We start from the raw sequence: 288,358 nt of genomic DNA, 5'->3' as shown, positions 1-288,358 counted from the left end.
ACATGTAGTTGGCAGTTTCAACATTAGGGAATGAATGAGTGAACATTTAAATGAATGTTCAAGTCCATGAGTTAAGCAATAAGCCTCCATTGCTGGTGACAGAACGAAAAATATCTAATGAGGACACATTTTAACCCCATCAGCAGGGCAATCAGAAGGGAAATCACCCTTAGAGAAACCAATAAAGATTTGGGTTTTATTATTTATACCTAAGCTGGTTTCAAAATGGATTTAAGGCACCTGAGAATAGCTAACATCTCATTTAATAATCCATATGTGGAATGACTATGAAAATATAGATGGAAAACCAAGCATATTATGTATAATATAGGAAGAACCTTTATAAATAAAAGAAAGCACATACACTCCCTGCTTTTCTAAGCAGAAAATATGAGTTCTGGGCCTCTCACTATTCAAATGGTTTTTTTGTCACCGTATTCCATACAGCAGGAAGAATGTCTGCATTTCTGCCCAAGTTGCAAGTCTAATTATAATATGCAAGGTCAAATAGCAGCACAAAAATAGAAACCAAGATGTGAAGAAAGGGCTTTTATTTTCAACTAGCACACAGTCCACAAGATGAGGCAGCCTTTCTAGCAGAAGCAGCTGGAATTTCATAAACTCCACATTGCTCATAGTTGACCACGTGTAAGACAAACGTTTTGTACATCATAATCTCTAATAAATGGAAGGGTGAAGGGTGAGGGCAAAGGAACAAATGTATCTTAAGTGCTTGCTTTGGGTAAGAGAAAACATCACCGGAGGCCTCACTGAAGTGCAACAGGGACAGTGGATTCCCTTTGGGAGCATTTCTGACTCAGGGGTGCTGTTCACAGGAATATAGACCAGCGTACTTGAGTTTTTGCAGTGCTCTCGCTTATTCTGGATGCTACTGCCCAAGATGTTTCAATTATGCTGTAACCCAAATCCCAATTGTGAAAACTGTTACGATTGTTCATATGTCCACATACTTCAGATCGGAATCTAAAATGTCTCAAGTGAACATTATAAAAACATGGAGTGTTCCCTTTGTACCATTTCACATAACTCTACCCATCACAGACCAGTGAAAACTGAAAGGTACATGTGGGTCTTGGGATCTACACAAGCTTGGCCTCCCTCTGACCCAGGGAATCTGGATCACTAATTAACAACAAGGTGCTAGTGTTTTAACAAAAAAAAAAAAAAAAAAAAAAAAAGGGACTTGATTAAATGCAAGCTTTTGAAGCAATACAATGGAAGTGAGACTTCTTGTAAATTAGTCATTCAAATGTACCCCTTTCTCTTTTGGGAAAAGGAGCACAGTCCTTAACCAGAACGAACATAATTCACACTAATTAAACATGTAGTTTATGGGTTTGCACCTGTGACCTGAAGTCATAAATTATGTAGCTTAAAAGTTGCATTAACCTCTTTTAGTCACTAGAAACAAAGGAGAAGCTACTTAGCCATTGCTTTTCCAGCACACACATACTGAAATTTGTGGTCACTTTAAATATTTAGCTGGTGGCTTGGCTTTTTAAGTGGTTATTTACTCACCATAAAAAGAGGATGTGAATGTAGAAACAGCACCAAGAGGCTTCATTTGGCTTGAAACATAAAAATCATAAAGTAACTAGTATACACAGTAATTTAATCCATGTGCCAACTATGTGCCAAGTGTTGGAGATACAAATATAGAAAAGACAGGATTCCTTCTCCCCATTGTTTCCAGTCTGAAAGAGGAGGGAACAGTACCCACCAATAGTTCAGAATAAGCCAGGTGCTCTGATGGAGGGCTGTGGGTGGTGACTTCTTAAGGCACGTAGGTAACGTGAGCTGGGCCTGAAACACAATTATGCCTTTTTCAGGCAAAGGAAATCCAATGAGCAAAGGCAAAATTATATGAAGCAGAGAGGCCAGTGCGGAGAAGCATAAAACTGAGTAAAAAAGCAGAAATGGACTGAAGAGAGACACCCTTGGATAAGGGTCAGATACAGAGGGCCTTACTAAGGATTGGGGGCCTTTTTCCCATAGGCAAATGGGAAATCACCAAAGAATTCTAAACAGTTTTGCTGATATGATCTTAGAATAGAGTCTCAAGAGCAAGGAGGAGGGTCTGGGGAATGAGAGACCATAGGACAAGAAGAATTAAATTAAAGGCCATGAGGAGACTTAGCATAACCATCCAGGTGAGAGTTGAAAAGGGCCTGAACGAATGTACCAGCACCAAGAATAAAAGGAAAAGTTCTGAATTATGTTCAGTAAATAACATTTCTAAGAGTTTTCGTTAATAGTAAAGTCTTATAAATTCCTAAAGATACGGTTTCAATTACATTATTAAAATTAGACTTTACTAACACAAATTTAATAACTATTTGTATATAATGCTCGGGAGCAAAAATTATTAAATATTTAAGATAAGTTGAGAATGTCAGAAAAAAATTACTTTTATCATCTAATTTCAATTCTAATCTTATAGTCAAAACTTAATAAGGTTCAAACTCTCCCTCCTCATCTTTTGTAACTGATGCACATTTGCTCGTATGCTAACCAGCCAGGAAAATAGTGACGTGGTACCAACTCTCCTACCATCAGCAGTCATGCCCACAGCACATCCAACTTCTTTCTCACTTACAGAAGCACTTCCCAAACATCATCTCATTTAATTGTCACAACACCCCTCAGAAGTAGACAACATCACAGATTTTTTTAAAAGAGAGGGAAATTGTAAAACTTGCTCTAAGTCACACAACCAATAAATAAAAGGCAAACCCAAGTCAGCTTATGGTAGTACACATAACCTTCATTGAGCTCTCAGACCTTACATTAAGTGCTTTGCCTGTATGATTTTAATCTTTATAAAACCCCTATGAAGTATATACTAGCATTCTTATCCCCACTGTACATAAAAATGAGAGGAAAAAAAGAGTCTGTATAAATTCCCGAGTCCATAATAGACAACACCGGATTCAGAAACAAGCTCTTGGACCACAGAGAACACACCCTTTAAAACTAAGCTGACCTCACCACAGCTACCTGCCCTGGCTCTAAACTATGTCAGAAGTTGACTGCCCAGTAAACTAAACCCAGATAAAATGTCAAATTATCCTCCCAGACCTTCAGCTAACATTTGGGTTCTTGCTGTCCTCTCTGAATACCTGTAAGTGAAAACCTTCCAAGCATTATCTGTACATTTTCTCACATGATACTGTAAATTGCCTTTTTCCAAGTAAAAGAGAATTTGTCTCGTGGTAATTTTAATGAATGATTCCAAGTCTCTCATACTTCAACCTTATTAGTAAATAAAATAACTTACAGTCTACAGTCAGTGGCTTCTACATTTTCCATAACATATCATTGTGATCTTATACTGACTACTTTTTGCAAAGAGGTTGAAATTATCAAATAGAACCTTATCAGAACCAAACATTTAAAAACAGAGTTAGCATAAAGAATATTTTAAAAGATAGATATTAATGATTCTCACTATAGGAACTTTATATTATTAGGGCAGTAAACATGTAGAGTCCTACCCTCAATGACTAAAGATTTAGCAGCTTCTCCCTGTTTCATTTATAATATAAACAAAACACCAACGTGTAACAGACATGTCTCCCTTCTAATTCCCTGCTCTCCAGCATCTTATTTTCCCTGCGGCTAACAGTGATAAGTAATTTGCTTCTCATTTCATGTATCTCTATTTACAAATTTATTTTAAGCAAGTTTTTGCAAATTCCAGAAATCTTGGAGACAGACATAGAGGTTGAAGTTAATGATCCTTGTGAATGCAAGAGAATTATAAGTAGTTCTTCCTGCTTGGACCCTACCTGAGAATGGAGATGATTCTCCCGACAGAACCCCTTCCAGTTAGGAACCAACTTCAGTTGATGTTCCTGCCTTTCTGCATCCTGTGCCCTTCCTTCTCCTCTATCTTTTATCAAAAGGTTTATGGAGAGAGGGAGTTATGGTACAACATCCTAAAAAGAGATGATCAATCTAAGGAAAGAGAAGCAAGAAGAAGAATGCAAAAAGCAGAACCTAACCAGAATCAAAATGACTCTTTACACGGGATGCAGTCAGCGTGTTGCAAAGCAGACTTCAAGCCTTTTGTGTCAACTATATCTAATGACAGTCATATCTTGTTAAAGATATAAACTTGGAAAGAATACTGGAGAAATTGTAAAAACAGTTGGTTTTCTAATTCCTTTCTATTGTGAATTATTTTCAACCTAAAATAAAAAATTGGGGAGGAGAAAACTCATTTTCTCACAGATAAAAACATTGAGGGGTGGTAGAGCATTCTACCAGCACACTTCCAGTTCTGGGAGTTCCAGAAAATTATGCCAAGTTCAATCCCAAAGTACGTCACAAGAAAAGCAGAACACAGAGCATCTACCTGGATGTGTATGAATATCAGATGCTGCATACAATGACCCTGACAAAGTAAATTCTCAACACAAGTTACTAAGAGAAAGAGGGTTTTCATTCTTTCTCCTAGGTCCTAGGTAGAAAAATTATAGAATTTTGGATATCCCATTCTGATGGAAAAAGTTACCAGGTACCATAATGTTTTTAATTTGAAAACTGAAGGATTAAAACCTGATCCCTTTTTAAGACTGAAAAAAAATGGACACATTGACATAAATTATTTTTAGTCAGATAATCTGATTAGTTTTTCAAATGATAATTATTATCTAATTAGAAGTTGAGAAAGAGTAATGAGGCAAATTATTTTTAAATTTAGCCAAATTACATAAAAAGACTTCTAAAGAAAGCCAAAATGGTATAGAAAGAGAAAAAATAGTTCATTTAAATCTGAATAATAGAATTGCCAAAATAGATTATATGAAAATGAAGGTTTCTCTCTCATAGAATAGGTAAGAAACTCATGTTTTAAGGAAAATTTGTCTAAGATATGGAAGCAAAATCTTCTGTAAAGACAAAGTAGGAAGCTCTTGATGATTTAGTGAAATGTCCTCAAAATCCAAGGTTACAGGAAGGAAGGCAGACTAATCAAAAAGGATTATTATGAAAAACAATGGCAAGTATGTTAAATGATTAGTTTTCCAAAGATGCTTCACCCTGGAAATTTACCACTTTTTGAAATCCCTCTTCCTGACTCACCCGTTGTTGTTTTTAATAAAGTCTGAGAGAAAGGATAGATGAGTAAGGCTATGAGTCAGCAGTTATTAACAGTTATTTTTAAGAAAGGTGATATTCGATTTTAAAATCTGGGTGACCTTTAGCATTTTACAATACCTGCTATTCTAAATTTTTCTGAGTAAGTTATCAAGATATATGGAAAAGTTGGCTGCTTCATATCCAGTGTGTGCAGTTAAAAAGCAAAAGTTGGCAAATGGTTTAGTTATCTTAAGAGCAATGGCAAAGAATTAAAAAGTTTAATGCTACTCAGGTTTTATTTTGGTAAGCTTAGGTCATAAAATTAATTATCTCAGTAAAATCTTGCTTCTTAGAAATGGTACAAACATTGGCAAGTGCTTGCAGCCATATTAAATGTGATCTGAAATAATCTTTCTCTAAGACTTAGGCCAGTTGCTATAAAATATATAAATTCAAATTCTTGCCTCATAATAAGTTTTGACAATTGTAATAAATATAATCAGGAAATGAGGTATTAATCTAAGCTTAACAGCAAATTTTTTTTCTAATCATAAATATTATTTACATAATCTGGGAGACAGTACAATTGATAGGATTTTGTATCTTTAATATCTTACTATCAAAAGATCATAGCATCAATGCATGTTTAAAACTTGCAATTATAGGACTAGAGAAGAAACTTAGTGCAAAACTCTTGCCTTATATGGGCAAAGCCCTGGGTTCAGTCCTCAGCACCACAAAACAAACTAATAAACACCCTTGCAATTACAGCCTAATCCAATGCACTCAACCTGGGACCATCCCATGTAGAGTTAGCTGGTTCAGATTGCAAGTTTCTGCCTTATAATGGAACCTGTCAATGAAAGCCCATTTATCAAGTACTAAATTGCTCTACTTTTTAATGTATATACCTAATGAGAGTTCTTGACATAACTGAAATCATTTCCAATCTTCATCCTTCATTTCTATGAATCCTGGCAAGAATTTAAAAAGGAGCTATGCGATTTATATCCTTTTAAACCTGCATACATATAGGAGTCCACAAATTACCCATATACGGAACACATCCCTTTGCAAACGAGCCTATTGATTTGAAAAACATAAGTGAGAGGCTGCTTGAGATCAGGAAAATAAGTGTGTCAAAGTTCCATATCAGTTCAGGTCTTAAAAAGGAGAGGATCAATTTCAAAATAAAATTTATTGAAGTACAAAGAAACACTAATAAAGTTATTTCATTGTTTTTAACTTCATAGAATCTTTAAGAGAAAATGTTTTAATAACAAACCATCTGTTAAGTCAATGAAAGCAGTTTTAGAAATATTTTTGAAATCGCTTTAGAATTCATTACTTTGTAACAGATGAAGGAAAATTAATTTTATTATGTTTTCTATTCTGAATATAGTTTTCTTTTGTCCCTGTGCAACTCTCCTAAACATTTTATACGTTAATATATAAAAAAATAACTGATTTCTTGATATAAACACTTCATATATGTAGATTTACATATTGGATATGCTTTTAACTAATGCTCATAAACCATGTTGAGGCATCTGTTTAACACTTATTCATCATGATAAGAGGTGGAACGTGATCTTTCTATAGTACAGACTACCTGCACTATCCATCAAAAAGCAGTCGACTTTGTAAATTGAGAAGAAACTCATTTGTTTGACTTAGAAACCTTGCCAAGGTTAGAACTGAGAGCAGATAAAGAAGGGGCAACAAATGTGGCATACCTAGAGGAGGCACAGGCTTCAAAAAATACAGACGCTGGTGTCCAACATTCATCCACTGTAATGTAATTCCTTATGATGAGGAAGGCTACTCAGGTTTTTAAGAGAATACACTGAAATTAAAATACACTTGGAGGGAAAAGGAATGATGGCTATTGTTAGTTTATGATAAGCACTATAAAAATGTGCTTTACCTAAGTCAATTTAGTTGTTATTCATTTAAATCTCTGCCTTAATTATTAGCTAACTTATGCAAGAGGATTAACAGAAAAGCTCCTAATGAACTAGCTCCCAGAGAGTATTTATAATTGAGCAGGAAAAAAAAACTGAGATGAAAAGTATGCTGTCCTGAACTCCAGCACCAAAAATAACCATGTAGATGTCTATAATTTCTATCACAAAGGAGAATGATATCATCTTTATGGTAAATATACCATTTATTCATTTACCAATTAATTTATCTAGTTTATGACAAAGTACTCTGCTATGTGACATAAAGGGTACACAGGTGTATCAAAGAACCAGCCAGGGAGATAGCATATGAATGAAAATATTTGAAAGATGCAAGACATGATAACACCTCATCATAAGCAATAAACATTCGCTTGGCAAGATTACTTGTGTGGGAGATAGTGCACAAATGTTACTCTGAAATATTAAAATTAATAAATACCAAAAATATACTTGACTGAATTTTCAAATACATAGTATCCTTAATTAGCCTAAACATTTCCTAATAAATGTTCTCCTTTAAGGAGTCTTAGAAATTAATGTTAATAAATGAAAGCACTAGTGCAGCTCATCTGGCAATTGTTCCAGTTGTACATTAAAAAGGTCTTTCCCAAGTTCTTAAAACAGTATCACTGTCTACAAGGAATTCACTTCACCTATAATGACACACAGACTGAAAGTAAAAGAATGGAAAATCATATTCCATACAAATGGAAAGCAAAAGAAGACAGGAGTAGCTATACTCAAATTTTTAAAAAATGAACTTCAAAATGTAAACTCTAAACAGGGATAAGCTTATTATAATAATGGAGTCAATTTATCAAGAGGATGCAACAATTATAAATATATATGTACGCAATGTTGGAGAGTCCAAATTTGTAAAGCAAATAATAGATGTAAAGGAGACAGAATCCAGTACAACAGTAGAAGATTTTAACACTCTACTTTCAGAAATGCAGAATATCCAGAAAGAAATTCAACAAAGAAACATCCAAGTTAAAAAACATTCCGAACCAATAATTTGAATTTCCAATAAAAAATACTTGCCATTATTACTATATATACCATGCAATGTGTGGAATATAGTTATACTACTTTTGTTACTTATCTGAAATTCAAGTTTAACTGGGTTTCTTATATTTTATCTGGTGAACCTAGAAATATGAAAAATGTTAGGGAAATATTAGGCATGGAGATTATTGTTATTCCTTAAGAAAAGGCAAGGGAGGAAAGAAGAAATTGAGGGAGAAGGAGACAAAGGAAGAAGAGAAGGGAAAGGGAAGGGAAGGAAGTAAAAAGGAAAAATGCAGAAGTTCCGAGGAAAGGTGGCAAGCTGTATTCCTACTTTTCTAAGAAGTTATAAGAAAAAAAACAAAACATAGAAAGATGAATATTGGAATATATTTTTCACAACTGCTTCAAGAATAGGACTAAACATTCAATTCAAGTGTTATGCTTAAAACAGGATTTAGAATGCCACATTTTGAATTCCACTTTTCCTTTTAATTTGTTTTCTATCACAAAATATTTTAAATATTTAGAAAAATACAGAGAACAAAGTAATGCATGCACATTCATCTCTTTGAAGATTCAACAAATAGTCAACCATTTCCCAAGTTACTTGTGAACATTTTTTAAATAAAAATCAAAACTAATTGAAAAAAAAAAATTCCAAACCAAGTGGACCTAAACAGACATTTACAGAACATCCCATCCAACAGCTACAAAATACACGTTCTTAGCAGCAAATGAGACTTTATCCAGAATAAATCATATGTTGAGCCACAAACAAAACTCTACAAATTTTTTTTAAAAATGAAATTATACAAAGTATCTTCTCTGACACAATGAAATAAAACTAGAAAGCAATACCAGAAGGACATACAAATACATAAAAATTAAACAATATACCCCTCATAATGAATGGGTCAAAGAAGAAATTAAAAAGAATATTGAAATGTTTCTTAAGGCAAATGAAAATGAAAATACAACACACCTAAACCTATCAGAAATAGTAAAAAGCAGTACTAAGAAAAAAGTTGATGGTAATAAACACCAATATCAAAAAATTAGAAAGATCTCAGATAAACCACCTAATATTATACCTCAAGGGACTAAAAAAATGAACAAGCTAAACCTAAAACTAATAAGGAAAGATTAAAGATCAAAACAGCAATAAAGAAATTAGAAACTAAGGAAAAATACAAAAAATTAAAAATGAAGACATTTTTCCAAAAGATAAAAACAAATTTCTTACAATATTAAAAATTAAGATTTGAATAAATAAAATCAGATGAGAAAAAAGTAGACATTACAACTGATACTATAGAAATACAAAAGATCATACTAGACGATTGTAAAAAGCTAAATACCAGAAAACCTAGAAGAAATGGATAAATATTTGAACACATACAATCTACCAAAATTTAACAATGCAGAAATAAAAAAATCTGAAAAGAGGAGTAACAAGTGAGGGAAAAGCCCAGAATCTAAAGACTTCACTGTTAATTCCACCAAACATGTAAAGAAAAACTAATAGTAAACCTTTTCAAACTGTTCCCAAAAATTAAAGAGAAGGGAATTCTTCCCAATATATTCTACAAGACCAACATCATCATGGTTTCAAAATCACACAAGGACTCAAAAGAAAGAATGAGAGAGAGACAGAACATTACAGGCCAATATCCCTAATGAACATAGATGCAAAAATCCTCAACAGAATACTCCTAAACTGAACTCAGACAGCACATTAAGAGATCATTTACAAGACCAAGTGACCGCCTGTGTTAATGCAGGAATATTCAGAAGTGAAATGATTACACTGTAAGAACTGTAACCTAATCAGACCTTCCTAGTTTGAATGGGCTGACTGGGTAGTAACAGTAGGCAGGTGGGGTGTGGCTACAGGAGATGAGTCACTGAGAGCATACCCTGGAAGGGTGCATCCTCCTTGCAGCCCATTCCCCACCCTCTACTTCCTGCCCCCACCATAAGCTGAACTGCTTTACTTCCCTGGGCCCTTTCCCCAATGAGGCACTACCTTACCTTGGACTCAGGGTAGTGAAGACAGCAATCTGTGGACTAAACCTCTGAAACCTTGAGCCCCAAATAAGGTTTCCCTCCAAGTTGGGTTTTGTCAAACTGTTCTTGTTTGTTTGTTATTTGTTCTTTTGAGATATACATGACAGTAGAATACATTTGACATATTAGACATACGTGGTGTATAACTCATTCTAGTTAGGACCCCATTCTTGTGGTTGTACAGAGTTTCACTGGTAGTATATTCAGAAATGAACATAGGAAAGTTATGTCAGATTCATTCACTGTCTTTCCTATTCCTATCTCCCTTCCCTTCATTCCCCTTTGTCTAATCCTCTGAACTTCTATTCTTCCACTCCTCTAATCTTGTTGTGTGTTAGTGTCCATATATTAGAACATTCAACCTTTAGTTTGGGGGGATTGGTTTATTTCACTTAGCATGATATTCCCCAGGTCCATCAATTTACCAGCAAAAGTCATAAAGTCATTCATTTTTATGGCTGAGTAATATACCATTGTGTATACCACATTTTCTTTATCCATTCATCTGTTGAAGGGCACCTAGTTTGGTTCCATAGCTTAGCTATTGTGAGTTGAGTTGCTATAAACATTGATGTAGCTGCATCACTGTAATATGCTGATTTAACTCCTTTGGATACATACCAAGGAGTGGTATAACCTGATCAAATGGTGGATCTATTCCTACTTTTTTGAAGGATCTTTGTACTGCTTTCCAGAGTGATTGCACCAATTTGCAGTCCCACCCAGCAATGCATGATTGTACATTTTTCCCAACATTTATTGTTACTTGTAGTCTTGATAATTTTCATTTTGACTGGAGTGAGGTGAAATTTCAGTGTAGTTTTAATTTGCATTTCCCTAATTGCTAGAGGTGTTGAATATTTTTTCATATACCTGTTGATTATTCATATTTCTTCTGTGAAGTGTCTCTTCAATTCCTTTGCCCATTTATTGACTGGGTATTTTGGGTTTTTGCTGTTAAATTTTTTGATTTCTTTATATACCCTGGAGATTAATGCTCTATCTGAAGTGCAGGTAGCAAAGATTTTTCTCCCATTCTGTAGGCTCTGTCTTCACAGTCTTTAATTATTTCCTTTACTATGAAGAAACTTTTTAGTTTGATACCAACACACTTATTGATTCTTGATTTTACTTATTACACCTTAGGAGAATTGTTGAGCAAGTCAGTTCCTAAGCCAACATGATTGAAAGTTGGGCCTACATTTTCTTCTAATAAGAATCATGCCTGTAATCCCAGCAGTTTGGGAGGCTGAGGCAGGAGGATTGCAAGTTCAAAGTCAGTCTCAGCAACAGTGAGGCACTAAGCAACTCAGTGAGACCCTGTGTCAATAAAATATAAAATAGGGCTGGGGATGTGGCTCAGTGGTTGAGTGCTCCTGAGTTCAATCCCCAGTATGCCAAAAAATAAAAATCAATCTATTTAACAAAAAAGGTGAGAGATCTCTACAATGAAAACTACAGGACACTAAAGAAAGAAATTGAAGAAGACTTTAGAAGATGGAAAGATCTCCCATGTTCTTGGATAGGCAAAATTAATATTGTCAAAATGGCCATACTATCAAAAGTGCTATACAGATTTAATGTAATGCCTATTAAAATTCTAATGATGTTACTCATAGTTATAGAAAAAATAGTCATGAAATTCTTGGAAAATAAGAGGCCCAGAAGAGCTAAAGCAATCCTTAGTGAGAAAAGTGAAGCAGGAGGCATCACAATACCAGACCTTAAATTAAACTACAGAGCTATAGTAACAAAACAGCATGGTATTGGCACCAAAACAAATGTGAAGACTAATGGAACAGAAGACACAGACACACACCCACATAAATACAGTTATCTCATACTAGACAAAGGTGCCACATACATTAGAGGGAAGATAGCCTCTTCAAAAAATGGTGCTGGGAAAACTGGTTATTCATATGTAGCATAATAAAATTTAACCCCTACCTCTCACCCTGCACAAAACTCAACTGTTACTGTTTGAAGACCACATGATTGCATCTCTAGAAAGTCCTAATGGCACTACCAAAAAAACAAATTTGGAACTAATAAGTAGATTGAGTAAAATTTCAGGATATGAAATCAACATATAATAATCAGTAGTATTTCTATACATCAATAGCCAATTATCCAAGAAAGAAATAAAGAAAGCAATACCATTTTTAATAGCAAAAAAAAAAAAAACACCCTCAGAATAAATGTAAGTAAAGATGTAAAAGAGCTCTATGCAAAACACTATAAAACACTGAGGAAAGGAATTGAAGTTCTCTCTCTCTCTCTCTCTCTCTATCTTCCTTCCCTCCCTCTCTCTCTCCCTCATACACACACACACACACACACACACACACACACACACACATAGATATACCATTTAAATGGATTAGAGGGATTAATATTGTTAAAATATCCATACTATCTAAAGTCTTCACAGAAGCAGAAAACCCTCCAAAAATTCATAGGGAACCACTAAAGATCCCAAATACAATAATCATGAGCAAAAAAAAAAAAAAAAAAATCAAGCTATACGCATCACACTACCTGATTTAAAAATATAACACAAAGCTACAGTAATCAAAGCTACAAGGTTTTGGCTTCAAATATGCAAATGGACAACGTAGCCAAATAAAGAACACAGAAATCTATCCATGAACTTACTGCCCCTGATTTTCAACAAGGGCACCAAGAACATCCATTGAGGAAAGAATAGTCTCTTCAATAAAGGTACTGGGGAATTGTATGTTCATATAAAGAAGAATGAAACTAGACCCCTATCTCTCACCACACACAGACATCAACTCAAAATGGATTAAAAACATAAAAGTCAGACCCAAAACTACTAGGGAGAAGAAAAAAAACAGGAAATAAATGTTCTGTACCTTAGTGTGGGCAAGGGATTTCTTGTATAAGAATTCAAAAACACAGGCAACAAAAGTAAAATAGATGAGTAGGATTACATCAAACGAAAAAGTTTCTGCACAGAAAAGAAAATAATCAACAGAATAAAGAGACAACTTACAGAATGGGAGAAGATATTTGGAAACTATTATCTAACAAAGGGTTAGTACACAGAATATATGAGGCTCTCAAATAACAGAAAAAAAATCTGATTTTAAATGGGAAAGACATAAGAAGAGATATCTCACATGAAGGCATACAAATAGTGGATAGATATAAGAAAAATGCTCAATATCACTAATCAGTGAAATCCAACTCAAAACTACAAGATACCACCTCACTAAATATATTGTCTTTTATTAAAAAAAAAGATTAGAAGAACTGGCATAAATGTAGAAAAATAGCAAGTCTTATACACACTTGGTGTGAATATAAATTAGTGTAGTCATTATAGAATACAATATGGAGGTTCCTCAAAAAAATCTTAAGTGATAGTCCATATAGTCCAGCAGTCCCACTAGTGTATATCTTCAAAGAAAATGAAATCAGTATATTCCAGAGATGTCTGCATCCTCATGTTTACTGTGGCATTATGTATAATAGCCAAGGCATGGAGTCAACCTAAACATTCATCAACAGATTAATGGATAAAGAAAATGTGGCATTTATACACAGTGGACTGCTATCAGTCATGGAAATGTAGGAAATGCTGTCATTCACACCAACATGGATGAACCTAGAGAACATTATGTTAAGTGAAATAAGACAAACACAGAAAGATCAGTATCTCATGACCTGAAAAAGCTGATCTCATTGCAGTATAGAGTAGAATAGTGGTTACCAGCATCTGGGAAGAGTAGAGGGGAGAGAGGGATAGGCAAAGATTGGTCAATGGATACAAAAATACAGTTAGATAGGAATGAGTTCTGGTGTACTACTGTGCACTAAGGCAACTAGTGCTAACAATATTATATTGTATATTTCAAAATACCTAGAGAGGATTTTAAATGTTCTAGCAAAGAAATGATAAATATTTGAAGTACTAAATATACTGATTTAATCATTTCATAATGTATACATCTATTGAAAAGTCACAGTGTACCTTGCAAATATATACAAATTCCATGTGTAAATTAAAAACAAAACTTTTTAAAAAAATAAAGACAGCATCTTCTCAATTAGGGAGTTGCTTCTAAAAGTAATTCATAATCTTAATTTGTTTGGCAATGCTTTGTAAAAATGTTCAGATGAACTTCAGTCCTGAAAAAAATGTAAGACCTCTGACACCAAATCCACTATATAATACACAACATAACATACCAAACCAGACATTGAATTTTATTCTGCATGCTACATGACTTAATTCTACATTAAGAATTAAGATGCTGTCCATTAAATAATTCAGCCTCCTGAAAATGAAGCCCCACGTGAGAAATTTATTGAAGAACTTTAAATTGTGGTAAAATCTCTCCTAATGCACTCACATACTTCCTTTGTTCAATAATGAAGGTCGTTTTCTTTTTTTCTCTGATTGCCAGAAACTTCAGGCCCAACATGAAGTATATGCACAGAAATATTATGGCAACCTCATGGCTACAGTATCTGCCATTTCCACTTTTCTATGAGCCTGATTTTCCATATCCATTTTTATTTGTGGAGAGAGAAGGAAGCATAAATTCATTTGGTAAATTAAAATGCAAAGAATAATATACCGTGTGAGTCATAAAGTTTCAGAGTATATTTATATATAATGGCCCACCGTTTGAAATAAATTATTAATATATAAGCTTACTTGTTAAGCCATGTTGAATGGGCATAAACACCTCATTTCATTTATATGTAAGGTTGTTTAAGTAGAACCTGAGGCTTTTAAAGTAGGCTCATTTGGTCTTAATTTCTCTGTTAATGCTTTCCCAAATATTTTAGACATTCAGAAATATCCCTACTGCTACACTAGCTGGGTAGAAAGCCAGAATCTTCACTATGAGTCACCAGAAGAGTTGATCACATATTAGGGGGGAAAAGCTTAAACAGAAAAAAGAATAACTCCCATTAACAAACAAAAAACTAAATTGTAGGCACCAAAGTGAGAAAGCTGGCCAATGTACCTTTCTGAAATAATTGGAAGAATTAGTTCCAAGCCCATATTTCTTAAACAAAAAGTCCATTGATTATGCCCAATAAGGGCTTTTTTTTTTAAGGAATGAGTAAAAAATGTGAAAGTAAACTGAATAGTATCTGGGTTCATTTTGTGACTTTCCTTTACTCTTATGAACTACAAAAATTTATCAATAATATTGTAAGTAATAAGTTCAAACAGACTGTGTTATCTATTCTAATAGTATTATACTCGCTTTTTAGGGAAAATATTACTTTATGCAGGATGAAAATTTTTGCTACCACAATAGTAAGAAAATAGATGATGAGTAGCAACTAAAAAAATAGCTTTTAGATGTGTAGTTTAGATTTTACCCCCTGCAAACTGTACTTCTGAAAAGAAAAAATGACAGAAGGAATGGAGGATGTAATCTGAAGCTGTGGCCTCCTTGTCTTTCCTGTCTTTTCACTTTACTATAATAATCCTGTAAGGATCAGACTTTTCCTTCAGGACTACATATTTAGTAACAGAGTCCCGTGTCTTATTACTTGCCATCTTAGGCAAAGCCAGTCTAATAAGCTCCCTGCTTTACCCACTGCTCCTTAAGAACATTGAAAATGGGGCCTCTAAGATACCAAGAGGATCATAACCAGGGTCCGTCTAGCTTCATCTTCAAGTCCAGGCTTCCTTTTGAACTTTCATGCTTGTCCTTTACTCTGGTCATTAGACTTTGACCTTCTAGGTTATAATAATGAGTCTATCACTTCCTTGTTTGCATTTCTGCTTCAGGCTCCAGTTGGCCTTCTTCTGGTGAGTGACATTGTCACCCCATACTTCTTAGTAAGCATCAATTACATTAATGGCCAATGTGTATGGAGCACAGTGTTTTACATGCACATTCATTTGACAAAATGTATTGTTTAGTATGTGCAAACCTGTACTATCTGCTAAGAACTGAAAAAAAAAAAAAAATCAATCCGGACAAAGCTCTCTGCTTCTATTGAGTCTACCAGGAATCAGATATGAACCTACAGAGTTAGAAATATATGAAAAGAGGCACAGATACTCTGAAAGAAAGGAGCTATTTTTTTAAGTGTAATAAAGGACATCAGCTAGCTAAAAGACTAATATTAGACATTCTCAGTTTGAGATGTGAAAGATAAGAGAATTAATTAGACACAGTGGACAGACATTCCAGACAGACAAACAATCTGAGCAGAGAGATTATGACAACTGAGTCATGGGAAGTGGTGGAGACAAGATGGCAAGGACCACTTGAGAAACTTCTGAGGTTGGCATGGCCTGAGTGCAGAAAGCTACAGCCAGAAAGAGGCAAGCACCAAATGAAGCAGAGATTTTTAGGTTATGTTAAGGATTTAGGTCTTTATCCTTGCAACAGTTAAAGCCACTGAAAAATTTTAAGAAAATAAAATGGCACAATTATATTTGGAGTTTAAAATGATAATCCTCCTTAGGGTTAGGGCTGCAGGATTGGAGGTGGACAGAAATGGATGCAGGGAGACCAGCTATAAGGATATCACAGTAGTCCAGGTAAGAAACAATAGCATCTTAATCTAATAGTGGCTCACTTAAAAGAATGCATGTGCCAGACATATTATATCTGAGGTTAGCCTCACGATAATCTTACATTTCAGAGACTGTAATTACCTTTACAGATGAGGAACATGAGGTTCAGAGATGCTGAGTGGCTTTCCAAGGTCACAAAGATAAGCAACAAGAGAGAAATTCAAGCCCAAGTGGTCTAGCAGACTCATGCTCACATCTCATGTCCTATGCTACTTCCCAGAAAGTCATGGCATTGGAGTTGAACATAACTGCACAGATTCAAGAGATCCTGGAAGTTGAAATCTCACAGGGTACAGTAATGGATTCATTGTGGTAAGTAAGGAGGTGATATCAGAGTGAGGAGATGTCAAGGATAGGGTCTAACCGTCTGACTTACACAGGTGGATGGAGAGTAGTGTCATTCACTGAAATAGGGAATACTTAAAATGAGTCAGGTTTTTGTTTATTTATTTATTTATTTATTTATTTATTTGTTTTTTTGGGGGGGTAGGTGGAGTGTGGTAAGGGGACTATGAATTCAATATTGAACATGTGAATTTGAGGAAGCTTGAGCTACCCAAATACAAATAACAAGCAGACAGGTGGATACATGGGTCTGGATATCACCGGAAGCATCTTGTTTGGAGATGTAAACCTGAAAGACCTCACCGTGTGAGAGATGAAGTCCTGGGCATAGCTGTACTTACTAGAGTTCGTGAAACTCACGCTGTGGGCCCATTCTTCTCTACCCCTGTGATGAAAACTCAGACAGATCCACAGCTTTCTGTCAGTTATGATAATAAAAGTCACTACAAGCTTTCATCACAGCCAGAGCCATAAGCAGAACTGCAAACATGCCAGCAGCTCAGGCCTACCAGTGCAACAAGGGGTATGATTTTTTTCTTTTCCTCACCCACCTCCTCCTCTATCCATTCACGGGTTGTTTACTCCTTCTGGAGAAAACCCAGGGGCTTAGTGAAGAAAGAGCACACGGTGGAAGTCACTGACAAAGTTGGAATGTGGGATCAGTACCCTCTCATGGAGATCCACGTGTCAAGGACTACTGGATGTCTCCATTTAGCTGTCTAATAGACATCGCAAACCTAGAGTGTCTGAGATCGAATTTGATTTCCTCTCGCCCACTACACCTACTCCTCCAGTGTTAGCAAGTATGAACTCCATTCTGGCAGTCGTTTGAGCCAAATACCTTAAAGTTCTCTTTTCTCACACAATCCACTTCAAACCACTAGCATTTCCTGTCTCTCTTCACAGTAGTTACCCGCTATAAAATCACTGCAAACACCAAATTAGCTAATAGTGAATCATTGCTCCTAGAGAAAATAAAGGTTTTTGTACCTGGTGTGCCTTGAGCCACAGTGTTTTTGCCCATGACCATACATACCTTGCTTTATGTGTGTTGCTGTTTGAAGACACCTTATTTAATAACTAGTTGATTAATTACTTGAACTCATGGCCAGCAACACTGTAACTCACACCTGAACACAGTTTATATAACACATGTATTTTCTCTGAAAGGCACATCACAGCCTCCTTGTACTTAAAAATGCTAGACAGCACTTCAGGTCTAAGCTTGGGACCATTTTAGACAGCAAAATCATCAGTGAAAAAGCAAAGCCACAGCACAAGTCTATCACGAGGATAACCATTTTCAATGAGACCTGAAACAAGAAGGCAGAGTGTCATCATGTTGGAACTCAGCTGGGAACATGCACAGCAGACATTTCACGTCTTTTGCCACTTTGTGCACGTGCATGTCTGAAAATGAGCACCAAGAAAGAGTGCCTCAAGTATTGACTTCAGGGTTACGAACAAATTTTAGCAAGGAAGCAGATTCACAAATGTGGAATCTGTGAATAATGAGGATCTGCTAGAGAATTGGCCCACTTCTCACCACCATGACCACAACCACCCTTTCCAAACCACCATCATCTCTTCACTTGCACTAGACTTGGAGCCTGACTCCCAGTGCACAGCTAGCACCCCCAAATATTCCCAGTGTCCCCCAACAGTCTAACATTTACATGACTTTGATCGCAAATCAAGACCATGTCATCCTTCTGCTCAAAATCCCCCATCATCTTTCAATCTCTTTTGAAAAGAATGCAAAATTCTGGCCATTTCTGCTGAAGTCACTGAGTGATCTTGGCCGGTGCTCTTCATGGCCTCACATCCTGTCACCCTCCTGGCCACACTCCATTCTAGACAAACATGCTCTCTGCTCCCTGCTAGGGACCTTTCTACTCGTTTTTTTTGTTTTTGTTTTTTGTTTTTTCCTGCTTGAATGGCTCTTTATATGGCTGGCCCTTTGTAGTGAGTTCCTACAATTTTCAGTTCCCTCAGCATTTATTTTGAATATGTTTGAACTTTTCATACCAGAAGCAGGTCTCAGTCACCCTTGACATTTTCCAGTTCTGCCCCTGAAGTTCCTCAAGGTGGTCAATCCAGACATTGCCTTTGACCACTGCCCCTTGGGACCACCTCCTCCACCTCCCTAGGACACAGCTCGATATAATCTACTTGACTTACCCCTCTTGTTCCCCACACCTCTCAGGGACTGCACACACACAGCAGGGATCAGTTCTCACTCACAGCATGACCCTTGGAACTCCTGCCTGCTTGCTTTAAAACCCACCAATTAGAAACCTCTCCCAGGGAAACTGCTTGGGCAACACCCAGTCAAGGTTGTGGTCCCACAAGGTCCTATCTTGCTCTCCACCCACCAGCTGAGCATGCACATCTGAAGCAACTCCCCTACCTTTTCCTATTGGCCCTCCTCTCTGGGATCTCTAAATAATACAAATGCTTCTGCTCTTTCATGTGCTTTGCTGTTGTGTCTCCTCTGTGTCTCATCCCACCAACATGTTCAGACCTAACTTCTTTCTAGGTCAGCACTAGAACTTAAAGTCACTCTCAAGGGAGACTTTAAGACCAAATTGCAAATAACTGATAATTACAAAACACCCTCTCAGTTTCTTCAAATCTCTACTCAAATATCTCCTTATCAGAAACAGTACTTCCAAGAGGACCTTCATGTCTATCTTCTTACCTATCTTAATTGAGGCACTTTACCACTGGGCTACAATCCCAAATCTTTTTATTTTGAGACAGTCTTGTTAAGTTGCTTAGGGCCTCACTAAATTGCTGAGACTGGCCTCAAACTCCTGATCCTCCTGTCTCAGCCTCCCAAGTCACTGGGATTACAGGCATGCTCCATCATGCACTCTACCTGGTTTAATTTTTCTTACCAGCACTTATCACCACCTGGCATATTTTGTACTTTTTATTGTTGCTCAACCCTGTTTTCTCATGATATCCCAAGCACCTAGAACATCAAGCACGGCATACTTATGCTCAATGAGTACTGATCAAATGAATGAAGAATCTGGCGTTCTCCTGCGGAACTCCTTTGCGAGTCATCTGTCCTGGCCTGAGACTGAAACCCTATGATGCTGCTAATACCCAGACTAGATTTCAGGAAGCTCATTTTTCTTTTGGGTCCCTTCACCACCTGTGTTAGTCAGCTTTCCATCACTGTGAAAAAGTACTTGGAAAAAATCCACTTAAAGAAGAAAAGATTCATTTTGACTCACAGTTCAGAGGTTTCTGTCCTTGGTCAGCTGGCAGCTCTGCTCTGAGATTATGGCAAGATAGAGCATCATGGTGGGGAGTACGTGGTAGAGCAGAGCTGCTCACTTCATGGTTGCTGGGAAGCAGAGAGAGGGAGGTCACATGAAGAAGGCACTGGGGACGATATATACTCTTCAGAGGCACAGCCCCATGACTTACTTCCTCCAACGAGGCCCCGCCTCCTGCAGTTTCCCCACCTCCCAGCCGAGCCACCAGCTGGGAACCACGCCTTTGACAAGTGAGCTTGTGAGGGACATTTAAGATCCAGACCATGGTAGCTCCCCTTTGCCCTTTGAGTCATTCCTCCTCAAATGGAATCCAAGACTGGCTCCCTTATAAATGGGCTTCACAACTAGTGCCCCAAAAGGCACATATGTCAACCCTGCTGAAAGAATTTAAGCCCTTGAATAGGCCACGCTCTTCTCCAGACTTCCACGTGGAGGTCACTTGCCTGAAACCCTCCCAGCCTCGACTTCTCAGCCCAGCGCGGCCATCACTCCCCAGTCTCAGTATCGCCTCTTTCAGTGGCCCTTCTCGACTCGGGAACCTGAGATAGGGCCTCTAGCGCACTGTACCACAAACTTTGGTGTACAGGAATCACCTGCAGGGCTTGTCTATCTACCAAGATTCTGATTGCGATTGAAGAGAGATGTGAATTCGCAGTTCTAAAAACTCACAGGTGAGTCAGAAAAGGCTTATCCAAGGTTCATACGTTGAGAATCACTGCCCTAGATTATATGCGATAACAGTAATCATCACATTTTACTGTAATTAAATACTTAACCTTTTCTTTCCAACAAGAGAGTTCATTGTCATGCTTAGAGTGAACCCTGCCCAACTTCTCAACTGACTCTGAAAATCAGTAGTGGGGAGAAGGGCCATTATTTATTGGCCCCTTAAGTCCTAACAGCCCTCGTGTTTCAGAATTACACTTCTCGATTTTCCCTCCACCTGACATTCTCAGCCTGACACATCCAACTTCCCCTTCACAGCTAACTTTCTTCTTTCATTTCTACTGAAATCTTCCCATATCACCCCCAAACTAAATGAATCCCCTTTCTCTGGGTTCTGCCTGCCCTAAACGATGGCTAAGTAACAGCCTCCCTTGTGCAGTTAAGGGCCACATGGAACGTGTCTTTGTGTGCATTGAATTCTGTGGCTCCTCCCCACCACAGTGTTCAATGCTGTCTTTCCCCCTCATTCATCCTATTTTAACTGACAGTTGCCTATGTGTCAGGCTGCTTGTTATATTTGGGGACACAGGCCAAGACAAGATAGACAACTGTTCCTGCCATCACTTTGTCAAATAAGTCCTGAGACCATAGAGACCATAGTGAGCCCTCATTAAAATTTAATTGATTTGATGCAGCAGATAAAGAACTGTCCCCTGCCCCCGACTCTGGTGTTCACTAAAACTCTGAGAGTGGAATCAGAGGAAATGGGAGATCAAATCCAAGATCAATATTTTTTCCACCACATCTTTCAGAACATAACATGCTACATCTGACATGATAAGTCCTATACTCCTACAATATCTAGTATTTATCGAGCCCTTAACTATGTGTTAAGTACTTTATATAAATTATTATACTTTTTTCATAACCGTACCATTAGAAAACTGATGCACAGGTTGTAAAAAGTTAACAATCACTCCAAAGCAGATTTGAGGTTAATTCTAAAATGTATGTTAGCTATTACTTAAGGTTATATGAACTTCCATGGACATGTCTCACAGGTAAGGGGGAAAAAAATTAAGCATTTATCTCTAAATATATTGGACAGATTGATTATTCACTTTAATCCTTCTAATGTTGATCTTCAAAGAAAGTCAGTGTCTATTTCTAAAGAATCATTTTCCTGTATAAATTCGGGCTTGGTCAGAAAAATAAAAGCCATCCCAGCTCTTTTGGGTACGAAAAGGTTTAATAGAAGAAGTGCTACAGAACCATTAAAATATAGCAGGAACAAACATCACGAGAAAATCTATCAGGAAATTCAAATGAATAGAAGTCAAAAGCAGAGGAAAATTTCCACCAAGGGACTCAGCTGCTGTGATACCAAAGAGAGAGAGTCTCAGGAGGATACCCAAAAGTTACAGCAAAGTCCCATGCTGAAAATCTGAGGATGCCCAAGACCTGCCCAGAGCTACCATGGACAGCAATGACATCTCTTTCTCCACTTTCCAAACCCCATGCTTGAGCCTGTCATTGACAGAACCTCGCTGGCACTCTGCTAGTGAAATAGTCATTTCCAGGTTTCATGCTGCTGTACTACAGAGAGAGTTTAAAATGTCAGAAGTGTAACTGAGAATAAGCAGCACTATCTGATAAATTTTACTCTGAATAGTCAGTGTCCATTCACAATCTTTGGCCCACAGTTAACCTTCATAACAACAACAACAATAATAATAATATCAAAAATACTTCCAACTAACAATGTAACCATCTCTTATACTAACAAATATACGCCAAATTTCCCCCCCAAAAAAAGCACAAAAAGTTTTCAAAATTTACTGTATCCTATCTCTGTAATGTTCATTTGTTTTCCAGTTCAGGTAAAATCCTTCTTTTGTAGATAATTTGTAATGTAAACAATGAGTAATAATGTTAATCACAACCAATACATATTGTATGAAATATCAGAGAAAGGGGGAAAGGGAGAATGTTAATATATTCAAATGTTTGAATGTTAATATATTCAAACATGTACATAACAAAGTATTTAAAAATCATATTTACCATAGCCTTTGTTTCTCAAACTAGTCAAAGTGAAAATTGTTAAACTCCTTCCACTAGATTTCCTTTGGTTTTTGCCTTTACCAAACACTGAAATTGCTAATGGTTGGAAGAAGCTTGTCCATGGATCTTTCACTTTCCCACACATCTTTCAGCAAAGACATTAACTCTTTTCAAGAATAGCTGCATAGCAAATCGCCTTTTAAAAAAGAGATACTGTATCCTACAGTGCAAAAGGTAAGTTTAGCATCCAGTATAATAAAGATAATATCTCCATCTGTGACAAAGGTCATGCATGCTCACAGTATGTTATAAAGCACTGAGGTTTCTTAAGCTCAGTATACTTGGGTCATGCAAGTCACCGTGAGCACCCATTTCCAGGCATTTTTAATTTTGCATTACCCTATGGGAATTGGTGCTTGAGGACCAAGGCAAATGCAGGCATTTCATTATCATTGTGATAGATAATAAAGTTCTCTTACCTTCTCTTACCTGACTAAAGCGTTTTAGGTCTTCTGTTAGCATTTATAAAACTGTGACAGGCTACTCATTAGCTTGCAGCCCAGTATCAGCATTTCCATAATTCTTAACTTTAAAATTCTATACCTGGTAACCTAAGTGTTTCTTCTTAAAGAGGCTAAGCTGTGCATGGTCCTACTTCTTGGAGTTGCTACAGTCAGTCTTCCATTAATTTTTATTACAGGCTATGGAAGTACTAAGAGACACCCCAGAAATACTTTTAGATTCCCAGTGTACTGTATCTCCATTAAAAAGCAGCACCTTATTTCCCTTTGAAAAACAAGACCAATTGCAGTAACCACTTTACTAAAACCTTTATTTGCTTCTTAGTTCAATTACATGAGGAGACCAGAGTGGCTAAGTTATAGTCTCAACTTCCCAGTTCAAAGAAATTATTGAGTCCCCTTCTAAAATCAGTGTTTTCCTGTTTCCCTGATTAGTAAGATCTTCAAATCAAGTGAGCCCTGGATGGAAAAAATTTATACAAGTGATCAGTAGGAATTGAAGCCACTCCCACAACTATTCTTTGGATCCAGGACCTGATTTCAAGGGGAAAAGAAAAAAGTAACCATGCCTCAGTGGCTGCTCATAGAATACACAACATCATGAAGAACATCACACCAGTAGATCATAAGACCCATCCAGCACTGTAATTTAGCCTTCAATAGATCCTTTTCCCTTTCTGGTCTTCAGTGATAATTCCACCATTATATCAGGACTGCTGTTTCTGATTGATAAGAGTACATAGGAACACAAGTGAATTTCACAGGCATAAGCCTACTTATTACTTCTTTTGCTATTCTTTGGTAAGTGGCAAAATATGTGGGAAAGCAAAATGATGAACAAAACACAATGATAATGTCAAAAGCATTGTGCAAAGAAAAATCAAATCTACACAAAGTAAGTGTTCATTTCAGGGAATACTAGGTAGTTAACTAGTACCTTTGCAGAATAGTGTCATCTCAGAACTTGGTTTTGCTCTTGGCTGTTGGTAAGCTGATCCTCACAAGTAGTAGCAGTAAAATAAGATTTGATGAGGGAAATTCTGCACTATTGAGCCTTTACATAGCCTTCATTCCTGACACAGATGGTCATATTTTACAAAGAATTGTTGAATAATCAGTGGGGTGACTGGAGAGAAAAGCTAACTGATATCTATAAATTGGCTCTAGTCAAACTGATTATTGACAGTCTTCTATGTGGTAGATCCCTATGTTCATATGGTACAAAATCCACACTCTATAGCCATTCTGAGCATGTCATCCTTACATGCTTCTTCCTGCGAACTTGTAGTCAACAATTCTTCAATTTTATTTTGTCCAAGTCCCTCATCATCTGATCAAAAATTTCAGCTACTCTCAATAACATAATGCATATCTACACCTCACATCATCTCTTCTTCCAGGCAAAGTGAAACTCCAAGTGTGTATTTGAACTTTTGTCCCTAGTAGGAGTTTTATTTACCCATTATCCTCCAGGGCCATCTCTGTGGGGGGCTAGAATAATGAACCACACTTGGTGCATATTTTTCACTCCCCATGATGTCATAGGGTTGAAGGAAAAGTGGCAATCCCACAAAAGCAGGTGTCACTTGGATCAGAGCCAAGTGCTCGAGACACTTAACTTGCATCCTTGATATACTGAAGCTCCAGATCATTGATGATACTATAGGGATGTTTAGGCCTGAATTTATACCTTGACAAATTAGATAATATTCAGCTCATGATTAGATATTGCCAATACACCAAGACCCTTGTTCTCTTTATTGTAATTCTCCTCAGTCTCCAAGTTGACCCAATCTGTAATCCTTTTTGTTATAGTTATTTCAAGTACCATTGGATCTTTGGAATCATAAGGCAAGAAGTAAATATTTGTACTGCCCACACCAGCTGCAGAGACTTCCTTGATTCTGAGTACCAATCAAAATTAGAAATCTTACTGGTTACTCAGGAAATAGACTGAAGTAACACATTTATCCTAATGTTCTCCAAAAAGGTATATGTTGACCTGGAACCCAAAAATTCTGTCAGTTATTCCACAAACAAAATGGAACTGTATTTTCTTCTAAGATTGTTCTTTACTTCTGATAAGCCAGAAATACCCTCTAGGGAGTAAATTAGAAAAATATTTGGCAACGAGAAACACTGTTATTCTACTTCCTGTGAGATTGCCAAAAGGGCTTGAAATCTCACACCTTTAGTCTTTTCGGAAGTTGCAAAACTCTGCTAAAGTTTCAAGAAGAATACACATTTAATAAAACAGTATGGTTCTACAGCCATCTGATATTCAATAAAGGTGCCAAAAATAAATTTTGAAGAAAAGAGAGCCTTTTTAACAAACGGTGCTGGAAAAACTGGATAGCTATATGTAGAAAAATGAAACTAGACCCCTATCTTTCACCCTGCACAAAACTCAATTGAAATGGATCAAAGACTTAGGAATTAAACCAGAAACCTTTCCACTGCTAGAAGAAAACATAGGGTCAACGTTCCATCATACCTGTGCTGGCAATGACTTCCTTAACAAGATCCCAAAGCATGAGAAATGAAACCAAGAATCAATAAGTGAGATGCTGTTAAACAAAAAATCTTCTGCACAGTTAAGGAAATGATTAAACATGTGAAGAGAGAGCCTGCAGAATGGGAGAAAATCTTGGCCAGCTATTCCTTCAATAGGGGATTAATATCCAGAATATGCAAACAACTCAAAAAAATTTTATACCAGAAAAAAACCCAGTCAATAAACGGACAAAAGAACTAAACAGAAACTTCTCAAAAGAAGAAACACAAAAGGGCAATAAATACATGAAAAAAATGTTCAATATTTTGCAGTTGGGGAAATGCAAATCTAAACTACACTAAAAGTTCATCTCACTCCAGTCAGAATGGCAATGTTCAATAATGCAAACCATAATAAATGCTGTTCAGGTTGTAGGGGAAGGACCTATGTACGCTTTACATCGTTGGTGGGACTGCAGACTAGTACAACCACTCTGGAAAGCAGTATGAAAAATTCTCCAAAAATGAGGAATGGAACCACCATATGACCCAATTATCCCACTCCTTTATATTTTCCCAAAAGATCTAAAATCAGAATACTACAGCAATACAGCCACTTCAATGTTTACTGCTACACAATTCACAATAGCTAAATGATGGAATCAACCCAGGTGCCTGTCAAAAGATGAATGGATTAAAAAATTATGAGACATAGACACACACACACACACACACACACACACACACACACACACGGCATTTACTTAGCCATAAAAAAGAATGAAATTATGGCAAATGGAGAAAAATGGAGAATATCATGCTAAGTGAAATAAGCCATACCCAGAAACTCAAAGGTCAAACGTTTTCTCTCAAATGAAGAAGCTAGAGTAAAATAAAGGAAAGGGGGAGGAAAGGATTGACCAACATAAAGATAAAAGGAAGATCAGTAATGTAAAAGAAGACTGAGAGGAAGAGTGGATGAGTGGGTAAGCAGAGGCAATACCAAAAGATTTCTTTAAAAATCCTGTTATGTATAATATATATACACACACATATATACCACAGGGAATTTCACTTTTATACATAGTTGGAAAGAACCAATCAAATATAAATAAAAGATGAACAAAAGGAAGTCTAGTACAGGAAGGAATATGGGAGAGGGGAAGGAGGATAGGAAGGAAAAACAGGAGGGATAAAGGGGGAACCTGAAATATCTATGAACTAAAATTGATTTCCATGCATGTATGAATTTGTCAGGATGAACCCAACTACTATATATAACTATAAAGCTCTCATTTCAAAAAATAAATAAATAAAAAAGAAACAGACTTATTAAATGAATACACTAATACCATATATTGACAGTGCTCCATACCAACAATAATTTGGAAAAACAGTAACAATATCCCATAATGTCTGTCTGAGATTATTCTTGGCAATAGTCGAATCTATTAAACTCTTGTGTGAATATGAAAAATAAATAAATAAAAATAAAATTATATGGTTTAATTTTGTTTCTCTCTACACTCTCTAATATAAGGGTGAGTTGCATTAAATGCACCCTATAGCAGAAACATTTGTTTCCTGACCTTAAGTTAGAAATGACAATAACAGAAACCTGAATACAGAAATCATGTTGAGATAACCATGTCTTGGTATAAATGTTTAAATTTTCACATTCATTCAAGTTTCATCATATTCCAATGAATATATCAATGCTTGAAATCTCTTATCCTGGATCTAATGTGATTCTCATTAAATATGGCAGCATTAGTGGTCCAATTAAATAATGCAGTGACACCACACTTTTCTTCCATTGTGCAAATTCATTGGAATTCTCCAGTGATATCCTTATCTTGGAAATTTATATTTAAGGCCTTCCTCCTGAAAGTTGAAGACTATCAATACTCCATTTTCAAAGGTTGTTAAATAAATCATTGGATCTATTCCTTAGCACTTATTTTTGATGCAAAAATGAAAATAGGTCATCTTGGTTTATCACTAGTTAAGATTTCCAAAAACAAATCATCTCACAATTTTATCATTGATGTGGAATGAGGCATTGGTAATATCTGAGTAGTTTTAGAAAAATGTTGAAAATTAGAAGACTTCTGAAAAGTAACACTGAAGTATGACATCTTCCTTTGTACAGAAGAATTGAAGTCTTTTTTTCTTTTTGCAGGACAACTGCTGGCAGGGGTTATTTTCATCCCAACCTATTACCTTTGTGATTATATAGTAATGAATACTGATCAGCTTACTAAGCAGAGAAAGAATTTCTTAAATTAAATCACTTTGACTGGCGGAATCATATTTTGGGTGGGATATCAATCACAATTTGACCTTCTCCAACAGTGCTGTTTATAGACTATATCTACCCTTTCAAATAAACGTATAAAATAACTCATTCTTAAATTGTCTCATATCAGTGAAGTATGAGCAATGTGTTTCTGCAGAGAGTGTAAATTTTTAAAGATTTCATGATGGATTATTGAGTTACAGTATCTATCTTTACAAATGATAAAGATAACTCACAAATGATTTAGCCATGAAGATAAATGCTATAATAGCTCACTTTATACAGATTATTGAACATAATATTCTTTTGCATTCTTCATTCTTTAAAATTCACTTCCTCTGAAAATTTTTCCATTTATATAAAAAAACTTTGAAATAAACAATTATCACTGTGAAACAATTCAATAATGTGAAACGATTATCACATTAGTGAAATACATCTAAAATGAAAGGGAAGGCTCTGAAGTCATGAATCCTTTCTCTTAATATGTATGAAACTGTCATGAATTAAATTAATCATCAAAAGGTCAGTCATTTGAAAGCTGATATCCATGTCCCTGAAAAGTTGAAAGTAATGAAATTAGATTTTTAAAAACTTATTTTGCTTATTATTTTCCATAGGTTGACTTGAAATAGATTGAGTATTCTAAACATAAAGGTTTCTTGATAACCATATTAAAAAAAAACACAAGTAGGAAATCCCTGAAGAACTTCCACAAATAATGCTATGTAATATTCTTTAAGGCTTTAACATAGGGGGTCAGAATTTTTTTAAATATACTTCCAAGTTCTGATTACTAACCATGAACTCAAAAGAAATGGTTTCCTACACTACATCTCAGTTTGAATTTCAATAAGGATCTTATACTCATTATTATCTACTTTTTTGGTGTGACTCTAATATTTAAGAGAGACAGTTTTCCTCATCTTTAATATGTTAGTCTTTAGGATGAAACCATATATCACAGAACAACTGTCTAAGACATGAGACCACCATATCTTAAAATCTCACCAAAATGACTTTAAGAATATTTAGTAACTCATTCTTCTTGGAGAATACACAAGAGTTTCCTGATTTAAACACATTCTCTATTCTATTCTACATTCTCAATTCTCTGTTCTATAGCAAAAAAAAAAAAAAAAAAAAAATTTAGTAAGGCCAAATGTGGTAGCAACAGAGAGTCCACATATGTTTAATCAGAAATCATGCTGTAATAGGAAACCAACTTAAGCATTTTTTCCTTATCCTCTTTTGGGTTTTGTGGTGCTGGGAATCAAACTAAGGGCCTCACACATGTAGGCAAGCACTTTGCCCCAAGCTACCTCCTCAGCTCTAAGTGTTACTTAAATGAAGAGTGAAGGGGGATGTGCCCTGAGAAACCCACTCTCAAAAGCAAGAAATAGTAGCTCTTGGTTGAAAAGGAAGAGTCCTGAATTAAATTGTTCCACTTTTAACTCCTACACTGTTAAATCTTTCTAAAATGTATTGGTAAACTTATCTCAACGACTAACTCCTCGCCTCAATAAGTTCATTTTCATAGCATAGTAGATAATTAAGACCCTCACAAGTCCTGAAGAATATGGTTACCTACCGAAGTTTTTGTTTAAAATAATTGTAGATGAATATATATATATCAAAGAATGAATCGAATTTATAGTCCAAGATAAATGCTGGATGTCTTTTAAAAATAATTTTCCTGATCTGAATTTTTCTTCCACTTGCATACTGCTAAAAATAAAATAGCTCTTTCCAAAAAATAGATCAGACTGAAGAGTTTGAGAACAAATCATAACTCTGTTTGAATAAATACTCTGATAGCCACTGTACCTATGTGTTCTTGTACTTCATTTCATCTTCATGAGAAAGCTTGATGATAGGAATCATAAATCCAACTTTACAAAAAATGTAAATGGAAGTTTAGTTAATTTGCATAGAACAAACAGCCAATAAATTATAGAAGAATTTTTTTCATTTTCTAAAACTCATAATTTTCAGTGTATCTGATACTTCATACTAGTTAGTCATTGGAAGGTGTTCAACATCATTAATATATTACTTGCAACTGAACTTGTACAATTTATTTCTACAATTTTATTCATTTTTTACATCATTTATTTAGTGGGTCCTATGAAATTTGTATCAGATACCATGGTAGGTACAATAAATACAAAGTGAGCAAGATATAGTTTCTTTTTTTTTAATTAATTTTTTTTTAATTTTTACAGGCACATTTTGATTCATTGTACACAAATGGGGTACAACTTTTCATTTCTATGGTTGCACACAATGTAGATTCATAACATTCATGTAATCATACAGATATATATAGGGTAAAACTGTTTCATTCTACTATTTTTCCATTCCCACCCCCTCCCACCCCTTTTACTCTACACCATCCAAAGTTCCTTCATTCTTCTCTTCCCCCACCATCCCCCATCGTTATATATTGTCATGCACTTATCAGAGAAAACATTCGGCCTTTGGTTTTTTGGGCTTGGCCTATTTCACTTAGCATGATATTTTCCAACTTCATCCATTTACCAGCAAATGCCATAATTTTATTCTTCTTTATGGCTGAGCAATATTCCATTGTGTATATATACCGTAGTTTCTTTATCCATTCATCAGTTGAAGGGAATTTAGGTTGGTTCCACAATCTAGCTATTGTGAATTGAGCTGCTATGAACATTGATGTGGCTGATTCACTGTAGTATGCTGATTTTAAGTCCTTTGGGTATAAACCGAGGGGTGGGATAGCTGGGTCAAATGGTGGGTCCATTCCAAGCTTTCTGAGGAATCTCTACACTGCTTTCCACAGTGGCTGTACCAATTTGCAACTCCACCAGCAATGTATGAGTGTGCCTTTTTCCCCACATCCTCACCAACACTTATTATTGCTTGTGTTCTTGATAACGGCTATTCTAATTGGAGTTAGATGAAATCTTAGGGTGGTTTTAATTGCATTTCTTTAATTACTAGGGAAGATGAGCACTTTTTCATATATATGTTGATCACCTGTGTATCTTCTTCTGCAAAGTGTCTGCCCATTTCCTTAGCCCATTTATTGATTGGGTTCTTTGTATTTGGGGTGTAAAGATTTTTAAGTTCTTTATAAACTTTGGAGATGAGTGCTGTCTGAAGTGTGTGTGGAAAAGATTTTCTCCCACTCTGTAGGCTCTCTTTTCACATTATTGATTGTCTCCTGTGCTGAGTAAAAAACTTTTTAGTTTGAACCTATTCCATTTATTGATTCTTGCTTTTATTTCCTGCGCTATGGGGGTCTTGTTAAGGAAGTCTGGTCCTAAGCCAACATGATGGAGATCTGGGACAGCAAGGCATAGTTTCTATTATCATCAAACCTATAGTTTACATTGAGGGGAAAAAAGTAGAAATATGTAATAATCACAAGCAAATGATGATATGGAGAATAAAAGTGGGAGACTTGAATTTCAGAGGGTGATCAGGAATTAGGGTGTCAACATCCCAAGAATGCTGGGATATCAGCAATACAGGCTGATGGGAAAAGCAAGGAAGCTGGAACAGAGCTGAGATTCAGTCAAGCAAAATAAATGATAAACAACCCTTTTGAAAGGTTTGTCAGTGGGAAGAGTCATGTAGGTGGTCAACTGAAAATCAGAAAAATCAGTCTGAATTAAAAATGAAAGTTATTGGGGTATGTTATGGTTTGGGTGTGAGGTATCCCCCAAAAGCTCATGTGTGAGACAATGCAAGAAGGTTTGGAGAAGAAATGATTGGGTTCTACAGCCTTAACCAGATGGAATTAACTGAGTGATAACTGGAGGCAGGTGGGGTGTGGCTGGAGGAAGTGGTTCATTGGGCAGGGTGTGGCTATGGGGTATATATTTTCTATATAGAGAGTGGAGACTCTCTCTCTGCTTCCTGATCAACATTTGGGCTGATTTCCTGTGCCACACTCTTCCACCATGATGTCCTGCCTTATCTCAAGCCCCAAGGAATGAAGCCTGCTGTCTAAGAATTGAGACCTTGGGAATCGTGAGTCCCCAAACAAACTTTTCCTTGTCTATAGTTGTTCTGGTAGAGTCCTCAAACAGGGTCTAAAACCCCAAGAAGAGATGTGATAGAGACTAGGGGGAGGCGTCATAGGCATCTGCTGTTATCAAGAAACCTTAGTCCTAAAGAGAAATGGATATTCGAGGGAGGCAACTGTGCAGAAAATATAGAGGCTGAATCAATGTGAGAAGCCAAAAGAGGATGGGGTACATAGTACAAAAGCTACAATGTCCTGAGACTGGCCGTCAATACAACTTTGGAAGCCTTTGCTCATTTTCTGTTGTTCCAACAAAATACCTGATACTGGACAACTTATAAAGAATAGAGGTTTATTTGACTTACTGTTATGAAGTCTAGATGCCCAAACACATGGTATCAGCATCTTATTCCTGTAGCATAATATGACAGAGGACATCACATGATACAATAGAGCAAGCATGCTAGCCCGAGTCTCTCTTCCTCTTCTTATGAAGCTATTGCATCATGGGGACCCCAGCCCCATGACCTCATCTAATACTAATTACCTCCCAAGTGCCCCACCTCCTCCAAATACCATCAATATGTGAATTTGAAGATGAAGTTTTCAATACATGAAATTTAGGGGAATACAGTTAAACCAAAACAATTAGGTTACAAGATTTTTTTATTGAGAGTAAATCTTTTTCTAGAATGGGGCTAAGATTGACCAGCAGTGAGAATTTTATAACTTTTTTTGATTTAGCAATAATAGAAGATTTTACAAACTGTTGTAAGAAATAAGATCCTTTGTGCTTTTACCCAGTTTTTTCTAATGATAATGCAACTTATATTAAAACTTTATTCAGATATTTTTATGGATGTTGAATAATTATTATTCATTTTTTTAAAATGGAAAGACAAAGAAATTGAAACAACAACAATAATAAAAAAGAACAAAATGGGAGACAGCAAGCAATCCAACTTAAGAACCTGCAATTTAGCCAGAATAGTCAAGTGTGTATAGCATTGACTTGAAGATCAATGGAATGAGCAGAAATTCCAGAAATAGAATCACACACACATGTTCATCTATTTTTTTTACAATGATGCAAAAGAAATTTAATGGATGCAATCAACAAATGGCGCAAAACTATCTTACAAAACTATAGTTGAATATCACAACCATGATATTGACAACAATTCATGATATAAAGATACAGAACAATTCCATCACCTCAGGATACACAACCTTTCCATCATATGACACTTTTATAGTCATACCCACTTCCCTTTCACCACTTACCCCTTTTTAATCTCCAGCAACAACTAATCTGCTCACAATTTCTATAATATTTTTTTTCAAAATTTTACATTAAAAGAATAATATAGGGGGTTTTCAAGATGGCAGACTAGAGGGCGGCTGCATTTCACGTTGCTCCAGGACGCAAGATTCAAAAGAGGAGATAGTGAGAGACTTGGGACCAACTCAAAGCCACCGGGTGAGTCTCTCCCATTGGGGTGGCGTCCCGGATGGGGCAGTAGCCCCGGAACGCAGGGAACTTTGTGGAGTTGCTCGGCGAGACACCCCTCCCCCCGCTGGAGCAGTAAACACGGACAACTGGGATCATCGTAGAGGAGGCGACTCAGCACAGTGCTTGGACTCAGAGCAACCACTGGGGCTCCGGGCGGCTGCCTGAGGAGGAGCTGCGTGGCGAGCTGTTTGGACTCAGAACGACTGCTCCAGAACACCGGTGGCCTGCCTGGAGGAGGAGAGCGGTGGGTCGCTTGGTCTAGGAGTGAATGCATCAGAGCCACAGGTTGTTGCCAGAGGAGGAGCTGCATGGCGAGCTGTTTGAACTCAGAGCGAGCGCTTCTGAACACCGGGAGGTTGCCCGGAGGAAGAGGAGGAGCGCGGCAGGTCGCTTGACCTAGGAGTGACTGCATCAGAGCCACAGGCAGTTGCCGAGGAGGAGGCGAGTGGTGAGTTGATTGGACTAAAAGCGACCGCTCCTGAACACCAGTGGCCTGCCTGGAGGAGGAGCTCGGTGGGTCACTTGGTCTCAGAGCCACCGCTCCTGAACACCCGGGGGGCTACCCCGAGGAGGAGGAGGAGGAACAGGGCGGGCCACTTGGACTTGGAGTGACTGCCTAGGGCTACGGGCGGTTGGTGGGAGGAGGAGACGCGAAGTGAGTTGCTTGGACTCCTAGTGACTGTGTCGGAAACTGGGTGGCTGTCCAGAGGAGGAGGTTTGTGTGGGTCTCTGGGTCTCGGAGCTATTGTACGGGGCTCCAGGTGGCGGCTCAGAGGAGGGGCCGCATAGCCAGGCGATTAGGTGCAGAGCAGGGTCCTAGGAGCTAGGTGGCTTCTTGCTGGAAGAGCCACACAGAGACACGCCTAGGGGCGGAGCGAAGTTTCCAGGGCTGCGGGCAGATTCTCTGGGAGAGGCAGCCTAAGGAGACTCGCCTGCGAAGGGGAGGCTCCCAGGCCCAGGAAGTATTTCCGGGCCCCTGGGAATGTTGCAGAGGAAGACAGCCCAGCCCAGGTGGTAGTTGTAGATTGAGGGGAACCTCTAGGAGGGCAACTGACCAGCGAGACCTCCCCACCGAGTGAGTCTTCCCTGCCGGGGGAGGTTTTCCCACAGGGACAGTAAAACCAGAGACACAGGCACAAACAGGCCTTGCCTCAGCCCAAAGCCTAGTTCCCCTTTGGATGACCATTGGTCAACAAGTGGAGGCACCTCTGCCCACTAGCAGGGAATATACCCCACCTGAAGACCACCACCCCTAGAGAGGTAGCTACTTCGTGGAGCTCCGCATTATCAACTTCCTCCAAGACTTCAGGCTACTGAAGGATAAGAGGGGATATACTAGCAATCTTCAGGGACTTTATAAGTCGTAAGAGGAAATCTGCAATATCTTAATCACCCACTGATTCCTGAACAATATGAGAAAACAAGGGAAGAAAATGCCCCAAACAAATCTAGATGTTACATCAATAAAATCCAACCACAGCATGGCAGAAGAAATGACAGAAAGGGAGTTCAGAATGTACATAATTAAAATGATTAGGGAAGCAAACGATGAGATGAAAGAGCAAATGCAGGCATTGAATGACCGCACCAATCAACAGTTAACAGAGCAAATTCAGGAAGCAAAAGATCATTTCAATAAAGAGTTAGAGATATTGAAAAAAAACCAAACAGAAATACTTGAAATGAAGGAAACAATAAACCAAATTAAGAACTCCATAGAAAGCATAACCAATAGGATAGAACACCTGGAAGACAGAACTTCAGATATTGAACACAAAATATTTAACCTTGAAAACAAAGTTGAACAAACAGAGAAGATGGTAAGAAATCATGAACAGAATCTCCAAGAATTATGGGATATCATGAAAAGTCCAAATTTGAGAATTATTGGGATTGAGGAAGGCTTAGAGAAACAAACCAAAGGAATGAACAATCTATTCAATGAAATAATATCAGAAAATTTCCCAAATCTGAAGAATGAAATGGAAAATCAAGTCCAAGAGGCTTATAGGACTCCAAATACACAAAATTACAACAGACCCACACCAAGGCACATTATAATGAAAATACCTAACATACAAAATAAAGACAGAATTTTAAAGGCTGTGAGAGAAAAGAACCAAATTACATTCAGGGGGAAGCCAATACGGATATCAGCAGATTTTCAATCCAGACCCTAAAAGCTAGAAGGGCCTAGAACAACATTTTTCAAGCTCTGAAAGAAAATGGATGCCAACCAAGAATCTTATACCCAGCAACACTTACCTTCAAATTTGACGATGAAATAAAATCATTCCATGATAAACAAAAGCTAAAAGAATTTACAAAAAGAAAGCCAGCATTACAGAACATTCTCAGCAAAATATTTCATGAGGAAGAGATAAAAAACAAAGAAGCAAATCAGCAAAGGGAGGAATTATCCTAAAGGAACTGTCAAATAGAGGAGGAACCAAGATGTGTCAAAAATTTTAAATATGAACCAAATGACCGGGAATACAAATCATATCTCAATAATAACCCTGAATGTTAATGGCCTGAATTCATCAATCAAAAGACATAGACTGGCAGATTGGATTAAAAAGAAAGATCCAACAATATGTTGCCTGCAAGAGACTCACCTCAGAGAAAGAGATACCCATAGACTAAAGGTGAAAGGATGGGGAAAAACATACCATGCACATGGACTCAGCAAAAAAGCTGGAGTATCCATCCTCATTACAGATAATGTGGACTTCAAGCCAAAGTTAGTCAGAAGGGATAAAGAAGGACATTTCATACTGCTTAAGGGAACCATAAATCAGCAAGATATAACAATCATAAACATCTATGCCCCAAACAGTGGCTCATCCATGTATGTTAAACAAATCCTTCTCAATTTTAGAAACCAAATAGACCATAACACAATAATACTAGGTGATTTTAACACGCCTCTCTCACCACTGGACAGATCTTCCAAACAAAAATTGAACAAAGAAACCATAGATCTCAATAACATAATCAATAATTTAGACTTAACAGACATTTATAGAATATACCACCCAACCAAGAGCGAATACACTTTCTTCTCAGCAGCACATGGATCCTTCTCTAAAATAGACCATATATTATGCCACAAAGCTAATGTCAGAAAATACAAGAAGATAGAGACACTACCTTGTATTCTATCAGATCATAATGAATTGAAGTTAGAAATAAATGAAAGAGTAAAAAACAGAAACTACTCCAACACCTGGAGATTAAACAATATGCTATTATATGATGAATGGATAACAGAAGATATTAGGAAGGAAATTAAAAAATTCTTAGAGGTAAACGAGAACAAAGAAACATCATATCAAAATCTCTGGGACACTATGAAAGCGGTACTTAGAGGAAGATTTATTTCATGGAGCGCATTTAATAAAAGAAGTAAAACTCAAAAAATAAATGACCTAACACTACAGCTCAAAGCCCTAGAAAAAGAAGAACAGACCAACACCAAAAGTAGTAGAAGACAGGAAATAGTTAAACTGAGAGCTGAAATCAACGAAATTGAAACAAAAGAAACAATACAAAAAATTGACAAAATAAATAGTTGGTTCTTCGAAAAAATAAACAAAATTGATAAACCTTTAGCCACACTAACAAAGAGAAGAGAAGAGAAAACCCAAATCACTAAAATTCGGAATGAACAAGGAAATATCACAACAGATACGACTGAAATACAAAACATAATTAGAAGCTATTTTGAAAACCTATACTCCAACAAAATAGAAAATTTCGAAGACATCAACAGGTTTCTAGAGACATATGAATTGCCTGAACTGAACGAGGAGGACATACACAATTTAAATACACCAATTTCAAGTAATGAAATAGAAGAAGTCATCAAAAGCCTACCAACAAAGAAAAGTCCAGGACCAGATGGGTTCTCAGCCGAGTTCTACAAAACCTTTAAAGAAGAGCTCATTCCAATACTTCTCAAAGTATTCCATAAAATAGAAGAGGAGGGAACCCTCCCAAACTCATTCTATGAAGCCAATATTACCCTGATTCCTAAACCAGACAGAGACACATCGAGGAAAGAAAATTTCAGACCAATATCCTTAATGAACATCGACGCACAATTCTCAACAAAATTTTAGCAAATCGCATACAAAAACATATTAAAAAGATAGTGCACCATGATCAAGTGGGTTTCATCCCAGGGATGCAAGGTTGGTTCAACATCAGGAAATCAATAAATGTAATTCACCATATCAATACACTTAAAGTCAAGAATCACATGATTATTTCGATAGATGCAGAAAAAGCATTTGATAAAATACAGCGCCCCTTCATGCTCAAAACACTAGAAAAAATAGGGATAGTGGGAACATTCCTTAACATTGTAAAGGCCATCTATGCTAAGCCCAGGGCTAATATCATTCTAAATGGTGAAAAACTGAAAGCGTTCCCTCTAAAAACTGGAACAAGGCAGGGATGCCCTCTTTCACCACTTCTATTCAATATCATCCTTGACACTCTAGCTAGAGCAATTAGACAGACCAAAGAAATTAAAGGGATACGAATAGGAAAAGAAGAACTCAAACTATCCCTATTTGCTGATGATATGATTGTATACTTAGAGGAACCAGGAAATTCCACCAGAAAACTTTTAGAACTCATAAGTGAATTCAGTAAAGTAGCAGGATATAAGATCAATGCACATAAATCTAAGGCATTTTTTTACATTAGCCATGAATCTTCAGAAAGAGAAATTAGGAAAACTACCCCATTCACAATAGCTTTGAAAAAAATAAAATATTTGGGAATCAATCTCACAAAAGAGGTGAAAGACCTCTACAATGAGAACTACAGAACACTAAAGAAAGAAATTAAAGAAAACCTTAGAAGATGGAAAGATCTCCCATGTTCTTGGATAGGAAGAATTAATATTGTCAAAATGGTCATACTACCAAAAATGCTATACAGATTCAATGCAATTCCAATTAAAATCCCAATGATGTACCTTACAGAAATAGAGCAAGAAATTATGAAATTCATCTGGAAGAATAAAAAACCCAGAATAGCTAAAGCAATCCTTAGCAGAAAGAGTGAAGCAGGGGGTATCGCAATACCAGATCTTCAACTCTACTACAAAGCAATAGTAACAAAAACGGCATGGTATTGGTACCAAAATAGAAAGGTGAATCAATGGTACAGAATAGAGGACACGGACACAAACCCAAATAAATACAATTTTCTCATACTAGACAAAGGGGCCAAAAATATGCAATGGAGAAAAGATAGCCTCTTCAACAAATGGTGCTGGGAAAACTGGAAATCCATATGCAACAGAATGAAACTAAACCCATATCTCTCACCATGCACGAAACTAAACTCAAAATGGATTAAGGACCTCAGAATCAGACCAGAGACCTTGCATCTTATAGAAGAAAAAGTAGGTCCAGAGCTTCAACATGTTGGCTTAGGACCAGACTTCCTCAACAGGACTCCCATAGCACAAGAAATAAAAGCAAGAATTAATAACTGGGATAGATTCAAACTAAAAAGTTTTCTCTCAGCAAAGGAAACTATCAGGAATGCGAAGAAAGAGCCTACAGAGTGGGAGAAAATCTTTGCCCATCATACTTCAGATAGAGCACTAATCTCCAGAATCTATAAAGAACTCAAAAAACTCTACACCAAGAATGCAAATAATCCAATCGACAAATGGGCTAAGGAAATGAATAGACACTTCACAGAAGAAGATCTACAAGCAATCAACAAACATATGGAAAAATGTTCAACATCTCTAGTAATAAGAGAAATGCAAATCAAAACCACCCTAAGATTCCATCTCACCCCAATTAGAATGGCGATTATCAAGAATACAAGCAACAACAGGTGTTGGCGAGGATGTGGGGAGAAAGGTACACTCATACATTGCTGGTGGGGCTGCAAATTAGTGCAGCCACTCTGGAAAGCAGTATGGAGACTCCTCAGAAAACTTGGAATGGAACCACCATTTGACCCAGCTATCCCACTCCTTGGCCTATACCCAAAGGACTTAAAATCAGCATATTACAGAGATACAGCCACGTCAATGTTCATAGCTGCTCAGTTCACAATAGCCAGATTGTGGAACCAACCTAGATGTCCTTCAATTGATGAATGGATAAAGAAACAGTGGTATATATATACAATGGAATATTACTCAGCCATAAAGAATGATAAAATTATGGCATTTGCAGGCAAATGGATGAAACTGGAGAATATTATGCTAAGTGAGATAAGCCAATCTCAAAAAACCAAAGGAAGAATGATATCGCTAATAAGTGGATGATGACACATAATGGGGGGTAGGAGGGGTTAGTTTTGGGGTTGGAGTTGGGTTTAGGGAGGGGGGCAGAAATGGAGGAAGGAAGGACTGTATAGAGGGAGGGGAGAGATGGGAGGGGTGGGGGAGAAGGGAAAAAATGGCAGAATGAATCAAACAACATTACCCTATGTAAATTTATGATTACACAAATGGTATGCCTTTACGCCATGTACAGACAGAAAAACAACATGTATCCCATTTGTTTACAATAAAAAAAAAAGAATAATATAATCTACAACTATGTGGAGTTCATCTTTATTCAGTAAGCACAATCTGTGGTGATTTTTTCAAGTTATTGTATCAATAATCTGTTCATTTTATGCTGAGTAGTTATCAATGATATAGATGTACCACAATTTATTTAACCATTCATATATTAAAGAACATCTGGGCCGTTTGCACAGTTTAGACATTGTGAATAAAGCTGCTACAAACATTTATGTGGAAGTTTTTGAATAAACTTAAATTTTCATTTCTCTGGAACAAATTCCTAGCAGTGCAATTGCTGAATCATACGGTAGTTGCATGCTAGGGTTCTAAAGAAACTACAATACTATTTCCACAGTGATTACAACATTTTGCAATCCCACCTGCAATGTTATAAGTGATGCAGTTTCTCCACATCTAATCAGAACTTGGATGTGTCACTAATTTTTATTGCAGCCATTCCAATAAGCATATAGTGATATCTCATTGTGGTTTATATTTGCATTTCCCTAATGGCTAATAATGTCAAACATCATTTCATGAGTTTATTTTCCATCAATATTTACTCTTCAATAAAATGTTTGTGTCTTTTGCCCATTTTTCCCAAAGAATTCAGTTATTTGGTAGGTTTATTTTTATCTTATTTTATTTTTACTGTTAGTTTTTGAGTTTGTTATTAGACTATATGGTTTGCACTTATTTTCTTCCCTTATGCAGCTTGTCTTTCATCCAACAATTTTTTTACAGAGAAAAATTTCTTAACTTTGATGAGGTGCAATTTATCAGGTTTTTTTCTTTTACAGGCAATGCTACTTTTGTCAAGTCCAACTCCTTTGCCTACACCTGTATCCCAGAGATTTTCTCCTATGTCTTGTTTTCTAAAAATCTTAAGTTTCATATTTTATAATTTAAGTCCATGACATGTTTGACCTATTTTTGTATAATGGGTAAACAGGTTAAGGTACATTTTGCTGGGGACAGGGAGAGTTTGTTTGGTTTTTGCTTTTTGTTTCTTTGTTTTGTTTTGTTTTGCCTGTGGACGTCAGTTTCTCTAGTGTCATTTGTTGATTGCATCCATTAAATTGCTTTTGCAGCATTGTAAAAAAAAATAGATGAACATGTGAGTGTGGTTCTATTTCTGGGATTTCTGCTCATTCCATTGATCCTCAAGTCAATGCCATACAGACTTGACTATTGCAGCTAAACTGCAGGTTTTTAGATTGGATTGCTTGCTGTCTCCCATTTTGTTTTTTTTTTTTTTTTTTTATTATTGTTGCTTCAATTTCTTTGCCTTTCCATTTAACAAAAAATGAAGAATAATTATTCAACAACCACAAAAATATCTGAACAAAATCTTAATGTAAGTTGCATCAAACCTATATTAATTCTCAAATTAATGTCTTCTAATCCATGAACATGGTATGCACTGCATGTATATAGATCACCCATGATTTATTTCAAGAACAGTTTTCTTTATATGAGTCCTATGTTTTGTTAGATTTATATCTAAGCATTTTAAGCAATTTAAATAATACTGTATTTTAAATTTTGTTGTTCAGTTGTTCATTGCAATTATATAAAAATACAGTTGATTCTTGTTTGCTGATCTTGTATTCTACAACCTGTTGAGTCCATGAATGAGTTTTAATACAGTTCTTGGAATTTTTCATGTAGACAATCATGTCATCAGGAAATAGAGACAGTTTTATTTCTACTTTATTTATACTGTGCCTTTTATTTTATTTTCTTGCTTTATTGCATTGGTTAGACCTTTCCAGGAATATGCTAAGAGGAATGACAAATGCAGGCATCCTTGTTATGCTCCCAGTCTTAAGAGTAATACATTCAGTTTTTTACCATTCCATATATTAGCTGGAGGCGGGTAGTTGATTAGTTTGTTTGTTCATTTGTTTGTTTTATGTATGTACTTCATTAAGTTGAAGTTCTACTCTATTAGTAATTTTCTGAGACTTCTTATAAGTAAGTGCAAAATTTTATCAAATACTCTACATCAATTGATAAGATACAAATTTTATTCTTTGTTTGCCTGTTAATGATTGGTTGGATTTTAACTACTAAACCAGGCTAGTGTAAAATTAAAATAAACTTCACTTAGAGTCAAAAATAAACTCCCAGTTGAAATAAACTCTACTTGGTCATTATACATAATTTTTGTAACTTCTTATTACATTTTATTTGCTAGAATCCTAGATGATGTGTATAAAACAAAAACAAGTCACAAAGGTAAATTTTAAGTGAGATTTCCTTAATAGCAATAACTCTATTTTAATTATTTATTATCAGTAAGACCTGTATATTAAGTCATGTTAATTATACTATTTTAATGTAATCTAATATACCCAGTATAATGAATATGCCAGAAGTGGTTTTTAACTTACTTTCAGCAATCTGTCATATTCTAATTATCCTGCCACATTTTTAGAAATGAATAGTTAGTAAAAAAATTTTTCAAGTTAAACCTATAATTTATCCTACCTTAGGAATTCTTACAGGGCCTAAAGCAATAGACAAATCTCTTAAGAATATATATGTTAATCAAAATGTCAGTTCTGAAATTTTACACAAAGATTTTGAGGTCAAGAAAGAATAGAAAAACTTTTGTTATTTAAATGCTGCAAAGAGTTGCTAAATCAGAAGAAAAAATACTTTCCCTTTCCTTGAGGAAAAAATGTCTTTGTCCTAAGAAAACCATCTAATTGACTTTTAAATCACTTAAAATAAAAGCAGGTATAAACCCATTTTTCCTGGGGAAACTTTATACAAACAATAATTTGAAAGCAGATATTTCAGGTGGAGAAACTAAATGTACTGTTTATTAATATAAATTGCATTGAACCAGTTTTAAGTGCTGAATCTGTAGATTTTACTGCATTTAATGGGAAGAATGAGAATTTTTCCATAGGGATGTGGGTGATGGAAATATATTCCTTTCTCTCTGGACTTTGCAATGGTTGAGCTTTCCATTCCGTGGACCAGAAATGGGGGTTGCAGAGTGGAAGGTTTTCCCTACTGCTGACTGAGGTCTGAGGACTAGCGCAGTCTGGGAATTTGTTTAGGAAGTACCTTACCTTGTAAGAAAAACTAAGCCTGTGGGAAGGGTTTCAAACATAAGCTAATGGTTTCAGCTTCTTAGTGAAGAATTAAGAAATATGTTTCAGGATAATCAAAATGGCAAAGAGGAAGTGAAATAACCCCTACATGCCTTTAGCAATCTTAAGCAGAGCCAGCAATGATGGAGTGTATCAGCTTGACAAAGAATCCAAACAGATCGTGAGAAAAACTTCCTCTCAGCACATGGAAGCCCAAAGATGAAAACTCTCAGAGAATACAAAGGGACAATGAGGAAAACCGAATTCCTGGGGTCATAAATTCTTAGGATCCATCCAGGGGTGAAGACAGGTTATCAGCATTTATAACAAGCTCCACTGTTCTCAGCACTGAGGTCCTGTCCAACCAGAGATCAAAAGCTATGGTTCTCAATCTTCCTCGTGCTTAAGAATCTTCTGTGTACTCACTAAAAAGGCAGCCCAGGGTTCCAGTCAGTCCAGAGAGCTTATTTACGTCTCCTATTTTAGTAAGAGCTCAGGTAACACCGATGCAGGCAGTCAAGACAACACTTGAAGAAACATTGCCTGAAAACTCAAAAGACTCTTATCAAGTGTTAATATTAAGACCTGTAGAAATGAGTCATTTTTTTTTTTCTTTTTTCTTTTTGGTACCAGGGATTGAACCCAAGAGTACTTAACCACTGAGTCACATTCCCAGCCCTTTTTGTTTATTTTTTATTTATTTATTTTTGTTTGTTTGAGAAAGGATCTCACTAAGGTTTCTTATAGTCTTGCTAAGTTGCTGAGACTGGCTTTGAACCTATGATCTTCTTGCCTCAGCCTCTTGGAGCTGCTGAAATTACAGGTGTGCGCCATCATGCCTGGATGGGGTCATTTCTTACATTAAAGATGTTACATTTTTGAGCCGGGCATTCCTGTAATACCAGCAACTCAGGAGGCTGAGACAGGAGGATCAGAGTTCAAAGTCAGACTCAGCAACAGTGAGGCACTAAGCAACTCAGTGAGACCCTGTCTCTAAAATATGAAATAGGTCTGGGGATGTGACTCAGTGGTCAAGTGCCCCTAAATTCAATCCCCAGTACCAAATAAATTAAAATAAAGATGTTTCATTTTAGCTCTTTACATCTTTAGCTAACAGCTACCAGAGTAGTGATGCCTCTGAGCCTCATTTTGGCATAATTACCTTAGATGTGAGCACTGGAAGCAATTATTGTAAATTCTTAAATATCAATATAGTATGTTCTGTTTAATGTTTTTAAAAATCAACAATTATTTTGTTCATTCATCTAAAAAACATGTTGAATGCCTACTATGTGTAAGGAAAAAAGCATTGTTATAAAGAATACAATTAATTGGCATGAAGAAACTTGTTTCAGGTGCTTTACAATTAATGGGTTTTTACAATTAGTGAACTATCTATCTACCTGGTGTTCTGGTTAGTGCAAAATGTCTGATTCCATAGGGTTTAGAAATAAATGTTTTCCTAAATAATTGTGTACATAATTCTCTCTCTTGTCTCCTGCAATTACTGTTAAGTTCATTTATATATTTTCTATAAATTTTTCCCATTTTCTACTTTATTACTCTTCCTATTATTTTCAGATTTTATAACTTTTAAATGTTTTTATTGGGTTTTTATTTAATAACATTGCATAGTACTCAAAAATTTAAACAGTTTTTTTTTTTTTTTTTAAGTAAGCCAATTTATTTTTAAGGGGAAAAAAGATTACCTTGTTAGATGAGTATAATCCTTGCTATCCTTTTAGATTAATATTTTTAATTCTCTGTTGTAATATATGAATGCTCAGAGTAGTAAGAACTACTTTTAAAAATTCACTTCCAAAATGTCAACACAATTGGAGTATTTTAGGTAGCTTTGAGTCCATTTCTTATTCCAACAGTATAAGTATTTCCAGGAACAATTAGCTTTTCATCTTAGAGTTCACAATTACAATCAATATTAAGAAAACATTTCTGAAATATGCTTCTCTGTTTTGACTGCAAGTTAGATATTCATTTATGAGCTCTTACAGGATTTAGTGAGTTCTCAGATGTGAACACTGAGCCAACATTTAAAAGGAACATTTAACAAAACTTTTTAAATAAGAGCTTCACAAAATTACTTAATATATGCTCTGCAGATTTATTTCTTTCTACTTCAATTAATTGCACTGGAAGCTGCCAAATTGAATCACTACCATGATTGTTATTGCCGATCTGATCATAGGAATCATGTTGGACTGTGAGGAAAAAAGGATCAGATTAAGACTACAATTTGGTATCTGTCCAATTATAAAGGAAATCAATAAAAAGATAAGGTGGCTTATTCAAACTGTTGTCTAAAGAGAGAAAGGGTATGTTTAGAAATTTGAGAAAGACATAACTAGTGGAAAATAAAGTTAGACCATAAGAATTAACCCCTAAGCAAAAATGAGTCATGTCACAGCCAAATCTCCAGGTTTATCTGAGAACCATTTATCTCTCCAAATATCTTCACCTTCATATTGTTACATTACTAAAAGTATTATCAGAAAATTTTAGTCCTTCTTTTGGAGTTCTCTGAATTTGTGCTTGACTTAGTACAACAGATTCAATGAAAAATATGAGAATATAGAAAAACAGGTACATGATATTTACAAATAAAATTTTGTTTTTTAATCTACCCTTATTATATTAAACAATGAACACAGAGGGTCTATATCTAATGCCTGAGGAATCAGGATTTCTAGTAGTTTGTTTGGAAACTCAACAGATTTATAAAATTCTAATTACAAGTCAGCACACTATGTAGGAATGCTATGCCCATTGTTTATGGCATTTCTTTTGAATACTACTCTTGCTGGGTTTTGATTGCACTCAGGCAGTAAAAAGCATGATGAGTCAAGGCATAGAAATGAAATCACATGACATATTATTGATAAAACCCACACCACATTTGAAAATAAGAATGACCCTACTGGGGACAAATTCATCTTTAAAAAATTTAGAAAAAATACTATTCCAAAGTGCTCAAGATTAATCATAACTCAAGTCAGAGTAACAAGATCATTGAGTCTCTGTACTACTTTATTAAAAACACTGTGTACTCATCCTCAGAGAGGAAATTATTGAATAAATAAGGCACACATGATCGGTGGTTAATACGACTTTAGGTCTTTAGGTCAGTCACAAGAGTCCCATCTTTGCTTCTACCTGAGAATAATGGTTCATCGGTTACTACTTCTCTATACTTTAAGTCAGCTTTTCTTTAAACCTTCTGTGACACTTCTTCACCAGTATTTCCTACTGGTGGGTGCCCCGATTCCTCTGACCCTCTACCATAGTTTATTACTTTCACCATGTGGCAAACACTGCTAGGGGTCACTCACCATCCACTCTCTCCTTCGCTAACTGTGATTTTGTGCATGATGCCCACGTACTAGCTCAGAGTTGCCCAGATTCCAGTCTCCCATGCAGCCGTAGTGAATATATGACTCAGTTCTGGCCAATGCTGAAGTGAATTCAGTGAGTTTTACAAAAACTATTGTTTTGACGAAGATGCTGGAAGCAACATTTTGCCTTTCAGTCTTCCCATTTTCTTCTCACCTGGAATTTGGACAGAGTACAAAGAGGTAGAATGACCATCATTTAAACAAAAGAACCACAGGCAAGTGCCAAGGACTGCGAAGTAAGAGAAGCAATTAGAGTCTGTAAAATTGATGACTTTCTTAAACGCTTACAAGGATTCTGAACTATCTACCTGCAGACTCTGCAGACTCTCTGCCTCCTTGAGGGGAGGGAAAAAAAAAACCTGCTAAGTCCCTGTAAACAAGTTTATTTTATGGGGGATAAATGTAATATTGATCAACTCAAACAGGAAACAGGTGACCTCTCTCCTTACATTAGCATGCATATAAATATCTGCACTAAAATTATTTTTTATCAATCATCAATAAAGATTTTAGAAATAAAGAAAATAACTCAAAAAAATTAAAAATATATACAAATTGTTCAAGGATTATGTTGCTCTTTAACTTGCTTATTAGTTTTTATTTTTGATTTTGTTGTTTTGTGGACTTTTTGTCTTGGATAAATAACCTTTTAAATATTACATACCATAAAAACAAAAATCTGGTTGTGATGTATTTAATAAATGACAGTGAACTCTTTGATCCTGTTCCCTTAAAGTGAAGTCTATATCCCTTCTCCCTTAGATATTAGGAGCCTGTGACTTGCTTATGATCAACAGAATTTAGAGAGAACAACTCTTGGTGATTCTCAAGGCTGTACCCAATGAGGACAAGGCAGCCTCAAACTTATCTTTCTGGATACTCGCACTTGGACCTCTGAAATCCATCTACTCTAAAGCCTCCATCCTGCCAGGAGGTCACATGGAGAATGCTTCTTGAAGGAATCCTGGTCTTCTGATTCTTCCAGCCTCTGAGCCAAACATTGTAGTGAACAAGACTTCAGGCCTAGCAGTTGAGTCCCTCCCAAACTTCAATGCTTTTAGTAGAGACCAGACCTAATGGAACAGAGACAAGCTGTCCCTATTGTGACCTGTCCCAAGTGTTTAACAAAACAAAACAGTTGTTTTAAACTTTTAAATTCTGGAGGAATTTGTTTTGTAGCAACAGAAGCCACAATTAAAAAGATAGTGCACCATGATCAAGTGGGGTTCATCCTAGAGATGCAACATTGGTTCAACACACAGAAATCAATAAACATTATTCATCAATTCATCAACAGACTTAAAGACAAGAATTATATGATCATCTCAATAGATGTAGGAAAAGCATTTAACAAAATACAGCATCCATTCATGTTCAAAACACTAGAAAAACTAGGAATAGTAAGAACATACTTCAACATTATAAAAGCTATCTATGCTAAGCCCAAGGCCCACATCATTCTAAATGAGGAAAACTGAAAGTGTTCCTTCTAAAAACTGGAATAAGACAGGGATGCCCTCTTTCACCACTTCTATGCAACATAGTCCTGGAAACTCTAGTCACAACAATTAGAAGAAATAAAGGAATACAAATACTAAAAGAAGAAGTCAAACAATCCCTATTTGCTGACAAAATGATTCCATATTTAGAAGATCCAAAAAAACTCCACCAGAAAAATTCCTGAACTCACAAATGAATTCAGCAAAGTAGCAAGATATAAAATTCCACCCATAAATCAATTGATTCCTATACATCAGTGATAAATCAACTGAAACGGAAATGAGGAAAACTGTCCATTCACAATAGCCTCAAAGAAAATAAAATATCTGGGAGCTGGGGTTGTAGCTCAGTGGTAGAGTGTTTGCCTAGCATGTGTGAGGTACTGGGTTCAATTCTCAGCACCACATATAAATAAATGAAAAAATAAAAAGGCCTATCAACATCTAAAAATAATATTTAAAAATAAAATAAAATATTTGGGACTCAATCTAACAAAAGAGGTGAAAGATCTCTACAATGAAAACTATGGAACACTAAAAGAAATTGAAGAAGAACTTGGAAGACGGAAAGATCTCTCATGTTCTTGGGTAGGCAGAATTAACATTGTCAAAATGGCCATACTACCATGCGTGCGGGCACACACCTCTAATCCCAGCAGCTCCAGAGGCTAAAACAGAAGAATCAAGAGTTCAAAGCCAGCCTCAGTAACAGCGAGGCACTAAGCAACTCAGTGAGATCCTGTCTATAAATAAAATATAAAATGGGATTGGGGATGTGGCTCAGTAGTTGAATGTCCCTGAGTTCAATCCCTGGTACCAAAAAAAAAAGAAAAAAGAAAAAAAAAGAATGACCATCCTACCAAAAGATCTACATAGATTCAATGCAATTTCCATTAAGTTTCTAATGATGTTCTTTATAGGAATAGAAAAAGCAGTCATGAAATTTATTTGGAAAGATAAGAGGCCCAGAATAGCCAAAAGCAGTAGGCATCACAATAGCAGACCTTAAATTATACCACAGAACTGTAGTAACAAAAATGACATGGTATTAACATGAAACCAGAATGAAGGTCAATGATATAGAATTAAAGACACAGAGACAAACCCACATAAATACAGTTATCTCATACTAGACAAAGGCACCAAATACATACATTGAAGAAAAGATAACCTCTTCAACAAATGGTGCTGGGAGAACTGGAAATCCATATGTAATAAAATGAAATTAGACCCCCATCTCTCAGGCTGCACAAAACTCAAAGTGGACCAAAGACCTGGGCATCAGATCAGAGACCCTGCACCTACTAGAAGAAAAGGTGGGCCCAGATCTCCATCATGTGAGCTAAGGAACTGACTTCCTCAACAAGACTCCTAAAGCACAAGAAGTCGAATCAAGAAATAATAAATGGGATGGAATCAAACTAAAAACCTTCTTCACAGTAAAAGTAACAATAAATAACACGAAGAGAGAGACTATGGAATGGGAGAAAAACTTTTGCAACCTGCACCTCAGATAGAGCATTAATCTCCAGGATATATAAAGAGTTCAAAAAATTTAATACCAAAAAAACAAATAACCCACTCAATAAATGGGCAAAGGAACTGAGCAAACACTTCACAGAAGAAGAAACACAAATAGCCAACAAATATATGAAAAAAAGTTCAAAATCACTAGCAATTAGAAAAATGCAAAATAAAACTACACTGAGATTTCATCTCACTCCAGTCAGAATAGCAATCAAGAATACAAGTAACAATAAATGTTGGCAAGGATGCAGGGAAAAGGCACACTCATACATTGCTGGTGGGACTGCAAATTGATGCAACCATTAATTCTCAGAGCATTAATCTCTAGAATCTATAACGAACTCAAAAAACTTAACAATATATGGACAAAGGAACTGAACAGGCATTCACAGAAAAAATAGGAGTGGTCAACAAATACATGAAAAAATGTTCATCATTTCTACCAATTAGAGAAATGCAAATTAAAACTACTCTAAGATCTCATCTCACTCCAATCAGAATGGCAATCATCAAGAATACAAGCAACAATAGGTGTTGGTGAGAATGTGGGGGAAAAGGTATACCGAATTGCAGTGGGACTGCAAATTGGTGCAACCATCATGGAAAGTAGCATGGAGATTTCCCAGAAAACCTGGAATGGAACCACCATTTGACCCAGTTATCCCACTCCACGGCATATACCAAAAGGACTTAAAACCAGCATACTACAGTGACACAGTCAAATCGATGTTTATAGCAGCTCAATTCACACTAGTGAAACTATGGAACCAACCTAGGTACCCTTCAGTAAATGAATGGATAAAGAAACTGGTTTACTTATACAATGGATTATTACTCAGCCTTAAGGAAGAATGAAATTATGGCATTTGCCAGTAAATGGATGGAACTGGAGAATATCATGCTGAGTGAAATAAGTCAATCCCAAAGAACCAAAGTCCAAATGTTTTCTCTGATACACAGATGCTAAGTCACAATAAGTGGTGGGGGGAAATAGAGGCATTTTGGACTAGACAGAGGGGAGTGAAAGGATGGGAAGGGGAGTGGAGATAGGAACAATGGTAGAATAAATCAGATATTATGACCCTATATGCATATATGATTACATGATATGTGTAACTCTACATCATGTACAACCAGACAAAAGAGAGGTTATCCTCCATTTATGTATGACGTGTCAAAATGCATTCTATTACCGGGCATGGTGGCGCACACCTGTAATTCCAGCAAGTCAGGAGGCTGAGGCAGGATAGTGAGTTCAAAGCCAGTCTTAGCAATGGAGAGGCACTAAGCAACTCAGTGAGACCCTGTCTCTAATAAAATACAAAACAGGGCTGGGGATGTGGCTCAGTAGTCAAGTGCCCCTGAGTTCAATCCCCAGGACCAAAAAAAAAAAAAAAAAAAAAAAAAGCATTCTACTGTCATGTATAACTAAATAGAAAAAAAAAAAAAAAATATATATATATATATATATAAAAAGAATGGGAAGTTATAGTCCATGTATGTATGATATGTCAAAATACATTCTACCATCATATACAACTAAAAAGAAAAAAAGAAAAGAGAAAGAAAGGAAAAGAAATAGCAGCCACACACTGGGAGAAACCATTTCCCACATTTGGAAATATGTGAAAAGAGAAAGTTTTTCAAAATGAAAACAATGACACATAGTAATGACAAAAATGGTATCCGAGAGGCTTGTGAAAATAGCAGACTATTTTACATTTACATTATGTGTTTGAGTGCATGGTATTCAGGGCCCATTACAAACTTACTAACAACACAAGAAAACCAGAAAGCCCCTTGTATGCTGAAATTCAAATGAGAAAGACAATGAGTTCAAATAATCAGAAACAAGAATCCAAAATCATCAGATAATGTTGCACTTTCAGAATAGACTCAAATTTTTAGTTCAGCAGATAGCACTCCTTTCCAAGGTAACCGATACTTATCCTTTCTCTCCTCCCATTATAAAAACAGCAGCAGTGTTATCATCACGATCATCTTTAGTTCAACTCTTCAACCCAATTGCTGAAGGGTAGAAGAGATAATGAAATGTCATAGAAATCTACATCATGTTATGCATTTATTTTCATTATTTAATGATGTTTGGTTTCATAGACTCCCATTTCAGATCATAAGCATAGAGAAGGCAGAGCCAATGTCATGAAAACTTGTTCTAAAACTGGATTCTTACGATTAAGTAGACTACAATGACCAATATTAAAAATATCATTTCAATGCTTGAACCACTTTATCCTAATAAAAAGTTAGCTTGAGGGGCTGGGGAGATAGCTCAGTCGGTAGAGTGCTTGCCTTGTAAGCACAAAGCCCTGGGTTTGATCCCCAGCACCCCCCCAAAAAAAAAAGTTAGATTGAGGCATACTGTATAAGTGACTTATTTTCCAAAAATTTCCCCATGATTTACTTTTTATAACAACAGCAACATTTCTACAAGATGTTTGCAAATGACTTTATGTATTTGGTCTAAAATTACCTTGGCCTTCTGCGTGGTGAATCGTAGATGCATACGGATATAATGGGATGTTCAAAACAAAGAGTCCTGGAAGCTAGACACTGTCAGTCAAGTGCTTCCCTTTAAATTCATCCTTTGAAAAAAAGTTGAAAACTATGAACTTTTTCTCAAGTCCTGACAGTGGCCTTCTAAAGATAATCCACTTAAAATCAGTCCAAGATTATTGTTTTCTGAAATTTCAGACAGCCCACATCCTCGCTGACTGAAGTACTCAGATTATTATCAAATTCACTCAATCCAGTACTTTGTTTGAACATACCTGTCCAAAATTGGGAAGCTAACCTCTATATACTTTGTACTGAGAAATCAAAATGGGGTCCTTTGTTTTGTGTTAACCATAGAAAGATACAATTTTTTAAATATGTCATAGATTTTAATGTAATTAGATAATTGTAAAAAAAAACAAGGTGATTTCATAGATTTATTTATGTTAGCTGCAACAAAATTATTACAAAAGTTTTTTTTCGATTTTCACAGTAGCACTTTTTAAAATTTTTTCTAATTAGTTATATATGACAGTAGAATGCATTTTGACACATTATACCCAAATGGAGACAACTTCTCATTCCTCTGGCTGTACATGGTGCAGAGTCACACTGGTAGTGTAATCATACATGTATATAGAGTAATAATGTCTGCCTCATTTCACTGCCCTTCCCATTCCCATGCCCCCTCCCCTCCTCTCACTCCCCTCTGCACAATCCAAAGTTTATTCATTCTTCCCTATCCCTGCCCCATTCTGGATCAGTATCTGCTTATCAGAAAAAACATTTGGCATTTGGTTTTTTGATTTTGGTTTATTTCACTTAGCATGATATTCTCTAGTTCCCTCCATTTACTGGCAAATGCCATCATTTCATTCATCTTTAAGGCTGAGTTATATTCCACTGTGTATATTTAAAAATTTTTCTTTATTCATTCATCTGTTGAAGGGCATCTAGGTTGGTTTCATAGTTTAGTTACTGTGAATTGAGCTGCTATAAACATTGTCGTAGCTGCATCACTGTAGTATGCCAATTTTAAGTCCTCTGAGTATAAACCAAGGAGTGGAATAGCTGGGTCAAATGGTGGTTCCATTCCAAGTTTTCTGAGTGATCTCCATACTGCTTTCCATAGCAATTGCACCAATCTGTAGTCCCCCTAGCAATGTATGAGTGAACCTTTTTCCCAACATCCTCACCAACACTTATTATTGCTTGTTTTCTTGATAATTGATAAGTGGAGTGAGATGGAATCATAGAGTAGTTTTGATTTGCATTTCTTTAATTGCTAAAGATGCTAAACATTTTTTCATAGGTTTGTCGATTGATTGTATTTCTTCTTCTGTGAAGTGCCTGTTCAGTTCCTTTGTCCATTTATCGATTGGGTTATTTGTTTTTATCATGTTAAGTTTTTTCAGTTCTTTGTATATCCTGGAGATTAGTGCTCTATCTGAGGTGTGTGTCATAAAGATTTTCTCCCATCTGTAGCCTCTCTCAGAATTGTTACCTTTGCTGAGAAGAAGCTTTTTAGCTTGAATCCATCCCATTTATTGATTCTTAATTTTACTTCTTGTGCTTTAGGAGTCTTGTTAAGGAAGTCAGGTACTAAACTGACATGATGAAGATTCAGGTCTACTTTTTCTTCTATTAGGTGCAGGGTCTCTGGTCTAGTGCCTAAGTCTTTGATCCACTTTGAGTTGATTTTTGTGCAGGGTGAGAGAGACAGGTTTAATTTCATCTTGCTCATAGTAGCATTTTACAGGTTTGTGAAGGTACACAAATTTTTCCAAGTATGATACATTAGGCCATTATTTGAAGGTTTCATATCACATATTGATGATAGAATTTTACATCACACGCACTTATTTCTTAATATAGTCACTAGCTATTTTGGTTTCTTACTCACTTTGAATAGTTCAGTAACTTTAAAAGAGTTTTCTTTCACAGTATATCAGGAAGAACTTCTAAAATTCCCTCAAGTTTTTCACAAACATAATTTAAATGGAATTGAGTTAAATGGGTTTTGTATCTCAAGGTTTGTTTCTGGGTTGATTTCCAAATCACTCTGTTGGCATGATACTTAAAATTAGACAACAAAGTATGTTGTTACATTTCACGAACTGATGTTTTCAGAAAGCGAAAAACGAAGTATTCAAGGTGTGGACGAGTATTTAGAAGACTATTCGGCCTTCTGACAGGTTACGGTGTGGTCCTCAGGACTGCTGCGGTCTGAGTGCTGTGGGATGGGAACTTCTTAAGCTTCTGTTGAGGGCCTTCCAGGATTTTGTAAGGAAGGGTGTGCTGTAATCATTGAGACAGTGCCTAAAACTACACAATAACATTCTCTTATAAAAAAGGCCCTGACTGCCAAGTATAATCTGAAATTTTCTAGTTTCTGCCAAAAATAAAAAAAAATCTACTCAGAATCCAAACACTAACAAGTCCTTATGTAATAAGATGATCACTGTTACTGAAGCTTGGATTTGTGAACTTTCTCAGCCTTCTCAAGTCCTTAATCCACCTACACCCATTTACCAGGCCCCACATTTTTATTTATGCAACCTGTTCCTATATATGTAAGACTAGTCACATTCAATGACAGCTTATTGTATATAGTTTGTCCCAGTGAGATCTGAAGTTATCAAGGACAATGTCTATTTTTTTTTTCTGCCGTACTGATAGCCATTAACGAGTATCTGAAATAAAGGTACAGATCGTGGCATGAATCTGACATAACATTCCTATGATTATATATGAATATATCACAATGAATCTCACCATCATGTACATCCACGAGAAATTAATTTTTTTTAAAAACTGTGGGTAAGTGGCAGAAAGATCAGTAGAGAAAAGGGAGCAGGAGATGGGAAGGGGAGATACTAGGGACTGAATTAGAGCAAGATATATTCTGTGCATTTTTTTTTCCCTCTATACAGTCCCTCCTTCCTCCATTCTTGCCCCCCCACCCCCATTATGTGTCATCATCTGCTTATCAGCAAGATCATTCTTCCTTTGGTTTTTTGAGATTGGCTTATCTCACTTAGCATGATATTCTCCAATTTCATCCATTTGCCTGCAAATGCCATAATTTTATCATTCTTTATGGCTGAGTAATATTCCATTGTATATATATATATATATACCACAGTTTCTTTATCCATTCATCAATTGAAGGACATCTAGGTTGGTTCCACAGTCTGACTATTGTGAATTGAGCAGCTATGAACATTGTTGTGGCTGTATCTCTGTACTATGCAACAAAATACAACACCCATTCATGCTCAAACAACTAGAAAAAATAGGAATAGTAGGAACATACCTGAACATTGTAAAGGCTATTTATGCTAAGCCCATGGCCACCATCATTTTTAATGGAGAAAAACTGAAACCATTCCCTTTAAAAACGGGAACAAGACAGGGATGTCCTCTTTCACCACTTCTATTCAACATTGTCCTCGAAACTCTAGCCAGAGCAATTAGGCAGACTAAGGAAATTAAAGGGATACGAATAGGAAAAGAGGAACTTAAGCTGTCACTATTTGCTGATGACATGATTCTATATTTAGAGGATCCAAAAAACTCCTCCAGGAAACTTCTAGACCTCATCATTCAATTCAGCAAAATAGCAGGCTATAAAATCAACACGCATAAATCTAAAGCATTTTTATATGCAAGCGATGAAACATCTGAAAGGGAAATGAGGAAAACAACTCCATTTGCAATAGCTTTAAAAAAAATAAAATACTTGGGAATCAATCTAACCAAAGAGGTAAAAGATCTCTACAATGAAAACTACAAAACATTGAAGAAAGAAATTGAGGAAGACCTTAGAAGATGGAAAGATCTCTCATGTTCTTGGATAGGCAGAATTAATATTGTCAAAATGACCATACTACCAAAAGTGCTATACAGATTCAATGCAATTCCAATTAAAATCTCAATGATATACCTTACAGAAATAGAGCAAGCAATCATGAAATTCATCTGGAATAATAAGAAACCCACAATAGCTAAAGCAATCCTTAGCAGGAAGAATGAAACAGGGGGTATTGCAATACCAGAACTTCACCTATACTACAAAGCAATAGTAACAAAAACAGCATGGTATTGGCACCAAAATAGACAGGTATATCAATGGTACAGAATAGAGTACACGGGCACAAACCCTAATAAATACAATTTTCTAATACTAGACAAAGGTGCCAAAAATATGCAATGGAGAAAAGATAGCCTCTTCAACAAATGGTACTGGGAAAACTGGAAATCCATATGTAGCAGAATGAAACTAAACCCCTCTCACCCTGCACAAAAATCAACTCACAATGGATCAAGGACCTTGAAATCAGACCAGAGACCCTACATCTTATAGAAGAAAAAGTAGGTCCAGATCTTCAACATGTCGGCTTAGGATCAGACTTCCTTAACAGGACTCCCATAGCACAAGAAATAAAAGCAAGAATCAATAACTGGGACGGATTCAAACTAAAAAGCTTTCTCTCAGCAAAGGAAACTATCAGCAATGTGAAGAGAGAGTCTACAGAGTGGGAGAAAATCTTTACCACTCATACTTCAGATAGAACACTAATTTCCAGAATATATAAAGAACTCAAAAAACTCTACATGAAGAATACAAATAACCCAATCAACAAATGGGCTAAGGATATGAACAGACACTTCACAGAAGAAGATCTACAAGCAATCAACAAACATATGGAAAAATGTTCAACATCTTTAGTAATAAGAGAAATGCATATCAAAACTACGCTAAGATTCCATCTCACCCCAATTAGAATGGCGATTATCAAGAACACAAGCAACAATAGGTGTTGGAGAGGATGTGGGGGAAAATGTATATTGCTGGTGGGGCTGCAAATTAGTGCAGCCACTCTGGAAAGCAGTGTGGAGATTCCTTAGAAACTTGGAATGGAACCACCATTTGACCCAGCTATCCCACGCCTCGGCCTATACCCAAAGGACTTAAAATCAGCATATTCTATGCATTTATAATCATGTCAAAATGAATTTTACTGTCATGTATAACTAAAAAGAATCAATAAAAAAAGGAACTGATATATGGAAATGAAATGAAATGGAGTGAAGTGGAGCAAGATTCTTGTAGCAGTAGACATGATAAAATAGTTTGTACGGAAGTCCATGACTGTCAGTAGCATTGCACCCAAAACATGCCTCAAAGAGTTACTTCATGCTTCAGCTTTACCAAACGTTTAAAAATTGCATAAGCTGAGGGATAATTGAAAGTAAATAGTTATTAGCACCATTTTGTATTGTTGAGACATTCACATTTCACAAATATAATCAATATGAAAAGCACAACATTCCTTACTTTCCAGGGTGGCACTACTTGCTTCAACACTGCTATTCATGGATTTCTTTAACCTTAGTAAGATGAACAATTAATATGTGTTAATCAAAAAAAATTTTTAAGACATATTATGGGTCATTTTGATGATTCCAGTGAAAGTAATATACATTACTATCACCAAATATTAATTTTGACAAGAAAAAAGTTAATGCATCGGTGTTTCCAGGCTGTCTTATTCAACCAGCAAAAGACTTCTGGAATAGTACATTGGATCTCCTTTGCCCACCCCCACCCCCAATCCCTTTTCTCCTGTGCTCAACTCTTTCTGGATTTGCAACACAAAACTGAGTAGAAGCAGTAGGTGCAAAAGAAAAATAGGCTCCTACGAGTCAGGGATGGGTGAGATTTCTCAGAGAATTTGAGATGTGAGGAATGGTAGCTTTCTCACCTAAGGGAAAGGGGAGAAAATGTTCTTTTTTTCTTTTGGAGTGTTACTGTCATCTACATATCCCAAACCCTTCACCGGTTTTAGGTGATCAATCAAGTGAAAATTCTGAGTTTTGAGGATTGTGAAGCCCACCTTTCAAAGCTTACAGGGCATGACAACAAAGACCAGAGAGTTTATATATTCAGGATTAAGCAAGATTCCTCAGGATATAGTAGATCTGTAAGATTTCTGAAGAGGCAGTGTTCTATTGTAGAAAAAAATGCATAATATGGGGTCAAATAAACTGAGCCACTTATCAATTATTGAAAATAATATATACAGTTAGTAATCACACTGTATTGCATTTACAGCTTATAAAGAACTTCTTATAATTTTTATTTATTTCAACCTTACCACAGTGCTATTAAGTATGTCTCAGTCTTAGTAGCCCCAACATACAGAGAAATTGAGTTTCAAAGAAGTAAAAGAATATGAACAAAGTCAGCCAGTAAGTGACAGAACTCAAATCATCTGAACTGAATTTCTGTAATATTTTCACTAAATCTCCTCGGTTGCAATGACACTACATCATGTGAAATGCAATGAAGACAGAGCACAAATTCCTTGAGAAGAAGATGATCTGCAGCCCGGGGATCCTATCTAAGGAAAAGTCCCTCTGCAAGAAATTGTTGACACAACCTCTGTAGAACTAAGAAGAAAGGCAGTGTCACTCTTCTGCACAGGGGAAACACACAGCTTTTGCTTTAAGGAAGCAAATACCAACAAACTCCTTGCTGCTTCTGTACCTAACCCTGCCTTCCATTTCTCCCTGCCTGGCTACCTCCTCTGTGTGTTTTAAATTTGGACTGAGCAGAGCTGGGGTTGTGGCTTAGTGGTAAAGAGCTCACCTAGCATGTGTGAGGCACTGGATTGTATTCTCAACACCACATATAAGTAAACAAATAAAGGTCTATCAACTATATATATATATATATATATATATATATATATATATATTTTTTTTTTTTTTTTTTTTTTTTTTTTTTTTTTAGTTCAGACTGAGCATCATTGCATCCAGGAAGGTTTCTCATTCTGAACCCCACCAGAAGCTGAGTTAGAGGTCTAGTCTATCTTTTCACTCTTCTTTGCCATGTCCATCACAGCCCTTACAGGCATGAGACCCTCAATGAGATACTTTTATTCACAATTGTGTCGCTAGCATCTAGAACAGTGCCCAGCATAACGATGGTGCTTAATACATATGTATGAAGTGAACAAATAGCATCTTTCGCTGCTTCCGAACCGTTTGATGTCTGGGTCACCAGCATACACATTCCTTAAGAAATTTTCCCATATCTGTGGACACAAGACCTGCTGGGGAGTCTGGTATCTATGAACACACTTTGTGATTTGATAAATAACACAAAGTCCTTCGTGGACATCGATGTATCTGTTCTTCATAATATTCTAAGAGGGAGTTACTATTATCCTGCCCATTTTGTGAGTGAAGAAACTCAGACACTGATACATCAAGCTACTTGCACAAACCACACAGCTGAAAATTGGCAGGGTTAGCACTACAACTGAGGCAATCTGGTCCCAGAGTACATGCTCTTAACTATGCTGCTTTATTGAATAAATGCACAAATTAACAAACCAAAGAAACAAAGATACTACTATAAGTACAATAATAGAGGATTATCATAATGCTATAGATAGACAAGGGGGTGGCCAGGTTGATGATGTCTAGTTGAAACCTTCACACAACAGGTATTACTGAGTTCGGCACTGAAGGGTGAAGGTCACGAGCAAATATAGAATTTAGTGCTGCTTTACATATCATTTATTAAAAATATTATCTACTTGAAAATATAAAGCTTAAATAGCATTTTTAATCAGCAGCAATACTAATTTTATTCATCATGTTTTAGCACCTTGGTCATTTCTACTATGAAGCATACCTTACTTTTTTTCCTATTTTCTTTAGTAAAGACAATATTTGGAGGAAATGCAGGGTTTTATCTTTGTTAAGTAAGTTGTTTTTGCTGATGTTCACAAAATGAATTAAAAATGAGTTGGAAAAGATTAAGTAATTTTTCTTCTCTGTTTCCTAAGGTTTGCTTTGGCTCACAGGTCAAGAGGAGCTTGAAGTTGTAAACTCATCACTCTGGGGACCACCCATCCATCTTGCAACAGTCACATCTGGTTTTGCCAAATGTCCATTTGAGACTATGCCCAGTCCTCAAAGGAGACCTGAGAAGGGGATAATAGGGAAGGGGAAAGGATAATAGGAAATGTGACCTATTGTGTCCAAAGCATGTAATAGAAAAATGGTAGTCACAGGGATGATGTGAACATGAGCTAAATGCCACCTTGTCAATAGTATCAAGTTCCCCAACATGATTCCCTCCAGACATTAGAATTGATTCTGCCCCAGGACCCCAGGAAAATTCAAGGAGCAAGCTTAACTTGCAAGGGTCCAACTGCTAAGCAAAGGAGTGGGGAGGAGAATGGTGAAAAATATCTGCCAGTGTGTTGCTCGAAAAAGGCCTTGGAAAAAAGTGAACTCTTGATGTGTGAAAGTCGTAACTCAGTGGACAAATAAATTTTGTGTGATTTTGCCGTTTCAGAATTATGAGGAAATAATTTACTCAATTTTATACCTCTGAACTTGAGTTCCTTTCCACTCCAGAGATCACTGTGTTGAATATTTCTGACAAAGAAATTTTAAACCAAATCTCCATAAAAAAATGCACCCCCATTTCAACTTGATATCAGGAAAACCACATCCTGAAAGCTATCTGTTTTGCCCTGTTGTTCAGTCTTTATGATCTTCTAGTGAAGTAAGATCTCACACCTATGTCCTGACTTCCTGCAGCAGACAATAAACAGGACACCAGCACAGGTCAGCTGACCCGCACTTCCACAAGTCCACAGGAAGAAGCATTTCCCGCAGGGTTGCTGCTGACCCCAGGGGCTCTGTTGGATTTCATAGCACAGTTCACGTCAAGAACAGGTCCTGGGGCTGGGGAGATAGCTCAGTTGGTAGAGCACAAGCACAAGCACAAGGCCCTGGGTTCAATCCCCAGCACCGCAAAAAAAAAAAAAAAAAAAAAAGAACAGGTCCCTGGAGGACCTACACTAAAACAAGGCAGTGCACTGCTGAGACACTCCATGAACTTTAGAACTCTGATTCAATATGATTCTATTTGGCAAAATATGATAATTCTTTAAAAAAAATAAAATAAATATACAGAACAGACTGTTCTCCTATCCATGTATCAGAACTTTCAAAATAAGCCCTGATTATAGTTAAGAAGTCATATAATTCCTTATGAATTCATGCACACAATGTCTGACATTGTGATTTTCATCCTTAAAATGCTCCAGGCCCAAATAAAATCCTCCTAAGAACTCACAATTAACTTCTTGAAAAATCAGGCACATGTGAATTTTCATTTTAATTCCACAAAGAATATCTATGACCTTATATAAACCCACACAAAACCAGGGGCAAATGTAGATTATGAAAACCCAGCTAGGAAATAAAACTCTATCCCTCAGAGAAACATAAAACATTCTAATTTTTAAACATCATAGCAGGAGTCTAAGGTTTACAGTTTTAATTTTATTGTTTTAATGTTACTATCATGGGTATTATCTCTTATCATGGCAGTCCATAGATATCTACAGACAGGTATAGAGATCTGAGGGAAAAAAAGAGTAAATCTAAGTAAATTATCAAATTGCTGAGTTCAGAAATGACTATTTTAGAATGCTAATGTATCCTAATGAAAAAAGAGCAGAGATCTTGTTAGTACTCACCTAGTAAAAACTAAAAATTCAAGACCATCAGTCTTCGAGCAGATCTCAATTTATGTTTCTTTGCTGTGAATATAATAATTATTTTTAATGCTTCAAAATAGTACATTATCTTCAAAAATAGTCTTCAAAAATAGTACATTATCTCCTCTCATTCTCACAAATTTATAAGACAGATATAAATATCCTGTAGTATGGTTAAGAAAGTGACCTCCCCAAAACTATTCTTTTATTCAACATGTACTGATAAAGCACCCATGTTGTTCCAGGTACTGCTTAGCACAGGTGATACAATGGTTTAGGTCCTTGTTTTCATGAGCGTACTTTCTAAGGAAGGGAAGAGACAATAAAATGCCAAAAAAAAATTGAAACAAGATAATTTCAATTATAAGTACAATCATGACAAAACTGGGGTTGTGAGAAAGCATCTGAAGTACAATAATACTTACACAGGCAGGGGAAGGTATCATGAGAGCTCTCTTTGAAGAGGTAATATCTGAGCTGAGTCCCAAAGGAAGAATAGGAGTCATAGTAATGAAGATCTGGGAGCAGAGGATTCCAGGAACAAGGAATAGCAAATTTACACAATTAGTAAATAGTGGAGTAGAAAATTAAACTCAGTCTTTCACTACTTTCAGGATATCAAACTTCCTTGCTTTACATGGTAAATGGTGAATTGTGACCCATAGGCAAAAAAATTACTTACAAGATTACACTTAGGCTATGATAGTAAAATATTTATCTGAAAACTTTTTTTAAGGAACCACCATTGAAATTTTACATGTGTTTCAGGCAAAAATAAAGATCTTTAATTTTAATCAATATAAACTCATTTTAATGGAAAACAACATGTGTGTCCTCACTAAAGTGTCTGACATTTAATTGTAACCTTTTCTGTCCTTCAATGCATTTTTATGAAACTATATGTATTACAGCAACATAAGAATGAATTTACAAACCCTGAGCAATGGTAACTTCCTTACTATGAACTTAGAACTTCTCTAAAAAATAAAGTCTATCAAAAAGTTTAACTAACACACTGCCATAAATAATAATAGAAGTGCCAATAAAACATTCAATGTCCTCAAAAAAAAAATTAATGTCAGTTTTAAAGAAGACTAGAATTCTATAGTCCAAAATTTACTGCAACTCCTTAAATTAAAGAGTTTGACAAGAACATAGGAAAAAATTCCACACATGAATATTATTTTTCTTTTTACTTTTCTGTAATTTCACAAACATTTAAAATAACTAAAGAAGAGTATGTATTTTAGTAAAGGTAATCTGGTACTACTTCATCCTTATTCTAAATTCTCTGGATTCAGATTAATACTTTTCCTCAAAGGTTAAAAAATGTTCAGCACATACTACTATACACAGTACTAAAAGTGTCAAAAATACATTAGGAACTCAAAATCAGAGGTTCTAGTCAGATACATTCACAAGGAGACAGCACTGCATGGAAATGGAGATTTGGACTGGAAACATGTAGATTCAGCTTCTCTGTTGACTCCATGAGTAGCCAGACTTACAACCTTAAAAAATAATTAACCTCCTTAATACCAGTATTTTATTCTGTAAAATGGTCAGAAAGAAATATGTGTTCTGTCTTCCTCATAGGATTGTTATATGGATCAAATGAAATAAGGTAAATCAAAAAGTGTAGATGTTCTGAGATGGGTTTGCTGAGGGTGAGGACCAACGATGCCTACCCTTCTTAGCCTTACCCAGCGCGCTTACCCAGGCATCAGAGATTGAGCTCTGAAGGCAAAGATCTAATTTTATTTAGGGTTGCACAGGACATATATAGACACCTTATCCAATCAGGTTAACATGCTTATTAAAGTATAACAGAGTCAGCCTATAGGTGAACTATATGTCGAGGATCCAGTTAGTGTAAACAAGCATGCCTAAGCAATTCTGCCCAGCAACAGGTCTGAGACAAAGGACTGGGGCAATGGCAATCTCCTGCACACAGTATGAGGCAAGGCAGCAGCGTGGGCGAGCTCACATCACAGCTTTCTGTGATGCATGACAGAACGAGGCCTCCCTCAGTTCAAACTCAGCCTCAACAGCTACAAAGACCTTCATTCCATGGCGAGTCTTTACCATTACCTCAGTTTCTCTGTCCAGACTGTTTGGCTTACTTACACCATGGTGTCAGTGACTACTGTCAGATAAGCTTAAGGAATGTTCCCTACAAAAATGTTTTCAAAAATCGGCGTCATCCAATTAAAGTAATAATAAGTTCCCCCCACCCTTACACACATCTGCCTCAAATCTTCATGCTAGACTCATCATCATTTGAAAAGGAAAATATATTTAATTTTTTTTTAAGTTCACCTACAAAAATCAGCCATTGCACATAAAGTTATTGTTCATACAATTACATTACATGACACATGTTAAAAGCCCTTCACTAATTAGAGCAGAATGATTAGAGAATCAAATTAACTGGCAAATCTAGACTGCTAATTCAAAAGAAAAGTCTTAAAAGATTTTCAAGTCCCATACTCAACGCTTCTAGTGAAAGAATTTTGTTTATTTACCATATGCATTCGTGACGAAGGTGAACCTGCTTGTTTTATTATTTTGTTCTCTTGCACATTCTATGTGCTTATCAGTCATTCTCACACCTCATTACCTGGAAAGATGTGCCTCAGAATACACAATAAAGCATCTCTCAAAGGTGCCTGACTTCAACAAGCAGCAAGTCACTGTTTTGTGTGTTGCAAATGAAAATCAGTGTTGTGTTAAAAATGCTGGACAGTACTGTCAGTTGTCATCAGTCTTTCATGGACAGCATTTGAGACCAAATTAGAATTTGTCCTTGACTGGTTAGTCTTTCTTTTATTTTAGAGAAATTGTTTAAGGAAATAACACTGAAGTTTAGGACTTATTTTCCACTGATTTTATCCTTTGAAACATGGAGAAGCAGTAGGCTGTTTTGTGGAAGTGGCTCCTAAGTAGACTAAGTACTCATTGGCTTTAACTGCAGAAGACTTTTATTCCTTGAATTCTTAGAATCCTTTAATCCTAAGAATTATGTGGGTAGACTATGAGTCCTCACAGGTAAAGCACACATTTTATTCATCCTTTATCCCCAAAACCCAACCCAGTGCTTATCTCGTCAGCAGGCATTTTCTGGTAATTCTTTGTATCACCAGGGATTTTTAGGGAGTCCTTTGCAAATTACAGAGGTGGCTAACTTCTAAAAAATCTAAGCTTCTAGAATATTCTGTCTTTTCATATTTGAACCAAACTATTTGAAGGACCAGATCTCCCATTCTCAAGGAATTCTCATTAAAACTAAACCATTACAATGTACATAATTTGTTTTTTTTTTTTTTTAATTTGTATTAACGAGTCTGAAGTTTTCAGTTAATGTGAATACTGGGGATAATATGCAAATTTGTGTATTATCCTCAGCATACACATTCATCTTTGAGAAATTTTAGAAAGTATGACTCTGTCTTTAATAGTGTGCATTACCCAAAGAAGAAACCAAAATTGTTTTCAAATGCTAATCCTCTTTTGTGGGGAAACCTTTTCTTCAAGTTTAGTTGATGATTTAGTATGATTTATGACTTAGATCACCTACTGTTTATTTTTATTTTTATGCTTAAGAGAATTTTTTGACCTCTGTTTTGGTTTTTTAAATGGGTATGATTCAAATTTTTAAAATGATTGCTTCATTTATAAAAAATAATAATGTGTTATGAGTAACATGGTACCCTGTTAGCCTAGGTAACCTGGCATAAAGGGAGCCTGAGATCATGCCCCAGGAATTAGATTTCTGGCTTTTAATTCAGCCTCGCCACCCCCTGCCTCTAAATCACCTCCCTGGATGATTCCAGGATAGTGTTGTAAACATGTAAGAAAAAGAACGACTCCAGTTTTCGAGTTTGAGTGCTGACAGTTTTCTAATCCCACTGCTCCCTTTTTCCATTTCTCCCACATCTTGGAAAGCTAAGAAAGCCTGAGCACACCTTCCTTGGACACCAGTGGTAATTTCAAACCCTGCAAGTTCTGGCTTGTGTTTGCAGATATTATAACAATCCTACCTCCTAACCACAATAAAAGCCAATCCCTGTTCCATGCTTTCTCAAACTTTTGGACCTACTTGGGAGCCTGCCCTGCTGTCCCCAGAAAGCCTGGTTGTTTGAGGAATGATCCTTTTCACAGCCTCTTGATACATGCATGGATATCATCAGTCTTGATACGCAAACCAAATTTGTGATGGCAGAACCATTTATTTAAAAAAAAAAAAATGACCACAAGTGTGCAAAGGTCATAATTTCCCAGAGGCAGCCATGTGCATGAGCATACATGAGGTTCAAAGACACCTCTGAGTAACCTTTGCAAACTTCTCACTTAAATGCTACATATCATCACAGCTGGTAGAAGCTTCCAAGAGAAGCTGGAGGTTTGCAGTGACTTTCAGGTGAGACTGAAGAACCAATTATTTCAGCGATGTAGTAGCATGGACTCAGTTACCCTTTGTTCTCCAGACCTTCTGATGATTGTATGAACCTCAAAGTCCCTCTCAAGTCGTCTATTCTTGGAATACATAGGTACTTTTGTTTTCTGGACTGAACCCTGAATGATATAGTCACTATAAAGGGGAAAAAGTGAGCCTCAGACTTCTTCCACAGATTGGCACTCAATAAATATTCATTATAAGATGGCAGACTCTCCTAACTCATTTGAGCTTGAGCTAGCAAAACATGAAAGCATAAGGAATATTGGTGCTGCTTTAAGGGAGAAAGCAGTCATAGGACATTCAAGGAGCAGTCTGGGTCAGAAATCTAAGGGCAATGATCCACAGTTGAAATCAAACCTAGAGCCACAGATGAAGAAGAAAGGGAGAGAGGTACCACACTCACAGTGACTTAGGTAAGGGGCAGGTACACATTTTTTCAAACACAGTGCATTTTTGACAAAGTTGTTGACTTCATTGTTGGTCAGGTCAACTTTTATTTATCTGTTTTCAAATTTTGCATTTCTCTCTTACATATCTTCAAAATCACATGGTAGTAATTCACTTTGCTTCAACTATCATGTGCCCTGCATAGTAAGACCTGACTGGAATGCAATGCATAGATATATATAGGAAAAAGCCAGTCATGGGTGCCCAGGGAAGCAAGGGCAACACTAAACCCTAAAAGTGAAATAGGTTTCCATGGAAGAATTTCTAGAGGTGGTTACCAGAAGGTAAAAGTTTAGGATGAGAAACAAAGAATTCACATGTTTCTGTCATGTAATTCCCTTGCTCTTGTTTGCATCAATTCTTTAGATGAATGCTGTTGCCCAAATGGGCTTTAATATTCATGAATCACGGGGAAAAGTCCTCACCTAAGACTTTTTGAAGCTGATGACAACTCTTAACATTTCTTCCTAAGTTTTATGTCATTTTGATTTATAGGTCTGTAAAGTTCAGCACCTTCTACTCCACTGCAACTCACCTAGTAGGGTCTCTATAGAATCATTTGCTGCTGCTGTAACCAGTTATGCTGACAAATATATTAGTATCACAAATTAATGACAGTTTTTCATTTGATGTTCTCATGTAAATTTCACTAGAATTTCTCCATTTATCCTCCTTTACTAATTCCTCTTCTATCCCTTCACTACCTCTGCCTCATCTTCCAATCCAAGATCAGTGACTTTACTTCTCTCAGCTAAGACAATGTCCAACTCACTCCAGTGTTCTTTTCAGTCATTCTCCAAAATGAAGAGACTATAAATTTTAAGTCATTTTCATAAGTTTCTCATTTGCTGAAATAGCGCATATAGAAGAACTGTGAAGAGCAGGATTATTTTCCTCACTTCAGGGTAAACTTAACTTGTAAAGCATTGGATAAAACCATAAAATAAAAACTGGCGGCATTTTGCTACCTGACTTCAAAATATACTACAAAGCTATAGTAACCAAAACAGCATGTTATTGGTATATAAATAGGCATAGACCAATGGAACAGAATAGAGAAAATAGAAAAAATCTGCACACTGACAGCCAACTGAATTTTTATAAAGGTGCCAATAATACGCACTAGAGGAATTATAGTTCGGTGCTGGGAAAACTATCTATACATATGCAAAAGAATGAAGCTAGACTTCTCTTGCCATAAACAAAAATCAACAGAAAATGGATTAAAGGCTTTACTGTAAAATTGACAGGGTAAAACTAATAGAAGAAAACTTAGAGGAAATGCCTCAATAAGAACTCAAAAAAGCACAGGCAACAAAAGCAAAAACAGTCAAATGGGATTATATCAAACTAAAAATTTCTGCACAGCAAACTAAACAAAAGGGGGAGAGACAACGTACACAATGGGAAAAAATATTTGCAAACTATGCATCTGATAAGGATCTAATATCTAGGATAGATCAGGAACTCAACAGAAGAAAAAAAATCCCTTTAAATGAACAAAAATACTTAGAGAAACTTCTCAAAAGAAGACCTACAAATGGTCCACTGATATATGAAAAAATAGGTATATGAAAAAATTGCTAAACATTAGTAATAATCAGGAAAACACAAATCAAAACCATCATTATTACCTCATCCCACTTAGGATGTCTCTTATCAAGAATACAAGATACCATTTACTGGCTGGGTGGAAAGAGGGAAGTTTTTAGACGCTATCAGAAGGACTGTAAATTAGGAGAGCCATCATGAAAAACAGTGACAAGTTTCCTCAAAAAATTAAAAATAAAATTACCAAATGATCAAACAATCATACTACCAGGTGCATAGCGAAAGGAAGTGGAATCATTATGTCAAAGAGCCATCTGCACTCCCATGTTTACTCTGGCACAATTCTTGACAGCTAAGAAAGAGAAACAACTAAATTGTCCATCAACTAAGGAATGGATAAAGAAAATAGGTTATACATGCACAATGGAATATTGTTCAGTCGTAAAAAGAATGAAGTACTATCACTTGCAACAACATGGGTGAACATGGAGGACATTGTGTTAAGACACAGAAGGACAAATATTGCTTATTTATACTCATTTGTGAAATCTGAAAAGGCTGATGTAATAGAAGAGAGTAGAAAGGTTTCCAGAGACTAGGGAGGATAGGGGAGAAGAAGAGGATATGGAGAGATTAATTACTCAAGAGGTACAAGGATACAGTTAGATTGGAGAAAATATTTCTGATGTTCTATGTATACACTAGGTTGATTATGATTAACAATATTGAATTAGGTATTTAAAAAGAGTTAGAAGAGAGGATTTTGAATGCTCTCACCACAAAGAAATGATAAATATGTGATGTGATCAATATGCCAAATACCTTAATTTCATTATTACACAATGTATGCACATATGGAAATATCATACTTGGCTCCATAAATAAATACAATTATTATATGTCAATTAAAAACAAAACAAAAATACAGGACGCCCAGTTAAATTTGAATTTCAGGTGAACCACCTATCAGCTCTTAAACATGGAACATATTGTACCAGAAGATGACTCATTGTTTATATTGACATTTGAATTAACTAAGCTTCCTGTTTTTTGGTTTTCTGAAACTATCAATCCTATAAAAAAATGTTAATTAGATAAGACAAAAGTGGGGAGGAAGGAGATAGTATTCAAGGTTAAAAGTCTAAACAGGCATAACCCAGGGTAAAACATGAAGTTTGGTTAGGTCGGGGACTGGAAAAAAGAGAAAGCTATAAGAAACACTTTAGGGCATTTGTGGTGATCTGAATACATACCATATATGAGATGATATTGTAGAATTGTGTCAATTTTCTTAGGTGAAATCATTGTGTTATTTATGAAAGTAAGTATCCTTATTCTTAAGAGAAATGTCATGAAATATTTAGGGATAAAGGGGCATTGTTATTGTAATTTACTTTCCAGTGGTTCACAGGGAGAAAAAAATGGTAAAGGGAGGAAATGGGGAGATGTAGATTAGAGGTTACAAAGTAGCAGATATTTAAGATGAATGAGTCTAGAGATCTAATATATAACAAAGACTATGGCTAATAAAATTGTACTATAAAAATATATATACATATATATTTTATATATACTGTAATATATATTACATGTGTATAATGCAATATGCAAAATAGTCAGCCTTGACGTTAGAACTGAGATTTCCTGCTGAGGAACTAGACACATCTCATGTTTTGTGCTTTGTGCTTGAAGATGAGGTGGCCATTACTATTCCCTTCTGATCCTTATTGATCCTCACCAATTTGGTGAAGGTGAATGGACAAGATGGCTGAAAACTAAGCAGGACATTGGTAATCCACATTCGTGATAAAACGTTTTAGAAACAATAATAACAACACAAATAAGTAAGAGTTTTGCTTCATCCAAATGCAAACACACTCACTCATAGGCTCTTTGATGCAGACAAATGAACAAAATCGTGTTCATTCACACCCCACTTTTGCTCACATCCATTTGCACATGACACACGACAGACCAAGACAGATTCAGAAACACAGTTCCCCAAACACATTGACGGAGCCTGGATGGAGTACAAACACGTTTACGTTTAGGCCCACACTACCACAGCACACACCTACTCATACATACTACATACGACTGTGCCACTGTTGGTATTCAGCACCCCTCAACCATGTAAAAAGTCCACTTATTGAGTTTATCTGCAATGTAATTCTGTAATGTGATTAGTTTTTTTCCTTGCATATTTTTCTCTCTTTCCACTGATTAACATTTAAGTTCCCATCAAAAATTTACTTTGACAATCTTATTGAGAAAAGATTCACAAGAAAACTAAAATAAAAACTGAAGCACACTTCAAATTGCTGAGTGCAAAATATTGAATCATCTTTTACTACCACGGAATTTACTGTTTAGTCCTTCTTCTAGTGCTCTTCTGAAAGTTGAATTTTCTTGAGTACTTTTAGAACAGAGCAGTCATTTGAACAGTACTATTTTCCCCTTTGCTTTGGATTATGGTCTGCATAAAAGTGCTTTGAAAGTTAAGAAATATTTCAACACTAATTAAAGTGTATAAACACTTCAGGCCAAATGTAGGCATGTGAAGTTGCTATTCAATTTTAGGTACTGAGTGCCCTGGAGAAGAAATAAAAACTCGTTCCATTAAATAGTACATGATTCAAAGAGTTAAGGAATAAAAAGTCAACACATAATAAAGTATATTTTGGAAATTCAGAAAAAACCCACAAACTTCCAGAAATAAAGATCTTCAATTATAATAACAAAGACCATGACACTGTTAGCTATGACATAACAGAGTGTTTATCCAAAGGTCCTTTGTAAAGTTCATTCTAGGTTTTGCTTTGTATTAAAAAATGGAATTTCATATATGTTAATTATACTATGCCCCTGCTGTTTTTAGTACTAATGCAAATTCATAAGGCTTGATGTCCATTCAAAGCAATTGGGATTTCAACCTTCAGTTCACCTACTAATGTCACTGTGTCTCTTGAAGGAGGGCAAAATTAACCTCAAAATTCAAGGCCCAAGTATTAATTTTATAGGCTGTTCAACACCTACATGAAAGTTGGTCTGATTATAAATTATATTCAGAAGCCTCCCTCTTGCATATTTTCAGATTAAATCTCTGTTATAAACATGTCAAGGTTCATGGTTGGTAAAGCACTACATTTCAGTACAGTCAGTCAACCATAAAACTGCTGTTAGACAAAAATTGCTTTATGCATTGATAAAAAGAGGAGCTATATCTAAAGCAGAGATCCTTCTCCTTTGGGAGTGTCCTACTGCTATCAAGAGGAGCAAAAAGATTGAAAGATCAGGTAAGCATTGCAAGATAAGTTAGTTCTCCATTTCGTTACCCACCAAGTTAAAAGATAATAAGTGAGTGATAATAATTACTGCATTTTGAATAACAACATTACCTGTCCTGGAATGGTGTTCTTTTTCTAATTGAAAAGCTGAAAAGTTAAATTTTGAATTCCCCAGACTCCCTTATGGCTAGAGTTCTATACGCAAATCATGTTCCCCCCATGTTAATATACTCAGGTAACATGTAGACCATAGAATTGAGGCAGAGACAGTCATGGGTTTACCTACAGAAATTTTGCATTATCTATTTTCCAGCTTCTTGAGCAACCAGAAGCAATAGCAGCAGCAGTAGATTCCTGATTCAATTTCCCTAGATAACTATTTTAATTGTCCATTCTCCAGATTCCTCAGACAGTTGGGGAAGCAGTAGACATAGTTCTTGCTTGGGCATAGTTCTCACTGGATTCCAGTGGTACCACTTCTGTATATTTCTAGGACTTGTGTAGGAAGCTTAGCCTACAATCCACTCCTTTGACCTTTTCTATAAATTTATAAGCTCCAAAATCCTTGAACTAAATCCCTACCTACTTAAAATACCTAGAGTGGTTTCTGTGTCATGCAATGAACCCTGACTGACCTTATCATTTTGGTGCTACATAAAGTTTACAAAATGGGTGTGTGACTTACTGAAAGGGTGGCTTTAACCACTGAACTCAAATCCTTGTCTTACCATATATTAGTTGTGAGGTCAGCTAACTTTTCTCAGCATCACTGTCCTCCTTTCTAGAGTATGAATAATTATTATATTCAAGGTTATACATAGTAGATTACACATTATAAAGTTCTCCCAGCATCAAGCATAGAGTTGGTCTCAGAAAGTTAGTCTGGTACTATTTCACATACATCTGGTCATGTATATCATATCTCATTCAGTGAATGTTAGATAATACTGAGAAAAATGTATTTTCCCCTTTCCTGTTTACACATGTAATTTCATATATTATCTATTTTATTATAAAACAAGTATTAGTTCTCTTATGAATCTGTGAATTGGAGCACCTATCAGATACATTTTAGGTTATCAATATATGAAGTTGATTAATCTATATCAAAACTTAAAAAAAACTATCAAAAACTAAACTGAAACTAAAAAAATAGGCAGAGGGGAGTGAAGGGAGGGGCGGAGGCATGGGGGTAGGAATGATAGTAGAATGAATAAGACGTTATTACCCTAAATGCATATATGACTACGAGACCGGTGTAACTCTACATCATGTACAATCAGAAGAATGAGAAGTTCTAGTTATGTGACAGTAGACAATCTCTATCCTCTTTGAACTTCAGTCCCAGCACCTATACATGCAGATAATAAAAATTCCTCTGTGATAGGGCTATTGTTATAATCAAATAAGTCATTTAAATTTTGTTATTCCTCTTGATATCTGTACTCTGGAATTTCTGGTCCCTAGTCCTAAGAGATGATGCTTTGATTACAAAAACCAACTTTCCTAAACGTCTTTGTCTCTTGAACATCACTGCAGTCAAATCCTTCCTGCTTGTGCTGTGGATCTGGCAAAATGCAAATGCTTCCTATAATTTTCTCCTGTCTTTCCTCCTTTCCCTTAAGATTTTGAATTCAGTCTTGCGAATCACTTCCATCCAAGATGCCCATCTGCCCTTAGATCTTCCACCATTCACCAGACACAAAATGAAAAGGGCATCATCTGTCCTAGCCGATTTCTCCTGCTTCCTGCCCCAAGGAACGCCCCTAGGGAGTGCAGCTCCATGATCTGCAGATTGATCTGCTGTCCTTTGGCAGCCAGCTGGGTCAAGCTCCCCATTGGCAATTTCCAAGGGTTTAGCCAATTAAGGCAAGACCAGACGAGCATTCATCTTGACAAGTCAACCTTGTTCATTCTCTCCTCCTGATAGTCATGTTCATTATTATTCAATTATGCCTTTAACAGAAGTTTAGGGGTGCTCCCTCTGACAGGATGTGCCTTAGGTACATATGGGTGAATAAAAGAGGAAAGTATAGTACTTGCGGAGCATGTGCAAAACCCTTGCTTCAATCCCCAGCACCACAAGGGAAAAAAAAGCCAATAAGATACTCTCCTTAGTGTCAAGTCGGTCACAGTCTTCATTAAATAAAGCCCTTGATGTCCTTTCTCACTAGAAACAATACATCCTCACTTCTGTTCCATTGGCCTCTTAAATGTCTAAACACTAATTATATACATGACCAGACCACATTCTTTTTAACTCTGCTTTATGTGTCCTAACCAGGAATTCTCTAGACCAACATTCACCCTGTAGCTGTTATTCTAGTAAAAATCTAAAAACCTCTTTCTCCTGCTTTTTCTCCTGTTGCTGGCATTTGTTTATGCATTCACTGTCACTATCAGGAATGGTACTTTGCTAACCTGACTTTTGCTCCCCACGCTTATTCTGGAACTCCAGCCTCCCTTGACCTCCATCAGTACACAGCCTCAACTTACTTTTGAACCTGGCAGTTTAATTTTTGCTAGGATAAATCTTATCAAAGAGAAAGTATTCTGGGATCAATAGGGAATGATGTGAGAGTTATAAGGATTATTCAAAATTGCACAGAAACATGTTTCCCTCCAGATGCTACAGGATCTAACATTCACTACTAGAGATTCATTCCTCTGAGTGGGGTTACTTGCCCTCTGCTTTAAGTGCTGGTACCATCACAGTAATTCACACAGAAATGTCAAATGGGACATTCCATCAAGGACTTCGCTACTACGGATGCTCCAGTGGAGAGTTTTCTTCATTCGTTTTAGTAATACTGTCAGCCATGGATTGATCGCCTACTGTGTGGCAAGGGACCACACTCTTCATGCTTCTGTTTCTTAATCTGTACAACAACCCTTAAGACAGGTGTTATTATCCCCCATATTTTACTGATGAGAGAAAGATTAGGAGAGCAATTAAAGAGCACTGGCTCTGAGAAGGGGTTGGCATAGTTAAGATTTCAAATTCACTACTTACCAGCAATGTGTCCTTGAGAAGCTAACAGTTCCTCCACCTGCCAAACAAGGGTTATGGCATTTTCCTCCTGAGCTTGCCGTAAAGCATATACAAGCACCTGACACAGAATGAGTTTGAAACACAAAGGCGATATAAAGAGAGATAAGAATTAGAGGCCAAGTGACTTGCCCAAGGCACCCGCTACTGAGATTCCACACTGCCTGAACTACCTTCATTAAATATGTTTTTGTTTGTTTGCTTGGTTTGTTTTGTTTTGTTTTGTGTTTTGTGTTTTGCAGTGCAGGGCCTTGTGCTTGACAGGTAAGCACTCTACCAACTGAGCTCTAGCCCCAGATCTTACAGTATGTTCTTTTGCAAAGAGTGTGCATGTGTCTATATCCAAGTCCTCCCAAAACAATATGGAAAAATTAAAAAAAAATTTAAAAAAAACCAGGAAGGCAATAGTCACAACAATAATAGAAACACTGCAAAATTAATTGATCTCCCTCAGAATGGGCCATCTTTTCTAGCCTGGATCATGGAGGTCAGCTAAGGATTTGGCACCCTTAATAGCAGCCTCATTTCTCTTTCCCCGCTGCATGTGGATTAGTCGGCCAGTCAGCCTGTGACACCAGCCTGGTCTATTAGGAGCTCAGTGTGTCAGAGCCGTGCCCAGGCTGAGTCACGCTGGATAAGTGACAATGCAGTCCTGAGACACTAGAGAGAGCAATTAAAAATGACCTTTGTTGGTGAATTAGGCATATCCGCACCTTCAAATTAGTATGAGCAAAAAAGTTATTGCCTGGCTCATGAGGAGAAATCATAACTGTCGCAAAAGAAAGGAACATGCAACTAAGGAGAAGCAGCAGGGAGCGAGGCTCCCACTCAGGCAGTGGCTGGTGCTGGACGTGAACCTTCTATGTTGCAGAGTCATTTATTCCAAATTCAAACTTTGTAATTCCTTACCAAAGAGTCTCACTTAGCAGTTTATAATGGTCCCCAGATCAAGTCTTTTGTGTCTGATATTTTACTACAACAATCAAAATAGTCAAACATGAATTTTAAGACAACTTGTGCATCCTACTACTCCCTCCTATTACCTTCTGCAGGGACACAAGAGCTTGTCTGCTTTTTATCATCAATTATAGGGTTTTTACAAGAACTTTTTCAACACTAGGGTAGCATTATAATATTCCCTAATGTTATTCCTTGTGCCTGAACACGTCTGATAACTCAGCTTCCAAAGTGAGAGAAGGAAGTAGAAATCATCCACCAGCTTTCTCTTTACTGAACGTTCTGTTTTTTTGAAGATGAAAACCTTTCCTTTGGTAGAAAAATGCCAGTTGGTTCTGACAAACACTTGTGAAACTTCTGTCTTCTTGAAAATAGCAAATATCTAAAAATTCACAAAATTTTTCACAGATTATGAGAAATTAGTTGGGATAGGTGTGCTCTTAAAGGCCACACTTCCTGAGCTCCAGCTCTGCTTTTCCAGCTGTCTCTTAAGCATCCTCATGCGCGAGTCCTGCCAATGCCTCCCATTCCACTTGTTCAAAACTGAAATCTCCACCCTATCCTCCAACCTCCCTCTCAAAGAAAAGGGCATCCCTCCCTTGCCTTGCACTTGGCTTCAGATTCTCATTCCCCCTCGCCACTCACACCCCGATCTTCATGGGGTGCAGCCAGCTCTTCATGCCAGTAGCTCTTGTTTCTGGCTCTTCCTTTCCATTCTCACTGCTCAGCCCTTTGCCATCTCTCGAATGACCTACTGCAGGCACCTCATCGGTGGTCTTCCTGCCTTCCCTAATATCCTTCACACACTCACCAGCGTTATCTGAAATGCAGAGCCTTTCAGTTGTCTAGAGAACGCGGTCCAGAAACAGCCTGGTACCCTGCTTCCCCCATCCTCCCTGGCATCAAATGCTTCTGCCACCCTGGGAAACTCACTGTTGCTCAAACACGCCTCACGCCTCCCAATCTCTCTTCCTTCAATGATGATGTCCTCTTTCCCTGGAACACCTACCCTGCAATCTCACTGATCAGAGAACTCTCCTTCTCCATGCCTTCTCTAACTTCTTCCAAGTGATATTACTCTTTCTCTTCTTTGAGCCCCAGGTGAGTGTTATATTTCCTCACAGCAGCCAATGTAATTTGTTTTACAAAACAAATCAAATAATATCATGTCCCTGCTTAAATGTTTAGGGCCTTTCACTAGACTTAAAGTAAAAGATTAGGGACTTCTAAGTCTAGTGTACAAGGCTCTGCATTTTTTGACTCCTGCCTACAACTCCAGATCACATGTGAACTGCTGTTCTCTCTGTTCTCTATGTTCTCTATGTTCAGCTCACACGGGCTCATTTTCACTCTTCAGTTCATCCCCACCCTCCCAGTCCTTTCACTTGTTCCCCCTTCCTGGAATACTTTTCCCACACATCTTCACATAACTGACCTCTTCAGACCCTTGGAATGGCCTTCCATGGAAAAAGGTCTATACCCAGTCACTGTCACAAAAGCTCATTTCCTTTCCAGCACTTCTGAATGTCTAAAATTATCTTATGTGTATATTTGCTTTATGTTTCCTGTTGGGCTCCATCCAACAACATGTGAACCTCTGGAAGGATAGCTTATTTATCATTCTGCTAACCTTTGAATCTCAGCACCTAATACAGAGTCTGATGGTAGTATCCAATAGCTGTTAATTGAAAGAACTAAATGCAAAGTACAGAACTTATTGTGTATTATCTTATATTTCACTAAGTTGCATAGATGTCTATTTTTTCTCCCGAGACCTATAAACTTCTTGAGATGAGGGACTATGCATTAATTTTATTTAAATCTTTCCACAACTCCTACCATATCAGATTCTCATAGTAGATATTTGATAAAAATTTCTGATTGGAATTGAATTAAGTAACTCTATCCTTCACTGTGATATATTGTCTCCAAATATAAAGAGCATTGGGTTCAAGAAACTTTGGCCCAAGCCTCAGTTCTGCCACATAAGAGCCAAGTGACCATTATCAAGTTGCTTAAATTCTCCAAATCTCTGATTATACACATAAAAAAAGGGATGTTAAAAAATGCCTATATCTAATCCCAGGTAGTTGTGAGGTTTAAGTTAAATCGCAGGTAATTTTTGTTCTGATTCAACCACAAACTGCTCAAAGGCAGAGAAAATAATTACTGCTTATTTTCCTCATGTATACATCACAGCCTCATAGTATGTACACGAAGATCAACCAACAATAACTATCATTTATGGTGTACCCACAATGTGACAGATGCTGTAATAGCCAGATTTCATATGACACCTTATTTAGTTAGTCTTAATTACGTACAGCTCTATATTGGTACTCACACTTGATAGATGAGAAAAGATGTCCTCCACAGAAGTTAAGAACTTGCATAATGCCATGCAGTCAGGAAACTGTGGATGCTGAGACTGATGAGATTAGCCTGTGTGAACAAGTTAGCATGCGTCCTGATACTCACTGATCATTTCTTGACTACCCAAGATCCATTCCTTTCTTGAGACCTCCTCAAGAGCCATCATAAATCCTGGTGTCTCTCAGTAGCCCAAAGAATTCCTGGAGGTTTTTTGCCTTACTTCCTCCCACTCATGAGTTCACTACAGCTAAGAAGTAAGCCCGCAGCCTGGATTTGGTCTCCAAGGACCCTGGACTCTTCAGCAGGTTGAGGGTAGAAGGGAAGGAAGAAAGCGTTCTCACCAACCATGGTTCCTGTGCAACACTGTTCTGCCATCTGCTGCCATGGGGAACTTCCAGGGCTGCCTTTTCCAATACAGTCTGATTCTACAGTCCTCTTTTCAATACAGTGAATTCCTGAATAGACTTCCAATAAATTGTTTTGGTCATTAAACTGGCCCATTTCTGCTGCCAGCCTAAATAAATCCCCAACCTGCCAAAAACAAACAATTAATGAATTTTCAAAAAGATTTTCCCATGCTAAAACTTTCAATATGCTAATGAATGAATTGTCCCTATTCACATGCTAGGTACAGCATACATCACAAAGAAGAAATGCCACAAGATGGTACATGATTAATTGCCAAATTAATAGCCCAGACCGTAAACACTAGTGAAGTCAAGAGAAGAAAAACAACACAGCAAGTGTGAATGACCTGGACCATACATGGTTCAATAACTACTATTGGATAAAGTCCTGGGACCATTCCCTAAGGCAAACCTGAGCAAACTAATGAATGCACCTGGTCTTCTCTCAGAGACTCAAAGAGAAGGGTGTTTAAATAATTCAGCTCCTAGTCACTTGAAGTACCCTCCTTTAGGACTATGCAATCCATACAAAAAGACATGCCTGGTGCTAATAAGTACTTTAGCCAACATACCTGTGTCAGGTATGTTCCAGATGTCAGGCAAGGTGTCAGGCTCACACAGAGCAGTTAAATTCAGACACCAGAAGTGTACCTTCTGAAGTGGAGATGAGACATTGATAGAAAAGTATGGAAGCACCACACAGCTACAGACAGGGCTGCCAGAGACTGAGGAGGACTTCAGAAAGCAGCTTAGCCATGCAGCAGGCAGGAGGGGAGACTTGCTAGAGCTTAGGAGCTGGCTGGAACCGATAAAGTAAGAGGCAGGGGAAGGGCATGTTAGGAAGAGGCCAATATAACCAAAACCACCATGGGGTGTATAGGTAGAATGTGTGAGGCCAGAGTGACAGGAAGTCAGGTCCAGAGGGAAGCAGGAGAGGGACTATGGTGGGCCTGGTTTGTTAGAACACTAACCTGTGAGGGATATAAAACCCTCAATGACCAGAGCTGAGAATTATGCCCACATGCGGAGACTGGAAAGGACTCTGTCTCTCAAACCATGTGAGCTTAAAGTGGAAAGGGGAGATCCTCTGGAGAATTTTCAGGGAGCTAAATATTAACATGGCTTCACAGCAATCCACTAGGCTTAAGAATGTAATAATTGCTGCCCCTTACTCTTTAAAAGTAAGCTTACTGTGAGTAGAAACCTGGATAAGTTCACTAGATTGAAAGCACCATGAGGCCAGGAACATTGTCCACAATAAATGGCACATAGTAGGGGCTCACCCAGATTTGTTGATTAAGTAGAAGAATGAATGCATCTCATACCTTATTTCATACCATCAATTTCATATGATAAATGCTTTTATTTCCATCTCACAAGTAAATTATATAGTTAATGATATTTTTGATGAGGAAATATGCAATCAGAATATTATTTATTTTTCTGGACATTGAATAAGAATAAATGAGTCAAAATCTAGATGGTAGAATTTTGTCTTTATAAAAGAACTTCTTGACTTTAAGGTATGTAAAAATTAGGACTACTTCCCCAAAAGGACATAAACCTACCATGAAGATGTTTTAGGCCGAGTAAGATGTTGGTTTAAATGAAACCTGCCTTCCTCAAAGTCAGGAGATCTGAGATGGACACATTGAGTTCCAACAAATTAGACTATAATTTCTCTTGTAATGTGTAATGTTTCCTAGAAAAAAAAAAAAAGACATTTTTAATGTCTGGTTTCTTTTGCTACAGTGACCCCTACTGTTACTGCCAATACTTTGTTTTTAAGAAAAAAATAATCAGAAAATAACAACAATATGTTTAAACTCTAATTAAAAAAACTTAATATAGCCGGGCACAGTGACACATGCCTGTAATGGCAGTGGCTTGGGAGGCTGAGACAGGAGGATCCCGAGTTCAGAGCCAGCCTACCAAAAGTGAAACACTAAGTGAGTCAGTGAGACCTGGTCTCTAAATAAAATACAAAATAAGGCTGGGAATGGGGCTCAGTGGTTGAGTGCCCCTGAGTTCAATCCCCTGTACCAAAACAAAACAAAACAAAACAAAAAAAAAAAAACTGTTACTATTATTTTTATATTACTGTTTAAATTATGAATTGTAATGTTTAGAAAGGCTTAAAGAAAATTTATACACTTATAAAATATATATTGATGAAATAGTATCATAAGGGAATAGAATTTCCATTAAAGTATTGACTTCATAAAATGGTTACTACCAGGTGGACACACACACACACACACACACACACACAGCATTTTAAAAACAAATTCCAAGAATTTTAATACCAAGTTAGAAAGTTTTAGATACTTTGTCAACTTAACCTACATTTCAATTGCACTATTAAAATAGTGAAGTGTAAAATTTCCATTTTTGAGCAGAATCAAAGATAGCCTATGTGCTCATTTTTGGTCATTGTATAATAAACTTCTAATTTTTTTCTCCTTTACAATGACTAGAAAGGGCCCTGAGAAGACACTAGGCCAATTTCATGGAGCCTAAGCAACTCACATTTAAATCCACCTTAGAGATATAAATAGCTCCTCTAGTTCCATAGCTCTCTGTAACAGGAAGGTTGACATCACCCTCATGTTGTAAATGCCAGTATTTTTAAAATACTTTTTGTGTTTTAATTTGATTGTAATAAGAACAAAATCTACCTAAAGTTTTCTAGGCTAGGAATGAACTAACAATACCAGCTAAAGTTTGTTGACTACTTGGTTAGGATGTGACCAGTCTGTACTGAATACTTTACAAGCATTATTTTACTCAACGCTCACAACAACCTTGAGCATTCTACAACTCTAAGATGTAAACAAGAAAACTGAGTCACAGAGATGTCAAGTAATTTGCCTCAAGTGGAACAGCTAGTAAGTGGTTGATAGAACAAAATGCAAATCAAAGGGAGAAGGGGAAATTTGAGGAAAAGCAAAGTCAGGTATAAGAGAAAAGACCTTGTATTAATCTGTTGTCCATTACTGTAACAAACACCTGAAATAATCAATTTCTAAACAGAAGAGGTTAATTTTGCCTCATGGTTTCAGAGGTTCCAGTCCATAATCAATTGACCATGTTACTCTGGGCCTGTAGTAAGGTCCCTTAGGGAAGAGAGTGCAGAGTGAAGTTGCTCACTGCATGGCCAGAAGTGAAAGAAAGAGGAAGAGACTGGGGTCCCAATATCCTCTTCAGGTTAATACCCCACACTGAAAGGAAGACTTCCAACTAGGCCTCACCTCTTAAAGTTTCCATCACCTCACAATAGTACCATACTGAGGACTAAGCCTTTAAAACATGGGCCTTCAGAGAATATTCCACATGCAAACTATAGCAGGCCTCAACACATCTGTGTTCTCCCTCAGCAAACATCTGTGCTCCCCCTGCATCCTTACCCCCATATTCCTGGGAAACAACCAAGTGGGAAACATTCAGTCCAAAATATCAACTTATAAGCCTGAATAAACCCATAGCATTATCAAGTTTTACTTGAATAAAAAACTTGCTTTTTAAATTTTTTATTTTATTTGTTCTAATTAGTTGTATATGACAGGAGAATGCATTTATTCATTGTGATAGATCATACATAGAGTGTAATCTCTCATTTTTCTTATTATACATATTGCAAAAAAATACACACATATAATAAACAATACAGAAATGAAGAGTAATATAGAATCCACATTGCAAAAAACAACTTCTGATGATGAGCATCAGCTCATTCCACTCAACTGAAAGTATCTTCAAATGGCAGTTAAGATGGGGACATGAAGATCAACAAATCCAAGCATCAATAAGCCCAACTGGAAAATCTCAAGAGTTAGGGCACTTTCCCATTTAAGGACTAAAACTTGAATTAAAAATTAAGTGTCTAAGGAAACTTCCTGGAAAGACAGACTTTATTTCTATTGGCACTGTCACATTCAGAGGCAGGCATGCTCTTGAGCATGCTCAGTTTGACATCCTGTCTCCTTATTCATCCCATGTTCAAAAGGGGCAGAGAGGAACACCCCTAAAAGGATGGGTCAGCATGTCCTGGCAAGATTAGCTTGCACAGAGTTTACTTGTAGATCACCTTGAAAGTCTCTGGTGGGCCTCATGTGAAGCAAAAAGCAATTTTAGACACAGATTTACAGTCATCTAAAGAGGCTGCAGCTTTTCTTTTTCCTGCAAGTTTGAGTGGTTGTCCCCAAAAGTATCAGTCTAGTGGCTAATGATACCTATAGAAATATAGATAAATATGTACAGTGAGATTTAAATAGATATGGACATCTATGTCTGAGCTTAGCCTTCCTGCCTGGCCTTCCACATCATCATAAGAAAAAGAAATCAGTCAATAATGATGGGATGACTATCAAAGTCCTATTTTAAGAATTGTGGGGTTTTCCGGGAACCCCAGCCTCGGGCGTGGTCAAGATGGTGCCTGACGCTGAGCTAGAGGCGGCCAGTTATACAGTAAACAACCAGCGAATTCCAATAATTGGCTAGTTAATGATGTGACTAGGGCATGCCCCCCCCTCGTGCACCCGTCCTGTGCCTGCAGCTGTCCGCGTTTATCTTGTGTACTCTCCCCTGATTGACTGAAGTGTATATAAGCCTGGTGGGTGGGAGAGTAGGGGGAGAAGCTGAGGAAGGGAGAAGCTGAGGAAGGGACGGAAGAAGCGGAAGAACCGGCGGCGGCAACAGCAGCGACGGCGGCCGCGGCAGCAGCGGGAGCGGAGCTGGAAGGAGGGAGTACGCGGGAGTGGAAGGAGCTGGGAAAAGGAAAGCTGAAAGTGCAAAGAAGCTAGGGATAAGAGAAGCGTAGGAAAGAACCTGTGCACAATAAACTTCCAAAGCTTCAGACATTTGCCGTGTCTCTCTCTGCGGGCAGAGGGGACGCGACAGCTGGTGCCGAAACCCGGGAATATAAAAGGGACAAGGTAAGATATCTTAAAAATTTTTTTTAATAAGCTAAACCGGTTATAAAAAAGTCAAAAAAGGTAAACAGATAAAGAAGTCAAAAAAGGTAAACAGGTAAAAAGGTCAAAAAAGGTAAACAGGTAAAAAGGTCAAAAAAGGTAAACAGGTAAAGAAGTCAAAAAAGGTAAACAGGTAAAGAAGTCAAAAAAGGTAAACAGGTAAAGGAGAGGCGCCTCGACGTTCGCGGTAAAGCGACTATCCGGATACGCGGAATGCGGTCCAGTTAAAGGGTATCAGGACACGCTATCAGCGGTCCTGGGGGCACGCGGAATGCGGTCCAATTAAAATAAAAATAAGGACACACGGAAGGTGGTCCGGTATCGGGACACGCCATTAGCGGTCCTGGCGCGTGGAACGCGGTCTAATTAAAGTGAAAGTAGAAACATGTTTGAAGCGGTCCTACGTGAAAAGCCGCTATAAAAATTTTAATGTGCACTTGATAGTTTTCCCTTCAGCAATCTCCTTGCTCCTGGCAGCTAGGCCACTGTTATTGTAATTGCCATAACTAAAGCTATTCAGATTAGTAGCAATGGGGTCTGGGTGCGGCAACCCCTCAGGGAACCATTGAAAAACAATGGGACGCCATTGAGGAAAAAAAAAAAAAAAAAACAGCTAAAGTAAAGAAAAGCCGCTTAGTGTGCCACAAGGGGTATCTTCATGAACAGGATCTAATAGTAACAGAACAGAACCCTTAAAGAGAATAAAGTGAGGAAAAATTGAGTGGTGGTGACCTAGAAAATAATTGCTCAAAAAATCTAAGAACAAGGGAAAAAAGGGAATTAAGTTTAACATAAAGAACCCCCAAAAAATAAATAACCAAGTGGTAGTGAAAACTTAAGAACAAGGGAAAAAGGTAGGAGAAACCTAAGCCTAATAAAAAGAGCTTCAAAATCTGTAGAACCTGCCCGTATTTGAGGAGCAAATGGAGATACCATCAACCATTAGAAAAACTTTAAAGACGCAGTTAAGACTATTGGAGACAGGTATGCAGAGCAGTGTTATTTGGAGAACAATGGCTAATTGGGGAAGCTCAGTAGTAAGAAATAGCTGTTGAAACTGCTTGCAGAAACATAGTGGCAAGGTTTCCCGATAGAAATGTTAATAGGAGAAGGCCAATACGTTTCAATAGATGCACAAAATCAGCAGCAAGGAGATAATGCTCTAACAAAAGATAAGAGATAACTATAGTAAAATCTGTTACACCTTATGCCCCAGGGCTGTGTCCAGGATGCAGAGGAGGAGGTCATCGGAATAGTGCCTGTCAGCCTATTAGAGATAGGGAGGATAATTTCCTAGGGTCGAATCCTGAACTTCAAAAAAAAAAACGGGAGACAGGGCCCTCCCCAGGGCCCGCAACAAATATACGGGGTAATTCAACAAGTTCCCCGACGGTGGTATCCTCCCACAGAGAAGGGGAGCGCAGAGCCACCTCAGGGAGTGCAGGATTGGACATCTGTGCCACCTCCAGACTCATACTAACCCCAGATATGGGGGTGCAGATGATTGATACCGACTGGCATGAAAAAATCCCACAGAACAGTGTAGGGCTATTACTAGGTAGAGGTTCCTCAACACTAAAAGGACTTATAGTACACCCAGGGGTTATTGATCCTGATTTCACTGGACAAATAAAAGCCTTGGTCTCTTCACCAAAAGGAATTACAGGTCATCTCTCCAGGGGATCGCATTGCACAAATGCTTATATTGCCCAGTCAACATTCTTTGTGGCCCAGTGAAAATACAAATAAAAGACAAGGAGGTTTTGGATCAACAGGAACCACTTTAATAAACCTTACTATGGATATGGAACAGAGGCCCCTCCTAAAATTAAAAGTGGGAAATATGGAATTTACAGGTTTATTAGATACAGGAGCAGACAAAAGTATTATCAGCGCAATGGTCTGGCCAAAGCACTGGCCATTGATCACAGCAGCTCAGAGCTTGAGAGGCTTAGGAGTAGCAGAAAGCCCCAATCAAAGTGCTTCCTCATTATCATGGAAAGATACAGAGGGACACACAGGTATATTTCAACCATATGTCTGTAATGTTCCTATTAGCCTATGGGGACGAGATGTCCTGCAGCAAATGGATATGAAACTCACCACTGACCAGATTTACCAAGGGACTCCTGTAAGAAATATGTTACAAAATATGAATTATGATGATAAAAAAGGATTAGGAAGACATAGCCAAGGATCTACCCAACCACTGCCTTTACCTCCACCAAAAAATGATTCTCATGGATTGGGTTTTTCCTAGGGGCCACTGATAAACCATCAATCCCTATAATATGGAAAGATGATAAGCCTCACTGGATTCCACAGTGGCCCCTAACAAAAGAAAAGCTAGAGGCAGCTCATAAGTTAGTACAAGAGCAGGTACAAGCAGGTCATTTACAACATTCTACCTCTCCTTGGAATACTCCAATATTCTTAACAAAGAAAAAATCAGGAAAATGGAGGTTATTACATGATTTAAGAGCCATAAACGAACAAATGTACCCTATGGGACCCGTCCAATGTGGACTCCCTCTTGTCACTGCACTACCAAAAAATTGGCCTACTATTATTCTAGATTTAAAAGATTGCTTTTTCTCTATACCCTTGCACAAAAATGATTGCTGGAGATTTGCCTTTACTTTGCCCTCTCTTAATCACACTCAGCCTGACCAGAGATTCGAATGGACTGTGTTGCCTCAAGGTATGGCTAACAGTCCTACTATATGTCAAATATACGTAGATAAAGCGTTAACAACTACTAGACAAAAGTTTAAGAGATTGTTGATTTATCACTATATGGACGACATACTTATTTGCCATCCAGAAAAAGAAGTTTTGTTAGAAGCATTACAATTTATGATTCAAGCATTAGAAAAGAGAGGACTAATGATAGCCCCTGAAAAATTACAATTAGAGGAGATCCAAGAATATCTGGGTACAAGGCTCACTGCTACTACAGTTAGACCAATAAGGTTGACCATCAGAACAGATCAATTGAATACCTTGAACGATTTTCAGAAACTCTTAGGTGACATTAACTGGATTAGATCCTATTTAAAATTATCCACAGGGGAATTAAAACCTTTATTCGATATATTAAAAGGTAATCCTGACTTGAATTCCCCTAGGAAACTTACTCCTGAAGCACGGATATCCTTACAGCTAGTAGAGAATAGACTTCAGCAGTGTTACGTTGATCGTTGTGATCCTACTCAACCATTAAGTTTAATCATAATCTCGGAGAAACATACCCCTTTTGGCATAGTTTGGCAAGGAGGACCTCTGCAAAGTATAAATCTCCCTAGCTCTCCAGCTAAAACATTGCAATCATATCCCCAAGCTATTGCTCAGGTAATATTCAAGGGAATAGAATCTTGCATTACTGTTTTTGGAATCCATCCGTCTATTATTATAACTCCTTATTCCACTCAGCAAATTAAATGGTTAATAATGATGATGATTGGTCAGTATTATATTGTTCCACTTCAGCTCAGTTCGATAACCATTATCCCCAACATCCCTGGATTCAATTCTGTAAAAATACTCCCATAGTTTTTCCAAAAGTGACTAGTGTCCAGCCTCTTAAAGACTGTGTAACCATTTTTACTGATGGTTCCAAAAATGGAGTAGGTGCAGTACTTATCGGTGAACAACTTCACACCATAATAGTTCCACCCAACTCCGCACAGGTTACTGAACTTGCAGCTGTAATATTAGCCTTTAAATTAGCAGATAATCAGCCATTCAATCTTCTATCTGATAGCTTATATATCGTTAACGCTTTACAGGTTCTTGAGACGGTACCCCATATTTCTTCCATGTCCACGGTAGCTTCTTATTTTACTATGCTACAAAACCTTATCCTACAGCGTAAACATCTATTCTATGTAGGACATATTAGAGCTCATTCTAATTTACCAGGACCTTTGGCCAATGCTAATGACTTGGTAGATATGGCCACCAAATCAATTTTTGTTTTTTCCATAGAGGAACAGGCAAAACTCTTTCATGAAAAATTTCATGTAAATTCCACTACTTTGAGCAGAAAATTTCCTATATCTAAATGTATGGCTCGACAAATAGTAAAAAATTGTCAACATTGTGCTCCTTTAATCCCAGTACAATCCTTTGGAGTTAACCCCAGGGGACTGCTGCCTGGCCATATTTGGCAGATGGATGTAACCCATATTCCTGAATTTGGTACTGTTAAGTATGTACATGTGTCAGTAGACACTGCTTCAGGAGTCATTATGGCTTCTGCTCATTCTGGAGAAAAAGTGAAAGATGTCATTCAACACTGCCTACAAGCATTTGCTGGCTGGGGCATACCTAAAGTCATTAAAACAGATAATGGTCCTGCTTATACTTCCAAAAGCTTCCAGTTGTTTTTACAAACATTTAACATCCAATCAGTCACTGGCATCCCCTATAATCCTCAGGGACAGGGCATTGTGGAAAGAGCACATCTTACTTTAAAAAATTGTCTAAATAAACAAAAAGGGGGAATAGGAGCCTCCTACAAGTCTCCTAAAGATAAACTTAATTTAGTTCTTTTCATTCTAAATTTCTTAACTCTGGATAGGGACGGCCATTCTGCAGCTGATCGACATTATAATCCCCATTATACTTCTCAAGTATGGGCAAAATGGAAAGATATCCTGACAGGTTGTTGGAAAGGACCGGATCCAGTCCTTCGTTGGGTCCGAGGGTCTGTTTGTATTTTCCCACAGGATCAACTGACTCCAGTCTGGGTTCCAGAAAGGCTGGTCAGAGTTTTACAACATGCAAGTGATGCTGTTCCTCCTCGCGGTGACGAGCCTGAGCCTTCCTCCAATAACAGAAACTCAGACGGAGAGGCAAACCCGGAACCTATGGGCCATTGTTAGCCTGGCCATATTTTTCATTTCTGACTAACATATTTTTTATCCTTCCTTTTCTTGTTTTTCACCAATTTCTCTACAAGTCTGTCAATTCTACTGATGATTTTTCAGGTCATGCTATTTTTGGTGACAAGGATATTTCTAGCCTTTCTTTGCCTTAACAGGAGGAATTTCTGCACTTTGCCGTTGGAATCATGCTACAAATCAGACCCAGAGTAGAGCAACTTGTTCTGCTGACCCTAGCTGTGATATTGCTTTTCCTCCTACGTCAGCTTGTGTATTTTCTCTTTTTTATGTTTCTACCAACTAACATTTCTAATAACACCTCTTAACTGTTCATTGACTGTGTCCTATCTCTCACAATACTGGAATGGTTCTTTTGCCATCTGTGCAATTTGCACATTTCTATCTTCCTACCAGTCCTAGTTTCTGTTGCAGATATAGAATTGCCAGTGCTATTATCAAGAAGCAGGAGAGGCTTTGACATTGCAACAGCCGTGATCACTGCCACCACAGTCCTTGCAGTAGCAGCATTGACACAACCATAACAACGATCATTCGGCCGAGAATGCAGTTGCAGCCTTGCAGACCATAGAGACTCTATCAGAGAGTGGACTCATTATAAGAACAAGTGGATGCTTTGCAAGAACTTTTGGGACTGGGATGCGTTTATTCCCTGAGAGCTGCTTTGTGTTACCCATGTTGTAACTCTATTGGGATGTATATTGTTTCTGTATTTGATATGGCTATAAGGTTCCTCTTCTGTTTATAGAATTGTCAAACAGTGGGCAAGCTTAGGAGCTATGGTGGTCTCCCTCTGCCTTGGCCTTCTTCTCTTCGTTCGTTTTGGCATGCATCTGCAAACTAGCCAATAGAGAGATCAAATTATTTTTCATCAGGCCATGACCGCCCTAAAGGCCGACAGCCCCCCATTAGTATGGCTCTTGATGCTGGATCGGTAGTCAAAGACGGGTAATGAAGTAGGTGGCTGTGTACCGACCTAAGACAGGAGCTGCAGCATGCTCTGCAGGCTCTGATGACGGGTAAGGACATATGCTGACCACTCAGCCTAAGACAGACACAGTCCCGAGCCTTAGTTTAATATTAAAGAAGGGGGATCTGTGGGGTTTTCCGGGAACCCCAGCCTCGGGCGTGGTCAAGATGGTGCCTGACGCTGAGCTAGAGGCGGCCAGTTATACAGTAAACAACCAGCGAATTCCAATAATTGGCTAGTTAATGATGTGACTAGGGCATGCCCCCCCCTCGTGCACCCGTCCTGTGCCTGCAGCTGTCCGCGTTTATCTTGTGTACTCTCCCCTGATTGACTGAAGTGTATATAAGCCTGGTGGGTGGGAGAGTAGGGGGAGAAGCTGAGGAAGGGAGAAGCTGAGGAAGGGACGGAAGAAGCGGAAGAACCGGCGGCGGCAACAGCGGCCGCGGCAGCAGCGGGAGCGGAGCTGGAAGGAGGGAGTACGCGGGAGTGGAAGGAGCTGGGAAAAGGAAAGCTGAAAGTGCAAAGAAGCTAGGGATAAGAGAAGCGTAGGAAAGAACCTGTGCACAATAAACTTCCAAAGCTTCAGACATTTGCCGTGTCTCTCTCTGCGGGCAGAGGGGACGCGACAAAGAATCATGATACTAACAAAAGATAGACCATGAAGGACAGAGAGATGTGACCAGCTGAAGGCCACTGTAGCCATTCAGGTATAAGAGTTGAAATAGATTGATTGTGCTGAAGTTTGCAAGAAAAAATGCATGAATGTGAGAGATATTGTCAAGATGAAGGTTCAAGTGTTGGTGAAGGATCCAAGTGTTTGGCTTTAGTGTGGATGCATGGTACAAAGAGCAAGGAAGCAAACAGAATAATGAGTCTGGTAAATCAGTTGTCCTGCAGCCTCAAACTTCCAAAATGGCATCTGATCTGGTTGGGAGGATAGGTGGAGAAAGTGCCTCCAGAAGAGGAAAAGAGAATAACAGCAACATTGTTAAGAACAGAAGAGCCACAAATTGCACAGAATGTGTTATGATTGGTCGATTTGTTACACAGAATGAAAGGATACTCTCTAGTCAGTAATGACTAGAAGAGCCAAGCCAATTTGTGCAAAATCCAAGCTGTCTGGACCAAGTGACAGAAAAAGATCTAGAGGGGGGAAAAGATAAAAGAAAAAAAGAAAAATAAGCAAAGGGTAAGCTGCCAAGATGCCAAGCAACGGAAGGAGTAGGGGAGCACTGGAGCCTTGGAAGTGACAAACAGCTGTCACCTTGAAAAAAGAGAGGAGCTAAGTTAGCAAGGGGGAGGTGCTAGCACAGTTCTTGTCTAGCATGACCACAAAACCAAAAAGTATCATTTAATCACCATTTTAGTGCCATTTCCAGGGGCACAGATTAAGAAACCAGGTAGCCACAAGTCCAGGTTTACTTATGAAGCCAACAGTTTAAATATCAGCTATTTAGCATCTAGGGATAGGGGAAGCAGAGAAATTTAGTGAAAAGAGAATCCAAGCCATGTAACTCATCTCCCAAGCACCTGCAGGCCACTTCACAGAAGTGCTATTTCCCGGTCTTCCCTGCAGCTCTGAAGTTTATCCATTTCCTGCGCAAATGCCCTCCCTGAACTCACTAGTTGCACAAACCACTCACCCAGCCAAGTTCATTGTAGAACTTACCACTACTTGAAATTATATTATACCTTTTATTTTGAGTACTTTGTTTTCTTCCTTGACCTGGAATGTAAGCACATTATCTTTCTGTTCATCATCATATTCTATTGCTTTGAAATGTTTAAATATTTGTTGAATGGATCAATGGCCATATTTTCACACTCTTTTAAAATTTACACAGAACAGGGTTAAAATTCTGACTCAACCTTAGAAGTTTATAGTGAACATGTTCTTTCTTTCTTCCCATATTTTAGAGAATCTCATCCCTAGTCTCAGTCCAAGTGACTTAAGAGCCTGACCCCATCTCCAGCTACACCTAATACAGGATAGTTTACTCATAGAGTTCAATCATCCTACCCACAATGGTTGGTTCATGATGTAGGCAAGTAATAAGAACCCTCAAAAGTTTCTTATTTGAACCAGTTACAAAAGGTAGGTTAACAAGAGAAAAATAAATTTAAATTTATTAACATGAATGTCATTATATATGTGGGAGACACTCTGAGAAAGACTACTGCACAAATAGGTGGGTTTGAATTTCAGCTTCTATACCATACTTAACAAAGAACAGCAAATTTTTAGTGAAGTAACAAGACCTGAAAAGAACTTCAATCTTTTTAGGGGTGACAACTTGAGAAAAGATCAATAAATGGCAGCTATAAACTATTCAATACATGTTTTCAATGTTAATTCCTCAGACACCACGTCTAATAAGGGTCTAAAGTTGTATTCAGTGGTTAACTGTTGTTCTTTACGTGGGATAGCAAAAGCAGGATACATTTAATCTTTGTATTAACACAGGCATTCCTTTTAGGCAAATGGAGGGAAGACAGAGAAATCTTTTTGTGTCATTTTTTAAATTGCCCTTAACTCAACATTCCTTCATATTTTGGGGAAGTATATTCTGGTGACTTGGCCTGGAATCCAAATTAGGTCAATTCAGATTCATGCCCAGAATTTTGTCCAAAGCTGTCCAATCAGCATATTCTCCAGGACCTCTATAAGCAGAATATAAGCTTAGAGCAGCCAGCAACCATTTTTGCTACTGCACAGAATGTGGCTGCCAGAAAATGATTCCAAAAGGAAGGGAAAGTTGAGAGATATGAAAAAAGAAACAAATTTCTGATGACATAGTTTTAATCCCTGGATCCAAACAGGCCAAAAATTTAACCTTCTTAACTTTTCAGGAACATGAGACCATCAAAATTCTTAGTTAAGCTAGTTGGGTTGGATTTCTCTCAAGTGCATAGAGAGTCCTGGCTAGTGAAAATTGGGAGTGATTGTGCAAGTCTTATTTCAGTTATTTGCAAACCAATGACACTTAACACTGACTGGGTGTGAAACAAATGAATAATAGCTTAAATAATAAAAATAAATAATAACGATAATGAAGTGCCTCACATAATTCATTCAGTAAATGGTATATTGGCTCATGACAGCATTTTTACAAGACACATAAACCAGAGCAGCAGCAGCACAGCTCAGTTTGTAGGACATAATCACCAGGTTCAAAATCAGTCAGAGAAAAGCATTTTGATGTCAGGCCTACCCAGAAAAGACAGGGTTGGTCTCAGCTAAATTTGGTGATGAGCACATGAGAAATCTAAAACAAGAACCACACCAGAAGGGAGAAGACAAGTCATAGAGATATGGATTAGATGAAAGATATAGGAGTGTCAAAACTATCCATCAGCTCAGCAAACTACAAAGAGCAAGCTGATGGGAAATTAGAGAGAAGTCAGGTTTAAAATAATAGAGACAGAAAAAAATGAGATATGGGTAAGGGAAGGACAATAAAGGAGATGGATGATATTGTAACTGTGTCTTAGTCCATTCTCACTGCTATAACAAAATATGATCAACTGAATGGTTTAAAGACTATGGTAATTTATGTTTCTAGAGACTGGGAAGTCCAAGAGCAAGGTAGATTCCGTGTCTGGTAAGGCTGGCTTATGGATGGTCCTCTCGCTGAGGCCTCATATGGTAGTAGGAGCAAATTCCCTCCAGCATTCATAAAAGGCACTAATCTCATTTATAGGGACTCCACCAGGAAGACCTAATCACCTCCTAAAAGCCTCTGATACCTACTAACACATTAACTTTGGGTTTAGGATTTCAACATATGAATTTGGGGTAGGGAACATAAAAATTCAGACTACAGCAAACCATTTACTTTAATCCATTTTTGGAGACTATCTAGCCTCATTCACTGGACCAAAAACTTTTTCTGATGTATAGTACCCTGAATTAATTTATCCTACTAATAAATCACAACCAGATATAGACACCCTCTTGAAATATGAATGCCTATTCTCTCAAGTTAAGAGCAAAGAATAAAGCTTTAAAAAGTTATACTGTCTTTGAAAGAGAAAGTAACTATCTGTGTGTGACTGAAGAAAAACCAGCCCTGGAATTTCTAAGAGGATCAGCACAATGTTTAGTCTCCCACATAATTTGACAGGGGCAGCTAGTCATCATATTCATTATTTTTTAATCACCTAAATATTGTTGAGCATTACTGTACCAAGCAATTATCTGAGTAGTCCTCAATGAGAAGATGAATATATTTCTCTATCATTTGTTTAAAATTAACTAAAAATAAATATAAATGTATACATGAGCAAATTAATTTATGGACAAGTATTATCTGATATTGTTTCAAAATAAGACACCACAGAAGAAAACTAGAAACAGCAACTTGAACAACAGAAAACTTCAAAGGCAAAGAACTGTAGAGTTCTTCAGTGAATCCAGCTGGAAGCCAAAACCTCATTCATTGTCTGAACTCCAACTCAAATACCACTTCCTCCAGGGACCCTCTTGGCACCTTCTCCCAAAAGAGTTGCTCTCCCTCTCAACCATGCTTAATCTAAAATCCTATGATTAAAAAAAAAAAAATTCTACAATAGCATTCTCTGCTGTCAGATAATTAATTTGTTTTCCCCTCCACCTCCATTAGCCAAATTGTGATGTTCTTAAAAGCATGTCACTGTAAATCTAGAACTTAGCACAAGGCCTGGATCTAGGCAGGTGGCAGGCAACAAGGGAACAACCCCTGAATGGATGAACACAGTCTACTTGAAGTGATCAAAACTGCTACTCTGTTCCAGTAAACTTCACAATTGTCCTGACAGTTAACAATGAGTTCAGTTCACCTAGCTTTTAAAAGACAGAAAGTGAATTAATTATTTTGGCACTTGCAAATCTTGAAGTTTCTCATAATTTAGAAAATACCAGCATCTTAGAGCTTCCAAAGATATCTCCTCCTTGTTGCTTACAGCATGTGAGTTAATTCATGGATGAATGAAAAACATTTTTTGTGTTTTCTATCATCTTTTCATATGTTTAGCGAAAGTTAATTTCTGAACTATATGCTTAGCTGAAGATAGCAAGGCTATTCTACTGTTATAATATTGAAGAACTCACCCTGAGGAAGCAGGGTTACTGTCTGTTAATATTTTTAGCATTTTCCTCTCTCTATTGTTACCTCATTGATTCAACTAATGGACCAAAATGTTTTTCAAAATGTAAAATGTTATTAAGCAGAGTTCTGCAGAAAGTTGATTCATCTGAAGAAATAGCATAAGAGTTCTAAACTCAATACAATATTAAAGATGCAATTTCTGTGATGTTGTTTATACCTAGAATCCTATAGTGTCAAATATTATAGAAAACTTGAAGGAAAATGTGATGTGACGTCACTTTTGCAGAGCTGTCCATAAGGACATAAGGAATAAGAAGTCTCAATCTACCACTTTTGGGTATGTAACTTGAGCTTCATCACTCTAAAATAGCTTCATAAGACAACAAAAAGACATTGTCTTAATGAAAACAACAATGTCTTGGTTAAATTAGAGAGTACATGTGAAATGCAGAATATTTTTAGCTAATACTATTATTAACACTAACAATTTCATTGATACTAGCCTGGGATTGTGAAGAAATTTAAGACTTGAGTCTCAAAGCATCCTGACATACATGTGTAATTGATAAGGTTATCAATCCTTTACACAATCAATGAACTCCAGACTAGTGAAGTGGACGTACGATTTCTGAGTCAGTAAAAATATAATAATACAGAGTTAGATAATGTTAAGAGGTGAAAGGACTCTGGCATCTATACTGAAAAAAAGAAAAAGGAAAAGTAGTTTTCTTAAAATTGAAATAACTACTTTGTAGAAGTTCCTTCAACTCAGAAATACAGAACAGAGCTGAGTTTACTACTAACTCCAAACATTGCTGTGGAATTTGCTTTCCTGAAAGATTAGCAAAAAAGAGAAAGAGAGAGCATGCACATGCACACACATGCTTATATGTTTAATAATTGCATCTTTTTTCATAGAAGAAACATATATTGTAAAATTTTGGGGCCCTCAGGTAGGGTTTCTAGATTTTGCAAGTTTTTAATGCAAAATGTATTTGCAAAAATTTAAAACAGTAGTTTAGTCTGAAGATTACAAGGTGTTCCATGTCATTACCTAAGCAAAATGGAAATAGAATCAGTTTCTTTTTTGTATTTTTTTTATTATGAGACATGATAGTCATGTATCTTTATGGCATAATGTATGATAATTTGATCCATGTATATAGTATGTAATGATCAAATCAAGATAATAAGCGCTTCTGTCTCCTAACTCTTTTCATTTGTATGTACTGGGAACTTCTAGTCATTTTTAAATAAATCATAGATTATTGTTACCAAAAGTCACCCTACTATGCTTCAGAAAACCTGAACTGATTCCTTTTCTCTATAGGTACGTTGGTGCCCCTTATCTGACTTCCTTCCACAACCCCCTACTCTCTCTCCATCTAAGCTTTAGTGTCTACTTCTCTACTCTGCATAAAATAACAGGATATGCAACTGAATTTTAATTTCAGATAAACAATAGGTCACTTTTTAGCATAAGTAGATCCAATGTATACCCCCCAGGATTGGTGTCTTAGAAGGCAGGGGTACTGGACATCAGATTAGCAAGGTTAACCCTGCCCCAGAACCTGTGGTGGAAGGGAAGTTGAAGTCTGCCAAACATCCAATTAAATGAGACTTTCCAAAGAGAGGTCATGAAGAGTTGGGGACACAAACATCACAACATCTTTGGCTGAAAGAGGCTGCACAGCTATCCTTGACTATGACCTCTAGCCTTGTGAGATCACAAGATGTCAAAGGACTTCAAGATTTGCATTGTTGATACACAGTTGTTCTCAATAAACGCACTTTATTCAATAATTAGAAACAAAAGTAGCGTTATATTTTTAGAGTAATTATTTTCTCAAAGCGAATGGCATTATACTCTGTATTCAACCGGTACTGAAAAGTTGACAGTTGTTACAGAAAGACCTTTAAATTCACTGCTTGCTTTAATATCTTTGTATGGAAGTCTTAAAAATAATTTTCTTATCTATATCTAAGCTTCTTTGCACCCCTGCTGATGGTATGACTAGAATCTTTCAAACCTATTTTCCCCAGTCCTTTAATATTCTAAGTGTGCAGAAGTCGAGCTTAAGATTAAATTGGAATTGAGATTAAATTCCCCGAATGTTTTCAGCATTGCTGAGTGCTGTCATTCTCATCACTGTTCAGCACAAATGCCATTGGGTAAAGTAATTTTTTAAAAAAGGTGAAAATTTTGTAGCCACCAAATGATATTTGAGACGTGGGGTTGTAACAGTGACAGAGCTTGAAGCAGTCTTACTCGCTATGACAGAGTATGTAATGCACCTGAAATTGGGACCCGTGTAGGGACTAAGAGTTTCAATTTTCTGAGCTTTATAGAATTCTGTATTATGTTTGACAGCTCTGTTTCACACCAATGGTTGGTTCCATAATGCTAACGAAGTACAAAGATGAGAAAATGTCACACAAAAAAAGAAAGAATGCAAAAGTGTATGCAAGCTTCAAGCACATAAAACATAATTTCCTATGGGAAATTACCATTCTTCATATTGTTATGACATTTTCAGCATACTGCATCTGCAAAATTTGGCTCTCACACATACACATATTGAAAAGTTCATTCAAGGGTATATATTGGGGGCAGGAAGGAGTGAGGCCAAACCTGTCTGGGATCCCCCATGCCTTTTGAGTCTCCTTGCCTTCCTCTGCTCCCCCTACATCTGCTCTTAAAATCCAAGATTATCACATTCGCAGAAGAGATGGGTTATTTTCCTTATCAGGTAAGATGAAGTTCTATCAAGTCTGAATCAGATGACCAATCTCATTGGTCACCCCCTCCCTCTACTCCCTGGCAACAATCATCTATAGTGAGGAATTGAGATGTCTATTCGCATCTAAAAATTAGAATCCAGCTCCCTTTCTGGTGACTTTTCTCTCTCCAGTACAGCTCTTCCTTCCTCCTCCATCCCCCAACTCAATTAAATTACTGGTGGTGCCTGTAATACATCACTCTTTAAACCCCACAATCCTTCTAACAGGAAGGTTCAAAAGGACATGTAAGATTTCAGAATTTTTGGGTCTACTCCAGGCTGCCTCTGCCCTCTCTTCCTCTTCCAAGTTTCTTCCAGCTTCTTCCAAATCAATATTGGCACTGTAGATTTCCCTGATTTTCTGGCCTCCTGATTCGCAGCTGGTCTCCTTTTTCATGTGCAGCCATTTGTCAAACTGATTAATTACTAGGAGTTACTCCTTGAACTTGGCCTCAGGGTCCTGTCCTGTGAGCTATTCCCAGAGGCAGCCCTGGGAAGAGTTTTCTGTTGTTGCCTGGGTCTTACTTTCTTGGTGTCACCTTTCTGATCCCAAAGGATCAGGGTGAGCACCTGTTCTCAAATCCCTATCAATAATGTCTCATAATTTAAAAACAGTTTTTAATGCACAGTCTATTGTGATATGCAGAGAACTGGTTTTAAACTCAAGTAAGGGTTCAACATTCTGACTCGGGCCCTAATTAGACACAAGATCTTGGTAAATTTTCTTTACTTTCCTGATCATCAGCTTATGCATCTGAAAAATGGGAATACCAAAGCTTACTTTTAAGAACAGTGGGTAAAACAAAGATTCAGCTAGTATGTATTGAATTATGACTCCAAAACTGGGTTTTCTGATTACAAAATACATTATATTTTATACCTTACTCTCTCACACCTTTTCAGGAAAAATGAGGGAATGGAAACTCCCTATTATCCATCAGCAAAATATGCTATTTTATATCCAGATGAACATTTTTTGGCAATATTATTCAAGTACTCACTATAATTCAAAGGGAAAATTTTTACTATATTACATATCATTGCCCCAGTGAAGATATTTGTTAAGAAATTCCTTGGTCTCCTGGGTTTCCTCTTTTAATGCTATTATTAAATGTAATTGAAATCTACCTACAAATAAAAAGTTGTTCATTATTGAAGATAAAGGTATTTTATTTTAAAAGAAACAGACTGCGTGCTGCCTATGGGTATGTTTATGTGATCGTCCAAAGTCACTAAATTCAGATGCATGACAGAGATCTGTTCTCTCATACCACTTATGTGTCCCCATCTGTGCCACTCAAAGGGGCACAGAGGTAAAGTCATTTGGTAAGTCAGGCTTCCACAGAAATCCTGGCCAAAAAGTACATCAACCATAGCATGTAATAATGATACAGTGATTGGTTACACTGCTCAGCTGCCAAAAAATTACCTTCCTGCAGTCCTTTCAAGTGCTTAAGGGAATCCCAAGTGTCTGAGTTCTAGGCACTTGTCACCAATGACAGACGATGCCCTCAGGACTCAAGTCATGGCCAGAACGATGCACCATATTCCTTGTTGAAAAGCTATTCCCAGAAACACTTCTTAGAAAGTGGGTTTCTCAAAATGGAAGAAATCCAAAATATATTGCTGTTGTTATTTATTGATGTTAATAACTGTAACAACCATATACATTATGCTATAAATGTTCATTGTTTATAAGTGCCTTCCATTAGCTCTCCATCCCAACTATAGGTATTTAAAAGCTTACTTTATAGGGCTATAAAAATTGGGACAACAATAATAATAACTTCCATTATTGATCATGTAGTATATACCAGACATCTTTTAATGTAATCCTTACAATAATCCTAGGGTTGGGAGCTATTGTTATTTCCATTTTACAAATAAAGAAACTGAGACAGAGGGTAAGTAGGTAGACTTCACAGTTAGTAAAGTCAAACTCAATTCAGGTTTTTATTAAAAGTGTACAACTACTAATCAAAGCATGAGTGTCATTTTGGTCATTTAGACAGCCAGGTCATCCTCAATAGTCAATGCAAAACTCAAATCTGAAATACCTTTTGGGATCAGGCAGATATACAAATGAGTGTCTGCTATTAAAACGGGAGGAAATGGTAGGCCTGTGGCAGAACTAGAGACTAAGGGTCTCCTCTTAAGACACTCACTTTCAATATTTTTAACACTGTAACAATCACACCATACATATTCAGTAGCCAAATTCAATCTGCAGATGCTATAGTTTGGCTCTAGACTGTCCCCCACAGGTCCCTGTGTTACAGGCTACGTACTCAGCTCGATACTATTAGGAGGTGCTAGAAACCTCTAAGAGGTAGGGCCTCGTCAGAGGTTTTAGGTCATTAGGGGTGTGCCCCTAAAGGGGTCTGTGGGACACTGGGCTCTTTCTCTTTCTCTCTTCACGTCCCAACTGCCATGAGGTGAACTGCCTCCTCTGCCAGGTGCTCTTGCCATAAGGTACTGGGCCACCACAGGCTCAAAGTAAGGGAGCCAATTGGTCAAGGACGAAAATCCCTAAAACTGAGTCAAAATTAACCTTTTTATAAGTTGAGTGTACCAGATATTTTGTAATAGTAAGGGGAAAATAACTAATACAATAGACAATATGATTAAAACACACATCTCTAGACTTATTTAAAGGAAACATCAGCCAGGGAATACGTTTGGAACATTCTTCACCATGTAGAAATAATGACTATGACCAATAGAAATAAACCAGGTATAAAAATCAAAGAGTAAAATTCTTTCAAGAAAGATTAGCAAAGAATATCTATATGATTAGAAACAATTGGAATAGTTTGATTAACAGAGAAGTCAAGAATAACCAAGGATCCTAAAGAACAAAATTGCATAAAATAAAAATTGACTCAAAAAATTACAATTACAATAATGAAAATAATATTAATTAGTTTGTAACATCCTATAATAGAGTATATAACTAAAAGTCATGAAATTTACTAGAGAATTATGGATTTTATATAAAATATTTACAATAACATGTTGCTACTACAACATAATTTTACTCCAGAAATACTATAAATGGCACTAATTTGTAGTTTATAAAATCTATAAATAGCTGCCTTTTTAACATCTAAATATTAATACTTCAAATGTTATAGAGTATTAGCTAATAGTACATATGACCAGCATCTTCACTTAATGTGATCTCTGTAGAAGTGATGTTCTTTTTTTTCCATAATAGTGGAAGTCAGCAGAGGATGAGGCATGGTTCCTGAAGTTAACAAGTTAATGACTGTTGGCATCAGGGTTGTGTAAAGAAAACTAGGTTTGAGAATTTGCCAAACTAAAGAAAACTGTGGGAGGACTCTTGGATTCTCACCACAACAAAGAGCAATAAGTATCAAAACAAATCACAGGGAAGGGACCTGGAGTCACCTGGGGAAAAGATAACTTTTTTTCATTGCCCTAAAAGAAAAATTAACTAAGTATATAGTACAAAATTATTACAGGAAAATAGATCTATGAGGAATAGTCTTTAAGGAGAGACTCTCTTTTCAAATTATTAAATGTCATTTATGTTGGGACTCAGAAAACCATATTTCAAGTAGGCCAATTCAGCAAGCTGAGTACTTTGAACTAGAAGAATCTGGAAAGCCTAAGAAGTGAAGTCACTATGTGACATTCCCCTGCCCTCCTGTCAACAACCCCTTTTTCTCCTCAAAGCAAGTCATAGAACCCAGAATTCCTCTTCCCCAAAATGGGTCATTGCCACTCTGGAAAACAGTATGGAGAATCCTCAGAAAACTTGGAATGGACCCACCTTTCGATCCATCTATCCCACTCCTCAGTTTATACCCAAAGGACTTAAAATCAGCAAACTACGGTAACACAGCCATATCAATGTTTATAGCAGCTCAATTCACAACAGCTAGATTGTGGAACTAACCTAGATGCCCCTTCAACAGATGAATGGATAAAGAAACTCTGATATATATACACAATGGAATATTATTCAGTTATAAAGAAGAATAATATTATGGCATTTGCAAGTAAATGGATGGAATTGGAGACTATCATGCTAAGTGAAATAAGCCAAGCCCAAAAAAACCAAAGGCCAAATATTTTCCCTGATAAGTGGAAAATGATATGTAATGGGGGTGGGAGAGATGGGAAGTGAGAGAAGAATGGAGGAACTTTGGATTATATAGAAGGAAAAGAGAGGGAGGGGGTATGAAAAATGGTGGAATGAGACAGACATCATTACCCTATGTACATGTATGATTACACAAATGGTATGAATCTACATCGTGTACAACCATAGAAATGAAATGATATACCCCATTTGTGTACAATGAATCAAAATGCAGTCTGTAAAAAATTAAAAGATGAATTTTTTAAAAATTTTTAAAAATAACAAATAAATAAAAGTAAATAAATAAATTGGAATCTCTCTCACCAAAGCAAGCCATAAAAACTAGCAAGGTCACTTTCTTCCTTAGCCCTTCTCTCTTGAAGAGCTTCACTCCATAGGAGTCCTATCCCACACCACACTAATGGGAGGAAGGGACTTTGTTACACAAAGTCTAAGAGGAATCTAAACAGACAGGCCTTGCTGACCACCCTCAGTCTAGTCCCATTGGATAGTGTGATTTCGTCTACTTACATTTCTACACGACTGTCCATTCTTCATCAAATTGAAGTGTAAGAATGGACAGTTCTCCTTGATCTTGGAATCTTCATTTCTGAAAGGTCCTGGGTCTTGTAAAATTTTTATTAAGTACATTTGCTGTTTTTCTCTTGCTAACCTGTCTTTGCTATAGGAGTATCAACTGTGTCCCTTATGATGAATAAGGGAAAGTATTGTAACTTTCCACTCTTACACTTGACAACCATCACAAGGAAAAAGACGTTTTATAACAAATCCTAATCCAACAAAGGAACAGAATCAGGCTTTGAGAAGTTGTTTCTATCTGTATTTTAATCATATACTTCAAATCAATTTTATAAACTTGAATAGACATTTTATTAGAAACTTGAGGTTACTTACCAATAAGATGCCAGTTCTGAAAAGCAAACATGGAAGGTACAGAATATGATGTCCCACAATATGAAGAACTGTAGAGCTGAAGACAATTAAGAAGATGCAGGAGAGCCTCTGCTTTCCCCCTATTTGCCCAAAAGCAGAATATGACTTTGCAAAGGCAAAAGGTGGTGCCCCATAACCCTCAGGGAGAAGGAAATTCAGTGGCTACTGAAGACAACTTTAGTCCTTTTTGTCTGGGCATGGGCCCCGAGGAATCCACATTAACAAGATTTTCTAACTAGCCTTGTCTGCCAGTTATTCCTTTTCCCCCAACTTGCCACCCCTCTAGACTCAAATCCCTTTTCTTTGTCCTATCACTTCTGGAAAAACCCACTGCTCTTGGTTGAAGACACTATATAAGCTAGAACTCAAAACCATCTCTTTAAGAATTAGTCATTCTCCAAGCATTTTCCCACGTACACGTGAAATATATGTTGATGAACCTGTTTTTCCCTTGGTAAACTTTTGTTACAGGGGCCCATTCCAACTAGCAGCCAGAAGTGCTGATTTTTTAAAAAGTATTACTCTTCCCCTACAAAAATCACCCCTACAGAAAATAAAGCTTTCCTTTGTTTCCTAAACGCAAATCACATATTTTGAGTTAGACAAATCAAATGAAATCAAACAGAACTAGTCTTGCATCCCAGGTGTATGATTTAATCCTCTGACTCCCAGTTTCCCCTTTTAATAAAATGGAAATGGTGACAGTTATGGAGTCATATACACGAAAGGAGAAAACAAAACTGTCTATTGCAATACCTGGCTTAAACTAAGCAGCGTACAAATTAATGCATGCCTTCTTTCATGGAATAAGTGCTAAGGACCCAATCTTATTCTCAGTGTCAAGGAATCAAAGATAAACAATTCAGAACAAGTTCTGCCTTCATAGAACTCACATTCTAGTGGTGAATATGGGCAGTAAAGGAGGGGAAGGGGTATGAGGGTAGGAAGGATAATAGAGTGAAACAGACATTATTACCTCATGTACATGTATGGTTGCATAACTGATTTGATCCTACAATATGTACAATCAGAAAAATAAGAAATTATGCTCCATTTATGTATGATCTATAAAAATATATACATACATTCTACTGTCATGTACAACTAATTAGAACAAATTTAAAAATTAATTAAAAAGAAAGCATACTATATGAGAGAGCATACTACCATTTCAAATAATAAATGATTTGAAAAAAATAAATCAAGGTAAGATGATAGAGCAAAGAATGAGAGGAGTGGAGGAGAGCAGGATTCTTTTGGATGGAGTGGTGATGAAAGGTGTCTCTGAAGAGGTGATATTCGAACTGGAGCCTGAATTATGCAAAGAAGAGAGCTCTGAGAGATCTGAGAACAGAGCACTCCATGCAGAGGGAAGAGCAGATGCTAAGTCCTTGCACTCTGGAATAAATTTGGAAAAGCGAAAAGAAAGCCTTGCAGCAGAAGCACAGAGAATGGGGAAGCAAAAGGAGAGGAGGCTGTTGCAGCAGCTTATGGAAGTCCATGTGATGGGATTTGGGGAATCTTCTAAGAATCATGGTAAGGCCATTACATGGTTGTAAGCAGAATGGTGACAAAGTTTGGGTGGCTACTTTCCTTGAATTGCAACTCTATCAATCATTAACCCTAACCATCTTGTTCAGATTTCTGAAGTCTGGAAGAGGTGACCCAAGTTTGGCATCCATTACTGGCATAATTGTTCATTCAATCAGACATTTGAATGTGTGTTACACCTACATACAATATGTTAGATGACTCCATAAATCAGAATTTCGTTATCATGTAAAACTTAGCATATATTGCCTCTACTCTATGGAAATGATATTTACCCTAAAGTGAAACAGTGACACAAAACACATAAAGAAATCAATTTTTAAGTGTGTAAAAGAAGTAACCATGGTCCTTTGTCTCTTCTTTCTACATGCTGAGATCCATTAAATGACTGAAGAGAAAAGAATCAAAGGAAATTTGCAACACTAACAAACATGATAGACTCCTTTAGTTTTTTTTTTTTTTTTAATGTGTATTTGTCCTTTCAAAAATGAATCTTTACTACCTGAGGAGAAAAAAAAAAATGAAAGGCAAATGGAAGAAACTTGCCAGGCTGCATGATTTTGGATTCTTAAATGTTTAGAAGAAATGTAAAAATCTTGATACACTTTATTCATTTAACTAAAGAAAGAAAACTATAAGACCTTAATAACATGCATCAATGAATAGGAAAACAACTGCAAATTACCTGATTTGTTGGATTTGAAGGTATGGAAATAAGTCCAATCTTAAGTCAAAGCTATTACATTAACAGCACAACCTCATTCAATAAAATGTTAAAATGCACTCCTGTTCCCAATCCAGAATGTGCCCAAGCCAGCCGTCCAAACCAACATATGGTGTGAAGTGTTGCTAGAACCTGTCCATCTTTGCCCATTCACAGGGAACTCGAATGTCTCACTGGGAAGCCCCACCTCTGTTGGAAGCAATGGGACTGGATCTCCGACTACACATTCACAGGAAGAATCAAGCTTGGGAAACCCTCAGAGAGGGTTGCTTTTTAGCAGCATTACAAACAGACCACAATGGACAACTCTTGCCCACACAGATTTGGATAAATCTTTCAAGACTCTCCCACCTACAAAATGGGCTCTGAATTAATTTTAGTAGTCCTGGAATATATCTAACTACAGATAAAAATTTGAGATACTGTATTCATGAAAACTGATGGCAAACTACAAAAACTGTATTTGTTGTTTGGTTAATTCAGAAAAAAAGACTAGGGCCTGGGAGTGTAACTCAGTGGTAGAGCACTTACCTAGTATGTGTGAGGCACTGGGCTCGATCCTCAGCACCACATAAAAATAAATAAATAAAGGAATTGTGTACAACTAAAAGAAAAAAAGAAAAAAGACTCTTTCAGTCAAGAAACCGAAAATCTGCAGTAGCATTCTCGGGTTTATAAGATCAACTCTGTTATTAGGTGGTAAATTTGAAGCTACTGGTTATGCAATAATAGTAGCATAAAAATAATGGCTAATATTTATTGAACAATTTGCCTCATGCTTTATTCTAAACCCTTACCTATACTATCTCATTTAATTATCAAAATGTCTCTCTTGAATAACATTGCACTCAAGCACATGGTAGGGTAGATGTATATTAGTGAAAAGGAATCATCCAGATTGTGTACAATTCCTAGGAAAATACTGAAAAGTATTAGCTCATCTCAGCATTGCTTTGTATTAACTACAACACTGACCTAACACCATCTATAAGATACATAAGTTCTTACATATCTTCCTTATTTACCCTTCCCTAGTTGGAATTTACTTTTTAAAAAAAAATCACACTTATGTGATTATGAATGAAGGATTTCATGCATGGTGCACAAATACATAGTTATACACCCAGTGATCAGTTGATTAATCTCAATGAACTCAGAGCAGAAAAGGGCAAATACAGTGGCCAAATTCTTGTTCTTCTGATCATTCATTCATTCAGCTACTATTACCCAAGCTGTACTATTAAAACCAAGAGGACCATATCTGACTTTGCTGTTAGTATAAACTTAATGGAAAAACATAATTGCTCACTCATCAAACATAACACTTTGAATTACCTTGAAAGTGCTTGGGGGAAAAGCAATTTCTCTATCAGACAATCTGGCAGTATCATACATTGTAAAACATAACAGTTGTTGGTTTAAAGTATGATGGGGAAATAGCATTTTCTTGGCCTTCTTGGAGTGTGTGGAATATAAAGGACAAATTAATGTGAGGGGTTATTTTGCATTTTTTACTTAAACATGTGTGATATGCACTAAGACATTTAAGAGCACTTTTATTAAAAATGGCTTTTAACTCATTTAAAGATAGCAACTATAAGAATTAATGATGTTATGTGAGAGCAAATTAAAAATATCCATTCAATACTACATCTTGGCTCTCAGAGTGGGAACAAGAGATATTTTATGGGTGAGCATTGTAGTTGCCCTATATAATATCACCTTCAAAAGGTCCATTTATCATCTCCACCTGGATGACTCCTATAACCATCTATTGTAATAAATAGCACTTGCTATTATTTGTCCTAAAGTGACCCCCTTTGAGTTTTAAGATTTGAAAACATTAATGTCCTAAAATTTGGTGTGCTCATTTGTAGGCAAATTACCCATATTTGGTTTGCCAGTTTGTATCTATTGGAGTATATCAGGCAAGTACATAGGCTGCAATCATACTTCCTCCAAGTCATCACTTTTTTATCATCCACTTGTGGGATCACTCTAACCTTGATTGATTTGATTCTTCCCTGAGTTTTTCTTGTACCACTATGTCTTTTTAAAGTGTCAGCTACCCTACATAAGACCTTCTGCAGGCACATAGTTCTAGTTTTTGTTTAAGCTAGAGTAATGTTCAAAGAACTTTAGAAAAGCAATACAGACAGGGACCTAAATAAAAAATCAAAACTGTTTACTACCAGAGCAGATAAGTGTTCACATCCTCTTATTCTCACATACTCAAAACACAGACATTCCTTGCAAGAAGATACCTATTCCATTGCAAATCCCTGAAAAAATAAACCATGCATTTATTTTTTACCTGATGTGCATAGCACAGAGCCCTAAAACAATTTAAGCAAGACAAATTAGTGTTAATTATAATATTTTGAAATAAGCATAGTACATATTCCACAAAGAAACCAAAGGATCCTCTTAACCTAACATGTCAACTATATCAAAGCAAAGTTCTTAACTACTTGAAATGTTACTTAGTCTCCCTGATTCCATAGTTTTTAAATAAACTGGGAGATTAATAAAATGTCCAACAGTTAAGGAACAAAAAAGAAAGGAAGGCAATGGACTGGAGGTTTTATAGGCTACAGTCACTGGCACTCTCCTTACTCCACCCTCCCCTGTCCTTAGCTGGCTATGAACTTGTCTGCTTGTAGCCCATAAAAAGAGCAGTGTAACTGAAAATATGTCAATAGGACTGACCTTTTGTAAAGGAAAGACTTCTTACAAAATGGAAACCAGACTCATTTGATTAAATAATTAAGGAAAAACCTAATGGAATTTTGGATTTAAATGAAAGCCAAGAGATTCTAAAAGTAACACTGGATTAATGAAATCTACTGTGACCTTCTCTCAAACTAAGTCCACACTTCAGAGAAGCAATTAAAAGAGCTCACAAAATGTAGCCTACATAGCTAATGCCACAGAAGGCAAGTCTGAGGAATTTACAGGGTAATAATAAAAATCTCTAATAAGTTGCTGCAATTGAAAAGGCAAAAAGACAATCAATGGGGTTAATCACTAGACTGCAAAGTACAAAATATTTGCTAAAATGAAAACCAATTAAGCTCATGAAGCTTTGATAAAGGCAGTCCTGATAGAGATTAATAAAGTATAGGACCTCATGTAGATTCTCAATTCTGTCAGGCTCACTTCTCCTTAGGAAAGGAGAGTACTCACCACAAAGAGTGTCAAATAGTGAGGATAACAAGGATGGTCTCAACAATGACTGGTCAAATCTGCTGCACTGGTCCTCCCTATAAGAACCTAACACATATGCATCCCATCCCTTCTTCAATAGTGTGTTGTGTGGAGCAGAAACTCCTAGGTTGGTTTATCCCTAGATGATGAGAGAAGTGATCCTCTGCCCTTCAACCTTTATTGACAGATAAAGATGATGAAAAATGCATCTTTGTTTTCTATTTAGCAATCCATTCCTTATGCAAATGAAAGCATATGGCCCAGGAACTCAGTTGTTGAACTGATAACTGTGCCAGAAAAATTTGCAGAAAATAACTTTCTTCTAGGTTTTGCTGTGGGTAAGAAAAAATACTCAACCTCTATTGTAGATTCGAGAGAAGAGAATCTTCATGTGACTCCCAGCATCTCTCATCTCCTTTGAGAATTGTGGATTAAATAGAATCAAGTTAGGGCAAAAATACCAGACTTGGAGCTTCTAGTTCCTAGTAGGTCTCCTTCTTAGAATGTAACAAAGGGCCTCACACATAATTCCCTCTACTCTGCTAAAAAGTAGAAAAAAGTAGAGAGACATGCTAGAGTTGATGTCCAGAAGCTGCAAGAAAAGCAGAGAAGTCTATTCCTTCTCTTCAGGAATTCAAATTTCTCAGTATTGAGAATTCATAGGATTGATAATAATTTAACTATAACCCAAAAATGAAATGGAAACAAAGCTATTACAAATAAGCAGAGCATTCTTTTGAAAAATTGAATATTATTTTATTGTCAGGTAATATACATTTGTTGTAGAAAATATGGCTTAACAGAAGAAAAATGCAAAAACATGACTCATATACTCATCTGGATACAAGCAGATATCCTTATCAAAATTTTTTAACAAAATATTTTGACAAGATAGGATCAGACCATGCATACTATTTTTTGTCCACAATAAACTTTTTTCTCCACAATAAACACCTTTTTATACCACGAAATATACAGGTAACTCATTTTTCAAAAGGCTGCCCAGCATGCCAATTCATGTGTCTATCTTAATTTGCTTATTTCACATTCCCTAAAGTATCTTATGTGAAACACTATTTCTACAGGAGGTAATTTAAGTGCATCAAGAAGGTTAGGGAATGCTACATGTTTTAGTCAGCTTTCTGTCTGTGGACAAAATATGTAAGATAAACGACTTGAGGATGAAAGATTTATTTTGACTCAGAGTTTCAGAAGTTTTAGTCCATGAACACTTAGCTTTGTGCTTTGGGACCTGTGGCAAGCTAGAAAGAACATCATGTCAGAAAACTTATGATGGAGCACAGCTGCTTAACTCATGGAGATTGGGAAGCAAAGAGAGAAAGGGTTCCAATATCCCCTTGAAGGGCACACCCAGTGACCTAACTTCCTTGTACCAGGTCCTACCTTTGAAAGTTCCACTACCTTCCAATATCACCATCATCTGGGGAGCAAGCCTTCAACACTTGAGCCTTTGGGGGACATCTGAGATACAAACCATAGTTCTACATCTTCTAGACATGACAGTGTGGAACTCATTTCCAGGGATCTCTCAAAATTAGTGTTCTTTGGAACATATTTTGTGAAACATTCTCTAGGGTGAATTCAAGCATTGATCTTATTGAATGTTAAAAATATTGAGAGAAAAGGTCTTTGGGGAAGTAATTAAGGTTAAATGATATCATAAGGAAGGATAGGACTGGGGCTCTTATAAGAGAAAGAGACATGAGACATTGTATGTGTGTGTGTGTGTGTGTGTGTGTGTGTGTGTGTGTGGAGAGAGAGAGAGAGAGAGAGAGAGAGAGAGAGAGAGAGAGAGAGAAGGCCATGTGAAGACATTGAGAAGGGGCAGCCATCTACAAACCAAGAAGAGAGGCCTCACCAGACACCAACCCTGTTAGCACCTTGATCTTGGACTGCTAATCTCCATAACTGTGGGAAAATTAATTTCTGTTGTTTATAGCATCTAAAAAATATATTGTACCATGTTATTAGGGAAGAGTTGTCAATGGAAGGAATAATGAGGTTCAGAAGCCCTTGTCACAGCATGGAATAATAGATCTACCATGATCTACCTCTAATTTAGCAAAAGGACCTACTGCAGCTCATGTTTCTCCAGGGGAGATAACAAGGATTTGAGGCCAAAGATTTTGCATGTTTTAAAAAAAAAAAATGTAATTTTGTCTAATCTTTCCTCTATTTAAACAATCCTCAGAAATTCAATGGGGATGTCTTCAGTCTTGGTTCATTGCTAAATCAGTAAAGTGAAAGCTCTAGCTAACCTCTTCCTCAGGTCCCTGTGCTGCAGAAAATGGCAGGACAGGATTTGTGATTTAGAGATTCAGGAACACAACTGTTCTCTCCTTCTTTGGCGATGACTAACATCCCACGTAGATCAAAAGAACAGAGTGAGAATTTGTGCTTGGAAATGTCATGCTAACGATGGGATCCTCAAACAGAAACTGTCCTTCCTGTGAGCAAAATCCCACGTGCGGTGCAAAGCTCCCAAACTGAAGAGGGTTTTGATAGCTGCCTGTAGTAGTCATCTAGAATTAAAAGGAAAGAAGATTCATCCCAAAAGTCAGAACAGGTTCACCAGACACTCTAAAGCTAAGAGGGAAGCTCCAGATCTTGTTGGAAATCCTTATGAAACAAGCAGAAATTGGTCCCAGCAATAATTCACTTCTAGGGAACTGGCAAGCTGGTCTGGACGCACGGAGAGTCTGTTTAAAGGTTTTCAGTCTAGTTTATTTCAGGTATTTTTCGGATGTGGAAATTTCTTGCCCAGCCATTTCATTTTTCTTTTCTGTTTGTTCCCTGCTGAAGTCAAAGCTGAGAGACTAGCATATGGTTTTATAGAAAAGGGTTTCTTAGACAAAGGTGCTGGGAAAAGATACTGACATCAAAGTAGCATAGATTACCCAAGACCCATGGAAAGCAGAAGCTTTAAAAAGGTGAGATTTCAGAGGAGAGTCCATGACAGAAAGAATTTCTGTGAACTCCTGACCAATATCCATAGCAAAGCAATAAGAAAACTCTGAGATACTCAAACAATTGTTTAATTGCAGACAAATTCAAGTCTAGTTATAATCGTGCCATGCTCATCTAAACAAAAGCTACAAATTTAAATGTCATTATCTAGTTCAGAATCAAGGTACTATGGGGTCAAAGGATACATGGAATGTCAAATCAAACAGCTCTACATATATGAGTTAAGCAGCAAAAAATAATGAATACTAATGGCTTACATGTATTGAGTACTAACTATGTGCCATGCACTATTCTAATTGCTTTACAGGTAGGAGCTGTTATAGTTGCCTATTATAGGTGAGGAAACTGATGCTGGGAACCGTGAGTAAATTATCCTTCATTACATCACCACCACAAGACAGAGCAGACATTCCAGTCCCCGCTAGGGGGCTCTACACCCTGAAGAAGAGAGCCTAGAAAAGACCCAGGAGACAGGGGTACTACTTCTGCACTTCCTGCTGTGTAAGATGATAGTGTCTTGATGGCATCTATCAAAGAGGAGATAGTCTGCACAGGTGGCCCACAATCCCCCACCATTCCCAGTTTCAGTGAACTCTGTAACAGCCACCTCGTGAGCCATGGTATTAGGAAGCAGCCATGTCTAAGAGCAGAGTAGAAATGACAGAAGCTCTTGCATCTGCATAGAGTGATGTTATAGAGGATCTGTCCCCCTCCTTGGATCACTCTGGTGGCTATCCTTTGGGTGACCAACTCACCCAGGTTTGTCTGGGACTTTTACAGTTTTAGTAATAAAAGTTCTAAACAAACCAAGATGGTTAGTCACCGTAATCTTAAAAAATCACCACGGCAAAAAAAAAAATCTAAGTTTGCCTCCCTCTTGAGGATGGGGCTCAAGGGAAAGTAAACAAATCTTGAAAACGGAATCCTTTTGTGATTCCTCTGAACTCACAAGATGGGATATCCAAGCCATCCCACACAATGGGGTCATGATGGCAGTAGTAAATATATGCTGAGTGAGGTGATGAGTTTTCACATATTCCATAGTTCAAGTGGTTAAGAACCAGGCAGGATATGCTGAAGTTCTTGCCACAGTCCAAAAGAGCCATGCTACATAAATGTTTTCCAGGCAATAACAACAGAGCTAAAGCCATGCATATGAACATGTCATTATTCCAATCTTTACTTAGTAAGGTATTTTTCCTGTACACAAATGAACAGAGGATCTAATATTATTATTGGTAACAATAATAATGAATAAACTTAAATAAATCCCTCACCATTTCAGAAAGACAAATCAGAAGCCACAGCAATAAGTTTCATAAAAATGCTGCAAAACATAGCATAAATAACATTATGCTGAGTATTCAGAAATCTTAGGATGCAACAACTCTGTGGGTATATAAAAAAAATCAGTGAATTAAATTTAAACAAGAAAATTATAGAGTATATACATTATATCTCAATAAAGTTGTGCTCTTTTTTCTTAAAAAATCCTAAGATGCAAAGAAACTTGGATTCCAAAAGCAAATATAAATATTAAAAGAGTAAGAATAGGGGCTGGTGTTGTGGCTCAGTGAGAAATTGCCTGGCATGTGTGAGGCCATAGGTTCAATCCTCAGCACCACATATAAATAAATAAATTAAGTAAAGGTCCATCAACAACTAAAAAAAAAAATTTTTAAGAGTAAAAATACTAAAGGGCAATGACAATAGATGGATAAAAGAAGGATGCCAAATAATATGAAAGAAAGAAATTTATAAACTAAGTGTTCATCTAATACAGTTCAAAAATGAATAAGGAATCATAAGGAAAACTAGAGAATAGAAATAAAAAAATAAAAGCCACAGACAATTAATTAGAAAACAGATACCACAGACTATAAAGTTAAGCTTCTAATTATTGATCATTTCTCCTCTGGCTATATCACATGAAAAAAAAGCTAAATTCATTTCCACCAAATTTGAATAGAGGTGCTTTGGGAATGGTCTGATTTCAATGTAGGCCATGCCACATACCATAAATTCACTGGTGTGAGTGGGGTCAGAGACACCCCAAAAACATGCAGACATTCACAATGGCAGCAGAAATGAGATCGTGTGGCGAACCTGTATAACTGCCATTTTATTTAAGATGCAGTGGATGCTAAAAAATAATAATAATGATCCAGAAATAGAATCCCAAATAGAATATGAGAGAAGAATCTCCAAACAGTAAGCAGTAACTTTGCAATTAATTTGTTTCCCAAGTGGGTAATTCTATGTAGCATACTCCATGATATCAGAATGTATTTGTCTATGCCTCACATATTAGAACTAAATATATGAGACAGAAAATCTTTGTTTCAAAGCTAGAAATTTTCCAGATCTGAATTAATCACCATAATTATAGAAAATTATTGTAACAACCATTTTTTTTATTGTAAACAAATGGGATACATGTTGTTTCTCTGTTTGTACATGTGTAAAGGCATACCATTTGTGTAATCATAAATTTACATAGGGTCATGTTGTTTGATTCATTCTGTTGTAACAACCATTTTTTAAATTAAACTTTATTTAATGTTGGTATTAATGATTCTCCTGTGTAGCATTAGGTAATATAGACTACTGATAAATAAATCTAAAGTATTTGAAAAGCCAAGAAAAATAACTCTTACTAAGCTAAATGATTAAAAATACCCAAAAATATAAATTAGAAAGAGGATACAATTAAATATGTGAGACAGACTTACATCATTTTTAAAACATAAGGCAAAGATATAAAATTTAATAAGTTTCGAAGATCTAGAACTTTAGTATTCCAATCATCTACAGAGTTCATATAGATAAAACTTTCTGACTCAGTACGTACAAGATGGTATGACCCAAATTCTCATCTCTAACAAGACCCCAGCTGATGTGATATTGCTGATCTGAACACTGTACTTTGAGAACCACTGATTTAGGTAAAGTGGAGCTCCTTCTGGGAAAATAATTAACTAAATGACTTAAGAAATGAAAAGTCTAAAAAATTTCAAAAAATTATTGAGACATTCCTTTTTTTTTTTTGGTAGCAGGGATTGAACGCAGGGGCACTTGACCACTAAACCACATCCCCAGCCTTATTTTGTATTGTTTTATTTAGAGACAGAGTCTCACGGAGTTGCTTAGCATCTTGCTGTTGCTGAGGCTGAATCTGAACTTGCGATCCTTTTACCTCAGCCTCCCAAGCCACCACACCTGGCTGAGACATTACTTTTAAAAATATTTTCTAAAGATAGAGATTCCTCAGGAACTTGGAATGGAACCACCATTTGACCCAGTTATCCCACTCCCCAGCATATACCCAAAGAACTTAAAATCAGCACACTATAGTGACTCAGTCATTATATAAGCATCAATGTTTATAGCAGTACAATTCACAATAGCTCAGCCATGGAACCAACCTCAGTGCCCTTCAATAGATGAATGGATAAAGAAAATGTGATACATATACACAGTGAAATATTAGCCATAAAGAAGAATGAAATTATGGCATTTGCCAATAAATGAATGGAACTGGAGACTATAATGCTAAGTGAAATAAACCATCCCAAAAACCAAAGGTCGAATATTCTCTCTGATATGCAGATACTAACACAAAAAAAGCAGAAGACAAATATGAATGAAAAGAAGTTCATTGGATTAGACAAAGGGGAATGAAGTTAAGGGAAATAGGAAAAATAGTAGAATGAATGGGATATAACTTTCCTATGTTCATATATGAATATGTGACCAGTGTAATTCCATGTCATGTACAACCACAAGAATGGGAATTTATACTCCATGTATGTATAATATGTCAAAATACATTCTACTGTCATGTATACCTAAAAGAACAAATGAAAATAAATGCTTCTTAAGAGAGATCTGCCTGTTGAATTATTTAAATCTACTAAGAGATAGATAATCCCCATGCAACAATTTCTGAGCATTAAAATATATGGGAGGGGCAGGGGTTGTGGCTCAGTGGTAGAGCACTTACCTAGCAGGTGTGAGGCACTGGGTTCGATTCTCAGCACCACATATAAAAAAAACAAGTAAAATAAAGTCCATCAACAACTTTAAAAATATGTAATATATATATCCGGTGCATTTGGAATCAAGCAAAACCCTAAATAATAAATTATTTTTAAAAAGCAAAAAATAACACATAAGCCTGCAATTGTGGTTCAGCCATTCATAGTCATGTTATCTTACATGGGAAGCCAATTCATAAATCTGATAAAACAGGGATGTTCTCAGCAGAGTGATTTCTCAGCCCTAACATAGTGGTCACATCATGTCAGCCACTACTATAGTCTCAACTCATGTAGGAATATGGGCATCAAAATCCTAAAAATAATACTGATAAACTGATGAATAAACATAATCAACCAAGAAAATATTATACCAAGATGCAGGTATGCTGCAATAATCCCATACCAATATAAATCAAATGTACTGATCCAATCAAAAATTCTTTTGTAAAACAAATAGTTCCATTCAAAACACCTTTGTAAACTAGAAATAAAAGGGAGTTCGTTAAATATGATTAAGAATATAAATCTTAAACTGACGTCAATACTCATTATATAGAACCTTCAGAGTTTTAAGGAGTTTCTCAAGACCTTAAGATTTTCTTAAGAATTTAAATTTGTTCAGAAGGTCTTAGGGGCCAGTTTCACTAAAGGTGTTACAATAAAGATGCATGTGGACTGGAGCAGCATCTCTCCGAGACTGCTCCAGGCTGAAAACTAGTTTTATGGATAGGAAATCTTTCATTGGGTTTTAAAGTTGGGAAGACCTCTTGTCACGTGAAGTCAAATTGCTTTTCAGTATCTAATATGCATTGCAGCGTGCCATTCCACACATCCCAAACCCAAATGACCACACGTTGAATATTCCTTTTGAGAAACAACTTATGGAACACTGGGGAAATTCCGACAGAGAGACTGATTAACTTTTCTAAGATAAACATGGGAGGGGGCAGTGCAATCTCCTCCATTGTCTCCTGAAGACTGACGGCCCTTCTCAGAACTCACTGTGGCAGCACTGCAATCCAGAGGCCTCTGGCCAACGCGTGGTCAGCAATGGAAACAGTAACATGCCCTGAAGAGTGAGTTTTTATATGACTTCTTAGGGATGTTGTAGGTGTTGTCATATTTGAAATCTTCCAGCATTTCCTTGGCATTCCAAATGCTGAATAAAAGCTTTGCAGACTTCTAAGAAGTTCTGTCTATATCTTCTGAAAATGGTTTCTAGGAACCTTTATGATTTGTTTTATTACTCACATGATTACTGACATTATTTTTTTAATAAATATCATGTACACATAATTTCATCAGGGTGGGGGGGTGCAATTTCTGAGATGCTGTGAAGTATATTATAGAAGCACTGAAAAAATTATGTATCTACTAAGAATGTTCCCAGTTAATGGTGAAGATTAAGTTTTAGTATGTGTTGGTCAATAGTCACTTTCAAGCTCTGTTAGGAAAATAATGTTCTTAATTTTTCCCCAACGTACAGAAACATATGAAAATTACTTCCCATATGCTTTGTCTGAACACATGACACTTGGCAAGAATTGCTGACAAGTTAGCGTGTCTACCCAGGGTATTCAGCACACTGTGTGACTCCTGCATTAATTTACACATATTGCCTCCTTCAATCACCCCTCCTGATAGTCTATTCCCTCTTCTAATTATTCTCAGAGAAAAGAAATGCCTGATTATTAATTTTAAACTTCTTCTTAAGCAAAATCAGAATACAGCAAATAATTTGTAATCCCCTTTTGGAATCTAAACAGACTTTCCCCCACCACGTTGCTGACCCTTTTCTGTGCTTTCAGGCTCTAATCCAAGTGTTCGTAGTCTAGGTTTTATTGACACAAATTGCCCAATGTGCAAATCACTCCTTGAAACAAAGTGGAATATTCAAGGAAGAAATACTTTTCTAAATGAATAATGTTTTAGCACTTAATAATGCAATAAATGGTACTCCATTCATCTAAAATGTTTAGTTCACACTTTAAACATGACTTTCTCCTAAGAATTATGTCGGCTTCTGGAGAAATCTTTTTCCTTTATATGTTAGATATTTCTGTGTATACCTATAGTAGCTTAAAATATAAAAGTTTTTAAGGGGTTTGCTTGCTTGTGTTTGTTTCCAAACATTTCTTCAGGCAAAATCAATTATATTAATCATTCCCAACATTCAAGATTGAGGAAATTAATCACTTTTTTTAGTGCCTTAGAATAAAGAACTAATAAATCCAAAAGAAAACTACTAATGAGGTATATAACACTACACCAGGTAATGTGAAAGACACAAACGAAGTAGAAAACATATTGGCTGCCCCTAGATAGCTTACCATTTACTTGAAAATGGGATACTTAGAAGACTTAGAAAACAACAAAAAAATATACAGGAAAAAGTTCACAGAACAGCAGCACATTTTAAGACAAGGCAAATTTAAGTAGAAATTATCATCTTTACATTCACTTATTCAAGGAATATACTAAACTATGAATATATTATATTTTGAAACCACAAGGATAGAACAAATTTAGGCCTAGCCTGGACTTATAAGATCTTCTCTTTCTCCAGTCAGTGTAGTCATACAGTCTGTGTACCCTGCACAATTCCAGAAGGCAGCATAGAAAATTATAGAGTACCACCATTCAACCAGTATGTTTCTGACTGTTAGTAATGTCAGAATTCATGGCTCTCACATTTACTGTTCCTCACCTACTGTCATCAAGAGCAAAATTAACACTTTTTAAAAGTCTTATTTTTAATTTTCTCCTTTCTCTTATTTTTCCGTTGACTGTTGTCTGTCTCTGTTCTCTATTGCCACTACACACATGCAACATACAAACACCCACACTCACAAATAGATTTCATTTTATTGTAAGTCAGGGAGTATGGCTCTTTACACCTACCCTGGACTTCACTAAGGAATCACATTTTTACGTCGTTAAGTACATTTTCGTCAGTAGATGTTCTAAGACAACCTGCATTTTTGTTCATTCATTCATTCAACTAAGATTTACTGCGTATGTTCTATACATGCATTTTATGAAAATACATGTGTCTACACATACTTCTGTAGCAATTTCTCGCTTACCCAGAGGCACCTCCTTCCACTCCTTCTTTACTACTAGCATCAGGATTTTGTTCAGGAATCAAGGTAGCTCCTCATCTCAGAGAAGGTGGACCTGGATGGTCCTTTGTCTGAAGTAAGTAGATAACAAGTTCTGGACAATACAATGCTAGAGGAAGTCTTATGGGGGAAAGGAAGATGGCTTTGGGGAATATTTTCCTCTTTCACATGATGCATAGAGGAGTTTCTTGCCTTTACCAATGCTCCTGGGGCTACAGTGGCTGTCTTGCCACCATGAAGAGAAAAGCGAGGGACAGAGACACATTACTTAGCACCCAGATATTGTTAAGTCACTAGCCCTATATTTTAATATGTAAGAAAAAGAAAGTCCTATTATTTAACACATGATTGTAAAGTAGTTTCTTAAAGGCTAAAGCATTCTTGAGATCGCTCTTCTCCTTATGAAATTAAATATAATATTCGTTTAATAATATCAGGTTTCACTGAGCAAGAGAAAGGGTACTTGAGTGGGATGAGGACTTGCCCTGGGGTCCTGATGTTGCATTACATAAGTAGTTGTCTTTTATGACTTTGCCTAAAGTCATGTCAGATTGCATCTGCCTGTTCTCAGTATATATTCACTGAACCTAGGTTTTAAACAGAGCAGGACAGAGAGAAACCCTCAGAAAATTGGCAGCTCTTTGTGAACAAAAATAGGAAAAAGAAAAGACGATATAACAGGCAAAGCAAAATTCTGCAAACAGTGAGTACTGACCACATACCTAAGACCACCAAAGCTATGCACACAGTGTGGAGAGAACCTTCAGTTGTGCTAGGTAACAGACAGAAATGAATGAGGGGACATGAGGCTAAGTAGATAATTTTATAGACTGAGCCTACTGTGATGATACACCACATGCTTTCTTTTAAAAAGCAATTTACCTAAGGCCACATTGGCCTTGCCCTGGATTAAGTCAATAGGACATGCTAGATTCCTCAGCACACAACCTAATATCTTCAGGAGAAAAGCAGATCCAAAGAATCCTCGCTGCCGATAAGAGCACAAATTATCCGGAAGGGGGGACTTTTGTGACCTTTACATGGATCAAATTCCAGGACTCAGAAAAACAAGATAATTAGAAGCAAAGCCCACCCATCATAAAAATGTGTAAGAACAAGTTCCAATTAGAACCCCTCAGCATGGACCAAGGTGACCCAAAGTTGTTTTTGGATCTTTAGCACTTCATTATAATAATAAAATTTCCCCTCCATGAGATAAAGCCATTCACAGTGAGGAATTAAAATTCTGATGTGATTCTGCTGTCAGTCAAAAGTCAAAAGGTGGACCTGGGCAGGACTCTGAAGAGACTTTCCCAGGACCCCCAATAAAACTGAAGAACTAATGGATAAGTGTTGCCTCTCTCTTTTTTGAGAAGACCCACTCTCTCTGCATTTTCTCTTCTCTCCTTTTTCCCTTTTCCTTTCCCTTCTAATAAATTCCTGCCTGCTAATATTTGACACTCATTTGAAATCCCTCCCAAGGGGTTTCAAAGAACCAGTCACAGACCACTGCAGTCACTTCGACTCCACATGTGGGTCTTGCTCTGTAATGAGTTGTATTTAACTATGTGCAACCCCATCTCACTGGAAGCAGTTAATGACCACCAACAGCATCTTTCCCAAGCACAAAAAACTCACCCAGTGCACACCCTCAGATCTGTTTTAAAAACAAGAAGCATGCATATTGAGAACTTACTAAAAATGAGCATCTTAGTCAAATGCTCTGCAGCTTTTACCAGAGCTGCATTCCAGCTTAGTATTATTTTAAATAAAATTTTAAATGTAGATAAAATATGCCGCAGCAAAAAGCTGTAAAACTGCAATAAATCATCCTGAAAGCACAATTCATAAAATTTTGCTTACATGAGCATTATGTCAGTAATTTAGCTGTGGATCTTCTTCTTGTCAGGTATATACTATTTAGTACATGAGTGTAAGAAGAAAAATAAAGACTTACCCTGATACTCAGAGTCTGCTCAGCATTAAACAGAACAGAAACTTCACTAGCAGCGCAGTCATCACCAGGGAACCAACTACACTGATGTTTATTAACATAAATTGTCTGACTCATCAACCATGAGAACAATGGTTCTCATTGAACAAACTTAAATCTTAGGATAAGTTCAGCATTAAAAAATGCTGTGTATGCAGAGCGTGTCTTATGTATGCAAAAATATAAGATCATGACATAAAAGTTTTTTAAAAGGTGAACTCAAACCTAGTTTTTTAAAGGGTGAACCTAGTTTTTCCATTTACGGTTGAATGACACAATGAGAGTCATTCCATCATTCTTAGCTTCCATTTCCTACTGTCACATGTTATCCTGCAGCATTTAATCACAATTTATAATTATTTACTCTATTATGTTCTGTGAATCTCTCTTAATAGCATATAAACTATACAACAGGAAGGATCATGCTTTTATCAGTCTCTATTGCATGTACTCCCACCTCCTAGCACAGGATCTGGCCTATTATAGAAACTCAGTACAATACCGAAAAAAATGACTTAAGTCTTATAAATAAAACCTAACTCATAAGAACTAAATAAGTGGTTTGTTACCAGCTATTCTGTAAAGTAATATTGCTATTAACCAGTCATGTTTCAATCAAGTCTTCCTGAACTTAAAAAAAAAAAACATAAAATGCAATCTTACTAGCTCTACCCTGTAGATAGTTAGAATGCTACCCTAGTAACACTACCAACAAGCTGCTTAACCTCTTTATGTCACAGCTGGACATCCAAAGAATGAGACAGCCTACCTCAACCTGGTATGAGAGTCAAACAAAATAATGTATATGTGTAGGTGAGCTCAGTAATCATCCTTCATGTCCTAAACCCTGGAACTGTGAATTTTATCTTATATGACAAAAGAATTTGGCAGATGAGACCATGTTAAGGATTCTGAAATAGAAAAACCAACCTGGCTTATCCAGGTGGGTTCTATGTAATCACAAAGGTCTATGAGAGGAGAGGGCGAAGTCAGGGAAGTCAGTCAAAGTTGGGAGCACAAACGGGAAAGATGCCCTTTGAGGATGCAGGAGGGGGTCACACACCAAAGAATACAGGCAGCCACTGAAGATGAAAACTAAGAAATGGATCCCGTCTCTGGAGACAGAGATTTCACCAGAAGGAACCAGCCTCCTGACACCTTGACTTTAGCTCAGTGAAATCCACTTCAGACTTCTGCCCTCCAGAACTGTAAGAGAATCCATTTGTTGTATTTTCAGTCACTGAGTTTGTGATAATAACAGCAATGAGAAACTAATACAGTGTGTCAAGTTGGTTTAGCTGTGAGGCAGGATTTGAGAATAATGTATTAGGGTTTTAGTCTGAGGGAACAGTGTGAAGGGATCCCTATGTTCAAAGGGGAGGGCAACAACTACTGAACTATATAACTTTACAAGGACTGACTGCTTAGAACTTTGATGTTGTTCAAAAATAAATGCAAGGACAAAATATTAATCCCTACCTCTCTGGCAACGACATTTTGGAATTATAATTATGTCCTCCATGTGTTGCAGTACATGTTCTCTGTAGATCGTCTCATTCAAATCTTGCAATATCCTGATGTGGTTTAGTATCATTGTCCCCATTTTATATATAAGAAAACTGTTGTTCAGAGGAATCAAGTAACTCGCCCAAGGTGAAACACATGTCTAAGTGGAAGGGCCATGGCTGGAGACCAGGCTTTTGGTAGCAATTTGGCTATGGAATCATGAAGGCTCCTGCAGATCAAGCTGAGAGCAATAAGGAAAAATTGCTTTGTCCTGCTTCCCGCTATATCATTGGTTGCCTGGGGACGGACTTCTCTTGTGCTCTATCTCTGTAGTACCTATACAGAACAAAATGAAATTGGACTTCTGCCTAGAATTGCAGAGTTTCACTCCAAAGTGTCAAAGACTGCAGATTTCTCTATCCACATTAACTTGCCAGACATTTAATTAGATGGAAAGCTCTTTCCACTATTCCACAGTTAAACTTTAAAAGAAGAATAAAACTTACCAGCAAATGGATACATTTTGCTTGGACTTTTCTGGGGACAGGCTGAGTTGAACAAACCATAATCTATTTTACCCATATTTTTAGTCTTGCTTATTTCTAGTGTATGGACAGAGATAGAGTTAACTTGCAACTAGTCTGTGACAGCTCCAAACCGATTTCCAAGGAATTTGAAAGCATGAATCTGACCCCTAACCAAGAGAAGGGTACTATACACTAGCTGATGCTTATAATGTGCTCTTTAAAAGTTTGAATACTCCTGAAAGCACTTTATACTAATTTGTCTACACCGTTAACTGAAAATGTGTAGACTAACAGTATACGTTTGGTGTACTTGGTAACACATCCTCACTTTGTCTATGCCAAAATGGGATATAAAGATCCCTCAGTATGCTTTTACCTTGTTGTGTCAGTCAGATGTCACAGTAACAAACACTGAGACAATCGATTTATAAAAAGAAAAAGGTTATTTTTGTTCACAGTTTTGGAGTCTTCAGTCCACGACCAATTAGCCCTGCTGCTTTTGGAGCCAGTGATGGCAGAAGTGCACAGTGAGGTAAAAGTGCTCACCTAATGGCCAGAAGCAAAAGAGAGGAAGACAAAGAGTCTGAAGTTCCAATATCCTCTTCAGGAATACACCCGCAATGACTGAAAGACTCCTCAACAGTGAGGACCCCCTTCTTAAAGGTTCCACGTCTTCCCCAAAGTGCCAGGCTGGGAACTGAGTCCTTAATGGACCTCTGGGGTACATTCCAGATCCAAACCATAGAAGTTGATTCCACATATCTTAGTGGGTTATAAGCCAGAAACTAAGTGTGACCTATACAAGCAAGAGAGAATTTTGAAGCTGCATCTGGATGTCTCAAATCTCCCCAGTGTTTGCCTCTGCTTTCTTTCTCTTTCTGCTGTTTTGTGTCCCTTTGGTTAAAGCCTCATAAAAGCAAACTTTTTGCAGTCTTCTGAGTCTTTTCAATGATACAACCCTATATAAATCCCTGCAGTTTATATGCTGGTCTACCCTGACAAAGCCCAGAGAAGCAGAAGATTTTGTCACTTTTTAAGAAAGTGAAGATGAAGAGTCTATTTCAATTATGCCCAGCATTTGAAACTGTACCCCAATTCTAGGATTTCACATTAATTTTCCTTTAATTTCATGGTTCCTTCATGAACATTTAGTGAGCACTTGTTTTGTGAAATTATATAATAATCCAAAAGTACATTTCCCTTCCCTTTTTTCTACAAATCTCTCCTTTACCTCAAACAAAGCACACAAAATTTTTCTACTCCAGTATCATTTGATTAACCTTGACCATATTTGAACACTACCCCAGAAACAAATGGTAGGTATCTTCCACCTCGTTAGTTTTAGTCTATTCAGAGAAGTAGCTCTATTAAATTTGTGGAGTTCAAGACACTTCACAGAAGAAGATCTACAAGCAATCAACAGATATATGAAAAAATGTTCAACATCTCTAGGTGATGTACATGTTCATGCTGCAGCAAGATTTGGTAGCCTATGGATGCCTGAAAGTACTTCATGAGTAATTTTAACCAACTCAAGATTTTCCACCTTTTTAACAGTTTTACTGAATAATAAGTTTAACCTGTGAATCATGCCAAATAATTTCTGCACTATGGAATAGAATAATAATAAAGATATAGTATGAGCCACATGAAGAATGTATGGGTCTTAATTGTCTTGGCACAATTCATGTCTCATGACCAACTATTTGCCATGCACACTACCATGAACACCCTCAGCAGTGAGGTCCTTGAGGAGAACCCCAGGAAAGGGGTTCTGTACAGAAGAGTGGTCCAGCGAGACTAGAACCTCAAGTCATATGCTGCATGAGAGAGGCAACGTTCAGATGTCTGCCACAAAGAAGTCAATGGTACCCAGTAGGTGTCAGTTAGAGAAACAAACCTTCCATACAGGGAATCAGACATAGAGAGGGGCCAAATCTTAGGCAATCAGGAAAGGGACATTTGTCCTTCTTCCCCAGAAGAGTTAGGTCCTGAAAAAGGAAAAGGAGGAAGTACCCTAGAAACAGACCCTTCACCTTCCTACATACATACATACAGACACACACACACACACACATACACACACTATTTACCTGAATATCATCTAATTGTCCTTTAGGACTCAGCCTCAGCTCAGCTCTCATCACTCTCTAGGAAACTCCCCAACTCCACTCCTAATTTAAACCCTTCCCTAAACTCTATGTTAGATGTCCTCTTACATTTCTTCCTTGGTCCACTGCTATCATAACTCAGCAGCACTTACCAAGACATTCTGTCCATTTCTCTTACTTCTTCCCCTAGACTACAGTCCCTTTGAAAGCACAAGTCTTATATTTTTCCTCTTTTTATCTCTAATGCCAAATAGAGTATCTAGAATTTAGAATGTACTATTTGTTGAGCAGATGAGTAACAGTCATTAAATAGGTTTAGTTTATGACATATTTTGTTCTGATATTTATCATACTCTACATAAATGTCATGATGGTGACTCCGAGAATCTTCCCAAGGTCTCTTCTTTTTATTTGAAGTAACCTACCCGCCATTCCCATTACTTCAGTAGTCACATTTCTGGCTCTGTCAATGACTCCCAAATCTATATTACTATTTTTTATCTAACTCCAGATATGTATTTTTCTACTATAACTGAATATTGCCACTTGGATTCTTATTCTAAACCACGCTTCCATTTCTTCTCCTTCTCCTGCTCTGGTTCACAGAATCATCTTTACCTGTACCCTTATGTTAAAGACTTTGGAATTTTCCTGGATACCTCCCTTACCAGAACCAATCTTGTCTAGTCAGATTCCCAATTTTGACATTCTTTTAAATCCTTCATCTCCACTGCTAAGGACTGAATATGTCCCCCAAATTCATATGTTGAAATCATAACCAACAAGATGCTGGTTTAAGAGGTGGGGTCTTTTGAAAGATGAGTAATTCATGAGGGTAGAGCCTTCATAATTAAGATTAATGCTTTTATTAAAGAGGCCTAAGAGAGCTTATGAGGACACAGCTGGAAGGAACCACCTAGGAGGAATAGGCCCTCACCAGACCCAAAATCTGTCAATGCCCAAAAGACAGAACTATGAGACTTCTTATATAAACTCCTTCCTCAGTCGATGGTACTTTGTTATAACAGCCTATTATAGTTTAGATATTAGGTGTCCCCCATAAGTTAATGACACAATACACTAAGGCTTAGAGGTGAAATGACTGGGTTACAAAAGTCTTAACACAATCAGTGAATTAATCTCCTGAGAGGAATTAACTGAGTGGTAACTGAAGGCAGGAAGTGGCTGAAAGAGATGGGTCATTGGAGATGTGCCTTTGGGGTATATATTTTTTATCTGATAAGAGGAGTCAGTCTCTCTCTCTCTCTCTCTCTCTCTCTCTCTCTCTCTCTCTCTCTCTCTCTCCTTCTGTGTTTTCATAGGACTCTGGACCCATTTCTATTATAATACCAATTGCTCTAAAATATAATTGTGGGGGCTGGGGCTCAGTGGCAAAGTGCTTGCCTAGCATGTATGAGGCATTGAGTTCAATCCTTAGTACCACATAAAAATAAACAAATAAAATAAAGGCATTCTATCCATCTATACCTACATATATATATATATATATATATATATATATATATATTTGTAATACATATATACATATATATGTAATTATGGATATACATGTGTCTCTTAGTCCATTTGACAGTGGACTCTTCCAGGGCAGACTTACTTGTCCTATTTATGCACAGCATTCATCATACTGCTACATGGTAGACAGCAAAAACTTGTTAATGGCAATGAATAAATGAATAGAAAGGTAAGAGAAAGCATTCTTTCCATCTTCTTTACTCCTAACTCGGAAGCAAAAACAAGAGGTAGGAACATTGGGTCTTTTGATTCTTTAGCTTATAGTCTGTCAACCTTTATCCAAGGTTAATGGCATGGCTGAATGTTAACAATTTGTTCATTGTTATTAAAAAGGTTTATTTTATCAACTGAAAGAAAAAATTAATGTGCATTGCTTTGCAAAACACTCCATAAAGCAATTAATATCAGATGGAAGACAAAAAAAAAAACATGTTTCATAATGATAAAGGCCAATAGTGTAGTGAAATATGTGCTGGCCTTCCCAACCAGTCTCTGCCCCAGACGGCTGGAAATGCTGGACATGGCATTTTTCCTCTCTGAGACTCAGATACAACATCTGTAGTCTGAACAGGATGGACCCTCGCCCTTTCTACTCTGAAAATCAATAATATATAACACACCATGGAATTTCCAGAAATTCCACCAATTCATAAAAATGAACACAAAAGCTTCAGTCGGGGGAACTCACCAGTGGTAATCCTTGACTAAAGCAAACGTGACTGTACAGAAGCAAGAAGACTCGAGAAGGAAATTTAAATCACGCTAAGGTATTCTGGCTGAAATCACAACAAATAGATACAACTGTTCTAAGTGTGCACAGGACAAAAGACACAAAATGAGACTGTTGAAGTCTGAAGACATATTAAGGAATGTGAATCTCATAGAAAGCAACCAAATGACACAGTAAGGCAAAATGTTTAGCAGCTTAGAGGCAAAGGTTTAAAAAGACCTGCTTGAAACTTTCCTTTATCCCCTTCCAATTTGACAAAATTAATAATTACAAAATATTCTGATTACAAATCATCTCCACGTCTTGCCAATTATTCCTTCTTAGCCAACCCCTGGCACTTTTTTCTTCACTCACATACGTGAAGGGAGAGAAGAATATCAGAGTCTATCCTATCAAGCTAGATAGACTTGTCAATCTCAAGAATCACTTGCACACCTAACCGTTTCTGGGTCAAGTGTTCTCCCCTGCAGGGGCACAGCAGTTAGTTGGTTTGAGTGTCTCTCCTTCGTCTCCCCAATGTCAAGCTCCATTCCCCCGACAGCTGCTGTGTTTTGCCACCCTGTTGGTTTCTAAGCTGCTCTGCCTGTGACTGGCTGAGATCTGAGAAGAAGGGAGAATAGACAGAAGATGAAGAAGGCACCAGAGCAGAGCAAAACAGCTGCCAAAGGAAGATGTGTCACTGCAAAATGCACAGAAGCAGACACTAGAAATGGAAAACTTTTAAAAGAGACTTCAGCTAGAACAAAAACAGGGAACATTTGGGGGTGGGGCACGGGGAACTGGAAACAAATATGCAAGTCCAGGGTCACAAATTCTGCAATTCTATTCCAATTTAGTCAGAAAAGAAATAATTCCTTAAAGCAACAACAGTAACAATACTTTTCAAATTTTTCTTGTCTTTTAAAGGAAACTTTTAATGTCTTCCTTAAAACTAATAAGATTAAACCAATAAAATCAGGAAACTAGTTAACAAGTATGCGTTTTATAATTGGTTAAAAGGGCTTTAAAAAAATATTTGGCCCTTTGCTTCCATGGGGTCTATGTGCAAACAGAATTCTTACCTTTGAAAAGTATTCAGAGTAAAATGAAAATAGCTGATTGAAGAGATGAGGTTACTCATATCAAATGTTTTCAGAGCAGATGAGAAAAATCACATTTTCATTTGACAAGCAAAATTTAAAAAGAATAGGGTGGGTTATTTTTTAAAAAATAAACCTCAGTTGCACAGAATCCAAACAAGAATTCCAAGTACTTTTGAGATCTGTCATACTGACTTTTAAAGATCTTCAAAGAACACCTTCTGCAAAACAAATGTCAACTTCCTATAACATATTTGAGAGAATTTTCAAGCAACAAAAGATAATATGCATATTTTTAATCAGTCCCCTGTTTTTTTCTATTGCCATTTGGTTAGAAAACCTAATTTTCTATAAGCACATCTAGTGTGCAGTATACCTTGATGAGCAGGGTGTCCAGGACACCACTGAGGGACAGTCTTGCTCTCTTCCTTCCCTTCAATCTTTAACCTAACATTGGCTCAGTTCATGGGAACCTTCATTCTTTCATTTCTCTGCTGGCACAGCCTAGTACTCAACTAAATATTGGAATCTTGCCTAAAGCTTTCTCACTTGCATACAGTACTGAGGGCTGGATCCTGCTTTCATGTCCATGGTGTCTACCATGAAGAAATCATGCACAATCCTGCCAAACTTCACACCAGCACCCAGAATTTCATCCAGTCAAATCCCACTGTGCAAGGTCTCCCACCCAATGAGTTTTCTGGCTGTACTGGTAGTTTAAGTCATGCTGGTCTACATTTTATTGATTTTTATTTTAAGAGTCAATTTTGAGACTTACCCAATCTTATTTCTATTCTCTTCCCTTTGACTTCTGAACATTTCCTCCAATCCAAGCATAGCTCCAATATAAGAGACCTTTACTCTGATTAAAAATTAAATTTATGCTCTCAATGGCCATCTTTCTTCTGGTTCCATTATTCCAACTGTCTTGCAGAACAGGGAATCAGCTCATAAAAACTTGCACAAACACATCCCTATGTGAAGGTTGTGCAGAAAAGAAGCATTCTGAATTCTGATTCAAATTTTTCTGAGGTAAGTAGGACAGTGAGTTAACTAGGGCAATCTCAAAGCCACTTGAGGAGTTATTAAAGCCTCCCCCACAGAGGTGACCCATAGGATAGCAGCTGAGCCAGGTCAGCCACTGAAGCAACCCACTCATGCTGCTGGCCCCAAGCTGCACAACCAGCCTCTTATTTAAAACTTTTGGTTGTTTTCAACCTCTTCTTGGTGAGAGACGGAGGCCAAATCCAAGCATAAGCTAACCTGCCCTGCAGAGATGCTGGCTTTTCCCATTACTTCCTGGTTTAGATGGAGCATTCTCTGTGGGGTATGGGATCTGATTTTTTCCAAAGGCTGCTCATGGGGGATGGTGCTATGATTCAGACTTTGAATGCCCCCGAAGGTCCATATGTAAAGGTTGGTCCCCAGGTTGGTGGTGTTGGGAAATGCTATAGACCTTTAAGAGGAGGGCCTAATGGGGGTTCTTGGGTAATTAGGGACATACTTTCAAAGGGGATTGAGACCCCCATCTCTCTCTCTCTCTCTCCTCTCTCTCTTTCTCTCCCTCTCCCCAACCCACTTGGAGATGTAACCATTTGCTCCTAAACATACTCCTACCATGATGTGCCACTATCCTCCACCCTTACCACAGAACAAACAAATGGAATCCCCTGTTCAGTCTTGCACTTTGAACCTCTTAAATTTTGAGCTAAATAAACCTTTTCTCTTTATAAGTTAGGTGTCTCAGGTATTTTGTTGTAGTAAGACAAAAACTAATACAATTGACCTGATCAATGCCCCAGAGGACAAACATTAACTTATGAGAAGTAGATAATGAGGAGGTGTCAGATAAATTCCTTCCTGGCCTCTCCTTTAATCTCAGGATTTTTTTTTTTTTTTTTAAAGAAAAAGATATTCCAGATGACCTTTCCAGAAGTGTTCTAAGTAACCAAACAACTGACTGCTACTTACAGGATGTAACAGCTGAGTAGTCTCCTATTTTCTTCTATTGTCACCCTTTCCTTCACTCTTGCTGTCCTGGGAACATAGACCCAGTAGAGAATTAGCATGTATAGTTTCTTTCAAATTCTTTTTTTCTGGAAAATTTAGGATAAGACAAATACCAAAAATAATCCTGACTTCAGTCTCTCCTCTAAGGAAGAGCAGATTCATACATGGGTTGGAGACATTTTCTCTTTTTAGCTGTGATTAGAAACTTTGCTGGCAGGGATGGCAATTCATCATTATCACTGACCACTCTGTTGCCCCTTCTCTCAATTTTTCTCTCTCTCCCCCATCCTTACCTCCCACCCTTCTTTCACTGCCAACCTAAGAAAAGATACAATCAGATAAAAAGGTAAGGAGAGGAAACTTTTTTAATTTAGCCAATACAGATGACTGATGAGAATGACAAGCTGAATAGATAACAGGATGTAATCAAAGTATTTTCACAGTCATCTAATAAAGAAACCTGAAAATTCAAATTCAAGGTAAATTCCAATGCAAATCATTGTTAATATGCCCATTTGTCTCAAAAGTATGTAGAGACAACTTTGAGTAAAATATTCCCAAATTCTTCTCATGCATGGCATCTACCCTAAATTTGATTATTTTAAAACACAATGTGTTCTTATAAAGAAAAAAGGGAATAGACCATAGACCATGACAATAGATAGATAGATAGATAGATAGATAGATAGATAGATACACACACATATGTGTGTGTGACTATATACAGTGAACATAACCACAGTCATACATCAATGTACTATATATATATACATATATATATATATATATACACAGAGATAGAACATTTATTAGAATAACCTATATTCTAATATAGTTTATATATATAAACTCCAGGTTATTCTTTTTCAAGAGATTTAAACTCATCTCCCAAGTCACCATGGTCTTGCAAATCCCATTTATTAATACAAAGAGCCAACTGCACTTCACTTTCCTAGGTTCACTGCTTGGGAAATATATCCACTTGGTTTTAAAATAACCACCAAGTAGAAAATTGTAGTAGTGCTATCAATGTAAAAGAAGCAAGTTGATAAATTAGAAGTGGAAGAGAAAAAGAATTAATTGGTAATGGACATGAAAGAAGAATTTTAGTACCTAAACATTTGTGCTGCAATCTCCTCCAAACTTTAATTAAACTCTCTCAAGGTTTATGATCTTAAAACTTATTTTAAATGTACCCACTTGCCAAAAAGATTTACTCAAGCTGTCATTTTTCTACTCTCGAGCATTTAATTTAGACGTGACTGATTCCAATCATCGTCCTTCTGATAAGGCAGTCTTTTAAGACTGACTCTCGGGAAGCTTTGCCTATAAAAAGAAACAGCCTCTTCCACTGCAGGTGTGAGTAAACTGGTGCAACCATTTATACAACAGTTAGAAATGATTGGGGAGAGTTGAACAGGCACATACCCTACGATCCAGTCATTCCACTCCTAAGTGGCAGAGAGAACTCTTGAGCACGTGCACCTGTGGACATCAACAGGGAAGCTCACAGCATCGTTACTTATGGCAAAAAAAAAAAAATTAGAACCTCAAAATCCACCAACAGTAGGATGAATCCACAAATTGCAATATATTCAAACAGTGGGTATCATAATAATATACAGTGAACATAACTGCAGTCATACATCAATATACAAGAATATTAAATCATAATATTGAATGAAAGAAGAGAATCACACTATGCACAAAATTCAAAAAGAATGAAAATAAATAACTTTTACTATTGGGATAGAAAAATACCCTGGTAAAACGGTAAATAATCAGGCAGTAATAGCGGGAAATTCAGAATTGATAAGCTCTGAGAGAAAGGAGAGGAAAATTAGGGGCACTCACAGGATTTCTAAAGCATCGGCCAACCAGTATTTAACTTGGTGGTGGATGAGTAAATATTTATTTTATTATCATTATTAAGCTGTGTGTGTGCTTATACATCTTTATATGGATATTCCAGAAAAAGTTTTAATTTAGAAAGTATTGACAACCTAAGACAGCAATACCTGTAATACCTCTGATAGTATTGTGATTCATCCAAGATGCTTAAAACCAAATACTCCATAACCTCAGAATTCTGTCGTTTTTGCTTGGCAATTATGTACAGACCAGTGTTCTTCCATATTTATGTGGGATTAACAAAGACAGATGAGCAACAGATCTGTAACGGGCAGATCACAAGGGGTTTCCATGCTCCCCATGGCTGGTATTCATGCCTCGTACTAAACCTTTCTTTTGAATGTCTAAACTGTGTCTTCACCCCTGACCCAGATGGGGTTGAAGGATTGCTGGACTCATGTTACTAAAGGGAATAAGCTGGGGAAATGGAAACTGACAATGAGAATGGAAATTTTACATTGAGATAATAGTGATGCTTTAAAAAAAAGTTACAGACAAAGCTTGGGATATAACCAAGGGTTAAGTAGTTAAGGCAGAATGAGAACAGTCATTGGAGTACACCAGGTTATGTGAAAGCTTGTCTTTGAAAACACTGAAATAAACAAGAATTATGACTGTGGTATGACAGGGAGGATGGCAGTGGTCAAGGACAGCATCTCTGAGGAATGAGGAGAGACAACCCAGGAGCCTGTAGATGCTGCTGTTGGAGAGATCACAGGCATTGCCGTCCAGTATGTGAAACTGAGAGCTGGAGGGGGTTAGGCAAGTGGACCACAGAATGGAAGAATGGCCTAAAAGAGGAAATGATGACTAGGAATGTCACCCGCACCCCTCCTACAATCCCAGTGATGTGAAGTAGGGTGGGAGAGAAGACAGCCACCAGTTAAGAAGGCTTTGGGGACCTCAAAGGCCTCAGGAAGAACCACACTTATATGGCATAATACTCCCCTAAAAGCAGACTCCAGAGCATGAGAATTTATTTTGATAAAGTTAAGGCAAGAAAATCTTATTTTGCCTACTTCTGCAGAACTTGAATTTTGGGGATTAAGGCAGGAAAGTAAATGACCAATTCAAAATAAAATGATTTCTACATTCATAAAACCTACCAACACTAACCTATGATTTGATTTGAAGGTTGCTCTGGCTTCAATCTTTGTCAGCAGTCATTTCCAGGAATTGCCTTGAATCCAAACTTGAATTACGTTTAAAATTTCTTAAAATGTTTCCTTTTTCTTTAGGCCCAGTTTTAGAGAAAGTTTTCTCATTAAATATTAGAATAACTAGGGTAAAAACGACTATTTCCAAAGATGTTGAACAAAGCAATAACAGAAATCATTTGACATGTATATTAAGGTAATCAGATTACAAAATGTTAGATTATGGAGTCATATTATGACTCAAAATTAAAATGATGAAAATCATGTATTAATTTGTGCTAAGTAGAACAGTAAACAATTGACCTATTCAATCTTAAGTGTTATAACTGCAAAAAAAAAGTATGTGCTCTCACATAGGAATATTTTATACATAAATTTAAAATGTTTGATATTAGAAAAGTAAATGTTCACTATAATCTTCACTTGTAAAAATGAAATCAGGCTGTTCATCAGTAATGAAAAAGATAAATCATAAAAACATCTATACTATTGAATTTATAGTAATATAGTCATGGGAAGAATGAGATGAATTCTGCTAGTGTTTCTCCTAACATGATCCGAGGATCACCTGCATCAGAATCACCAGGGTTTTGTTAAGCAGATTCCTGAACCTCATCCAAGGCCTACTGAATTCACTGGACAAATATTTTTAATTAGAACCTCAGCTGATTCTTACCCATAAAAGTTTGAAATCACTACTATGTGTTCCAACAGGGAAAGTTTCCTACATAAAATGGTTAGAAGTAAAAGAAGATTCAGAGTAATATATAAAAGGCAAACCTGCGTTTATAAAAACAAAACTGTATGAAATGTATGTATGAACGTTTATATATTTGTGAATACAAATGTGCGCATGTTTTTCAGCATATATATGAATGCAAGCAAATATTATGAAAAAGTCTAGACACCAATTCAACAAAGTTAATAGTGGTTACTACTTAAGAAAATATGCAAAGATTGGTGGTGTTAGAAGAACAGTTTATTTTTCACTTAATATAATTCTCTGTTATTTGAATGATTTATAATGAGCACATGCTATGGTTTGAATAAGTGTCCCTCAAAGATCCATGTATTAAAGGCTAAGTCCCCAGTGCATTATTGGCACTATTGGGAGGTGGTAGGGCCCTTAAGAAGTGCAGCTCAGAGGGAGGTTCTCAGGTTATTGGGGGTGTGCTCCCGACATGGATTGTGGGATCCTACTTTCTTCTTTCTCTTTCATGTTCTGGCCATGAGATGAGCAAAATCAATGGAGCCAACCCATCATGGACAGAAACTTCCAAAACTGTGAGCCAAAATAAAACTTTTTCCTTTATAAGTTGATTATCTCCAGTATTTGTTATAATGACAGAAAGCTAACAACAGTATGCTTATAATAATAGTAATTTTAAAATTAAAAAAAAAAGACCAGGAAGCTTGAAGATACACTCACAAGCCAATGAGAAATAGAGGATCAGTGTCTCTCCAAATTAAAACAAAGAAATTCCAAATCAAATAATATTACCAATAACATTTTTTAACAAATACATATTGGAATCTACTGGGCTTCAAAATACATCTGTCAGATCTCCTATTATTGTCCATGATCAACAGAAGACATCAACATCTATGCTTTGAATCTGCCACCACATCTGCTCCAAGACTACATCTCCCAGTAGTGGCACAAACCAATGACTCAGTGAGGCCAGGGTGCTGAAGACAGCACATCTCTGAAAGATGTGACATTGAATGGGCCTTAAAAGTTTGAGGACTAACAAATAACTTTGCCAAAACTCTTAGAAGTACACCACAGCCTAAGATTTTTCTCTCCCTCCTGCCTGGTTCTTTCCCCAATTTCCCTTACAAGTGTTTCCCTGGAGAGGGGGATCTATTGCACTTCCAATCTCATAGTTGGTGTCAGCTTCTTAGGGAACCCTAATCAACATCCTGACTGAGTGAAAAGCTTGAACTATTAGTAAATGCATTGTACTACTTACCATGAAAATCTGTAATACTAGGGAACACTTCCCTATTTTTAGCACAAACATAAGCTTCCCAGAAAAAATAAGTCTTTCTTGTGATGGTCTGTCCTAAAACCAGTTCATTCTCTCCTGTGATGACTTGTCTGAACTGCTATTCACCTGACCTTCCAGCCCTGAGTAAAGACTACCTGGAACCTTGAGACCAGCACAGATGACCATTCCTTCATTTTTGTTTTTTAAGGGTATGTTACATAATTTTCTTTCTTTTTTTCTTTTTTCTTTTTTAGATCTCTTCTGAGATTTTTTTGTAATTTATTCTAATTAGTCATACCTGACAGAATATCTTTCTTCTTTCATTTATTCCTCCAGGCAATCAAAATTTATTGAGTGCCTACTATGTGGAAATTATTGTCCTAGGCCCTGAGTACACAATGAAAGCAAGGTTTGTGCTCTAATGTAGCTCAGTATCTTGAAGGGGAAATAAGCATCAAACAAATGAATATGAACATAGAGTTAAAAAATGCAAAAAGCTCTATGGAGGAAAAACCAGAGTACTATGAGGGAGTATGGTAGGAAGCCATTTTAATACTGCATGGTGAAAGGCAGAAGGACAGATGGCAAGGCCTGGACTAAGGAAGAGCTTTAGGGTGGAAGCACCATGAGTGGGAGGCTTGTGTGGTGAACCTTGGTTAGGAAGGCAGACTAGAGCCGGGTCCTTCAGGGCCTCAGTGGTCTTGGTAAGGAGTTTAGATTTCATGGTGTCTTCGAAGGTTTGAAGCAGGGGCTGAGGAGGGGATATATGAGGCTACAAATAATGGAGTCCTATTTAGGGTCTTTACAGACAACTCTGGCAATCTCGTGGAGGGGCTTAGAGGAACCCAAGGCAACAAGAGGAGGTGGACCACCAATGGTCGGAACACAGGTAAAAAGGTAAGAGTTCCAAACAACAGCCAAGCCTATCACATCAGGGAAATATGCAGTGGAGAGACACATGCCCCTCAGGGGCCCTCAGAGAACCCACATATGACATATCCCAGAGGAGCCAGCACTTGAACACTGGAAGGTCAGAAGGCATCAATAGCCAGGAGGGGTCTGCAAGAGAAGCAACCATCCAAGACGACCAGCAATGGCCAGTGAAGAAGAGCTCTTCCCTTTCCATCTCCTTGAGGGCTAGAGAATTACCACCTAGGAAAGGCAAGAGGCAAGAGGTGCACACATGGTGGTCCCCAGAGAACAGCAACAGTATTACCTAGGAATTTAGGAGAAACACATTTTCAGGTCCTTCCACAGATCTGAATCAGAGACTCTGGGGCTAGGACCCAATAATTTGTATGTTTAACAATCCCCTTTCCCAGGTGACTCTGACACATGCTAAAGTTTGAGAACCACCAACACAGAATTTTGGAAACTTTAAGCTGTACTAGAATGGGTTTTTAAAACTATAAGTGACCTAAAAATGAGAGAACCTGATGTGTTATTAAAGGATAGAAAAGGAACTTAGAATAATAGTTGAAAACAGTAATTTGACAAAAATTAAACTTTTCATATTTTTATCCCAATGACTGATAAATAGGTGCATTGAGAAGAATTATGTTTATGATTCTGCTTGTGGAAATATCCACTACTTTAATAAGTGCAGGATAAGATTCAAGTTTTTATATTCAACATCAAATTCTGGTCAGCACCAGAATTTGATTGATAAGCTGTTCAAACACCTGTCCCTCAAAATCAAGTGCTCAAAAGAGCACAGTCTTCCAGTAGGAGAAAGTGAAGGTTACCTATACTACCCAGTTCTGTACCTCTCCACAACCCCCTCACAGCATCACAATAGACTCCGCTGAAATAGTTCATCCTGAAGAGATACAGATCAATACAATGAATATCTTACCACTTACTTATATGTAGTGTATGCTATTTGTTTACTTCTAAATTTGTTTTAATCACACCTATTAACATTACAATGTGTCCTAGGTACTTGTTACAGTTTACATATGAGATGTCCCCTAAAAGTTCATGCGCAAGACAATGCAAGAGAGTTCAGAGGTGAAGTGATTGGGTTATGAGAGCCTTGGTCTAATCAGTGCATTAATCCCCTGATAGGGACAACTATAGGCAGGCAGGTTACGGCTGGAGGAGAGAGGTCACTGAGGGGCGTGCTTTTGGGCTTTATATTGTGTCCTCAGTGAGCCTGCCTGAGTCTCTCTCTGCTTCCTGGTGGCCATGCCCTGAACTACTTTTCTCTGCCACACCCTTCTGCCAAGATGTTCAGCCTCACCTCAGGCCTAGAGCAATGGAGTTGACTGGCCTTCTGTGGACTGATACCTCTGAAACTGAGTGCCAAATAAACTTTTCCTCCTTAAATTGTTCTTTTCAGGTGTTTTGGTCACAGTGGGGGGAAAAAAAATGACTAAAACAGAGCTCTGAAATAGTACTTTTTGTAAATTTGTTTCTAGAGTTATCAACTTAATGTATTTCCTTTGTATTTGTCAAAATGCTTCATCTATAGTAGATCTTAAAGGCTCGTGAGTCATGAACAGTGTATATATACTTTTTTTTTTTTCCAAGGCTGAGAGTAGAAATCAGGACCTCATGCATTCTGGGCAAGCACTCTACCATTGAGCTACATCCCCAGCCTTTATTTGCATTTTGAATACCAAATCTAGTGTAGTTGTTAAAAATGAGACTTCTTAATAATCATGGGGATTATTTTAAGTATTTACAATATAAAAACTTTACAAATTATTGCTGGAATTATTTTAAATATTTACTCCTCCCCCCCCAAAAAAATCCTTTTTAAATCGTTTTGAATACACCTTCTCTATATATTCTGTAAACACAGGGGTGGGGGGACAAACCGTCATGATCACTCTTTAATTCTGTCTTAAAACTGATCAAACAAATTGCAGTCTTGGCACATTTCACGTAACACCAACAATGCTGTGCTGAGCACATTCTACACCTTAACTTGTTTAATCTTCACAGCTAATCTGCCAGATCAGAATGATTAAACCCATTTTGCAAATGGGGAAAGTATAGGTCAAAGAGAGTTAGTAAACCACCAAAGGCTGCACCAAGTGGCATACCTTAGCTAGGACCCAGGACCATCTTACTACAGAACTGAGCTCTTAAAGACTAGGGGATCCTGCCTGAGACATTCTTTTGAACATGCAGATTAGAAGAATGAGGAGTCAAAGGCTATACTGTGCCCTCAGGAGGGTGTGCAATGAGGGAGAATCAATGCCACTGAAAAAGCAACTGAGGGGAACAGGGAGGTGGCTACTTCATGCTAATGAAATGCCACATTTCTTCCTTGACCACTCAGCCTACAAGGAAATCTCCCCCTAATGGTCTATGACTAGCCAGCAGATGGCTGAGAAAGATAAATGACTGTGATCTTGCTACCAGGGGACCTTACTCTCTGGCGGATTGTGAAGGTAATTTCTACTCCCCTCTTTTGTGTACTTTGTGATTCATGATCACAGGTTTATCAAAACCATGGAGGCACAGGGAGAGGAGTGTGAAATAGAAATATACTTTCTTTTAGGTCTTAAAAATAGATAACAATTTTTTTTTAAAGACAGTATTTAGATTTCATAACTTCAATTCTGAAGATGGATGAGTAATAAAGTAATAAAAATTACCCAAATAAGTAACTCAAAATATACCTGCCTGATCCCAAGTTTTTGAGTGACACAAGAATAACTATAATTGGACTACATTAAGAAATCTCTTGTATTTGAATTTACTTCTTGAAAAATGGGTGACTGCCAAGCTGAAGCAACCTTCGGTCAGCTCTTTTAAGAGTCCAAGGTATTTGTTCCCATCTGCGTGTTACACTGGTGACATCTAGTGGTCGTTCTGTTGATGTGCATTTTCAGGGAAAAAATTACATTTTTAGAAAAATAAAGATTTCTGCGGCTAACATTTCCAAAAGTCATCTCTGTAAGGCACCTTCATAATAGCATGGAAAGGATGGCATGAAGAAAAGATTTGTGCTTTTCAAAGAAATTCAAGTTCTTTCTATTTGTTTATTATGAGTATTTGTACGAAGTTAGAGAATTTCTGAATCGAAATGTAGTCTGTAAAAGATAATTAATTTTTTAAAAACACGCACAGGGAACCAGATGGGTGAGACTTGCCAGGAGACAATTAATAATCATTGACAAAATCAGAATCACAAAAAATAAAAATATTTAAAAAAAAAAAAATACCCCAACCTGGAAGTGAAGCCTGTGTAGAAGGCAGTCAGTAAAGTATCCATTTAAGTTGAAATGTCTACTATTTCCTAATAATTCACTTTTATACTACAAAGTAATGTCTGACTAATCATTTCTTTTTCCAACTTAGAGATTCTACTATTTGAATGTAGTTTTCAGGGGGGTGATGGTAAGAGTCACAGGACACAGTTTGCATTCTGGAAGAACCCTTCCTATTGTTTCTTGCGACATGCAGATTTTAAGTGGGCTGGTGCACTCACTCACTTTAGGAAGAAATTTCACTACACAGTGTTTCTTACAATGTGAAGAGCTTTACTCCAAACCTGCAGGAAGCAAGCAGCTATGTTGGCCCAAATACAAAATGTGGGTGTATGATGTGGAAGGTGTATCAATGTCCTATCACATTTCTAAAGCATTAGCATCAAAGTTGCACTAAATCAGATAACTGTGGTCCCAGGCAAGAGCATCTCATTTCAGTCACATGCACATGTAACATAACCATCACTAGTGGCATCTTTCCAATGTTAATTAAATCAGGATTTTACAGAATATTCCTTACTGTGCCACTTGGCGGGGGCAGAGAGAGTGAGTAAAGAGAAAGACTTCAGGGGAAAAAAAAAAAAAAAAAAAAATGGCTGTCTTATCACTGAGGATAACCCAGGGTCGGCTGCCTCTGGTATTATGAAATCACCTTTCCTGTTTAAAATTTGACCTAAGCCACACAGGTGAGGAAATGCTCTATCACTTGTATCCCTTACACCTACCCATACCACAAATGATTCTTGCAGGGTTTAAATTCATCTTACTCATCTCTTGCAATCATATCCTGCCTCTGCAGAAATCTCTCTTCTCTGCACCTGCAGTTCTTTTCCAACTAAACTAAAAACAAGCTACTTGTCAGCAGGAGCCCTTCTTAATCCTGCTCCCCACCCTATCCCCAGTGCCTAGAACAACAGCATTGGGTGTGTAGGAGTCACAACATCCTCTCATTTTCTCAATCAGAGCTGGTCACCCTTTCATCTACCCACCCTGAGCCCCATCTTTTCACACACAAGTGGCTCCTTAAAGTCACTTATTGAAAAAAGAAACATTCTTCCAACGAGGAACTCAGTCACCAGAATGTTCTCCCCCACTTGCACATGTTATATTTAAAATACACCTGGAACACATTACAAGCCATGGTAAACATATAATTTTTATTTGTCAAAATATCAAACACACCTATATCTCATGGGTTGTCCTATCAGAAATTGAGTTTTACCTCCTCAACAACAGAAGTTGAAATATGCTCTGTATAGTAAGAAAAAGTCACTCTGGAGCAGATCTATTACCATTTTAGAAAACAGCACCCCCATCGCTGCACCCTGATCAGAGGCTTCATCAGAGGTTGGAACAGAAGGCATGAGCGTCCCTGGGGGCCCTTGGGCCGGGAAGCAGTGGTAAACCTGCTCCAGAGTTTTGATATAAATGTTGGTTGATCTTTTTTATTTCCATTAACAAGTTATACAAAAAGGAAATGATGCAGATGAATGATGGAACTTTACTCATTTGTCAATGCAAGCAACTCATTTGCTAAATATCTTTTAAACATTAAGATTACATCTCCCAGTTTTGTGTGCTATTTTCACAGTAAAGACCATACACACAACACACTTACAGTTGCTCGGCATTAGTAAGGTTTTGTCCATCACTCTCTAGACCAGGGGTCAGCAGATTATAACCTGCAGGTGAAATCTAGTCTGCCACCTATTTTTGTAAGTGGACTTTTACTGAAACACAGATAAGCTCATCATTCAAGCACTGTCCAGAGGCTAATTCAAGAGCTAAAATAGGAGACAAGTAGTTGTGACAGAGACTGCATGGTTCTCAAAGCTTAAAATATTTACTAGCTTGCTCTTTACAAAAAAAAAAGTAAACAACCCATCATATACTCTGTCTCACTTTCTGGCACCAGCCTTTAGGTATCAGGTATCAGCTAATACCTCAGGTATCAACATACCACCACCACCAATGACCCACTCCATTGCTTCTCTAACCCCCTTTTCTCCCATAAAACATTCAGTTATGTGTACTTTAATTAAAAGAAAGTGGAAAATATTGTAAGTATTTATGGTTTTGTTTATGGTAAGTTTTGACTATTAGATTCAATCTCTCAGGAGCAATTTAAAAGAGGAGATTTACAGCTTATTAAATAAAACAAATCTTATTAGAATATCAGCTGAAGAACACTAATGTGTTTGCAGCTCCACCTGCCATGTCCCATGTCCCTTAGCTCCTGTCACAGACTCTCCAGAGATGAATGATGGAGTGGACAGTGAGCCAAAGCCAGCCACCCCTCTGGGGACCCGTTTCTGAAAGGGAGTCACTTTCAATTTTGTGAAAAGGATAAGAGACTATGTCTGGCCTTAAGCACTATTTTCAATTAAATTTTGTTCATTTATCACCATATCTCCTTTTCTGAGGTATCTGCCTATCTCCAGGTATTTTTTTAAATTAGGTGAAAATTTCATAGGGATATTCAGACATTCTGTTTTTTATATTTAAATTTTTTATAAGATGAAATTATCAAGTCTTTGATAAATTGGTCCTCTCAAATTTCCATATCTTAATATCACTACTCAAAGGTTTAAAATATGTATATGCTTTTTCTTATTCATAATTGCTCAATATATTTTTAAAAGCCCCCATTTATTGTACAAAAGTTGTAATTACAGATCACAAAAAGAAAATTGAAATATCCATCACACAAAGAAACACCAAGAAAATGCGGGTATATCTATGTCATTTCTATACAAAGATACAAGAACAAAGGTATGTATACATACCTACACACACATGCATCATCATGGGTTACTATTCCGAACACTTCTGTTTTTATTTGACTGTAAATAGAGATCTTCTGATGTCACTAAGTATTCTTGTGTGTATGTGCATGCGCCTGGTCTTTTTGTAAATTAAATATTCTACAATATAATTCTCATTGACCATTTAGTGTTTGATTGTATAACCAGGCTGTGATGAATCTAGCAAATAGTTTTGTATAATGTCCTCTACAGTGTAGTATTATTCACAATACTATTACAAATGCCCTCGGCACCTGCTATGGTCTGAATGCTAGCTCCTAGCATCAGAGCCTCATGAATGAGATTCCTGCCCTTAGTAAGAGGCCCCAGAAGGATCCCTGTTCTATCACGTGAGGACATGGGAGAAGCTGCTATGAGCCAGGAAGAGGGCCCTTCTCAGACACCAAGTGTGCCAGCACCTTGGTCTGGAACTCCCAACCTCCAGAACGTGACAAATTTTCTTATGAGCCATTTAGTTTGACAATTTGTTATAGCAACCCAAACAGTGTAAATCAATCAGTCATCAGTAGCTATTTTAAGGTAAATCCCTTTCTGAGTCAAGAACGAGATATATCTCTTGATATAAACTAACTTTTGATTCAAATTCTCAAAGTGTCATCCCCAAAATATAATATTCTGATCAGAGCAATGATCTGAGTTGAAACAGTAGGTGGTTTAAATTTTATTACCTATATGTTTTTCCATGTTTACTACAAAGAACCAAGTGATGTACCCAAGATAGTTCAGAAGCACTTTCTTTCTGGATGGGTGACTCGATGATAGAAAGACCAAGTCTTATATTTGGGGTCTATAACATTTTAATAACTACAAACCATACAAACTAAATTTTAACTATAAAGTATATTCTTAGTATTCAGCCATTTAAAAAAAATGATCTAGACTATGTATATGTTTGTAAGTATTCGAATAGTATAATAGAATATGTTGTCTTTAACATGTACATTAGTGTCTTTAAGATATAAATGAGCCAATTTTCCTTCTACCAATAAATGCAATTTTACAAGTATACGCTCCAGTGTTTCATGTTTTGCTTCATTACCAGCAGTAACAACCTCCTCCTGCCTTCCTCCTAATGACAATTTCCATTATAGAGATAAGAAAAGGCATTACATTTAGAAACTCGGCAACTCAGGTGTAATTCCATGGTGAATATTTGCATCGGTTCCTCTCATTTTCCTGTTCAACATTAATCAACTCTTCCCCTATAAATATGTTACGTTTCATTTGGAGATAATGTTTAAAGTTAATCAACTGCCTACATCATTGGTGAGCTTTCACCAACCATTTAGGTATTCATTAGGGAACACAAATATTAAGGCTGTAAACATATTTCTTAATGAATTTACAGTAACATTTCATTAGTTTAGAGCTGTTTGATACAAAAGAAGTAGAGCAACAGAAAGATCCTTGCATTCTTTTAAAGCATCCTGTGAAAGTAATTGCACCCAGAAGAGGTTATTTGGGCACAGTTTGAAAAGGAATAGAAGGAGAGTCATCTTGAGTGGGCTTGGGGTATTTTGCTCCAGTTCCCCAAGCTACACAGAATGATTTCATTAGATCATTTTCAATAAATATCCAGACCTTTCCTTCCATAGAAAATTCAAAGCACCATGATTCATTTTCCTACTGAGAATTCTTTCTGATCTTAACCATCCATTAGACCTCTCTCATGATTTCTATGGTCAGACCAATGTAGTACAGATGTCTTACAATGGTTGTCAGAATGATTCCTCAAGAAAGTCCCAGCTGGGCATGGTGGTGCATGCCCGTAATCCCAGCAGCTGGGGAAGCTGAGGCAGGAGGATGGCGAGTTCAAAGCCAGCCTCAGCAACTTAGCAAGACCCTAAGCAACTCAGTGAGACCCTGTCTCTAAATTTAAAAATAAATAAAAAGGGCTGGGGCTCAGTGGTTAAGCACCCCTGGATTAATCCCCCGTTCTAAAAAAAAAAAAAGAAAAGAAAAAAGAAATTCCCACAGTAGAAAACAAATTCACAAAAGTAAAGAGATTGTTTCTTCACCAAACCATTATTAAGTGCCAGGCACTATGCTATGTGCTAAATAATGGTCCCCCTGTTCTTGCAGATTGTACCCCCTAAGTTATTTCATTTATTCCAACATTACTGCTATCTTTTAAATATCTATTTGAATGATGCTTTGAATAACCTGGCAACTCAGTTACTTGATCTAATTTTCCCAAAGAAGATTTGAAGACAAATACTTGCATGCTGACAGTTTGAGAGATGTTTCCAGAATGTCACAGTGAGGATACAGGAAGAGTGAAATCAGAGTGTATGCTATTGTATTAGTTACCAGAATACACAATATCAAGTCACTCACTCTAAGGACTTCTGAAGAATCATGTTCCCTTTGGAAGGGAAGCTGGGGCATTTATCCATCAATTCCTGTTCCTAACTGGTTTAGATTTGTCACCAGAAATATATACTCTGCTCTTCCAGGCCTCCTTGGCTGGCATTAGGGAGTTCACCAGGCTTCGAGAAAGCCCCAAGACAGAAAAGCAAGGACAAGGCAAGTACTTAAGGTGGGAGGGCATCAACCAGCACTGGAAGGGCTCCCATACATGCTGCTGAAATCAGAGATAAACCAAGGGCTCAGCCCAGGACATGAAAACTCAGTTGCAACTTCTTGTCTTCCATTGACCTTGAACTTGACCTCTCTGATATTCACTCTCATGTTCAAACGTGAGCCTTAACTTACCCTTCCCTTCTCACAATTTTAAGAAATCCCTTCATCCATCTTTCAGATTTACTCTCATTCCCTGCTTTTAACAATTATTACACCCACTGATCCTACCACCTTTGGCATTGTCCGTCATTCCCTTCATGTCCTCACTTCCTTCCATAGCTAAGTCCACAATCCATCTTTATAATCATTCTTTTGCACATATTTCCAACTCCTTTGCCTCTCCTCTCCCTTCTAATTTTCTCCTGGAAAGACCCTACACTGGAAAGACTATTTTCTGCATCTTGCAGCTGCATGAAAAACCACACTGAAGAGAAACACTCTACCATGTTGACTGGTCTCACATTAAATTTATGATCAAAGCGGATTCTTAATTCTGCTCAACAACAATCAAACCATACTTCCTGGTTCATTCACATTCCTAATCAATTTGACCGTTTCACGTCTTCTATTCTCTCCTCAAACCTCCAACAAATTGTTGTTCATATTTATTTTTCAGCTGATAGTCTCTTCCAATCTCTTTTCCTGTTAATGACACTGTCCATACTCCTGCCCAAGACGAACACTTCAACTTTACCAGATGCCATCCACTTTTTTCCTGCTCAAAGATGTCGCTCTGGCAAATATTCCCTCTTTTTTCCTATGTCATAAATGTTTCTTCTGCTGCTGAATCTTTCCCACAAGCAGAAAAACATGGCAACACTGCTACCATTTAAAATTACTAATAAGCTCTCTCATTAGCTTACTTGCCCTCCAGCCTGCACTACATTCCACTCCTTCCCTTTACAACAAAACTTCTAATTTGTAGCTGTCTATATCCAGTGGCTCTAATTTAGCTGAATCCATTCTTTTCAGAATCAACTCCCAACAGTCCCAGCCAAGCTGCTCATCATAAGACTTCCCTTCATAGGTGATGGCTAAATTCAACAAGAAATGTTCGGTCCTCATAATTTTGATGTTTCAACAGCATTTGGCACATTCACTCACTCTTGAAATACTTTCATGGCTTGGCTTCCAGGACACCACACATAGCTGGTTTTCCTCTCTCTTTTCCCAGGCTTGCAAGCATTGACTTCTTTTCCATTTAGACATTTACTCACTCTTTTTCTCAGTGGCATCATCCTGTGGTTAAATACCATTTACATACTTCATGGTAGAAAGGCACAGTGGAGGAAAGCCGCTCAGCTCACGGCAGCTGGAAAGCAGAGAGAAAGGCGGGGAGGAGCCAGAAACAGATACAGTCCCCAGGACCAGGCCCCAAGTGCCTGACCTCCTCCGGCCCTGCCCCACCTGCCTGTAAATCTGTTCAAATTATTAATTCATCAAATGATGAAGTCAGATCACTCGAGATCCAATCATTTCACCTCTGAACACTGCTACACTGCCAAACACACGAGGTTTGGGGGGACATTCCAGATCAAAACCATAACAAAAGTACACAATTTTATTAGTATTGACAAATGTACATAGTTATGTAACAAATCAGACAATAGAATATTTCCATCAGCTAAAATATTTTCTTGTGCCCTTTTGTAGACAAGCCCTTCCCCACCCCAACTCCAGCCCCTAGTAATCACTAATCTGCTGTCATTATAGTTTTCTTTTCTAGAACCTCAGGTAAATGCATTCATATACTATGTGAAACTTTGAGAATGATTTTTTTTCCACTTAGCATAATGCCTTTGAGATGTATCCACATCACTGCATCTATCTGTAGTCTTTTAATTATTACTGAGTAGAATTCCATGTGTAGATGTACAATTTGTTTGCTCATTCCCAGTTGAGGGACATTGGAATTTTTGCCTATTAAAAATAAATATTCACATACCACTCTTTGGATATGTTATTGTGGTTTTGATTTTTATTCTCTTAACTTATAACATTTAGAATATTGTTTATATAATCCATACAAATTATTTGGTGAAGCATCCACAAATTTTTCAAAAGCTATTTTTGTTCCCAGATGTTTGTTTACTATTGTGTTATAAGAGTTATTTTGATATCATGGACACAAATTCTTCATGTTTTGTCAATATCTTCTTCCTATCCGTAGCTTGCCTTTTCCTTAACAGTGTGTTTTGAAGAGCATTTTTTCATCTCAATTAATTCTTTTTTACCATCATTTTCCCATACGATTCATGCATTTTATGTCTTAAAAAGTATTTGCCTACATCAAGGTTACAGAAGTATTTGCCTATGCTTTCTTCTATAACATAATTAATTAGGGATGGAAAAGTTCTAATCTCAAAATCTATGCTACATTCCTAAACCAATGGTTCTCCAACTTTAGTGGGCAAAAGAATCACCTGGTTATTGTTACAAACTCATTCTCTTCCCACCTCCATTGATCCTAATTATAGAAGTGTGGGATAGGGTCTAGGAATCCCCATTTAACAAAAACCACAGGCAGTTCTAAGGGCACAGTTGGAGAATCAGTCTTCAGACAGCACCGCTCCAAGTTCAAGTTGTTCTCATCTTCCTGTTCCCTAGCTTCATCTTAGATGCCTTCTTAATAGTGGCCAGAAGGTGGCAGAGCAAAATACCTAACTCCAAAAATACATAACCAAACCAGTGGGCACTCCGTATCCCTGGGTTCCACATCTATGGAACCATTGAAAATATTTGGAAAAAATATCTGTTCTCTTTTTCTTGTCAGTATTGCCTAAACAATACAGAACAACAGCTATTTACAAAGATTTACATAAGTAGTCTATAGATAAGTATATAGGAGGATTACGTAGGTTATATGCAAAGACCAGACCATTTTATTTAAGGGGCTTAAGTGAACATCTGTGAACTTTTGGGTCCACAGGGATCCTGGAACCAAACCCCCATGGATATCAAGAGACAACTGTATTTTCATATGAATTAAAGTTAGATTATCCAGCATATGTATCTTGAGTTCACAATGGAGAATGTCATGATATTTCCCAAATAAATTTTGGGAAAATAAGCAGGAAAAAGAGCAACGTACACCACAACTAACCTCAACATCCTCACTACTGAACCATGTGAAATAAAACATGTTGTGAGAAATACTTTTCATTATGAATTTTTGCATGTGAAACCATATCTTGAAAGTTACTCTGGAATTTTTTTTTTAGGTGTTTGTGGTTTGTTTGGTTGCTTGCTTTCTTCTCAAATTTCTGTATCCTACTGCGCTTTCCCTTCAGAATGGCAGTGATGGTGTTAGGTAGGAGTTCAGGAACCCAAGATGGTGGAAACAGGGTATTAGAAAGAAGCTGCTGGAGGACAAGGCAAGGAGATAAGGCCTATCACTGTTTACAATAAATCCATTACCATGACAACTCCCACCATAGAGAACTTTTCACCATGACAATTCCTGCCACAGGACCAAATTTTAAAATGACCTATGGGGGTAAAGTGGGCAGTATTCTTATCAGGTTTTCTATAATAGTGGGGGGGGATTGAAAAATATTCTAATGAGGTATTATAAGGTAAAAAAAAATGGAAGCAAATGGGTCTTCAATCAGGCCATATAGGGAAGAAAACACCCTACAGTTCAGGATATAAGACTCTAATTTCTAGACATTGAGGCCTTGATCCTCATCTCTCATTCAGCCTACTCCGCTCTACCCACTGGAGTGCTTCAATAAATCTGTACTTTATCTGTTACTTCTGTGTGTCCTGCTGAATTCCTTGTTCAGGACATAAAGGAAATGGACTTCAGTTGGACATCCCAAGGATAACAATGGGACATCCTTGAAAGTTCCAAAGCATTTTATTTCAAGAGGTGCCATGATGTCTTCTTTATTATTCTTTCCCCTCAAATCAGATCAGCTTCTGAGTTCAAGACTGCCAAGAAATGATTGGCCAGTAATCTGAGAACCACCTCCTCCTAAGTGAGAGGAGGGAAGAAGTCAAGAGACAAACAAAAAGGGCAAAGTTTAAACAGACACCTTCCCAAACTGCCCTCTTCTTCCCTGTCCTCCTTTCTGTGAGGTGAGGATGGTTCTGTACACTATGAAAAGTAAGCCACACAATACTGTATTCTCTGCTGTTATCCCTGATCTTCTAGTAAATGCTTGTCAGTGGCTACAGTGTGGTCTCCACCTTGTTGTGGGGAATTCAGGAGGGGCTGTATGCCCTAGCTCAGCCTGGTGCTAAAGACCGAGATTTCAACATCTTCTCTGGGGCCAGGGTGGAGTGGCCACAGTGATTAGTGAGATCCTCAAGGGGTGGAGCACAGTACTCTTGACTGCAGTCTTGTGGGCCTTCCTCCACAGAATCTCACTCTGCTGCCAGCTGTGGAGGACCCAAGTGTTAGTCAATGAGAAAATCCATAGATTTCCTTTTAGGGAGCATCAGCAGCATACTGGTTCTTTTCAAATTTCTTAAAGGTTGTGGCAATACCTCTTTATCTTTAGCACCCTGTGTTTTCCAAAGGATTGGTTTTTGTTTTGTTTTTTGTACTAGGGATTGAACCCAGGGGCACTTTACCACTGAGCCACATCCCCAGGCCTTTATTTGAGACAGGGTCTCACTAAATTGCTGAGGCTGGTCTCAGACTTGCAATCCTCCTGCCTCAGCTTCCCCAGTTACTGGGATTAGTGGCATGTGCCACTGTACCTGGCTCCAAAGGATTGTGTTTTTTAACAATACCTCCTTTAAAAAGAAAATTCCATAGTCATTCAAAACTATAACCCTTTTAGCCAAATTACTTGAAAATAAAACCTTAATTTCATGAATCATGGCTTAAACTATCCTTTACTCACTAATAGGGATATGGTTGGAGGATATTAATAGCCATTCACATTGTGCTTCATAATTACAAAGCAGAATATCTTCAGAACTATATTTGATTTTTCACTAACAAAACAGTGCTCAAAATCTAAGGCCAAAAAAATTTTTAAGTGATGAAAATATGTGAACCAGGAAAGTAAATCTTCATAAAAGTTGTCAGCCTATAATTTAATGAGCTTAGAATTACTCTAATCTTTTCATCTCCAAATATCCCTTAAAATTAAAAGCCTATGAAGGTACATACATGAATCAGGTGGAGTGATTCACACAGGCACCCTGAGAATTTTGGACTTCTACCAGCTTCCTTAAGTCTGTAGCATTATCTAAATCACAGGAAGCCTTGAGCAGAGAAGAAACAGGAGGAAGTCTATGTATTATTTTTGGAACTTGATTGTTAAGTGAACAGGTTACACATGTCTAGCTTCTCCAACTGGTCAGGTATTCAAATAAAGACTATGGAAATATACTACTTGTTTATGCACACAGAAAACAACTGTAACCTGTATAGGATATAACAATTATTACATAAAGTAACCGTCATTTATTACTTTATGTAATAAAGTACACTTACACTACATGACATTAACTCTTTGAAGCCACCAAGAAAGCCTTTGTTCCTATAATATACTAAATTAGAGGTATAAATAGGATTCTGGACATTGACAACACTAGCAGAAACGGGTTTCTGTATTTCTTTTAGCATAGTATTTCTCAAGCTGTATTGTGCATGTGAGTCCCCTGGGAATCTTCTGTTCGGATAAGAATGGGCAGGGCTTGAGATCCTGCAGTTCTAAGGACCCCCTCAGGTGATGTCACTGGCCCATGCATACACATTTTAAAGAGCATGAACAGAAGAACTGTAGTGTCTGTGGTACGGGTAAAATTGCTCTGCCTGGTATTCTCATAAGTACCTACTACATACAGCCCTGGACACAGTTAACCAAACAAGAAGTAATCAAAGATCTTATCCTTGTAGAGTTAAATAACGTGTATTGTTTCTATCAAGTACCAAAAACAAGGGTGACAATATTTATTACACTGTTAGAAATGTGCAATCATTTATTGAAGCATAAATACCCTGTGCTTCATATCACCAGTATGAAGGGTAAGAAGAGAGATAACTGGAATAATGAATTGGAAGATGAAATTAAATTCAAACACGTAAGTTTCAAAAATATAGGCAGTACAATTAGGAGGAATATAAAAACCAGTAGCAAAAGGAAGGCAGAATAGAAGAGTTTGGAGAAGAGACTTTGAGAAGGGAAGAGAAAGTTTTCTTGGTTCACATCTGAAAGTGCTCCAAGTAAGCAAAACAGAGTTGCTGAGGATCACTTGGCCCCTGTTATTTCCCTATTTCTACCTCTGCTCAGTTCCAACGAGCTAAAAAAAAAAAAAAAAAAAAAAAAAAAATATTTTGTCCTCAACATTCCTGCAACCTATAACCCTGGTTAAATCATAATCCATCCTTCAGTCTATGTTTGTAAATAATTCCCCATTCTAATAGTGGTTAGTTGTCCCACTGTGATAAAATCCTTCCTGGTGTGTCATTCCAGTTCCTTGCTCTAACTTCTTAATTTGAGAGGAAAACTGAGTTTTCTTCTTAAAATTAAGCCCATATTTGGTATCACAATGAAAAGGATATTAATGCATTTCCTTTTAATTATCTACTGAAATCACTATTGGTTGAAGTCATTACAATGAGCCATTATAAAACAGTTTACATAAAAGGTTATGCTATTTTTGAAACAGGTAAAGAGTGACTTTTATTTGTTCTACACAGAATAGCCTTTCACCTAATGTAAACAAAACAAATGTAAGGGTTAAGCTGACATCAAAATACATAACTCTTTCTAAATTCAGAGAAATAATGTGGCACTTTTGCCACTATCCTTCTGTCTATGAGAGTAAGAGAAGAGACCACTGGATACAGGATATAGGAGACACAGCATGAGGTCTTCTAGGAGAGCTTTAAGGACCCCCACTTTGAGAAAATAATTTGCTGATTAGTGGGATTGAGCACAAGGGCTGTAAGGATGTTATGCCAGGAAGAAGGACCTTCCGTAGGAGCCCACTGCAGAAAAGGGCACTGATGGGTTCTTCAGCTCAGCTGCAAGCATCATTCCTGGAAACACAGACAGCACAGACCTGCACTTTGAAAGGATGCCAGCATTTATTATTCTTTCCATTTTGGGTAACTTACACAATGTCTGGGGAATGGAGTGTACTTCACTAATTAGGCAAAGATTCAAGATATTTCAAGGTCTAAGATTATAATAGATGCAAGAAAATTAAAATGTTAGGCTTTTTTCACTCTAAAATTAGGGGGGGAAAAGAAGTTAAGCAAAATATTATGTACTAACAGTTGTATTTAATTGTAATACCTATAGGGTCTGCATATTCATATTTTTTATCTTTTTCACTTCATATTCACATGTATATATCTAGCAAATATTTTTTAAAGGTTACGTATGCATACTTTGCTTTATATTCATTAAAAAATTGATAAGAAAATGTAACTGATAATCTTATAGGGGATGCAAAGAGTGACACTATGAGAGATTTGGAGAAGGTTTATGCACATATGTTGGAAATTTTATGCATAGATAGGACTTTTTGTTAAAGAGAATTCATATTCCCTTGCCTCTTAAAAAGATTAGACTAATAAGTGAGGCATCTCGCCCCTACTTCCAAGGTCTTCCCCAAGAATTCTGTGCTATCTGAATTAGGAAAAGTAATAGAGACATTGTACAAGCCCTTTCTCAATCTTTTCGGAGCCATTCTGTCAGCCTGAGGCATGCACTTCTTTATTGTTTTAGTGTCTGTGATACCCATGTAACTGCCCCCATGGAACACAAGAAAATAAAACCACACAGACAGCAAGACTTGTCTCTATTGTCCACTGCTGTATCTCAAACAATGCCTAGCATACTCTGGGTATGCTACAGATAAATATTTTTTAATAAATTAATTAACACCCCATTGCTTTCTATTATGTGTTTCAAGGCCTGCCCCTTCAAAGAGGCAGGCAGCTGTCCCTCCATGCCCAGGGCTGTCAATTGATCTGATTCAGAGATGAAGTCTGACAAATCCACTATGTCTGTACTCCTAGGCCATGTGCTCCAATCCAGTTCCTGTCAGTGCTGGAACTCACATTTGATCTCTATCTGCTGGCTACATGATTTATCCCTCACTTGGCTCCAATCTCAAAAGGAAAAGGAAGATATTATTTATTGAGTCCTCTCAAACCATGATGTTTTCATCATTAAAACTTTTCACTTTAAGTGGGCTTATTGTGTTAGAGAGCTGTTTCTTTTTAAGAGATAGGCTGACTGGCATACACTTCTACTGCTTGCTAACATGCTTGAGTAACAAGCATCAATCAAGTAAGTAAAAATACTCTTTACCAAATGCATGGAAAGTTGGGGGTCAATGAGGCCTGCAAGCCCCACAACCTTTTCACCTCTTGCTATGACCTGAGTATCTATGTCCCTGCCTACCAAATGTATATGTTGAACCCTGATCCCCAATATGATGGTGTTAAGAGATGGGGTCTTTGAGGTATGATTGGGTCATGAGGGTAGAGTTGTAATGAATAGGTTTACTATCCTTATAAAGGAGGAACAAGAGAGTTGTTTTGTTCTTTTGCTCTCCCTCAGAACCAAAAAGAGGGACTTTGAATCAGACATTGAATCTGCTGATGACTTGATCTTGAACTTCTCAGCCCCACAACTGTAAGAAATCCATTTCTGTCATTTATTAGCTCCCTAGTATATAGTATTTTGTTAAAGCAGCTTGAACTGACTAAGCTCCTCTCTAGACTCCTAACAGGATGCGTCTGTTCCCAAAGAGCATCCCGACATGGGCTCTCTTAACTCCTTTCCCCTCAGAGTATCTGTGGTCCAACAAAATTTCCCTGCCCCAAGAAAGCTGATTTGAGAATGCACTGCGTTTGGCAGAACTTAACATGAACTTCTACTAAAAGGCAAATACACTTCTGCTTCCTCTTCGTTTTCAGACAGTGGCCACCCAGCCTATTTCTGAGCATCAGAAAACTCCACATGCATCCAGTATAAGGTTGCTGCCCCCATCCTCATGCAGTTCTCATGTGCCTGTGCATTGGAAACCAATGAGACACACAGCTCTCCTAGGACTTTCTCAAATACCTTTAAGATGGAGTTTGTAGAAACCTGGGTTCTCCTGCTAGAATCTTATGCCTAGAGGTTAATAACCAGCCACCTGGAGTGTCTTGCAAAATTATAACCACTGAGTGACCACACATGACCTCATTTAGGCCATCACTGACCTCAAGAATTATTCACAGGCTTAAAAAGAGAGGCAAATATCTGTCCAGGGGAATTATAGGCACTCTTTTCCTTTAAAGCTCTAAGGCAGTAGGGCCACATGCCACAAATAACATTCAAACCAAAATAGCAAATGAAAGATTACCATTGTTACAACAAGGAAATGGATGTGTTGACATGGGGCAGGAGGGTTTAATATATATCTTTCCTTTTACTGGTTGTTCTAAACACTGCTATCTGCTTGCTAGATCCTGTTGGAGAAGTTGGACTCACACCTTCCTAAATCTTAAAGCCTAAAAATACATTTTCCAGCTGTACAGTAACTAGAAACAAAATTACTCTATAGTCAAGCAATCTGGAAATGGTGTGAAATTCATTTTAAATGTGATATTAGCCAAACATTAAGATCAATAGTTTACAGGAGCAGGAAATTTTTCAATTAGATTTACATGTAACTTAAGAGACATTAGCTTCCTAATTTCTTACATTTTCAGAGCTTATAAAAGCAATCCATCCTGGCTATATATTTTAATCACCAGGTAGGGTAAAAATATGTTTTATGAAATTGACAAATGCCTGAGTTGCCCACTGGTGCAGAGGGAAGAAATAGAGCAGGAAAAAACAAAAGACAACAACAACATTGACAAAACCAACGCCCATTACCTACTAAGATTTTAGACAGCAGAATTCCCTACAGATTCTTGTGGGATTTCTTCCTTGGTCTGATTTCCCTTAGAGGTAATAATCTATATGGGACCTCTACTATAAAAGGTTGAGTGAGTCATCAGTGCATTCTATATGTCCAGCCACCCAGAGCCTTCCACATATTCTTCTCTTGATATTCAGAGTAGAACAAGTCACAGAGCCTATGTTTCCTCTGAGACAAGAGTATTCCAATGAGGCCACTCTCTGAGAGGATGAGCGTCCCCCATATTTTAACTTGCTGGAAACTAATTGTAAAGGGAGACATGTTCTTTTGTTTTTTGTTTTGAGAGAACAGCTAAGTTAATATGAAATTGCCTTAGATTTCAAACAGCCAATGACATCTAATAGCTAAGAGACTAGACTCTGATAGAGCAGAAATCTGGCTTTGTTTTGCCACTTACTAATCCATGTGACACTGAGAAAGTAACATGAAGTGAGCATTAATTACTAAGGCAATGTTCAAAGTGCTGTACTTAGATTAGGTCATTGCCTCAAAAAGACCCTATAAATGAGATAACTAATAAGGAAAAAATAAGTAATAAAGCTCAAGATCACAGAGCACCTAAAATTAAGAATTGGGATTAAACCCAGATAGCCCTATTGCTAAAGCCTGTATCCTTAACTATTCCATGGGTGGTTTTTAAATTTTAAATGTGACCCATTGCAAGAAATATTTTTTATTATGACCCATGGCAAAAAATATATTCTATAATATAACTCATTACACATACATCTTTGCGTGAACACCATATAGATACAGATGTAGATATATATATATATAATTTTATATAATTATAAATATAATTCAAACTAAAATGTACTCTTAATACATACAATGCACTAATATGTTATAATTACATTGCTTAAAAACTATGTTGATCACTCACCACAAAACTGAATTTAAGGTCCACTGAGTCATGACTTGAAATTTGAAAAACCAGAGACTACAATTCTTTTTACCTCTATAGGAGTTCCATGAGGATTAAATAAGTTAACATATACATAACATATGCAGAGGACTTCACATAACCCCTGGCACATACTGGGTGCTCCACACATGGTAGCCATTATTTACCTTGCAAACTAGCTGTAATTATGGAAAGCAGAGACACTAGGGGAAAACCCTGATTGGGGTATAGATAATTCTGTTGTCAATTAGGTCTGTCAATGGCTGTGACAGGGAATTCCCCCATTATTTTTAACTTGTATTGATATGGAAATCTATTTTGGGAAAGAGGACTGGCTTATGGTTAGCTCTGATTTCCTCATCTCCACCAAAAAAGGGGAAATTAAAGTGGTAACACCTTTCTTGTAGAACCCAGTAATTCTAACTTACTAGTCTACGTTCACATCCAGCACTGCATACAATCATCTGTACAGAGTTGGTCTTCAAAAGGAGTTCTGCTAAGGAGAAATATTCATTTCTTATGGATGTTCTAGCAAATCAGCAGAAACTTAATGATTTAAAACAACACCAATTTATCACATCATTCCGGAGGTCAGAACCTGAATGGGGCTAAAATCAGGGTGTCAGCAGGGGGCTCATTTTTAAAAGTTCTAGGGAGAACGCACTTCCTTGCTCTCTTCAACTCCCTTCTGCAGGTCATCTGTGCTCCTTGGCTCACAGCCCCTTCTTCCACCTGGAAAGCAGCAAGGACAGGTTGAATCCTTCTCCCATGAAGCCACTCTAACTCTGACCCTGACTGAGTTGTCCCATCTTCTCTAACTCTTCTGCCTCTCTCCTCCATCTCTGAAGCATTTTGTGATTGTGTGGGGTTCATCTGAATACTCAGGACAATCTCCCTTTTTAAGATCCTTGATGTAATCACACCTTCAAAGTCCCTCTCTTACCATGTAAGGTAACATGGGAGGTACTGGCGATTAGGAGGTGGACGTCTGGTGAGGTTAGTAGGGTGGTGGGAGTGGGGGTACACAACTATTCTGCCAAACACAGGGACAAATCATACAATTGTAATTAAGCTTTAACAATAACAACACATAAAATTTATTGAACATTACTATGTGGCAGGTATTCTGTTCAGTGTTATTACTTACCTTCAATCATTTCCTTGGTAAGAAATAAAATTATGAGGCAAATTGTCCAAACTTATACAAATAGGTTTGCTTGGGTAGCAAACCCAGGCTGCCTGACTTCAAAGACCATATTCTCATCTACTACCTTCACATAAGTACTGAATATATGCACATTTAATGGTTCAAAACTTTTCTCTATCACATATTTCTTTTACTCTTTTCTGTCAAAGACCTTATCTTGAACAATTTATTTTAATTTTTTACTAACCAAATATGAACTTTTAATTATAACATCTGATAGTTTTTCACTAATCTCTTTGCCTCTTTTTGGATTTATACTTTTCAGCCAAAAAATGCAACTTAAAATTTTATTTAACATACTTTGAGTTTTTGTCATGCTGAAAAGAACACCTTTGTAGATGTCCAATGTCTGACGGTTTGTCCCAAATGGAAATAATGACTTAGGATTTCAGAACAGAAAGAAATGGAAAGCAGATGGAACAGAGAGAAGAGATGGAGTCTGGCTTCAGTTTCAAAGAAACATAAATTTCAGATAGGCCAAAGAAGAACAAAGAACAAGAACAGTGTTGAGGAAGTGGAACAGTACATGCAGGTATGATAAAAGTTTATTATGTAGAACTGGAGAAGATGATGAATTAAAGATGAATAAAGCATTGAGGCCTTGAAAGATGGGTAAATAAAGTACAGTTTAACCAGGCAGGAAAATACCTAATCTAGAAAGTTTCTGGGCAGGAATATTTGAGCTTGGTAAGGTTAGTTAGTTCTAGAATAAAGATTAAGAAAAAAGAAAAGGGTTAGAAACTGGCAATTGCAGTCACCAGGTGGGAAAGGAGAGTGGGATATATGAAAGGGTTAAAAATAACTTTTCACAATGTACCCTTTTGATTCTTCTAAACTTTATATAATGCACATGTATGATATAGAAATACATAGACACATGTGGATATCAGACTCTGCTTACTGACCAAAGTGCCATTGAGTAAAACTAGGCATCTTCTCTTACTATACTTAAGAACTCGTAAGTCACAGCCCATTCTGTATGCTGCCTCCCCACAACCTCCTGCCTGTAAAACTACTTTGGCCATTTTCTTGTTTGTGTAAAAAAATTTCTCCTTCAGCTTCTGTCTACCTACCTCAACCTAAATATCAACTCTGGGCCAGTGCACAAGCATTGTACAGTACTTTTATATGGTTGCCTAACTTGCATGAGAACATACTTCGTAACTGACTCAGAAATCTCACAGGATACAGTCATTTACCCCAAGGACCATGGTCAGTGATAAAGTCACAAGGCAAACACAACTCAAATGAGTTCAGTGTTCTGGCTCAGACATTGCCTGCTAGTTGGTTTCAACCCCACCAGAATTCCCATGCTCCCACTTCCTCACCAGTAGACAGGCACCAATATTTATCTATTCAAATAACTATGCACTTCAAAGGAAGTTTTTATCATATAGATCAACAGGTATCCTATTGTTACTTAGTTTTTAATTTTTAAAAATTAACTAACAAAATAACTCAATTGTTGGTTTATGGGAAGATATTGAACCTTTGTACTTTCTACATGTGTGTTTCACTATTGTTTCACTTATGTTTGTATGACTGGAAAGTTCCACAGTCAAAGCAAACACACCATCATGCCAAGGCTGCCAATCTGTTGCATGAATGCTCCTGAGGCAAATGGAGGGCTTCAGAGTCCTTTGAATGTTTTGAGATTTAGGGGAAGGATTGGATTAGAAAACGAATCCTTAATCAAGTTGAGGTATAACTGCATTCAGAGTCAGGGCATTAAGCTCTTGCTAAAAGTTATATTTTCTATGTGAAATTATATAAACAAATACAAGTTGTAGCAGGCATAGGAGAGATAATAAATCAAAACCAAACTAGCACGGCTAGATCCTAAAAGCCGGTTTGCTTACTCTTCACACATTTGCCAATTGCCATGTATAAGATCACAGGCTACGCTGTATGAAAGAAAGTATTACTTCTGATTTCCTGATCCACCTGGAACATGTTAGTCAGTAAAAAAATATTTATTGAGCTTCCCACAAGAGAATAATTTTAGAAACAATATTAACAGAAAAACATACAAGGTGGAATAATTGCTAAGCCTCTAAAAACTATTCACACTTTTTCTGAGACTCTTGGAAAGCAGGATATCCTGTTTTTCCATATGTACTCAACATAATATTCATCCTCAAAACAACACTAAACTAAAACAAAGACAATGTTATAGAAGAGCAGGATCCAAAACTTAACCAATATGTTGGAGTTCATGAAGTACTAGCACATACCTATTCTCATTTGCTTTTCCTGGAACTCTTATAAATGACAAAGATAAGTTCCATCAAGGATAAGCAATGTGGGTACCAAAATGAAGACTGGGCCTGAAACCAAGCATATAATGGTACTCAACTCAACACATTTCATTGCTGCACAGGGCATGAAAATACAGACCTGATTAACCATGACTACTGATCCCTTGTAGCGTGCAGGCCCACTAGTGGTACTGAATAATGTGTTCTCATTATTGGACTTTATAGTCCTCTCTAAAATGCATCATATAGACTCTAGAAGAACTTCCTTCTTGTCCGTAAAAACAAAAAATGGTTCTCTCTTATAAACTGCACCTTCTTTCCTTAAGTATACCCTAATCATTTATATCCTACAAAATACTACTGATTGAATTCCTTATTCACTACCTCCCTGATAACTCTCTCTTTAGCATAAATACTGCTAAACCTTTTCACTGTGCTTCCGTTAAATATTTGTGTATATATTCACAGGTACACTCTGGTATGTCTAGCAGGCAAGGTACTTAATGACCGAGAGGTTTCATACATTTAATTCAAATACATGCATAATGTTGATGGAGGGATATTAGAGATTGAACTAGGACCTCACACATGATAGAAAAGCACTCTACCACTGAATTACATCCCTAATCAATTCTGTTTTTGTTTTTTTGAAACAGGGACTCCCTAAGTTGCCCAGGCTGTTCTCAAACTTGCGATCCTCTTGCCTCCACTTCCCAAGAAACTGGAATGATAGGTACGCTCCACCTGGTTGGCTTTGTATGCATTATTTGAGTACTCACTAAGTAGAAATATGATAATAACTTTATTCTAATGAGTTCACCCCCTCATTACAGAGCAAATAGCTTCAAATTTACGATATTTGGTTCTGATGTTTACATGTCTAGGTTCAAGTTTTTACTTAGCTCTAAGGTATTATATCATGAACTAAATTAATGAGGAATCTCTGATGAACCTGAATTAGACTAAGGTTTACTTATAGATCTATCACTTCCTGCTTTTAATACTTGAGGATGATCACTCTACTTTTTAGGCTCAGGATTACCTTCTTTAAGTTGGAAATTATTGACAAGAACACCCACCACCATCCCTCCCTCCATTCTGGACATTTCATCCTAGGAGGAGAGTCTTGATTGGAGTAACTTCCTGGTCTCTCTCTGTGCACCAAACATTCCCCCATTCCTCCCTAGTCCCAGTGCTCCCTCCTAAAAGAGAAGAAGTATCTTATCTGACTTGTGAGTCTGGGAACATGGTAGCTCATCCCCTCTCTCTCTGGAAACTTCCTGCCTTCAGAGAGAATGCCTTTTGCTTTATCCCTCCATGCCAGACATTTGACAAGGGCAGGCCTCCACGAGGACAGGCCTGAGTGTGTCCTTCCTGGGGTCAAGTGGTAACAGGATTCACAAGCTGGCTTGCCCAATATATCTAAATCATGTTCCCCAAATTTCAGTAATTAAGTTCACATTTTGGTCTCCATTCACACTGCTCTTGCTTACCTCATTGGTTCCAAACTTTCATTTAATAAATGATGATGAAGGACATCATTTATTAGCCTCATTATGTCACATTGAAGATAATATGTTACAAGACTATCTTTAAATATGTTGTATTTGGTGGCATGTAAAACATCTTTTACATATAAGGAGTTCATATTTCAATTTTATCATTTCTTTCATGTATCTATTTACTTAATACATTTTTAAGATGTGTTTATTCATTCTAATTATACTTGAAGCAAAATATCTTCCATCCAAAGTTTTCAGTTGATCTGGCTAACTTTGTAATATTTCATAAAATTTTAATTTTCTAAATAAGTAATAGGAAATACACTGCATTTGGATGTACCCTATAATTTCTTTGAATATTGGCCATAAAAACTTTTTGAAATTGGCATTTTTTTTTCATAATTTTACCTCTGTGAATTATAATGATTTTTAAACATGGACTTGGTAACTGAGAAAACAAAACTGGAAATAATCATACCAGATAATTCTGCATGCTTTTAATCTAAAACTTGGGGTCTTCAAGTTGCTGTGATATGTAGCATCCTCCTACAGCCCAAGGTGATAAAGGTGAATTATTATCACTTTGTCTATGATCCTAGGCACTGGTAAACACAGTAAATATGACTCTGTCTTCATGGAGCTCCCATTTGAAACAAGAGCATAACATTTCATAAATTAGCTTTGACAATCACCTTGCAAAATTGATAATTCTCATACTAAAATTAACAAGGCCACGAACACTTTATTTGGAGAAGGGAAACTAATATTCATTGAATATAACCTTATGTACATAATCTTAATTCTCGCAATATCCTTAAGAAAGGTATTATTATCACTACTTAAAAGATAAAGATACATGGCTCATTAAGATTATAATACTAGGGCTGGGGATATAGCTCAGTTGGTAGAGTGCTTGCTTCGTAAGCACAAGGCCCTGGGTTCAATCCCCAGCACCGCAAAAAAAAAAAAAGATTATAATACTAAAAAAAGATCACACACATTAAAGGAGACTAATTCATCTCCATCCAATTCTGAAGTCCTTATTTTTCTGCTAAAATTAATGAAATAGTGTCAATTATAACCTAAGTCAAAATTGTTATGATAATGAGAAAGATTTCTAAAGGAAAAAATGAGGTATATGAAGATCTGGTATTATGCCTTTGTAGGCAGCAACATAGAGAGCTTACGTGTCCCTTATAGAATTATTTCCATAAAGCTTAAATCATTCCTAACAGTAAACTATTATTACAGCCACATTAACACTCTAAGATTGGTAGACTGCCCTTCTTTAAAAGATATCCTTGATTATAGATAAAGTAACTCTTCATATTAAAGTGTGTAAATTTATATCAAATAATTCACACTCCATCTCTCAGTGATCAAATACCATTTTATAGGAACAGCTGAATAAATTCAGAATGCAACAATTTGACTTTAGTTCAAATCCAAGCACTCTTACTTAATAGTTGTATGACTTCACACAAGTCATTAACATTTCTATGCCTCAGTTTCTTCATCTGTAAAGTGAGAAAGTGAATAGCACTTACTCTATTGTTGTTTTGTATTAAATGCTATTATAAGGGCATGCCTATAACAGTGCCTGACACATAGTAAACATCTTGTAAGCGTTAGCTGTTATTGCTCTTGTTGTTTTTAAGAAATTTAGTACCTGGGGTTCATGTCTGGATAATTCGCAAACAACATGGAGTATGAGATTACAGCTAGCCAGAGTATTCTCACAAGGTCTGGGCTCTGAAATAGCTCTAATACCATAGAGAAATATGTAGAAAAGTCAGAGGAACCAGCTCTCTGCCTGAAATACAGACAATGAGAACTCCTAGCTGGGTAATAACTACTCTAAGAACTCATCCAAGTCTTTTAATCAATGACCAGGAACACATCTGCAGGTATACAAAGCTGAGGGTATTTATTTACTTATTGCAAAGAGAAACAAATACCATGGGAAACCACGGGCATCTCAATAAGACAATGTTAGAAATGTTAGTATAGGATTCCAGCCTGGGGAGCATTCATGTGCAACTAATTAGAAAAAATAAAATTTTTTAAAATTTTTAAGAAAGAAAAAAAATAGGGATCCTCCCTAGACTGGATGCTGTCCAGAAGCAAGGATGATTCTCTGATTAGGTATCTTAATAATTCTTACCTAAACATTGAGAAACACAAAGTAAGACTATGCTATAGTTGGAAAATAAGCAGTAGTGAGTCACTACTAGCCACGTAAGGGAGGTGTGTGTTCATTTTCATGGTTTAGACAATGTTCTTATCTTTTCTGTTCAGACATAATCATGATCATCTTATTTTTGTCTTGCTCCACTACAGTCACAAATGCTTTTGTCTAAAGTTCGTGTTCTGTGACAGCATTTATATTCAACAGGAGAACACTGCAGCATCATTGTGAGCACCAGGCAGTTCCAGGCTAGTAAGGGTTGCTTTTCTAGTTCTCAAAGTAGATAAGAAAGTTTCATTCAAGGGAAAGAACAGATCAGGAAAATAACTATTATTGTTATAAATTATATGTATTGTCAGGTTTACAGTTTTTAAAGTCCCTTTGTATTCACTGTGTATCTTCAGCCTCTCAGAGCAATCCTGGGAAATAAGTAGGCCAGAAGGCTTCCTCATTGCACAACTCCAAGGGCCCCATTCATAATGTATTTCATGTGAATGACACCTCCTCAATGTGAATAACGCCCCCTGGAGTTGTGCAATAAGACTGTCCTGGGAGGGTAGACATCTCTATTCCTTTTGACAATTATGGAAATTGGGTCACAGAAGCTTCTGGAGTGCTTATTTCTCAATAATCCTTAGAGTTTTCCTTAGCAATCTGTTCAGCTGCTGACGTTGAATTTCTGATTCAGTCATAGTTTCCACTTTCAAACAATTGTACCAGTTACCCTGTCATGAACTAAACTATACAGACTACTGTAGTAAGAAAGTTCTGCCTTTTTCCACAACTAAGTCTGCCTGCCCAAAATAAAATGCTTAAATGGGTATTAACCATTTATAACTTCCTTCACCATGTAACTTCCTAAAGCAAAAATAAGTATGTGTGTTGACTAAAAAGTTAATATACCTTCATATATTTTGCTTACAACCTGGGAGTAACAAATGGAGAAAATGATTACAACTTCTGAAAAAAATTTAAAAAGCAAAATATTCTGCTAAATTCCAGGGTTGAAATTTTTAAATGCAGACCAATCTACTAGTTATATACTTCTCCACATTCTTGGAAACCTGCCAATTAAATCTCAAAGGAAAATGGAATGTCCCATAAAATTTCTCTAATAATAAATTTTTGCACAACACTATCTTTTTGTAGCTGGGAAATTCCCTCTTTTATTAAATTTATCTCCTAAACATTACAGAAAGTGAAACCAAAAACGGAAATATCATTGAATATAATGAAACTGATGCAATTCCCGGAAAGAATATGAACTTTGATTCAAATTTGTTGGGGAACACTGTCTCTGTAATTTACAAATTGTAACTTCCATCAATTTACCTAACCTCTATGAACCTGGCTTTCATCAAATTAGCACACATGCTTCTGCCTTGTTAACAGGGGAATACCCCAGAACTTCTTACAACCTTATAATCAAATGTTCTGATGTCTAGCCCTCTTAGAACACTAAAAGTATTTTGAGGGCAAGAGACCACCAATATTTATGACACACAAAATGTCAGTTAAATTTATTTGTTGGCATAGGGTAGGTGTTTTTGTCATCTGACAGGGTCCAAGGAGGTCTCTTCAAGAAGGCAGTGGGAACTCAACTTTGCCTCCACAGGTTCTTGACTTAGCCCACTGAAAAGAATTTCAAGCAAGACAAAAGTGAAGAATTATTAAAGGAGCAAAATAAAGGTATATCCAAAGGTAGGGTGTAGAAGCCCCTTACCACTCAGAGAAGACGAGTGACAACCCCAGAGCCAAGCTCTCTGACTCTGTATATGATTTTCCTTTAAAGAAATGTGCAGATTCCCAGTCAAGCTTTTGTAAAAATCAAATTTCACATCAATCATTTGATCTTTGGGGTTTAGAATTTTTTTTTTTGGTTGATTAAGCAGGCTGGCCATAAATCAGTCATGGGTTGCTTTTGGTGACTTTGAATTTGGTGACATTTACATTGATTATGTTTTTGTTCTAATTGATCTGGTACAAGCACACACTAGAGGTTTTGCTTATCTAACAAAAGAGACAAGTGGGGCTGGTCATGCTCACAGATCTGGGTCTCCATCTAGTAAGGGTCTCTTTCTCTTGCTGAGTAAAGATCTGGAATACTAGAAAGGTTCAGTTTTCATTTGCATGTCTTTTTAAAATGTTGAAATGTCTTACCATGCCTATTTGGTACATATATTTCTTTTTAATTAAAAATCATATTACATGAATAGAAGAAAATGTTTCTAGGACATACATAGGAAAATGAATATGTGATAATGAATAGTGGACACTGACCAGTTTGGTTTCCTTTCTTCATTAGGTATGGGATTCAAAGTGGTGATTTTTAAGATAAATTATTTTGTCCGTCTTCCACTGAATAAACCATACATCTAATTTGTGGACTAAAGTGTAATTTCATTTCATTGTAATTTTTTTTCTTTTACGAGGCAGGATTAAGAAGTGTTAATCTAATCCGTTCTATCTTAAATCCAGAACTACCAGTTTGAGGACAGATGAGAAGGGCACAGGACCATGTATACCCATTGGATATACCAAATTTCTAGCTTTTATATTGTATTTTAATTACATAAGATGCAGTCATGAGGGGAACTGGGTGACAGATATATGGTACCTCTCTGTATTATTTTTTAACTTCCTGTGAATTTATAAAATTTTTAAAAGTTTTTAAACATATTCCCTGAGTGTATTCATATCTAGAACTATTACAACATAAAGTCACAAACTGAATGGCTTACACAGACATTTACTGACTCACAGTTCTGGAGGCTAGAAGTCCAAAATCAAGGAGTTGGCAGAGTTGGTTCCTTCAGACAATCATGAGAGAGAATCTGTTCCACTCCTCTTTCCTAGCTTCAGTATTCCTCAGCTTGGCAGCCTGTCATTCCTTTTCTTGTAGATGACACTTTCTCTGTGTCTTCAGTGTCTTCCCTCTATGCATGCTTGTCACCGAGATCAAATTTCTCTTTCTTATAAGGACACAGTCATATAGGATTAAGGCCTACCACAATGACCTTAACTTGACCATTGCAAACGCCCTGTTTCAAAATATGGTTACGGTCACAGGAACTAGGGGTTAGGACTTCCACATTTTAGGGGGCATATACATTCAGTCCATAGCATTTGGTTTTCCCAGTGGCTCAGGAGACTGAGGAAGGAGGGTTGCAAGTTCAAAGCTGGCCTTGACAACTTAGGGAGACCCTATGCAACTTAGTGAGACTCTGTCTCGAAATAAAAAATGAAAAGGGCTGGGGACGTGGCTCAGTGGTTAAGCACCCTAGGTTCAATTCCTGGTACCAAAATAATAATAATGATAATAATAATAATAGTAATAACTAAAATGTAACTAATATAGTATTAGTACTATGATTTTAATATAATCTTTAATGATTTTAATGAGAAGTGTTTACTTTTTCCCAATTGACATGTGAAACATTGTGTTTAACGCAGCTTAATTATCTTAGATAAACCGTTTTTAAAAGACACTGTTCAATTTTAGGATTGAATATAAAATGGCTAAATGTGAAACATAATTGTACTCTAACTGCAAAAATTGGTAATTTTTTTACTTATAAGAAACTCCACATCATTAGCTATAGCAGGTATAATTTTTAGTTTTGGGGGCAGAAAGATACCAAATGTACCTCAAATCATTAGTTTTCTCATGTAGAACATTTATACAATTATAAAGATTTGTTGGCATTTGTGTTTTTAAAACTTTCTAGGTACTTTTACACTGAAAAATAGAACATTTTTTAATATGAGATGTTTGGAATTCTTGGATTTGTGCATTTTCAAGTGGATTATTTTTCAATTTTTTGTTCTTGTTTCTAATTGAAGAGATGAGAGATTTAAAGCTTCAACTTCTTAAAATTACATATACAGGTACAATTTTTTTTAAGTAAACCAAAAACAAATTTTGATGTAATTTTATTTATTTAGCACAGGGGACTGAACCCAGGGGCACTTAACCACTGAGTCACATTCCCAGTCTTTTTTATTTTTTATGAGACAGGGTCTCCCTAAGTTGTTAGGGCTTGACCCAATTGCTGAGGCTGGCTTTCAATCTGGCAGTCCTCCTGCCTCAGTCTCCCAAGTTACCAGGATTACAGGCCTGTGCCACTAGCCCAATTTGAAGTAATTTTATATAATTTCAAACAAATGAATCCAACCTATAGATACAATGGTTATTTTTAAGACTAGTTTGCATAATTATTCTATTTTTTGTTTCTTGTTTTGTCAATGCATTAGTATTCCTTAGGTTTTCTGTCTTTAACCAATTCACTATGGAAATTAAACGAGATAATATATATTCACACACATGTATATTCTCATATATAAAAATTTTCCATATATTTAAAATATGTAGTCTTAGTTGGAAGTATATAGTTTAATTCATTTCCACAGATAACCAAGAATACCTATTTTTAAAACTGTATACAGGTGAAAACTATGATGATTTAAAGCATAGGTGAGGGGCTAATGATCTCGCTCAGTAGAAGAGTGTTTGCTTGGCACGTTCGAGGTTCTGGGTTTAATCTTCAGTACAACAAAAGTGAAAAGGAAAACGATGGGGGAGATATGACTAAGTTATATATACTACACCATTTTATATTAGGGACTTAAGCATCTGCAAATCTCAGTGTCCTAGAAGCAAGGCCCCCACAAGTATGGGATACCAAGAACTACCTGCATTTGGACTACACACCCTCTAAAGGGCATCTCATTAGAAAGGTGTTTGTTTAAAATGAACGATGGTTGCAATCTTTTTAGGCATTTAACACTGATAGCATCCCTCCCGAACCTGTAAATCTTGGCAGTCTTACCTAGAATCAGGGATAGATTCTCTCAAGGTTATTTTTTCAATCTCTGTATACTTGTGCAAGTTAAGAAGGAGGTGGCAGAGCAGTTCCCTAGTACAGGCGCATGTCACAGGAGCTAAACATCTGACTATTCCACCAAGGCGGGACTCTCCCCCAACCCTTATTCCTTAAGTGATAGGAAGTGAGGAAAGCTGGAGTCCAGGTCAGCAGGTGAACTGAGGCCCTCATTCAGTGTGAAGAATCTAAAGTTACCCAACTTCTCCAAAGCGCTTCCCCTGCAGGCGGAGAGTCAAGGAGTGGGGGCCTCACCCCCAAACCCCAATCCCCCACCCGCCATCGCTGGATTCGGGGGCTACCGGAAACGCGCGGCGCAGAGGGAAACCCTCCCGCCTGTGAAGGTCAGCCTGACACCGGCCAACAGGCCTCCGAGGGACTTTCCCGAAAGGAAAACTCCTCCAAACCTGGGGGGCGGGGCGGAGAGCAGGCAAAAGGCGCGCCCCGGGCTCCCTCTCCCAGCCCCCGCCGGCAGCCAGTCCTGACCCTTCAGAGTCGCGCAAACCGCAGGGACATCGGAGGAACCGGGGATCAGGCCCGGCGGGACCCGCCCCGAGGGCCCGAGTGGGCGGACCCCGGCCCCGCCCCGGCCGGCCCGCCGGCCCGCTGACCACGCCTGGGAAGTTTGGGGTAGGAGGAGCGGGCCGGCCGGCCCAACTGCGCGCGGGGTAGGGCCAGGCCGGCGAGAGGAAGCTCCTCCTCAGCGCGACGCGGCGCCGCGGAGTTGACCCGCCGTCCGCGAGTGTCCGCGAGAGTCCGCTCGGCCCGGGAAAGCGGCGGCCCGCGTGGGCGCCAGGGGCATGGGCGGCCTGGCGACCTAGCATCCCGCGCAGGAAGGAGCTCGCCGCCCCTTGGACAGGCCGGGATCCGGGCGTCCGGAGCTGGGGAGCGGCGGGCGCCCCGGAACCCGCCGGCCGCCACCATGAACGGAGAGGCCATCTGCAGCGCCCTGCCCACCATTCCCTACCGCAAGCTCGCCGACCTGTGCTACCTGAGCCGCGGCGCCTCCGGCACCGTGTCGTCAGCCCGACACGCAGACTGGCGCGTCCAGGTGGCGGTGAAGCACCTGCACATCCACACCCCGCTGCTCGACAGGTAGGGCGCCAGCGCGGATCCAGGGGGAGCCCCGAGCGCGGCATACCCCTTGGCGAGCGGGCTCCAGAACCCCAACGGCGGAGACTCCTGGGGTCGCCCCCTTGTCACTTCTGGGTAGTCCCCGAGCCCTGCGCTGGGCAACGCGGGGAGAAACTGCACAACTGGAGATGAGTCAGTGGCTTTCCTCCACTCTTCTCTTCCCCGCCCTTTTCGCCTTCCCTCTTAACTCTCGAAGTTGTCTACTCCAAAAATCAGCAATCACAGCCCAATTCTAAAAGCTGTTTATTGAAACCGATGTGTATTTGTATATTGGGTGTTGGTTTTGTTTGCTCTTTATTTATTTTTTTAATTGGGCTCTAGGATTGCACAGCCACAAGAGCTATTATTGAGCTCTTAGAATGTGACCATCCGAATTGAGATAGGCAGTAAATGTAGGATACACAGCGGATTTTGAACCAAATTATAATATCTCCATAGTTTTATATTGATTACGTACCGAAATGGTATCTTTTTGGGGTTAGATATACAAGTTAAAAACTCACCTCGTGCTGCTTTTCACTTTTCTAATGTGGCCACTAGAAAATCTGAAATCGTATCTTTTCATTGGACAGTGCTACCCTAGAGATGTTTTGATTTGGGTTTTTGCTGTTTTTGTTTTGTTTGTGGTTTATTACATGTGGTCACGAAAGTTCAAATGTCAAACCCTTTCATAGCAGTTCAATTTCTCTTGCTATCACAGGGAATACTGCCCACAGAGGAAATGTGTATTATTTTTGCTAACAATAAATTGAATTAGAAAAATGTTAAATGGTCAAAAATTGTATCACAACCTGGAACAATTTTAGCCTAGAGTTCACATTTTAAGAAAAATCTAGCATTACTTTCTGTTTCCATTACAGTCACATGGACTTGTGACTGTATATTTTAGTCAGGGTCTAGTCACTCATCCTGTGTATTTTCTGTCCAACAGAAGTTTGACTAGGCCCTGCTTTCAGTTCTTAGTAAATTAACATCCTTTGCTGTGACATTCTCTTCTCCTGTATCTAATGTGAAAATGTATCAGGATAGATGCTTGTTCGGTTAAAAGCTGTTAATATCAATATCAGATAAATGAGCTTCAGCCCTGCCAAAATTCTAGACTTTCATCTGCCTATGACTTTTCTTTCACTAGGGACTAGACTGCAATGTACATTTGGAACAAGATAGTATACACTTGTGTATCATAATTCGGGTTCAGCAATGTACAAGATGTAGTGTGTGCTTACCCTGGACCTTAATAGTCTGTGGAGCAGATGCTGGGTGAATGTGTGTGTGTTGTCAACTTTAAAGGGTGGTGGTTGTTCAGAAAGGATGGACATATTTTAGGACCAGCTCTGCAAATATCATATGCAGATATAGCACCTAATGGACCATTACATATTCTAAGGTCAATTGGTTCTCCCATTTTGGATGCTGCTTTTCAAGATTTTAATTTTTCTAAGTTTTGTGCCATTTGAGGGCCAAGGAGTGAGACGGGAGTTTTGTCCCCATACTCATTAACAGTTTTCATAGTATAAAATTTGTCACTAAATTGAGTAAGAAATTAATTCTGTCCTCAAAATAAGCCATAAGACTAGTGAAACAACTAGCATTACAACATCACATTCTTTCCTCCCACTTGTTGCTTACAATCTTAACATTTGCAGTATTTATGAAGTCTGAGAATAGGACCAGGCTTACGCAATTGACTTGCAGGGTATCTTATTTCCTCACTTAAAAAATGTGAATAATGCAGTCTATATACTTCTTAGGCTCTGGTGTGGATAATGTTTGCATTGTTCTTTGGGATCACATAAAAGAAAAATATGAGATGTCACATGTTGTTTTAATGATTGGTGAGTCATTCTTCATAACCTTGTATCCAATGAGTGGAAATTCCACAACATCTTCCCACCCCTTTTGAATAGATGAATCCCATTGGTTGTTTAAGTACCCCTTAGATAACATAACTGTCTTTTTTCTATTGAATTTTGAGTTGGGTAATTTTAGTGATACAGCTATAAAAAGCTATATTTTACATTTTTAATTTTTACATCTTGGCTTTTTAAAAATTTTCCAACTCTCACAGTCTTCCTGAAATCTGACTTCATGAACTTTCCTTGCTTCTGTAATCAAGAAATGCAATTGATAGAACATAGGCTTTAGAATATCTTGACTGTACTTAAATCTGATTCCAGCCCTTCCAGTTGTAGTGGTGTGGTCATTAGAAAAGTATTCCTTTTTTCTGATCCTCAGTGCCCTTATTTATAAAGTGTAGATAATGAAGTCAATTTTTAAGGATTGATCTTAGGATGATAGCACATGCAAGGAGGAAAGAATGTCTTAAATATCACTGGAACTTCCACAGTATTTCCTCAGTAGTTTTTTCTTAGTATCCAGTAATTGTCAGGTTCATCCTGACTCCCTATAAGGGAGCTACCCAGTCTTAATGTTTCACAACCCTTAGGGAAAATATGGAAACACTCTGAACTTAGGGAATATGAGTTTAATTAAACAAGTTTCACAGACTGATAAAATTTTTCCTCACACGTAGGGATGAAGTAGTTGAGAAACAGGGAGGAGAGAAACTTTTCACTTTATGTCTTCTTGCAACTCTTGTATTTTGAAACATGCAAAGTATTTTATCTACTCAAAAGATAATTAAGATTTTTATTTTTGCTTTTTTCTGGTTTTTATGTTCTTAAAACAGGCCTTATAAGTCTGAGTAGGAATGTCTGTTGCTATTCTTTTTTCAGCAATCATTCATCCAGAGCTTGGGTGTTTTAAGAGCCAGCTAATCATCACCACTTGCCTAATAGGCTTCTCCTGGAAGCATTTCTATTTCTGTTATTGCTACCAACACCCACTCATCCAGGTTAAAAACTGATGACATCTTCGATTCCCTTCCATTCTTTTAATCCCCCATAATCACTCACCGCAACCCAGCTAAATCATTCTATTCTGCTAGTGTTTTCCTTTTTATTTCCATGGCTACTCTTGTAGTGTAGGGCTCTCCTTGATTCACAGCTTGACCAGTATTAGAATCTTCTAACACCTGACTTTCAGACCTTTCCTCTTTCTGTTGATCCTGTATTCTGCTGCCAAGTTAACCATCCTCAAATTTTGTCTTACTGATGTCATCCTCCTGATTAAAACCTTTAATCATAACTAGCAAATAAAGAGTAGCCACCTACCCTGACATTAGGACTCCGTGATGACCCCAGCCTGTCTTGTTGGCCTTTACTTGTTTTATATACACTGTTGCATATCCTGATCCCTATTAAACAGTTCCTGAACATAACCTTCATTTTTATTCTTGAATTCACTTGACACATATCTACTGGACATCTGTGTTACTATGCACAAGACACTCTTCACATCCCGGGGGTGCACATGTGAACTAGAAAAGCAAGATCCTTCCTCATCCATCGTAACTGCCCTGTCTCCAGTTTTGAAATTCTGTCCATCCATAAGGTACAGGTGAAATCCTACTTCCCTGAAGACCGTGTGACTCCCCCAGACCAAAATTATTCTTTTCTTGGCACTCCTGTAGTTTGTTTTTCTTTTTTTTTTCTTTACATACATTTATATTTTCTTTTCTCCCTTTCTACTTAAATTTAAATATTAAATACAAATATTTCTATTATTTATACATTTTTATTTTTGTTTGTATTTGGTGGCACTTATCACATTCTGCCTGACATTTTTATTTATTTTTCTTGAAAGATTTCTGGGTAGCTTGAAGGCAGAGACTACATCTTTTTATTTTTATATACTCCATAATGCTGAGCACAGTTCTTATACTAAAATATTTGTTTTGTTTATGAATAAGCAAATGAACCTGGTATCCAGAGTTAGACTAGGGACTTGTTAAAAGCATTTACCTGTTCTCAGTGTTCTTTTTCTGTATATTAACTTCTAAACATTATTAACCTTTATGCAGCCATTATCATCTAGTCGTTTAAATCTACAAGATTTAAATGTTTCAAAATTCAGGATATTTGGAAAACTGTATATGGTATGTAACTATAACATTTAATATAATATTCTAATTGAATCTATTTGATACAAAATAAACAATTAGTTCAAGCAGCAATCATTCTAACATAGATAGACTTTATAAACTCTAAAGCACCATATACTTTCCTTTCCTAGGAAAAGCACATAATAGTAACTTGAGTATAGCACTTTGACCTGACAGTGGTTTTTAAAAGTTAAGTTTGGTCTCTAAACAGTCCTGTGGAATGTATAGGGTGGGTACTATCAGTTTTAAATATAATGGAACTAAGGGATAGAGAAGTTTCAGGGTTTACTTGAGGTCACATAATTAAGGAAAAAAATACAGGCTTAATTAATCTTATAGGCATTATAATTATATATTTTTCATTACTCAAAATAATTATGTTTTTTTTCCTTAGTGAAAGAAATGATGTTTTAAGAGAAGCTGAAATTTTGCACAAAGCTAGATTTAGTTATATTCTTCCAATTTTGGGAATTTGCAATGAGCCAGAATTTTTGGGAATAGTTACTGAATACATGCCAAATGGATCATTAAATGAACTCCTCCATAGAGTAAGTATTATATATTTTTATTAGTTACCATTTCTGTTATTCAAACTACCGTATATTTTGGTTTTACATTCATTTTGATTATTTGGGTTTCTATTAGTGAATCAAAGTAAGAATATTGAAAAACAGTGGCAAAGTTCCACTTTGTGACTTTGTGGTGTTAAGATGTACTGTGGAGTCAGGCCTTGTTTTCAAAGGGACCTTGATTATTTTGTGTAGGTTACTATTCCTGATGTTTATAATGAATTCCAGTATCTCTGTATGCATATGCACACAGGTAGGAAAGAGAGAAGATAAACTCTGCATATAGTGTAATCCACTGTTAAACCATTCTTTCATATTAATGACATTTGGAGTTCATATTAAATGTTACTAATACCAGTTCACAAAGTTCTGAATTAAGAGGCAAAATTAATTATTCGAGTACCAAATACTTTGTTTGCCAATAAGAGACAGCAATTTGAGGCATTTACCTTTTTTCTCAAGGTTTCAGTTTTTCTGGCTTTGAATTCTTTCAATAAACCAGTATGAGGAGCCTTCACTCTCAGAATTCAATTATTATTGTTTGCTTGAACTTACCTTATAATTATCTCCCATCTGCATTTTCTCTTGAGAAATCTTGTAAACCACTTGGTCCATTTTGTGAGAGTTGGTTTAGTTAAAACTACATAATATAACTATAAAATTTAGTTAGTGGAACTCCTGATTACAATATATCACATGCTCTGTCAGCGACCAAGGGAAAGTAGATCGCACTGTCAGCCACTCATGGAGTAGCTTCCTCTTTATTTTAGAATATATCCCATTCTACTCATGACTTGTGACATCTGAAACAAAGATGGAGTGAAGTAACTGTTGTCAGTCTGTAAGTTTTGTATAACCATCTCAGCAAACAAAATATAAATATTAAAAAGCAAATTGTTTTCCTTGAGAGATGAATATAAGTAGAAATTCTAATGTTTTCTTCCCGTACCCCCAGAGATACTCTGGCACCCAAATTTGGAACCCACTGGAAATTCTGTACACTCCTTCAGGGGTATTGCTAATTCCTGGAAGAGAGGATAAATTTAGAGTGAGTGCCCTCCATCTTGTGTCCATGCCCAAAAGCCTTCATATAGCAAACACTGTGCTGTTGGGAGGCCTGCTTATTCCTTCAAAATGCATAATTTTTAGAAAAAAAAATTGCCTTTTTAGAGATTACAAGGCATTTACTCAGGCTGGGGATATAGCTCAGTTGGTAAGAGTGCTTGCCTAGCATGCACAAGGCCCTGGATTCAACCCCCAGCACCACCAAAAAAAAAAAAAAAAAAAAAAAATTTACTTCAGGGAATAGGACCTTGTATGTCCCAGAGGAAGTAGCATTTGACATGAGTGTTTTGGGTGTCTTTTAAGTTTCCTAAATTATAATTCAGTGATCACAAAAGATTATTTTAAGAAATGGAAATATACTATAAGCAATAATCTAAAATATTTCATTCACTCCCCCTACCAAATTGATCACTGAACCCTAAGAAGACTTATTTGCAGAAAAAATTCTCAAGAACAGTTTTGAACTTTCAGTAGAAACAGACTTTTTCATAGCACTTGGAAAAATGTACCAAGCAGTGTGTGCCTAATGATTCATTGTCAGTCTTCCCAAATTGATTTTTCTGAGTATGTTCATTCTCCTGGGAAGCTTTATTAATGTGTATGTTCAGAAAACAATTATTTTAAGTGTTCTTAACAGATATCAGTTATAAATATCAGGAAATATAAAACATAACATTCCAAATGTGTCTATTACATAGGTTTAGAAACAAAAATGATCTTTGTCCACTTCACAAAAAGAAAACTCTCAAAGATTAATTTTTCAGGAGGGAATATAAATTATGATACAAAGTATGAGATATTAATGCTTACTATTCAAAAAAATAACATGGTCATAATTTTTAATTGATGCAAAGATTCTTATAATAAAGTATGGTTTTATAGTAATAGAAAATTTAAATGAATTGGTTATATATCAGAAACAAATCAAGTGTAATTTTCTGCGTGTCTGTGCTTGCCAGTGCACAAGTTACTAAATCAACCAAAGAATGGGAGAGTCATGTAAGTGTAGGAATGTCAATCTGGCTATAAACAAGTAGAAAATAATTGATAGCTATGTTAGTTGAAAAGAGAAGAACCAATACCATGTGATTGCATGACCAGTGTAATTAAGGAAATATTAATACTATAAGATTATCATTATTTTCTCCAAAAAGTAAGGAAAGTAAAAATGTTAATATCAAATTGATGCTATGATATAAAAATGACCTTAGTTTACAGTATTTTTTGACCTTAGTTCACAGTATTTTTCCTTATGGATTTAATTTCCTCAGTGTGAAATGTAGTGAAGTTCGGGTGCTAATTTTCATTATTTTTCCTTTTCATATATATAAAGAAAACTGAATATCCCGATGTTCCTTGGCCATTAAGATTCCGCATCCTGCATGAAATTGCACTTGGTGTAAATTACCTGCATAATATGAATCCTCCTCTACTTCATCATGACTTGAAGACTCAGAATATCTTGTTGGATAATGAATTTCATGTTAAGGTAATTATTTTTTTTAAAGTTTATCTGTTTTTAAATTCTTTTTAGTTGTTTCTTCCACCTAGCCAATTTAATACCTTTCCCTTTTCCATATCCCTAGTTTCTATGTTCCTTCTTCCTACTGTAGTGGCTTAGTTACTCCTCAGCTTCAGAAATAAGTAGAATTATGGCACAAAATGCTGTCATCTTGTTTCTTAACTGAAATTGTCAAGAATACTTTCTAATTTTTTTTACTTTGTATCTTGAAATTATAGATTCATGGTAAGTTGCAAAGAGATCCCATGTACCTTTTACGCAGTTTCCCTGTTACATACACATAATTATATACAACTTCAAGACCAAGAATTTGACAGGAATCAGTACATTGTATGTATGTAGTTATGTGACATTATCACATGTATAATTGCATAACCATCACAGAATCAGGGTGTAGCACTATTTCATCACTACAAAGGTATTTTTCAAGCTACCGCTTTATGATTATACCCATTTCATCCCACTCACCATCCCTTATTCCTGACAATCCCTAATCTATCTTCCATATATAACTCAATCATTTTGAAAATGCAGTAAAAATGAAATTACAAAGTATTGATACCTTGAGATTGGTTTTGTTCGCTGAACATAATAGCCTTGTATTATTCAGATTGTTCCTTGGGTCAGTAGTTGGTTGTTTTTGATTAATGGTATACCATGGTGTGAATATACTGCAGGTATTTAACCATTCACCTAATGAGGAATTTACGGGTTTTTACCATGTTTTTGGCAGTTAAAAAAAACTGCCATGGGTAATCCTTTACAGGTTTATGACTAAATAAATCTTCATTCCTCAAGGATAAATGCCCAAGAGTGCAACTTCTGGGTCATATGGTAAGGGTGTGTTTATTTTAAGAAACTATTTAACTACTTTCCAGAATGACTGTACCATTTTACATTCCACCAACAATGTGTGAGAGACCAAACTTCTTCACATCCTCACCAGCACTTGGTATTATCACTTTTTTATTTAGCTATTCATAGGTCTATAGTAATATGTCATAATGGTTTAATTTGTATTTTTCTAATAGCTAATGACATTGAACACCTTTTCCTTTGCTTATTTACCACCTCTTTAGCCTCTTTAGTTTAATTTCTCTTCATGTCTTAAGCCCATTTCCTAATTGAACTTTTTTGCTTTTATTGTTCAGTGTTGAGAATTCTGTATAGATTTAGATATGAGTCCTTAATCGGGCCTGTAGTTTTCAAAAATTTCCTTTCAATACATGGTTTGTCTTTCCATCCTTTCAACAGAGCCTTTCACAGAGTAAAAGTTATAATTTTGATGAAATCCAGTTTATCACTTTTATCCTTTATGTATCATGCTCTCACATCAGATTTAAAGCACTCCTCACCAAGCTCCAGGTTCTGGTGATCTCCTTCTAGTTATCATCTAGTTATCATAGTTTTTAGTTCTATGTTTTACATTAAAATCTATGATCTATTTTAATTTTATTTTTGTATGAAGTATAAGGCTTAGGTACCAACAGCACTTGATGTAGTAACTTTAGTTACCTACATCTAACTAATGACAGCAAATGAAAAGTAGTTGCCAACACTAAATGCAATAAATTTTATTTTTACATATTATTTTTCTATACCTTGTCAACAATATAATCAGAAGATTATCATAAATATCAAAAATGTTCAAAACAAATTGATAATAGAGAAGTTGATGCAGTAGAAAAATTAAAACAAGATCAGGAGTGGTGGTGCATACCTGTAATCCCAGCGACTCCATTGACTGAGGCAGGAAGATCACAAATTCAAGACCATCTTGGGTAACTTAGTCCCTCTCTCAAAATACAAAATTAAAAAAAAAAAAAAAGGTGATGTAGCTTAGCAGTAAAGCATCCCTGGGTTCAATCCCCAGTACCAGAAAAAAGAAAAGAAATTTGACATAAAATGATGAGAAAAATTAAGTGAAAAAAAAAGCACTCTTTATTTAAGACACCTCCTTTCTCTGGAATAAAGTGGTAGGGGAAGAGAGAAAGAAAAGAAAACTTCTACCACAGCCTTCACTCCTCTGAATCCAAGTACAGCACACCCTGTTTCCCAAGGCAACTGTCCTATGAAGAAGACTTAACATCCTTACTTGAATGACTGATATTTTCTCAGATGATCAATCAAAAATCAAAAGCCCTTCCCTGTTACTTTCACTCATCAGTCCTACTTTACCTCTTTGTGATAAAGTGCATAAACCCAATCTAATTACACATATCAGTCCTTCCAATATTTGAATCTAGCTGTGATCCTTCCACCCCTCATATTCCCATGGATTTTGTTCTTCCTGCTAAATATCCTTAGTTCCTCCTGCCAATTTCCTTATTACATGGGTTTTAATCCCTAGTGCTGTTTAGATGCATGTGTTTATTTGAATCATCCTTAAAATTTGGTCCTTAAACTGAACTTTTGTGAAGTTTTTTAGATTTTTTTTTAAACCAAGGTTTACTGAGAGTGTCCTACTAGTATGTAGATATGTAAAATCAATATTTTTTCCTTTTTAAAAATTAGATTGGTATTTATTTTTCTTTTTTTAATTTTTAATTGACAATACTTGTAATATCAATATGAGATGGAAATTCAGTACATGTAATGTATACAATGTGTAATGTTCAAAACATGGTTATTTCCATTTTCTCAAACATCTATCACTTCTATATGTTGAGGACTTTCAGAATCTTCTAGTTATTTTAAAATATTTCCTAATTATTATAGTCTACATTTACCCTTTTGTGCTATTAAAATACAAGAACTGATTTCTCCTATCTGACTGCATTTTGGCACTCTATTTCCCCTTGCCCCCTACTCTTCCTAGTCTCTAGTAACCTCTGTTTTACTCTATGATCTATGCGATCAACTTTTTTAGATTCTAACACTTTTTGGCAGGCATGGGTGGGGAGTACTAGGAATTGAACTCAGGGGCACTCGACCTCTGAGCCACATCTGCAGCCCTGTTTTGTATTTTATTTAGAGACAGTGTCTCGCTGAGTGGCTTTGCGCCTTGCTTTTTTTTTTTTTTTTAATGTATATATTTAGTTATAGGTGGACACAATGCTTTTATTTTATTTTTTTATGTGGTGCTGAGGATCGAACCCAGGGCCTCACACGTGCTAGGCAAGTGCTTTACCACTGAGCCAGGACCCCAGCCCCGTACCTTGCTTTTGCTGAGGCCTGCTCTGAACTTGCCATCCTCCTGCCTCAGCCTCCCAATCTGTGCCACCACACCTGGCTAGATTCTAACACTTTTTAAATATACTGTATTTTCTCTTTATTCTGTTTCAGAAGAACACTAATAGCACTGTGGAGGTATTTGCAGGTTTTCTCAACTTGAAATTACAGATACTTATGCCTTTCAACCTCCTGCAATTTCATTTCCTTTATCATAGTCTAGAAACTTATAAATGAGACAGAAGCAAAGTACTAATTGAAATCCTCCACTTTTTCATCTATCAGTAGGGTACCCTTGGTCCTTCTCTGCCATAAATAGAATTTTAAATATTATTGGTTTTGTGAATTTTTTATTATTTTTATTTTAGCATATATAGAACTCTAACCTTTCTGATATTTTTCTCATAAATTATTTTTCTTGTAAATATTTTTCTTATAAATTTCTCTTTCATACAAAAGAGCATATTCTCTTTTATATGCATCCTTATGTATTTCTACCTTTTACTTTATGAATGTCCTTTAAAAATCAAAGTTCATCAGTGACTCATGAAGAAGTCATAGTTTTTTTAGTCAACCTTCCAGTTTGTAGTTCCTTTAAATAAATTGCAAAAAATCTTTAAGATAGATAATAAAATTACTTTGAAATTAACACCTTGCTACCGTTTTGTTAAGCAAATTTTCTTAATGGAATTCTAACCAGAAACATAGTATCTAACAGAAAAACATTTACAACCAATTAAAATCAATTGAGACTTTCCTTTGTCTGCCTGGTGTCTACAAATACATCCCAGAAAGAGATAAAACAGCATTAGGCTTCTTTGAAAAGAAAATAACTATACACATCATTTTTGCTTTCTCTGTTGTTCTGTAAATCTTGTATGGAAACCAAAGTGCTTATTGTTCTACACAACTTCTACAGACAATAATTTTATAGGTATTCAGATATGGGTAGTATATTAAATGAAAATATTCTAGTAGGGTGATGGGATTATAGATGATTTTTATGAAGTATATTTTAATATCTTTAAATCTTTTATCATCTTTTTCATTAAAAAGCCTTTAGCTTTGAAATTTATATAAAGACCTTGTCTCAAATAAGAAAGTTCCTATTCTCCATCTTCATTGTTTATCAAGACCTTCAAAAATTATATAATTATTTCTTCCATTGCATTCTTCACTTCCCAATGTTCTTTTCTACTGAAGATCAAGACTTAGTGAATTTTATCTTTCTTATAATATATTATTTGTAACAGAGAAAGGGAAAAAGTATGGTTAATGTGAAAGCCAGACGAAATCATCTACAAAAAGAATTCTGATTAAGGAGATTCTCAGCCACATTTAAAAGCACAAAGATGAGTGTCCAAGGTAAAGTAAAAGGAGCACACAGAAGCAAGCTCAGGAATGTGTTTTCTCTGGCACCTCATTCAATAAAAGCCCCTGGTTGTTTGCAAATTATGGTTCAGATGTAAATTGAGACCACATACCATAATTTTTTAAGCAATTTTCACTATAGCACAAAAATAAACTTTATTACGTCATAGTAATGTTTTGTTATCCTGGTGAATGTGCAACTGGAGTACCATTTTTGCTTTTTAGATGGTAGGTAGAAGGCAAGTACAGCAGTGGCAAGTAGAGAAGGTGAGATTTGGGATCCTTACTGCTCAATTGTCATTTGATTCAAGGCCCTAAAACTTTTTACTGATTCTGCTGATATTATGTGATTGACAGTAATCTTTGGAGACTTCCTGTCTTCAAAATATTAATAATAGTAACCAACATAGATGTTTTACATGTCAGATATTATTCTGAAGATTTTACTTAAAATAACTCATTTAACTTTCTCAGTACACCCCTCAGAGGTAAATTAGCTCCAGTTTAGAGTTGTGTATTCTGGGGAACAGAGAAATTAAATAACTTCCTAAAGGTCACACAAATAATAAAGCAGTAGAATTGGAATAAAAATTTAATCTATGCTCCAGAATTCACATTTTCTTTCTCTCTCCCTCTCTCTTTCTCTCCCTCCCCCATATATATAATTTTTTAGTTCATTTTAATTATACTTAATATTAAGGTTCATTTTGACATAACTGTACAAGCATGGAATATAATCTGCTCTAAATCAGTCCCCATTGCTTTCCCTTTTCCTCTCCTCCTGCCTCTCCTGATCCCTGACCTCTACTCTACTGATCTTTCTTCTACTTGTTTTTAATTAATGCCTTGTCAGTATACACCAGGGTGAGATTCACTGTGGTGTATTCATATAAGTACCTAGGTAAGTTAGGTCAGATTGATTCCACCATTCGTCCCTTTTCCCTTCCCCTCAATTTCATTTTTCTACTCTACTGATTTCTATTTTTCATGGAACTCCATATCCCACTTTTCTCCCCTTCCCCCTTTTCCCTCTTATTTTGATCTATAGCTTCCACATATCAGAGAAAACATTCAGCCTTTAACTTTCTGGGTCTGGCTTATTTCACTTAGCATGATGATCTCAAGTTCCATCCATTTACTAGCAAATACCATAATTTCATGCTTCTTTATGACTGAGCAGCACTCCATTGTGTATGTAGTCCACATTTTCTTTATTCATTTTTCTGTCCATAGGCACCTGGGTTGTTTGCATAGCTTAGCTATTGTGAATTGTGTTGCTATAAACATTGATGTGGCGGCATCCATATAGTAAGTTGATTTTAGATATTTTGGTTCAGGCACAGTAGTATATGCCTGTAATCCCAGCAGCTTGGGAGGCTGAGGCAGGAGGATCATGAATTCAAAGCCAGCCTCAGCAATTCAGTAAGTCCTAAGCAACTCAGTCAGATGCTTTCTCTAAATAAAATATAAAAAAGGGCTGGGGATGTGGTTCAGTGGCTAAGTGCCTCTGGGTTCAATCCCCAGTACCAAAAGAAAAAAAAAGAAAGAAAAGTTTTGGATATATACTGAAGAATAGGATAACTGAGTCATATGGTGGTCCCATTCCCAGTTTTTTGAGGAATCTACATACTGCTTTCCATACGGGTTGCACTGATTTGCAGTCCCATCAACAATGTACGAGTGCACCTTTTCCCCACTAACTTTTATTATTATTATTTGTATTCTTGAGGATTGCCATTCTGACTGGAATAAGATGAAATCTTGGTGTGGTTTAATTCTCATCTCCCTGATTGCTAGAGATGGTGAACATTTTTTCATATATTTATTGACCATTTGTATTTCTTCCTTTGAGAAATATCTGTTTAGTTATTTTGTTTATTATTTGGGGTTGTATGTGTGTGTGATAAGTTTTTTGAGTTCTTTGTATATTCTGGACATTAATGCCCTGAAGAACAGGTAGCAAAGATCATCTCCCATTCTGTAGGCTCTCACTTCACATTCCTGTTTGCTTTGCTGTGCAGAAGCTTTTCAATTTGACACTCTCGCTTATTGATTCTTGATTTTATTTATTGTGCTTTAAGAGTCTTGTTAAGGAAGGCAATGCCTATGCCAATGTGTTGCAGTGTTGGGCCTACATTTTCTTCTAGCAGTTGCAGAATTTGGGTTCTAATTCCTAGGTCTTTGATCCACTTTGAGTTGACTTTTGTGCAGGGTGAGAAAAAGGGGTCAGGATTTCTTCTTCTGCATGTGAATATTCAGTTTTCCTAGCACCATTTGTTAAGAAAGCTATCTTTTCTTCAACCTATGGTTTTGGCACCTTCATCAAGTATCAGATGACTATAACTATGTGCTTCGTCCCTGTGTCTTCTATTCCATTGATCTTCATGTCTCTTTTGGTGGTGATACCATCCTGGTTTTGTTACTATAGCTCTGTAGTATGATTTGAGGTCTGGTATTGTGAGGCCTCCAGCATTACTCTTCTTGCTCATGATTTTTTTGGCTATTCGGGGTTTCTTGTTCTTCCAAATGAATTTTTGAACTTCTTTTTCTAGTTCTGTGAAGAATGTCTTGATGTTTTGTTTGATGGGAACTGCACCAAATCTGGAGACACTTTTAGTAATATGGCCATTTTGACAATATTAATTCTGCCTATCCAAGAACAGAGAAAGACTTTCTATCTTCTGAGGTTTTCTCCCATTTCTTTCTTCAGTGTTTTCATTATACAGGTTTTTCATCTCCTTTGTTAGATAAATTCCAAAGGTTTTTTGTTTCTTGTTTTTTGGAATTTCTTTTTTTTTTTTTTAGATTATTGTGAATGGGATAGTTTTCCTAATTTCTATTTTCAGCAAATTTATTATTGGAGTTTAGGGAAGCAGTTGATTTATATCATTGATCCTGTATCCTGATACGTTAGTGAATCTTTTTATCAGCTCTAGATGTTCTCTGGTGGAGTTTTTTGGTTTTATTTTATTTATTTACTTGGTCTTCTAAATATAAGATAATTTGATCAGCAAAGAGAGATAATTTTACTTCTTCTTCTTTTCCTATTGGGATCCCTTTAACTTCATTCTCTTACCTAATAGCTCTGGCTAGACTTTCAATAACTGTGCTGAATAGGAGTGGTGAGAGTGAACATCCTTGTCGTGTTCTTGTTTTTGAAGAAAATGTTTTTAGTTTTTCAGTATGATGTTGACTTTGGGTGTGTCCTGTGTTGCCTTTACAGTGTTGAGGTAAATGCCTTCTATCTCTAGTTTCTCTGTTTTAAACATGTGGTTGCTGTAAGTTGTGAAATACTTTTTCTTCATCTATTGAGATAAGCATGTGATTCTTGTCCATAACTCTTGATTTGCCTTTGTTGAACCAACCTTGTTTCTCTGGAATGAAACCCACTTGATCATGGTGCATTGTCTTCTTAATGTGGTTTTGAATACTGTTCACCAGTATTTTTTTAAGAATTTTTGCATCTATGTTCATCAAGGATATTGGCCTGAAGTTTTCTTTTTTTGATGTGTCTGGTTTTGGTGTCAGGATGATACTGGCTTCATAGAATGAATCTGACAGTGTTCCCTCTTTTTCTATTTAAAGAAACAATTGGAAAAGGACTAATATTATTTCTTCTTTAAAGGTCTGGTAGAATTCAACTGAGAATCCATCTGGTCCTATAATTTTCTTTGTCAAAAGATTTTTAATAACGACTTCAATTTTATTACTTGATATTGATATCTTCAAGTTCTCTATAACCTCATGGTTCAGTTTGGGTAGGTCATATGTCTCTAGGTATTTGTCAAATCTTTGACATTTCATAACTTGTTGGCATATAAACTTACAAAATAGTTTCCAGTGATCCTCTGGATTTCACTAGTAGTGATATTTCTTTTTCTTCTCTAATTTGTTAATTTGGGTCTTCTCTCTTTTGGTTAGTTTGGCCAAGGTTTATCCATCTTGTTTATTCCTTCAAAGAAAAACTCTGCTTCATTGATCCTTTGTATTTTTTATTCTCAATTTCATTGATTTTGGCTCTGATTTTAATTGTTTCCTGTCTTCTACTGCTTTTTATGTATGTTTGTTCTAGGCCTTGAGGTATATTGAATTATTTATTTGGTATCTTCCTATTTACTTATTTAGGAACTCAGTTCTATAAACCTTTCTCTTGTAACTGCCTTCACATTATCCCAGAGATTTTGATATGTTGTATCACTATTCTCATTTGTTTCTAAGATTCTTCTGTTTCTCACCTGATTTCTTCTGCTATACATTCATCATTTAAAAGAGTATTATCTCCAAGTGTTAAGAGCGGTTTCTGTTTTTTATCTTATTTTTGATTTCTAATTTCATTCCATTATCTGATAGGATGAAAGGGATTATCTCTATTTTTTTTTTATTTGCTAAGATTTGCTTTGTGCCCTAGAATATGATCTATTTTAGAGAACGTTTCATGTGCTGCCAAGAAGAAAGTGAATTCAGTTGTTGATGGATGAAATATTCTGTAAATGTTTGCTAGGTCATTTGATTAATAGTATTTTTTTAGTTTTGAAGAATTAACTTAGTTTATGTCTGGATAACCTATCTAGTGTTGAGTGTTATTGTATTGTGATCTATTTTATTCTTTATATTGAGAAGAGTTTATTTGATGTATATAGATGCGCCATTGTTTTGAGGCATAAATATCTACAGTCATTATATCTTCTTGTTGTATGCTTTCCTTAACCCTATGACATGGCCTTCTTTGTCTCTTCTGATTAATTTTGGCTTGAAGTCCACTGTCTGACACAGGAGTAGCTACCCCTGCTTGCTTTTGGCTACTATTTTCATTGTATATGTTTTCCCTTTCTTTTACCTTCAGTCTGTGGATGCCTTATCTGTAAGGTGAGTCTCTTGTAAACAACATATTGCTGGGTCTTGTTTTTTAATTCAATTTAACAGTTATGTCTTTTGATTGAAGAGTTTAGGCCATCTACAATTAGTGTTACTATAGAGAGGTGATTTTTATTTCTTGCTAATTTGATTTATTTCTAATGCTTAATTTTAACTTGATTTTCCTATAATTGACTATTCTTCTAATGCAGTTCATTGAGATGCTGACTTTCATTTTTATTTTTCATTTATTCTGCATGAATATTTCATTTGAATATATTTTGTAATAAAATCTTAGTGGTTATGAATTCCTTTAGTTTTGCTTATCATGGAAGGTTTTTATTTCATCTTAAATTCTGAAGGATGATTTTGTTGGTTATTATAATCATGATTGGCACTCATTTTCTTTCAGGGTTTAGTTTGTATTATTCCAAGCCTTCTTGGTTTGAGAATCTGGTTTGAGAAATCAGTTGGAAACCAAATATGACCTCCTTTTTTTTTGTTTGTTTGTTTTTTTTGTTTTTTTCTTGTGCCTTTTAAAATTCTATCCTTATTTGGTTTATTAGCATTTTCTGAATAATGCATCTTGAAGAGGATCTCTTTTGATCTTACCTATTTGGAGTTCGGTATGTGTCTTGTATTTGGACTTCCATCTCATTCCTAAGATTTAGAAATTTTCCTAATATTAGTTAATTGAAATATTGCTCATTCTTTTAATTTGTATTTTGGAAACCTTATCTATTCCAGTGATTCTTATATCTTGATGTTACCCCAGATTTCTTGAATATTCAGGTCATAGTCTTTTTATCAACCTTTTTTTATTGTTAACTTTATTTTCAAGATTATATATAAGGCCTGCAAATCTGTCTTCAAAGTGGTCTCATCAATTGGTGATGCTTTGCATTGAATTTTTAATTTGATTTTATTGAGTCTTTTCATTGACAGGACTTCTGTTTGGTTCTTTTTCAGACTCTCTTTATTGAAATGATCCTTCATCTTCTGTATTTTCTTCCTAATTTTACTTCATACATGTTCTTTTAGCTCATTTAACTATGAACTTTCTTAATTATTTCTCCAACATTTCCTCTACTGTGGTGTCATTGAAATCAGTTATTGAAATGTTATGGGCTGTTTGAAGTGATTTGTTCCCTTGCTTTTTCATACCACTTAAATATCTACCCATCTATTAGGATGATTATTGCTTCTACCTTTATACAAGAGATTATTTTGTGCACTTCTTTCTCTTAAGAGCCCCAGGCTGGGAGAATATCCAGGTATTGATACTTAGTTCAGTATGTGAACTCTGGTGTTCCTAGTATCAGCACCAATTTGAGAGAAGGCACTGAACCCTGTTTACTACATTCACTTCAGGACAAAGCCATGTGCTACTCAACCTTATGAAAAATGAAAACTTGTTGATATTGTTGTCCACAGTTCCTCTAACCCAGGTATAAGTTCTGGAAAAGGTTGAAAAAATTAGCTGTTAAATAAAGTAAAATTGCTATAACATTATATAGGTACTGAAAGGGGGAAGAGAAAAACATTTAGCAAAAGAGAGAGGAAAAAAGAAAGAAATGATAAATACACCAAGGTAAAAAAAAAAAAGAAAAGAAAATGGAGGGGAGAATTTGCATTAGTAGCAGGTAATATAAGAGGAAAAGGAGTAGGTAAGAAGAGCAAGTATAAACCAGAGCTAGTAAGACAAAGTATGATTCCAATTAATGCTTTAAAACATTAGAAGAAATACAGTCAAATGGGTTGAAAGCTCACTATTGGCTACATGGGCAACAACTATCAAATCAAAATAAGTGATGTAACTATGATTGAAGTTGACATTAGAGCTATTTATAGTAAACCATGCCAAGGTAAAGGACATTCTTATTGAGTCTTGGTTTGGATTTCATCAGGATTTGGGACCTTTAGAAGATGTCCGTGATCTTTGGCTTTGGATCCCTCCAGAGGTGCCGGGGCACAGGAGCCGCTCCACTAGTTGCTGTGGACCTCCCACCCGCCGGTTCTTCTTGTCAGCCCAGGGGCCTGAGGCTGGCTGTTCAGAGGGTGCGATGTGTCTGTTGACTCTTTCTGTCATGTGCAGAAACTCAGGGTGCAGGGCTCTGGGCCGTTGTTCTGATTGCTGTGGGTCACCTTGTACCTGCTCCCCTCCACAGGATCCTTTTCACAGCGGCATAGAACCTGGGGGTGTCTGGAAGCACAGGTCCTGTGGTTATGGATTCTCCTTGGGTAATCTGTGGTGCAGAAGCATCTGCTGTGGTCAATACAACTCACAGGCTCCTGTCCCTGCTGTTGGGTAAAGAGACTCAGCCAGCTGCCTAGATTCTAGCTTCCACTGGCCCAGGTTGTGAGCCACAGAACTGCTTCCCTCTGCTGACTAGAATGGGGGCAGCATCCAGCCAGTGTCCAAACACCCACTAGCTGTGGCCGTGAGTCAGTCCAGGCACTGTCCCTCTCTGCCTCCTGGCACAAAGGCAGCTTCCAGTTGTGATGGGCCTCCCAGAGGCTGTGGCTGTGATCTGGACTCCTTACTTTCTTCTCCTTGGGACCAACACTACCTTTCCACTTGAACCTGATCTCTCACTTCCCACCACTGGGAGTCACAGGCTCTGCTCCTCCTTTCCATGCTCCAGTGTTATATGCTGGGGTAGGCTAGCCCTTCCCCAGGTGGGGCTTCTCTGTCCCACTCACCTTGTTCACAGCAGAGAGGGAGTTTCGGCCGTTTTCAGCTAGTAGCAGTCTGTGTACGAGTTCTTTCTAGACAGATTCTTAAGACAATCCACTGCAGAGGTACTCCTTCTGGTTTAAGTCTTTGCCACATGGAGGTGGAAGATGTCATGTTTAATTTCTTCTTGGGTGACTAGTGTGCTGTGAGCTCCACAAAAAGTTTGCCATGTCCTAAACAGCTTTCTGGCTGTGATTTGGGTTAAACTTCTCAGCCTCCCTTGGTAACCCTGCTGCTCCTGTCATGTTTTAATTTGGTCTGCTTGTCTTTCCAGCTGTTGTTAAGGGAATGGCCTTCCGTGCTTTTTCTTTCCCTCTTTCCCTCTGGGTTACCTCTCTTACCTTTCCCACCTTGGTTCAGGTTCAGGGTTGGGGAACTTTGGCATTATTTTCTGTTCTAGTAACTGAACTTCAAGTCTCCAGATCTTAGACTGTCTAATATTGGGTCTTAGAGCATTTATTCTGTCACCCATCTCTCCACTCGGCTTCACTGTCTCAGTTTTGTATTGTTGAGAGATCAGGGTTGGCGGCCCAGCTGCTCTGCCATCTTCTGGTCCATTTCCTCAGAACCCATATTCTTTTTTTTTTTTTTTTTTGATTCATTGTACACAAATACAGTACAACTATCTTTTCTCTGGTTGTAAACAAAGTAGAGCCACACCATTTGCATATTCATACATGTACATAGGGTAACAGTGTTTATCTCATTATATTATCTTTCCTTCCCCCTGCCCCCTCCCCACCCCTCATTTCTGTCCACACAATCCATCCTTCTTCCATTCTTCCCTTACCTCCCCTCACCCCCGTTATGTATCATCCACCACTTATCAGAGAAATCATTCAGCCTTTAGTTTTTTGGAATTGGCTTATTTCACTTAGCATGATATTCTCCAACTCCATCCATTTACCTTCAAATGTCATAATTTTATTCTTTTTTATTACTAAATATTCCATTGTGTATATATACCACAGTTTCTTTATCCATTCATCTATTGAAGAACATCTAGGTTGAGAACCCATATTCCTAACCACGAACTCCTTTCAAAATCAGTCAAGGTTGGAGTTTCACATGTTGGCACCAGGTTTTCTTGGAATTTTTTTTTTTTTTTTTCGGTGCTAGGGATTAAACGCAGGGCCTTGTACCTTGAAGGCAAGCACCCTACCAACTGAGCTATATCCCCAGCCCTCTTGGAATTTTTTTTTTGTCTTAGGTGTGCCTTTGTAATTATTGTAAAGGTATGAAATACTCATGTATTCTATCCCCCTAGTAGGGGTGAGAGGCTACATTTTTTTTATCTCAAATACATCTAAATGATATTAAAACTAGTAAAAATATGAGTTAATCAAAATATAGATGGTATACTAGATGCAATTCATTCCACCTTGTCAATTTCTTAACTAAACGATATAAAAGTCTAAGTAATTTAAATGTCTTTAAAGTTTTCCCATACTTCCTTGTCCACTAAGTATCTTTTATTTTATAAAAATAAGGAACCTTTTAAATATTTATAGTTACAAGGTATTATGTAACATCTCCACAAGATTAACAATTAAAGTAAAACTGCAAAGGCTATATATAAAATGTATGGGATGTTATTCATTGATAATTCTCTAGGTACCCATTGTCATGGACTTAAATATGCCTATATGCCAGCTGAACTATTTTTACCAAATGTGACACTTTTAGTAGTGAGCATACGTCATATAATGATAATCTTTACTATTATGGAGATTTCACTTTTTCTAAAACTTGAGGACTTTTAGGACATTATGAATGAGAACATATAAACCCAAGTTGTGAACAATGCCTAGTAATAATGTATGACATGTGAGTGTACTTAGTAATTCTGAGATATAGATGAATTTAGAAAGCACATGCTATAAAATTACTTGTCATAAAAATTAGTGTTGAGTATACACTTATTCAGAATATAAGGGAAAAACCATTAGTTTCCCTTGTAAATTTTGTGATAGTGTGCTAAACTTCAAAGTCAGTATGTATTACTTCCAGAATTGAGCATAGCACTATGGAATTTAACTCAGTAAGAAACTGGCAGAATATATAGAAATAAAATATCAGCATATATATGACGTGTGTGATAACTAAATACAGTGACTAAACAGAGAGAGTCAGTTCTTGGGCTTTTTAAAGAGCAAACATTTAAATTCAACTATGTACTCTTTTCTTTTGCAGATTGCAGATTTTGGTTTATCAAAATGGCGTATGATGTCTCTCTCACAATCACGAAGTAGCAAATCTGCTCCAGAAGGAGGGACAATTATCTATATGCCACCTGAAAACTATGAACCTGGACAGAAATCAAGAGCCAGTGTCAAACATGATATATATAGGTACGGCACCTTGTCTAAAACACAAGATTAATCAACCAGAATTTTGAAATTACATTTTAAAGTATGATTTCTTTTATTCTTCTCTCATAATTGTAGTGAAAACAAATTAGAAACTACAGTAGTTAATATTTTTCAAACTAAAGGTGCCTTCCTCTAAGAAACTTTCATATTCTTTAAAAAATGTTAAGTTGTCTTGTTAATTCGTAATATGCACCAAAGGTTCTTATCATTTAACCTGGGGAGGCAGAGGGAAACTGATTCCTCATAATTTTCCTTTAATTTCTCATCCTATTCAACCTTTCAATCTCTGTTATCTTTCATATTTTTAGAAAAAAAAATGAGTTATAATTCTACTGGGGATGTTTCTATTTTAAGAATCCCTAATATTTGCACATGTGGGGCAAACAAATCGTTGTTTGATAAAATCATGTTGTTATGTTTCAATGCAGAATACTTAAAATCTTATAATACAGTAATAAGTATAATACATTGTTCTTGATTCTGGTTATTTGACCAGAGAAAAGGAAAGGGATAATTTGTAATGCATAGAATTAGGGGCAGGTGCATTCACTTCTTGTATAAGTTACACTTGTGTCTTTTAACATAATTGTGCAAAATCAGACATTTACCATGAAATCAGACATTTTATGTCCCCTTAAATAACTTTTTTCTATCTTTAAAAAGTAATTTACCTGGTAAAAATAAAGATGCTTTTTAGCAATTAATGCTATATCTCTACCAAAAAAATTATACAGTTAGTTAAATTATGTATCTCTCTTTTCCAAAAAAATTTTAATTTTTGTTACTTCTAATTAAATCCAATGCCAGCCAATCCATATTAGTGACTGCATTAAAACACCAAGTACAAGTCTTATACATTCACGCTATTGTATGAATAAATGTTCTTTTTATATTCTGTTCCCTGATATTTTTTAGCTGATTTTATATATTATAGTGAGGGAAGGAAACAAAAATATTTACATATTCTTAAAAGCTGGTTTCATTTTGTAAAAAGAGACCAATTTAAATCTACCTATTTATTTTGTGAATTATGCCATTATGTTCAATTTTGGTATTCCCTGACAGGGAAAATGAGGAAATATTATTCCTTGATTTGAGTGAGAATTTCCTCAGTAATCTTGATTCTCTCTCTAAGACTGTGTAATAGAACCTAATCAATTCCATGTGTCCATTTTGGATACACACTTAATTTGGTATTACGGTAAAATTTCTATAACCTAATTAATCATTGATCCCAATTACAAACTCTGTGCAATCTAAGTGATTTACAACCCAAAGTTTAATTGTAAGCAGAATATTTTCACAATGAAAGAAGATAACTGGGACCAGAATAAAAGGTCAATAGAGTTAGAGCTACATGAGACAGACATTTTTATGTTCTTTATTTTGTGTAGAAAGTAGAATCATATCATTAGAAAGTGTGATTTACCTGAGTGTTCAAGAATGACAATTAATTGTCCTCTAAAAAGGAAACTTCCAACTTTTCTTATAGTAATTTCCTGGATGTTTTCAAATTAAGAATAATTCCCACTGAAAATAACACTTTGAGCATTCATCCTCTTAGTTGCATATGGTGATTCTGTAAGCAGCATTTCAATCACCTTCACTTTAAGAAATCCTATCTGCACAGTCTGTTTTTAAACTGTTGCTGTTTTAGTTTATTATGCGAAGTTCACATATAATCTATAAATGTTTTTATCTTAAACAGCTATGCAGTTATCATGTGGGAAGTGTTATCCAGAAAACAGCCTTTTGAAGGTAAGTTACAAGTTCCTTATTCTATCTAACATCAAGTTGTTAGGCCACACTCAAAACTATCTAAAGCTCATCTTATTTTAAATATATTACTCATTTTGTACAAAACGCACTACAAAATATAACTCTTTACCAAATAAAAATCCCCTATCTACTCCAAAGTATACTGCATTAAAGATCTATTGTGATTTCACTATATACTGGAGAGTGTACTAGATTAAAGATCAGAAAAACCTAGATTCTAATTCTTGGTCTGACAGTGATTAGCTCATGATCGAGTCTCTTGACTTCTCATTTTTTGTCCTCTAAAAAACTAAGTTATGGATTACTATTTTCAAGATCCATTCTAGCTATAAAACAGTATAAAATTTAATTAATATTCCTTCTATAAAGACTGGTAAAATTTGAAAAAGTAATGTCTTCTTCATACTCTGATAATTTTGTTTTTATTTTGGGGTTTGTATAGGTCAGTTTGCTGTGTAACCAACTTCAAAATCTCAATGGCTTACAAAATAAACATTTATTTCTCATGCACATTAGATACTAGTTGCTATAACTCCTCTCGGCCCTCCTGCATTTCACTCAGCCCTGCTGAACTCTGCCCAGCTCTACTCTACTCATGTCCCATTGACCAAATCACAAAACAGGGAGACCAGAATTAATAAAGTGAGGAAGTAAACCCCTCCCACAAGAAGTAGACAAGTCTGACATATTCCTTTCACAGAAAGGGGTGTGAGGAATCTTTCCTAGAATTTTAAGATTCTCTCATTTTCATTCAGTTAGTTTGGGTATTTAATATACTGGAGCATAATATATTTCTACTTAATGACATGTATTTGTTTTGACAGAAGTCACCAATCCTTTACAGATTATGTACAGTGTGTCTCAAGGACATCGACCTGACACTACTGAAGAAAGTTTGCCATTTGATATACCTCATCGAGCAGTCATGACCTCTCTAATAGAAAGTGGATGGGCACAAAATCCAGATGAAAGACCTTCTTTCTTAAGTGAGTATGCAGTTTTAATCCGAACCCTTTGAATTACAGAAATAACCAATATAGTGTGAATAACATATGCCTTGAAAAATTATGCAAATTATGTGACTATCTCAAAGTTGTATGAATTCTTTTCACCTTTGTCATTCCTAGCACTTATATATAAGGACTGTTTTAGAGAAGAATTGAGAGTTCATAACATTCTGACAGAAGTAATAGTTCCATTCCTGTATTCAGCAAGTATTTGTTGCACATCTACCATCCAATACTGACTCATTGGAATAAGCACCAAAAACAGAGTAGTAAACAAAATCTAAATTACTAACTTCCCAGGAGCTCACATTTAGTTGAAAAGGCAGAAAACAAACAAGAAACAGATTATAAATTCTTAAGAGAAAGTAAGCATGATAGTAGACTTAGTTAAGGAAAGTCCTATATTAGAAGCTGAGATTTGAAGCTTTAAAAAAGTCTTTCATTCAAAAGCTGAAGGAAGAGTGTTCAGTCTGAGAAAACAGCAAGACTCTGAGCCTAAAAGAAGAAAATGTTTCTATATGCAGGTAACAAAGAAAGTCTGTGTAGCTGGACTTCAGTGAGTAAGGAATGGAATAATAGGAGGTGAGAGTAGAGGTGATGAAGATGTTGGCTGTCATAGAAGGTTAAATTTTTATTCAAGTGCGATAGAAAGCCATTAAAGTACATTTTTCAGGGAAGTGTGTTCTAATTTAAGTCTAGGTGAAATCACTCTCGCTGTTATGTGGAAACTGGAGAAAGACAAGAGTAGAAGCAAAGAGACCAGCTAGGAAATGGGACTTTAAAAAATTTGAAACTTTTTCACTTCAGAAGGCACACTAAATCAGGAAAAGACAAGCTACAGACCAGGAATACATATTGCATATCATTTATCTTGTAAAAGGACTTGTATCTAGAAATAAAGAACTCTGACAATTCAATAATTGGTCAAATAACACAATTTTAAAATTAGTAGATTTGAATTTCATCAAAGGAATTATACAAATGATTAAAAACATGAAAAGATGATTAACACCATTAGAAAATAAAGATTAAAACTACATTGAGATACTATCATGTCTACTTAAATAACTATAATTAAAAAGACAGAAAATAATAAGTGTTGACAGTGACATGAAGAAACAAAACACTCATAGATAGTGGATAGGAATGTAATATGGTGCAGCAATATGGAAAAGGGTTTGGCAGTTTATTAACAATGAAAAATAAGTTTACATTGCAATCCTGCATGCAGTTCCACTCACAGATAGTTACCTAAGAGAAATGAAAACACATTCATACAAAGACTTTTATATGAATGATCATTGCAGCATTATTCAGATTGCCAACAAGTGGAAAGCATCATAATTACTGATACTACTATAATAATATGCAAATTTGTTGCTCAAGGGAGAAACTAGGGCTCCTTGTATAAAATTGAATGTCATTAACAGGTAAACAATTCAGACTAGATCACATAAGTAGAGAATACTGATAGTAAAGTGTAAAGTATCCATATTAGACCTCTGTGGTATTCCAACACTTAGACTGAGTAGGGGAAGAAGAAAAGAGATTGAGAATGAGAGGAAATAGGGTAGTCTCTTGTGTCTCAGAAGCCACAAAAAGAAAAGTTTTGGGGAGGAAATACCAGTCAGCCATGTCTAATTTGCCAAGAAACCAAATAAAATAAGCAAGAGTTTAGCTGGATGTGGTAGTGGGGGGCTGAGACAGGGGGCTCTCTTGAGCCTAAGAGTTCAAGTCCAGGGTCAGCCTGGACAACATAGCAAGACCCCCATCTCAAAAAAAAAAAAAAAAAAAAAAGATAATATTTTTCCATCACTGTCATAATTGGCAACCCAAACAAATGTAATTTTAGTGGCAATATGAAAGCAGAAGATCAATGTACGTCTAAAAATCAATTAAAGGGAAAGAAATAGGGAAAATTTATACAAGATTTTAACTTATTTTAAAATTGTTCTATTATTGAGTTGTCAGAGTTCTTTACATATTCTAAGTACAAGTCCATTAGCAGATATGTGACGTGCAAATATGTGCTCCCACTCAGTGACTTATCTTTTTATTTTTTTTCAGTATCTTTCTGAAGTGCACAAACCTTCATGTTTTTGAAGTACAATTATCAGGTTTTTTATGGATCCTGTTTTTGATGTTATATCTAAGAAATATCCCTACTATGTTTACATTTAGGTGTGTGATCCTTTTCAGGTTAATTTTTATGTGTGATAATGAAGTAAGGATCTAAATTAACAGTTTTTTCATGTGGACATCCATTTCTGCCAGCACTATGGTTAAAAGACTGCCTTTTCCACCATTGAATTGACTTACGCCCCTTGTTTAAAATCAGTTGACCATGATTGTTAACAGTTTATATTCAGACTCTCAGTTCTCTTCCTTTGATTCTTATGTCTAACTCTATGCCAGTAATAAAAATTCTTAAAACAAATGTCATTAGTTTGAACTTAGAGCTTTGTGACTTAAATGTTAACATTTTAATTTAATGATTAGAATCAACCTGAACTCAAATTATCATTTTTTTTTCTTATTTAGAATGTTTAATAGAGCTTGAGCCAGTTCTGAGAACATTTGAAGAGATAACTTTTCTTGAAGCTGTTATTCAGCTAAAGAAAACAAAGGTAAATTGCCCAATGAAATGCTAGAAATTAGAACTTTAAACAACTATCTATAACTATAAATGACTATCTAAACTTTTGGATTAGTTTAGTTTTTTATCTATATACTTCACATAGATACAGGTTATAGTTTCAGGGTGGGAGAATTCATCAGAGACTTTGAATACTACCTTTTCCTTGTCACCACAGTGTTTTTCCATATTTTTCAGAAATAACCACCTTCAGATTTAACATGTCCAGAACCTTTCTGTATCAGATGTAAATTTAAAATATGTAATGAAATTCATCTTTGTACAATAAGTATGCCCTGAATATCACTGCAGGAATGTGTGTATATGCGTATTTTAACTTACGTTTACCTTCCTTAAGTTTTTAATACCTACAAAGTAATAGATACCTGGGTTCTTGGACTTCTCTTTTTATTCATCATAATTGAGTTTTTCTGAGATTTATTGTCAAGATAAGTTGCAGAATTGTATTATAATTGAGGCACAAAAATATATCTTTAATTGCTTGGGGGTTTTTGTTTTGTTTTCATTTTCTCATGCAAATATTACTTGTTTCTTAGACAAAAGTAGCAGTAGAAGCTAATGTGAATTACCTAGGACAGTTGTTTGATCAGTCTGGCTCCCGTAGATCAGAAGAACATAAGGGACCTGTTACTGTTGGGTTTTCTGATTATTAAAAATTGTTTAAGGATTGGGGCTGTAGCTCAGTGGTACAGCCCTTGCCTAGCATGGTTGAGGCACTAGGTTTGATCCTCAGCACCACATGAAAATAAACAAATAAAATAAAGGTGTTGTGTTCATCTACAACTACAAAAAATTGTTTTTAAAAAAATTGTTTAAGAAGCAGTTATGTCCTTTAGGGCAGAGTAAGTATAGTTTCACACTTGTTAGGTCTCACTACATTGCACTTAATATTTGATAATAAAAACCACCAGTTAGTCAAACTCATAGGTTACAGAACAAGCATAGTCTACAATTAACTTCTTATTACTAAATATGACTGCTTTCCCCTTGTGATTCACTATATCTGTTGATATAACCTTTAGCCTAAAAGGAAGTACACAAAGGAACGACTACCTGTAATCAGACTAAAAATTTGTGGTAGCAGTGTTCATGCCTGAGTTTTGTCAGGAACTACTGAGCTCTTTTGATAAACTTTTCACTGACTCCCTCACTTCTGAGTAATCCTTTCCAGAGCACATGAGTTTCTCCACTTAGTACGTACAGACCTCAGAAAATATTTCTTTCTGCCTTACCATTTCAGTTCTTTTTTCCTCCTTACAACTTTTACTTGTCCTTCCAAACAAAGCTGGATGAAAGGGCCTGTTATCTGGGTTATGAAGGGGAAGAGAACCATTCTAGGTCCTTTGTATTTCTAAACTGAAGCCCCAGGGTTCTATCTATAAGATTAAGTTTTAAAGAAGTGTTGGATTTTAAAATATATATTTTCAGATATTTTAATACCTTTTAATAATAGCATTACTTTCTTCAGTGTTTTTAAGTTGCAGTATTGCTTTCACTTAGAGTTGTTGTAGTTTGGGGCTTTTTGTTTTATTTTGGCTTTTCTTTAAACCCTTGTATCACTCTGTGAAGCTACTGGTTTTCACAGATTCAATAACTGAGGTATAGAGAAGTTGTCACTTAAAGAACACTTCACATAGCTAGTTAATAGCAGGGTCAGCAGTAGAATACAAATACAATAAGATTTTTCATAAAGAAATTTCTGAAAACAAAGATCACTATTTAGGGTGACTTATGTTTTTTGCATTTTATATATATTTTTTCTACAGTTCTTTGAACCAGCTCCTGTAATTCATGTGTCCACAGATAAATGCTTCCTACATCTTGAATAGTAAAACTGGAACAAAAAAACTATTCCATTTTATTTCTTAGGGAAGTAATTTTACTGCTTCATAAGTAATTTGAATTATCAACTGGTCAGTTACTAATGCATATTGGGTTGCATTATCAGATATGTTTTGTTAAAACACAGAAAACCTTACAATGGAGACAGCAAAAAACTAATTTTAAAGTTTCATATAAAAACGAATTTACAGATGTTTATTGAACTACTGTGCACTAAATATTATGATAGATATGTTTTATACACAGATGAACAGAAATGTTTTACTTCTAACAGAGCAGGTAATCATAACTGAATAATCTAGGACTGGATACAGAACTCACCAGTTTCTAAAGTTCTGCAAAGCTGTTGGCATTATGTTGGTCTGAGGAAGAAAAACAGACATATAGGTTGTTTTCCTGTTGTTCGATTGGTTTTTGCAGTACTAAGTATTGAACACAGGCACTTTATCACTGAGCTACATCCCAGCCCTCTTTAATTTTTTAGTTTGACACAGAATCTTGCTAAGTTGTTGAGGTTCTTGTTAAGTGTCTGAGGCTGGCCTCAAACTTGTAATCCTCCTGCCTCAGCCTCCCAAGTTGCTAGGATTATAGGTATGTGCACTATACCCGATTAGGTTTGTTTTTAAAATCACTCAGTTGTAATGGCAACTAATTCAAGTCTAGTCTATAGAAATACAAGTAAAGCACTTAATTTGAATATGAAAGGATAGTATTTAAATAAATCATCTGCTTAGCAGCAACCATTTAAGGAACACTCACAAGTAATCATAGGACCTGTTTGCATACATTTTAATTCTTCTTATAGTAATTGTACAAAACAGATATTATTATCTATACTTTATAGATATGATAGGGGACTGGGAGTATAGCTCAGTTGGTAGAGTGCTTGCTTCACAAGCACAAGGCCCTGGGGCAATCCCCAGCACTGCAAAAAAAAATAATATAAAAATTTAAAAAATACTTTATAGATATGATAAATTGAGATACAGTCTCATGCTCCAGGTCAAACAGTTAGGTATTCTTGGATTCTGAACCGTATCTGATTGGCTACATGGCCTCCACCATTCCATTATAACACATTAACTCCTTCACTTAGTCCAAGCCTTAGTTTCTTATCAATAAAACAAAAATAATAATAGTAGAAGGCCAGTGCATGAAATGTAGTTAATGCTGAAGAATCATTGATAGATAGAACATGCATGTGTTTGAGCATGCACACACATTCACACACACACAAGCACCAAAATGTATTAAGTACCTAATTTTCACCAGGTACTTTAGATTTATTATCTCAATTTTTAGGACAATCCTGCATGCAGGTATTATTTTAAAATTGAAGCCCTGAGACTCTGATAGATCAATAATCTGCTCAAGATGACCAATTAATCAGTCAGTAGAGTGCTTGCCTTGCAAACACAAGGCCCTGGGTTCAATCCCCAGCACTGCAAAAAAAAAAAAAAAAAGATGACCAATTAATATGAGAAATGATTCAAGGTCTGTTTCTCTAAAGATATTTCCCTTTTTCTGTACGATCACTACCTGTAAGTTATGTACTGTGTTCTCAACCAATTTATATTTTGTTTCCATTGATTTTGTATAACTATATAAAATGTGTTAAGTAGATTGTATTTTACTTCTATAATTTCTTCACTTCCAGTTAAACTGCATATATGTATTCATTCCAGTTACAGAGTGCTTCAAGTACTCTTCACTCATGTGACAAGAAGATGGAGCTGTCTCTGAACATACCTGTAAATCATGGTCCCCAGGAGGTAAAAAAGAGAAAAAAAAAATATATATATATACATATACACACACCAACACACACACAAATATACATATGTATATATCATATATATGTGTATATATATATTTAGATATATATATAAAAAGCTCAAAATGTAAGAATATGAAAAATCATTCAGTCTAACCTCTTTTACTGATGGGGAACTAAAGCTCAGGAAACTCTTAGAATTCTGCAGCCCACAGCAAGCTTGAAACCAGCCTCTCTGATTCTCATTCTCACTGATCCCATAAAATCATAATCTTCTCTTTTTTGGCACTGACTTCTGTCCCTGACATTTTATACAGTGCATGTTAAGAAGAGGAAAAAGTCATTCTTGTTCCTTACCAAGAAGAAAGGTGTCATTAGAAGCATTCTTTCAGATTTATTTAGTGAGTCATTTTTTTCAAAAACATATTATATTCACTTTACAGATTCAGAAAATAATGCTTTCAAAAGAACTTAAAGCAGAATATATAGTTTTTAAATCTCTTTCTATAAACCATCTCATTTGATCCTTGAGCCTGTGCACGCACATTTTAGATAGTACAGAGACTCAGAAAGACCAAGAGTTAAATGCCTTGTCAAAGTAATTCTACGGCAGAGCTAGGAGTAGAGTCAAGTTCTCCATTACTTCTTCACGGGTCTCCACTCCTTCAGGTGAAGGAACCTTAGTATAGGCAGTTGGTGTGAGTCAGTAGACAACCAGAGTTACAGATTGCAAATTTCTTATCCACTGTTCAAGCCACTGGACAAAGCCTCTGGGATCATATAGATCATCCTGAAAATAAATTATTTCAAGTAATTGTTACCCATCTCCCCCATTTGATAAAGAAATCGTTTGAATTTTTTTGGCTTTTTTATGTATGTTTCATTAATTCTACAAGTTATAACCTGTTAATAGTTCTGAGTCTTTGTAATCCAAAAGCAAGAACTGTTGGAAACTCAAGCTGATAACTTTAAAAAAAGAATTTTTATTAACCATTTGGAATAAAGCTTCCCTAAACATATTTATCATTTGTTTACTTTAGGAATCATGTGGATCCTCTCAGCCTCTTGAAAGCAGTGGTTCTCCTGGAACCTCAAGGTCCCTGTCAACTTCCCAAGAAAAAGACTTTTTATCTGGTATATTAATTTTCCAATCAGAATTAATTTTAAGTTTTCCATTTTCTTCCAAGGTCATATTCTTGACTAGGAGCCATAGTTTGTATTGAACATACTTTTATATGTATTCATACTCATTTTTTTAAATGACAAGATCTGAAGATGTGAAGATAGCAGTGGCATGTTCAATACATTTAAGTATTAAAGGCATTGTGTTAGACACTTCAAAAAAAAAAGCTCTTAGAGGAAAGAGGAGAAATGTTTGTAAGTTACCCTAGTATGAAATAGAAAAGAGGCATATATTAAGAAAGAGATTTAGAGCTACTGTGGTACACTTTTTTTTTTTTTTAAGTGTGTGAGGGTGGTTAACTGGAAATTAAACACAGAGCAATTTACCACTGAGCCACATCTCAAACCGTTTTATTTTTCATTTTCAGACAGGGTCTCACTAAGTTGCTTAAGCCCTCAATAAGGTGCTAAAGCTGGTCTAAACCTTGCAATCTTCCTGTCTAAGCCTCCCAATTCACTGAGATTACAGGCACACACCACTTACCTAGCTTCAAGAGTAACACTCTTTATAAAGTACTTCAACAGCAGCTTGCAAGGGAGGTAGTCTTTTTACAGACTAAGAACCCTTTGGATCACAGAGCTAGTAGCAGGCAAACCCAACAGTGGACTGAAGTCAGTTCCTTCGAGGAGGACTTTCATGTCACTCTAACACAGCATATTGTTATCATGAAGACACTGTTTCTGGCCTGGGCCTCTAGTTATGAAGCACAGGCATTCCAGACAAAAAGAACATCACAGAGGCCCAGGAGCAAGAAAACACAACAGTGAGTAGTTTGGTTTGATTGAAGAGGGTGAATGAAAGAAAATAGATAAAGTAGAGAGAAGTCTTGTCATGCAAAATTCTAACAGGTTTTGTAACTTGAGTAGGGAATAACTTTTGAAAATTCTTAAACACAGATGTGTTATAATAAAATTCTTTGCTTTAGGGAGATATATTGTGGCTGGAATATGTAAGAGTTTTCTAAAGGAAAAGATTTTAGTTGGGGAGACCATGTAGGAGACTATTACCAAAGTACTAGTAATTGATTATGAGAACTGACCCAGAGTGAAAACAGGCAGAAGTGGTGTGAGAAATATTATGGAGGCCTCACTGGTAGGACTTCTAACTTTTAACTTGAAGAAGTTAAGAAAGAAAAAAGAAAAAAAAAAAAGATAAACAAGTTGTTAAACTTGGTCACTGGGAGAATATTAATGCTATTAACAAAAATAAGAGTTGAAGCAGGTCTTAGAGTTAAGGTGAATGATAATGTTAATTTTTAACATAGTTTTTAAAATTTGAGGTTCTAGCATTACATATGGAGGTGAAGTCCAGGGGGCTGTTGAGAATGTACAGCTATATTCAACAGTGACAGAAAATTTAATTACACAGATCTGAGAACAGAGGTGGACAGTTGGAACTCTTGAGGTTGGATAGAATTGGGAGAGGAGAGGCTGGAAGACAAATGTCATATATAGATTGACACATTTAAAAATGTATATATTGACCGGGCACCATGGCGCACACCACTAATCCCAGCGGCTTGAGAGGCTGAGGAAGGAGGATCATGAGTTCAAAGGCAGCCTCAACAAAACTGAGTCACTAAGCAACTCAGTGAGACTATGTCTCTAAATAAAATACAAAATAGAACTGGGGAGGTGGCTCAGTGGTTGAGTGCCCCTGAGTTCAATCCCCGGTACCAAAAAAATTTTTATATATTAACTACATATTGACACATGTATAGAACTCACATTTAAAGTACAGAAGGAGGAGGAAGATGGAGAAGAAACACAGGACTATGAAAAGTGAAATCCACAACTTAATATATATAGAATAGACAAGCATGGACAGAAGTGTAGTTAAAAACATTTGGTATGTACCCTTATTCTATCTAAAACCTATTTATTTGCAGAATTCGTTTTCTGAGGCAACTTTGATAGCAGTGAAAACCTGAAGATATTGGAGCCTACCTTCTGTGTGACCAAAATGTTGATATTTTAGCTAATAGGAATATCTAAGGAATATTCCAGCCCTAATGAAGATCTTGTGTTTTATAGGAAAAACCCCAGACTACTCTTCTCGGAAGCTACATCACTCAGTAAATCACAGTTGGGATAGTGCCGTGTCTGCATCTCAGAGGACCATATTCTGTGATCACAGGACCACCCCCTGCTCTTCAGCGATCTTCACTTCACTCTTAGCTGAGGGATTTTCAGGTAAATGTCTACCATAAGACACACTGTAAGTGGTGCCATTTTACCTCACAAATACGTGGCCAACAGATGCACTGTACAAGATTTGATTTTCCTCAGTAAGATCTGTAGACACCCTCTTAAGTAGGAAAACACTTCCAAACTCAGTGCTGACATAGGCCCAAACAGTACTCCATGAACATCTAAGAAGGAAGTGCAAAGAGGAGGTATTCCTTAGTCTGTCCCTAAAGGTAAAGCAATTTTTTGTTTATTTAACAAATATGTGTATGTCCTGTGTATTTGAAGGAAATCAAAAACAAAACCTGAAGAATAAAAGGATATTTGCCCCATGACTGTGGCGTATAAAAGGGCAATGCTTTTTCTGAAAGGTGAAGAAAAGATAATCCAGATCCCTAGGTTTCCTGAAAAATAATACTGGTGTCTCACATTGACACAACATATGAAAATTAGGTTTTACGCAGACTTATTTTTCTAGTAATTTTAGTCATTGCTGAATATCCATCCTCACCTTTTCAATTGTTCATCCCCTGCCTTTACAGAGCGTCTACAGCCTGGTATAGCTCAACAATGGATCCAGAGCAAAAGGGAAGACATTGTGAGCCAAATGACTGAAGCCTGCCTCAACCAATCACTAGATGCCCTCCTGTCCAGGGACTTGATCATGAAGGAGGACTATGAACTTATTAGTACCAAACCTACAAGGACTTCAAAAGTCAGACAATTATTGGACATCACTGACATCCAAGGAGAAGAATTTGCTAAAGTTATAGTGCAAAAGTTGAAAGATAACAAACAAATGGGTCTTCAACCTTACCCAGAAATACTGATGGTTTCCAGACTAGCATCTTCAAATTTCCCTCAAAATAAAAGTTTAAAAGTGGGTCTTTTTCAAGAAGAAAAGTAAGTTTATAGAAGGTTATTTATATTTCTGTTATGTTGATATTGTTTTAACAAAATCCATGAGTATTATAAGCTTTAATGAAGGTATTTTTTGGAGGGTAAATATTAGTCTTCCTCCATGATATTGCAGTATTTTTTTTAATTAACATAAGTAAAAAGTTTGCATTTTGCTACATTTCAGTTTTTCCTGTCTCTTTCATTATAACTGTTTTTAGTGTAATAATGTTCTTGTACATAACACTTGTCTTAAAAGTATCATGTGTTTCTGATGGAAGCCATTTGCACACTCAATTTCTCTGTGGGTTATTTATTACTTGTGTAAGATGTGATCTTTATGAAGTGTAGGAATGGCACAGCATTCATACTCTGTCTTCCCGGGTTCAGATTCTCTCTAAAAAAAATCATTCATTTTAAACTCCATTTTCCAGGTTACATTTTTAAATTTTCTTTATAAATTCTTTAAAAGATGTTTCAAGGAATACAGAGTATATAAAGAAAAGCTTTAATCTTTTAATCACAGTTATCTGCCCTCAACTTTTTTTTAATTATTTCTATTTTATTTTCTGCCCTCACTTTTAACCTCAGCCCTCCCCACTGTCAACAACCACCAGTCTAACCAAGGTAGGATCCTGATGTGTACTGTCCTGCACCACCTTCCTGCTCATACGAAGTATGTGCTAATTTGGGAGAAGGTCATTTCTTAATGTTGTTATTATCTTTGAACATCATCCTGCAGCCTGCTTTTTGCATTTATTAGAACAGCATGGATAGCCTTCTAGATCAAATCTAGATCTGACTCTGTAATTGCTACACAGTATTCAGACTGCTTTTTTTCTTTTTTCTTCTTCACATCAACTTTAACCCAAACAATAGAGGTACAATGTGAGCTTTTTTTCCATGGTGGGTTCTATATCATTAAATGAAAACCTACAAGGAATAATAGACTTTTTCTGGAAAATGTTTTAACAAAAACAATAAAAAGTAAGATCTGAGATGAATTTGAAAATACTTTCAAGAAGCCCCAGACCCATAACCTGAAAAAAACTGAATAAAAAATAAAAGAAAATAACAGGAAGAAAAACAAACAAAAGAAATTAGGTGGCATTGAGGCAATTAATTTTTTTAATTTAAAATAAGTCTTTCAATCTCCTGTGATACCTCATTAACCTGTGCTATCTCCTCATGTGCCATTGAGAAGTATGGAAGTTAATAGGGAAGAATGAAAACTAATTAGTTAATTAAGCACACAGCTGCCTATTAAACTTCAAAAAGTGCTAATATAAAGGTTTAATTTGGGAAATAATAAGTAGAATAAAAATCTTTTCTTTTGGAGGCTTTCCCTTTCCTCTGTATATATTCTTTTTAAAAAACTTTTGAATACTGATGTCCTCACATTGACTTTTATGTTGATTTGGGGTGGCATGTGTGGATTGATAAAACGAACTTTGTCCTGCATTTTCCATTTCCTGCAAAGATCTAAATCCTCATAGTTTTTACTAGAGCTGTATGCTTACAACACACTTTCTCCCATGGGTCACCGTATGGAGGACTCAGGTATAGACAGCCATCATCACAGCTCTGCAAACTCTACATGAATAAAAACATACTGATAAATAAGAAGATGGTGTCAAGGATCAGGGTGAATCTGCAGCGAACTTGCATCCTTTCATAGAATTGTTAGAATCTCAGCAACTGATTTGCATGGTGACCCATATTTAAAAAATAGTGATGCTTTGGGAGAAGGTGAGACAGTATGCTGATTAGGTCCAGTCAGTACAGAACAGGGTCAGGTACCTACAGTGGCCACTTTCTAAATAACTGTTCGATGAATAGTTCAGTGGAATGAAAGCTGGAAAAGAAGAGAGGCATTTCACTTTAATCACATTTCCCAAAATGTAGTATAAGTACAGCTAATAGTGAATGGGGTTATGTTAAGAAGTACACAGATTTAATGCTTAAACATTTGAGTCATACAGTAAATGAGTTTCATTCAGTCTGTTCTGGAGCCTTCTAATTAAGTAAAGGGGAATGTCTTAATTTTGTGCTATCATCTTTTAATCCCCCTTGTTTTGTTTTTTTTTTTTTTGTTTTGTTTTTGGTGCTGGGGATCGAACCCAGGGCCTTATGCTTACCAGGCATGCACTCTACCGACTGAGCTATCTCCCTAGCCCTCCCCCTTGTTAACAAAAAAAAATAAGGCTTCAGCCACAGAATTTCAGAAATAATATTAGCAAGTATTTTATAATTCAAATTCTATTTTCTTTGAAAATGAATCATGTGTAAGTAGTCCTCGTTTTGTTTGTAATAGTATATAATTTTTATAATATTCAAATAAAAAGACAGTTTGAAGTAGTGATTGTAAAAATGTGGTACATGAATACACCAAAAATAACACAGAAGTAGTAGAACAATGAGTTAAGATTCAGTTTTTAATCCACAAACTGACAGTTGAAAGGATGGGAAAAAACATATCACACACACAGAGTATGTAAAAAAGTAGGGGTTTCCATCCTCAGATAAAGTGAACTTCAAGCCAAAGTAGTCAGAACAGATAAAAATACTACTTAAGGAATCACATCAACAAGACATAACCATCGGATGGCACATTTTCTTGCTATAAGAAGGGCAGAGAGTTTTGTGGTCAAGTAAGAGGAGGGATTTATGAAGGCGCCGGAGGAACCTTGGTCTGAACTTAGGAAGTGGGAAGTTGATGTGAGTTCAGCTTTGAAATTTAAAAACAATGGAGAAGACTCAAACTGTCCAAAGAATTCTTCTAGAACCCTACAAGTACTTACTTCAGTTACCAGGTAAACAAGTAAGAACCAAACTTTCATAGGCATTAATCATTGGCTGAAAGGTCCAGGAGATAGATTATCATCGAAGTAATAGAAATGTTGCATAATGCCAGTTTACTCATCGATGATATGGAAGACAAAACTCCCATGTGACTTTCCAGTGTTACACAGCATCTATAGAATTCCATCTGTCATCAATTCTGCCAATTATGTATATTTCGTTGGCTTAGAGAAAGTCTTAACTCTCGGACAACCAGACTCAGTGAAACTTTTTACCCGCCAGCTCTTGGAACTCCATCAGGGTCAAGGCCTGCATATTTACTGGAGGGATAATTACACTTGTCCCACTGAAGAAAAATACAAAGCCAAGGTGCTACAAAAGACACGTGGACTAATTTGAATGTCAGAAGTTGTGGCAGGACATTGTGACCATTCTGCCATACTACCACAAATGTTCCATTGATTGTGTCAATAAAAAGGACTAGCTTTTTAAAAAAATAAAATAAAAATAACAATCGTAAATATTTATGTCCCAAACAATGGAGCATCTATGTACATCAAACAAACCCTTCTCAATTTCAGGAATCAAACAGACCACAACACAATAATGCCACAAAGTGACTCTTGGCAAATACAAAAAAATAGAGATACTATCCTGCATTCTATCAAATCATAATGGAATGAAATTAGAAATCAATGATAAAATAAAAAACAGAAGGTACTCCAACACCTGGAGACTAAATAATATGCTATTGAATGACACATGGATAGCAGAAGACATCAGGGAGGAGATTAAAAAAAATTCTTAGAGGTAAATAAGAATACCAGTACAACATGAAAATCTCTGGGATACTATGAAAGCAGTACTAAGAGGAAAGTTCATTGAACTCATTCATTAAAAGAATTAAAAGTCAGCAAGTAAATGACCTAACATTACATCTCAAAGCCTTAGAAAAAGAGGAACAAATCAACACCAGAAGCAGTGGAACACAGGAAATAATTAAAATCAGAGCTGAAATCAATGAAATTGAAAAAGAAAAAATTGGCAAAACAGAAAGTTGGTTCTTAGAAAAAAAATAAACAAAATTGATAAACACTTAATTCCACTAATGAAAAGGAGAAAAAACACAAATTACTAGAATTCATGATAAAAAAGGAAATATGACAGACACAATTGAAATACAGAATATAATTAGAAGCTACTTTGAAAATCTACACTGTAACGAAATAGAAAATCTCATTGACATTGACAACTTTCTAGAGACATATGACCTACCCAACTGCATCAGGAGGACATACACAATCTAAACAGATCAATTTCAAGCAATGAAATGGAAGATACCATCAAAGGCCTTCCATCCAAGAAAAGCCTGGAACCAGATGTATTCTCAGCTGAGTTCTACAAGACCTTCAAAGAAAAACTAATACCAATACTCCTCAAAGTATTCCATGAAGTAGAACCCTACGTCATCCCAGGGATGCAAGTTTGGTTCAACATACAGAAATCAACAAATGTAATTCCACATCAATAGACTTAAAGTAAAGAAACATGGTCATTTCAATAGTTGGGGAAAAGCATTTGATAAAATACAGCACTGCTTCATATTCAAAACACTAGAAAAATAGGAATAGTAGGAACATACCTCAACATTGTAAAGGCTATCTATGCTAAACCCAAGGCCAACATCATTCTAAATGGAGAAAAATCAAAAGCATTCCGTCTAACTGGAACAAGACAGGGATGCCCTCTTTCACAACTTCTATTCAACACAGTCCTTGAAACTATAGCCAGAGCAATTAGACAGATGAAAGAAATTAAAAGGATACAAATAGGAAAAGTAGAACTCAAACTATCACTATTTGCAGACAACATAGTTCTATGTTTAGACGATTCAAAAAAATTCCACCAGAAAACTTCTAGAACTCATAAATGAATTCGGCAAAGTAGCAGGATATAAAATCAACACCCATAAATCTAATGCATTTCTCTTCATAAGTGATGAATCCTTTGAAAGAGAAATTAGGAAAACTACCACATTCACAATAGACTGACTCTAAAAAAATTAAATACTTGGGAATCGATCTAACAAAATAAGTGAAAGACCTCTACAATGAAAACTACAGAACACTAAAGAAAATGAAGAAAACCTTGTATTGTTGATAATAGGCATTCTAATTGGGGTGAGATGAAATCTTAGGGTATTTTTGATTTGCATTTCTCTTATTACTAGAGATGTTGAACATATTTTGATATATCTGTTGATTGCTTGTAGATCTTCTGTGAAGTGTCTGCTCATTTCCTTAGCCCATTTGTTGATTGAGTTATTTGTATTCTTGGTATAAAGTTTTTTGAGTTCTTTATAGATTTTGGAGATTAGTGCTCTACGTGAAGTGTGTGTGGCAAAGATTTTCTCCCACTCTGTAGGCTCTCTCTTCACATTGTTGATTGTTTTCCTTGCTGAGAAAAAGCTCTTTAGTTTGAATCTATCCCAATTATTGATTCCTGCTTTTATTTCTTGTGCTTTGGAGTCACGTTAAGGAAGTCTGGTCCTAAGCCAATATGATGAAAATTTGGATCTACTTTTTCTTCTATTTGGTGCAGGATCTCTGATCTAATTTCTAGGTCCTTGATCCATTTTGAGTTGAGTTTTGTGCAGGATGAGAGATAAGGGTTTAGCTTCATTTTGCTGCATATGGATTTCCAGTTTTGCCAGCGACATTTGTTGAAGAGGCTATCTTTTCTCCATTGTATGTTTTTGGCACCTTTGTCTAGTATGAGAAAACTGTATTTATGTGGGTTTGTGTCCGTGTCCTCTATTCTGTACCATTGATCTACCCATCTATTTTGGTGCCAATACCATGCCATTTTTGTTACTATAGTATATATGTGTGTATATATATATATATATATATATATAAAATATATATAGTATAATATATAGTAATATATATAGTATATATAGTATATATATATATATAGTGTATATGTATATATATATATAGATATATATAGTATAGTTGAAGGTCTGGTATTGTCATACCCCCTGCTTCGCTCTTCTACAGGCAGCAATAGGTGTTGGTGAGGACGTGGAGAAAAATGTACACTCATACATTGCTGGTAGAGTTGCAAATTGGTGCAACCACTCTGGAAAGCAGTATGGAGATTCCTCAGAAATGAACCCACCATTTGACCCAGCTATCCCACTCCTTGGCCCATACCCAAAGGACTTACAATCAGCATACTACATTGACACAGCCACATCAATGTTTACAGAAACTCAATTCATAATAGCTAGATTGTGGAACCAACCTAGATGTCCTTCAACAGATGAATGGATAAAGAAACTGGTATATATACACAATGGAGTATTACTCTGCTTTAAAGAAGAATGAAATTATGGCATTTGCAGGTAAATGGATAGAGTTAGAGAATATCATGCTAAGCGAGAGAAGCCAATCCAAAAAACCAAAGGCCAAAGTTTTCACTGATAAGTTGATGCTGGTACATAATGGGGGTGGGGGTGGGGTTGGAGGAACTTTGAATTGGGCAGAGGGGAATGAAGGGAGGGGAGGGGGGGGGTGGCCAAGATGGTGGAATGAGACAGACCTCATTACCCTCTGTTCATGTATGATTGCACAAATGGTGAACTACATCATGTACAACCAGAGAAATGAAAAAGTTTCATTCCATTTGTGTACAATGAATCTAAATGCATTCTGCTGTCATGTATAACTAAATAGAATGAATAAAAAAAAGATTCAGTCTCTAGGATGATGGCACAAGATAATGTTTTGTTTGTTTGTTTATTTGTTTGTTTGAGATAGGACCTTGCTAAGTTTCTGAGGCTGTCCTAGAACTTGTAATCCTCCTACTTCAGCCTCCAGAGTCGCTGGGATTACAGGTGTACTCCATCATGCCCAGCCAGATGATCTTAACTAGTCTAGAAATGGCACTCTTGACTTTGTATTTCATGGCTGTGCTGCCCAGAAGGGTTGTCCACAGATCAGCTGCATTAGCATAACTGAAGCATGTTAGAAATTCAAATTAAGGCTTCTCAGTAGAGGTGAGGTCCACAAATCTGTTTTAACAAATCCTCTAGGCAATTCCAAGACCATAGTTTTAAGAATGACTATAGGTAGAATTGTGTTTAACATAATTTCTCTTGAGGCTTATCAATCCATTTTTCTTATGTCTGATCACCACGCCTGTCTTCAGAATGTATAGTCTCTGTACTGAGGTTTGATTGGCAGTTTTTACTTTGGCATCCAACCTGAATTCCCATATTTTAGTCATGTATTGCATTTTGGAAAGATTGGTTAAACATGGCCTTCAGATCAGATTAGAATTTACAACTAAGTTCTTTGAGAAGAACTTCAGAAGGGTCGCGTGAATGAGGACAGTAGGGAGCTGAGTTGACGTAGGAGGAACAACCCAAGAAGCGATACCAGATTGTGTTGAAAGGTATACTGAAGAAACTGGTGTAAACATGAAAGACTGGGCTCTTGGAGTAAAGCTGATTTTTCCATATGATTGCCCTTTATATGTATTTTAGGCAACTCCTCTCTTCCTGATGTTTTGTTTTATTTGGCTTTTCTGCTTTAGAATAATCCCTGCCTCCCTCAATGGTTATTTAAGTGGGATGGTCTGTATACCTGAAAGCTTGATACCCTTCACTAAACATGATGCTCCTAATTAGGCTTGCCAACACAATTGGAATGTCTCCTCCCTTAGATTTAAATAATATCATGCAGTGGAATCCTGTTATTTTCCTCTATCTTGCATAGTTTATCATAACTTTACCTGGTAATTAGGGTGATCAGTTGTGTTAGCTGATTTTCTTTGTCCAAAGGAAAGATGATTTTTTTTTAAAAGCAATTAAGATTGCAACTTGAAGTCAGGCAGCCTGCTAAAGTTAGACTCTAATTCTCAGCACAAACTGGGGTGTAGGGGGAGTGGGCGTCTTCCTGGATGACGGCATTACAAAGAAATGGTTCCTGGTTTTAAGACAATTCTGGGTAATAAAGCTGATTAAAGCCCTCTCTCCAGGAGGATTTATATGCTTTACAAAAAGATGAGAAAATGCTTACAACTAAAAGTTTTCTAAGATGCTGAATCCAAATTAAAATAATGCAATAAAAGGAAGAGGAAAACATTTTCAACAGAGATTTACATCTTTTATTTTTGTGTTTGACCATATACTGATTATATAAAATCAGGCATTTTTGAAAATTTGGAACATAACTGTTTGCTTCACAAGGTACCACAACTTTCTTTTTCATGTAATACCATCTTTTTTTGTTTGGTTGGTTGGTTTCTGTTTTTCATACCAGAGATTGAACCCAGGGACACTTAACCACTAAGCCACATCCCCAGTCCTTTTTTATATTTAGAAACAGGGTCTTGCTGAGTTGCTTAAGGCCTCTCTAAGTATTTAGTGCCATCTTGAAGAGGTCTCCACCCTCAAGAAAATCACCTTTTCCCAGCTGAGTGGAACAGTGATCTATTAACAAGCAAAAGAAGATAATTATAGATTGTAGAACTAGAAATGAAACAAGCAAATACTCTTGATAGAATTCACTTGTGAGGTGCAAAGAAGGAATTTGCATGGGATGGTAGGGAACACCTCTCTCTGAAGGGGACACTACAATGCATCACTACGGAGGATAATGGGACAACCATGCTGAGGAGTAGGGAAAGGACTTTCCAGTGATAGAACATTAACAGACAGTGAGGTTGGAAGACAGAGGAGATGGGGAGAGATGATAGGAGAAAGAAACACAGCCCAAAAGGTGAAGTGTGTTTAGGTCTGAAAGGAGTTTAATTCTATTCTAATGCATCATGGAAAATGCAGAAGGCTTCACTTGAAAGGGATGGGTTGCAGGGGTGGGGTCAAGAGTTGACTGTGAGAAGCCATTTAAAATGCTTAGACTGGAGTGGGCCATTTAGACATGTGAAGAGATTCGATACGTAATCCAGAGCTAGAACCAACACAATATGGCAAAGGATTAGATATGAGAGAAGAGGACTAAGGATGACTACTGACTTGAGTAATTTAGCAAATGGAAGAAGAGTAGGAAAGAGTTTTGTTTTTATTTCATTTGGTTTGGGGAAGTGGAATGAATAGATTTGTTTTGAACAAATACAATATATTCAAGAAGCTTTTTCAGACACCAATTGGAAAGAACAAGTAGGCAGTTGTCTGGAGATCACAGAAAGGCACCAGACCGGAGATTTAAATGTAAGTCATTAGCAAAAAGATGTTTTTTTAAAATAAAAACTGGAATTGCTTAATATAGTAGCTATCATTTTTGAATGCTTGCTCAGTATTAGACTAACCCAGTCATGTATTTTGCAAATATCATGAAATCTATTTCTGAAAACAACACTATGTGGGTGGTACCCTTATTATCCTGATCATATAGATGAGAAAACTGAGGCGTTAGTAATCTGCAGAGTCTAGAAAGACCTCTTCTGAGCCCACAGTGATTTTAACCACCATAACCTTACCCAGCTCTTATATCCTGTTCCTAAATAGATTCTACTTTCATTGGCTGAATCCCAGATGATACATTTTAAGCAACTGCTATCATGCCCCCAGCATTGTGTTCTTTTACACTAAAAGAAACAATATTGTTTTAAATCAAGGGAAAAAGGGAGGAGTGGGAGTAGGACTGACAGAGAGACAGAAAAATCAGTGACGGACCACATTAGAATTGGTAGAATTTTCTGTGACTGGGACTATCTGGACTAGAAAAAAAGAATCATGATGTGAACCTTTATTCTCAAGTTGCCTATACTCCAGTGATAGGGAAAAAATATACATACAGAGTAGCTAAGATGATAGAGCTAGAGATACATAATCATACAGATATAGGCCTGCCAATCAGCGGTGGGGACATATCATTCATTCACGAACAATATTCACTCAGCATCCTCTGCGTACTAGAGATTTTCAAGGACTTGGCGTATAGATATATCAGGAAACCAGGCAGACATTAGACAAGTCTCTTCAGTCTCTTTTGTCATTCTCGATTTCTAACAGCCTACTCACCCTTCTTAGACCTTTCACACAGTTATGCAATCCCAATTTCAGAAATGGTTATCAAAGACAGACCCCAACTGGCAAAGTACAGTGAGAAATATGAACCCAGGTTGTATCTTCTAAAATAAGGATTATTATGTTTGTACAATTCTCCAGCGTTGATTGGTAGACTCTTTTTTGACTGTTTGCAAATAAAGTAGTATGTTGCATGGTTGCCTCCAGAAAGAAATGTTAAAAGTCCTCACCCCTAGAATCTTTGAATGTGACCCTAATCTGAAAGTCTTTGCAGACATCATTAAATTAAGAATCTAAAGATGAGACCATCCTGGATTTAGTGGTGGGCTCTAGCTCCAATGAGAAGCGTCCTTATGAGGGATAGAGAGAAGAGGAGACATAGGGAAGACCTCATGAAGACACAATCAGAGACTACAGTGATGCAGGCACAAGCCTGGAGCCACCAGAAGCCAGAAGAAGCAAAACAGGATTGCCTGTGGACGGAGCAGGGTGGCCCTGAAGGCCACCTGTAGAACTATGAAAATAAATATCTGTTGGTTAAGGTCACCAAGATTGTGATGAGCTGTTAATGACAGCCCTAGGGCTCTGAGGCACTTCATTTTTTAAAATAGACTTTGTTTTAGAATAATCTATAGCTTCCAGAAAAATTTAAAAGCTAGTACAGAGGGTATAGAGAGTTCCCCTTACCTTGAACATAGTTTTTCTTCTTGCCAAAAACCTTATAACAGTATGGTACTTATTATAATTAATGAACTGATATTAATACACCATTATTATCTTTTCATATTTGATTCAGATTTCCTGAGTTTTTGCCTAATGTCCTTTTTCTTCTCAAGGATCCCATCCATTATAATAGCTTACATTTAACTGTCCTGTCTCCTTAGGCCTTTGCAAATTTTTGATCCTTCAACATTCACAAATTTATTCTAAGGAGATAATCAAAGATATGTATAAACATGAAACCACAGTGATGTTCACTGTGACGTGGTTTAAGAATCATTGAGGAGCCAAAAGGGTTTCTGCTGTTGTGGGTTATCTCTGGCCATATTTACTACAGTAGAAATTATAGACTCAGAAATTTAAAATATATGAATTCATTTAAAAGTAACATTGAAATACTCATTACATGTTAATACATCTTTCTGAAAAATAACTGGATCTTCCAAAATGAAAAGAATAATGGTGAGAAGGGCAGGAGTGGTTTTTTTTGTTTTTGTTTTTGTTTTTGTTTTGTTTTGTTTGCAGATCTCTTTAAAGAAGATAAGCAGAGGTAGGGATGTGGCTTAATAAAGAGCACTTGCCCGGCAAGTTTGAGACCCTGAGTTCAATCCCCAGCACTGCAAAAGAAAAAAGGAAAAAAAGAGAAAGAAAGAAACAGTAGAAGCAAGGTGGGTTCTCATGTCAGCATTCAATCTGCTGCAAAATCACAAGTCTTTCAGCCCATGGAAAACTCTCCATTTTCCATCTGTGAGAGACTGAGAGTGAGAAATGCAACAACATCCAACATCTTAGAACTGTTGTGAAGACAAGTCTGAGCTCATGGACCCCTTGAAAGTTCACAGGGGATCTCTGGGTGATACCTTAAGAAATACTGGCTTAAAACAACAGAAAGTTTGAAACAACATAAAATTTTTAAGTATTTGGGTGTACCATAAAATGACCTTCCTGACAAATAACAAGAACTCACATAATTCTTGTTAACTGAATCAAAAAACAGATTTTTGACTCCTTATTCTCTCATATGCCAGCCGAAGTACCTCTTCACTTGCTAAGAATCAGCCTTTGCTTCTTTTTTGTTCTTAACCACTGAGCTACATCCATAGTCCATTTTATTTTTTATTTTGAGACAGGGTCTCACTAAGTTGCAAGGCTGGCTTTGAACTCACGATTCTCCTGCCTCAGCCTCCCGAGCTGCTGGGATTATAGGGGTGCGTGACCGTGCTGGCTCAGCCTTGTTTCTGTGTTTCTCCGCCTGCTCATTCAGTGCTTTTCCCTCTAACCACAGGCTCCTTCCAGTGACACAGACCTGCTCAGGCCTTCCTCCTCCTCTTCCTCCTCCTCCTCATCATAAAGTTTTATCTTTTTCTATCTCCCTCTTTCTTTTTCTACCACAGCCAGACTTCTCCTCCCCACAGCCCCCACATCTTTCTGAAGTAAAAGGTAAAAATTTTACAGTTATATGCAAAACACAAAGTGAGAGCAACCCCACCAAACAACCACAATTTAAGTGGATTGGGCTTTCCACTTTTTGGTTTTCCATAAATTAATTACACATACTGTTCTGGAGTTTGCTTCTTAAATATTTACACATCAGGACACGTAATTTGCATCATTACATTAAACCTCTATATGTTACCTCATTATATAGATGTACCAGTATTTAATCTATTTCCTATTAGTGGATATTTTATTTTCCCCAGTTTCTGCTATTAGAAACAGTATGAGCAGGTATGTATTACACTTTTAAAGTATTATGGCACATGTCTAGAAATTGAACTTCTTGGGCCAATGAGTATAACACTTTAAATGTCAATGAATATTGACAAATTCTCTCCTAAAAGTCTGTATCAATTTAAACTCTCGACAATACCCGATTGAATTATGGTCAGACTCCTTTTTATTTATTTATTTATTTTTTAATTTTTACAGACTGCATTTTGATTCATTATACACAAATGGAGTACAACTTTTCATTTGGTTGTACACAATATAGATTCACACCATTCATGCAATCATACATGTACATACGGTAATACTGTGTGTCTCATTCTATTATCTTTCCTTCCCGCACCCCCTCCCACCCCATATTCCTCTACACCATCCAAAGTCTCTTCATTCTTCTCTTCCCCCACCCCACCACCCCCCTCATTATGCATCTTTATCCACTTATCAGAGAAAACATTCGGCCATTGGTTTTTTGGGTTTGGCCTATTTCACTTAGCATGATATTTTCTAACTCCATCCATTTACCAGCAAATGCCATCATTTTATCCTTCTTTATGGCTAAGTAATATTCCATTGTGTATATATATCACAGTTTCTTTATCCATTCGTCATTTGAAGGGCATCTCAGTTGGTTCCACAATCTAGCTATTGTGAATTGAGCAGCTATGAACATTGATGTGGCTGTATCTCTGTAGTATGCTGATTTTAAGTCCTTTGGGTATAGGCCGAGGAGTGGGATAGCTGGGTCAAATGGTGGGTCCATTCCAAGTTTTCTGAGGAATCTCCATACTGCTTTCCAGAGTGACTGCACCAATTTGCAACTCTACCAGCAATGTATGAATGTGATGGCCAAACTTCTTGAGAGAACTGACTATGACAATTCTCACTTCACACCTCCCATCTGTCCCTACTCATTCCACAGCCATTTAATCTGGTTTCTATCTGAACCACTCCCCTGAAATTATTCTTGCCCAAAATGATGAACATATCCTCCTAGTTTCTAAGCCCAGGGGAAGCATTTCGGTCCTTCTCCTATCACTCTTCCTTTGCTAATACTTCTCTTGCCATTTGTGGCACTACACATCCCTGGTTTTTCTCCTGTCTTGGTCCTGTTCTGGTCAAGTGCTTCAGGTACTGGACTTACTCAAGTTTCAGTCTGGGCCTTCTCATGTTCCTACTCCCCTTACCATTTGCCACTTCTCTGATCTACCTCATCCCCCTCCGTGGTCTTAGCTATCACCTAGACATCCATGACTCCAAAGTCAGCTTGTTCTCCTAAATTCGAGATTCACCTCCTACCAGCCCAACCCTCTTGACTGCTCCACAGGAAATTCCACATTCCAAACCTGACCTCTTCATTCCTTACTGCGACACACACACTAAACTCAATTTCCTTCCCTGTTTCTTTTCTCAACAACTAATACAACCCTCTACTGATAAGATTGGTTTCTTCCTTCCCTCTGCTTCCTCTTCCTCTACTCTCAAGGTCCTCACCATTCATACCCACTTAATCTCAAGTCCTGCCAATTCCACCTCCAAAATGTATCTACAACCTGACAACTTTTCCCATCCCCACTGCAATGACATACTGCAGATCAATCAACAACTTCTCTTTCCCAGATAATTATCATCTGGTAGTTAAAAAGTAAATACTCCCAAGCCACATAAATACTCTGGCTTAAACTCTTCAGTACCTTGTCTTCATGCTTAGGACAAAAGAAATCTGCAAGATTTCTGAGCATGCCAGTCTCTCACCTCGTGTCACATCCCCCTCTTTGCAGGCTCCTCCAGGGCTCACTGGCACCCTCTTTCAAAATGTGGTCTTTTATGAAATGAATCTTTTGGTTCCTCTTACCTTCAAAATCTCAGCTCACACTTCCTCAGAAAGGCCTTCCCTGGTCACTATATCTAAGTGGGTTCCCAATGACTCTCAACTCTATGCATTCCTTTTGTATGGTATCCCAAAGGGTAAATATCTGATTTGATTATTTATTTTCTGTTTGCTTTATCTTCAATAAACAAATTCCATAAGGGTAAGTGGGAACCATGTCTGCTTTATTCTAAGTATTTTATAACCTAGCATATCCTAGTAGTTCAAAAAAGTCTTTGTTGAATCTGTATGACTAATTACTCTGTTCCTCAATACATTTTTTTACACAGGAACCAAGAATAATGGTGTGTAGTCTGCTTCTTCCCCTTTTACCATCCTTTGATGGTTTTCCATTGCCCCAGGCCATCAAGGTCTCCAAAATCTGCTTTCCTCTCTCCTGTCCTTCCTCTCCTTTCTCCAAATCCTTTGGTTGAATTTAGTTCACTTGAGCTATCAGCAGTCCACCTAACCTCAGCTACCCTGTGGGCCTGTCTTCTCTGACTCCTGCTGCTTTAATAAGACCCTTTTCCCCTTTCCCTTTCAGGCTATTCTAAACTTTTCTGCAAGGTCTCGTCTTTGAAATCTACCATTGATCCTTGCCTGACCCTGAGTCATTGGTCTCTTCCATAGGCCTAGTTCTTATTCTTTACCTACTGTTAAACAATAGCCAACAACAAAGATGCCCAAACCCTAATTCCTAGAACCTGTGAATATTACCTTATATGGCAAAAGACATTTTTGCAGATATGATGAAGTGGAGAAACTCAAATTAGGGAGATTATCCTGGATCTTGGGAGTGGACTCAAAAAATAATCACAAACATCCTTACAGAGGGAGAAAGATGTTATCACAAAAGAAATACAGCATGTGAGCAAGGAAGCAAGGAGATTTGAAGATGACGTGCTGCTATTTTTAAGATAGAGGAAGCCAGCAAGAGCAAAGAAATGCAAGTAAGGCAGCTGTGGAAGCTGGGAAGGACTACCTGATCCTCCCTGCTCAGAACCTCCAGAAGCAACCAGTCCTGCAAACACCTTGACTTTAGCCCAGTGAAACTGATTTTGGACTACCAACCTCCAGAACTAGAAGAGAAAAAATCTGTGTTGTTTTAAGCCACTAAATTCATGGTACTTTGTCACAGCAGCAATAGAAAACTAATAAACCTGCCCCTCACAGTTTTTTGTTTTTGTTTTTGGGGGGTTGGTTTTGGTACCAAGGATTGAACTCAGGGGCACTCAACCACTGAGCCACATCCCCAGCCCTATTTTGTATTGTATTTAGAGACAGGGTCTCACAGAGTTGCTTAGTGCCTCGCTTTAGCTGAGGCTGGCTTTGAACTCGGGATTCTCCTGCCTCAACCTCTGGAGCTGCTGGGATTACAGGCCTGCAACACTGTGCCTGGCCTCTTCACAGTTTTAACTCCCTGTCTTACAGTTGCTCGCTATTTGTCTGAATCCCCAATTAAACCTTGGGAACAAGAATTATGTTTTATTTTCCAGGCATAGTGGCATGCACGTATAATCCCAGCAACTTGGAAGGCTGAGGCAGGAAAGTTGCCAAGTTCAAGACCTACCTTAGCAATTTATCAAGACCCTGTCTCAAAAAAGTAAAATAAAACAAAAAGAACTGGGATTGTAACTCAGTCGTTCAATTCCCAGCATATATATGTGTGTGTATATACACATATCTGTCTTATTTACAGTGACAGTCATCCTAAATAAGCATACTCTTACCCAGGATGTGAAAGTAGGAGCAGGTTGCATGTTCAAACCCAAAACTAGTATTACTCATCAGACTTCAATGCTAATTAAATGTCTATTGTTTCATAAAATCTTTTTTAGACAATTTTACAAATTTGTTAGTGCCATAATCAAGAGATGGATATGTGTGCCTATATAAGCATAACATAGTAAAAATGTAAATATACAGATGTTGGAGTAGTCAGACCAAAATTACTGTGCTGAAAGAAATCAAATTAAATGACTTCGGTATAAAGTAAGGGTGCTATTATTACTTATTAAGAGATGTTTATTGAGTACTTGTTATTTATTACTAAGTCTTGTGGTTCAATGGTAATAAGGAGAGGGGGCATCCCTGCCTTTAAGGAGTTTACACAACTGTGAAATAAACAGAATCAAATATGAAATAATTACAGATTGTTATTACAATGTTGATGACCAAGGAGAAGGAGTAAAAATGACCAATGAGGAGACTTATATTAAATAGTGTAGTTAGGGAAAGCCTCCCTAAAAAGGTGTCATTGAAACTGAATCCTAAATGAGAGTCAGGAACTAGCTTTCCTGGTTAATTGCCATATTAACCTAGTTAATCTGGGAGAACAAGAAATGTGAAATAGCAATGGAAAAAGTTGTTTTGGTTTTTGCTTGTTTTTGGTGTAACTGGAATAGTCCATAAGAGGAAATAGGGAAGATGGAGATCATACAGGGTTTACAGAGCAGGGAAGGAGTTTGCATATAATCCCAAGTGCAAAGGGAACTTCACAGAGGGTTTATAGGAGAGTAAAAGTGTAACTATTTGAATTTTTAAATATCACAAAGGTTGCTAACATGCCCTAAGGAATAAGGGAGGGGGACCAGTTAGGAGGCTGGTCCAGGTGGGAAACTAGGGTGACTTAGATCAGGATCTCCACAGTGGGGACAGAAAGAAAGATGGGGTTCAGGTTTATTTTGAAGCTAGAACAACACAACTTGCCCACATATTGGGTATGAAAATAACGGGTGAGAAAGGAAAGAGAAATCAAGACAAGCCCCAAGATTTTAGCTTTAAATTTGGAAAGATAACAATACAATTTTTTGAGAAAGTTATAATTTCTCAAGGTTTGGAGTGAAAAATACCAAGAGTTGAGTTTGGTATTAAGTTTGAAATTGCAATTAAAAACTACAAAAATAGCCAGGCACAGTGGTGCACGCCTATAATCCCAGCAGTTCAGGAGGCTGAGGCAGGAGGATTCCAAGTTCAAAGCTAGCATTAGCAAAAGTGAGGGACTAAGCAACTCAGTGAGACCCTGTCTCTAAATAAAATACAGAATAGGGCTGGGGATGTGGCTCAGTGGTCAAGTACCTCTGAGCTCAATCCCCAGTACCAAAAAAAAAACTTCAAAAATATAAAGCACAAGTCTCTGATCAGAGACGTCTGAGTCAGAAAAATAAATTTGATAGTCATCAATACATATAGATGACATAGATATTATTTAATTTCATGAAAAAGGGGGGGGGAAATCATCAGAATGGTAATAAAGAGGACTAGATAAATTAAAATTCACTTAGATATAGCAAATGATGGTGACTATCCAAATGCTAATAAATAGAAGAACCAGAATTACCCCTTTTTTATTTTTAGTATATACTTTAGATTTATTTAAAAATTTTTGTTACTCATGATGATTCTGAAACTAAATCAGTACATTTTAAGAACTATGACATTACCTGTGATAACATGCTCTTTAAAATAAAATCTACATAAGGAGGAGACATTGATTTCCTTTGGAAAAAAGAGATGAATCTTGAAGAGATTTTTTTTTTGCTTATTTGTGTTTGAGACTTCCCCCACCCATCCACCCCCACGTTGGTTTGCTTTTAGTTTTCATGTTCCCCATCCCCCCCCCCCCACCTCTTTTTCTTTTTTCAGTTCACTTTTAAATATGTTGCTTGGTCATGGTTAATGAATGATAACTGAACACACACTTTCTAAGTTAATAATCTGCAAATAGAAGCTTGGTACACAAGTAGCTTCTTTGTGGTGAAAAATGATCAATAGTCATTATTTCAAATTGCTTTAGATGAACTCTTTAGGAATTAGGATCCGTTTACCAACAAGGAGGAGACATCCCTCTTTCCTTGTATCTCTTTCATCTTGTGTGTATGTGATGGTCACTAGCGAATAACACTGGAGCACTTCACACTAAAATGACCTTGAGTGATAATAGGCATATTGAGAAGGCTCCAAAGGAGTTTGGCTTCGAGAAGTCAAGGCAGCAGGACCAAGACTGACCTGATGAAGCTCCAAAAAAATAAGAAGGCCAGTGCATCACTTACTTGCCTTGTCAGAAAAGTCTTCAGATCCCCAAGGGAATAATTTGTCTATTGCTCCTCTTCACACTGGTAGAATCCTTCCCTAAGCATATAACCACTTTCCATACACAAGAATCACTTCTCCTTTGCCTTCTTTTTTACTTCCCATCCCAAACTACAGCCACCCTCTCTCGCCCTCTCTCCCTAGATATAGATGCAGGTTTATATGCCCTGTTGCATTAAAACAGTATTCTGGGCTTTCCCACCATGTCACGGGCAGAACTGGTGTTTTTCTAAGATCATGTTTTGAAAGGACAGTTCTTTTTAGCTAATCAGAGGACTCTGCTGAGGGCACAAGACTGCTCTCTGACTCAGAGCATGGCATACTCAAATTAGTTGGGCAGAGGGAGCATGACTGGGTTTTTCCCAGGAGAAGGAAGTTTGTTTCTGTCAATCTAACCCTTCAATTGTCTGAACAGAATGAGAGTACAAGGTGTACTCTTTTCGCCTCAGCTGGGCAAGTTGCTGGGATTGTAGGTGTGCACCACCGTCACCGTGGCTACTAAGGGGTATTCTTTTTCTTTCTGGGATTTCCAATAGCTTTTCTTCAAAAAAGAAACAAAACAGCATATCCAATATATATGTGTAACTTTTGCTCATCTTTTAAGTGCATAGCTCTTTACTGATTTACAATATAGCTACATGGTGAGGGTAAGATTAAACAATAAGATGTTCTGATTGTTCAAAAAAAGATATCAGGGCTGGGGAGATAGCTCAGTTGGTAGAGTGCTTGCCTTGCAAGCACAAGGCCCCGCGTTCAATCCCCAGCACTGAAAAAAAAAAAAAAAGATATCAATATATTGGATATGATATAGATTTGTTTTCTTGCACTTCAGAAGTCAAAGATAACTTTTCGTCTAGGTGGATCTGACATTTTTATTCAATATATTAAGATAAAAGTGAACCTTAACTTAGACTGTCAAACCTTAATTCTTATCTTAGCAAAATGGAATAGGAATTGTACCACTAAGGCTGCTATGCAGAGGATGACTGGTGAGGGTTTAAGCAGAGAAGCTGATGGCAGTCTAAGCCTTTGTACATACTATGTCCACTGTTTGCACCACTCTCATGCCCACCCCACTTCATGTGGTTCAGGTTCATACTTAATCATCATTTCCAGCAAGCCTTTCCTGAGCCCACATCTTGGAACCATCCATATCCTGCTTCTGTGCTCCCACAGAGCTGGGTATTACTTCTATCATTCTGTATTGTGGGTACTCATTCACTTGCCTCAAGTTTCATGTAAACTGTAAGCCCCAAGTTTCTCTTGCTTTTTGTTACAGGACCCAAAGCAATGCCAGCATGTGGTTGTCATTCAGTATTTTTGGAGTAAATTCAGTAAAGTCAAGTGCAGTCGATGACTGGAAATCTTCAAGGTTATAGTGAGAACTGATGTCTTTGCCAGGAACAGTTTCTCAAGGGAGCCTAGAATCCATGGATGAAGGCTGACTTTTGTGAATGTTATTCCTTTTCCTATGCTGTTGTGACCAACTACCAACACTTGGCATCTTAAAACAACCCACATTTGCTATTTCACATTTCTGTAGGTCAAAAGTCTGACACAAGTCACAGAGCTAATATCGAAGTGTGGCGGGGCAATGTTTCTTTGCAGAGGCTCTACGGGAAACACCATTTCCTTGCTTTTTGGAGTTATTGCCAGAATTCAGTTCCTTACAGTGATAGGACTGACGTCAACTTTTCATGCTGCTGGCAGCTAAGTGTTGTTTGCAACTTCTAAGGGCTGCCCACATCCGTTGGCTCCTGACTTGCTACCTCCAGGTTCCAAGTCCCCAGGAATGCGTAGAATTCCTCTCATACTTTGTACCTCTCCTGCCCCTTTTTAGATAATTTTTTGTGCAACTGTAACTTCCTAATTCAACACATTCAACATAATGTGACATATTCATGATCCCAGCACTAGGATGCAAATCATGGGGTCCCAATTCCTGCCTGTCACACTCTATATACCTCAGAATTTCTTTTACTGCCTGGCAAGGACAAGGGAATTCATTTTTTATAAAGAAAACCTAATGACTCCTCTGTAGCTATATATTTATTTGTAGAGAAAATGAATATAATTGACCTTTTCAAAAACAAGGACCACATGGGTTGTTTTTATTTCAGGATAATTTCTTAATGGAAAAGACAGGGAGAAAAGAGGGAGGTCCTCTAAAGAGAATCCATCTGCCCACAAGAAAAATCCTCCATTTTGATGCAATTCTGGTATTCTTGGGCTACTTTTCAAATTCTCTAGCAGTGTACTGTTCTTTATATTTTTCTTCTTGGAAACTTACTATTGGTCATTTATTTGCCCACACCCATTGTGACTGTCACTTATTTTCTGACTCTGTGGCTTATTGTGTCATCTTAAACTTGCCTTCTCTCCTGGCAAATGATGCTATTCCTGTGATAAGGTTGAAACAAGCTATTGCTCTTTCCCTCAACTAACTTTTTTGTTTTGTTTTTTTCTTATGGTACTAGGGATTGAACCCAAGTGTGCTGTATTTCATCCTGACCCTTTTTCTTTTGACACAGGTTCTCACTAATTTGCTCAGGTTGGCCTTGCACTTAAGATCCTCCTGGGATTACAGGTGTGTGTCACCATGCCAGGCCGCTGAGGTTTTTTACAAATTAAAAAATAATAGTATGGGAATATTGTAAAGATTAAATCAGTTATACATTTAAAGTTTACACAGGGTTTGGCATAGCACTATGGTTGGGATAGGTGTCTCCCAAAGGCCCATGTGTTAGGAACTTGGTTAACAACCTGAGGTGCTATTAAGATGTGGTGGAACCTTTAAGAAGCAGAACCCAGTGCAGGACAGAGGCAAGCGACACTGCAACCCCAGCCCCTTCCTCTCTCTTTGTTTCCTGGCCACCATGAGGTGAGCAGCTTGCTCTGCTCTGTGCTTCCACCATGATGGATTTCCTTGCCACAGGCCCAAAGCCAATCAATCATGGACTGAAATCTCCAAAACTGTGAGCCAAAATAAACCTTTCCTCTTTTTCAGTTAATTAACTGTCATTTTGTTAGAGTAACATAAATATGACTGACCACATAGCAACCTAAACTCACTGACCAAAACTCACTAGGGATTGAACCCAACCTGAGCAAATTAGTGAGACCCTAGCTTTTGCACTAACTTCAAATCAGTAAGAAATATTCACTGTTGTCACACTTATTGACTACAGGCCACATTATGTATACCAGGAAATATCAGAAGGCTGATTCTGATTCCCTGTGGCAAGACTGGAACCACAAAATCAGGCCTAAGATTTCCTAATGTCATGGAATCTACTCACAGCCAAGGTGGTCAGCAGATCGACAGGAATTTCTCAATCATATTTGTTTACCTGTGACCTCAGAGAATTTCCCAATGTGCTGCCCAATGAACTACTCCTCTGTCTTCAACAAATTCTTTTTCTTTCCTCTCATACACTTTATTTTATTTATTTTTATTTTTACAGACTGCGTTTTGACTCACTGTCACAAATGGGATACAACTTTTCATTTCTATGGTTGCACACGATGTAGATTCACTCCAGTGGTGTAATCATATGTGTACACAGGGTAAGTATGAGAAGTTGGCTGACTTGAGCAATGTCAGGGATTAATTATGTTCACAATATACTAATATTATAGACTGATTTCACTCATTTTCTTTTTAAAATTTTTAAATCACCTTTGAAAATACTCCAAGTTAGATATTCCCAGGTCTGATTTCCCAATTTGACAGTTTTAGATATTCTAGGTAGATGTAGATATTCTAACTCCTTATAAAATCAAGGACAAAAAATATTATGAACCTAATGTGACAGTACATGGTGGCATAATGTGCCTTTATAAATGTGACCTTAGGTTCTTTTTTTTTTTTTTAAACAACAATTGCAGTTTAATTTGGAATAAGTGAATTGACTCATTCAAATCTTTTATAATAACATATAATCCATTTGTGGCAAAACTTGGAAAAATAAATATTTCTTGAAAGAAAAAAACAATAAGATAAAAGGGATGAAGTTACTCTACAAAATAAGAAGACAAAGATAAAATTGCTTTGCAAAGTGCGAAGATACCATTTTTTTTGTGTGTGTGTGGCCTTAGGTTCTTAAGAGGAAATGAACCTAGAGAAATATGGGTATTAATTGCTTTTCTTTTAGGCTGTCACTGAATAACTTAGAGTTCATTGACATCTCTCTATATAAGACATAGAGATCATTATCACATGCCAAATCTTACTGTTACATGTATGGGTTATCAATTTCTTAAGTAGCACCACATCCATGTAATTTGATTGCAAATTTCTGTATCAAATCCTGAAAGTGAACTGTAGGTTCTCACTAATGACCTTTCTTTCTACTAATATTTTCTTTTCTTATTTCCCCTCCCATCTCAGATACTTAGTAATAATGTCCTTGGTCATGTTCTGGGACTAATTCTTACTATAGTGGCTATGTCTTGTTTCAGTGGACTGAAGTCATCATTATTGCATCCAGGAAAAAAAATTGAAAATGTTTTAGCTATTCATGTTTTCGAAGCTCAGCTAAGGGAAATCAATAGCTTCTTAGGTTCAGTGGTGCTAAAAAAAAAAAAAAAAAAAAAAAAAAAGCAGGGTTTTTCTCATTGGTTCTGCATGACCATGGCCCATTTTAAATGACTCCCAGAAAGTGAGAAAGCATGCAGTAGCTCAGTCACATCATACACCCTACACAGTCATGGGTCAGGATCATGACTTAGAGAAGCACTAACGTGGAAAAGTGCTAAGTAGATGCATATAAAGCTGAAGGAGCCAACTAATAAGCACTGCAAAGTAGGCTGAGCAAAAATTAATACCCATCACACTGTCTTGCCCGAGGTACTTAAAATCCCCTCCTGTCTGCCCACTCTATGTTCCAGGTTGGTCATCTCAGTTGCCCTGCAACTAGCTAGACTAACGGTGGGCAAGCAGATAGTAAACTAATTGCAACGAGAATAGAAGATATTAGTATGGATACACTTGGAAGAAGGTTTGAGGGTAATGATTCTAGTTTGGGATGGTGAATAGTAAGTAAAGATGAAGTCGTTTTCACAATTAACTTTACTAATCTACTGCTGTGTCTATACCCTGCCACTCCAATATTTGACATGGCTCTGTTGGAGTAGAGGACTCAACACTTGACACGGTTCTGTTGATCATTCTCCCTCTTGGGGGCCATAGACGAGGCATGTCTCCTTGTGTAGTTGCTTTTTAATATTAATAATCAATATATCATTAGAAACTTACTGGAAAAACACTGGGAAGGTTTTACTGTATTGGGACACAAAACAGTGCACAATGAAAATTTAGCAATAATACATAGATAAAATATACAAAAATAAACAATTGTGACTGTGCTTGAGTTTAAAGGAGACTGTGATTGCTTTAGAAAAATAATAGATGGATAAAGAGACATTCCTCTGAGCTTGGATGCAGTGTTTAGCCTTTGTTGCTTTCCTAGTTTTAATAGTTGATTCTAGAGATACTTTACATAATAAAAACATTTGGGTTCATTATAAATATAATTTGTGCTTTTCCTATGTTTAGTCTAATTCTTTGAGAATCAGAATAAGATTGTAGTCCACCATTATATGAATTAGAATAGACTAAATATTCATTATAAGTTGATTTCTTTGCCCTTTAATAATAGTAAAAACTTTTCACTGTTAAACACTGGAGTTCATGGTGGGGTTAGTTTCTCAGAAAATGTAGTAACATGTTTGTTCTGAAGGTTAAGGGCTGGCAGATCATGGTGCCCTCAGTTTAGCTGGGAGACAAGTTTGTTTCAGTTTAGCTGGGAGACAAGGTTGTTTTAATCTAGCTGGGAAATAAGGTTGTTTTGGTCTGGGCTGTTAGACAGAGAGAATGTGTACTTTGAGAAGAAGCACAGATTGTACTTTGAAGGTTTTTCTTGTTTTAAACTAACAAAAATGATATAATCATTACTAAAGAAAAATATCTATAAAAAGACTGGCAGAAAAAATAAAGACAGATTCAGCCTCATAACACTTGGTGTCTCTGTGTGCTGTTTCTCCACCGCACCGATGCCTCCCATCCATCTCAGACCCCCCACCCCTGCTAGGGCTGGACCCCGGCAATCTGCTGTAACAAACCCGGTGAAATTGTTACTGCTAAGAGTGTATCTATCCTTGTCTTGAGTTGGGTAGACGCATTCATTCAGGGAGATGTGATGGGGCTTATCTGAGAACATATGCTGGTAAATGACATTCTCAGGTCCTCTGACGCCAGCTTCTGTGACTTTTCCATCATACCAGGTCCCCCTCTTGCTAGTGGTAAGTGAGGTCTTCTTCTTTCCAATGAAAGAAAGGGTTTGGCTCAGTTTTTCATTTCCTCTTGGTTGTCTTGTCTAGTGGCTGCATTAAATTGTGTCTGGCAGCATTTGGTCCTGTCTGCCCTCATCCCACATTCCCCCTCTGCTTACATTCCCCCTCCTCCTAAAAAGTGACTAAACAAAGTGTCAAGTTCAAGTGGATTTCAGTCCTACCATCTTGTTCTTGTGCAGACTTTGATTTTGTAAGAGTAAGAAAGTAAAACAGAAGTGCTTCATTATGTGTGCCTTATGAATCTCTCCCCTTCTTGTCATCATATTTACACAGAAACACCAGCTGCTGGGTTAGCAGATCTTCTAACTGACAGCAGATAAAGCCATTCATCCTTCACACCCATTTTCTAGGCTCTTGTATGTGGGCTTAAGGGAAGGGCACCTCCCTGCAGTTTAAGCAGACCCATGTGGAATGATTCACATCAGTCTCTGCTCTTCTCCTCAGTGTAGGCAAATGATGTCTATCTTACAGAAATAGCCATTGATGAGAAAGCCTCTCTTGTCCTACCTGTTTTCTGTATTCATGTGTCTAAGAATATTCACACATCTCCACCCAGCTTTAAAGAAAGAGAGGTGCATCTTAGAGCTTCTTAAATCTATGAGAGATCAAGGAGCCTGGGCCAGAGACAAGCAAGACCTGGAGTCTGAACAACACCTGCCACTTGGATGTGAAATCAGGAAGCAAGGTCCCCCTCTGTTCTTCTTGAGTTTCTGTTAAGCTTTCAAGAGTTTTGAGTTTGTAGACTTAATTACAGTTTGATCATATTAGCATTTGTTTTTCTCCAACAAATATCTATGACAGAAAAATCTCTTCTTTCCCTACCTGTACACAGATCGGAGTAGCACTATACTTTCTAGCTATACTTTCATTGTTGTTTTAGGAATTTAAGAGCAGAGGAAAGGGAAGTGAGTTTAAAGAAGCTGATCTGTCTTCTATGCTCAGAAAGCCATGAAGCTGACTCTCTGCTAACCACCAAAGTAGACATTGAAGACTGAATTCTTAATTTTCTATTTTAATTATCCAAGTGTTGGGAAAAAAGAATAAAGAACAAAAACTTATCTGAATTTTCATTTTAGTCAATTTGGCCCTCCTTGCACTTCCAAGTCTAAAGGATGGATTATCTATCACAGCTAAGAAAACTCATTGCTATACATTTATATTTCAACATCATTACCAACAAAGTGAAGGATAGATGGCTACTAGTAACTACTGAAAAAGATTTTTGTTTTTTTCCTAAAATATGTGACTGAGTTTCTGTCATAACTACTTTTTCTTATATGAAGATTCATTTCTAAAAATCATTGAACAAGATGAAAAATATTTCCAATTGGAAAATATTTATTCTTTGGAAACACCATATAAATGAAAGATTTTATATCTTTTCTACTGATGTAGCTTGTTTTTATAGAAAACATCAATGGATCTTGACTTCAGGAATCTTGGACTCATAATAATTATCACTCACTGAATATTTCCTATATTCCAGACATGGTATTAGGGACCAAGATTACAGAAGTAAGTTAGACACAATTGTGTACTCTAAAAATTCATGCCTAATAATAAAAATAAGTTCACACTCAATTTGAAGGTAGTTGGAAACCAACTTTTAGTGGTTCTCTAGCGAAATCACTGTTTCTGGAGTCAATTTTAATGTTGGGTTAAAGTTATGATACACTCTTTCAGTTCAGTTTAGGTAGAACAGAACATGTGTAAATCATCTAACATAGTCACTAAAGATTAAGTAAGAATAAGAAACAAGCCTTGCTAAGAATTATATGCAGGTTTTGATATGTTGTATCGTCGTTCTCATTGACCTCTAAGAATTTTTTTACCTCCTCCCTGATGTTTTTTGTTATCCACGTTTCATTCAATAGCATATTATTTAGCCTCCAGGTGTTGGAGTAATTTCTCTCTTTTTTTTATCATTTATTTCTACTCTCAGTCCATTATGATCTGATAGAACACAAGGCAGTATCTCTATTTTTTTGCATTTCCTAAGGGCTGCTTTGTGGCATAATATATGGTCTATTTTCGAGAAGGTTCTATGTGCTGCTGAGAAGAAAGTGAATCTGCTCATTGATGGATGGAATATTCTATATATGTCTATTAAGTCTAGGTTATTGATTGTGTTATTGAGTTCTATGGTTTCTTTGGTTAGTTTTTGTTTGGAAGATCTATCTAGTGGTGACAGCAGTGCGTTAAAGTCACCCATAATTATTGTGTTGTGGTCTATGTGATTCCTGAAATTGAGAAGGATTTGTTTGATGTACAGGGATGCACCATTGTTTGGGGCATAAATATTTAATATCATCATGTCTTCCTGATTTATGGTTCCCTTAAGCAGTATGAAATGTCCTTCTTTATCCCTTCTGACTAACTTTGGCTTGAAGTTCACTTTATCTGATATAAGTATGGAAACCCCCACTTTTTTGCTGAGTCCATGTGCATGGTAGGTTTTTTTTCCATCCTTTCACCTTTAGTCTGTGGGTGTCTTTTTCTATGAGATGAGTCTCTCTTGCAGGCAACATATTATTAGGTCTTTTTTAATTCATTCTGCCAGTCTATGTCTTTTGATTGATGAGTTTAGGGCATTAACGTTCAGGGTTATTATTGAGATATGATTTGTATTCCCAATCACTTGGCTTATTTTTGGTTTTTAAGTTGGCTTGGTTTCTCCTTTGAGTGTTTTTTCTCTAAGGTAGTTCCTCCCTTTGCTGACCTCCATTGTTGTTTTTCATTTCCTCCTCATGGAATATTTTATTGAGAACATTCTGTAGTGCAGGCTTTCTACTTGTAAATTCTTTTAACTTTTGTTTATCATGGAAGGATTTTATTTCATCTTCAAATCTGAAGGTTAGTTTTGCTGGGTATAGGATTCTTGGTTGGCAAACATGTTCTTTCAGAGCTTGAAATATGTTGGTCCAGGCCCTTCTAGCTTTTAGAATCTGGGTTGAGAAGTCGGCTGCTATCCGTATTGGTCTCCCCTATATGAAATCTGAAGCTTTTCTCTCACGGCCTTCAAAATCCTATCTTTATTTTGAATGTTAGGCATTTTCATTATAATGTGCCTTGATGTGGAACTGTTGTGATTCTGTGCATTTGGTGTTCTGTAAGCCTCTTGTATTTGATTTTCCATTTCATTCTTCAGGTTTGGGAAATTTTCTGCTATTATTTCATTGAATAGGTTGTTCATTTCTTTGGTTTGTATCTCTGTGCCTTCCTCAATCCCAATAATTCTTAAATTTGGTCTTTTCATGATGTCCCATAGTTCTTGGAGATTCTGTTCATGATTTCTTACCATCTTCTCTGTTTGGGCAACTTTATTTTCCAGATTAAATATTTTGTCTTCATTGTCTGAGGTTCTGTCTTCTAAGTGATCTAGTCTTTTGCTGATGCTTTCCTTTGAGTTTTTTATTTGGTTTATTGTCTCCTTCATTTCAAGGATTTCCATTTGGTTTTTTTGTTGTTGTTGTTGTTGTTGTTGTTGTTTTTGAGAATCTCTATCTCTTTGTTGAAATGATCTTTTGCTTCCTGCAGGTGCGCTTTCAGCTTATTGGTATTATCATTCATTGCCTGCATTTGCTCTCTTATCTCATCCTTTGCTTCGTAAATCATCTTAATCATGTATAATCTGAAATCCTTTTCTGACATTTCTTCTACCATACTGTCATTGGATTCTATTAATATAGAATCTAGATTTGTTTGGATCATTTTCTTCCCTTGTTTTTTTATGTTGTTCATGTATCTTCCCCTCTAGCAGTGCAGACCTGGGGTATTGCAGATTTCCCCCTATAGGCTTATAGTGGCCCTATAGGTTTCCAAAACCCTTTCTTTAAGGGGAGATCAATATTAGCAGTGCCCAAATCAGACACTATGCAATCCTAGACCACATAGCCCCTATGGGGACAATAACAAAATTGTCATAGTAAACAGAACGAGTTCAAATATTATCTTTGGTAAAACAAACAGGTTTGCAATAAGGTCTGCAGTTTCTAATGGAGGACAAAGAGGATGCAGAGGGATGTAGAATGTGGCTGTTAATGGGATAAGGAAAGAATATACAGAAGTCCTAGAAAATAGAAAGGGTGAGAGTGTAATCAAAAGAAATCAGATGTTAGCATGCAAAAAAGGGAGAAAGAGACTCTGAGGGAACAGGTAAACAAAAGGAAAAGAGAGAAAGAAAAGTAAAGAAATAAAAACTTAATTTTTTTAAAAAGGAGAAAAAAGAAAATCTACAGTATAACAGTCATATAGTAATGAAACCTCCCAGTGTTCAGTAGCCTGATGCATGAGAGGTACCTGACAATGAGCTTCAAGCCTCCAGCAGGTGTCGCAGGATGAGATTTGCCCCACCCAAAGATGGGAGCTACGGCTTCCAGGATTATCCAAGATGGCCGCTCTGGCTTCGAAATGTGTTGGCAAATGGGGAGCTGCAGCTCAGAGGTAGACTGGTCAGCTGGAAGTCCTGGAGATGGGATGTGGTTGGTCCAGCAGGGGTCCTGGAGGTCCAGTGTGTTTGGTGTGGTTGTGGGATTCTGGAGGCTGGGTGCAATCAGTTGGTCTGGGGTCCCGGTGATAGGGCACAGTCAGTTGGTCTGGGGGTCCTGGCAGCAGGGAGCAGTCAGTCGATTGGAGGGCCCGAGGCAGGGAGTGATCGGTTGGGTTGAGGTATCCTGGAGACAGGGCTCAGTAAGTACGGCCAGGGGTCCTACAGGGCCTGGCTGTTGTCTCAAAATGGCGGCAGCCATGTGTAATCAAGCCTGCAGGTACTGTAACAATGCACTTCCAGGCAACAGCAGGCAGCTGGTGCTCCACTGGCGGTCGGCAATCAGTTTGATGACTGTTGTCGGACAATCGGGATATGAACCTCGTGCTTGGGTGATGGATAGGTGTAAGGCGAGCAATGGATAGGCGAGAGGCAGGCAAATGGCGGATGATAGTTGCCTGACAGTGAGCAATCTGCACTCAAAAAAGGCGACGATATGCTGGCAGACTGCAGGTCATCACAGCAGACAAATGGGATAAACACCAGGGGATCGATAAGCAGCAAAAACTGCCTACCGAGAAACAGATATCCTCTGGTTGAAACCCGAGTTACAGAGCGACAAGGAACGCAGCCTCCCTCTAGTCCGCCATCTAGATCTCTGGGACATTATGAAAGCGGGACTAAGAGGAAACTTCATTGCATGGAGCGCATTCCAGAAAAGAATGAAAAGTCAACAACTAAATGACCTAACATTACAGCTCAAAGCCCTAGAAAAAGAAGAACAGAATAACAGCAAAAGTAGTAGAAGACAGGAAATAATTAAAATCAGAGCTAAAATCAATGAAATTGAAACAAAAGAAACCATTCAAAAAATTAACAAAACAAAAAGTTGGTTCTTTGAAAAAGTAAACAAAATAGACAAACCCTTAGCCACACTAACAAAAAGAAGGAGAGAGAAGACACAAATTACTAAAATACATGATACAAAAGGAAATATCACGACAGACACCACTGAGATACAGAACATAATGAGAAGCTACTTTGAAAATCTGTATTCCAACAAAATAGAAACTACGGAAGACATTGACAAATTTCTAGAGACATATGCTCCTCCCAAACTGAACCAGGAGGACATACACAATTTAAACAGATCAATATCAAGCAATGAAATAGAAGACCATTAAAAATCTACCATCCAAGAAAAGCCCAGGATCAGACGGATTCTCAGCCGAGTTCTACAAGACCTTCAAAGAAGAACTCATTCCAATACTTCTCAAAGTATTCCAGGAAATAGAAAAGGAGGGTACTCTACCAAACTCATTCTATGAAGCTAATATCACCCTCATAACCAAACCAGGAAAAGACACATCAAGGAAAGAAAATTTTAGACCAATATCCTTGATGAGTATAGATGCAAAGATCCTTAACAAAATATTGGCAAATCGTATCCAAAAACATATTAAGAAAATCGTGCACCACAATCAAGTGGGGTTCATCCCTGGAATGCAAGGATGGTTCAACATCTGTAAATCAATAAACGTAATCCATCATGTCAGTAGACTTAAGGATAAGAATCATATGGTTATTTCAATTGACACAGAAAAAACGTTCAACAAAATACAACACCCCTTCATGCTCAAAACACTAGAAAAAATAGGGATAGTAGGAACATACCTGAACATTGTAAAGGCTATTTATGCTAAGCCCATGGCCAACATCATTCTTAATGGAGAAAAACTGAAACCATTCCCTTTAAAAACGGGAACAAGACAGGGATGTCCTCTTTCACCACTTCTCTTCAACTTTGTCCTCGAAACTCTAGCCAGAGTAATTAAGCAGACAAAAGAAATTAAAGGGATCCAAATAGGAAAAGAGGAACTTAAGTTGTCACTATTTGCGGATGACATGATTCTATATTTAGAGGATCCAAAAACCTCCTCCAGAACACTTCTAGACCTCATTAATGAATTCAGCAAAATAGCAGGCTATAAAATCAACATGCATAAATCTAAAGCATTTTTATACACTAGCAATGAAACATCTGAAAGGAAAATGAGGAAAACAACTCCATTTGAAATAGCCTCAAAAAAAAAAAATACTTGGGAATCAATCTCACAAAAGAAGTAAAAGATCTCTACAATGAAAACTACAAAACATTGAAGAAAGAAATTAAGGAAGACCTTAGAAGATGGAAAGATCTCCCATGTTCTTGGATAGGAAGAATTAATATTGTCAAAATGGCCATACTACCAAAAGTGCTATACAGATTCAATGCAATTCCAATTGAAATCCCAATGACATACCTTACAGAAATAGAGCAAGCAATCATGAAATTCATCTGGAAGAATAAGAAACCCAGAATAGCTAAAACAATCCTTAGCAGGAAGAATGAAACAGGGGGTATCGCAATACCAGAACTTCAACTATACTACAAAGCAATAGTAACAAAAACAGCATGGTATTGGCACCAAAATAGACAGGTAGATCAATGGTACAGAATAGATGACACGGACACAAACCCAAATAAATACAATTTTCTCGTTCTAGACAAAGGTGCCAAAAATATGCGATGGAGAAAAGATAGTCTCTTCAACAAATGGTGCTGGGAAAACTGGAAATCCATATGCAACAGAATGAAACTAAACCCCTATTTCTCACCCTGCACAAAAGTCAACTCACAGTGGATCAAGAACCTTGCAATCAGACCAGAGACCCTGCATCTTATAGAAGAAAAAGTAGGTCCAAATCTTCAACTTGTTGGCTTGGGATCAGACTTCCTCAACAGGACTCCCATAGCACAAGAAATAAAAGCAAGAATCAATAACTGGGATAGATTCAAACTAAAAAGCTTTCTCTCAGCAAAGGAAACTATCAGCAATGCGAAGAGAGAGCCTATAGAGTGGGAGAATATCTTTGCCATTCATATTTCAGATAGAGCACTAATTTCCAGAATCTATAAAGAACTCAAAAAACTCTACATGAAGAATACAAATATTCCAATTAACAAATGGGCTAAGGAAATTAACAGACACTTCACAGAAGAAGATCTACAAGCAATCAACAAACATATGGAAAAATGTTCACCATCTTTAGTAATAAGAGAAATGCAAATCAAAAAACTACACTAAGATTCCATCTCACCCCAATTAGAATGGCGATTATCAAGAATACAAGCAACAATAGGTGTTGGAGAGGATGTGGGGAGAAGGTACACTCATACATTGCTGGTGGGGCTGAAAATTAGTGCAGCCACTCTGGAAAGCAGTGTGGAGATTCCTTAGAAAACTTGGAATGGACCTACCATTTGACCCAGCTATCCCACTCCTCGGCCTATACCCAAAGGACTCAAAATCAGTATACTACAGAGATATAGCCACATCAATGTTCATAACTGCTCAATTCACAATAGCCAGACTTTGGAACCAACCTAGATGCCCCTCAATTGATGAATGGATAAAGAAACTGTGGTATATATATATATACAATGGAATATTACTCAGCTATAAAAAATAATAAAATTATGGCATTTGCAGGCAAATGGATGAAATTGGAGAATATCATGTTAAGTGAGATAAGCCAATATCAAAAAACCATAGGACGAATGATCTCATTGATAAGCAGATGATGACACATAATAGGTGGTGGGAGCAGGGCAAGAATGGAGGAAGGAGGGACTGTGTAGAAAGAAAAGAGGGGTGGGAGGGGTGGGGGGAAGGGAAAAAATAACGGAATGAATCAAACATCATTACCCTATGTAAATGTATGATTACACAAATGGTATGCTGTTACTCCAGGTACAAACAGAAACAACATGTATCCCATTTGTTTACAATAAAAATTAATTAAAAAAAAAGAATTATATGGAGGAACAGCCATACTAACCAACTAGTATAATAAGGTGTGATTGATATTATAATAGAATACAAGGTCCAAAGACTGTATAGACGAAGGTACTTCCCTCAGCTTTGCAGATTAGGAATGCTTCCCAGGACAGAAATGATTTAGTTGAGTTTTAATGAATAGGAATTTCCCCGCAAGTCAACAAATAGGACAACAAGGACATGTGGGAAGATATTGGAGATAGAATGGATAATTTGTACTTAGTTGTTGAGTACTTAACTGTGTGCTAGGCACTGGGTATAATGAGAAAAATGGGGTGAAGATTTACCTTGGGTAAGATATACAGTAGCCTGATGCTCTTATAAAAAAATAAATCACATCATCTCACTCATTTCATTCTCTTATTGAATAAACCTTCAAATGTGGGTTTCATTTGCAAAACCATCAACTATTGCAGGTCCTCTCAGTATGACCCACAACACCCACCATGATTATTCCCTGACACTATCTACAAGCTTGTGTCTTGCAACATCCACTTATCCCAATCCTTTGATCTTCCTTCTATTTTATAGGAAAACCCTTTTGACTTCCCCCTGGAATTTGCATTCACCATTTCCTGAAATGCTCATTCCTCAGTGGCCAGGCCATGGTTCTATTACTTTGAGCCGCCTTTCATTACAAAGACAGTAGCCTTCCCCCAACCCATTGCCCAACTCTTATCTCTGACCCATCTCCCTGTTTTGCTCTCTCAGTTTTTATTAACCAACCTTAAAATGTTATTTATTTACATTGTGTGATCTGTCTCCAACAAAACTCTACAGAAATAAAAACATGTTTCTTTTTTATATATAAATTTAATGAAACACTGTTCTCACCTCAGAATCTAGAAGACTTACCAATTTTCTGTTGATAAATAAATGAATAATTGTGAATAAATGAAAGTGAGTACGGTGAGCAGTGTTTGTGATCACAAGAAATGAGATTAAAGGTTTTCCTGGATGAGGCTAAGCCCAGATGGGAAACCCAAAGACTAAATTAATAAAGATATAAAAAAGAATCCATGATAAACTACAGTAAATGTCACTTTTTATATTGTGAATGTTTGTGCAATCCTGAAATTTTATACCAATGAATTTAAATTTTCATCAGTATAATACTATAAACACATGATTTCATAGGACATGGTAGTCATGATGTACCTTCTGGTGAAGAATATCTTTTTTTTTTCTTTTTTTTTTTTATTGTAAACAAATGGGATACATGTTGTTTCTCTGTACATGGCATAAAGGCATACCATTTGTGTAATCATACATTAACATAGGGTAATGTTGTTTGATTCATTTTGTTATTTTTTCCCTTCCCCCCCACCCCTCACACCCCTCCCACCCCCCTTTTCCCTCTATACAGTCCTTCCTTCCTCCATTCTTGCCCCCCTCCCTAACCCTAACTCTAACCCTAACACTAACCCCTCCCACCTCCCATTATGTGTCATCATCCACTTATTAGCGAGATCATTCGTCCTTTGGTTTTTTGAGATTGGCTTATCTCACTTAGCATGATATTTTCCAATTTCATGCATTTGCCTGCAAATGCCATAATTTTATCATTCTTTATGGCTGAGTAATATTGCATTGTATATATATACCACTCTTTCTTTATCCATTCATCAATTGAGGGGCATCTAGGTTGGTTCCACAATCTGGCTATTGTGAACTGAGCAGCTATGAACATTGATGTGGCTGTATCTCTGTAATATGCTGATTTTAAGTCCTTTGGGTATAGGCCAAGGAGTGGGATAGCTGGGTCAAATGGTGGTTCCATTCCAAGCTTTCTAAGGAATCTTCACACTGCTTTCCAGAGTGGCTGCACTAATTTGCAGCCCCACCAGCAATGTATGAGTGTACCTTTCTCCCCACATCCTCGCCAACACCTGTTGTTGCTTGTATTCTTGATAACCGCCATTATAATAGGGGTGAGATGGAATCTTAAGGTGGTTTTGATTTGCATTTCTCTTATTACTAGAGATGTTGAACATATTTCCATATGTGTGTTGATTGCTTGTAGATCTTCTTCTGTGAAGTGTCTATTCATTTCCTTAGCCCATTTGTTGATTATTATTTGCATTCTTGGTGTAGAGTTTTTTGAGTTCTTTATAGATTCTGGAAATTAGTGCGCTATCTGAAGTATGGTTGGCAAAGATATTCTCCCACTCTGTAGGCTCTTTCTTCACATTGCTGATAGTTTCCTTTGCTGAGAGAAAGCTTTTTAGTTTGAATCTATCCCAGTTATTGATTCTTGCTTTTATTTCTTGTGCTATGGGAGTCCTGTTGAGGAAGTCTGGTCCTAAGCCGACATGTTGAAGCTCTGGACCTACTTTTTCTTCTATAACATGCAAGGTCTCTGGTCTGATTCCGAGGTCCTTTATCCATTTTGAGTTTAGTTTCGTGCATGGTGAGAGACATGGGTTTAGTTTCATTCTGTTGCATGTGGATTTCCAATTCTCCCAGTACCATTTGTTGAAGAGGCTATCTTTTCTCCATTGCATATTTTTGGCCCCTTTGTCTAGTATGAGAAAATTGTATTTATTCGGGTTTTTGTCCATGTCCTCTATTCTGAACCATTGATCCACCTTTCTATTTTGGTACCAATACCATGCTGTTTTTGTTACTATTGCTTTGTAGTAGAGTTGAAGATCTGGTATTGCGATACCCCCTGCTTCACTCTTTCTGCCAAGGATTGCTTTAGCTATTCTGGGTTTTTTATTCTTCCAGATGAATTTCATAATTGCTTGCTCTATTTCTGTAAGGTACATCATTGGGATTTTAATTGGAATTGCTTGAATCTGTATAGCACTTTTGGTAGTATGGCCATTTTGACAATATTAATTCTTCCTATCCAAGAACATGGGAGATCTTTCCATCTTCTAAGGTTTTCTTTAATTTCTTTCTTTAGTGTTCTGTAGTTCTCATTGTAGAGGTCTTTCACCTCTTTTGTGAGATTGATTCCCAAGTATTTTATTTTTTTCGATGCTATTGTGAATGGGGTAGTTTTCCTGATTTCTCTTTCTGAAGATTCATCACTTACGTATAAAAATGCATTAGATTTATGTGCATTGATCTTATATCCCGCTACTTTACTGAATTCACTTATGAGATCTAAAAGTTTTCTGGTGGAATTTCCTAGTTCCTCTAAGTATACAATCATATCATCAGCAAATAGGGATAGTTTGAATTCTTCTTTTCCTATTCGTGTCCCTTTAATTTCTTTGGTCTGTCAAATTGCTCTGGCTAGAGTTTCAAGGACGATATTGAAAAGAAGTGGTGAAAGAGGGCATCCCTGCCTTGTTCCAGTTTTTAGGGGGAATGCTTTCAGTTTTTCACCATTTAGATTGATATTAGCCATGGGCTTAGCATAGATGGCCTTTACAATGTTAAGGAATGTTCCCACTATCCCTATTTTTTCTAGTGTTTTGAGCATGAAGGTGTGCTGTATTTTATCAAATGCTTTTTCTGCATCTATTGAAATAATCATGTGATTCTTGACTTTAAGTCTATTGATATGGTGAATGACATTTATTGATTTTCTGATGTTGAACCAACCTTGCATCCTTGGGATGAAACCCACTTGATCATGGTGCACTATCTTTTTAATATGTTTTTGTATGCGATTTGCTAAAATTTTGTTGAGAATTTTTGCGCCGATGTTCATTAAGGATATTGGTCTGAAATTTTCTTTCCTCGATGTGTCTCTGTCTGGTTTAGATAATATTGGCTTCATAGAATCAGTTTGGGATGGTTCCCTCCTCTTCTAGTTCATGGAATACTTTGAGAAGTATTGGAATGAGCTCTTCTTTAAAAGTTTTGTAGAACTCGGCTGAGAACCCATCTGGTCCTGAACTTTTCTTTGTTGGTAGGCTTTTCTATTTCATTACTTGAAATTGGTCTATTTAAATTGTGTATGTCCTCCTCGTTCAGTTTAGGCAATTCGTATGTCTCTGGAAACCTGTTGATGTCTTTGAAATTTTCTATTTTGTTGGAGTATAGATTTTCAAAATAGCTTCTAATTATGTTTTGTATTTCAGTCAAGTCTGTTGTGATATTTCCTTGTTCATTCCGAATTTTAGTGATTTGGGTTTTCTCTCGTCTTTGTTAGTGTGGCTAAAGGTTTATCAATTTTGTTTATTTTTTCGAAGAACCAACTATTTGTCAATTTTTTGTATTTTTTTTTGTTTCAAATTCGTCGATTTCAGCTCTGAGTTTAACTATTTCCTGTCTTCTACTACTTTTGGTGTTGGTCTGTTCTTCTTTTTCTAGGGCTTTGAGCTGTAGTGTTAGGTCGTTTATTTGTTGAGTTTTACTTCCTTTATTAAATGCGCTCCATGAAATAAATTTTCCTCTAATTACTGCTTTCACAGTGTCCCAGAGATTTTGATATGATGTTTCTTTGTTCTTGTTTACCTCTAAGAATTTTTTAATTTCCTTCCTAATATCTTCTGTTATCCATTCATCATATAATAGCATATTGTTTAGTCTCCAGGTGTTGGAGTAGTTTCTGTTTTTTACTCTTTCATTTATTTCTAACTTCAATCCATTATGATCTGATAGAATACAAGGTAGTGTCTCTATCTTCTTGTATTTGCTAACATTAACTTTGTGGCATAATATATGGTCTATTTTAGAGAAGGATCCATGTGCTGCTGAGAAGAAAGTGTATTCGCTCTTGGTTGGATGGTATATTCTATAAATGTCTGTTAAGTCTAAATTATTGATTGTGTTATTGAGATCTATGGTTTCTTTGTTCAACTTTTGTTTGGAAGATCTGTCCAGTGGTGAGAGAGGCATGTTAAAATCACCTAGTATTATTGTGTTACGGTCTATTTGGTTTCTAAAATTGAGAAGGATTTGTTTGACATACATGGATGAGTCACTGTTTGGGGCATAGATGTTTATGATTGTTATATCTTGCTGATTTATGGTTCCTTTAAGCAGTATGAAATGTCCTTCTTTATCCCTTCTGACTAACTTTGGCTTGAAGTCCATATTATCTGAAATGAGGATGGATACTCCAGGTTTTTTGCTGAGTCCATGTGCATGGTATGTTTTTCCCCATCCTTTCACCTTTAGTCTATGGGTATCTCTTTCTCTGAGGTGAGTCTCTTGCAGGCAACATATTGTTGGATCTTTCTTTTTAATCCAATCTGCCAGTCTATGTCTTTTGATTGATGAATTCAGGCCATTAACATTCAGGGTTATTAGGGCTGGGGAGATAGCTCAGCTGGTAGAGTACTTGCTTCGCAAGCACAAGGTCCTGAGTTCAATCCCCAGTACCGCAAAAAAAAAAAAAAAAAAAACATTCAGGGTTATTATTGAGATATGATTTGTATTCCCGGTCATTTGGTTCATTTTTTAAATTTTATTTATTTATTTATTTTTTCGACACAACTTGGTTCCTCCTTTATTTGACAGTTCCTTTAGGATAATTCCTCCCTTTGCTGATTTGCTTCTTTGTTTTTTATCTCTTCCTCATGGAATATTTTGCTGAGAATGTTCTGTAATGCTGGCTTTCTTTTTGTAAATTCTTGTAGCTTTTGTTTATCATGGAATGATTTTATTTCATCGTCAAATTTGAAGGTAAGTTTTGCTGGGTATAAGATTCTTGGTTGGCATCCCTTTTCTTTCAGAACTTGAAAAATGTTGTTCCAGGCCCTTCTAGCTTTTAGGGTCTGGATTGAAAAATCTGCTGATATCCGTATTGGTTTCCCCCAGAATGTAATTTGGTTCTTTTCTCTCACAGCCTTTAAAATTCTGTCTTTATTTTGTATGTTAGGTATTTTCATTATAATGTGCCTTGGTGTGGGTCTGTTGTAATTTTGTGCATTTGGAGTCCTGTAAGCCTCTTGAACTTGATTTTCCATTTCATTCTTCAGATTTGGGAAATTTTCTGATATTATTTCATTGAATAGATTGTTCATTCCTTTGGTTTGTTTCTCTGTGCCTTCCTCAATCCCAATAATTTTCAAATTTGGCCTTTTCATGATATCCCATAGTTCTTGGAGATTCTGTTCATGATTTCTTACCATCTTCTCTGTTCAACTTTGTTTTCAAGGTTAAATATTTTGTCTTCAATATCTGAGGTTCTGTCTTCCAGTTGTTCTATCCTATTGGTTATGCTTTCTATGGAGTTCTTAATTTGGTTTATTGTTTCCTTCATTTCAAGGATTTCTGTTTGGTTTTTTTCAATATCTCTAACTCTTTATTGAAATGATCTTTTGCTTCCTGTATTTGCTCTTTTAACTATTGATTGGTGCTATCATTCAATGCCTGCATTTGCTCTTTCATCTCATCATTCAATGCCTGCATTTGCTCTTTCATCTCATCGTTTGCTTTCCTGATCATTTTAATTATGTACATTCTGAACTCCCTTTCTGTCATTTCTTCTGCCACGCTGTCGTTGGATTTTATTGATGTAACATCTATATTTGTTTGGGGCATTTTCTTCCCTTGTTTTTTCATATTGTTCAGGAATCAGTGGGTCATTAAGATATTGCAGATTTCCTCTATTGACTTATAATGTCCCTGAAGATTGCTAGTATATCCCTCTTATCCTTCAGTAGCTTGCAGTCTTGGAGGAAGTTGATAATGCGGTGCTCCACAAGGAAGCTGCCTCTCTAGGGGTGGTGACCCTCAGGTGGGGTATATTCCCTGATAGTGGGCAGAGGTGCCTCCACTTGTTGACCAATGGTCATCCAAAGGGGAACTAGGCTGCGGGCTGAGGCAAGGCCTGTTTGTGCCTGTGTCTCTGGTTTTACCGTCCTTGTGGGAAAACCTCACCCGGCAGGGAAGACTCACCCGGTGGGGAGGTCTCGCTGATCAGTTCCCCTCCTAGAGGTTCCCCTCAATCTACAACTACCGCCTGGGCTGGGCTGTCTTCCTCTGCAATGTTCCCAGGGGCCCGGACCTACCTCCTGGGCCTGGAAGCCTCACCCTTCGCAGGAGAGTCTGCTTAGGCTGCCTCTCCTCAGAGAATCTGCCCGCAGTCCTGGAAACTTCACTCCGCCCCTAGTTGTGTCTCTGTGCGGCTCTTCCAACAAGAAGCCGCCTAGGTCCTGGGACCCTGCTCTGCACCTAATCGCCTGGCTATGCGGCCCCTCCTCTGAGCCGCCACCTGGAGCCCCGTACAATAGCTCCGAGACCCAGAGACCTGCCACACACCTCTTCCTCTGGACAGCCGCCCGGTGTTCCAACGCAGTCACTAGGAGTCCAAGCAACTCACTTCGCGTCTCCTCCTCCCGCCAACCGCCCGTAGCCCTAGGCCGTCACTCCGAGTCCAAGTGACCCGCCCTGTTCCTCCTCCTCCTGGGGTAGCCCCCTGGGTGTTCAGGAGTGGTCGCTCGGAGACCAAGCGACCCACCGCACTCCTCCTCCAGGCAGGCCACCGGTGTTCAGGAGCGGTCGCTTTGAGTCCAAACAACTCACCACTCGCCTCCTCCTCTGGTAACCGCCTGTGGCTCTGATGCAGTCACTCCTAGACCAAGCGACCCGCCGCGCTTCTCCTCTTCCTCCGGGCAACCCCCCGGTGTTCAGAAGCGATTGCTCTGAGTCCAAACAGCTCGCCACGCAGCTCCTCCTCAGGCAGCCACCCGGAGCCCCAGTGGTTGCTCCAAGTCCAAGCACTGTGCTGAGCGTCCACCTCTAAGATGTTCCCAGTGGTCCATGTTTACCGCTCCAGTGGGGGGAGGGGCATCTCACCGAGCAACTCTACTTCACAAAGTTCCCTGCGTTCCGGGGCTACCGCCCCATCCAGGACGCCTCCCCAACGGGAGAGACTAACCCGGCGGCTTTGAGTTGGTCCCAAGTCTCTCACTATCTCCTCTTTTGAATCCTGCGTCCTGAGCAACATGAAATGCAGCTGCCCTCTAGTCCGCCATCTTGAAACCCGCTGAAGAATATCTTAACTATCATGTCTTCAGCTACTGATTCTGCTTTGGGCTCTCCATTACAGGATTAATGTACTCATAAGGAAAACACAACCTGAAAGACCAATACCAATTAGTGTAGGTAAAATACACACTATCTGAAAATGTCTCACTACATTACTTGAAGATTTTTCAACTAACATATATTTACACATTATTGATATGGTTTGTTGTTGTTATTTTAATAAAAGAAATACCTATGAAAAGCAAAGATAATTTTTAAAGAAATCATTCTTGCTAGGATAGTGGCACATGCCTGTAATCTCAGTTACTCTGGAGGTCTCTGAGGTAGGAGGATTGCAAGTTCAAGACCAGCCTGGACAATTTAATAAGACCCTTTCTCAAAAAAATTAAAAAATTTAAAAAAAAGGACTGAGAGTATATAGGTCAGTGGTGGAGCACCTTTCGTTCAGTCCCTAGTACTACACACATACACACACACACATACACACACACACAAACACACATCATTCTTCACTGAACATTTACAGATGTAGGGATTTATTGTAAAGGTAAAATTTAATAGACAAGAAAAGATAAGCATAACAAGGTCAGTTATACCTTTATTTGTAAGAGCAAAAAATAAAGAGTAACAAAATACACAGCACATTGATAGGAAATCCTATAGCTTATAAAATGATATAAAAATCCACATAAAACAGAAACATTTATAAGATATTTAAATGAAAATAACAATATAAAATAGCCTTCATAATACAGTAGGCCTCCCTTATTCATGGAGGATGTATTTCAAAACCCATAGTTTTGATGTGGATGCCTGAAACTGCACATAGTATTGAACCTTATGTATACTATGTTTTTTCTATACATACATACCTATAGTAAAGTTTAACTTATAAATTGAGCACAGTAAGAGATTAGCAACAACTAAAAATAAAATAGAGCAATTATAAAAATATACATTTTTCTTTCATCATAATTTTTTGCACAGATTTGTTTTTATATAGACTTTCGCAATCTCAGCAATTTTTTTTCTTTATTAAATTGCAAACTTTCAGCTCTTTACTTAAAAGAAGCACTTTATGGCCTCCCTTTGGGATGCCTGAATTTCCAGCATCACTGATCTTATACTTTAGGGCCATTATTAAGTAAAATAAGGATTATTCAAACATAAACACTGATAAAACAATCAACCTGATAACTAGCCGACTACTGAGTGACTACTAGGCAGGTAGCATACAGTGCATGGATATGCTGGACAAAGGGTGATTTGTTTACCAAACAGGACAAAGTGGAACAGCACAAGATATCATCATGCTACTCAGAATGGTGCATAATTAAAAACTTAGGAATTATTTCTGGAATTTTCCATCTACTATTTTTAGACCACCATTGACCCATGGCAACTGAAACCTTGTAAAGCAAAACCATGAATAAGAAAGGACTACTGTATAGTATGTTGGGTGAAATTAGATTTGGAATATGACAATCTTTATCCAAATCCCATTTAGTTATTTATGCATTGTATGGCCTTTGGCATGTCCCTTAACCTTGTTAAAACTGTGTTTTCTCATTTGCGAACTAGAAAAATGAATGTCATTAATTCTATCTCATAGGAACAATTTTTTTAGGAACAATTTTTTGTCAACTGGAATTTATTTACTATAAAAATTTTATTGGAATACCCCATTAAAATATTCATTTGAATGTTCTCTCTGATAGGTAGATGCTAACACACAAGGGGAAGAGAAGGGTAAGAATAGAAATTCAGTGAAGTAGACACAGGGGAATGAAAGGAAGGAAGCGGGGACAGGAATAGGAGAGTGAAATAAATCTGACATAACTTTCCTATGTACGTGTATGAATACACGACAGTGAATCTCTCCAGCAAGTACAGCCTCAAGACTGGGATCCTAATTAGAATAAAATATATGCCATATTTGTATAAATATGTCAAAATATATTCTACTGACATGTATAACTAAAAAGAACAAATTAAAAAATAAAGAAAAATATATTCTTGTGATGAGGCTGGGCATGTAGCTCAGTGGTAGAGCACTTGATTAGTATACAGAAGGCCCTGGATTAGATCCCCAGGCCCAGCGTCCCCACCAAAAAAATTTCTCAACTGAAAATCATTGGTTACCTTCTTTGTAGCACATTTTATACTTGGTATTTAACTTTTATATCTCATCATTGAATAACTGATAGAACCCAGTGTTGTGTTATAACCTTCTTTGGGCGATACTTAAAAATGAAGAATTAAGACTAAATAATTAGAGGTTGGGGTTGGGGTTGGGGCTGTAGCTCAGTGGCAGAGAGCTTGCCTAGCATGTGTGAGGCTCTGGGTTCAATCCTTAGCACCACATAAAAATGAACATAAAATAAAAGGATGCTGTCCATCTACAAATACAAAAAAAGGTTTTAAAGACTAATTAAAAATAAAGTGTTAATTATTTGGGGAAGTTATGACTCTGATTTTGTTTTCTTACCTGGTCCTCAGAGTTCATCATAAGCCATTTTTAAAGAAAAAAACCAATGAAGTTTTATTAGAGAACTTACTGGGGAAAGTCTAAACTATTTATAAAATATGAAAGAAAGAATAGCAAATCCAATGAAAGATGAAAAGAAAGAAAAATGAAAGAACGAGTGTTTGTAAAGAGAATAGATGAAATGGGTTAATGAAATGCAGTGATGAATATATGAATAATTTTCACAAATGGCTATGATTCCAGGTATAATATCTATGAGCAGCATCTAATATACCCAATGGTTTCTTTTCAATTCAGTAATTCTGAATTTTAATATTTAGAAATGCTGAGGTAATATAACTTGCTGTTTCTGGCTTACAGATTTGTCACTGTAATACAAAATGCATTACTGCCTCCTTGATTTATTGATAGAAGGCTAACTAGCTTATTTGTTCCTATATCATTAATAGTACTTGATGACTATTATAAATACCAACAGTCATTTCAGTTGTCTCTTTTATAATTTTATGAAATATATATGTGTGTGTGTATATATATATATATATATATATATATATATATATACACAATTGTGGGGTTTGTTTATTTGTTGTTGGTACAGGATACTAAACTTAGGACTTGACCACTGAGACACATTCCCAAACTATTTTGGATTTTATTTAGAGACAGGGTCTCACTGAGTTCCTTAGTGCCTCACTTCTGATGAAGCTGGCTTTGAACTTGTGATCCTCCTGCCTCAGCCTCCAAAGCTGCTGAGATTACAGGTGTGTGCCACCGTGTCCAGCTATTTACACGCTTTTATCTAGAGTTTTTTTGTTTGTGATTGAGTATGATAAACTAGAAAAATTATAGTAGTAGATTCCAATCTATTTCTCTCCAGGTAAATGGAGGTAGAAATTGATACGACTTTTAGTTGTAATGCATAAATAAAATAATTTAGGTTCACTTTTACTTGATGCTTTTTATGACCAAGTGAAGATTGGGATGAAGATTTTAGAGTTAGGGGGTTCCCATAGACATCAAGAGTCATGTCTTTACGTGACCCAAATATCCTGGGTTTAGGTTCATCTTAAATGTCTCAAGCAGCTCAGATTCTGTCATCACATAAGCAAAACTAAACTTATGAATTTTGACCCATTGCTTTTATTACTAACATAAGAAGGTGTTGGAGTAGAAAAAGATAGCTGATAGAATAAGGAGCAGAGTCAGAGAGAATAGGCCACCTGGTAACTCCTGTATTTTATATAGTCATTTCTTTTGTTTTCTCTTATCCCAAGTCAAGCCTCTTCTTTCTTGTGTTTTATTTCTTGCATACCCTTTTCCTCATGATGCTCCCTCCCACACTGATAAAAGCAACTTCTTCATTGGAATCGAACTAATATGAATTCCTGCATGTTTCTTGAGAATATATTTACCAGTTAAAAGCTGATTTTCAGGGGCTGGAGTTGTAGCTTAGTGGTGGAGTGCTTGCCTTGCATGCATGAGGCACTGGATTCAATCCTCAGCACCGTATAAAAATATGTAAGTAAAAGAAAGGCTGTTTTGTCCATCTACAACTAAAGTATTTTTTTAAAAGTCAGTTTAGAAACATTTTATGGTAATAAATCCAAGCTCCTCTTTTCTTTCCTGTTGCACTATTAGACTTATATTTGTGTGGATGGAGTAAATGCTCGTATGTGTGAAACAAAAGGACTTCCCCCTTTCACTTCCCTCCAAAACACATGCATACATACACGTCTGAAAGCATTTAGCAATGTGTCCAGCACAAAATAGAATCTTATTTCCCCTTTCCTTTGTATATGACTGCTAGCCACCAAATATCACCTTAGGGAACTAATGAGCAAAGCAAAAGACAGAAAGAGTAGCTCAGATTGGAAAGGCGAGCTCTGGTATCAGAACTGGTTTTGAATACCAGCTTTACTATTTGACAGCTCTCTGTCTTTAGAAAAATTACTAACTCTGATTCTCAGTTTCCTTGGTACATAGTAAGGCTTATACCACTTAGGCCATAGGATGGTAACTAAAAGCAACAAGATATTCCACACAAAGTTCTTAGCACAGCACCTAGAACATAGCATAGCACATAGAACATATGTACTTTTGAATCTTTTTTAAAAGAATATATCCACTAATCATTAGAAAAAATGCAAGTCAAAACATCATTGAGATATCACTTCACATTCATCAAGAGGACCACTATAAAAACAGGAAGAAAATAACAAGTGTCGTTGAGAATGTGGAGAAATTGAAATCCTGGGTACTACTGGAGGGAATGTAAAATAGTGCAGCTATGATAGGAAACAGTATAGAGTTTCCTCAGAAGAGGAGTATAATCCTCACCATAACATTTAGCATGGTAAATATAAATATAAAGCAAGGTATCAAAGAACTATTTGTACACCTAGATTCATTGCAGCAGCATTTGCAATAGACGAATGGAAGAAATAGTCCAAATGTCCACTGATAATGAATAAAGAAAATGTGGCACACACATACAACAGAATTATTCAGCCCTTTTAAAAAAAGAGAGATCTTGTTTCATGCCGACTTGGATAAAACTTGAAGACGTTATGTGGGTAAAACAAGCCAGACACTTTTGATTACATTTACATGAGATATCTAGAGTAACCCAAACCACAGAAACTGAAAGTAGAATGGTGGTTTCCAGGGAGTTGCTGGAAGGTGAAATGGGAAGTTGTTTTTTTAATGGGTAAATAGCTTCAGTTTTGCAAGATGAAAAAGTTCCAAAGATATGTTACACAACATTGTGCATACATTTAACTCTACTAAACTGTACACTTAAAAATGGAAAATGGTTAACAGAGTAAATTTCATATTATGTTTGTTCACCACAATTTTTTTTTTTTTTTTTTTAGCGGTGCTGGGGATTGAACCCAGGACCTTGTGCTTGCAAGCACTCTACCAACTGAGCTACCTCCCCCGTCCGCCATAATTTTTTAATAGGGAAAACTAAAATAAAACAAAAATTATGTTGTTTAGTTCACTTCTAATGCCAGAATAGAGAAGGAGCAGGAGAAAGAGGAAGATTTAGAAAGTTTTCAATTCTTAAAGTAATCTGTGTAACAGAAAAGCCTGATCAGAAGCATCTTCCCCACCCCTGACCACTGGGGACACTCAAAAGAGACTATAAACAACTGGCATGGATAAAGCAAGTGTCTAAGTGCATTCACACAAATGCTTTGCCTAAGAATTAGAAATGAGAAGAGTTGAAAGGAAGGAAACAAAACTTTGAAAGGAAAAGAAGGAAAAAGGTGTTGTAGAAAAAAATCAATAGCCTGAATCAAGATGAAGAATTTGAACCCTGTTTATACTACTTATTTATCTTCTCTGATGACTTTTTTCATCAGTAAAATGAAGATGATGGCATGCACGTGTGAATATGTAACACATTATTTATCATTATAAGGCACAATAAAAATACAGGGGAAAAAGGATGATCCTGCTTTTTCTAGCACATATATTGTGAACATTCACCCATGATCCTGTGTATGAAATGTTCTTTCCATCCTATGAAGCACAATACACATTTTACTTACAATTTCTACAGGTGTGCCAACTCTAGCTGATGACCATCACAGGGAAAAACAGTAGTTTCTATCTTCCTAAACATGGGGATAATTACTTATTATTTTGGTACCGACCATTAGTCTTAGCTATGAATGTCAATATTCATTCAGTGCAGGGAAGTGTGGGATGATTCTTATCTTCACAGTGAAAATGTGACAGCTTACCCCCTGAGCATTAAAGGTAATAAATCAAAGGTTCTTACTCAAAACAGGCAAACGGTTTAATAATTTCTAAGAAGAATAATCACCTTGAATCATGGCTCAAGAATGTGAATCTATTCATCATTGTCCCCTTATCTAAAGATTTTATTAAATGCAGCATTTACAAAAGGTAATGATCAAGTTCTTTCTACTGCCAAAGAGAAAAAAAATCACCATGAAAAATAGAGGACAGAAAAATTTTTAATAAGATTGATATGACCATGTTTGTTTGTGTATTTAAGAAAATTGTGGATTTTTTTCATTGGGGTCTTTAATTGAAGGTCTTCCATATTCTAAAGTGTGAAGTTCATTTTAATGCCTCTTTGGAGTCAGAATTCACAATACTAGAGGTTAACATTTCCCAGGGCTGTTTTCAGTGATACTACTTCCCATGTTTTATTTTTGAGTGTATATTGTAGTTTCAATAACAAAATATTTTCAGTTGATCTGCTGCTCTTATCTAAAGTATTTGAACGTTGAACAAGAAAAATCTCAATGGATATTCACAGCCACGTGCCATATTTTCAAATGGCATGGGCTTGTCTTATCTATAGCCTAGTTTCTGTAGTTTCCTAAATTAACATTTTCTGTAATGGAGTTGGTTTACTTTACTACCGAATTTTTTAAAGTATTTAATTATTTTGGATCAATATTTGTTTTAACATGAAAATCTATAATTTGGGCAGGGGTGTAAGCACAAAATGACCAAAAAACAGAAGCAGACCTACAATGGATCAGCAAGCTTTCCCTTACTCAGCAGAGTCAGCCAGGCAGGCATCAGAGGGGCTCATTCTGAGTGTGGAAAATGGGCCCCGGTTAGAGAGGGGCTCTGAGTTTTACAGGTTAGGAGGGTGAATTAATCATTGGAGACGGAAGCAGAATGTGTCTTTGGTTTGGGCAGTCAGGAAAGAAGTTGTAAGAAGTCTGAAACTTATTGCTACTGGGAAGGGATGAAAGTTCAGTACTCGCTGGGGCTCACTGCTTCTCTTCTTCCTCTGGGACCCATTGTTACCTGGAGCCTCACTGTTTGCTTTTCTCTTTCCAGGACTCATTGACAATGGGAAAGGGTAAAAGTCCATGGCCTAGCCCTCTGTCCCTTCAGGATTCGCTGTTACTGGGAAGGGCTAACATTCATCCTATTTTTTCTCTGTCCTCCTGGGCCACACTGCCATTCTGTTTTCCACAGAGGCTGTCGTGGGGGATGTTATTTTCCATAATCCTTCAAGAGGGGGCTCTATAACTAATATGGAGAGCATTCACCTTTGTTCTTATGAAGCTCATTCAAGGAAAGTGAGTAAATAATATTAGCATAGTAAAAAATAAACAAGTAAATGAAATGACTTTGAGTGTTTGAGCCCTACCCTCAAGTAGGTATCGGTTTTGGTAGTGTGTAATAAACCAACACCAGTTTCCTTTGCTAGTATTCCCCAAATGCTAACAGTAAAGGAGTTGTTTCACTGGGTGCCACTAATCTACTCCTGACTCACTTCAACTGTGAGCTTTTCCACTTAGTTTTATCCCTTTTGGACTTGCTTTCAACATATCCTGTTTGTGTGCAGTCAGAGGGAAGAGAAAAACTCACATCTGTATATGAATAGAAAGAAAAAGATGAGTCAGTTAAAGGTTTTCAGGAGAGTATAAATTTCTATGAAAATCCCCAGTTTCTTTTTTTAAACACTATAAACAATCTTTGTGAATTACCCAATCTGACTCTCAGGGTTCTGCAACAAATCCTTTAAATGAGGAGCTTTTAAATAGAATTGAATGACAAATCCTTTTTTATATTTTCTTTCTTCTCTAACTAAACCAAGAGATTGCCATGGAGATGTTTTTAAAATTAGGTTTCACATCCAAGGCATGATGGTTTAGAAGAAAAAGCACCAGAGTTGGAGCCTGGATTCTAGATGTGACTTTATCCAGTATTGTGACTTTGGACAAGAGTTCTTAATTCACAAGGCCTTACTTGCTCTTTGAAGTTGCCTAAAATTTCTACCTTTATAGACTAGGGAATATTAAGTTTAATAAAAAATCAAGAAGTTTAAATATATCCTGTAGAAGGGGGAAAAGCATGCCTGCTTTGGACCCTCAGATGGAGACATCAGTTTGCATGATCAGTTTCATGATACCCTTTAGGAAGGACTTCCCCAACTACTCTAGTTCATGTCATCTCCTCACTGGTCATTATTACTCCTCCTCCTTGGTTATTAACGTTCTCATAACACTCTGCAACTATTTCATGTTGATTCTATAATGTAAAGCTGCTTCCTGCCCTTCAGGCTACAGTCATTTCCCCACTTCCCAACTTAAAACCTAGCTTGTAAGTATGTGAACATCCTCACCAGCCATTGGTCCATCAGTCAAACTGCAAGTATCCTTCTCCGTTATTGGTCCTTTTTAGCCCACGGAATTCGACTGCTTAAGAATGGTGCCCCTGCTATTGTCTCTCTCTCTCTCTCTCTCTCTCTCTCTCTCTCTCTCTCTCTCTCTCTCTGTCCTCCTGGCTTTCATTCTCTCTCTCTCCCTCTTCCCCCCCCCCCCTCTCTCTCTCTCTCTCTCTCTCTCTCTCTCTCTCTCTCCCTCTCATTTTCTCTCTTACCCTGCAAGGAGACACTCTGCCTGTTTGCTTCATAAACTCTCTTATGTGAGTTCCTGCATCTGGAGTGGTTTCTGGGTTCTTACAGATTCTGTTTATTGTCTGTTTACCTCACCATCAGCCAAGCTCCCTAAAGGCAGAGATGCGCCCTCTCCTTAGTACCATTGAGTCACAGGACTTAGAAATAAATAACAAGCACTCAATAAATATCTATGGATAAGGGATAATAGCACCCTCACTTTATACCAATGTCTTGTATCATTTGATTCTTTTTTTTAAGCACAGTATTTTGGTCTGACTACTCTAACATCTGCACATTTACCTTTTTACTATACTGTGCTTATACAGGCAACACATTGTCTTGTTGGATCTGGAAGATGAAGAAAGCTCCACTGTGAGGTTTGGAAACCAAGAGAAGAGACAGTCGGTGGAGGCTGACTGTCAACGAAAGGAGAAATGAAATGTGCCCTCCAGGAGTCCTCACGCTGCTCCTCTTTTCCCCAAGTCACATTTGGGTGGCAGAGACACCTGGGAATGACATGACTTGACAACAGGTGATTGAGGGACAGGAGGAGGACAATTGGATCTTCATCTAGAGTAGAGAAAGAATTTCCACATTTATATACAGATTGCCTCAAGGTCAAGTCATTTGAGAAGCAGCGTTTCCATATGAAAAACTCTCAAGTTGCTTGTAAATATTCTTGAAGAAAATGGGCTCAGGTTCTGCAGATTATTTTTTTATTAAGGTGAAATTCACAGGAGCCATTTTAAAGGGTACAATTCAGTTGATATTAGCATATTCACAATGTAGTAGAACCACCATCTCTGTCTAGTTCCAAAATATTTTCATTGCTCCAAAAGGAAACCTTGCCCATTCCTTCCTCCCACCCGCATCCCGCCCCCCCCCCGCCCCCCCCCCCGCATCCCACAAGTCTCTGGCAATTGACATTCTGTATCCCACGTCTGCTGATTTACTTATTCAGTATATTTAACACAAATGGAATAATAAAAGGTACTTGCTGCAAGTTCCCACCCAATGACCTCACTTCTCTCCCCACCTGGCTCCTTCCTCTACTGTCTGAAAACAGTTCTCCCTGACCCCTAACTCCCTTCTTCCTTTCAACAATTGTTGTGAGAAAGGATCTTTGTGTGTAATAGCATCTCTGAAAAAATCTGGAATCAGTGAAACATTGTGTACATGATGGATGTCAGGGGACAAGTCTGCTGGTCTAGATTACTCAGAAGTGTCCTCTAAGAAGAATTATAGCAACATGGTCAGCGAGTGACTGACGCAACGGGCCACCTCGGCAGGAGGAGCTCTTGCGTATGACGAGTTTCACCAGAGAGTTCTTCAGAATTTGCTACAGTATTGTCTTATTTCATCACTAATGATTCACTACTTATTCTCTGACATTTAGTTTCTCCCTCTGTGTTATTTTGCCTCAGCTACCAGCATTGCACAGGGAGGAATTGAAGGGTTATGGAAAACAATACTCCTATAAGACAGCCCCCAGAAACACTGGAGAGATGGTGTGGCTCCAGAGGAGGAAGGGAAATGAGCCTAGCATTAAACCTCTCCCAGGAAATCCTTTCCTGGTAACAATGGGCCCTGAGGGAAAAAAGCAAACTTTCATCCCTTCCCGGGTTTAACCCCAACATTCATCCCTTCCCAACCACAATGGGTCCTGAAGGGAAGAGGCAGGATACTAAAACACTGGGCCCTGGACTTTTACCCTTCCCAGTCCATGAATCCTGGAAGGAGAAATGCAAATAGTGAAGGAGAAGAGCAAATACCCAAGTTACTGGGTATGAATGGGTCCCAGAGGCAGAAGATAAACAATGAACTCTAGCCAAGTTCTGAGCTTTTATTTCTTCCCAGTAATGATAAGTTTCAGACTTTTTACAACTTCTTTCCTGACCGCCCAAACTGACACATTGTGCCTCGATCTAAAACAATTAAACCACCCTCATTGTAAACTATAAAACTCAGAGTCCCTCTCTAACCCAAGGCCATTTTCATACCCAGAAATGAGCCCTTCCCGTGCCTGATTGTCTCCATTGTAGGATAAAGAAAAGCTTGATCCGTTTGTTTCCGTCCCGGTTATTTGTATTTTTATTATGGTGCAGAAACTGTGTTGATTATTTTTGCTTACGCTAATTTCTAAAGCTCAGACTTTCAAAGAACAGGTACAAAAATTAATAGCAGAGGTATAAAACCAAAAACAACTTGAAAGTCCTAACCAGGCCTCTGTGAATAATGCAAGGAATGCCAAAACTTTACATCAGTGTAGACTTCAGAAGAACACTTAAAGTTTGGGAATAACAGACAAACAGAAATCCTTATTAGCTATGGCGGTGCAATATTTAACAGGAAGAAAAGAAAATAGAAGACACAACCTACATCTTCCTTTCTTCTATTCTAACAAGGAAAAGATCTTCAATGAAAAGCTCCAACACCTCAAAACAAAACAAGCACATTTAAAAAGGAACAGAAGTCTAACTGATAGGGAATGATAAAGTCATTTTGTTATTGTCTTTGTTCAATTTGGAATACTTTTCAGAGTATTAAAAGGAGCTGTCCATGTCAGCAAGAGCGTGCTGTGGATAATTATTGAAAAATTGCAAAGAATGGGAGAGGTGCTATATATTGCTGGTGGGACTGCAAATTGGTGCAACCACACTGGAAAGCAGTTTGAAGATTCCTCAGAAAACTTGGAATGGAACCACCATTTGACCCAGCTATCCCACTCCTCCATTTAAACACAAAGGACTTAAAATCAGCATACCACAGTGACACAGTCACATCAATGTTTATAGCAGCTCAATTCACAATAGCTAAGCTATGGAACCAACCTATGTGCCTTAAAACGAATGGATGTGGTATATATACACCCTGGAATATTATTTAGTCATAAAGAAGAATGAAATTATGGCATTTTCTGGTAAGGATGGAATTGGAGACTATCACACTAAGTGAAATAAGCCAGTCCCCCAAAACCAAAGGCCAAAACTTCTTTCTGATATGAGGATGCTAATACACAATAAGGAATGGGGGAAAGTATAGAAGTGCAGTAGATTAGACAATGGGGGTATCAAGGGAAAGGAGGGGAAATGGGAATAGAAGAGACAGTAGAACGAATCAGACATCATCACTTTCCTATGTTCATATATGAATACACCACCAGTGAAACTCCACGTCATGTACAACCACAAGAATGGGATCCTAATTAGAATAAGTTATACTCCATGTATGTATAATATGTCAAAATACACTCTACTGTCATATATATCTAAAAAGAACAAGTAAAAAGAAAAAGAAAGGAAGGAAGGAAGAAACGAATGAACGAATGAAGGAAGGGAGGGAGGGAGGGAGGGAAGGATAAATGCAAGAGAAATGGACATGGGAATGACAACAAAAAATACTGAAAAACTTTTTTTCTAGTTCGCACATGCTGGGTGAGTCTGATGAGATTCAAAGTAGAACTCTCTAACAACTGCTTACCATAGCAAGGAAAGGGTGATTTCCCACTGAAGGTGGCTGGCTAGATATATGCATTCATCATACAGAAATGTCAGAAGAGAGAAATTAAATAAAAATCAACCTAATTAAGTTTTAGAAAATCCTGAAGGAATAAGAATTCCGGGAACACATGAATGCTCAAACATAACAGAATTAAAAGACCCACAAGTCCAGAGCACAAAAGAGAACTTTGAAAATTAGTTTTTCCGGCAGAATTCTATAAAAGATTCATGATCAAAATAAGCAGAGCCAGGTTGGAAGAAGGGAGACCTGCAGGGGACAGGTTAGTCGTCAAGGTCCTGACTCCACCTAAGGGCTGATGCAGATGTGCGCCCCAAACTGTGTGCAGTGAGAGTTTTTACATAAGAGCCTCAAAGTGGACGCTGGGTCCAGAGAGCCAGGGCCTTGTCACAGGAAAATGAGAGCTGTGTATCCTTTAAACAAAGCATTCTCATGCCTGAAGGAAAACCACTATAATCCCAGTGGCTTGCTTGGGAGGCTGAGGCAGGAGAATCTCAAGCTCGAAGCCACCCTCAGCAACTTAGTGAGGTCCTAAGCAACTTGTGAGACCCTGTCCTTAAATAAAATATAAAAGGAGCAGGGGATGTGGCTCAGTGGTTAAGTGTCCCCTGGGCTCAATCCCTGGCACCAAAAAAAAGTCCATCCTCTCTCTACCATGTGAGAAGTAAAAGGTCCAGTGGTCCATTTTCAGAAGAATATTTCACCTTAAATGTTACATTGGGATATAAGAAAGGAAGCTGGAGCAGAGAGCAGAATGGAAAGTTACAAGCAGGTCACACAAGAGTGTGAGAAATCCACAGCCCCTAGACAAATAGGAGGGGAGAGGGAAGGGGCCCCTGACCCATAGAGATAAACTTCATACATGCCAAAAGGCACCTAATCCCAGAAAGGCCTTCGGGCCACAGGAGAAAAAGGGAAGTGGCAACAGCTAAAGAAATATTTCTTTAAATAACCTAATAGTAGACAATAAGACCTAGGTGACATTTGGGAAGATTGTGCACCCCATAATACTCAGCCAATGAGGAACCATGAGAGAGACCTTGCACTCTAGGGGATAAAATGCTGGTGGGAACCCCCCTGGTGTCTGTTCCCCCCAGATACTTGATCTTGCAAGATTGTCAGTGAAGGCTTGCTTTTTGCTCTACCTTATGTCTCTTAAGTCTATTTCTTAGTGTTTGGACAGGTGAGCATGTTTCTCACAACTACATAAACCATTTGAGGTGATTTAACCCAAGACTCAGACTCTTGTCACAGAAACAAGAATTTTAACACTTTCCAGTCACTAATACTATTCAAATTAGTATCTGTCTACAAATACGTCCCCAACCAAGAACCATCAACCAACCAAAAATGCAGAAAGAAGCACCAAACTCAAAAAGCAGAACTAAGACCTGACAAAATGCAATATGGGTATCAAATAAAGGGACAAGTAAATATATTTAATACCTTCAGAGAGATTTCAGGAAGCTCTGAACCCATAAAAAATGAAATACAACCAGCCATGGTGGCACATGCCTGTAATCTCCCTGACTAGGGAGGCGGAGACAAGAGAATTGCAAGTTGGAGGCCAGCCTAGGCAACTTGGTGAGATGCTGTCTCAAAATAAAAAAAATTAAAAGGGTTGGGGATATAGCTCAGTGGTAAAGCACCCTGGAGTTCAATCCTCAGTACCACAAAAAGAGATAGAGATAGAGATAGAGATAGAGATAGAGATAGAGATAGAGATAGAGATGAGAGAGAGAGAGGAGAGAGAGAAACTACACATTACTAAAGAAATATTAATCACATATTGAGTCAGGGGATGTGGTACTTGCCTAGCAAGTATGAAGTCCTCAGTTTAATCCCAAAACCAAAACAAAATAAAAAGGAGTTACTTGAATATTTAAAATAACAACAGGAGTTGGAAAAAAAAAAGGGAAGCAGTGACCACTCCAAGTCAGCAGGGACTCAAGAAAAGCAAGTCATGCCTCAGTTACTTCATTTCCTTTCTTGAGAGTCATCAGTCTGGTACATCTGGGAATGCCAGTTGTATGGTGTGTCTGGTGTCTAGAAAACCATTAATTAATTATTTCATGACTTTATACTCTGAAAAACATCATATCCTGCCAGTGATTGACTAATAAAACAATTAGCTAATATATATGTATAACATCCAGTATACAAATTTTAAATTTGTTTTCCCCTCTATATTGAAACTTCTTGAGCAAAGAAATCAGCTACATTCAACCTCTCTCCATTGCCTAAAATAATACTAAGCAAGTGGTAGATGCCCAATGAGTACTTATGAAATGATAAACAAATGTAATTAATGCAATTGTATTTAAAAGCATAGGCGAAATTAAAGGGGAGTGGCTAGGTTCTCAGTTCATTTGGGAGTAATATGGGGGTTTTGTTTGATAGCTTAATGCTGTCAACATCATGATGTGGCTGATAAGATAGCTACAGATAAAAAAGCTATAGCAATGAACAAATAGTGATATTATGGTTTGGATGTGAGGTGTCCCCCAAAAGCTCATGTGGGAGACAATGAAGAAGGTTTAGAGGAGAAATGATTGGGTTAGTGAATAATCCCCTAAATGGGGATTAACTGAGTGGTAACTAAAGGTGGGTAAGGTATGCCTGGAGGAGGTGGGCATTGGGGGTATGCATTTGGGATACATTTTGTATTTGGTGAGTACAGTCTCCCTCTCTCTCTCTCTCTCTCTCTCTCTCTCTCTCTCTCTCTCTCTCCCTCCCTCCCTCCCTCCCTCCCTCCCTCTGCTTTCTGATCATCATGTGAGCTGCTTCCCTCTGCCACACCCTTCCACCATGATGTTCTGCTAAACCTTGAGCCCCAAGGAATACAGCCAGCCTTCAATGAACTGGGACCTCTGAAACCATGAGCCCCTAATTAAACTTTTCCTCCTCTCCAATTTTTCTTGTCAGGCCTTTTTTAGTCACAGCATTGAAAAATCTGAATAAAACAAGTGAGAAACACAGATAGGGGAGTGTGACACACATCCAGCCCGCTTCCTTTGCCTGGGAGTCACTTCTCTTGGCTGACTCCTCCACATTTTTCAGGGTTCAGAGCAGGTATGAACTCTTACACGTGAGGCTTTTTCTAACCAATCTTTTCTGTAAGCTCCTGCATTGGCCTCTGCTACCACATAGCACTCTACCTTGTAATTGTCAATTGGACTAGATATATGTCATAAATTCTAAACACCAGGGTATCCACAGAATCTACTACAAGTCTAACATACTGTATGCAATCAATAAAATGTTTCCCAAAGGAATCGCAGAAGTACTATTTGGAGAGACTGGGAGGCCAAGGGAAAATATTTTAGCATGCTATTCTCTAGGATCAAATTTCAGTTCAGTCATTTTCCAGCTGTGGAATCCTAGATGAGTTACTTAACCTCTCTGTACTTAGTTGCAATATCTGTTAGGTGAAAATAATAACCATATCATGGGGTTGTTGTGAAGATTAAGTAATATCATATGTAAACAAGTTCTACTCAGTGTAAGCATTTAATAAAAGTTCATTATTACTTTATGACCCTTACTTCTCTATATGATCCTTGCTGTATTCTTCACGGTATTCTCAGAATCTGACATGTAAATAGGTACTTAATTAATGTTGGATAAGCAATCTGTATGAATAGGTGTATTTTTAAATATTCCAAAAATATTTTTTCTTTAATAACTAATTATTTTGTCTGTGAAGTCAATTCTTCACTAAGTGCAGCAGGATAAAGAGCATGCAATGGTTGGAGAAACTATATTTCATTCCTAGAGGTGATAAATTGCTCAGGTAACCACACCTGATTCTGAGGAAGGCTGCTAATGGACTTCCAAGTTTTTCCTTCGAAATGTTCTTTCCATACTTTCTGACTTATATTTTCGTAAATCTATAATCATCTCCTTTCTTATGTCTTTCCTCCATTACCCATAACTTCGATAATATCTGTTGAACAATAAAAAAGGGTCACATAGGAAGGCGAGGAGACATCTAATCTAACCTCAAGGTTTCTGGAATAAGACCTTCTTTAGAATATTCAAAATGAATCAGGATTGACATAGAGTCCCAGTAAAAGGTTCACTGTTCAGTGGCTCACTAGTACCTACAAAATAGAGAAAGGTAACTACAGTTCTCTATTTCTCATTCCAGGTCACTTAAAGCTCATTTGAAAAATAATTCTTGTGAATTCATAGGAAAGATGAAATAAGAGGTGTGGAAGTGCTTTTTGGTAGCACCAATTAACAATTATAAGGTAGCAGAGGCCAATGCAGGAGCTTAGAGAAAAGATTGGCAGTAGTAGAAGCAATGTAAGTTATCATGTTTTACTTCAGCAATAAAAGTGGGCAATATTTTTCAATATTAACTTTTAATTCTAAAGTAAACCTGAAGAAGTTAAAAAATAGGGGTTTTGTTTTGTCATATTCTTAAAAGTATCAGGGTCCATTAATGGTAGCAAAATCAGAGATTTGGGAAATTTTTTCACAGTTCCAATAACCAGGCTCCTCTGGTGAACAGTAAGCCTGACACCTCTTCCTCTCCACAGAAGTATGCACCAGAAGTGAGCTGGGATACTTCTATTCATTCAGTAGCAAGTGTGTTCTTCCTAAGGAGTTCCATACCCTGCACCCTTTTCATAATATTTTAAGTTACTGAGGTGTTCATATAGTTTACTTTATACTCTACAACTATTTTCCTGAACCAAATATCTGTTAAGGAAGTGGTGTTCGAGCTAAGCCTTTAGAAGTGACAGGGAGGGTTGGAAATGAAGTATGGAAGAAAGGAAAAAGGGAAGGAAGGAAGAAGAGGCAGAAAGGAAGGAGGAAGGAAGGGAGGAAGATATATTTGGGGACACTAGCAGGTCCCATAGATCCAGTACACAAATCCATCCCAGTGACCAAGGCACCAGGCCCATTCTAGAACCTGACCAGGCCCTGTAGACTCAGACTCAAGGCCCAACCCAGTGCAAGGTCAGCTTCTATGGACCCAGCTTTCAGGGCAGCCCCCGGCAGATAAAATTTCCAGGTTCATCCTCGCAGACACTCTCCAGGTCCAGCTCCTATGGACCTAAATCAACAGATCCATCCCAATGGATGCAGGATCCAGGATCCAGGTCCACCCACCTGCTGACCCAGGCATCCTCCTAACCTGTCATGACCATGACCTGCCTAGACCATGCCATATGGCCTGCCTTTAATGTCTGAATAGATTGAAAGAAAGACAAGTTATTTGAAACATATATAGTCAGAGGAGAAAATTTTTTAAATGACTGAAAAAAAAGCTTTGAGTATTTGTGCGATGGCATCTAAAAAGTGAATATTCAAGTTATAGGAATGTAAGATGGAGCTGAAGAAATGGATCATTTTGGAGAGTGCTCACCTAGCATGTGCAAGGGCCGTGGTTCAAATCCCCGGCGCCTCAGAGGGGGAAAAAAAAAAGAATGTAAGATGGAGAAGAGAAAGAAAAAGGGTAGACACCTATTTATGAAATAATAGCAGGAAACTTTTCAAATTTAGAAAATGATATAAATATCCAGATACTTGTCATAAAGGCTAAAGATCTCTAATCAGATTCAATCTAAAAAAAAACTATACCAAGACATATTAGAAACTGTCAAAAATCAAATACAAAGAGAGGATCATAAAGGCAACAAGAGAAAATAAGCAAATCACATATAAAGGAGTTCCATTAAAGCTAGCTGTGGATGTCTCCTCAGAAAACTTACAGGTCGGGAGACAATTCAAAGTTTTGAACAGAAAAAAAGCTGTCAACCAAGACTAACTATGTTCATCAAAGTTGTCCTTCAGAAATTAAAGCTAGGTAAGAAAGTCCAAGACAAATAAAAGTTGAGCTAGTTCATCATGCCAAACCTATCTTACAAGAAATAGTAAAAGCAATTCTTCAAGCTGAAAGATAAGAATACTAGTTAGTAACACAAAAATATATGAAAACATAAAACTCACTGGTAAACGTTACGACACCATCAAGTTTAGAATATGGCAATGTAGAGTATGAAACATGTACCTCTTTAGTATGAAAGTTAAAAGACAAACCTTTTTAAAGTAGTAGCTATAATAATTTGTTAAGGAATGCACAAAGTAAGAGTATGTAAGTTGTGACTCTGAAAACATAAAATGTAGGTGGGAGTGAAATCAAAGTGTAGAGTATTTTTATTCTATAAAAGTTAGGTTGTTATCAGCTTAAAGTAGTCTGTTATAATTATGGTTTATGAAAGCATCATGATAACCACAAAGCAAAAATGTATAGTAGGTACACAGAAGATAAAGAGTAAGGAAGCAAACTGCCTCACTAGAAGAAATCACCCAATCACAAAAGAATACAATGGAAGAAGAAAAATGGAACAAAAAATCTTCAAAACAACTAGAAAACAATTAGCAAAACTGCAGTTGTAAGTCCTTACCAATCAGTAAAGTATGTGAATGAAAATGGATTAAATTTTCCAATCAAAGAACACGCCTAACTAGATTAGGCAGGAGGATCACAAGTTCAAAGTCAGCCTCAGCAAAAGCAAGGTGGTAAACAATTCAGTGAGACCCTGTGTCCAAATAAAATACAAAATAGGGTTGGGCATGTGGCTCAGTGGTTGAGTGCCCATGAGTTCAATCCCTGATACCCTACCCCAAAAAAAGCAAAAACAAAAATCAAGACCCACAATAGACTTGCTTTACCTTTCAGGACATACATAATCAGAAAGTGAAGAGATAGAAAAACATATTCTAAATGAAAACCAAGAGCAGGGGTAGTCATGTATGTATATACGCATGTGTATATATGTATATTATATATATATGTGTATGTGTGTGTGTGTGTGTGTGTGTGTGTATAATATCAGATTAAATGGTCTTTAAGTCAAAAACTGTAAAATGAGATAAAGAAAGTCATTACATAAGGATAAAGGAATCAATTCATCAGAAGGGTATAATAATTGTAAACCTAAGTGCACTCAACATCGGAGTATCTAAATATATAGAAAAAATATTAATATATTTGAAGGGAAAGATAGATAATAATATAATATTAGTAGGAGACCTCAATATCACACTCTCAGTAATGGATAGACTATTCAGAAAATCAATAAGGAAATACCATACCTAAAATACACTTTAGACCAAATGAACTGAACAGCCACATACAGAATGTTTGATCCAGCAACAACAGATTATACATTCTTCTCAAGTGCATAAAAGACATTGTTTAGCATATATCATATGTTAGGGCACAAATCAACTCTGAACAGATTTAAGGAGTTTAAATCATATTAAGTATTTTTTCCAATCACAATGGTATGAAATTAGAAATAAAAGGAATTTTAGAAAATTTATGAATATTAAACAACATACTCCTAAACAACCAATGTATCAAAGAAGAAATTAAAAGGAAAACTTTAAAATATATTAAGACAAATGGAAATGGAGACACAACATACCAAAATTCATGGGATGCAGCAAAGACAGTTTAAAGAGGGAAGTTTGAAGCAATAAAGGCCTACACCAAGAAAAAAAAGGATTCCAAATAAACAGTCTAAAGTCACATCTCAAGGAACTAGAAAAAGAAAAATAAAATAAACCTGAAGTTAGTAGAAGAAAGTTGATAATAAAGGTCAGTGCAGAAATACAAGAAATAAAGATTAGAAAAGATCAACAAAAGCAGAGCTGGTTTTTGAAAAGATAAAATTTTTAAATCTTTAGCTAGGCCAAGAAAAAAGGGAGAAAACAAAAATAATAATAAAATAAGAAAATGTCAAAAAAAAGAAAAAAGGGGGAAATTCAAACATATAAAATTGGAAATAAAAAAAAAGGATACATTGCAACTTATACCACAGAAAAAGGAAGGATCAAGGAAGACTATGATGAATAATTATATGCCAAAAAACTGAATAACTTAACACAAATGGATAAATTCCTAGACACATAAATTCTACAGACTAAATCATGACAAAATAGAAAATCTGAACAGATAAATGTTATGAATATGGAGATTTAATCAGTAATATAAAAAGTCATTCATCAAAGAAAAACCCAGAACCTGACAGCTTCACTACTAATTCTACCAAGCATTTAAAGAGAACTAATACTAATTCTTCTAAACACTTCCAAAAACTTGAAGAGGAAGAAAAATGTCCAAATTCATTTACAAAGGCCAGAGATGGACCACCATGAGAAAAGAAAATTAAAGGTCAGTATCCTAACAGTATTGTTGCAAAAATTGTCAATAAGATACTAGAAAATCCAGCCAGGTATGGTGGCACAAGCCTGTAATTCCAGCAACTTAGGAGGCGGAGGCAGGAGGATCCCAAATTAAAGGCCAGTCTGAGCAATTTAGGGTCTCAAAATAAAATTTTAAAAAGGGCTGGGGATGAGCTCAGTGGAAGAGTGCTTGCCTAGTAGGCAGAAGCCCTGAGTTGATTCCCCAGTGTTGAAAAAATAAAAAAGGAAGGTAGGAAGGTAGGAAGGAAGGAAGGAAGGAAAAAAGGAAGGAAGGAAGGAACATTTTTAAAAAAATACTAACAAATCCAATTAGACAAAACATTAAAAGGATCATATAGTATAATTAAGTGGAATTTATCCCTGGGATGCAAGGTGTTTCAACATACACAAATAAATAAATGTATATATCACAAAAACAGAATGAAGGACAAAACACATGATCAACTCAGCAGATGCAGAAAAGTCATTCAACAAAATCCAACATTCTTTCATCATTAAACAAAATTCACAACAAATTAAGTATAGACAGAAGGTATCACAACAGAGTAAAGGCCTTGTATGATGAGTACATACCCCATATCATACTCAACAAGCATCAGTGAATAAGGATTAGGAAAATTTCCACGCAAAGAAACTCCTGTCATCCTATTATTCGTGATGATGTAGACGTACCTGAAGGACATTATGATATGTGAAATAAGTCAGGCATAGAATGACAAATACCTCATTATGATCTCACATATAAGTAGAACATAAAAAAGTGAAATTCCTACAGAGTAAATTGATGGTTATTAGAAAGAGGGCGTGGGGTAATTGAGGTGTTGGTCAGAGGACACAGCTTGAATGTTTTTTCACATTATGCTATAATCTGATGAAACATCACCAGCGATTGTAATTTCCATTTTGATTAATCCTCTAAAATTATAGTTTTGCTGGATTCAGTGGCTCATTCCTGTAAGTAATCCTAGCATCTCCGGAGGTTGAGGCAGGAGGATTGTGAGTTCGAGAACAACCTCAGCAATTTAGTGAGACTCTAAGGACTTGGCGAGATCCTGTCTCAAATAAAAACATTTATATTGGCACCAAAATAGACAGGTAGACCAATGGTACAGGATAGAAGACACAGAGACAAACCCACATAAGTACAGTTATTTCATACTGGAAAAGGTGCTAAAAACTTACGATGGAGAAAAGATGACCTCTTCAACAAATGGTGCTGGCAAAACTGGAAATCCATATGCAGTAAAATAAAATTAAACCCCTGCCTCTCACCCTGTACAAAACTCAACTCAAAATGGATCAATGATCTAGGAATTAGGCCCAAGATCCTTCCCCAAATAGAAGAAAAAGTAGGCCCAAATCTCCACTATGTTGGCTTAGAACCAGACTTCCTTAACAAGACCCCCATAGCGCAAGAAATAAAAGCAAGAATCAATAAATGGGATAGAGTCAAACTAAAAAATGTTTTCTCAGCACAGGAAACAATCAATAATGTGAAAAGAGAGCCTACAGAGTGGGAAAAAATCTTTTCCACACACATTTCACACACAGCACTCATCTCCAAAGTTTATAAAGAACTTAAAAAACTTTACACCCCAAATACAAAGAACCCAATCAATAAATGGGCTAAGGAAATAGGCAGACACTTCACAGAAGAAGATATACAGGTGATCAACAAATATATGAAAAAGTGCTCATTATCCCTAGTAATTAGAGAATGCAAATTAAAACCATCCTAAGATTTCATCTAACTCTAATTAGAATGGCTATTATCAAGAACACAAGCAATAATAAGTGTTGGCATGTATGAGGAAAAAGGCACACTCATATATTGCTGGTGGAGTTGCAAATTGGTGCAGCCACTCTGGAAAGCAATATGGAGATTCCTCAGAAAACTTGGAATGGATCCACAATTTGACCCAGTTATCCTACTCCTTGGTTTATACCCAATAGACTTAAAATCAGCATATTAGGGTGATGCAGCCACATCAATGTTCATAGTAGCTCAATTCACAATAGCTAGATTGTGGAACAAAACTAGATGCCCTTCAATTGAGGAATGGATAAAGAAAATGGATAAAGAAATGTAAAATGGCTTTACTCAGCCATAAAGAAGAATAAAATTATGGCATTTGCTGGTAGATGGATGAAGTTGGAAAATACCATGCTAAGTGAAATAGGCCAAGCCCAAAAAACTTGTTTTCTCTGATAAGTGCATGACAATATATAACTAGGCAGGGTGGCGGGGGGAAGAGAAGGATGAAGGAACTTTGGATGGTGTAGAGGAAAATGGGGTGGGAGGGGGTGGAGGACAGAAAGATAATAGAATGAAACAGACAGTATTACCCTATGTATGATTACATGAATGGTGTGAATATACATTGTATACAACCATAGAAATGAAAGTTGTATCCCAATGAATCAAAATGCAGTCTGTAAAAATAAAAAAGATTTTAATTTTTAAAAAGTATATTTTTAAAATAGAAAACAAAAAGCATTTAAAAAAGGAGTCGGGATGTGGTGATGTAAGCAACCGTGGGTTCAATCCCCAGTACCAATTTAATCAATTAATCAATTAATTAAAAAATAAAAATATGTTTTTTTAGTTGTAGATGAACACAATACCTTTATTTTATTTATTTGTTTATTTTGTATGTGGTGCTGAGAATCTAACCCAGTGCCTCTCACGTGCCCCAGTCCTAGAATTATAGTTTTACATAATATTTCCTTACCAAAATACTGACTCAGTAAATATCAACCACAGTAAAAAAAAAATTAAGCACGAATGAAGGTAATTAAATTTAATAAAATTAAAAATAATTGAACTTCAAAATTTGTAAATTATGTTTTTAGGTGCATCTAACAATATCATCACTAGAGGGAGCTCAGCATTTAATTTGTATTCTAAAAGAGTCCAGCCCGCTGGCAATCAAAACTGCGGTTTGCATCCCAATGCACTGTGTGTAGGGGCTTCCAAATAAACTGACACCATTATTTTTCCTAGAAAATGAAAGTGAATACATTAGCTCTCATGCTTTTCACGGTATTTGGAGCAAGTATAAATGTCTTCGTCTCTGTGGCGCCACTGTCAAAATAACACATACACTTCTTTGAATGCAGTTCCAAAATGGCTCATGCCCTTTGCAGAAGCTCAAAATGGAAAGGAGGAATAGAGATCAGGACATGATGCACACAGTGTGCTTCAGCACAGGGTTCTCCACAAGAGGATCTATGCAGGGCAGAAAGCACAGTAGCCACAGGAGTAAGTCTGGCCTCATGGTTCTCCACTTTCGACCTGTATTAATATCACATGCGAACTGCTCATAAGTACAACTCTTGTGATAGACGCAGTTTTTAAGAAAACAAGGGAGACCTCTATTGTGTCACCATCTCTTGGCTCTTTTTGACTAAAGCTTTTTTCAAAGATTAGATGAGACATTTAGAAGACAATAAACCTTTGTCAGGTCCTGGAGCAGAGGGATTTTGAATAAAAATAAAACGGTTGTTGTAGGCCTTATAAAAAGAATTGGCTTGAATGAGCCTGTAAATAAAAATAAGGAGGATAACATCACACATAATTTCACAAACCTGATTTTTAGTTAAGAAGTAAAATATTTTTTTTTTAAAAAAAAGGCATCCTTTCTACTTCCTATAGCAAAAGACAGTGAATGTTCTTGTTTATTTACTCTTCCTGAGGGAAATGTTGAAGTTTATAAAATTGCGGACTCTTAAATCTGGAACTCAGGAGTAGCTGTCCACCCTTTACCCACACAGAATTCCCTTGTCCTTGTAGTCCCTGTGCTTTCTTGGACAGTGCTGGAGTTCACATAGTGACCAGGGAATCCCACCACTGCTCAGGCAACCCCATCCTGGATTGGGTGGTCCTAATTCTGGCAAAGAAACTCTACTACCTTTAGAACTGGAATTTTCTGCTCTTTACTTTTAGTCTGATTCTGCCCTTTGGTGGAAGTTTAAAAAGACACTTTTCTTGTTCTTGAAGCCAGAATTGAGGACAGGCAGTTAGTGTAGAAATAGGGGAATAGGTCAAATTGAGGAAATGTAGACCATGCAGGCCATCAGAGTCTGGGAAGTTGGAGACTGCCCCTGGGAGATTGGAACGTCAGTGTCTCCAGAGCCCTTTTGATCACCAAGCTTACATGCCAACTGCCCCTCCCCAAAAGCTGCAGGCAGAGAATTGCTCATTATTGCCCCCTGAGCCCCTTCCTGTCTGATTCCTCCCTATGGCCCATCTGCTTCTCACCTTTGCTATGTCACCTGCATCTCCTGGGTCTAGTCAGTAGGCAGGAAGGAGAGAGATAAGCGGGGAGAGAACTGGAGAATAAAAGAAGTCCCTAATCTATAAAAGATGTAGGGTGTGCTCACTACTTAGGACTCTAGAACATCAGCCATGGTCCCCCTCTTCCTCCCGGGAGAAGTCTGTATTATTACCTTTAAATAAAACCTGCTTGGCTGGGGTTGTAGCTCAGGGGTAGAGCGCTTGCCTCAAATGCGGGAGGCACTGGGTTTGATCCTCAGCACCACATATAAATAAATAAAATAAATGTATCGTGTCCATCTACAACTGAAAACAAACAATATTTTAAAAATAAAATAAAAATGGAGAGAGATCCAAGATGGCAGACTAAAGGGCAGCTGCTTTCCTGGTCCCTCCCTAACTTGGGTTGCAAGCAGAGGATATCTGTGTCTTGGTGAGGCAGTTTTTGTGGCTTATCGATACCCTGCTGTTTACCCCATTTGTCTATTGCAATCACCTGCAGTCTGCCAGCATATCAACACCTTTTTGAGTGCAGATTGCTCACTGTCAGGCACCTATCATCCGCCATTTGCCTGCCTGTCCATCACCTGCCTTTCACCTACTTATCACCCACCGCCCAAGGTTCATCTCCCAATCCTCCAACAGCAGTCAGCAGACTGCAGACCTCAAGTGGAGCACCAGCTGCCTGCTGTTGCCTGGAAGTTCACTGTCACAGTACCTGCAGGTTTGGTTACATATGGATGCTGCCATTTTAAGACAACAGCCAGGACTTGTAGGACCCCTGGCCGTACTGACTGAGCCCCGTCTCCAGGATCCCTCAGCCCAACCGATCACTCCCTGCCTCTGGGACCCTCATATCAACTGACTGCTCCCTGCCACCAGGACCCCCAGATCGTCTGACTGCATCCTACCACCAGTATCCCCAGACCAACTGATTGCACCCCGCCTCCAGGACCCCCAACCAGACCAACCACACCCCGCCTTCAGGACCTCCAGCCAACCACGCCACACCCCAAGCTGCTGCTCCCCATTTGCCAACACATTTAGAAGCCACAGTGGCCATCTTGGATAATCCTGGAAACTGTAGCTCCAAGACTTGAAGCTCATTGTCAGGTACCTCTCATGCATCGGGCTACTGAAGACTGGGAGGTTTGAATACTATATGACTATTATAGTGTAGAGTTTCTTTTTTCTCCTTGAAAAATTTTAAGTTTTTATTTCTTTTCTCATCTCTTTCCTTTTGTTTACCTGTTCCCTCAGAGTTTCTTTCTCCTTTTTCCCATGCTAACAACCAACTTCTTTTGCCTACACTCTCACTCTTTCTATTATCGAGAACTTCTATATATTCTTTTCTTATCCCATTAACTGCTACATCCTACACCCCTCTGCATCCTCTTTGTCCTCCATTAGAAACTGCAGACCTTATTGCAAATCTATTTGTTATACTGAAGATAATAATTGAACTCATTCTGTTTATTGTGACAATATTGTTAATGTCCTCATAAGGGCTATTTGGTTTAGGGTTGCATACTGTCTGAACTGGGCACAGCTAATATTGATCTCCCCCTTAAAGAAAAGGTTTTGGAAACCTATAGGGTCTATAAGCCTACACAGGGGAACTGCAATACCCAGATTTGCATTGCTAGAGGGGATGATACATGAACAACATGAAAAAACAAGGGAAGAAAATGATCCAAACAAACCTAGATTCTATATTAATAGAACCCAGTGACAGCGTGGTAGAAGAAATGTCAGAAAAGGACTTCAGATTATACATGATTAAGATGATACGCAAAGCAAAGGATGAGATAAGAGAGCAAATGCAGCCAATGAATGATAATACCAATAAGCTGAAAGAGCACCTGCAAGAAGCAAAAGATCATTTCAACAAAGAGATAGAGATTCTCAAAAAAAAAAAAAAAAAAAAAAAACACCAAACGGAAATCCTTCAAATGAAGGAGATAATAAACCAAATAAAAAACTCAATGGAAAGCATCACCAAAAGACTAGATCACTTGGAAGACAGAACCTCAGACAATGAAGACAAAATATTTAATCTGGAAAATAAAGTTGCCCAAACAGAGAAGATGGTAAGAAATCATGAACAGAATCTCCAAGAACTATGGGACATCATGAAAAGACCAAATTTAAGAATTATTGGGATTGAGGAAGGCACAGAGATACAAACCAAAGGAATGAACAACCTATTCAATGAAATAATAGCAGAAAATTTCCCAAACCTAAAGAATGAAATGGAAAATCAAATACAAGAGGCTTACAGAACACCAAATGCACAAAATCACAACAGATCCACATCAAGGCACATTATAATGAAAATACCTAACATTCAAAATAAAGATAGGATTTTGAAGGCCGTGAGAGAAAAGCATCAGATTACATATAGGGGGAGACCAATACGGATAGCAGCCGACTTCTCAACCCAGACTCTAAAAGCTAGAAGGGCCTGGAACAACATATTTCAAGCTCTGAAAGAACATGATTGCCAACCAAGAATCCTATACCAGCAAAACTAACCTTCAGATTTGAAGATGAAATAAAATCCTTTCATGATAAACAAAAGTTAAAAGAATTTACAAATAGAAAGCCTGCACTACAGAATGTTCTCAACAAAATATTCCATGAGGAGGAAATGAAAAACAACAATGGAGGTCAGCAAAGGGAGGAACTACCTTAGAGAAAAACCGCTCAAAGGAGAAACCAAGTCAACTTAAAAACCAAAAATAAGCCAAATGACTGGGAATACAAATCATATCTCAATAATAACCCTGAACATTAATGGCCTAAACTCATCAGTCAAAAGACATAGTCTGGCAGAATGGATTACAAAGAAAGACCCAACAATATGCTGCCTGCAAGAAACTAATCTCATAGAAAAAAACACCCCCAGACTAAAGGTAAAAGGATGGGAAAAAACCTACCAAGCACATGGACTCAGTAAAAAAGCGGGGGTTTCCATCCTTATGTCAGAGAAAGTGGACTTCAAGCCAAAGTTAGTCAGAAGGGATAAAGAAGGACATTTCATACTGCTTAAGGGAAACATAACTCAGGAAGACATAACGATAGTAAATATTTATGCCCCAAACAATGGTGCATCCCTGTACATCAAACAAATCCTTCTCAATTTCAGGAATCACATAGACCACAACACAATAATTATGGGTGACTTTAATGCACCGCTGTCACCACTAGATAAATCTTCCAAACAAAAACTAACCAAAGAAACCATAGAACTCAATAACACAATCAATAACCTAGACTTAATAGACATATATAGAATATTCCATCCATCAATGAGCAGATTCACTTTCTTCTCAGCAGCACATGGAACCTTCTCAAAAATAGACCATATGTTATGCCACAAAGCAGCCCTTAGGAAATGCAAAAAAAATAGAGATACTGCCTTGTGTTCTATCAGATCATAATGGACTGAGAATAGAAATCAATGACAAAATAAAAACAGAAATTACTCCAACACATGGAGACTAAATAATATGCTATTGAATGAAACATGGATAACAGAAAACATCAGGGAGGAGATAAAAAATTCTTAGAGGTCAATGAGAACGATGATACAACATATCAAAATCTCTGGGACACTATGAAAGTGGTACTAAGAGGAAACTTCATTACATGGAGCACATTCCAGAAAAGAATGAAAAGTCAACAACTAAATGACCTAACATTACAGCTCAAAGCCCTAGAAAAAAAAGAACAGAATAACAACAAAAGTAGTAGAAGACAGGAAATAATTAAAATCAGAGCTAAAATCAATGAAATTGCAACAAAAGAAACTATTCAAAAAATTGACAAAACAAAAAGTTGGTTCTTTGAGAAAGTAAACAAAATAGACAAACCCTTAGCCACACTAACAAAGAGAGGGAGAGAGAAAACTCAAATTACTAAAATTCGTGATGAAAAAGGAAATATCATGAAATATCACGACAGACACCACTGAGATACAGAACATAATGAGAAGCTACTTTGAAAATCTGTATTCCAACAAAATAGAAACTATGGAAGACATTGACAAATTTCTAGAGACATATGCTCCTCCCAAACTGAACCAGGAGGACATACACAATTTAAACAGATCAATATCAAGCAATGAAATAGAAGAAGCCATTAAAAATCTACCATCCAAGAAAAGCCCAGGACCAGACGGATTCTCAGCCGAGTTCTACAAGACCTTCAAAGAAGAACTCATTCCAATACTTCTCAAAGTATTCCAGGAAATAGAAAAGGAGGGTACTCTACCAAACTCATTCTATGAAGCTAATATCACCCTCATAACCAAACCAGGAAAAGACACATCAAGGAAAGAAAATTTTAGACCAATATCCTTGATGAGTATAGATGCAAAGATCCTTAACAAAATATTGGCAAACCGTATCCAAAAACATATTAAGAAAATTGTGCACCACGATCAAGTGGTGTTCATCCCTGGAATGCAAGGATGGTTTAACATCTGTAAATCAATAAACATAATCCACCATGTCAATAGACTTAAGGATAAGAATCATATGGTTATTTCAATTGACGCAGAAAAAGCGTTCAACAAAATACAACACCCCTTCATGCTCAAAACACTAGAAAAAATAGGGATAGTAGGAACATACCTGAACATTGTAAAGGCTATTTATGCTAAGCCCATGGCCAGCATCATTCTTAATGGAGAAAAACTGAAACCATTCCCTTTAAAAACAGGAACAAGACAGGGATGTCCTCTTTCACCACTTCTATTCAACATTGTCCTCGAAACTCTAGCCAGAGTAATTAGGCAGACCAAAGAAATTAAAGGGATACGAATAGGAAAAGAGGAACTTAAGCTGTCACTATTTGCTGATGACATGATTCTATATTTAGAGGATCCAAAAACCTCCTCCAGAAAACTTCTAGACCTCATCAATGAATTCAGCAAAATAGCAGGCTATAAAATCAACACACATAAATCTAAAGCATTTTTATACACTAGCAATGAAACATCAGAAAGGGAAATGAGGAAAACAACTCCATTTGAAATGGCCTCAAAAAAAAATAAAGTACTTGGGCATCAATCTAACCAAAGAGGTAAAAGATCTCTACAATGAAAACTACAAAACATTTAAGAAAGAAATTAAGGAAGACCTTAGAAGATGGAAAGATCTCCCATGTTCTTGGATAGGAAGAATTAATATTGTCAAAATGGCCATACTACCAAAAGTGCTATACAGATTCAATGCAATTCCAATTAAAATCCCAATGACGTACCTTACAGAAATAGAGCAAGCAATCGTGAAATTCATCTGGAAGAATAAGAAACCCAGAATAGCTAAAACAATCCTTAGCAGGAAGAATGAAACAGGGGGTATCGCAATACCAGAACTTCAACTATACTACAAAACAATAGTAACAAAAACGGAATGGTATTGGCACCAAAATAGACAGGTAGATCAATGGTACAGAATAGAGGACATGGACACAAACCCAAATAAATACAATTTTCTAATACTAGACAAAGGTGGCAAAAATATGCAATAGAGAAAAGATAGCCTGTTCAACAAATGGTGCTGGGAAAACTGGAAATCCATATGCAACAGAATGAAACTAAACCCCTATCTCTCACCCTGCACAAAAATCAACTCACAATGGATCAAGGACCTTGCAATCAGACCAGAGACCCTGCATCTTATAGAAGAAAAAGTAGGTCCAAATCTTCAACTTGTTGGCTTAGGATCAGACTTCTTTAACAGGACTCCCATAGCACAAGAAATAAAAGCAAGAATCAACACCTGGGATAGATTCAAACTAAATAGCTTTCTCTCAGCAAAGGAAACTATCAGCAAAGCAAAGAGAGAGCCTACAGATTGGGAGAATATCTTTGCCACTCGTACTTCAGATAGAGCACTAATTTCCAGAATATACAAAGAACTCAAAAAACTCTACACCAAGAATACAAATAACCCAATCAACAAATGGGCTAAGGATATGAACAGACACTTCACAGAAGAAGATCTACATGCAATCAACAAACATATGAAAAAATGTTCACCATCTTTAGTAATAAGAGAAATGCAAATCAAAACTATACTAAGATTCCATCTCACCCCAATTAGAATGGCGATTATCAAGAATACAAGTAACAATAGGTGTTGGAGAGGATGTGGGGAAAAAGGTACACTCATACATTTCTGGTGGGTTTGCAAATTAGTGCAGCCACTCTGGAAAGCAGTGTGGAGATTCCTCAGAAAGCTTGAAATGGAAACACCATTTGACCCAGTTATCCCACTCCTCAGCCTATACCCAAAGGACTCAAAATCAGCATACTACAGAGATACAGCCACATCAATGTTCATAACTGTTCATTCACAATAGCCAGACTGTGGAACCAACCTAGATGTTCTTCAATTGATGAATGGATAAAGAAATCGTGGTATATATACACAATGGAATATTACTCAGTTATAAAGAATAATAAAATTAAGGCATTTGCAGGCAAATGGATGAAATTGGAGAATATCATGCTAAGTGAGATAAGCCAATCTCAAAAAACCAAAGGACGAATGATCTCGCCTATAAGCGGATGATGACACCTAATGGGGGGTGGGAGGGGAGCAAGACTGGAGGAAGGAGGGACTGTATAGAAAGATAAGAGGGGTGGGAGGGGTGGGGGGGGAGGAAAAAATAACAACAAATCAAACACCATTACCCTATGTAGATGTATGATTACACAAATGGTATGCCTTTACTTCATGTACAAACAGAAACAACATGTATCCCACTTGTTTACAATAAAAATAAAAATAAAAAAATTTTAAAAAATAAGCCCATGTTTACATTAAAAAAAAAAGTTAAGATAATAGTTCAGACACACACACACAAAAAGAAAATGCAACTTTATTATTATTTTTTTTTAAATTTATTTTGGTACCAGGGATTTAACCCAGGGGCACTTAAACACTTAAGCACATCCCCAGACCTTTTTGTATATATCAGGGTCTTGCTGAGTTGCTTAGGGCCTCATCGATTTGCTGAGGCTGGCTTTGAACTTCCAATTCTTCTGCCTCAGCCTCCTGAGCCCCTGGATTACAAATATGTGCCACCACACCTGGCATAAATGGTTCTTAAACATACGAAGCCATGTGAAACCTCAATTCCAGTAAGATCAATGAAAATGAAAATTATGAGATATCATATTTTACTTTCCAAAATTACAAAGATCTGGATGCAAGAGAATACAATCCTGGTGGGAATGTATATTATCCTACTTTAAGGCAGATTAAAATCTGGCTGAAAAGTCTTTGTCCCCAGAACGAGTTGTTCTAAGTTTTCCAGCCCAGGTGCTAGACTCAGGAGTGAAGAGGGCTTCAAGTGATTGTCCTTAGCAGCCACCTGTCTACAAGCATATGGAAACTCCAAGTAAAAATCATCCAGCTGAGCTCATAAACAGAACAGTGAGAGAATAAATTGTTTTAAGACACTGAATGTGGCACAATTTCATTTATAGAAAGATAATTAGAATACACCTCTGGAAATATATTTGATAATCATTAACTATCAAATTTTAAAATTAATGTATATTATAATTCAGAAATTATGTATATTTATTCTATAGTTATACTGAAACACATCTAAAGTAACATGTAAAGTAATACATACAAAGTAACAAAATAAATACTCGGTTTGTTTGTAATAACAAAAGACTGGATACCATCTGAATATCTCTATAGAGGAGAGATTAAACAGCCTGTATTGAAACAATGGAACATGCTTCCATAAAAAGGAAAAAGGAAACACAGTATATGCTAACATGAAATCATATGGAGTAATCTTCAAGTTATTTGTTAACTTTTTAGCAACGTATAGGACAATGTGTTTAATGTTATCATTTGTAACATAAATATGATATGCAAAAGTATAGATTTGTAAAGGTGTGGAAATCTCTCAAAGAATACACAAGAAAATGAGTAATAGCAATTGCCTCTGGAAGGGAACATGCACACTTTGTTACCAAAAGTTGACGGCTCAGTCCTTGTCCCCAATGCCAATCCAGTAACAAGGACATGGTTTTGAGAAAAATGAAAACAAGTTTTTTTTTTGCTTTGCTAGCAAAGGAGAAACACAGGGTACTCCTGTCCCAGAGGCTGTGATTCTGCCCATCAGCAGAAACAGGGGACTTTTCAAGAGGTAATTCAAAGGTTACATTCCACACGTTCTCTGTTGGAGTTGTAATTCACTTGTTAATTTGGGAGATAGTCATTTCTGAGATCTTCTGGTGCCATCCCCAAATTCTGGATTGCTTCATTCCTATGATGGGTATGTGTTCAAGGACAGATAAATCTGCCTAAAACAGTGAAGAATGGTAATCCTATTTCCCCTAAGATTAGGAGGAAGAGAGATTAGGGAGGAGAAGGGAGAGAGAAAGAGAAAGAATTATGTCCTTTTTAAAAATAAGTTACAGTGACAGAGCAGCAAGGATTCAAATCATAAAGTGAACCACTGTAAGAACTTGAAAAAAAGGAAGTGAGAGGAAAAAAACTACCATTCACTGTAAACTTTCTCAATTCTGTATCATAAGCAGGTATGTATTAGCAATTCATTTAATTGTTCAATCACATGTTACTTTGACATAATATCTTCATTTAGAGATGAGAAAAGTAAGCTCAGAATACTGAGGTGAAGGCTGGGGAGATAGCTCAGTCGGTAGAGTGCTTGCCTGGCAAGCACAAGGCCCTGGGTTTGATCCCCAGCACTGCCCAAAGGAAAAAAATGTGTATACATTCAGAGCTGAAGAAATGGCTCGATTTGGAGAGCCCTCACCTAGCAAGGGCCTCGGTCCGAATCCGGAGGCGGGGGGAGGTAGGGAAAAAAAAAGAATGCTGAGGTGATGTGTTCAGCAACTGCGTCACCTGTACAGTATAGTCTGGAGGTGACTCCTCAGGTGGAGCTCTTTTCCTTAAGGGCTAGAATTCCTCAAATTTATCGCATCTTAAAAAAGTAAGCATTTTTTCCTAGCATGTCCAAGACATACATTTTTTATCCTTCCAGTTTCAGCCTATTTCTACTTCCAGAGTCTCTCTGAGAACTAAACACACATGTATTCCATTAATTTCCTATTGCTGCTGCCATAAATTGCCACAAATACATAGCAGCTTTAAACACCACATTTATTTTCTCACATTTTGCTGAAGTCCAAAATGTCATCCTGGGATAATCAAGGTGATGGAAGTGCTACACTCTTTCCAGGGGAAATCCACTTCCTTGTTTTTTCCAGCTTCTACACACACCCACATTCCTTGGTTCTCGGTTCTTGGCCATTTTCCTCCACGTTCAAAGCACATCACAGCCATTTCTGTTTCCATTGTTCCACATCCTTTGATCATTTTTGATCCCCCTGCCTACCTCTTTTAAGAAACATTGAGAATACATTGGACCCCCTGGGAAGTACAGGATGATCTTCCCATCTCAAGATACTTCACTTAATCACATCTGTAAATTCCTCTTATGTGGTAAGGTAACATTCATACATTCTGGAGATAAGAGCATGGATATCTTTGAGAGGTCATTATTCAACCTACCACATTAGCTCCAAAGTTGCAGCAAGTCTTGAAATTCTTCTTTTTGTTTCTCCATCTTTGAAACAGGAATAAGAATGCTACCTATTTCATATGTTTATTATTTGGATTACATTGATCTTCCTTCATCCAAAGGGGATGCATTTTAAGACCCCAGTCAATCCTGAAACTGCCAGTAGTACAGAACCTTATAGGTACTACTCTTTTCCTATAAAAGTTTAATTTACAAACTAGGCACAGTAATAGATTAACAACAACGACAAAATACAATAATTAAAGTAATTTGCTTTTTCCTTCTTCACCATTAAATGGCTAAAAAATTTGTTCTTACTATAGATCTTAGAAAACAGTTTGATTGTGTTATGGGGTGCAACTTAAGAACAAACCGATCACCACTGAGAAGTCCAAATTTGAGAGTGTTATTAAGCCGGCCAGCTGACTGTCTCACATAATACCCCAAAAATGGCTATTGGGAGAGCAACTCCGACCATAGTGTTGTAGGGATTCTTATAGCAAAAATCACATCAGTCATAAGTGTCTGTTGCTATGATTCAAAATTATAAACCAACATCATGAGATAATCATCAGAGGGGGAAGTGGGTCAAAATGAACCTTACCTAGGTACAGACTAAAGAATGGTTACTAACATCCACACAATCACTGTTCACATGGTACATTGGTTAAGAGCGATAGAGATCAAAAGAGAGCAATTTTTCATTACATAAGAATTGTCATTTTGTATTGCTAAACATGTCACATTAAGTAACTGATGATGGGTACAGGGGTGACGTGTTCCTATGGGAGAAACTTACTTTCTACATAACATGGAGTTTCAGAGCAAAATGGAGTCTGTTTAGTCATTTCCCTTATAGTCTAGCCTATAACTTTCCCATGCAACCAGATCTGTCAGCCCATCACAGTTTGGGGCTGGGGTTATAGCTCAGTTGGTAGAGTGCTTACCTTGCAAGCACAAGGTCCTGGGTTTGATCCCCGAACTGAAAAAGAAAACAGTATGATTTTTTCTCTTTATTTAGTCAAAACCCTCCACCTTTTCTCTTAAAGAAAACACTTCATATCTTCTCTTTGGACTACCCAAACTGCCATCTTTAAGTAAAATAAGAGTTACTTGAACACAAAAATTACAATACTATGACAGTTGATCTAAAAGCTGAGATGGTTATTGAATGACTAATGAGCAGGTAGTGTATATAGTGTGGATACGTTGGACAAAGGAACTCAGCAGGGTGGCATGACATTTTATCACACTACCCATAACAAAACACAGTTTGAGACTTATTGTCTATTTCTGGAAATTTCCATTGAATATTTTTTGGCTCTGGTTAGCCATAGATAAAGGATGTTGTAGAAAGGGGAACCATGGAAACTTTGATCATTTTTGATCTCCCTGCCTACCTCTTTTAAGAAACATTGAGAATACATTGGACCCCCTGGGAAGTACAGGATGATCTTCCCATCTCAAGATACTTCACTTAATCACATCTGTAAATTCCTCTTATGTGGTAAGGTAACATTCACACATTCTGGAGATTAGAGCATGGATATCTTTGAGAGGTCATTATTCAACCTACCACATTAACTCCAAAGTTGCGGCAAGTCTAGAAATTCCTCTGTTTGTTTCTCCATATGCAGGGGTTACCACTGCATATAAAGCCTCTCATCATCCAGTGGTGGATCCTGGAAAAATGCATCAAGTTTGTGTTTGGTTTCTACTTTTTTGTTGTTGTTTCTTGGAAAATACAGAAAGAGATTTCTGTGGCATGAAAGTCCCAGAGAGGCAGAAGTGTAATAAATATTAAATAATCTCTATATTAAGTGTTCTCAAAACCACGAAACTAGATCCCTCCACATCTACACATGAGAAGCTGGCTGTAAGCGGGGCACAGAGGGGAAACCTTTCTTTTCCATTTGCTTCCCCTAATTAGATACAGCTAAAGCAAGCCATCCATGTCTGAGGTGTAGAGTCTCAGGAAAGGATGGAGCCCAAGAATTCAGAAAGATTGGTGCGGACAGCAAAAGACATGTCAGAAACGATTCTCTTGTAGCCTAGAAGAAACAGTTGTGCACAGGTGGGTACATGCTGACCCCATGTCCTTCTGTCATGGTCAGGGGGCCCAGAGTAACTGGGCACAAGCTTATTGGCTGCTGCTTCCATTGCTTAAAAATGAGTGCCTTCCTTGTGAGTAAACTTGTTGAATTGAATTTCAAGTTTCAATAAACTCATCTCATCTTTCCTCAGTATTTCCTCAGAACAGTAAGTCGAGTGACACGCCCCCATTTTGTAAATATTAGTTCCCTTATCTTGGGGAAGATCTGTTGTGGAGGGGGACAAGAAAAGGAAGTAGCAACCAGATGCTAAGATCCACCTCTGTTATTCCCTTTGTTCCATAGAAAGTTTACCCCTTCCCGGAGTCTTGGAGTCTTCAGAGTCTTCGCTGCAACTCTCTGAACAGAAAAACCACCCTTGCCACTATCATGGCATTCAAGTGGTGATTTCTGGCATACAGTTAGTGCTTTCCACTGAGAAAAAAATAAGAATTTTCATTCATGTAATTCTTTCACATAAGAAGCAACTTGAGGGGCTGGGGTTGTGCTTGGTGATAGAGCGCTTGCCTAGCATGCGTGAGGAACTGGGTTTGATCCTCAGCACCACATGAGAAATAAATAAAGTTTAAAAAAAAAAGATCTTGATGTACACAATGAGAAGTCAATTAGATTTTGGCCTTTTCTCTACCACATAGTAGGTAACCTTGGGCAGGTTACTGATTACAAACTTTAGATCTGAAGAAATTCCCTGCTTATGCACAACCCAATATTTTAGTAAGAAATACTTAATACATTTGAATAACGCAAAATTTCTCTAACTCAATGTGTATAAGAATCACTTGAGGGCCATGATTAAAACACAGATCCCCAGATATTCTCAGATATTAAGTCCAGGGTGGGAATCAGGAATCTGCCCTCAATATCTCTCCAGCGATAAAGATTAAAATAGGTCAGGATTTAAGAAACAATAGTAAAACTTGCTTTTTATTTAAATAGTTGCATTAGTTCAAATATATTAGTTCATACTCTCAGTAAACTTTTAAAGTAAATCAGACTGGTATTATCTGTAATACAAAGCTGCTCTCCCCACCCTTTCCTCTGCATCACAACCTAGCTTGTCAGTCTGAAAGCTGCTCTCCCCGCCATTTCCGCTGCAGCCATTTCCCCGCCTCCCAACTACTGTCAGTCTGTGAACATCCTAGCTAGCTATTGGTTCATCAGTCAGCTTGCAAGTATCCTTCTCCATTATTGGTCCCCTGTTAGCCCAGCGGAATGCAACTGCTTAAGAATAGCTTCCCTGCCATCTTTTCTCTTGCTTTTCTCTCTCCTACTCACTTTCTTTCTCTCCCCTCCTCGATTTTCCACTCTCTCTAGCGTGCGCCCTTTCTCTTTTCCTCTCATTTTCTCTCTTACCCTACAGGGGGACACTTTGCTTAATAAACTCCCTTATGTGATTTCCCATGTCCAGCAAGGTTTTCATGGGTTTCTCACATTATCTTCATTTCTAAAAAAATTTGTTCTAATTAGTTATACATGATAGTAGAATGCATTTTAACACATGGTACACAAATGGAGCACAACTTTTTATTCCTCTGGCTGAATATGGTGCAGAGTCACACCAGTAGAGTAATCATACATGTATATAGGGTAATATTGTCCATCTCATTCCACCATTCTTCCCATCCCCACAGCTCTCCTCTCCCCTCACTTCCCTCTGCACAATTCAAAGTTCTTTCATTCTTCGCTGCCTCCCATTATGGATTAGCATCCACTTATCAGAGAAAACATTTGGCCTTTGGTTGTTTGGGATTGGCTTATTTCACCTAGCATGATATTCTCTAGCTCCATTCATTTACCTGCAAATCCCATAATTTCATTCTTTTTAAAGGCTGAGCAATATTCCATTGTGTATATGTACCACATTTTCTTTATCCATTCATCTGTTGAAGGGCATCTAGGTTGGTTCCATAGTTTTGCTATTGTGAATTGAGCTGCTATAAACATTTATCTGGCTGTGTAATGGTTAATTTGAATTGTCAACTTGATTGGATTAAGAGATGCCCATGATTAAGAGGCTTGTGGGTGTGTCAGTGAGGGTTTGTCTAGGAATGATTGGAATGTGGGATAGGAACTGAAGTGGAGCCCCTCCCTAAGGGTGGGCAGCACTGCCCAATAGGATGGAATAACTGTTGGAAGAACAAGGAAGCAGATACAGATGCAAGCTCAGCTCTTCTTGAATGGGTTGTTGATTGCTACTTTGATTGTCTGAGGATATTGGACTTGCCCTTCTTCATGCTTCCAAACAGACTCTGCCAGTGACTCTTCAGGTAGTTTTCAGAAACCTTGGTCATAGACTAGGCTAACACTGTTGATCCTTCTTGTTCTGGGACTTCTGCCTCTTGGACAGCAAAACTACTGCTTCTTCCAGCTCTCTAACCTGCAGGCAGTCATTGTGGACTATCCAGCTTCTGGTCATGTAAGTCAATCTAATAAATCCCCCCTTTTATAGTCATACTTCCTGTTGATTTTGTTCCTCTAGAGAACCCTGACTAATACAGGCTGTGTCACTGTAGTGTGCTGATTTTAAGTCCTTTGAGTATAAACTGAGACGTGGGATAACTGGGTCAAATGGTGGTTCAATTCCAAGTTTTCTGAGGAATCTCCATACCACTTTCCAGCATGGTTGCACCAATTTGCAGTTCCACCAGCAATGTATGAGTATACCTTTTCCCTTGCATCCTTGCCAACACTTATTGTTGCTTGTATTCATTGCCATTCTGACTGGAATGAGAGAAATCTTAGAATGCATTTCTATACATCACTGATGAATCTCTGAAAGAGAAATTAGGAAAACTATCCCATTTGTAATAGCCTCAAAAAAAAAAAATACTTGGGAAGCAATCTGACAAAAGAGGTGAAAGATCTCTATAATGAAAACTACAGAACACTAAAGAAGGAAATTGAAGAAGATCTTAGAAGATGGAAAGATCTTCCATGTTCTTGGATAGGCAGAATTAATATTGTCAAAATGGCCATACTACCAACAGTGTTTTACAAATCTAATGCAATTCCTACTAAAATCCCAATGACATTCTTCATAGAACTAGAAAAAGGAATCATGAAATTCTTTTGGAAAAATAAGAGACCCAGAATAGCCAAAGCAATCATTAGCAAGAAGAGTGAAGCAGGAGACATCACAATACCAGATCTTAAACTATACTACAGAGCAATAGTAACAAAAATGACATGGTATTGGCACCAAAATAAACATGTAGATCAATGGTACAGAATAGAAGACACAGAGACAAACCCACATAAATACAGTTACCTCATACTAGACAAAGGTGCCAAAAAAATACATTGGAGAAAAGATAGCCTCTTCAACAAATGGTGCTGGGAAAACTGGAAATCCATATGTAACAAAAGGAAATTAAATGTCTATCTCTGCACAAATATCAACTCAAAGTGGATCAAAGACTTAGGCACTAGAAAAGAGACCCTGCACCAATAGAAGAAAAAGTGGGCCCAAATGTCTACTATGTTGGCTTAGGATCTGACTTCCTTAACCAGACTCCTAAAGCACAAGAAGTAAAATCAAGAATCAATAAATGGGATGGAATCAAACTGAAAAACTTCTTTTCAGCAAAGGAAACAATCAAGAATGTGAAGAGAAAGCCTATGGAATGGGAGAAAATCTTTACCACATGCACCTCAAATACAGCGCTAATCTCTAGGATATATAAAGAACTCAAAAAAGCTTAACACCAAAAAAACAAATAACCCAATCAATAAATGGGCTCAGGAATCGAACAGACACTTCATAGAAGAAGAAATAACAATCAACAAATATATGAAAAAATATTCATCATCTCTAGCGATTAGAGAGATGCAAATCATCTTCATTTTATAGATGAAAAAAATCAAGACCTTAAAAATAAGGTGACACAGTACTACTGCTCAGTGTAAGATCTGTTCACCTTTCTTTTTCTACTCATATCAACTGAGCATCTAACAAAAATGACTTCAACTACTTCAGCTACACCTCTCTTCTTTTTTTTTTTTTTTTTTTTTGGTGGTGCTAGGTATTGAACCCACGGTCTTAGTGCATGTGAGACAAGCACTCTACCAACTGAACTGCATCCCCAGCCCATGACTTCACCTCTCATCACAGAGAGCTTTTAAATGAGAACAGATGAAATTTGTATAAAATGATCACCAAATAAAAACATTGGTTGTACTTATGTAAGTATAAAATTAAAATAAATTAATGACAAAAATAAAAATTCCATAATGTTTTATTAATAACAAACTGTAAATATATAGATAATGATATGTAAGTACATAGACATGAACATGAGTGGACATGAATAAATGTTTTGTGCATACTATGATTTTAGATTTGTAAAATAAGAGAGGAATATTTTTGTTCATTTAAGTTCTGATTATTGTTATTTATGTTGTATTTTCTTGATGGCTTTGAATATTTTGGTGATATTTATTCTGCTATGAATATGTAAATACAAAAAAAAATAAATAAGGTGACAGTGGCAACCCCAGATCTTATTGATGAGTAAAACCTTGGAATGACAATCTAGCCAGAAGCCTGGAGGACCAGTTTTATAGAGACTACTGTGTAAGCAGGTACACTGATTTTACTTGAACCGAACATAGCTTGTGCTGTTAATGTCCTCCTGAGACCCTTGCAGCTTCCCCTGCACTCCATTCCACAAAGGGCCTTGCCCAACTCTCCTAGTCACTGTGTCACAGAGCTCTAAACCAGAGCCAGAACTCAGCTCAGTCCTCTGACCATCACTGCCTCACATCGGCACTGGGTTTGTTTTTGGAAATATTACACCTGTTGAATTGACACTATCTTTTTAGAGAACACTCTACCCTTAGTAAGTCAAGAAAAATAATACATTTTTTAAAAATAGGGTGTGAAACTTTACTTTTTGACATGTGTTTTGTCTACATAGAAGGGGTAACCAGTTACTATTATCATTGTTATTACTAGTACAGATCTTAAGGCAAATACCAGTAAAATGAATCAGTAACTCCTTTATACATGATATGTCCGCTCCTTACAGCAGTAATGTTAGACAAATAACATCTCTCCACTTGAAAGATGAGAAAGTGAGACTCAGAGAAACTAAATAACTTGTTTAAGTTCAGATGCTTCATTAACACAGAGTCATCATTTAAAACTAGGTCTTTGTGACTGGAAAGTAGTACTATTTCCCCTGGATCACTCAGCCTCCCTGGGTTAGTTGTCAGTTCTGTAATGACAAGAGGGACAAAATTTGTCTTACACATGAAATACATATGTGCTCATCCACTAAACTGTATATCCTTTGATAACAGCAGGTCTTATTCATTTTGTATCCTCCATACCTAAAAAAGCTCCTAACACAAAGCCAGACTCAATAAATATTTAATAAAAGAATTAATTTTTAAATTTATTGAATACATAAACATATAATATTTCAGACAAGCATATTTGATGACATTTTCAGCTTTTCTCCATCAACAAAAGTCCTACCTAAAAAGAAAAAAAATCTGTCAGGCTACAGTTTTCACAAAATATAAACCTTTCTTTGTTTCTACTAGCTGAGCTAAATGCAACTTTCTCACAGCTGGGGAAGGATCATGAGGCCACTCAGTTCCACCCTGGAATGGAATGCCCACTTGTTGCTTGTTCAGGGAAATGATGATGCCAACTATTCTTTGTCTTTGATATAATCAGACTCTGAAGTTTGTCCAGGCCTCTCGGTTCAGGCTGCCAACATTGGCAGCATGGTTTCCAGATAATTGACCTTGGTTCTGCTGACTCGCAAAGTCACTTCCAGAGGCAGAAAGGACTCCTATTCAGATGGGACCAATGTTCCTTAACCTTCTCTCTCTCTCTCTCTCTCTCTCTCTCTCTCTCTCTTTGGGGGGGTAGGTGCGGGGAGGGGTGCAGGGGAGTGAGGAGTGGGGAATGTTTTCATGAAACTCTTTGAAATAAACAGGAATTCATTTGAACCCTGAAGCCAATGTCCATGGATACCCAAAAGAAGATTTAAAAGCTATACTATTTTGCAAAACCAAATAATTTATTTTCCCTCTTCTAAGATATTTTCTACTCAAAATGACTTGATTTAGGTAAGTCACGCCTTCCAGTGTCTTCTTTAATAAACTGCAAGATAACAGAGTGATTTTTGATACTCCTTATAACCCCAACATAGTCTTTTCAGGAGCAATTTGTTCAAAGCTATTCTTTTCATTCTGCTGTTGACTTTAAAACATTTGGAAAAAGGTACTGGAAGTTTATATAATGGCAGTGCCTCCTACCAAGAAAATATAACCATATAATTTTACTTATTTTTTTAAGGTTTATTTATTGCGGTACTAGGGATTGAACCCAGGACCTCGCACATGCCAGGCAAGTGCTCTATCACTGAGCCACATTCCTAGCAATATAATCATTTCTCCTGACCAAGCTTGAGAAGGTATCGCAATTTTCACACCCGAAGCTTGATGTAAAATGTTAATTTTTGAAGGGTTATAATCTTTTTCCCACACATTTAAAGGTGGCAATATGTACTGAGAAATGGAATAGGAAGAGCCTGCTCTCAGGGTCAAGACAGAACCCAGGTCACTATATTTACAAGTGTTTTGGACTTTGTAATATCTGTGACTGTGGATAGCATACACAGAGTGTCCCCAAGCACTTTCTTGGCTAAAGCAGTTTGAAAACTATCTTACTCATGAGGCATGTTTTTCTTTTGCAACAGAGCACCCTGTGAAGATTTGGAAGAACAGAAAGGATTGTACCCAGTCTGGTATTTCTGGATCAGAGGTGGAGTAACAAAAGGATATGAACTGATAGGATCATAAGACTATAAAGATAAGATGTTTTATCAAGTAACATTGAAGCAAATCGCTAAAGGCCTGCTATTTCTTCAGATAAATATTATAATTTTACCATTTTACAATTGAGGAGGCCAAGCTTTGGAAAATTTAAGTAACTTCTCCCAAAATCACTTGGCCAAAATTGAGAAAACAAACACAGAACTCCGTATCTTCAAAACCACATTAACTCCAACAGACTTTAACTGAATGTATGTGAAAAATACTATTGTTTAGTTATTTCAGATACTATGGGAGGCAACATTAGTGTGAATGATTCAACATGTAAATAAAAGAAGAATTTTCATAAACTTTGGAATGTGTTTCTGTAGCCACATTTGGATATAAATGTTGCTAATATTCTGAAAATTCATGACATTGCCTTACTCCCCAAAGCCAGGAGAAGGAGTTAGCTATCTTGATTTCAAAACAAATTTCATCTCTCTTTTCCTTTCAATGGCTTTTGGATTTGAAGTTTCTAAAGCCCAAAACGATTTGAATATATTTATAGGGAGGAAAGAACAGATTTGAAATTAAAATTGTCCAAAATATGTGGTCCTTCTTTTTGCCAAATGTGATTTAGGATTGTCCACAGTAAAGGCAGTAATACTAACAAGAGAAGCTATTAGATCTGAACAATTGAAAATGCCTGAGCAAAGTTAAGGCAAAACCTTTTTTGGATGAGTCTGTATTGTTCATGCATTCATAGAACAGAGCAGGTGACAACTTAGTGACAACATGCCTTGCTAATTCTAGATCATCGAGGAAACGAAGAAATGCTTGGAACTAAAAAGGCAGCTGAACTAATTTGCAATGGTGCTTTAAGACTG

The 288,358-nt window shown here is 37.1% G+C and overlaps 1 protein-coding gene, 1 long non-coding RNA gene and 1 other non-coding gene across 6 annotated transcripts; 1 reads left to right on the top strand and 2 right to left on the bottom strand.

The window, feature by feature from the left end:
- Nucleotides 1–45,557: 45,557 nt before the first annotated feature.
- Nucleotides 45,558–167,663, bottom strand: LOC124985009 (uncharacterized). 4 transcript variants are annotated; one of them, XR_007108771.1, is made up of 6 exons: nucleotides 167,034–167,663; nucleotides 164,966–165,176; nucleotides 74,892–74,988; nucleotides 62,560–62,652; nucleotides 62,114–62,176; nucleotides 45,558–47,152 (listed from the first exon to the last, which is right to left on the bottom strand). It is a non-coding gene; the product is annotated as an uncharacterized LOC124985009 (long non-coding RNA). The 4 variants fall into 4 exon arrangements; XR_007108768.1 differs by lacking the exon at nucleotides 74,892–74,988; XR_007108774.1 differs by lacking the exon at nucleotides 74,892–74,988 and having other exon boundaries at nucleotides 167,492–167,663.
- Ripk2 (receptor interacting serine/threonine kinase 2) lies at nucleotides 167,575–209,125 on the top strand. Its single transcript, XM_047553289.1, has 12 exons — nucleotides 167,575–168,179; nucleotides 172,616–172,769; nucleotides 175,189–175,344; nucleotides 189,704–189,861; nucleotides 191,591–191,640; nucleotides 192,486–192,647; nucleotides 195,210–195,295; nucleotides 198,852–198,938; nucleotides 199,981–200,074; nucleotides 202,157–202,315; nucleotides 202,852–203,212; nucleotides 209,071–209,125. The coding sequence occupies exons 1-12, from the start codon at nucleotides 168,007–168,009 to the stop codon at nucleotides 209,078–209,080; spliced, it is 1,650 nt and encodes a 549-aa protein (XP_047409245.1). The 5' UTR covers nucleotides 167,575–168,006; the 3' UTR covers nucleotides 209,081–209,125.
- Trnat-ggu (transfer RNA threonine (anticodon GGU)) lies at nucleotides 205,309–205,373 on the bottom strand. Its single transcript has one exon. It is a non-coding gene; the product is annotated as a tRNA-Thr (tRNA).
- Nucleotides 209,126–288,358: the final 79,233 nt, after the last annotated feature.

The sequence above is a fragment of the Sciurus carolinensis genome, chromosome 1 (genome assembly GCF_902686445.1).
Source record: "Sciurus carolinensis chromosome 1, mSciCar1.2, whole genome shotgun sequence".
Lineage (NCBI taxonomy): Eukaryota > Metazoa > Chordata > Mammalia > Rodentia > Sciuridae > Sciurus > Sciurus carolinensis.
The sequence above is the reverse complement of the archived record's forward strand: the minus strand, read 5'-3'. Positions and strand labels throughout refer to the sequence as shown.

Bases quoted from the DNA above. Each gene is read 5' to 3' on its own strand.
- Ripk2 (XM_047553289.1), top strand. From the start codon at position 168,007: ATGAACGGAGAGGCCATCTGCAGCGCCCTGCCCACCATTCCCTACCGC. The intron at 189,862-191,590 runs GTACGGCACCTT...TATCTTAAACAG, and splicing joins GTCAAACATGATATATATAG to CTATGCAGTTATCATGTGGG. The intron at 191,641-192,485 runs GTAAGTTACAAG...TTGTTTTGACAG, and splicing joins CAGAAAACAGCCTTTTGAAG to AAGTCACCAATCCTTTACAG.